This window comes from Varanus komodoensis, unplaced genomic scaffold, assembly GCF_004798865.1.
Source record: "Varanus komodoensis strain SLA01 unplaced genomic scaffold, ASM479886v1 scaffold1, whole genome shotgun sequence".
Taxonomy (NCBI): domain Eukaryota; kingdom Metazoa; phylum Chordata; class Lepidosauria; order Squamata; family Varanidae; genus Varanus; species Varanus komodoensis.
Window position 1 is genome coordinate 4,009,099 of NW_025335268.1, and position 288,358 is coordinate 4,297,456.

The following is a 288,358-nucleotide window of genomic DNA, read 5'->3' on the forward strand; positions in this document are numbered from 1 at the left end:
GATTCCCAGCTTCTTGGATTCTTCGCTGGCCTGCAGCACATCTCTCCCAAGTGTCCGAAGTTCTTTCTCTTGGAACCGCCCCATCCGGCTGCTTTCCTGCGCTTCCATCTGGAAAGCTCGAAGTTGCTCTGCTACTGCTTTCTTTTTGACTGCTCCAGCCTTTGTTTCTCTACCTATTCGCCTCTCTCATGCCCTCTTCCTCAGCGCCAAGAGTGAGGGCCAGCATCAAGGGTAGGCACGGCTGGCCATGTGCTGAGGGCCCCCATCCCAGCGGGGTCTCATTTTCTCCACCCTTGCAATCTGCTGGTGTGCCTGGCCTCTTGTCTGAGGATTGGTAGATGCTGCAGCTGGCTTGCTCACTGCTGCTCTGCCTGTCAAGCAAGCACATGGGAGCATGCATGACATAGGGGGTGAGGAGCAATTGCAGCTGGTGACCGTGGTGGTAAGGTCAGCTGGCCAAAGGAAAGGTCCAGTGAGGCTGATTTTTCCACCAAAGCTTGAGCCAGCCCTTCCAACAGGCATGTTTTATACTCTCACCTGCTTCCCTTTTCTTTCTATTCTGTACCCCTCTCACTTCATACAGCCCCAGTTCTATAGATCTTAGAGACAGATATGCTCAGGATAAAAGATCTTTATCTTTTGAGTCTTTTTGAGTTTTTCAGAGAAATGGGGGTGGGGGTGGATGGGAATGGGTGAAATCTGCTAGTCTTCTCCAGCAGAAACACAGAAACAGAGTGAGTCAGAAGGGGTCTCCTGGGCCATCTAGTCTGACTCCCGGCTCCAGCTGGCTCTGCTCATGACATGCCCACCATGTGCATGTCCAGCCTATCCTTGAACACCCTCACCGATGGGGCCCCAACCACCTCCCATTCCCTGAGCTTGGTTCCCTGAGCTATGCTCCATTGCAACATGTCCTGCCCTCCACTAAAGGGGGAAGAAGGTCATAACCCACCTCAGCGTGGCACCCCCTCACATACCTGTATGTCACTAGCACTTCTCCCTGAAAAGAGAGCAACAGGGCTGATTTACCGAAGAAGAGGCCTTATCTTTAGCAAATAATGTTCTTGACTATTTTAAGAAGTGTTCTTTCCAGCCAGCCAGCAAGCAAGCGAGCAAGCGTGGGATTTGTGGTTTCCTCTGCCTCCTAAGTCGAGCCCCCTTGTGAGCCTGATATAAACTCATTTGGGTCTTGCCTGACTTGTAATGGATTGTGTGGCTTTCTGAGCAGGGAAGTTTATATCCAAATTCCCCCAATTCTAAGTGAACGCTCTCAACCACTATTTAACCATCTTTTTCAGGCAGACAAAAAAATGTGGTTATTCACACATTTTATTTGGAAAGTTGCCTTGGTACCCACTGAACACTTCTGGCTTCACTGCTGTTTTCTTCTGTCGTTAGCCCTAAGTATGGATTGCTTTATGGGAAGTCCATCGCTTCATCTTGGAGGAAGACTCCCCCAACTGGTTGCATGACTGGGATGCTGGGAGCTGTAGTCCCACACTTCTGCAGGACAGCAAGTTGGCGGAGGCTGCTGTGGGCACCGAGCACTAGGTCCTTTTCTGCCCTCAAAGCTGTGTGTCCATCTTGCCTGCTAGCAGTTATGCTCCTTCACAAGGACAGACGCTGCACACCAGACAGCGGCCAGAGCAAGAATCAGCTGGAAGGGTGGGGCAGAGAGGCAGGATGCCCTACCCAAATATTCCTTCCCATTGAAGGGTAGTGGTAGAGAGTTCAGCAGGCAGAGAGCTGGTTGCCAGAGCAGGTAAAGGAGGAGGTGGTCCTGTCTTCTTCCACCAGTGCTGGATCCATCATGTGTTCTGTGGTGGCTGTCAGCACTGAGAACCTCAGCTGAAGCGATCACTCCTCTAGAAGGCAATGCTTTTAAAACATGCCCTGCCCTTCAAAAGGACCACAAAGGCTGCCACAGAGAGGAAGGTCAAGATCTCTTCCTGCTGATGCCAGAGTGTAGGACACGGAATAATCACTTCAAGTTGCGACAACCCAGATTCAGGCAGGACATCAGGAAAAGCTCCCTCGCTGTCAGAGTGATGCGACAGTGGAACCAGCTGCCTAGAGAGGTGGTGGGCTCTTTCACACTAGAGCCATTCAAAAAGAAACTGGACAGCCATCTGAGTGGGTTGGTGTAATGTGGTGTCCTGCAACAGCAGGGAGGTGGACTGGATGGCCTTCATGGCCCCTTCCAACTCTGCTATTCTATGATTCTAGGATTTACAAAATGCTTAACACAAAGCAGGGAGTGGGGGCAACCTGCTTCTTGAAGGAGCTGTAGTGGGATATGATATTATGCAATATGCAAGACGTCTGCATGCATTGTCTATAAATGCACAAAAGCAGGGCTGGATTAAAGTACGAAGGACTTCAGGCATGGACATCATGCTTCCATCCTGGTACACGCATGTTCCAAATTTGTTGAGCTTCTGTAAAAGTATATCAGGCTCCAACTATAGAACATCGATGATGCTATTTTTTATTTTGACACTTACTTCCTCCCCCTATTCCTGTAAGGTGGCCTTGTTGGTGTCTGGTTGGTTCTCACCCTTGCTGGCTGCCGGGCTATAGCAGTTGGCTTTGCATCTGCGTGATCCATCACATCCATGCTGTAGCATATAAATCATCTTGTGATGCTTGTGCTTTTTTGCTGAGACAATGACAGATTTGGTTTTGTCTGGGCCCCGCAACCCCATTGGCTTCCACTTTCCCCTCTGAGTAAGGAAGAGCAGCAAGCACTGGGGAGAGCATTTAGAATGCAGAGAGGTCGTCCCCTTTCCCACAGCAGCCATGTCCCCCATTAGCTCAGCATCAAGGGAGAGAGCCATGACCTTCCAGTCTCTTTCCAACTTTCAGTAGGACCAGGGAGGCCTAACCTGACCACAGGGCCTAATTGTTGCCCTGCTCGGCCCATACGAGACACAACCGCAGTGGTTGGGAAGCCTGTATGGTTTCTTGAACTGTCATCCATCATCCTCTGCTCAGTGCTTCCACTTGGACTCTTGAGTCACCTTCATGGCTGAGGGCCAAACTACACATTACATGCAGTTGCATAGAAAGCAGCGATATAACGATGAATTTTGAAGTGCAGGTACTCATCATGACAGTCTTCATAGCTGCACCCCCAACTGTAGTCATCCCTATTAACAAACCCATTTTGGAAGGTTTATCTCCACCAACAGCACATCTTATGTAAAGATCATGGATTATAATTGCCCATTCAGGGCAAACCACGGCAAAACACTTTGATCCCCGGAAAAATGCATTGCTTGCCTTGCTCCTTGAAGACTGCAGCTATGCTCAGAGGGAACAGGAAAACCTGAGGCATTTGGCAGATGACCACGTCATCCCTACTGTTCAAAACACCCTGGTGTCTTGTCCCTGTCACCCCTGGTTCTGTAAGTCAGCCTTTGTCTGTAAGTCAGCCTTTGCTTCTCACCGGGATACCTTTGCAAACATCCTCATTGTAAGTGGAACGAACATGCATCAACACAGCCCCATGTGGCTCCTCCAATACCCCTTTGCTTTCTATAGGAGGAGAATAAGCAGGCGAGGCAGGAAGAAGGATGAAAGGGGCGACTTTTTCTTTCCGATCTGATTGGAGCATTTCCCCTGAGCTTGGAACATGCCCAGCCTGCTTTGCCTTCTTGGCGAGTCACCAGCCAGGACACGCTCGCTGTGGAAAGGAAAGACAGAGCGTGTGTGTGTGTGTGTGGGGGGGTACATGTGCGCGCACACTTAATTACAAGTTTGATGACACTTTGTATTTTCTGCTCTTAAGGAAGGAGGAGAAAATGGGAAATGCTTCTGTTGCTAGAAAGGGGAGGTAAAAGTGGCAGTGAGCGGCTGAGGAGGAATTGAAAGTGCTATCATAAATTTTGAGTTACCATAAATTTCTGATAAAGAAATTAAGTAGGCTCAAGTTTAATCACACCACCAGTAAATCAAATATCAAATTTAAACCAACGAATTACAGAGAGTCTCCTCACAGTCACTTAGCATTGATAAATTAGTAATGTAATATTAAATTATTCATATCCTTTCTCCCCCTCCCCCTCCTCCTTAGGACTATAATGATATACTGTACACAGCAGTGATAATTTACTTAGGCTGAGTCCATTCATTTAATTATGCTGCTAAACTTGGTAGGCCAATTGGTCATCATGAGAGTTTCCAGGCAAGCTAATCACAAATATATAGAACATGTCCCTTATTGTCCCCAGCGGCTAAGTGCTAAAATGCTATTTAGTACTCAGAAGGTTAATGTCCTGCTTATGTAAATTGTCCAATTTAACATTCAGCAGCAGTACCATAAATTCTGGCTCCAGGATTTCATTAAACGTATGTTCAAACTAGTTGACCTTAAAGGTTAACAAGCACAAGTTAAACAGGACAATTATTTAACTCGCTTCTTATCAAGAGACTGAAGTGCTCTAGCCATTTAATAGTTCTGCATACTTCACAATTAGAATTCTTAAAAGGTCCCCGATAAAGCTGCAGGTCATGAATTTTCATAAGGGTGTCACATAATAACTATTTATCTGTGCTTGTTTTTCTCTCTTATAAACTTAAACTTTGATCTTAACATTCAATTAGAAACAATTCCACCGAGAAGGACTAGGTGACTCAAGGATCTTGCCTTCCTCGCATTAATTTTATTTCTAAATGATGTCCAAGAAGCCTCGAGTCTGCATTGTCTCCTGCTGGAAATGAGTTTGGAACTTAGAGGAAGTTATTCCTTCGCAGAAAAAAAGAAAGGGAGAAGAAAAAGGCAGACTCCCTTTCTGCCTCTGAGCTGGATTCTGTACTAAAATGCTGGCTAAACCATTACATCACCCAACCAAATACAGTTTTTTATTACTGCTGGCAGCATGATCTGATTAACGGATGTAATTAATCGATTGACTTAGTTGGAGATTTAAAATGTAGATTATAAGCAGGTATTAATCAGACCCGCTTGCATGTTTGTTGTACTTGGTGGCATTGTTGTAAACCGATGGGCATCACATTGCATGCCAGAAGAGCTTGAGGGTTTCCTTTTTAGAAGCTTCTCAGGGGTTTGCCAATGAAAGGGGCATTAATGGACTGCAGACAAGCTTTTTAGTCCTTCAGTTTTGTTTCCTAAGGGTGCAATCCAGTGCAAGTTGAGATCTGAAAAAGGACAGCACAGGTTTGCATCCTAAATGTGCCATGGGGTGGTTAGATCCTTACAATGCCACTGATTTTTATTCTGCTTTTTAAACTTTGGTTTTATTTATGTATATTTAGACAGAAAGGTCCCACAACTCCCAGCATCCCCCAGCTAGAGTTGGCAGATTGCACTTTTAGAATGTCATCCTATGTCTGAATGGACTCCGAGATGTCTAGGCAAGGTGGGAGGAAGATGGAAGTGAAAACACCTTCCTTCTTCCTTCTCTTTATAGGTGCAGCTGTAGACAAACCCGTGGCTAATTTAGCTACTGGGTGGGTGATGAAGAAGCTTTGGGATCCTGCAGAGGTGTCCTCTCCACACTGTTCTGCCTCTCACTGAGCTCTTCTGAGACCATTCTGGCAACCTTGGAAAAGCTGTCACTCTGCCACTTTCCATGGTGGCTGCAAGGGGACAGAGGACAGGGGACAGCCCAAACTCGGATGCCTCTCTCCAAAGCCATAGCTGTGCCTGCGGAGAGGACATGCACCAGCAATCTTGTTCTGTTTGATAATTTATGTTATCATGGTTTTATTTATAATTTTTATTTGTGATCCACCCAGAGAATTTTGGCTATTGAGCAGTATAGTAATATGTGTGTATGTCTTTTCCTGAAAGACAGCTTGATTGTTCTAATTTATTTGTTTGATAATTTCTATACTGCCTTACAGCCGAAGCTCTCTAGGCGGTTCACAACAGCACATTTAACAACAGTATAAAATATACCATTAAAACATACTTCAGAAAAGTTAGTAATACAAATTTTACAAACAAATAAAAACAGAGATACAAAATTATGCATCGAGAAGTCCCTGTCTAACAATCAGCAGGCCTAGTAACTAATTAAATGCCCTGCAGTAGAGGATGCTCTTTACCTGGTGCTGAAAAGTTGGTGCTAGGCAGGCCTCAGTGGGGGGCTCGTTCCATAACTGAGGGACTAGCACTGAAAACGCTCTCCTTGTTGCCACCATTTGAGCCTCCCTGGAAGGTGGCAATCAGAGAAAGCCCCCAGAACATGACTGTAGTGTGCAGGTAGGTAAAGGTCAGAGGAGGCATCCCGTCAGGTAGCATGATTCCAAGCTGTATAGGGCTTTATAGGTCGAAACCAGCTCATTGAATTGGGCTTGGAAGCATATAGCCAGCCAGTGCAAGTATGTAATTGCTGTTACATGATCGGACTATCTGGTCCCTGTTATTGATCTGGCTGCTGCATTTAGCACAAGCTGCAGCTTCCAAGGAGTCTTCAAGGGCAGCCCCATGTGGAATGTGTTGTAGTAGTCTAACTTAAGAGACTATTTATTACTAGCTAGTTCTATCTCACTATTTGACCTATGCACATCTCCAGTGATACTTCCAGGGAATTGATTCGGATGGGACCTACTGAACAACCCCATGTGTGTCTATTCAAAAGCAAGTATAATTGAGTTGAATGGGATTTATTCCCAGGTAACTGTGCAGAGGCAGGTATGTCCAATAGGTATGTGTAAGGCTACTTCCTTACAGTGCAGGCCTATGCATATTTCCTTAGATATAAGGCCCAGCATGGCTTACTTCTAGGTACAGTAAGTGGGTATATGGGTCCCAAAGTGACTCATGATAATCATATACAGTGGTACCTTGGCTCACGAACTTAAACCATTCCAGGACTCCGGTCGTGACCCAAATTGGTCGTGAGCCAAGTCAAATTTCCCAGCAAGGGTCAATGTAAACAAGGTTAATCCGTTCGGCAAGTATTTTTTGTACTTTCAAAAATTTGAAGCAAAAGTGACAAAGAACAACAAAGATTGTGGCCATCTCCCCATCCCCACCCCAGTGATTGTGCAGGGGAGGTGGGGGGAGACGGGTGCGATCGTGGGTACACTGGGGGGGAGGTGGGCATGGGCGCACATGGGGGGGTGGGGGCGGGCATGCTTGGGCAGGGATCATGGGCGCAGTCGTGGCCATCTCCCCATCCCCAAGCACATCTGCGATCACGCCCGTGCAGGGAAGGCGGGTGCACTCGCAATCGTCACCCGATGCAGAGTTCATGACCTGCAGTAAGATTTTTATGAAATTTCCATTTGCGACCTGATTTGGTTGTGAACTGAGGCATTCGTGAGCCGAGGTACCACTGTACAAGGATAGGCAGCCCAGTTCCTTCCAGGTGCTGTTCTAGAATTCCCACAATTCCTGACCATTGGTTATGTTGGCTGGGGCTAATGAGAGTTGGTGCTGAAAGCATCCAGAGGGCAACAGTTTCTTATTCCTACACTGTATCATCAAACAGTTAATGCCTGGAAAAAGTCAAGAGAAGCCACAAAATTTAGCAAAGAAAGGACTCAGTTGATCTCTGTCTGTTTTCCCCTATGTCACAGGATAGATAAAGAAGGTTAGGATCAACATATCTTGCGGGAATTGGTGCTGCCACTGAAAAGGCCCTGTTCTAGGTGGTTAATTTCAAATGTCTGTCAGAGGAGTGTCATGGAGCAGAAACTGCAGAGATGGCTAAGTGCACGGGAGGAAGAAGGTCCACAGCACAGAAGAATTGACTGGTCTTCTTTTTGTACTCTTCCACCCCGTTTTTTCTTGCTTTTTCTGACATGCCCCCCACCATCCCTGACCTGTGGGCTGGGGATGGAAGGGCAGATTACTCTTGTTAGTGGTTGGATCTAATCCCTTGAGATGGTTTCTGAAAGTAGATCAAGGACTGCACAAAATTAGGTCGAGGGTTCCATGAGGACCACCCCAGTTTACATCTTTAAATGCTAAAACCAGCACTCTGAATTGGGATGGGAAGCTAGTAGAGCTATTTCAAAACTGGGGCCATATGCTCCATGCTGTTGGTCCCTATTAACCATCTGGCAGTTTCATTTGGTCCAGCTGTGACTTCAAGGGCAGCCCCATGCAGAAAGAGCATTGAATACCTTCCTCCTGAATGGATTTCCACATAATGACAAGCAATGGTGAAAACCGCTCAGGCATGGCTTTTCCTTATGTGTGAACGCGACATCATGGTCAAGCGTGGTACATGAGGGAGAGTCAGATGGCACAGACAGGAACGGTGCATGCTGGGAGTGATTCTGAGCTGCAGAGGCTGCTGGGATACTCACTACCATTTGGAGAGAAGATGGAGAAGCATGGAAGACAAGTGCCTGTCTGAAACTAGGACATAATAGTGGGGTGCCATGTTGTGCATTAACTTCTTGGCTTTGCTTAGTGTTTTGTGTGAGCACACCCAGTGTGTGCTGCAAAGGAGTGCTTGTTGTTCAGTTCCTCAGCCTGCCTGAAGCCGCCAAATCTGGTCAGTGGCTCATGTGACTATGTGCCCAGAATCCCAGTGGTTGTGCCAACGTGAAATAGATTGTAAATAATGAGCACTTCTTGACTTAGGGAATATGTTCCAGTGTTTCAAACAAATCTTCCTATTTCTTGGGTGCTGCTACAACCACTGGCAAATTCTCATCCTTTGCCTCTCTCAGAAAAATTGCAACGGGCTGGCCAAACAAGGTGGAGCCAAATTTTAGCTCAGCTCAGGTTCCTGGACATGATCAGCCATGCACGTGCACAAAGGAAAACTTCTTAGTGCTCTTCGTTAATGCTTAGCTTAAAAATTATTGGTAGAGTTAATGATACACGTACCTTAATTTTTAAATGGACTTCTGAGAAGGAATTCTTCCTCCCCTCACCCTCTCGCAGTGCCTTCTTTCCCTTGCTGTCTGCCCCTAGGCTTTGTGAAATATAACAGCCACAGCTTTTGAAAGTGGCTGCCTCATCCGTCGCTGCCTATGGAGGGAGTGATACATTGAGACCGGCCCCTCCAGTGACATTTCAAATCCCAGCCTCGCCACGTCTATATGCAACAGGATCAAGCGATAGCTTCGGGGCTTGCATTAAAACAGTAAACAGGTATATGAGATCTCGGCAGCAGATGCTAACTAGAGACTCCGGGAAAGTCATAAGAAACATCTTTTGTCTTTCAAGCTTAACTTCACAACATATATGTGCTTTATTATCAGATAAAATAGCAACAACCGCAAGCAAACCATTTGAGATTCATCCATTATTCATGGTGTCCCTTAACATTTCGGAGACGGGAGAGGCGGAACGCAGGGAGCAGAGAATAAGCCTGGTGCGCCACGTTGCCTCCCGAATCAGTTCACCCGATCCGTTGGGGCAGCCAGGTGCCAAGATAGCTGGGGAGCAGAAAAGAGCAAGTAGGCCTGGTTTTTAGCTGTCTTCCTTCTGTTACCGGGCAGCTTTAACGCTGGGCTTTACTCCCCAGAGCAGGGCTTTGCAACCTGTGGCCCTCAGTCTGTGTTCTAAGGTGCCCTGCAAGTGATCAAACTACTGGAAAAGGTGATCTAGTCTTTCCTGAGCAGCCTGCTGGGATGGAGGGGAGGTAAAGGGGGGGGAGGGGGGAGAGAGAAAGGAAAAGGGAGAAGGAGTGGCAGAAGGAGAGAGAAAAAGGCTGAAAAGGAGATGGCTCTGCTAACCACTTGCCTGCAGTCTGGGACAGATTACTCCGAAGGGAAGACTCTTCTTCTTGCTTTTAGAAACATAGAAACAGAGCGAGTCAGAAGGGACCTCCCAGGCCATCTAGTCTGACCCCTGGCTCCAGCTGGCTCCACTCATGACATGCCTACCATTTTGGAACACACCAGCTCCCTACCATTGCAGGGGTGCTCTGCCAGCTACAATGCCCCATTGATAATGCCCCATTCCCTGTACCAGAATATTTTTGCTCATCAGCTGACAACCAATAGCTGATGAGGAGGAGGAGGAGGATACACCTAATTAAATTTGTTTCTTTGTTGCATTTGTATGCCACCCCATAGCTGGAGGGCTCCCTGGGCAGCTCACATCACAAACATAGCACCACAGCTGACATAAAAATAATAGATAAAACAATAATGGTTAAAACCACATTAAGTAACACTAATATTAATGCAAACAGGAGGACAAACAATAATATAAGCAACAATAAAAACAGCAGTGGAAAGCAAAGCATAATCCTACAAACAAATACTAAGTGAAAATGTCTTGACTTGGCAACAAAACAAATGTCAGTTGTACCGCTTTTGGAAGGGAATTCCAAAGGTGAGGTGCAACGACAGAGAGGGCCCTTTTCCTTGCTAATTCACCCCTCACTTGGGGAGTTTCTGGGATGGAGACAGAAATCAGTCCTGAATGGAACCACAGCCAGAAATCTTCAAATGTAGCAACAATTCTGCAGAGGGCACTGTCTCCACAGCACCTGGCTTACACTAAGTCAGAACACTGGTCCAGTATAGGGTTCTATCTGTTGTTCGACTAACGTAAGACCAAATTAGACTAACTCGCATTCATTTCATTGGCTGTGTTCTAAATAGGACTAGTTGGATAAGACCCATTGTCTGCTCCAAAGGGAAGCAGTTCTGCAAGTTTCTGAGGCAGGCAGCACCCCTACATGAAATCCCTTTGAAAAATACACAAACAACTGGAACAGCTGCAAATTGCGTCAAGGGATGCAGCTGCAAAGCTCCAAACTAATGGGCGGCAATGTCTTCTTTGGCAATGCCTTGGGCCTGTTAAGGGAAGAGGAAGGGGGGCGGGGTCTCAATTCAGTCTCTCCAGCATCCCACTGAATGATTGATACTGTCATCATTTGCACTTCCCTGTCCAATGAGGGAAGCTCAGCCTAAGAAGAGGTTCCTCCTCCCCTTGCTGTTATCGTGAGCAGCCATTCCAGCTGGCCCCAAGGCCTGCTGAAAAACCTCCCTCCTTGCTCAGCGGTCACTCAGCAGCCTCAGTGAGAGGGCACTGAGGGAGTGTGGGAAGCAGGGCCATTCTGCTAGCCCTGCTGAAAGGCTGACTTTCCTTCTTCCCTCCTCATGTCTTTTTATATTGCAAGCCTGAGAGCAGGGATGTCTTTAACTGAGTATATGTAAGCCACTCCTGGAGGTGATTTGGAGAAGCAGCAGCATAGAAGCACCTTAACTCAATAAAACAAACCTGTGCTTGATGTCACACCTGAGATCTGGACACCATGTGTAGTGGAATAAGTACAGCGATGGCCATGGTGGATCTGGGTCTCTGGCACTCTGTCCCAGAGATTTTGCAGACCCCACACCAAGCCAAGGGCTGGTTTGAGGGGAAGTACTCTGTGCATCCAATGAAGGACCTGGAAAAGATGATCAAGTGTAAGACCATTTCACTGTAGTCCAAGGCCAAGATCATCCACATTATATCTTTCCCGACCACGATGTATGGGTGTAAAAGTGAAGAAAGGCAACAGGAAGAAAACTGATGCATTCCAAACATGGTGCTGGAGGAGAACTTTGCGAAAACCCTTGGACTGACAGAAAGATTAAAAAAGTGTGTGTGTGTGTGTGTGTGTGTGTGTGTGTGCGCGCGGGGGGGGGGGGTTAAATAATCAAGCCAGAACTTCACCTATAAGCAACAATAACAAAACTGAGGTGGTTGTACTTTGGGTACTTCCTTAGATGCAAAACACTCTGAAGAAGAAAATCATGTTAGGAGAAGTCAAAGACAGAAGAAGAAAAAGAAGATGAAATATGAGATGGTTGGACTCCATAAAGGAAGCTACAGCCTGGAATTCTGAAGAGCTGAGCAGGACTGTCATGGATAGTATTCTGGAAACTTTCATTCCTTAGGTTTCCATAAGTTGGAGATGACTTGTTGGCACATCACAACAACAAGAAAATCAAAAGGGATTCTAGAAGATGGGGTTCATCCCAAGGCTGAGACCTTACTTCAGATTTCTCACATGAGAAACCAGAATTCGGTGCTAAATCCTTTCCATTCCATCCTAAACGCCTTTGTTGATTCACCTCTAAAGATGAGTCAAGAGAAAAGAGAAGATGCTACTCCCATGATGGCAGAGAGTCTCTGTCTCTGTAAAATTTTTCATATTTTCAGATTAGGTGAGGGCTTGGGCACTCGGTAGGCTGGGGATGGGCAGACACTAAACGGAGATACCTTGGGGCATCTGGAGTAGATCAGCAAGAGTTCCTGACTTGCAGCTGGCTAACACAAACTTTTCCTTCCCTCTCAGTTAGGTTGCTGATAAGAAACACTTGGGAAAACCAGGTGTTATTTCTCTGTGTTAGAACTTGGGCTGAAAATGTTTTTACAGCAAAAGTGGGGAACATTTTTAGTCTCAGGGCTTAATTCAGGTTTAGAGAATCTTGGGGAGGATGCATTCTGGAAGTGAGAGGGCCCCAAAGTGACAAAAAATACCCAAATATTGGAGCTTTAAGCTCTTACTGCTAGTAACTAGCCCTTAGGAGAGGCATTTCCACCCTTTTGAATGGGAAGATACTGTGCCAAAGCTAGAAAATCGCTAAACAATCGAAAGGGAGTAGCTCTAAAGCACCAAGGATGTGCTTAGATATGCCCCATGCTCTCCTGAATCTGCTTTCCAAGGCAAGATCAACGGGTGAACAATTCTCCTTCAAGCTCACTTGTCTGCTATTGCTGATCTTCTCAGTGAGGAAAACCAGTGAAAGAGCCAGTGTGCTGGTGTAGCGGTTAGAGGGTTGGACTGAGATTACATAGATCTGGGTTCTAGTCGCTAATGGGTGACTTTAGCCCAGCCACTGTTCTTTACCCCTAATATACCTCCCAGGAATTTTGTGGGTGCAGGCAGAACACGGAGAGAAGTTTATGTAAGGTGCCTTGAGTACCTTGCAAGAGGGAAAATGTGGGCTATAGATGTCATAATATATAAGTAAGAAGCCCGATCAAGTTCCAGGGAAGCCTTTTCCTAGCAACACGGTGAATCCCGCTGCTCCACGGGCAATAGGAAATCAAGCTGTGAACGCCCTGCCAAAATCGCAGAGATGAACAACCCACAGTGGCTACTATGGATCCCGGTCTGGTTTTTCCTTTATTTCAATAAGAATCTGACCCCAGGCAGTTTCCTTGGGGACAAATAAACAATCTGCTTCTGGTCTGTGTTGGATTTGTATGTGCTCATTCACAATCCTGTTCTATTCCCACTTCTGGGCCAATTACAAATTTAAAGAAATCAATGAATGGAAATGTGAATTTTCATATCTCATCCCCCAAAATAAGCCTTTTAGAGTAAAAATGTACAAACAAGTTAAACTAGTTCTGGGGCCAAGTAGCGACTGATTTTTATTCAACAGTAGGTGCTTTTTCCCTTTTTATTTATTTTATTTCTATTTGTTGGTGAAAAAACGTCCTGGTGATAATCTGTGATGGATGTGACATGGATGTGCACATTAGCATTCTGTGGAAGTGAAGTGACAGTGTTGTGCCCCAGTAGCCTTCCTACTGCCCTTCCTGGGTGCTGCACTTCGAGTCCCCATCATCCCCAGTCAGCATGGCATCCTCAGAAGGGCAGGGGTGTGGCTAGAACTTGTTCTCCTGTCTGGCTCCCCATGATTAGCAGGAAGCACCTGACTTCTCACTTAGCAATTTATAGTCATCATCATAATCATATTCTTTTTGTATTTTTATTGTCTGTTTTTAATGATTGTTGTACATTGCCCGACAGCTTTGGCTGTGGGGCAATAAAGAAATAAATAAATAGCACTTTCAGTTTATTTTTTAGGGTACAAAAAATGTGGCATTTAATTGTGAAAGAAAAAGAAGCCGGTTTTTCACAATTTGTACTTTTCTACTATACCACAGTGCCACCTAGAGGTTATGTGGCAGAAAAGCAGGAAAGAAAACACTTCAGTGCTCCAATCTTAGTTCCGAAGCGAAAACAAAATGCTTAATATGAAAGTTTGTAATCCAGTGCATCTGGAGGTCACCAGATTGGGGGGTTGTGAACTGTGGAATATTGTGAGCTGCCTTACTGGACAGCAATGGGAAGGGGAGACTGCCAAAAGTGAACAGGGGAATTTTGTACAATCGCTCAATGCCCCCAGTGTTTACTATTTCCTGCCACCACCAGTGCTGCCCCACAGTCTAGACTTTTTAGCAGACCTCCAGTCCAGAGAGGGTTGGGTTTTTTTAGAGGACTACAAGGAGTAAGAGAAAAAAGAGAAAGATCCATTGCATGAGTTTACCTTCTGTTTATGTGGTGTTGGATTTCGCATGTTTTTGTTAATTGTGCCATAGAAAACAAGGAATAAATAAAGCTTAATATTCTGTGTTCTAGCCAAAGGCAGTGTCTGCCCAGTTGGCTTGAAAGAAAATTTAAAAAGAAGGTTTTTTCCCAACATAAAGAATATGTCAGTGCTTTATATCCCCATGCATGGCTCCTCTCCCAAATTTCATTTTTTGCGTAACTGGCTCCGAACTCCATGGGAAGGAGGACATAAATAAAGTGGAATGGCTAATAGACTAAAAACACTTATGATCAGGTTTTCATAACCAATGTTATTGATAGCTTCCTCTGAAGACACACTCCCATACAGTGCAATTTTCTTTTCTAAAGTAAGATTTAAAACCCTATTTGCAATAAAAAGGCTAACACATGCAAATAAAAAGAGGAGAGAATCCATTACGTAACGACATGCCATGGACTTGCACAGAGAATATGAATGTGCATCTCCTGAAGACAAAAACACAGCCGATTTGCAAAGTTCCATCAAAAGTTATCGCATGCATCTTTTATCATTAATGTAAGTTTATCATTAGCTTTGTCACATCCCTGAAAGCAAAACCTTCTCTGTGAGCTTGATGTGGGGATGATTTAAAATTGATTTACAAAACTGCAGCTCCCATCATTTCTAGCACACAAGAGAGCCCCAAGCTGGGGAAGGCTGACCTAAATGCTGTGTTACAGATCCACCTGCACAATCCTACACAATCCAGCATTGAAGGCCCCCTGCATACAAACCTGGAACAATGTACTGCTGAGAACTTAAGATTAATTACTGCCTGCAAAACATCAAAGACATTTGAAATAACATAGAACTGTAAGCCTTCCTGAGCACTTGTCCGAAGGATGGGATATAAAAGTTTGTAATAAATAAGTAAGTAAGTAAGTCAAAAGGGAGCGATTTCCTGCAGTTTGCTCATCAAAAATAGGCCCGGGTCATGGCCTGGCCAATCTACACCATCTTTTCTTTGGAGAACTTATGGTGCCCAGTCTTCACTTGGATTTTAATAGTGGGGAGGTTCTTGAGAACCTTGTGACTGAATGTGCTCCATATTTTCCATTCAGCCCCCTCTGGTCTGGTGGTCAAAAATTAGCCAAACCTGGTACAGCTCATGCACAGAAAGCTAACCGGAAGTGTGAAATGGTGTCCTTAGAACACAATCCTGTGCTCCCATCTCTGTGAGGTGGTCGTTCAGCCTTTCCTTACACACTGGACATGTGCAGCTGGGACTCTGCTTTTCCAGGTGGTTTGAAAGCCCTCCAGAATACAGTTATATTCTTCTCAGCCCATCAAATAATGCCAAAGGGTTGAGCTTGCCACTGCAATCTTGTTTTCTTTCAGCATGTTCATTTGAATGGCTGAAAGGAGTGAAGGAGGAATTCTAATAAACTTGATAAACTACAGACTGCATTAGAAAGAGTCTTTTAAATAATTCTTCTAAAATTGGATAAACTACCCAAAGTGCCTTAAAAGAAGAATGGGTACAAGTGTACTTGTGCACAATGCCTTACAAAAGTATCCAGCATCCAGCCCTCTTTGACGTCATCTGTTTTCGTCATATTACAGCCTTGAATTTAAATGGATTTAATCGAAATTGCTACTACTTGATGTGCAGAAAATATTCAACACTGGGAAGGTGCAAAATATTTTTATTGTAGCGCAGAAATTAAATATCTTGCATACATCAAGTGGCAACAATGCCTATTAGATCCATTTCAAATTTCATGCTGTGACACAACAAAACATAGGAGAACCAAAGCGGGGTGAATACTTTGGCAAGGCCCCGTAGGTGAGAGAAGGGACAACTACGAGAGCTGAAAGCATGTCAATGCGGACAGGTCTCTGGCAGGGCCCCTGGCTCTGTTTTCTCAGTTCTCATTGCTCTCACTCAGGCAGGAGTGCCCCTTGCCTGTCTGCATAAATTAACATGTGATAAATGCATCCTGTCTCCATCCTCCTCCCACCCTGTAAATCAGCTAGATGACTGATGGTAACCAGCTACCTGCAATGTTTCAGAGGAAGGGAGGAGGCTGAGCACCCCCATGGGGCCGTGCGTCTTGGTGGCAGCAATCTTCTGCCCTCGCAGCCCCTCAAATGCCCCTAAGCCCCTCTTCAAAGTCATTGTTACAACTTCGGAAAAGACACTGGCACCCTGAATCTGGATGCTCAGCATCAGGGCCTGAGCTGTTTGGCAACAGTGGAGCACAGAATCTGAACAACTCTGTAGCCCTCTGGAAGCTTTCTTGGGGCAATAAGATTGCTGTGTCTGACGATCAGGCCAATTTGCTAAGCCTTCTGCTGAAGAAAAAGCTGAGTTCATGCTTGCTTTGTGGAAGGCTCTTGTCTGTTTAGTGATTCTGATTCACTTATAGCTTTACTTTACACATAGCAACAAGGGAACTCTTTATTCTTGCAAGAATATTTATGATGGAAACAAATTCCCCAAACAAATAATATTCAGAACAGTACATAAAGACTTCATAGATTAAATGGTAAATCTTTATATTTTGAAGTGGATGCAGTAAATGTTTTATTTGCCCTTTTATTGATTTTCTGAGTGAGTTGCAAACAGGGAATAATTTCAGTATCTCATTCAATCCTATATAATGGATTCTTTTAAACTGAACTGAGACTAACATGGGTTGATACATTGCAGGTATAAATATACAAGATAAAATGGATTTATTCCAGAGTTAGCATATTTTAGGAATACAGAAATTGGTATGCAGTATACTTGCAACATATATTTACTGCATTTGTAGCCCAGCAAAAATGTATAAATGTAGGTGGCATATACACCTGGAATTCCCGTTGCATATGATTGTTCTGTAACAGTGCAGTCCTATGCATGTCTACTCAGAAGTAAGCCTCATGTTCAATGGAATTTACTTCCAGAGAAGTGTACACAGGAACCCAGTCTAAATATACTGGTTTCTTGAAGAATGAAGACATATATTACTTTCAAAGTTATCTGTTAATTTTTCATCATTGTCCCTGAAGTGCACAGACTTCACAAACATTCCAAATCCCATCAGCCCCAGGCAGCATGACTAACTGCCAAGGATGATGGGAGTTGGAGGTCCACCAGGTCCCCACTACTGGCATATCCAGAGGCAAAAGGTGGGAATGGCATTTTGGCCCAGATGAACAAAGTTATGCATGCAACATGTCGAGGTGCGAGAAAAGGCTCAATCATTCACGATGAGATGAACGAATCATTCTCTCCTGGTGGCAACTTCTGATCTCGAAAGCAAAGGTTGATATCCCTACTTAGTGGAGTATTGGTAACTTTTGAAGTGCATATCTTCATCATGACACTTCTCACAGCAACACCCCGCAAGGAGAGCCCAAAAATGCAGGCAGCCTCAACAAGCAGTTTTCATCTCCTCCAGGAACAGGTGTTTGGTGCGACTAATGGGCCTTAATTGCCCATTTAAGACCAAGCCACACAAACATCTCTGGATAACAACAGTTGACAATCTATTAACCTGGTTTGTAGAACAAGACAGTCCACTGAAGCTGTTGTGTTATGCGCATGGGCACCTTTTTTGGTTAGCATGTTCCCGTGTGCTGTGGCTGACCACATGATGCAAACCTGACAATTGTTTGGCAGGGTGGACAATCCTCAGATAACCCTAAAACAAGTTGTGAGTTATTTGACCGTTGTTTACCTCCTCAAACAACCCACATTGCTGGGTTTGTGTGATATAACAAGCCAAAATGTACACATTCAAAATGCTAGTTAGCACATTCTGCTAAGTCACTGGCAAAATTAGTCCAGTTTTGACTAGTGCTGCATGCAAACAGCCCCATTATTCCCAGGGGAATTTATTTTCTCCCAGCTACTATGAGGAGGGAAGCTGAGCTTGGAAGGAATAGGGAATTCCAAGTCTTACTAATAAGAATTGGTGCTGTGTCCCTGGGAATCCAGACTCCATTCCAGCTCTGTGGGGCAGGCTGTTCTGATACTGTTTACCCCAAGATAGTCTAATGAACTTGGTGGTAGGGAGGGAATTTGAACAGGTTCCTACCTTAACTAAGGATTGGGTAAGTGGAGACCCTAGTACTCCATGTGGCCCCCTTGACCCAATTTCAAAGCCCCTCAACTAAGGATCAGTTCAAACCTCTGGTCAAAGTGATCTGTTCCTGCATGGACTGTCCTTAATACCAAAGGATTCAAGGCTCAGGCCTACAGGACAAACACATTGTACTGATTTGCATATGCTAATGTGCCTATGTATGCATAATTAGACATCACAGCTGTAATTTTAGTGAACTCTACTGTTCTTGCAGGAGAAGACTGTACAATGTCCCAAAGTGGGCTTGCTTAAAACTTACCCATCATGTCCCTGCGCTGTTCCTTGGTGATTCAGGGCCAAATCCAGATAGGGAGGATGGGATGCCTGAGGCCAGCAAAGGCCTGCATGTTCAGTTTTTGTTCAGCATTTACTGATTAATTCCAAACAGCCCATGATACACACAGGCAAGGGAAGGTGTGGAAATGTAGACTATAACAACTCATGCTCTTTAGCTGCATACTTACCCAATTACTAGGCCGTAACACATTAAACGTAGTGTAAATTCCCTCTGAAAAAATACTCATTGCTCTTCCCCTCCAGCCCTGCCTCTTCGCCAACAAGCACAACAGCACCAGGATGAGGCTGCCGGGCTGGAGGGCATCGGGTCACTAGACTAGGTAAGTAACCAGAGAGAGCCGCCGCAAGAGGCAGTTCCTCATTTTATTGCAGTACTTTTACTTTGGTAGTTTCTGGCATTTTAGAAGGTCTTTATTTATACTTTGTACTGTTCTTAGAGTTTAATTTCTGGAAAGCCCTAAATGGTGCCTTGTTTGAACCCTAGTCAAGATGCATCAAGGTGCTCAAAGTCAGGCAAATGGGTTTGGTTCCCGATGCAAAAAATACTATAAACATCTAAACATCCCTAGCCATGGCCATGAAAATCCAGTAATAACCAATACATCTAATAATTAACAATGTGCTGCTTTTTCATGAGGTCCCAAATCATCTGTCCCTGGAAGCTGCCTCAGGCTCCCACATCAGAGTTTGCTTTTCCTTAAAGGATCCTACCTCCTAAGGTCACATCTACTTGTAAAAAGGGATCATGGGCCTAGGAGAGGAGAACATTTGTTTTCAGAAGATTTCAGGCAGCAAGAATTGTGGGGAGGGGACAGCAGGAGGGGAAATACTTGTGGGCAAAAGTGCAGTTATTTTGGGGGGGCTCAGATGCCTAAGAGATCAGCAGGGCCCCTGTGCCTTTGTCTCAGCAAGTGGCATCTTTCTTCAGTTACAACACAAGCCGATCTTTCACTGTAACTTTCTGTACAGCAGGCTCCTGCCCATGAAAGTGCATTACGCCACAGTAAGTTTCTGAGTCTTTAAGATGTTGTACATCATTGTGGCTTTTCTACAGAAAAGAGCATGAAGTTCTGATCTTCCTCCCGCATCTATTTACTTCTCTCTAGCCTGATGCCATGGAGGATCATGTGACCACTAGAATCTGGGCACATGGATCATGGAAAAAGCAGGTATACTCCAGAATGCTGGTACACTCCAGGAACTCCAGACATGCTCAGGCAAGCCAGTACAAGCATCTATTATGCATCCTTTGCCTTGTCTCAAATTCAGACCCCGCTGCTTATTCAAATCATTTTTGCAAGCAAACCCATTTCTGGCCCCAGGGAATGGGCCTGACCCAGCTCTGAGGAAGCAACAGAGGAGGATGGTCTCCGGCACTCCATTTGACAGTTGAGCAACCAGTGCACCTGCTCTTCCTCTCAGGTCCATGCTACTTACAATGGCCCAGAGTACCAGTGCCCAACAGCTATTGTCTGGACAGGTTTCTGAAGATTCTGGGACACTCTGAGAAGGTCAGGTGACAGTGGTGCTGATGGGCCACTTTGGAGTCTAGATTGAATGCTAATAATGAGCAGTCTGTGGAAGGAAAGGTGGAGAACTCTATTCCAGTGTAAAAGGATGGTGCTTCATATTGCTCTCCTCCTTCATATTGTTCTCCTTCTTAGAATTCTAAGGTCTCCTAGTGATTGCTGCACTATTGAGTTCAGAGGGAAGTTGCTGGCGCAGTTCTAACTATCCGGGGAGGATAGTTCAAAAGATGCAAGGCCCATGCCTAGGCGAGCTAACAGCTAACACTGCTCATGGATAGCCAGGATCGTGAGGCAGATGGCCTCTAGAGGACCTGGCACTCCAAATGAAACTTTCAAGGATCCAGCTCTGGTGGACACCCAGTGGATGGAGAGGAAAAGGAGAACAAAAGTGCATGGCAGAGAGAAAACAAAGCTGTATCTTCTGCTCCTGGCCACTGCTGGCTTGAGCCCCCAACAAATTTTCCATGGGGAAATCTGGCCTTGGACAGAGTCCTGTTCTAATTGCTACCCTTCACTGACTTTCTGCTTGGGCATCATCAGCTTCCCTTCATTTTCATGGTTCCATAGATCAGAGAAACTCAAAAGGACCAAGGGACCTGAGTTCTCCTCTCCATTACAGCACAATCTACTCCCCTGCTACTTCTGAAAAGGAGAGTATTCATGGCTCTATCCATTATAACCTTTACAGCCCAAACTAGTAAATGTAAAGCAACTTCTTTCTGAATGGATGTTGGCATTCATCTCTTCTAAAGGTTACTTTCAGACTGCACAAGAGTAATAATTAACCTTGGGGGAAACTTCCCTAATGTGTCTGCATGAGAGCAGTCACTTATGTAGGGGTGCATTTGTGGGCCTCCTTGGAGGGCAGTTTATCTCTGTTTTGGGAAAATATTCCAATCACATCCCATTCAGCAGGTGATGGTAAGCTGGTATCCTCCAGATCAGAGTGGGAATCAAGCCTGAGCATGATGAACATGCTACTAGATCTGAAGCCAAGTGGATACTTATGATTGAGCTTCGTCTCCTGGCTAATGAAAGAGCCATAATTTCACCTAGCTAGTTTTTCTTCAGTTCTGGAACTATTGCATCTTGTCCAGGAGAAATCAGTTACCTTATAATCTAATATTTGGGGGCTGAGAAGTATCCCCATTCAAGAGCAACATTTCAGTTATAAAATACATGACAGGAGACATCTTTTCTTCTTGGCTTGGGAGAAGAATTAATGTGTTGTTCCTCCAGGCAACTTTGGAGGCCCTGGCCTATTCAAGGAATTTAGTCAGGCCTCAGAGAAGGGGAGTGTAAGCGTTCTTTTCACTTGTTCATACTCTGCCTCCAATATTTTATCATTGCAGTCAATAAAGTGTATATTATCTTTGGCACAGGTGCTTTCATTTCTTCCTCAGCATCCTGTTTTCTGAAGTGAGGTGCCTTGGCTGGACCAGGCCCTGAGGTTAAAAAGAAACATTAATTTTGTGCACAATAACATAAATCTATAGCACAAGCTCGGTAGCTGCCCATGCCAAACAGGACTTCTTTATCATCCATTTCTTTCCCCCTTACGCTATTAGGTCATCTCTGAAAGCCCTTTTCCATGTAACCCCTTAATCAGAGGCTGGGAGGATGTATAAAAGAGGGATGTATTTCTCCACACTGGTCTTCTGGATTTGGAATGCCGTCTTCAGATGGCAGCACTGTCCTTCAAGCACCAAGCCAAGATCTTCTGCTTTTCCAGTTAAGACCTGCATTTTGATCTCTACTGATTTTTGTAAAAGCTCTGGTTCCTGTAGCCTGTTCTAGATTTTGTAATCTATGGTGTATTTCATAGCATTGCACTGGAACAGATGTTGAATTTTATCTCTGCTGGTTTTTGCTTCTGGGCTTCAGTGTTTTATTCTGTATTAATCTGCACAGTGCTTATGGAGACTGTCTATGAGGCATTTCAGAAATAATGTAAAATGATAAAATAATAAAATAACAAAAATAATGTAAAACCTTATATATTTTAATAAGGTATAAATGAAGCAATATAAATAATATAAAATATTTATTTCAAACCAGTTTTTAAAATCTGGACATAGAAAGGACTTGTGGTGATTTAAACTTGCAGAAGGAATTAGTATAAGCCATTCACACCTTCTGCTGTCTGTATTTCATAACAAACAGGAAACAGCAAGATTGGGGTACTTAAAAGGGGTGCTCTGAGAGCGTGGATTTCATACAACCTCCTTTCTGCACTAAAAGCACATGAAAAGGGATGATCGGCCATGTATTTCATAGTTCATGTACAATAGTTCATGTGTTCAGTTTCATGTGCAAAAGAGCTCTATGCACATACTGAAGTACATGCATGGGGCTCCTTTACACAAGGAGGAATCATTCCCCTTGCATAGAGGCCCTGACATGCAGACCTCAGTAAATAATTTTAGACCCTGGAGTGAACTTAACCACTAACCCACCCTGCTTTAGATGGCTATGCATATTACTTCAGTTGTGAAGGGCATTACTAACTTCCTTTCTTCCCTGCACCCTCATTCCTTGCTTTACATCTGCATCTACATTTCTTACGTTAGTATAAAAAGCAAATTAAAAAGCATGTGACATTCTGCATATGAAATGTACCCATAGCATAATCATGACCAGAGGCATAAAGCTGAGCTTGCTTGTGATGCCCTGATGCTTCCTCCCCCACCCCGCCTCTGCTCCAGGCTACAGGGCCCTGGACTTGCAGTGCAGGGTCCAGGCTTAGCTGTACCAGTGTGTGGTAAAGCCAGCAGCAGCTGGAGTCTCCAATGGCAGTGAAAACGGGTTCAGCACCATGGAGAGCTCCTAAAAAGCTCAGCCTGCATCTGGAAATGGATGCACTGCTCCACAAATACTGGAGGCGCCACCCTCCACCATAAGGTTCTCCAGACGGCCACAAAAGGCTTTTCATGAGAGGTATGGTCAGTGATTATAACAGTGTGAACCAGCTAGCCTGACTCCATGACCACTTCACCTCCTTCGGGGGTGGGTCATGTTATGACCTCCAGATGCTTTCACCTACTATTTCCGTAAGCCCTGCCTGTTGGGCGATATGCCTGGGACTGAGGGAACCCTAGTCCAAAACTGCAGCGGGAAGAAAGTCGCTCTTCAGATGTTCCGGACTTTGGCTTCTTGTGCAGGCATGCTGAGAGTTGAAGGCCAAAACATCTGGAAGGCGCAAGGACTGTTACTCAAGGGCATCACAAAACGTGGAAATGCTACTGTCGGTTAAGGACACAAGGGCTGTGCCTAAAAAGGAGGCCGCAACTCCAGCCGTCGTATCCTTCACTTGAAGTCGGAGCCCGCGCATAGCTCGGCAGCGGACAGTCCCCCTCGCCGAGTCCGGAGGGCAATTCTGGTTGCAGAGACCTCCCCGGGAAACGCACTCTTAGGGTTCTTTAGGTCATAGAGATAGGAAATAGAGGCAACGGTTCTCACTTCCGGCTCTCATTTCAATTTGCGAGCCTGGGCAACCGAACTCGGGGAGGGAGGCGCTCTGCTCCAGTGGCTGCATCGTAACCTTGTTAACGACCTCAGCAGACGTTATAGTCTATCAATGTCCACGTATAGCTTCGTACCGGTTGTCCTGCTAGCATGTCCCATAAGAAACCGGAGGTATAGGAGTACTATTGGTGGTATATTTTCGTTCTCTTTCCGTCCGTCACAGATCGCGTGGAGCCAATCACGCGCGTTCTCGCCCTCCCTCCCGCCTTCTTTCTGTCGCTCTACTGCACCCTTTCGAGACGCTTCCTGATCCCCGGAACGTTCGTGGCGGCTGCGCGGGTCCGCCGGACGGCGCCTGGAGGGACGAAGACACGTCCTGGGCAAGATGGCGGCTGCCATGGTGGGCTCACGTGGGGAGACAGAAGCCGGCGGCACTGAGACGGAGGAAAGCGACGGTGGTAATGGCCGGGGCTTTTGTCTGCGTTCGGAGTGGGACGCGAGGGGAAGGGAAGAAGAAAGAGTGAAGGGGGGACAGATGTTGGAGGGGAGAGAACTGAAGCTCTCACTCAACTACTGGGGTTCCGCAGCGTGGGATGTGGCGGTGGGGTGTCGTGTACGTAGGGTTCGGGCTTGAGTTTCTTTATTAACATTTTCACCTCCCTCCACGGCTTCTTACACCCCGTTCCCTTGGTTAGTTCTGCCTTCTCAGTGTTCGCATCTTTCAGCTCTCTTCGTTTTTCTTTGTAATCTATTTTGGCTTATTTCTGTGCCCACCGCTGATTGCTTTGGAGCAGACGGTGACTTGATAATTGTCAGTCTTTCTTAAGCCTCCTGACTCTTCGGTGAATATCAGATGCTTAAATGTTTACCCTTCTTTGTAGAAGCTCTCCTCCCATTATCAGAAGAATAGAAAGGGCTTGGGTTATTTTAGTCCTTTGAATTAGTTGAGATTTTTGTTGGATCAAGATGGTGATGATATTATTATGCTGCACGACTTTGGGTTGCACATTTTTTTCAGCTTGGTGAAATGGAGCAATAATTAACTATGGCTATCAAAAGTTAGACTGAAAACAGAAAATTTTCTGTGTGATATTGGCTTTTATCTTGGGCCAATAAATGCTGTAGTGGCTTGCATCAAGGAGATTTAGCCCTTGCTAAGAGCTTAATAGCAAAGTCAGAATTGCTTTTCAGTCTGCATCATTCTTAGATGAAAGATGATGACCTTTGGATAGTCTACAATGGCACATGATGCAATATAGGATTGTGTTTCCCCACACCCAACCGTGTCTAGTTGGAGATGACGGTTAATTTATGGATAATTGTGTTCTAGACTTTCAGTAAAAGTTAGTTTATTACTTTGCAGATGAGACTGGGGACTGCTTACACAATCCCATCTGATCCTCAGGGGCATGACAAATTTGAATCTGCCCAGTGGTTCTCCAAAAAGTTTTAGGACCTAGAATAATTGGGAGAGAGAGCTTGGAAGCATTTACTGTGATCTGGAAATAAGAGTTAAAACCACGAGTTCATTTTGTGTTATTTGATGACATTAAACCTAATTTCGTAGAAAATTTATAGTATCCTGTTGTAAGCCAATAACTGCTTGCAATGTCAACACTGAACATGGTTGGTAAGGAAATAGCTTTTCTTTTTGTAAATATAGAGAAAATATAAAAGTCTCAGGCCTTAAATAAAATAAATAGATAACAAAATAAAATAATTATCTTGCTCAATTATAGTGATAAAGCATACTTATTTTAGCAGATTCATATGGGCATGCGGTGTAGAATTATTTCATATTATTTCACTACCATGGCATTCATTTTGAATTTCTGAATGGGCAAAATGTCTTGTTTTCCCATAAAGTCAAAGACAGGATAATGGTGAACCACTGGAGCTAATGACTTTAGACGTTAGTCTGCTGGTCCTGGCCTGAATGTGCATGAATCACATTCAAAGGTGATTGTAAGGTATACAATCAAAGGTGATTGTAATGTGAGGAGAGTTTTGTGTTTCAGTGAAATGGGTGATAGCAGTGGAACCATAATGCTATACATAATGAGGAGATAGGATTTTTAGTGGATTTCCCCAACCTGGATTGTGGGAGAGGAATTCAAGCAGTGTTCTCCCTATTTCTCTGTCAAATAAAAAAAGCACATTACCCTCAGGTTGGTATAGACAAGTGCTGCTTTTGTTCTCTGAAAGTGGAACATACAGAATAGGTGAGGCATGAAGATTCCTTATAATTTCCTATTATATATATGTTGTCAACTAGAAATTAGTCAGAAAATGGCTTGGCCTTGCTTATTTATTTATTTGAAACTTTTCTAGACTGTCCCATTACCGACGTCACAGGAAGGTTTCACAATACAAAATGTAAAAAATTTAAAACACATTTATTTCTGTCCTTAAAGGTGTGGAGGAAGGCAACCATTTGTTGCTACCTGTAGCAATTTCCATCCCAGACTTTTAAATATTTTTTCCCTCTCACCTATATCATTACATCAATATGCATAGTTCTCTGCAAAGTATGAGAAGACTATTCCCTGCCCTGAAGGGTTTATAAAATAAACCTTGATAGCAGAGAAATGAGGCAGAACTGAAAGCATAGGAAGGATATGCATTATTTAAATTGTATGTGTTTAGACAAAAGATAAAATTGGATTTAAAGAGCAGATTTTAATCTTTTATTTAAAACTTTTGCTTTTGATTCAAAATGAAATATTAAATTTCTGTCTGAGTAAAGTATAGCTACTATTAAATTTCATCATAAACCTGCTGAACCACTTAGGGTGCAATCCATTGGACATGCCATGAGCCTCCGAACTTGGAGAATTCTAGTCATCCTATGCAGTGTGCAAAGAATGAACCAAAGCAATCTTTGCCTTTATGTTCTTTTTACTCCTCAAGTGTGCTATATACCTAATTAAGCCTACCTAAGTTTACTTTCAAAGGAAAGGGAGGAAGGCTGGAGTGTGTCAGGATTCATCATACCCTGCTGGACCCAGTCTCCTCCCTTGCAGTCATCCTTTTCCCTCTTCTCCAACATTAGACTTAGAACCTTGTGGAAGCACCTGTGAGTGAGGGGAGGGGGATCTGAATGTGGATCTGCATCTCTGAGATCAGAGCTCTTTTCCAGCCTTGGTCTGGGAATCCTGGAAGTCCTGTGGCCCCCTGTATGTTCTCCGGGACTTATAGAATCAGTCTGCCCCAGTATCATAAAATAAAACTAATCTACCACTGAAATATGGATATCAGTTTTTCACCTCATGGAAATTCCTCTGTCCATCTTAACTAACAGCTCAAGCTTCTTACAATCTCATACTAAAGTCATATGTAGAAAAACACAAGCTGGATGGGATTCCTGTAAGTCCCATTGAACTCAGTGGAAATTTCTATAGGATTGTGCTGTTAACCTCAAATTGTCAAGGGTGCTGGTTCTAAGAAAAACCCTACATTGCAAATACTCTGAAGATATTTCCTGTATAGGTAAAACTGAAGAACGCAAAATATATTCCATGAGACAAAGAGATGCAAAATCTGTTTGTAAGAATGCAGTACTCTAACTAGAGTGCTACTGCAGTTGGCCTAGGATCTGGAAGATCTGGGTTCTAGTCCCTATTTGGCCACACTGAGTGACGTTGGGTCCATCACTGACCCTTAGTGTAACCTATCTCACAGGGCGGAGGTGCTCTCCACCAGTTTTTGTAAAACTAACGGGTTTTCATTGTCTATTCAGGACAAGGACAAGGACAAGCTACGAAAAACAAGGAACCGCGTCGCCACCTTGGCTCAACTGGAGCAGAGTTCAGAGGGAACAGGAAATTAGGAGGGGGTGGCAGATGACATCCATTTCTTTGCTAATAAATAAGTGAAGTTTCCCTGTGAGCCCTGGTTCTTCTATATTGATACTCTCTTCCATGCACACAAGAGGCTGAATTCTGTAATGATTTGGCCAGGTCCCTTTAAGGCAGGGGTTCTCAAACTTTTCCACCACGGGGCCAGTTGAAAGCTGCCCAGCACGGGCCAGAGAGGTGGTGCCTGCGGTGTGCACGGGTTGGCATGGGAGCGGGGGTTGCGCGTGCAGGTGAGTGTGCTGAGGGGGGCAGCAAGGGGAGGGGAGGTGCAGGCGGGCATGTGCGCCCGGCGAGGGGAAGCGAGGCACGGGCGGGGGCTCGCTTGCTTGGAGATCATTTTCTCTGAGCGAGCAGACCGCTGCCTCCCTGCACGCGACGGGTCCAGATGGGCATGGCGGGCTGGATAAAGGGGCATGGCGGGCTGGATAAAGGGGCATGGCGGGCCGGATCCGGCCCCCGGGCCTTAGTTTGAGGACCCATGCTTTAAGGTATGTCCAGTATTACTGGCCCTGCAAGGAAGAAGAAGGGATTGGGAAAAGAACTTTTCATAGCATGACTACTGATTTAATACAGATCACTGTGGCAAATGCTACTATTTCTTTGTATTGTTGAGGAACTGAGTTTGTATGAGGACTAGACTGAATTAAAAGTTTGATTACGGCTATGATGACTGAAATAATATTAGCATTTGTATCCATGATGAGTGTAATAGTTGTAGTGAGGATGGCTGATGCTGGGTTGAATTCATGCTGTTACCACCTGAGTTGGTCCATGAAAAAAATGAGTGGTATATTAACTGCCTCCCTATCCCACTTAGCCCTGTGGCTTCCCAGATCTGGTAGAAGGTGATTGGAAAATGTTCTTTTTCCTCCCTCCCTCTTCAACAGGGCAGTTATATATTTCGTTTGATCATTAACAAGTAAATAGTCACAACTGGACCCTATGCAAATGTGCAAAAGTCTTAATTTTATTTCTGTAAGAAGCATCTGAATGGAAGGGCTGGGCAGCTGCAGCAGAGTGAAGTCTTGTATTAGCTTCTCTGTGTAAAGGAGGAGTGGGAAACAGAGACTGCCTTTTACTAGATCAGATAATTTATACAATTGAAATACATTCATGGAATTGAATCTGGTCACATTCGGCTCATTTCAGTCCACCTTGGTTGAAGAATTTCAACACTAGATGTCAGTATTGCAATTTTAATCTATCTCCCTCCCTCCCTCCCACTCTTTTTTAAAAAAAGAAAAACAAGCTGCTTTTACTCACAAAGACTATTCTATAATAAATTACAGAGCGTTTTTATTCTTATCATGACTTCTGAATGCATTATTCTGAGGATGAATTGTCTGTACATTATAAATAGTTATAGTGTCCTTGAAATGATGCCTTACTGCCCATGATTAGCATGGGGTATAGATTAATTACAGCAAAAAATAGTACTAGGTCTTCAAATTCCAGTGACATTTAAAACAAAATTGGGAAGAACTTCCCTTGATTAAGGATATTGTACCAATAGCAAGGAATTGTACATGCCTCTCCATCTCTTAGGCTCTGAATGGAGCTCCGGTATACCAGAGGACAGCTTCTCATCTGGGGATGAAGAACTAGATGGTGATGATGAAGATGAGCCAAAGACCGTGGAGACCGAAGCTCAAGATGCAGCTGAATCGAAAGAGACAGGCAATGCTGGTTGGGCTGATGCCATGGCCAAAGTGCTTAATAAAAAGGTTCCCACGAGCAAGCCCACCATATTGATTAAAAATAAGGCACGAGATGCAGAACGAGAAAAGGAAAAACAAGAGAGACTGGAGAGGAGGAAGCAGGTAAGGGAGCAGATGAAAGATTATAACACTGGTATTCACCAAACAGTATAGATATTATATGGCCGGGGGGAAGGGGCAGGGTCCTGAACTTCCTAGAGGCGTCAGATACTCCTTAATATGGAGATGCTTCATCTTTAGTGTCTGTTCTAAACTTCAAATTGTCTAAATGCTGACACTTTGGGACAGTGACTACCAAAAATCAGTTTGAAAGAACCCATCAGATCGCTATGAAACCTGCCCTGGATATGGGCCAAATGAAGATTTGTGAGCTGCATGTGAGCCATTTGTGAGCAGTGGCTCAATACTTGCTGCTGTGGGTGCCTGCAGACACCCACTTGCCACACACCACTAGCTGCCCCCCCCCCCCCCCCCCCCCCCCCCCCCCCCCCCCGTGCATGCCCACTTGCCACCTGCGGGCACCTGCTTGCAGCTTTCAAACATCTGGCATTAATTGTGTGTGGCTATTCTGTTGAGCAAGTCTGATCACCCCTGGTATATAGTATGGAAGGGATCTTTTTTGTGTGCAAGGATAAGACTAGCAACTTCATTGGATGGAAATTTTCTATCTATAGAGAAGTGCTAAATGCAGTGGAGGAGCAAACATGCCTCTCAGTAGCTGTTCCCATGAATAAATAAACAGTTTCAGCTGCCTTTGAATTCAGTGTAATTGCCTGTTCAGATATTAAAGTTGGGTTAACTTCAGATATGAAAATTGGGATAACCAAGATCTACAACTGGTTCTTCTATGTATCTGTTCTTAAAACATCTGTAAAATAACCAGGGCAGCTAAAAGACAATTCAGCACCCTCACTTTATCCTTGCAGTTTTCTAGAGACTTTTCCCTGCCCCCTGCCCTTTATTCAAAGTTCGCTAGTGGTTACCAAACTGTGACCCCCATCTCTATATTTACATACTTTTTAAAAAGCAATGTGTGTTGCTAGGCAATAGTGGTTGGTTGGTTACTTCCTCTGTACTCAGGATGAATCCTGAAAATGTTAAGCAGTAATACAGAATACAGACAATGACTGTTTGCTTCTAACACTGGTTTTATCAGATAAATATGTGGGATACCACAAATTGGTGGTGCACTGTTAGTCTATAAACTGATTTGTTCACTATGAGATAAACTTAAAACAGTCTGCCTTTTATTGATTCCATGCTGATGGAAAACTAAAATAGGATTGGTTGTTTGATCAGAGGCCAGAGCATGGTCATAAACATGGGAATTCATAGCAGTGTGCCTGGGATTAGAAATATGAGTTCTCTAGCTTCGTAAATAGAGGCCATGGGTAATGCAGACTTAGTATTTAAGAGAACTCAAACAATGTTAACTTGCCATTCAATTGTTTTAAACAGTTTAAAAATCTGTTTTGCTAAAACAAGTGAAAGAAAAGCCTGTGCTTATAAATTACTGCTGTTGATAGGAACAGAAAATGCTTGGTTTTATTGTTGAAATCAGTATTCTTTACATATTAATGCTTTCCGTGCTAGAAAAAATCTGGTTTCACAATATCTAGGCGTATATGGATTTGTTTTTTGGGTTGTGCACTGTGCTTTGTTTGTGGTTACAAACCATGATATGATAAAGTACCTGTGTTCACACAACACAGCCCATATTTCAGTAGGAACTCATGATTCAACAACAACCCACACTCAGTTCGTATGCAACCTTGAATCTTATTTAGCATTGTCTCATTTAGTGTAGATATCATCCAAAAGTCTCAAAATAACAAAAGACTTAATCTTTACCAGTGTCAAAGTATGGATGCCCAAAGTGACTTAATATTTAAAATAAAGTGTGAATTGTCTCTGTTCATCTGACAATATAACAGCTCACTCTCTCTAACGAGCCTTTCTCTGCATAGATGCTTTAGAATTATGGCCAGTCATCTCCATCTTGTTACAGAAGTTACCCCACTTCCTCTTGTTCTGCTTAAATTCCCATCTCAGTGATGTATATTTCTCAGAGAAAGAGACCCTTGGCATCGTGAATGAGCTAGCATGCCAGCAGGAGAGGCTGAAAACCTCCAGGAGCGCTCCATTCCTAAGTTGCATAGTCTATGATGGTCAAACCTGTCTCTTCCACCTTAAGCCAAGGTTGGAACCTGGCAGGAGTAACTAATTGGTAGAGGAGCCTCATGGCAGAGCAGCAGGGACTAGCACTGGCAGCCCATTTTTAAAGGGTTGAGTTTGCATGAGAACCATGGTGCAGCCGTACAATATTCCACCATAGTTGGAAACAAACAAGGAACAACTTTTCTTATTAGAAAGCAACATTGTGGTGTCTGCCTGAAGTTTTAGACCATCTTGACATGGTGCATGGACCTTACCTGTCTTGGAATTCTGGATTTTTTAAACTTTAGTTCTATCAGTGTGCATTCCTTAAAACCTGCCTGTATCGCTATACATCAAGATAGCTTTTTGAGTCACCTTTGCTAAGCTGGAAAGGCGCAAGCCTGCAGCTGGATGGTTAACCACATGTGGAAGTAGAGCAGGGAGTTGAACTTGATGGCTTTATAGACCCCTTACTACTACTATTCTATTATATTCTAAAAAGCTGGGCTCCAAAGTAACACTATTGACCTTAAAAAAAACTGCCTGAAAACTTTTCCCCAGAATACATTTTTTTTTTTAAATGGGTGCCATGCTGTGACCTGGGTTGTGATGAATATCTGTTTTTTGCTCAGAACAAATACTGACTTGCCTGGGCAAATATCTACCTTCTAGGGAAAACTGTCAAATTAAGAAGTAGTTGTTTTCTCTGCCTGGAAGGCAAATCCCACTTTTAGTCCATTGTATCCATGTTTACAAAACCTGCTTGAAAATATGCAGGGCCTGATGTACTTGGGAGGATTCACTGGTGCACCCATTATGTGAAAATATACCCCCATTGACCTGGGGACATGTTGCCTGGCCTTGCAGAACTAATACAGTTAAGGCTAGGAATATGTTCCCCATCCTTGCCTAGCACTGCCCTTTATGATTAATCAACTTGGTTTTCTTAAGAAATATTCTATAGGAGTATGCCACATTTTTAAAATGCCTAATGTTCTTTCACATAACAATATTTATGATGCAGCTTGATAAAAAGCGGGAGTGGGAAATGATGTGCAGAGTGAAGCCAGATGTTGCCAAAGACAGAGAACCGGAGAGAAACCTTCAGAGAATTGCCACGAGGTAAGACTCTGTGTTTGGACTTTTGAAAAGAGTTCTAAAGGCATGCCTGAGTAATCTGCTTCTAATCAAATCGAACCCTTAAGAAGTGGCTCGCGGGAGTCAAATGATTTATCCTTGGTTCTGTCTCGTACAGTATCGAGTTCAACAAAAGATTTCAGAAGTCTTATGAAAACATAAAATTTGGACAAGACTATAACGTGTTAAGTGTTCACCCAGCAGGAGTTCTGGGCCTTAGCTCATCGTTTTGTTAATTCCATACTTACAAAAAAAATATACAGATCAATCACTTCTCCCGCTCTTTGTATTTCTGTAAAGTGCATTCACCAAACCTCGCTGTTCTTGCGGTCAGATTACTGTCTTGCATTAACCTTGTGCAGTACCACATGGCTCTGGTCCAGCACTGAACCTGTGTGTTCTCTTGATCATATCAATGGGCTTATTTTGACATCCTTCCCTCCACAAGGGCCACTTTAAAAGCTTGCCTCTGAGCTTTGCATAGGAGGCTGTGGTAAGTCATTGGCAGAGTCTTGTGGTGTTTGCCAGAACCTGAGGCCAGGATTTCCCACTGTACTGGACCATGCAAGGGCTGGGTCACACAAAGAGGTGGTGTTTCATTTTTCCACATGATGATGAACTTGGAAGCACAATATTGTGGAAGAACATTGCTGTGGACCGGCTGCAGAAGGGGAAGCTTCAGTGATGGAAATGGCTCTGGCTACCTGCTGTGTTTTTACATATAATTGTATATCAAAGAATTATTGGTAACAGGGTTTGTATTACAAGAGTGGCATCCTTGTGCCCTGCAGTGCTTTGGAGTACAGCTCCTGTGATCCCTGACCAGTGGCCATGCTGACTGGGACTGATAGTGATTTTGGTTCAAAGTATCTGGTGGGCATTGGGTTGCCTGCCTTTCCAGTGAACACCATTAAAAGGACCAATTGTAAGAATTACCACAATAAGTAGGAATCCATGTTAGGGGATCCTGCAAGCCTCAAGTGGCCTACCTGTGCTTATGTGCCTATTATGCTACTTGTATATATTGACTAAGCTACTTCTGAGTTCTTCCTGTACCTGCTCCTATTTTTTGTGTTTTGATATCTGGCAAGAACACTTTGGGCAAATTAAACACCCTGGGCAAGCCACAAGCATAGACAATAATTTATGCAAATACTCTGTGGCGTGTGAGCACCCAATGCCAACAAAAGCAATTTTGCTCTAAGGAAACATCTTTCTATGCTGATTTGATTCACAGAGCCAAGGCAAATGAGTGTAAAAGCAAGCTTGTTTTTTTCTTGGAGCAAGATACAACATGGATCTCAACTAAAGGCCAGAGGATGTAGTTTATGCTAAAATCCTTGGCAGAGCCCTGGAGGAATGGCAGGGAGGTGCTTGCACCTCCTTCAGTAACTGACAGCCATGTAGAGAACTACCTGCTTGCCAAAACATGAGACCAATAGTTTATAGAGTCCTTTTCCAAAGAGGTGCTTTTCTATAGGACCATACAGTTATGATACAATTGTGCTTCCTTCATTTTTTCTGGTGATGCTTGTGTGTGGTCTTGCTTACAAATGTTTTGGAGACAGACTGATGTTCATGAGTTGCAAGCTATGTAGGGTTTTGATATCTTTACATTATATACCCTATAACATGGCCACATGATCTGAATGCAAATTGTAAATGTCAGGAACATTGGATTCGTATGTCCACTTGGTGGTCAATGGAATGTATATTTCTGTTTTCACGATTGTGGATCATAGTCCCCTGTATTGGGGTGATGACAGTACATAGTGTTCTCTGTACTTGCCATGTGACAAGTTGATTGCTGCTAGGAAAGTCTGATTAATTTGCATCCTTTTTGGTGGTTGAATAGTAAGTTTCCAGTGGGGTTCCCCACAACCCACCAAACTTGGAGGATTAGGGGAATCTAATGCAGGGCAGAAGTAGCACAGAGACAGTCTTTGCTTCCCTGCTCCTCCCATTTTGGAAACCAGCTAGATGACCAGTTTTGGCTGTCTGGTTGAGGTGCTTTGTAAGGGGAGCGAAGGAGGCTAGAGCACTGCCAAAGAGGCTAGAGCACTGCCAAGATCCTGGCAGACCTAGTCTCCTCCCTTCCCTGCCCCTCATAACATCCTGCTTTCCCTTTCTCCATGGTGACTTCAGAGACACCTGCTGGCTGTGAGAGAAGGAGGTGGAGTATCTGAGCTCCCAGCCTCAGCTCCCAGGTCTGAGGATTTTCAGGCCTTGAACTTGGGAACCTAAATGATCCAGTGGCCTTCTAGATGCTATCTAGGGGCCATAGGATCAATCTGCGCAATACATCTTTAAAATCCCTTTGTGTAGCTATCCAGTCTCTATTACACCATCTCTCCTTTTGTGTCCCATGCTCTGTGGCTGAGGTGCCATAGTCCAGTAAACATCTAGTCTGATCAGTCCTGTTGCTGGCATTCTTTCAGTAATGATACATGGGTGCCTGATGACTTCTTTAATCCCCAGGGGCGTTGTTCAGTTATTCAATGCCGTCAGGAAGCATCAAAAAAACGTTGACGAGAAAGTGAAAGAAGCAGGAGTTTCGAATAGAAAACGTGCTAAGCTGATCTCCTCTGTTTCAAAGAAAGACTTTATCAATGTACTGAGAGGAATGGAAGGAACAGAAGTAGAGCAAAATTCTTCCAGGAAGTCTTTGAAAAGCACCCAGGTAGGTACTGCTCCGTGGAGCACTATTTCTTACTGCAAGCAAAAGCTGGCCATTCAGTTTACCCTTTCATGTCATTTTCCTCTCCTGACCTGAAGTGGTTATGGAACTGGAGCTGGTTCACACAGCATCTTTTCTATCCAGCTGACCAGGGCCAAGAGTTCTCTTGCAAGTGGGTGTTTGGAGAAATGGGAGGTGTAAGAGTGGACAAACACAGAAATTAAATGTTTGTTCTTTCTAAACAAATTTATGGCATGCATTAACTGCATTCCTCTAAAAGGCAGCAGAAATATTGTGTGAAATGACATTAAATTATCCAGTGAGAATTAGATGCCCATTTTCTTGTGAATGCAGTTCACACTTGATCCGTGAATCCCTCTTCTAATGTGATGCACTGTGGTGTTGACTAATGAATTCCAAGCAGCTTAAGCAACTGTCCAAGACAACTGAATGGTTTGATTTCCTTCAGCTGCTGCTTTAATATCAAGCAGAGTTTTGGAAGCTATATGTCAAATGGCCTTTACTGTTGACTTCTGCAAATAAAGTCCTCATCCGGTTCCCATTTTCAGCAGAATTTTGGGTATTTCCTTGTGGATCTTAAGGGAGGGCTGGATATAGCAAATAACACTAGCAGTCCTAGACAGATTTTCTTTTCTTTGTCTTTTCTTGCCTTAACTTTTGCACATTTAGTTTGGAGCAACATTTTTTCTGGGAAACAATAATTGAATTGGAATTGGATATTGTGTCTGAACTTGTTGGAATTGTTGTGATTCCTCAGCAAATTGATGGTTGAGTCTTGCTTGAAGAGGATGATGCTGATCCTATCACAGTCTTGTTCTAATTAGATGCAACCATTCCTTCTTTTTGGCTGCCTGGGTTTCTTCATGCTGCTGGTTCCCCCCTCCTCTGCACACATTGGCTAGGTTCAGACACAGGGAAGCCATGGTTGGTGTTAAGCAAGAACACACCCCGTAGTTCGATATTCATATGATCAACAGAATGAGGTATACAGCTGGTTTTCTGCATTTCTTTCCCATTTGCTCTGCCCCAGCTTTGTGAGTTCATGCCTGTTCTCATGGAGCAGTGGCCTTAGCTGTATTTTTTTTATTCTCACTGGTTAGTAGGATTGACTATAATGATACTGTGCTAAACATACTTTTCTTAAGCTGCCTTCAAACCATGCTTTCAGATTCCTGGTTAGTCTCCAAACCGTAATTTGTGGGCAGGTTCAAATTCAGGCAATAGCTAAACTGTGCTTTATTGTCAACAAACCATATTTCTGTATTATTTGTGAATGCAGTCCATCTGTTTATAGACATGAATGTTCCTGCGCATCTCTTATTCTGGACACTTGGCTAGTGGACTATCTGACTCAGTGGGGTTATTTACTTTCTGTGTTTTTGACTACTGGAAATTCTATCTTTGGTATACTTTTATCTGGTGCTTACCATTGTCATGGGATTCTGAATAGCCTGCTTTTGGTTATGGTTCACCCCTGAAAGATACTTGGTTACACTGACTTGAATTGGAATGAGGCTCTGCGTTCAGTAATTCATTTGTGTTGTTTTTATTAAAATCTATGTGAAGCTATTTTTCCTTTCATTACCTGTTCTAGTCCAATTGTAGGGCTGACAGCATATTCCTTTAAAGAGAAATGTGTTTTTTAAAAGATATATATGTATAAAGATGCTGTGTTGGTCAAATGTAAAAGGGAGCAGGACTTTGGGTTTGAGAATCTAGAATTTCAGAAGCTGCATGTTTATAATACATATTTGCGTTCACGCTTGAACTTCGTGCTTGGTAGTGGGTGGAATACTTCTCTTGGCTCCAAGCCACTGGAGTTAACTAAGCACTTTCCTGTGCCAGTAAGAAATACTTTAATCAGTTGGGAGACAACAGTTTGTCATGTGTTCTTTGTTTAGTGTGCTTTTGGGAAGCATGCCGAAACACTCCATGGCATAAAGAGCCCTCTGAATTTCACGCAAGTGTAAGATTAAAGTATTTTAAAAATTCATTGGGTAATAAGAATAACTTAAGACAGTTGCCAAGTGTTCCATTTCTTCTTAAGTCTGTTCAGTTTGCTTGATTTCAAAGGGTGGAAAATTAGAATAATAATGGTGTTGTAATAGAAGTTCTTTACTAGGAATGCTGCTGTTCAGAACGATAATCTGTTGGTGTACACAGACACAGACACATACACCTGACTTATAGGCAATTTGCAAAGCTAACACTGGGGTTGCCAACAGAGCTGGTCTTACCTCTTGAAATCTTTAAGGTGGCCTAGGATGGTAGGCTTTGAGGCTGTATGTAAGAAGAGCTGGGTGACACAAAGTCAGGGCGTGGCATAACAAGGCTATAACAAGGAGACCCACACCTAAACCTTAATGTGACGTTTTGACCAGGAAGACTTAAACAAAAGTGCTTGCCAGTAAACTGGGATCTCAGTTAAACTTGTTTTTCAGGAGTCCAAATAAAATGTTGGATGGTCTGGACAGTCTTTTTTGTATGATAAAACTGAGTGGGGGGGGGTGAGGTTTCCCCTCATCCTGGTTCCCCTGCACATGTATTAAAAATTTGGCTTTAAATGCCAGGAGTTTTATCAGCTTTCCAGACCTGACATCCAACACCCCTTTAGCCTTCGTTGAACAAAATTATAAAGCTGAAAGGGGCATGAAATCCTAGAAATTAGATCATACAAACTTTGCCCTTTCTACAGTGTCTAGTTTTTTATTTTTGAGTTTCCACTTGCTGTACCTCTTCAGCTTTAAAGTCCCACCCCATGTTGAAATGAACCAATCCTTTGGGGGCTTTTGTTGTGCTGTTTTTGTTGAAGATGGGCTTAGTTCTTGTTTCATTCCCTCTTTTCAGTGTTTTTAAGGAACACAGTTAACTTGGGAATGAAAAAGGTCAGCATCATGATAGGACAGTCTTCTTCAACTAGGCACTGTCCAGATGTGTTGAACTATAACTCCCATAATTCCCAGCTATTTTGGCTAACAGTCAGTGAATGCAAATATTTCTATAGGGAGTAAATCTAATCGTATGCTCCGTTTCTATTGTAAAAGGTGCCTGAGAAGGCTAAAAGTAACATTAATATATCAAAACACACAACAGATTGGAGTTTTTCAAACATCACAATGCATATCATTGAATTCAAGCAAGTTAAAATTAAAAATCTAGGCACAGCACAGAGCAAGTTAAATAAAAATAAAACTAATCTACACTACCAGTTGTAGTCCTGCAGTACTCCAAGGAGCTACAGGAAACTGTCTTAAATCAGTGGAGAGGAGGGAGGGGTCTTCTCACAGGTTAGATGGTTCATACCTCCCTCCCTCTCTTCTGGACCAGGCTGGCTGCAGTAAAAGGGACGTGCTGGGGAGTGGCAATGATGGTAAGTCCTCTTTGCCCAGCCTTGCAGGTGTTTTGGCTCCTAGTGCTGATTTTTCTGGACTCTGCACATTAAACCCAGGAAGGAATGCTTAAGTTATCCACTTATCCCATAAATGCTTTTGTAAATATATCCAGCTCTTAAGCTGAACTCCGCTGAAAACTTTTCTCATGAATACCTCCCAGGATAACTTTTGCAGTGTAGCACTACAGGTGTGACTTGTTCATACTGGGAGGGTTATGAAGATGGTTGCTGGCCATAGAAGGAGGCATGATGGGCATAGTGATTTCGGGAGGAGGAAATCTGATGTCAACATTGTGCATGCATATTTGGGCAGATCCCATAGTGAATGCCATCATCTACCTTTCGTGAGTGTGGAATTGCTCATGAATACATGGATATTAGGTTTCCAACTGCTGTGGAAACATATCTTCCATATATTCTCTCTTATCTGGCAAGACCAGACATCTAGTCAGGAAATGTGAAGTATGTTCTTGAGCCTAGCCTGTGGTGTGTGTTTGCTTATGAAGGCTACACCGAATAATCTGGTGGGGTGATCTAGGCCCCTGCTTCATGATAGCATTGGCCATACAGTTTAGGCAACTGAGAGTTTTCCACACAAAAATAAAGCACTGAAGAATTTTCCAGTTTGGAAACATTTCTGTCTCACATCACTGGTATGGATGGATGGTTCTGTTCCTTACGACCATCGAATATCAACACGTGCAGATTGGCACAAAACTTTTCACCATAAGTTAATTCATTAGCTTCAGCTAAAATTTGTTCCTGAACTCGTATATGTGATCTTCACAGTGCAAACCTTCGCAGTACAATGTAAGGTCAGCAACACCCATGCCTTTCCTCGGGGCTACAACACAATGCCAACTGTGCACATTTCTTGGAATGGCTTATGGCTTTGAAAGTTGGACCATAAGGAAGGCTGAGTGCCGAAGAATTGAGGCCTTTGAATTGTGGTGCTGGAGGAGACTCCTGCGAGTCCCTTGGACCGCAAGGTGATCAAACCGGTCAGTCCTAGAGGAGACCAACCCTGACTGCTCTTTAGAAGGCCAGATACTGAAGATGAAACTCAAATACTTTGGCCACCTAATGAGAAGGAAGGACTCCCTGGAGAAGAGCCTAATGCCTAATGCTCCCTGGAGAAGAGCCTAATGCTGGGAACAATAGATGGCAAAAGAAGAAGGGGACAGCAGAGGATGAGGGGGCTAGATGGAAGCCGTTGGCATGAGCTTAAATGGACTCTGGTGGATGGTGGAGGACAGGAAGGCCTGGAGGAATGTTGTCCATGGGGTCGCGATGGGTCAGACATGACTTCGCGACTAACAACAACAACAGCTTACAGCTTATGCTATGGCTTGGGTTCTGTTGAACTACTAACAATTAAATGAGTTCACTGCTTGATGATTGTTTAGGGTCTAAGGAAGATCTACAAAAGCACCTGGGTGAAGTGGGAGAGGTCTGAGGTGGGAGAGTGGATCATGTCACTGAAGATGCAGTGTTTTTCTACATAAAATACTTCATGCAAGCAGAAAACTAAAATTTCGGAAAGAGAAAAATTTGCTTTTTCTCTCCATTTTCCCCCATGCTCAGTCTGTGGTCTGAAATTATATGGTGTGTCATCTCTCTTCAGTGATAGAGCATATTCTTTGCATGCAGAAGGTGGCAGATTCAATCCCAGGCATGTCCAGATTAGGCTAAGAAAGAACTTTCCAGGAACTCTGGCAGTTGCTGCCAGTCAGTGTTGACAGTGTAGGGCTCATGGACCCATGGTCTGACGCTGTACAGGGCAGCTTCTTATCTATTGATCTAACTTTATTGTGCCTGTTTTCCCATTGCCATTCTTCCTGTACAGCTCCCGTGAAGTTCTTTGGTCTGCTGTTTAAGTACTTGTACATGCTGCTTTAAAGCTAGCCCTTTCTTCAGTTTTTGTGTGCTCAGATGGGAGTAATTATTGTCTTGAACACCATCCATCCAAGGGCTTTGCCTTTTATATCATTAATGGTTTATCGAAGTATTTCTTAATCTTTGCCAAACCTGCTGACTACTTCCCCCACCCTTCAGAGTTGTTTCTGGATAGCATCTTGTGGTCTCTCCTTCCCCATCTTCCTTATCTGGAACCTGCTAGAAGGAGAAAGCTGAATTTATTTCATCCTGCTAAGGGTGGGGTATTAGTGAGAGATGGGTTATCTGAGCATTTGTGTTCTGAACATGTTGCATACAGGTATTCTGAGCGTAGCCTCTTGCAGAGATATGTTGAGACAGAATACTTTACTCCTCAATTATACAGCTCAGGTATTGTGATATATTGCCCAGTGTACAATCAGTACATAGCACTCACACTCTTTCTTAACACCCACTTTCTCATATATATCTTATATATGAATATAGCATCTTCAGTCCCACCAGTTTAAGGCCAACCTGTCTTGCCAGAAATACCAGCCGTGCCCTAAATATGAAGACATGGAGTGTGAAAATACCATCTTTTGGGAGAGAGAGGAGTTGGGAGCTTTTCTTTTTCTTTGGAGAGAAGATGATAAGGCATTTAGCAAAGGAGGGAGGAGTAGGGGCATGTTGTACATGGGCCAAGGAATAGGACTGTGTTGACCCAAATAGGCTTTCTGCTCTGCTCTTTTATCAGCTAAATCCATTTCCCTACAACCCCAAATCCTCCAGCTTTTTCCACTGAAATTTGGAAAAAGCCTCACATGTTTGCATGGTCTTGTCTTCTTTGCTTCAGCAAGTGTATGTTTGCTTTGTCTGGGTATAAGGCAGCTTTCTCCAGTATGACACCTCCAGACGAGTTTGACTGCAACTCCCATAGTTCTCTGTTAGCATGGAGGAACTTGGGAGGATGAACTTGTGTGTGTGCGTGTGCGCACATGAACCTGTGTTGTTATATTTTGGTTTCAGGAGTGTAGATGATCAGCAGAGGTCCAAATGATCCATTGTGCAAATGTGAGGTGACTTGGCTTCAAGTAAATGCCTCATGCATCTGTGTACTTCTGCTATAAGCACCATTGCTACTTGTCCGCATACTACCTTTCCCACAGTACATTATCTGTGATGACATTTGGAACTTGTTTAGCAGTCTGGATAGAAGGCCTGCACTGTAGAAATTTGTAATGGCAAAAGACCACATGTTAAATTATAGTCATGATAAATCATGTGCTTCATTTTCTAATCCCAAATGTCTTTGTCCCCCCTTTTTCCATGTTTGCAAATATAATGTATGAACTTAATAACTGACACTGTACATTATGTTGAAATATTTTGCAGTGGGAGCTCTGCTTGTTACCTTACTTTCCCCCAAGTATTCTTGCCAAGCTAGTTTTTAACAAAGCAGTGTTTAACTAGATACAGGGAGGGGTACTCTGGAACAACCTATGATGTGCATACAAGATCAAAAGCTGTGTATTATGCACAGACATCCAAAATATTTAATCCAATTAGGACTGCTTTATTGAACTCTAGAAGCATCTTGGCCACAGATATTTTATTGAAAATGTTTGATTTGACACTAAACTAGACACTTTAATTATTTCTTTGATTATAATTATCTTGAATCTTCTTGTCTGTGCATGCATGTATGCATGCGTGTGTACACATGTGCCTTTCCTTTCCTTTGCTTTCCTTTTTTTGTTCTTTCCCCAAGAGCTGTAACTACTTTGAGGCTGAGATATAGCAAGTGTAATCTGAAGTTATTAGGATTTTTAAAAATTAAGTCATGCAATTAAGAGTAAATCCTAAATAAATGAACCTGGTATTTCTGAAATATAGCTGTTTCTATCGTTCACTTTTAGCATTTGGCTGAGTTGTGAAAATAGAAAGTCACCTTTTTTGTTCAGCTCTCTAAATCTGAATTTCTTTTGGATCAAGGAATTACATTTTGTCCACTGATGTGGGGTGAAAAATCTTATGTTCTGAAATATGCACGGCTGGCTGTGTTTTTACATAACCATAACCTGTGCTTCAGTGGTATGGAAATAGGTCTAGGCAAGCAGAAAAGAACAAACTGTCAATGTTCATGTCCATTTTGTTACTACCTGCAATTTAGTGTTATGACTCAACTGAGATTAATTATAGTTTGCCTGAGTTCAGTCCTAACACCAAGCTGCAGTTAGTGAGCCTTTCCACACTGTGGAAGAAGAGAGCGATGTATATGAATCTGCTATTAATCTAGGCTTATTTGTAACAAACAATGGATTATTATTGGGTCCAAATGCATCCAATGAATGACTACGGTATACCTTCACACTGAAAGCTAATGAGGTGTAGTAGTGAGAGTGGGGACTGTGACTTGGAAGATCCAGATTCTGTTCTCTGCTTACCCACAAAGTACATGCAGTGACTGTGGACCAGTCATTGCCTCTCATACTGACCTACCTTGTAGGACTGTTGTGAGGATTGATGGGAGAAGAGATTCATGCAAGTCAGTTGGAGTTCCTTGCAAAAGGAAAAAGACAGTATAAATATAATGGTAAAATAATACATGGCTCTGAGCATGCCACCTTCTTCCCATGCATTTTAAGAAAACGTAAGGGAAGGCCATGCCCTTGCATTGTCAGTCTTAAAATACTTACAGACATTCCAGTAATTTTTTTCCAAATTAAGCTTTGAATTGGTGTAAACATAACATTTAAACCACATTGTGTGCTCTATTGATTCTTCCCTCCCTCGACCCTTCCAGTAAAGTACTTTTGGCTAGTAGAAATCTTATACAGCATGTAAAATAACATATTTCCTTAGTTTTATTTACAAAATGCAAAACATCCTTGCTAAATTTGAGACAGCAGGGAAAAAATTTTTGCAGAAACCCACATCAGGCTCTGCTGTAACATGATCTGCTATCAATATACACTTCTTTTGAAATCTCTCTAGTGCTATAGGATTATTTTACTGCAACATTAAGTTTTAAATGCTGGTTGGAAAGGTTATATGTCATCATATGTTGTAATGTTGTCTGCATTAGCAAGAGCTTGAAATGTTATTTTAGTTCTTTTAAAACAGGGTTGTGGGATGGGACAGATTCTTTCGGAAACCATGGGAAGCTATCAGAGTGAAGAGGAGCACACTGTTCCTCCTCATTCATGGGGGTTAGGGGTTTAGGACCCCCATGAAAGTGGAAAACCTGTGAATACTTTAGCCCCTCCACCCCCTGCCCAAATTCACTAGTGCTCCTTTGCAGCAAGAAAATGCCAGAGAGATTCCCCTCTCCAGATGGGTGGGGCAGGAAGCCTTACAGAGCCAGGAATATAGCCTTACATTAAGTCAAAACTTGGGTCCACCTAGCCCAGTATCATCAACTCTGATTGCCAACAGTTCTCCTAGATTTCAGGCAGATGTATGTGAAGATGATGGAGATCAGACCTGGGGCCTTCTGCATGCATGGCATATGCTCCACCACTGAGTAATAGTGCCTGCACATTTTTAATACCATATATTAACCCTTCCTCTAGAATTTTCTTGGTGAGGCCAAAGGGGACTTTCTGTGTAGCCCTTGTTATTCTTTAGATTGGAATCTGTTATAGCAGTATCCTGAGGAATCCTGAGAAATGCATTTTCACCCAAGACCATAGTCCCACCCAAGCCCTATTCTTTCTTAAGCAGGCTACTAAGAGCCCTAGAAATTTCCCATGGTTCCTGGTGCTTGAGATATTTCTGCAGCAGGATTTTAAGACACAATGGAATTCCTGTGACGAGACCTTGGTACTACTAAACCAAGTGCTTTTCTGTAGCAGGGATCAGGAGGCAGCATTTATTTATTTATTTATTTATTTATTTATTTATTTATTTATTATTCATTTAGTAAACTTCTATGCCGCCCCATTCGCTGAAGCCTCGGGGCAGCTTACAACAATAAATAAATACATATAATCATATAAAAACAATATAATTGGAAACGCCCTGGCCAAAGATATAAAATCAGTAAATAACCTAACAATTAAAATGCCTTTTAAATAAAAAGGTCTTGGCCTGGTGCCGAAAAACATATAACGACAGCACCAGGCGGACCTCTCCAGGGAGTGCATTCCATAGATTGGGCGCCACCGCAGAGAAAGCCCTCCTCCGAGTATTCACCCTCCTAATATCCTTCACGGAGGGTTCCTGGAGAAGGGCCTCTCCCGCTGATCTCAAGGAGTGGGAGGGCACGTATGGACGCAAGCGCTCCTTTAGGTAACCAGGACCCAAGCCTTTAAGGGCTTTATAGGTAATAACCAACACCTTGAATTGGGCCCGGACTTCAGTGGGGAGCCAGTGCAGCTGATGGAGGACTGGAGTCATGTGAACATAACGCCCAGTCCCCGTCAGTAGCCTGGCAGCTCTATTTTGCACCAATTGAAGTATCCGGACCGTCTTCAAGGGCAGCCCCACGTAGAGTGCATTGCAGAAGTCTAATCGGGAAGTTACCAGTGTATGTGTCACTGTCGCCAGGCAGTCGTTCTCCAGGTAGGGGCGCAGCTGATGGATCAGGCGAAGCTGAAAGAAAGCACTCCTCGCCACCGCTGTCACCTGAGCTTCAAGTGAAAGCTCTGGGTTGAGGAGCACTCCCAAGCTGCGGACCTTGTCCCTAAGAAGGAGTGCAACCCCATTCAGGACAAGTTCAAGGTCCCCTTCCCTGAAGCCCGATCTGCCTACCAACAGGACCTCTGTCTTGTCTGGATTGAGCTTCAGTTTATTGGCTGTCATCCAGCCTATTACCTTGGCCAGGCACCAGTTCAGTACAGCCACTGCCTCACCTGGATTGGTAGAAAACGAGAGGTAGAGCTGGGTATCATCAGCGTACTGATGATTCTGCAGCCCACACCTCCTAATGACCTCTCCCAGTGGTTTCATGTAGATGTTGAATAGCAAGGGGGACAAAATGGACCCCTGCGGAACTCCATGGCATAACTGCCATGGTGCAGAGCCATAGTCCCCCAGCACCACCTTCTGGAATCGGCCATTGATATAGGAGCGGAACCACTGCAAGGCAGTGCCTCTGACCCCCAATCCCACTAGCCTATCCAGAAGGATACCATGGTCGATGGTATCGAAAGCTGCTGAGAGGTCCAGGAGAACCAACAGGGACACACTCCCCCTGTCCTTCTCCCTGCACAGGTCATCGTACAGGGTGACCAAGGCAGATTCAGTACCATACCAGGTACTTAAAGGGCACTGAGGATGTAATGAGCCAATTCCAAATTGGTCCAGGTTTGAAGCCCAGTTTGGAATGAATCTGCAATAGATAGTTGAAATATTCTGGCCTCTGTTCTCATATTGAAATTAATAGTTGCTTCTAGTTAAAAGCATAGTGTCTGTGATTATGTAAAGCTGAAAAATAAAGAATGAGCAGATGTGTGTTGCTGCAATAAGGAAGCTGTCTGCATTTGTAAAATTCAGATGGATCAGTGGAAATGACGAGAGAATGGTCTGAAAACCCATGATGCAACTCTGTAGCTGAAGCTAATTAATTCTGGCCCAATCTGGGAAGGACTCCCCCTGTGAATTTACTATCTCAATCTCATATAGTTTCAGTATCTCAGAGGAGTGTATAGATTGTAAATGTAATAAAATGGGGAAAGGATAGTTGCTTTGTCTCTAGGTTTTCTTGATCTTGTCACTAATTTACTCAGCTGTAAGTAAATTGCTTTGGTCTCCTTTATCTGTTCAGTCACTGCTATTTATGTATGTGAAATTACTTTTATATGCCACATTTTAGCTCTCAAAAAGTCCCCTATAACAAATTAGAATAAATATACAGTAAAATCCAGAAACTTCAAAAATAAGTTAATTAAAGGCAGGTGGGGATTAAAATATATCAAAAGGCCTGACAAAACTAATGTGTACTTGATTACATGTCTATATGATTCAATTGGTGAGGGCACCAATCTAACCTGTGTTTGGGGAAGGCTCCACAGCTGAGAAGTCTTTGTCTCATGCCCTAGTCAGATGTACCTCTGGCAGTGAGGTATACAAAAAGGCCTCTGAAGATGAATGGGTCTTTCCCAGCCCTGTTCCTTCTATTCTGGATCTTACAGAGTGGCATCTGTCTGCTTTCGTGACGCATCTATCTCCATGGCACAACTGTTTGGTTCTTTTGCAGTACTGGGGCAGCTGTGATCCCAGCCCTTAGCATCTTTCTGACCTGACAAGAAATTTTCTTCCCAGCCACCATTAGGCAGCTCACATTAGGGAATGCTGGTTATCTGTTTTTCTCTTTCCAAAAGAACACTTTGTTGTGCTAATATCTTAATTCCAACCTGGTAAGATCAGACAGTCTTTGGAATTCATTGGCAAAGCACAGTCTCTCCAAGCTTTGTATATGGTCCATATCACAAATTAGTTAATTTAGGGCTTGGTACAGAATGGCCAGGATTTGGCAGGCTGTTCTCCAGGGAGGCCAAGGGCTAAGCTAGCATAAAAATGGATTCTTTCCGATAGACAGACTGATCTTTCCAGGTCAGGATTAAGATGTTCAACAAAGCATTATGGCTTCATTAACCCTACCTGGCTCATGAACAGAGAATTTAGGCCCTAGTACTGCCAGTCTCGCACCTGGCTATGCAGACATTTCCCTCCTTGGGAGTACATTCTAGCTCTTAAAAAAAAAAAAAAATGAAAGAAAAATTCAACACGGAATTTAGTCTCCTGTAAACATCTCAAGCTTAGTGATGCAGATGTACATTAATAAGTATTTTCCCCCATCTTAGAACAATGAAGTCCTTCTGCCCTAATACTTATTTCACACTTTGTCGAAGAATTCCACAGAATCAGTTTGCTTTCTTTTGAAGTAATGCATGTTTGTACAGAGCTTAACTTTGGAAAAAAAGGTTCACTGGGACTTTCTTCCAGGTACAGTGCTTCCCAAATTGGCTTGTTATCCTGAGTGTCCTTCTCATCTCTGGGTAGGCTTGATGAATCCCAGCCTTCCTCCTGGGCTTGGGCATCAGTAAGGGAGCAAAGTATTGTTTCTGATACCCGCTGTGGGGTTGCTAGGCACTCCCACGTATCTCAGAAAGTTCAGCCTTGACTCTTTCTTTTTGGGGAGGGAGAAGGGCGAAGTCCAACCTGCTACAAATCTTGTCTGCTTACCAGGATCAGCACTGGGATATGTGAATTATTAGTCATGCATGCCGTGTGCATGTGAGCACATGTGTGCACGTGGACAGAGAACTTCTCCTCCCCTTCATTGCCAGTTTATATTTTTATGAGATGGGAGAAACTAAAATTGTCTTTCCAGATTCATTCAGCATTCGTTCTCCAGCAGTAGTTGACCAGACCCTTGACATCAAGCCTGAAAAATAAGTGGGATTGATTAGGATTGACTACGGTAGTGATCAGGAGTTGGAACCGGCAGTTGTACCCTCCTCCCTCCCTCCCTCCCTCCCTCTGCGAAAATGCAGTTTGGTGATGCTCAGGAGGTCATCTCCTTGGAGGAAGAGGGAAAGATATTAGATATGCGCTTTAAGTGCATATTTATATTACATTAAATGCTATAATTCCTGGCAGTCTGATATGTAACCACTTTGGGTTTTGGTGCTGTAGTGTTCAGCTGCGCTGTAATTCCTGGCAGCTTTGACTGGAGCTTGGGAAAAAAGCTACTTATTTCACATGTTGGATGGGGAATAGATGTCTGATGAGTCCAGTGTGCCTCCTTTGGTAACTCATACAGGTGCATGAATAAGGGGAGGAGAGGAGAAACTAATGTGGATTTTTTTTTGCTGCTGAATCTTGAATGCCATATAATGAAAATGTCACAGTAGGATGAAGATTGTCTTGATAGTAATTAAATTATGAATAGGAATGCTCCGACATACATGGGAATCTATACAGTTGCTGTAACAGCTCTTTGAAACCGAGGTGTTATGTACCCGAACTAATAATACATTCTGAGCAAGTTCAGGGGAGCTTACTCCCAGGAATGCATGTGCAGGATAGCAGCCTATGGCATGAAGTAGCCTTTAAGGGCAGGGGGATATAATAGTTTGATGTGGGTAATGCAATTCCTGGGTGAATGTCAACCTGCAGCATGTATTCATTCACACATCCATCACAGCAAGAAATCCAAAAAGCAGTTGTAAAATACTGGAAGTGGGGAGGGCCTTTCCTTGGGTGGTCCCTCAGCAAGTCTCAAAATGAGAACCTTTGTTTGTCCTGCCTTAATTAAGCACACGGTGGTGGAATTACAACGCTTGCTCTGTGCTGAAGATGAAGTTATCCAGGATAGAAGGGAGCCCAGGTGCTGTAAACAATGCTTTGTAATGTTTGCTTACTGGGAATGTTTTCCAGCAGGCCCTTCTGATCAAGAGCTGCTGATGCAACTGTGTGTGATCACTTATGTACATCGCTTTTCTATATTTGTGTCTGAAGCTCAGTATAACTTGCATGTTCTCTCTCACTGCTGCTTGGCTTATATTCTATTTAAGGTAACAGTGGCCAATTCCAACATTCTCCATTGCAATTGTAAGGTCTGAAATTTATTTTCAGTATGGCTCTCAGCCAAGTGAAGGTTTTTTTAAAATTGATTGATCATCTGTCTTTGGTTAAACCTAAAGATATTTGCATGTCACCAAAACTGCAGTTGCCTTCTGAGCTTTTGGAGAAATGATGTCTCTCCTGTGTAGGAAGTCTTATGATTTAATAGGTCAAAGCTGTCATGTGAAAGGGAGTTATCTTTTAATACTCTCTATCAGTTTAGGAATAGGGAATATAAAATGTTCCCTATTCATTAATACACTGGAGCAAAATTCAGATCTCATCAGTGCTATAGAACCCTCAAAGCTATATGAACATTGATTTCAACTGATCACTGTTTGCTTCAGTTGTCAGTTTTTACAGAGAGAAAAATACACTTTTGTTTCTTCCTGCTAGCTAGAGATACAGACTGGAAGGAAAATCAATTTCATTGCTACAGCTAAATCACGTTTCTCTATTCAAAGGAGAACATTGTTAAGTGTGTCTGGTGAAGCAGCCTTTATACATAACAGCTAAACAGTATAATACCTGCTGTTAAAGCTTACATTCTTCATACTCATATTTAGGATAGCATTTTCCCATGTCACAGCTGCTGTGCTGTCTGTTAAAAACCGGGTTTGTTTTTTCATCATGCATTTGAGAATAACAAAAAACAGTGGGTGAAAGTCCGCTTATGCTTTGGTTTGGAAACTGCAGTAACAGCCCTGGAATTCCTAGGTGAACTCTCAGCTTCAAAGTTTTGCTGCACTTCTATACAAGGCAAAATAAGGACTTCACATTCCTACAGTGGTCAAGTCATAAGAGGTTTTCCTAACTTTGGGTGACGGTTTGGATAGATTCCAGTGACTTGCATCTAATCACTCTGTAAAAACTAATATCTCAGCAGGTCCTAGTTCTATTGTCTGCAAGGGGTCATCTTGGTTTTATTTTCATTTTTGTAATTGAGCTCTCCATGCCAAATATATTTCTAGTAAAGTGAGATTAGTTTGCCATGGTAAATGAGTCCTCCGAGTAATGAGGAAAAGGCTATCAACACCCTTGTCCAGAACATTTTTACTTGTAAGTCTATCATCTTGGTTTCAGTAGAACTGTTTAAGGGTGCAATCCTATGTGTGATTAGACAGAGAAAGTCCTACAAATGCTAGCATTCCCCAGCCTACATATGGGATTTTTTTCTGTCCAAATTTGCACAGACTTGCATCTTAAGGAATTGTGCATTGATTTGCAAATGCTAAATAATTTTCTGTGTATTAATTGGCCTCTTGCAATATAAGAACAAAACATGGCTTGTTACCTTGGGATTTCAGCCCCACCCCCTGAGAGTAAAAGAAGGAAAGTTAAAGCTTCAGGCCCTTGTTGGGAAGAATTCTGAAAATACTTTCTATTTGTGAAGTTGTGACTCTGTAGCAAGTAGCAATTTCTTGAAAGGATAAATAAAGATGCAATTTGGTGCCACATTATTAAGGTATAATTGGGATGCAGGTAGCGCAGTGGTTTAAACTGCTGTGCTGCTGTGCTGGTTGATCGAAAGATTGCTGGTTCACATCTGCACAACGGGGTGAGTTCCCATTGCTCCATCCCAGCTCCTGTCAACCTTGCAGTTTGAAAGCATACAAATGCAAGTAGATAAAAAGGTACCACTTCATTGGGAAGGTAACAGCGTTCCGTGCACTTCAGTGTTTAGTCATGCTGGCCACATGACCACAGAGACTGTCTCCAGACAAGCACTGGCTTCCTTGGCTAGGAAACGGAGATGAGCACCGCCCACCTAGAATCAGGCATGACTGGACTTAACGTCAAGGGGAAAGCTTTACCTTTACCTAAGGTATAATCATGTGTGGTTACTCAGGAAAAAGACTTCTAACTCCCAGCCTTTCCCAGCTATGTATCATGGCTGGCTAAGCATGTTGGGAGTTACACGCCTATTTTCCATCCAAACATTTATAGATTGCATTCTCAATACCTGATTTATTTTGCATGAATAAATCAAGTGTGGTACACTCACTAGAGTCACCTTTTTTGGATGAGGGAGGAATACTATGGGTGATATTTTCGATAATACTAAGCAACATGTTACTTTGAACACTGCTTGTTTTGCCGTATGAATGCTTTCTATATTTTTGTTGCAAAAGTACACAAAATAGAACCTCTACTGAAGTGTTGTTTTTGGGTGTGTGTGTGTGTGTGGAAATATTGCAGCGGAGAACAGGGATTGTTTTGGTTTTGTAGGAATGTGTGGTTTTGGAAGGCAGTGAATGTAAACCTTGGTTTAAGCAGGTAGGCTTTTAAGCTGCCTCATGGTGAAGGTGCCAGGAAAAAAGTTGGTGTTTTATCTACAGGAAGACAAATTCTGGCATCAGATAAGATATTTTTTCAGAGACAGTAAATGTGAGCTAATTGCTTATCATGCAGACAATTTGTTGCTTGCTTTCCTCCACTATAATCTTATTTTGTTCAGTACATTTTTTTAAAAGAGAGAACTAGATCAGGATCATTTCATGTGCTCATACTTCTCCTATAGCAAAAGCATGCCCATGTGATGTATCCAGGAGTGCACATACCTACTTTGTCATTATGTGTAGGCACATACATGGGATATATCAATTTTTTCACACTGCAGAAAAGTGGGGAGAACATCAAATTTTGCAGAAATCTTAAATATCCCAAAGGAAGTCATAGGAGTCATGCTACATAATTTGGCTTGTAGTAGTGTAAGCCACTTGGATAAGGCAGTCTACATCTTGCTATGTGAACATGATATTTCAAGGATGATTTCTGTGGCTGGTTCCTGTGTTAGTCTTAAAGCAGGAGAGACATGGCGTTGTGTAGTGATTAGGAGTGCAGGACTGGGACTCAGGAGATCTGGGTTCGGGTCCCCGCTCAGCCATGGAGCTCACTGGGTGACTTTGGGCCAGTCACAGACTCTCAGCCCAACCTACCTCATAGGGTTGCTTTTGTGAGGATAAGTGTGAAAGAATTGTTAGCTGGCTTGATTGATTTGATATAAATATAATAAATGAAATGAAAGAATGCCTCTCTAAAGCTTTTCTTTGAACTTACCGCTCCACATATACCTGTGTAGGATGACATAGGATAAGGGCTTTAAGAAACACAGAGCTGGAAACAGAGTCTCAGCTTACAATTTAATCCTGATGGAAGAATTCAGTGAAACTCTACCACTTGTTAGAATTCTTTTAACTGAATCAAATTATATTCTTTACTGCTTTTTTCCCATAGGATCAATGTAACAGATAAAACTCTGTGCAGTACACCAGTTCCATATATACAGAAAATTCAGGATTAAAGAAATTAGTAACTAGTACAGTAACAAATAACAATGACTTTTCTGGTTAACCTAAGAAAAGAGGGAAGATGTCCTTAAGGATTTTCATTTGATAGATTGGATGGTATTGCAACTAACTGACAAATGGGATTTTATTGCAGTTGCAAACTATCACAAGTAAATCATGAATGATTGGATATTGGAATAGAAAACCTCAAATCCGTTTGTTAACCAGTCTTTCAGTTAAGTACTAACTTTTTTTAAAATGTTGAAGTGCTTATTATTTACTCAGTGCCAGTGAATTAATCTGATTAATGGCTTAGTAATTATAATTAAAAGTAAGGCTTAAAAGATTGACTTAAGTGTGACTGAGTTAAATTTTAGATGTAACTCTTTTTTTTTGGTAGAAATAAGGGTATGCAGAATTCAGTTCTGGTGAATTAAAAGTATGCTTCAGAAATTGACTTTACTGCTTTAGATGAACTTGCAACTTGTGATTGAAGAAGACTTGAAAGTTACATAGAAACATAGAAACAGAGCGAGTCAGAAGGGGTCTCCCGGGCCATCTAGTCTGACCTCCGGCACCATCCGGCTCCGCTCACGACATGCCCACCATTTTAGAGCCAGGAGGGCCTTTTTGGTTCCTGAGGCACATTTTTTATTTTGAACTGTGCCCACAAGCACCATGGAAAATTGGAATCAGGGTTGGTAGTTCAGCTTCTTCTCTACCCCACTCACACATGTCTTCACGTGTCTTCTTCTCCCTCCTCCCTCCGACTTCCTTCCCACCTGCAATCATGATATCCTCCCTTCCCCCCACACTCATGGTCATCTTCTGCTCCCCTTGCTGGTTCTCCTTAGGAAAGGAAAATGTGCCATGGTGGAGGGGAAGGATGGCTGTGGAGGGGCCACTGCAGTGGGGGTGGTGGGTGGGCAAGTATCCTAGGCTGGGTGGTGGTGGTGGTGGCAGCAACACAGAGGTGGGGCGAGGCCACCGTAGCAGTGGTTGAAGGGTCTGGGAGTGCTTAATCATGTGGCTGGTCCATTGTTTAAACTGCTTATAAATAAAAAGAATCAATGTTGACCCTTTGATATTTCTTAGGCTACTATCAGTAAAGAAGGGCATAAGAAAAGGAAAGAGAAATGGGTAGGAAAGGAGTATGCATGACAAACCAGAAGAGAAATTAGAGGGATGAATTACTAAGTATTTAGAAGCTGGAAAAATCTAGATATTACAGTAAAGATATTGGAGAATGAAGCAACGTTATTTAATTACACTCTTTTTATGCTGCTCCACACCTGAGGTTTGCTGGGTTGTGTACATAGAAGTTGTTCAGCCATAACAGGAGGTAGAGGGGAATAGGAAAACAAGCTAACAGAAATCAGAGTTCTGCAATGAGAGTATGGAAGAGACGTAACAATGAAACTTTTGAAAGGTCATTCAAGGTTCAGTTATGTGCTAAGCTTGGGAAGTTTGGGGTGTTTTCCTGCCTAAATTTACATAGGATTGCTCCCTAAAAGGATTCATTTTAAAGTGTATGAGGACTGTGTAACATTTTTTTTAAAGTTTCTGTATTTGAGTGGCCAAATCACTTGAAATCAGTTTTGCCATCTCTTATCCACAGAAACTTAGCATTAGTTTTGTGAATGTAATCATTTTTAGTATAAGACACATGTAACAAAAATTTGAAATAGGTTGAAATTGGTAACTGGGTAAAAAGTGCAAGTGTTGGCAGATCTCCATGCGGAGATATTGGCAAAGAGACTAGAGCACTCTAAATTGTTCTAAGAATGTAAAAAAGCATTAAATCTGATGATTCAGGCACCAATGTAAAATGGATTAGGACAGATACTTCAGAGTAAGAATTATGATACAGTTCAGTGAATTGTTTAAAATGTAATCTTTTGGAAAAGCTGTGTTGTTGCACAGGTTGGAAGAGTGGTTAATGCTAATTTCATGGATGGGGAGAATGAGTAAAGATTATCTTTCTTTTTTTTAACAAAGATAATTTTATCTCTCATTGTTTTCGAGTAGAGACCTTTCATGCAAAATTTCACATACTGAAATGTATCTTTTCAAAATAGTTTCTGGAATGATATATTTCTGCCCTCTGAAGAGATATCAAATGTTGAGTGTTCCCTGTTTATAGTCACTTTTTGCCATGAATATTGCAGGAGAACTGTTCTGTAGATAAATATGGCACATTTATCCCACAAGACTTTGGGGTCTGCAAAGCAGTGGGCTAATACTTGCATATGGTTATTATTAAATATTGAGAAGAAATACAGGACATCCTTAGGACTGGAGAGATTGCTATTCATTTGGCTTACAATCATTAAATATTTTGATTAGAAGCATTTCCTGACAGTTAGGACCCCGAGGGTGTGGAATGGGCTTCCACGAGAGGTTGTTGAGGCCCCGTCGGTGCGGATGTTCAAGGATAGGCTGGACGTCCACATGGTGGGCATGTCGTGAGTGGAGCCGGCTGGTGCCGGAGGTCAGACTAGATGGCCTGGGAGACCCCTTCTGACTTGCTCTGTTTCTATGTTTCTAATCTTTCGAGAAATGGAAGCAATTGTTTATTTTATTTTATTTTATTTATTTTTCGATTTATATCCTGCCTTTTTCCTACAAAGGGCTCAAGGCAACTTACATCATTCTCCTCCTCCATCTTATCCCTACAACAAGAACCCTGTGAGGTAGGTTGGGCTGAGGGATTGTGACTGGCCCAGAGTCACCCAGTTGGCTCCATGGCTGAGCGGGGACTAGAAACCAGATCATCTGAGTCCCAGTCCCATGCTCTTAACCACTACACCACACTGGCACATTGAAGGCACAATGAAACTTAAATATATTGGCCACAGATTTAAGTGTGGTTAGCTGGACTAGAACAATCAGATATTCCAGCCCCTATCTCCCTACACCAGTCTCACCTCCTGGAAATGCTACACCAACTCGAAAGAACTCGGTTCACTGAGTTAAGAGAAGGGATAGGTAAAAAAATCCCTGAAAATGAGTTGGAGGCAACTTCCGTAAGCAGAGCCTTTCCATGCAAAGAAAGCAGATCCTGGACCCAACTCTGTAATTAACTATGCAAACATGAAAAATGAGGGCTTTGAGATATGAATTGGAGAACAGATGACCTATGGTGCAATCTGTAGCTTGGGTGATGTCAAATATTAAAATACAAAGCTAAGCCTGAGATTCCAAACATGCTTACTTGGGGCGGGGGGGGGGGAGTCCTTTTGAACTCAATTGAACTGCCATGTTTAGGATACCACCATTAGTCTACTCTGAACACAGATTATTTTTATTTAATGAGACATTGAAAACAGCCCTGTTAAAGCCTGAATGGGGCACTTTTGTCTTTGATGCATGGTGTGGTGTTGCTTGAATTATTGCCACAGAGTGGTGCTGTTGCACTGCCGTAGAGGTCTTTTTGCATCCTCAGTTTTAAGAGACTGGCAACTAATGCTGAGCTGAAACCAAACTGCTTGTCACCCAGCTCCCCTCCCCTCTCTTACTCGCTAAACACTGCTTCTTTCTACCTGCTTCCAGGCAGACACAAATTTGGGAACAAATTTCTAACTTGATTGCTATCCAGGGAGCTACTTGCTCTTGCCTTTCTGTTGAGGCAGTTTTGCACAGTACAATTTGCCTAGTCAGTAATGGCTGACATCAGATGATTTGAGTAGCAAGTAGCAGAATATGCTAAACCCACATATTGTGGTGATATACATGCCAGGAAATATCTTAATGAAGTCATATCTTGACTGTAATAAAACAGTCATGAGGCAGTTTGGATTGCCACAAAATGTGTTACTGTAGAGGCAATACCCTAGGTTGTCAGGAAACGAAGGGCCATGCAGAGCCACTGTCTCTGTACAGAGTTGCCTGTGTCCAGTTTAGAACTTCTTTCAGCCCAAGGCCGAACTCCATTTTGGAAATACTCTTGGGGTTGCATTCAGTACTAGTTGTTAAGTGCCCTCAACTTGTCTCCCACTTACAGCAATCCAAAATGTCCTGTCCATAACAGCCTTACTCAGCTCTTGTAAACTCAAGGCTGTGGCTTCTTTTATGGAACTGGTCCATCTCATATTGGGGCTTCCTCTTCTTCTTTTGCCTTTGATTTTCCCTAGCATAATTATCTTCTCCAGGGGGTCTTGCCTGGTCATGATAAGCTGAAATACAACAGCCTCAATTTCATCATTATTCCAGTAGTGGGTTGTGCCAAAGACAAAAACAGCATGCCCAAAGACTTAGGACCAAAATACATGAAATGCAAGCATAATTTAGTTAAAAGCGCCTGCCAGTAACTAAGCCTTTGGAGAAACATTTCAAGCTTTTAGAATAGGAGAAAAATGCATAAAAGCCAAAAAGCCATCAGATAATTGGTGGTAAGGCTGGGGAAGGGGGACATGCCTTTCTGGAGAGCAGATTAGGACATTAGAGAGCCTGAGGTCTAGTTAGATTCAGGGCATTTTTCTTGTTTTTTCAAAGACGCTGTGTGTTTTGTTTTGGTCAGTCAATTTCCTCTTCAGTCCTGTTTTACTCACCTCTGGTGTCAGTTTACCATAAATTATTCAGGGTTTTACTATGATACTCCCATCCACCCTGCTCAAAATAGTAAGATCTCTGGGCCAGTTCATAGTTCATCACTCTGACTTTTAGCATAAGCCAGCACAGATTAATCACTGTAGCCAGCATTTCTGTATCTCCTGGTATCTATGCAATCACAATGGGTACTATCTAATATTAGTCCTATGTAGAGCAGATCAGTTGAAATGAATGAGACTTAGTTTAGGGCACAATCCTATGCATGTTTAAACAGGAAAAAAGTTGTAGGAGTTGTTTTCTGTATAAATACACATAGGATCATACCCTCAATGGGACCTACATTACAGCTAACCGAAAACTACCAGTTGATACTACCCAATGTTTTCCTGTGGAATAAGTTTTTACAATCAGCTGCAAGTTATCAAGAATTTTGAGATTAAGTGATGTAGGTGCATGTATGAACCAGCCATTGGTTTCCTAGTGGCATTCTGTATTTCTTATAGGATCAAAATAGGCTCTAACATGCCTGATACAAGCAAGTGCTCTATAAGCAAAAACTGCAATATATAATTAAGACTAATTACTGAAGGCACCCCCAGATAGGTTGCAGAGGTGGCAGTTTGCTCAGTGACCTTGGATAGTTTGAGTATGTGGTTGCCTTGCAATTACAAGCACTTGCATGAGACTGAGCTTCTTCACCTAACTTTGGCTTTAAATCTGATGGATAATCTGTTCCAGGAGAAGGATGATGAGGATGGTGGAGTGCAACACCAATAATTTCCTGATACCTCTTTTAAAGCTTTCACTGCTACTGACTATAGTACCCTCTTGGACTGGGAATTGAAATCAGCAGCCCAGGTTTTGGAACAGGCCATCCTAGTAGGACTAGGACTGCACTAGGATGGTGCCTCTGGCTCTGTTGCATTTATGATTTGGTGCCTCTCGGAATTTTATCTCTCTAGGAAAGCCTTGTAAATAAGTCTACAGATGGGACCTGTCTGCCAAGTACAAAGCAAAACGCATGCCTCTTGGTTAGTCTCTGTGGCACGGGGTGCTTTTCCTCTTCTTAGGATGGTGTTCCACTTGCAGCCCTGTCTAGATAGATGTAGCCTGGTTTGTGTTCCATGTTCTGGTACTTCCAGCTTAGACCACTGTAATAGGTGCAGCTTTGAATGACACTAGTGCTTTGCCAACTGTTCTGGCTACTGCTTTGCTTCTCAGGCTCAATTCATTCTGCTGGTTTGACTTTTGAATCACTTCTTAGTGGCCAGCAATCAGATCTGAACCCATGCATGAGGCATAAGTCCTGTTTGAAAGGAAGGGCAGTCTCACAAGAGCAGTGGAGTGCTCCTCTGCATAGGAATTCACTAGCATGCTCTTTTCAGTGCCTCAAATGTGTCGCTTGAGGAAGCGATCTTGCCATTTCATGTTATAGCACCTCTTTTCCCAACCAGAGTCCAGCAATGGGAGGATGTCCTGGCAGATTCTGCTCATTTAGTGAGGAGTAGGATACCAAACTGATTTTGTACCTCAAGCATCACTGTGACTTGGACTGTTCCTGGCTGAACTCACCCTCAGGGACCTCATTCAGGTCTTCTCAGCCCTTCTACTTGTAAGCCTGAAACTAAAGTCAGCTGTAGTTCCCCTTTCTCCAGCTGTCATTCCCTGTCCTCAATCAGTTTCCCTTCCACCTCTCTTGCCTGTAGACTTCTTGGGCTTGAGGGAGGCAAGAATTCCTACTGAGTGTTTTCAGAAGAAAAATCAATTAATAGTTCCCCCACCCCTTTCAATTTTTGGATGCCCAAGCCTTTCCAGAGTCAGTAGAGAGTTTCCTCTTGGGTGAACAGGGGGAGTTGTGATAGGGACAATAGGGGGTCGCACATTCATTTTATTGCTTTTAAGACACAGTCTCTTTGTGAATCAAGTGGCTGTAATTCTAAGTACAGTCGATTTGAGGTGGTTTGCTTAAAGAGAAATGTTCTGTCTGATACTATCATTTACTCATCTTTTCCCTGCTCCCCCTCTCCCAACTCTCAGGTTGAATCTAAATCAGAAGAAGGGCCAGCATGGAGTATTTTGCGAGACGACTTCATGATGGGAGCCTCAATGAAAGACTGGGATAAAGAGAGTGATGGGGAAAATGATGCTGGACAAGAAAATGACATCAAGCAGGACAGTGGAAGCAGCTCAGACTGATGAAGTCTAAAGGGTTCCAAAATCTATATTTTTGTGAAATGTATAGGATATTTAGTTCAAGAAGGAGATGCATTTTATACAAAAATGAAGACCTTTTTAAAACTCGAAAAACTCATTTTAACAAAGTAGTGCCTAATGGTTCTAACAACTGCAGTAGTTTGTCACCAAACCTGTCTTAATTTTTTGCATATTTTCACAATACTTTGTACAGCCAAAGTAGTGGCATCGGTCCAAATGGAAAGGAGAGGATTTGTAAAAGAGGTTAAAAGTTTAAATATTGATTAACATTGCTGTAACATTATGCTTTGTTTTTTCCTAAATATTGGAATTTGGCTATGTTTTACTACTGCATCAAATAAATAGCAGGATATATTTATCATGTAAAAATTGTCTGCTGTTATAGAGACAACCTTTATTGGCTTAGGAGGGCTTTATAGGTAATTAATTAACCAATCATGTGATATTGTGGTATTTGAGTGTTGATACAAGTAGAGGCACCATGAAAACTCAGTTTTAAGAGGGGCATGAAAAGCCAGAATAAGTAACTGTACTGTGTTGTGTGTTGGAGGGGAGGGTGGTGTACTTGTATATACAACTTGTATGTATAAAGTTTGCACTTTGAACTGATAGTCAAGATATTGAGTCTGATATACAAAGAATTACACACACAGTTCCAGATGCCCCAGAGGATCTTGGGGTTTTTTTGTTGTTGGGGATATATGGTGTACCTTTTATCAAACTGAATGACTTTCTAAAGCAATATGGTATGGAAAAAAACCTAAGTGTGCTAAAACTATTCGTAGTTTTTTAAAGTAATCCTTTGGATCTTGGTGAAAATATTCTCTATTTGGGGAAGAGAGTGAATCCAGTAGATTGGGAACACAATGGTAATAATAAAAGGCAGAGCTCTAAGAGTAAACGGGGGTTAATTTGGTCTCCAAGACCCTTGCAATGCTCTTCTGGCACTATCACTGTTCCATGTTGGTGCTTAGTCCATGTTTCTTGAGACAGAGCCCCCTGTTTGGTTTTTCTGAAGTACCTGGTTGACTTTTGCCTAAAGAGTTCCATTTGTTTCCTAGATTCAGAGAGAAAGCTTTACCTCCACTCAGGCACCCTTTGAGTCAAAAGTCTACTTCCACATGTAAAGCCATTTGATCTCTGAACTCCATTTTTGCTTCCTTGAAGGGCACAGTGGCTTAGGTATGTCATAAGAGGTGGTGTCTGCATGCTGCAAGACTGTGGCGGTTTTGGAAGTCATGGAAGAAGAGAAGGGTTCTGTAACCTTCCCTCTCCCCTTGACCTGAGCAGGCAATGAACAGGGCACTATACTGGTGGAGACTTTCAACAGTCCCCATCACATTCCCAGACTTCATGAAGGGGGTAGATTTCAGTAGGCACACTGACAGGGTTCAGTCAACACTCCACAGCTCTCTCTGGGTTAATTCGCTCATAGTGAGCTGGGGTGCCTCTGGGAGTCAAGTAGCATATGCAAACTTTATTTAGGGACTGTTGTGTCTAGTAGCACTGGCAGATATGGTTTCTGCAAGGGTTAAACAGTCTTCACATAATCCAAAAACAGACATGGGCTATCTGAGGGTTGTTTAACCCTCACATAACTCCCATTTGCCAGGTTCATACGGCAGGGCAACAATTGGGAGTTGCTTATTCAAAATTGCAGCTGAATGCACCACTTCCTCACCAAGGCTTGAATGACCCACGGTGGGTTATTGTGCTGTGAGAACAGCTCTGCTTCTTTACTTGTCTGAGCAAAAAGCCATCACTAAGAAGGAAGCTGCACAATGAGGATCCAGTGTTTCAATTTATCTGAACTACCTCAACAAAATTCCAGTAGTAAGGATAAGTACCTGGTGGCTCTGGGGCTCAACCCTTTGCATCTGACCCCAGGCATATACCCCTAATTCAGAGATTCTCTTTGCTATGTATCTTAGCAAAGGGTGCTGTAGTTCTCTGTTCTCTATTGTGAAGAGCACAGTTCTGCCTGTTCTCTCCTTCTGTACTTCAGCTGCTCGTCACTGTTTGCTTGTGTTTTGGTTCATGTTCAGGAGTGAGCAGCTGAAACACTGAAGGAGTCTTGTGTTTAAAATTTGTGCAGTGGAGCGGAGATTTGAAGAAGCTGCTGGTGTATGCAGATTTCTTCTCTTTCAGTGCCTTTGTGGTGCAGAGTAAAGTAAGTGGGCCTGCCCATTTAGCCTTCACTCCATTTTAAAATATGCTCCCTGTTTAAACAAGGCCTGCCAAGCTGCCTCCAAGCAGACTTCAGATCAGCTAGCCCCCACCTGATGCCCTCCCAGTGTCTTGGACTTCTGCATCCATCTGTCACAGGCAGCATGGCCAGTGGCCAGGAATACTGGGAGTTGTAGTTCAACACACTTGGAGAGCAGCAGTTTGGGTCGGCTATTTCAGATGGATCCAAATGTTCAGTTATAATAAGACTTGCATGCCAAGTATACCATGCTGGGTAGTTGGGAATTTTGGTTGGACATGTTTTCTACGTCTTCTGCTATAAACTATTTTGAAATTGTTATTTGACAGTAAATTATGATGTCTAGGTGTGCTTTTATATGCGCTTGAAAACAGGTTCTTGTATCTTTTATCATTTAGTGCCAACCACAAAGCAACCTACACTCAAACAGGCCTGCTTTTAAATTCAATAGAAGACTGCCAATCATACCTTGTTTGATGTATGTAATGTGTGTAAAGGTAGGGTTAATCTTCCTCTCCGGGAGGGCACCTAAGGAAAATTACATTGAGCATCTGGATGGCATGGCAAATTGCCAGGAATTGTAGCGTACCTCTCATATGCCAGATGCAAGCTCCTTTTAATTTGTTATATATTTTTATTTGACTAAGGGCTTAAGGCAGGTTGCAACAGTTTGTATGAGCTAAAGATTAAACAGAAGCAGCTGAAATATAAAACATCAGAGTAAAACCCCACACAATGTCAATACCAGAAAGCCAGAATACTAGCCCCAGCTTGACCACCCTAAGGCAGCACATGTTATGTCTCTGAGCACTTCTCCAAGATATTTATGATTCACCCATTCAGAAAGAGGAGAAGGAGCATCAGGAACATCCGTAAGTGGTACAGGGATGGCCTGGTCAGAAATGCTCACTGAGTGATGGAGATCAAAATGGTGGTCTTCTGACAATGTGGTGCAAATTCTTACCTGTTCTGGTCTTGTGCAGGCTACAGATACAATTTCTGAGATGCGATTTATTGTACAGGCTGCAGATACGATTTAAATTTCTGAGCATGAAAAGAGGACTTAATAGGATTTTTATTACCTACTCCCTCCAGAACGTGCCAGCTCATTTCATTATGAATATTTACATTCTAATGTAATGATTTACAGTTGTGTAAGTTGATCCCTACACTGTCGGGTAGTGATTTGTGAAATACAGGGACAAACTTTTCTTAGTATTAACAATACCATGTAGGTGGTATTTGAAGTTGAGTAGAATTTATGAAGCTTCTAATATGCAGTTGTGGAGCTGAACCTGGACTTTCTACTTGTACAGTATCGAAAATGCTCTTTTCAGCATCAGAGTAAGGGAACTGTTGAAAACAATCCTGAAGGTCAAATTGAATAATAGGTTTATATTTTTCAAAACTACTTGGGAAGAATAGAGCAGGGAAAAAATAAGTTCATAACTAACAGATTGGTTCATTTGGGTCCTATTGAAGAATTGTGATTTTATTCTAGTCCAGTTCTTCAAGGAAAGTTCAGAGAAGCCCAGTTTGCTATACCAGATATAGATAAACGGGCATCTCTGAAGCTGAGTTTTCGGAGCAAAGTAAAGACAAGCAAGCTTAATATACCTCAAATTGTGTTTCATGTAGGTTTTCTCTTTTTATACCTGGTAAATATTTTCAAAACCTGAATGTTCTGTTTCATAAATTTTTGTTGGATTCCATTCTCCCACAGATACCTTTGGAAAGAATGGAGCTTCCAATTAAAGAGGGTGGATTTTGTTTCTGTAACCTTGCTTTATATGTCAGGCTTCCCTGGTGATATGCACTCAGATTTGGTCTTCTGCACCTAGGTTAGATTTGTCCCCCTGGGTAGTACTGGAATTTGAATATTGCACTTGGTTCTCAATATACAAAAATAATAGACATCTCCCTGCAGTTGGGACAGTAAGAGAGGTGTAGTGTATAATTGCATGTCATTTGCAGTTGGATCATTTTCCATGTCACATTAGCCTTGTAGGTAAACACAGATTTAAAAGTAAGGAAGAAAACATTCCTTTGGTAGACATGGAAACATAAGCCCATTTTAACATCAGATCAGTTGGTGAGCGCAATGACACTTTTCTGTCGTTTTCCACTCTTTGTGCTAAATAGGACTTGCCTGAATTTCAGTATGCTCACTTTAAGCAAAAGTTAATATTTGGCTTTGGTGCTGCAGCTGTTGCTGGTGTGGAGTCTCCTCCACTTTTAGAAGTACCTGTGAACATTGATGGGGTATCCCGCATGCCACAATATTGCAACAACTTTTAGGTTGTGTGTAGCACAAATATGAGCGCTAACGAGCTGGGAGTGAAACTGAGAGCCAAACAATCTTTCCAGGGAAAGGACTTCTCTCTCAACTTTCTGGTACCTGTTACACTGCCAGTCTCTTTTAGTGTCCTTCCTTTTAGACATTGGCTGAACACTGGGTGCCCTACCGTGAATTAGCACCTAAAGAAACGTGATGAGGAATAGACCGTACACATTTTTGTGTTGTCCCAGTATTAGATTTGTTGCTGGAATATGCTTAATTTGCAAATTTGGAATGCTTTTGTCATGACTGGTGAGTAAAGGATGGATGTGAATTTATAAATACACGGCCTCTGCTGAGCTGCTGCATTTTTTTTATCAGCTGTAAGATACTTTCTTTTAGGCTAATGAGGACTTTCCAGAGATAGCAAGCAAAGTTCTTGCAACTTTTGAGAAGTGCATTACCCAGGCCCACACATACTAGAAGATCTTCCCCATTCCCTGTCATTACTTAATCGTGACCAGGAATGACAGAAGGACCCTCCTCATTAAAGTATTTGTTTCTGGATAAGGGAAAAACCACTTGGGACACAAGACCACCCTTAGTTAGCTTTTCTACATTAAATGTGTTGAGATTTGAAATCCATTTTCAAGTCTGCTTTCATTTGATTTTTTAAAGACATACACATCTGGCAAGCTGACAGGATAGTGGCTCTGGAACAGATCATACCTTAGATCCTTTCACATAAATGGTTTTCCCAGCATGTTGACTGCAAAAAATAATAGTTGTATTCCCAAACTGCTTTAAGGTGCAACCCTGTGCATATGGGGGGGGGGGGGGGGGCACGATACAAGGGAAAAATATACCCCTCCCACCATTTGTCAGCCAACACAGTTGGCCATGGAATGCTGGGAACTGTAGGTATTTTATTCTGCCTAAACATGCATATGATCACACTCTTGAAGATTCTTCCACATAAGTTCCAAGCAATCTTTAAAATCAGTTTTAAGGACTTCCATGTATGTTCTGCATGTCTATAAATGCACTGTAAATCATCAAAGCTAGTGTTTAATTTTGACTTAGAAGAATTGGTTCTTTTATTACAATGAAAAGGTACGCTGCTGTTCCTCGTGGTGGCAGTGACCTGAAATCAGTGCCACATCTGACGAAGGGGTGGTTCCAATTCACTTTGGTTCTCATGGCCTTGTATGTGTGGTGGTTTAGTATTCAATGGATGGCAACTTTTTCCATGAACTGGAGAAACTGTGGTGTATACGCAGCTTTATTACAGCGTATCTATTACAAAAATAGATTCTGACATGTAAAAATAGTACCCAGGTTATCCACTCAGAAGTCTCAATAATTGCATTTTTACAAATTATTAATTCAGGCTATTTCATATCAAGATGTCAGATTAGACTAAGATTTGGACCTTTGTAATTCCTTTTACAAAGAGAACTCCTTTCGTTTTGGAGAAGCTCTTGCAGTGGTGGCCAAAACCAAAGGGAAAACAGGATGGGGGTCAAAAATACAAATAATATTTTCAGCTACATCAAAGAATTCTCATTTTATACTTATAAATAATACGTTATAAAATAACACGTTATATATAATATGTTATAATAATTACATTATATTTTAGCTTAAAGCAATTACTGCTTGTACCTAAGCCTTAACAGAGGCATGCTACTCTTTCAGAACTGTGAGAACAAACTGCAGAAAATCCAGAAAAGACACTGGAGGATTAGCAGTGGGGGAAAGGAGAAAGGGTTACAAGAAGGGGGTGGGCCAGATTTGGGGATCACCAGGTGGATTTGCTAGGTTTACCTGCCTGATATGCACTCAGTTTTGGTCTTTTGCACCTAGGTTAGATTTGCCCTCCTGGGCAGTACTGGAATTCTAATGCTGCACTTGATTCTCAATATACAAAAATAATAGACATCCTTCTGCAGTTGGGATGGTAAGAGAGCTGTGGGGTACAATTGCATTTCACTTGCAGGTTGATCCATGTTCCTATGTCAAATTATCCCCGTAGGGAAACACAGATTTAAAATGAAGAAAGCATTCAGTTGGTGGACATGGAAACATACGCCATTTTTACAGTGATTCAGTTGGTGAGCGCAATGATACTTTTCTGTTATTTTCCCCTCTTCGTGCTAAATAGGATTTGCCTGAATGTCGGTGTGCTCACTTTAAGCGAAAGTCAGTATTAGCACAGATAGGGGACTAAGGATGGCACAGTACAGAAAGCAGTACAAGGCTATAGTGGACTGACAAGTTGGTCTTGGATCTCCCAGGTAGACAGAGCACTTGCCTTTTATCCACTTTCATTGCATTGACACATCATGAAATCAAACCTTGGTGCTCCTCTGCTGAGCCAGTTTGAGACCAATTTTCTAAGGAGTAATAGATACCTTGGATTGCCCTCAGGCTCTTAAGATGTGGTGAATAAATCTTAATTATTTTTCTACATTTAGCCATAATTTTAAAATAAAAATCCTGCAGCCATGATGCAATCATCCGAATTCCAGACCATTTCTTCTTCTTCTAATTAACCTGCTTTCATCATCCTAATAAAGTTACCCAAATGGCAATATATAATTTAGATTAATTTGTTTCTCCCTGCAAGACATGTTATTCAAGTAGTTAGATTTTCCAACAAGATAATATGTGTGGTTGGTGACAGTAAATGTGAATTTTATGTCAACGGTAGGGAGCAAAGGAGTAGAAGAAAAAACAAATGAACGGTATTGGGCAGAATTTGAGTGCAATGGAAAAAATCAGCCTCAACATTTTCTTTTGAGTACATGCATAGGCAGATAGATAGGCATATTGTAAATCAATGGAATTTGTTTCCAGACAATGTGGTGATGGTCACCAACTGAGATACCTTTAAAGAAGTTTCTAGAGAAAAAATCCATTGATAGATATTGGGCATAATAGCTGTTCAGTGTTTTGGAATATCTAGGAGAGGACTCTTGCCCTCAAGTTCTGCATGTGGGCTTCTCATAAGCAAATGTTTGGCCACAAGCTACTGGACCCAATAGACTACTTTTTAGTTTATTATTGGTTTTATTGAGTGTCATTTTTATTTTGCATGTCATCCTTAGAGTTTCAGCTATAGGGTGACTCGTATATTAAATCAAATAGGCTGTTGGCCTGATCCAGCAAGTCTCTGTGTTCTTATAGAAATATATATTTTATAGGAATCATTGACTGTACAAATATTTGTGGACTACATCAGCTTATCCTAAATTCACTGCATTCCAGGGAAAAATGCTGCTAAGTGAAAGGTTTTTGATCAGGGAATTATTCCCTGAATCCTTTTGCTGGCTTTATTCATTTTAAGCAATTAAGTGTGGTCCAGGGAGGACAGTCAAAAATACTTCCTTAGAATGCAACTTACATTGTCCTTCTTGGTGCATATAGCCATAATCTTACTGTGGACATAATATCATGGCCAGTTCTGGGCATCACAGTTTAAGAAAGAGGCAGACAAGGTGAAAAGGGTTCTGAGGAAGGCAACAGGGATGATCCCAGGACTGGAAACAGAGCCCTGTAAGGAGAGATTGAAAGAACTGGGCATGTTTAGCCTGGAGAAGAGAAGTCTGAGCAGAGATATGATAGCACTCTTCAAGTATTTGAAAGGCTGTCACACAGAGGAAGGCCAGGATCTCTTCTTGACCATCCTGGAGTGCAGGGCATACAGTAACAGGCTCAAGTTTCAGGAAGCCAGATTCCAGCTGAACATCAAGAAGAACATCTTGAGTCTTAGAGCAGTACAGCAGTGCAGCCAATGACCTAGGGAGGTTGTGGGCTGTCCCACACTAGAGGCATTCAGGATGCAGCTGGACAGTCATCTAAGAAAGATGGTTTAGCTTGGAGTCCTGCATTAAGCGAAGTGTTGGACCCAATGTCCTTCTTGGCCCCTTCCAATGCAACAATTCTATGATTCTATGATCACTTCATGGCTGCATATCCTGCCCCCCCCCCCAAAAAAAAAGAAAGGCTCAAATTTGCTAGATAGGCTTTTGAAAAGAACTGCTTTGGCGACTGTCAAAAGTAAGTGCTTGAGAAAAGGGTGTGGGAAGTAGATCTCCTGGAGTACCTAGAGGCTCGAGGAAGAAGTAGACGTTGGATGGTACTGAGAACTGTCAGGCTATACTTAAGAGAATGCCCAGTGAATGCTGTCAACTATGTGAGAAGTCACGGACATGCAGTTCTGCAGGGTGAATGACCATAGACGTTACCCTCTGCACCTTGGCAGTGGAAACCTGTAAAGACATTGGGCTGGAAAGACACTGCAGTGGGCTACACACGATGGGTTGCCATGTCATGTGAACCTAATTAATCTGTGACCCGACAGTGATGCTTGTGGTCCTCACATAATTTTGCTGAAGTATTTCAGCTACAAAAGTTGCCATCAGGAGGCTGGAACTGTAAGCTTGGATGTTCCCAACCACATATTCTACGTGAGACTTTGTTGTAAGAACATACAAAAAGCCATGCTGGATCAGACCAATGATCCGTCCAGTCCAGTACTCCATTCCTGTGGTGGCAAACCAGTTGTTCACAGGATCCCTCAAGCAAGATGGGTGCAAGAGTTCCACCTGCCCAAGCTCCTCAGCTATTGGCATATACAAACGTCTCTGATAACAAGAGATAGGACATAGCCAGCAAGGCTAGTAGCCACTGATAGATTCCCCCTCGTCCATTTTTTAAAGCTACCCAAATTGGTGACTGTTACTGCTTCCTCTGGCAGTGAATTTCATACACTGAGGAACTGGTTGTGACTGTGTTAAGAAGTCCTCTTGATTTGTCCTGGATCTCCCACCAGTCAGTTTCATGGGATGACTCCAGGTGCTTATATGATGGGAGAGGAGAAAATGTCTCCGAACAATGCATAATTGAAACGCTTATATTACTCCTCCCTTACTTGCTTTTTTCTAAGCTAAACAATCTGTGCTGTTTTATCTGTTCCTCATATGGGAGCTTCTCTAGCCCCTTCATCATATTTGTTCCCCTCCTCTGAGTTTTTCCAGCTCAATAATGTCCTTTTTCAGGTGTGGTGACCAGAACTGTGTACAATATTCAGAGTGCAGTAACACCAAAGATTTGTATAAGGGGAGTATAATCTTGGCAGATCTATTGCAATCCCTTTCCTAGTTATGCCTACCTTTTTACAGCAGCTGTACGTGGGACCAACATTTCATCAGGTTGGGTAGGGATGCATCTTCCACAGGTACATTTTTCATCCCTGCAAGAACCTAAACTGTTGTTGAAATGTAATGAAGGAATTGTGTGTGTGCCACATTTGATGTGATTAGTTCAGCTCATTCTGCTATTAAGAGTGCATTTCTGCAAACCTGAGTTAGCAAAAAAGGCTCCTCTGCCAAATTAGGGTACTGTCTTGATTAATCAAATTGCTCTGGCAAGCAACCAGATATGCTTGTTTCTGCCAGTAGGAATAGCTTCAAACGTTTTGGGTTACCTTCTGCTACTGAAATGATGGTATATGGCAGCTCAAGCCATGCATTTATTTCTCCTGCTTTTCCATTTATTTTATTTATTTATTTAAACCATTTTTATGCTGCCCCATTCACAAAAAGCCTCGGGGCAGCTTAAAACAATAATAAATAAACATAAATAAAAAATTTGCACAATTAGAGTTAAAAAACCGGAAGCATCTCAGCATATACCTAAAAATCCCATAAATACAATTCATAAGTTAACAATTAAAATAACTTTTAAATAAAAAGGTCTTGGCCTGGTGCCGAAAAACAAATAACGACGGCACCAGGCGAACCTCTCTGGGGAGCGCATTCCATAGATTGGGCGCCACTGCAGAGAAAGCCTTCCTCCGAGTACCCACCCTCCTAATTTCTTTCACAGAGGGTTCCCGGAGAAGGGCCTCCCCCGCCGATCTCAAGGGGCGGCTGGGCATATATGGATGCAAGCGCTCCTTTACGTAACCAGGTCCCAAGCTGTTAATTGCTTTATAGGTGATAACCAACACCTTGAATTGGGCCCGGACTTCAATGGGGAGCCAGTGAAGCTGACGGAGAACTGGGGTTATATGAGAACAATGCCCAGTCCCCGTCAGCAACCTGGCAGCTCTGTCTTGCACCAATTGAAGTATCCGGACCGTCTTTATTTATTTTCAATTTATAGCCTGCCTTTTTCCTACAAAGGGCTCAAGGCAGCTTACATCATTTCTCGTCCTCCATCTTATCCCCACAACAACAACCCTGTGAGGTAGGTTGGGCTGAGAGTCTGTGATTGGCCCAAAGTCACCCAGTTGACTGAGCGGGGACTCGAACCCAGATCGCCTGAGTCCCATTCGCATGCTCTTAACCACTACACCACACTGGCTCTCTCTTCAAGGGTAGCCCCACGTAGAGCGCGTTACAGAAGTCTAATCGGGAAATTACCAGTGTATGTGTCACTGTCGCCAGGCAATCGTTCTCCAGGTAGGGACGCAGCTGATGGATCAGCCGAAGCTGAAGGAAAGTGCTCCTCGCCACTGCCGTCACCTGAGCTTCTGATGACAGCTCCGGGTCGAGGAGCACTCCCAAGTTGCGAACCTTGTCCCTAAGAGGGAGTGCAACCCCATTCAGGACAAGGTCCAGGTCCCCACCCTGAAGCCCGAACCATCTACCAAGAGGACCTCTGTCTTGTCTGGATTGAGCTTCAGTTTATTGGCCCTCATCCAGCCCATTACCTTGGCCAGGCACCGGTTCAGTACAGCCACTGCCTCACCTGGATTGGTTGAGAACGAGAGGTAGAGCTGGGTATCATCAGCGTACTGATGATTCCACAGCCCACACCTCCTAATGACCTCTCCCAGCGGTTTCATGTAGATGTTGAATAGCAAGGGGGACAAAATGGACCCCTGCAGAACTCCATGGCATAACTGCCACGGCACAGAGCTATAGTCCCCCAGCACCACCTTCTGGAATCGGCCATTGAGATAGGAGTGGAACCACCGCAGAGCAGTGCCTCCAACTCCCAATCCCGCTAGCCTATCCAGAAGGATACCATGGTCGATGGTATCGAAAGCTGCTGAGAGGTCCAGAACCAACAAGGATGCATTTCCCCTGTGTCTCTCCCTGCACAGGTCATCATACAGGGCGACCAAGGCAGATTCAGTACCATACCTGTGTCTGAAGCCGGACTGAAATGGGTCCAGATAATCAGTATCATCCAAGAGTGCTTGTAGTTGTCCCACCACCACCCGCTCTAACACCTTGCCCAAGAATGGGATTTTGGCCACCGGTCTATAATTGGCGGCCATCTCTGGATCCAGGGATGCCTTCTTTAGGACTGGCTGGACTACCGCCTCCTTTAAAGGGGCAGGTACCCGGCCGTCCCTTAGAGAGGCATTGACAACCTCCAGGATCCAGGTCCTTGGCATTCTTGAGTAGCCAAGATGGGCAAGGGTCCAGTAAGCAGGTGGTAGGACGTAGTTGTCCAAGCACCTTGTCCATATCATCATGCCACAGCAACTGAAATTCATCCATCAATTGTGGACCAGACGGCAACATTGGCACCTTCCCCGAAGGTTCTGAGTCACTAGTGGAGTCCAGCTCATGACGAATCTGAGTGATTTTCTCCTTGAAATGCTTGGCAAAGTCATCACAGCAAGCCGTTGAGGGTGGCACAAGATCTTTTTTTGGGCCTGGATGAACCAGCCCCTGTACCACCCGAAAGAGCTCTGCTGGACGGCATTGTGAGGAGGCAACGGAAGCGGAAAAGAATTTCTTTTTCGCCGCCCTCACCACCACAGCATAGGCCTGATTGTGGGCTCTCAAGTGTGTTCGGTCAGATTCATCACGTGATTTCCTCCACCTACGCTCTAGACATCTCCCAACCCACTTCATCGCCTGTACCTCAGATGTATACCAGGGGAATGAACAGGCTCTGCCAGGCGGGAGAGGACACTTAGGAGCGATCGTGTCAATAGCCCTGGTCATTTCCCCATTCCACAGTTCGACCAAGGCATCGACAGGAGCACCAGCCTTATCAACCGGGAATTCCCCCAGGGCCTTCAGGAATCCATCCAGATCCATCTGGCTCTGGGGATGGACCAACACAATCGGGTCCGCACCCTTACAGAGGGAAAGGCTGTTCTCGAGCTCAAACCTCACGAGGAAGTGATCTGACCATGAAAGGGATGTCAGACACAAGTTCCTCACCCTCAGATCCCCTTCTTCCTGTCCTGTCGAGAAAACCAGATCCAGAGTGTGTCCATGTTCATGGGTCAGGCCAGTGACATGCTGAGACAGCCCCATGGCCATCATGGAGGCCATGAAGTCCTGAGCCGCCCTGGTCAGAACAGTCTCAGTGTGGAGATTGAAGTCCCCCAGGACCAACATCCTGGGAGTCTTCAACACCAAGTCCGAGACGATCTCTGTCAGCTCAGGCAGGGAGTCTGTTGGGCAGAAGGGTGCATGGTACACCAACAGAATCCCCAGTCTATCTCGGTCGCCCAACACCAAGTGGAGGCACTCTAGACCCGGCCTCGAGAGAAAAGGAAGCCCCGTGAGGGAAATAGAGGCTCGGTGAACCAAAGCGACCCCCCCTTCCCTCCCCTCCAGGCGTGGTCGGTGCTGAACCAGATACCCGGGTGGGCACATTTGAGAGAGGGAGACATCCCCCCTCCCCCGCCCAGGTCTCTGTAATGCAAGTCAGGTCAGTCCCCTCATCCACAATCAAGTCATGAATGAGGGAAGATTTATTGTGGACCGATCTGGCATTAAGCAGCAGCACCAACAGACCCGGGGGGCAGTTGACAGGACTACCTGGAACCCTCAGGCTGGGGGAATAACCAGAAGGGGGAACAGGTGCCAGCCATCTGTCCCTCCTTCTTATATGCAGACACGTTAGACCCCCAATGCCATAATGTCCATTGCCCATGGCCACCCCAATGGCGGCGCCCACGCGCTCCCCAGGCAACCCCATACTCAAAGCCAGAGATGAATCCATTAAAACAACTAAAAACACATTAAAACATTTAAAAACACACCCACAATCCCCGCCGCCCACTGTAACCAATCCCACCCGCCGGCCAACAGCAAAGACCCTGGCCAGCCCAGCCCTCGCTCGGCCCCAAACGGCCACAAACGGCGTCACCGCCCTTAGGCCAACGCCCTTCGGCCGCCGGCCCCGGTCGTTGCCGGCGAGTTAAAGGCCGCGCGGCCCCTGCCCTGCACCCGCCCTGGACCGGCACGGCTCTCACCCACACCGGAGGAGGGGGGCAGGAGCAGGGCCCGTGGAGCACTCGGCGGTCGGATGGTGGGCCTGCAGGCCAGCAGCGTCCCGGCTCCCGGTCCCGCGATGGTGCCGTCCGTCCCACAGGGCAGCGGTGTCCTCAGCGGGCATCGGGGCGCCGGTCAGCCGCGGCGGTGGCGGGTCTCCTCGGTGGCGGCGGGTCTTGTGGCGGCGGCGGTGGGCCGTCCTTCCCTTATTGTTACATTTGTAGCCAGTCTTTCATCCATGATGCAATTCCTGGTGGCATCCACTGAAATGTCAAGAAGGCTTCTTTCCAACCAGGCACCGATCAGACCCAAACCTGTTTGGCTCCAGCAAAACTGTTGCATTGCGGAAGAGTCTGCTGTAGCCTTGGCAGCCACCCTAACCTTGGCACTCACCTGATCGTCAGACTAATGAATGAGGATAATACAACACTGCCTTTTCTCTTTGCTAATGACTCAGTAGGTTGAAAATGTGCTCCTTCATTCTCATAGCTGCTTTGCTGTGAGTGACCGACTGCAGTTTCCCTTGGCCACCCATACAGGTCAAGGGTGGGAAACACTGCGCAGCCCAGGAGTCTCTTCCTCAGACCTGTTCCCCCACTTTTTTTCCCCCACTGCAAAAAATGGAGCAGCATTTAGATCATAGCATTGCATAGGGATTTCAGCAGCAAATTGTTGAATTTTCTCCAGTTAAAAAAGAAAAGGAAGGGGCTGTGGGACTGGATGTTGCCTACTCCTGAGGTGGCTGAGCTCAGCAGCCTTGATAAATTCTGTAACTATAAAAGTATAAGAATCTGTACAGTCTTTTCATTCCACCTTTGATCCTTTCTGCTTCACCCTAATTTAGTTCAGTCCCCCACCCCACAAGTACCATAGCAAAAATGAGCTTCAGAAATTTGTGATTATTGAATTCATGTACTTCAATCCTCTCAATAAACATTCTGTGGGTGGATTTCTAGGTAAATGAGGGTAGTTCTGTTTCCACAGCGTGAGTTGGATCAAGACTGAACCCTGCTTGGAGTACATCCCTTGAATCAATGGCACTCAAGCTAATCATGACTAAGTCTGGAGAAATTCACCAACTGAATGCTTCCAAACATGCTCTTGCAGCATTCAGACATGATTTTGAGGTCTACCCCACTGCCTTTCCCCCATGGTTTCCCCTCAACATGCTCACTGCAGGTTGAGAAAAAGGGGGCAGGGGAGCTGGCAGGGAAGGCTGGTTGGACGGAAATGAACATGCATCAAGCAAAGCCAGTTAGTTGCAATTACATATAAAATCTAGGTTTTATTTAAGCATTGCTGTCCAATGTTTATGTAAAAAATAAACGTTATTTATTTAAACACTGCTGTGCAATAAGGCTGGCCATAGGAATCCAAATTTGTGAGAATACAGGCATCCTATGCAGAGGGCAGGGAGTGTGGAAGCGAAGAGCACCTCTGCTGTTCTCCTACTCTGCAAAGTACTAGGTAGCCCATTTCAGAGATCAGTAAGGGGGAAGAGGGAATGATAGAAGTGTTCTAAAATTATGTGGCGATAATAGGTAGGTGCAGTTTCTCTTCCCATTCTCAAACAGCTAGAGAAGTTCAGCAATGGGAAATTTCATACATACCAGAAGAAACACAGGCTGTTCCTGGGTTACAAATGAGTTCCACTCCTGTGAAAGGGGAAAAACTGTGAATATCTGTACACACACACACCCCTCCAAACTCACCATTATTTCTTCTTCATACAAAGGAAGCAATGGAGGGGTTTTCCTCTCCAGATGAGTGGGGCAGGAAGGTCTGCTGTGGAGGCCTCCCTCCCTCCCCTTTTGCTTCCCCTTTCTCTATGGTGCTGATGGGGTAGATTTACTGAGGGAGGGAGCTGGTGGAGGTATCTTGCATCTTGTGGGCCAAGGAGAGAAAGAATTCTGGATACGACAGGCCTTTGGTCAGATCTGAGCTCCGCTTCTGTCTTTATGACATGAAGAAAATCAGGTCAGAAAGAATGATCAGCTATGTGTGTGAGGAAAAGGTGAAGAGCAGAACTGGAGAAAAGTGGCATCCTCTAGGAAGTCTGGACCTGAAGGACAGAATGGAGGATGAGTTAACAGATACAGGTGAAACAAGGGTCTGCCATTAAAATATCACAAAGGCAGGAGCTTGTGATAAACTATCACTGATTGCATCATACATACATGAGACTATCTCATTCACACACACACACATATATGATAATTGTATATCAAATATACTACTATAGATAGTTAAATATGGTGTGCATTTAACTATGTTTTCCCCATTTTCCCTAAGTATCTAGGACTGCCATCTAAATTTAAATCTTGGATTCTTAAAGCTGATGCCAAATGGGGAAATACCTGGACTTAATTTGTTTCTATATTTCTCTGAGGTTTTCAGTAATTTTAAAGGAATACAGCCTTCTGCCTAAGTATCCCTTTGATCTATTTCCAGATATGGCTTAAGAACCAAAGGTTGTAACCAAGCACCGCACTTGGAGATTCAGAATCTTACAAATTGAGTGCTAGAAGGACAAACAAACTGTTGAACAAATTCCACTATCAAAGATATTTGAAACATGCTTGGAATTATTAATTAAGATAAAACTAGATATGCCTATTCCACACCCCATCCCCTGCACCTCCCCTTCTTTTGTTTGATGCATAACTGAGTCCTTATCAAAGCAGCCCCGAAGTTAGAATGGGTCTGGGGCCATGGTACATTTCGATCATTCTTTTCTGAATTGAACTGCTGAAATTGTCATGTCAACATTTGGTACTATCACTAGACAGAACCTGCCATTCCATCATGCTGCAGAGGACTGGCAAATGGCATTTCTAAGCAGGTTTTCATTTTGCTCCACTCTTAAAGCCATCTGCTTAAAACCAGGACCATCAAAAGCCACGGGTCCATCTAGCTCAGCATTTTCCAGACTGACCAGCAGTAGATTTCAGGCAGGTGTTTTTTCAGTTCTACCTGGAGACACCTGATGCTGAACCCATGGCCTTCTACAGGTTCTCTCTACAAGCAGGCAGCAGCCCCTGTTAGACTCTAGGAGGGCTTAAAGGCTGGGTGTTCCCTTGAGGTCCTTCCTTGCAACTGAGGAAGGCAACCAGTTTTTGGCTTTTTGTGGCATCAGGAAAAGGAAAAGATGAAGGCAGAGATTGCTGTTTAGCGCAGCAAGAACTAAGGGTGGCAATGGGTGGGGCTTGGGCTCTGCTTCAAGCACAAAATTGCTTGGTCGGCACAAAGCCCACGGGCATCGTTCCAGCCGAGCCATCATGTGTTGACAGTGTGTGGCGGGTTGTGCCCAGAGGCCACCCTTACCTGTGCCAGCCACGCATTCCGCTAGCAGGATAAGCAGCCTTCATGCAGGCTGGTCAGTGCTCACGCTGGCTTAGAGTGCACAGAGGGCTCTCGCAGGAGTGGGGCAATTGGGCCCCCCTTGCGTGGAGCCTTCAGTGAGCATAGGCCCAGGCGTGCATGGATCTGCTGCTCCCACTGGCCCTGTGGCTTCTGGGGTGCACGCGCATGCGCGCACGTGTGTGTGTTACACCTGGCCATGAACCCCCTCCCCAGCAAGGTGTGAGGCGTTTTCATACAAAGCCCCTAGCATCAGGAAGTATCCCTTCTTGGCCGTGGCAATTACTCCATTGAACTGGCCTCTCTCACATGGTTGGTTTGCTCTGGGGTATGGAGGAGAGGAAGAGCAGTGACTGCCTTTTGTTTCATGGATTGTACATAAATTGCTCAGTAAGTTGGTCAGCTTTTCCTGCTAGGGATGGCCTGCTGCATGATTGTGTGCCCGCTATGGTTTGCCTGCCGCATCTCAATCACAGTACTTGCAACGGCAACATTTGCTAGAAACTAGGCTTGGCCCTGCTGTTCTCTTTATTACCGTTCCCTTGATCCCTTTACTACTGTGAGTACTTACAAAGGCTGATCAGATATATGAACCCATGATCCATGTTTATATATCTTGAGCATCAATGAATAATCATGATATACTTTTGCATAACCCCCGGTCTGTTCTGAGATTCTGAGAGAGTTAGTCAGCCCTCTCCTAATCATGCCTACCAGGTACATACAATAGGACAACCTCTGAGCAAGGGCCAGATACGCAAAATGGAAGCCACACATGCGGCAGCCTTGCCATGGGTTAACAACCATGTGGTGTCTACTGTGAAAGGCCCAGTGTGAGGGCTTTGAACAAGGGAAAGCTGAGATGCAACCAGTAAACATGGCAGCTACTTATCTACTTACCTCGGAGGGTCAAATTTGGGATGCTATAGAATAATCTCTAAGGATTCAGGACTGAAAAAAGGCAATAGCTTGATGAAAATGGCAAGATGGATTTCTGTGCTAGTGGGTTGTTTTTAAAGAGTACATGGAGAGACCTTTGCTTGGCCTCTTAGATGGGGGTCACACCACCCAGAAGGCAAACGTATTGCTGCTGTGAAGAAAGGGGAAAAGGGGATGACTCCTGTGCCAGTTTCACTGCATCAACCTGTTGATCTCTGATAAGGGAGCACATGAGTTGGCTGAGGCAGGCTTTGCCTCACCTCCTCTTTGTCGCTTCCTGTCCTAAACTTCCCTGTCCCATTATGATGTCTGGCCCCAGACCTCAAGAGGCTCCTATCTGCAGAGAATGTCTCCCTCCTGGAGCTGTATCCCTTTCACCTTACCTGTGCTTAGCTCGCACAATGACCCTCACAGGTACTTTTGCCTCGAAGGCTGTGCAGGCACTTCCCAGAAAAGCCTTCCCCTCTCAAGGGGAAGCCGCCCTGGTGCCAGACCTTGCGCTGCAGAGAATTCAGCAGTTGGAAGGGTCCTGATCAGTCTCTCATGCAAGAAAATGTGCTCATACTGCTACAAATTGGACCACGTGCAAAAGAGACCCCTCACATTCTTTAGTATAGTAGGGCCCTTCTTCTTCCTTTACAAGGACTACCTTACTCCAGCATACAGGTTTATATATAAATTCACAGGTAAATGGGTGTGTGAGGGGGAGGAAAAGAAGTAAGTTGCCTGAATAATACTAACCACTTCCAATCCACTTTTGGACTGTGCCCACCTTGCCTCAAAGAAGGAAAATGGTGCAATTGCCTGACATTTGTCGTCATTATGCAGCGTATGAAAATTACCTCTTAAACTCCAAAACACATTTCTCCTCCAACAATGGTCTTTAGTGTATGGAACATGACCAGCCATCTTAATGTAATGATTTAGTCATCAGCAGATCTACAAAGAGTATTACATTTATATTTTACAAAGTGTATTTGCATGTAACAGTGTAAAAAGAAGGGCTGTTAACAATCTCAATGACGTAATTCTTAATTCAACAGGAAACGGAGGATCTTTATTATAGATAGTTATTATACATAGTAAATTCTCTCTCTCTCTTTGTCTTTGCAGTCGGGAGAAAGTACATTATCTCAGGAGATGTGTTCCCAACCTAGATTTGCCAAGAGTGTGTTTGTGAAGGGGTAGTGAGGGGGCACTTAATGGACATGATGGGAGGAAGGTGTACAACCTTTCCTACATTCATTTATTCATCCTACAAATACTCCTCATTGAGCAGGAAGGCATTTGCAGCAGATAGTGGATAAGGAAGAATGATTGGCCAGCCCGGGTGTTTTAAAGAGTTTTTCTTTGTTATTGTTTGGTTTAAATTTCTAATGCATTTCTGATTTTATATAATTTATTGTTTTTTATTATCTGTTTTATGGACTGTTGTAAACCACCCAGAGAGCTTCAGCAATGAAATTAATTATAATTACAACAACAGTAAAGCACCCTTTTCCACTTGCTGGTTACCCCTGGCATTGTCCATGCCATACTAGCCAGATACAAAAGAGGGCAGGTATTGCAAGGTGAAGGCATCCTGGCCTCTTTTTATCTGGCTGCCCTATAATGTTTCCAAAGTGGTGTAGGACAAGCATGTTGAACTTTGGCCCTGGAGCCAATCTGGGTTGACAGAGTTCTCCCAAGTCTATGCCCCTTCCTCATGGTACCAGCTGGGTTCTGCCCCCACCCCTCCCCGCAACCTGCAATTTGGGTTTGTGGTTTCTTGACTTTGTGTGGTCTTCCTTCTGGAAGGCTGTAGTGCCTCTCTCAATGCTTAACTACTGTCAGGAAGAGCTTGGGGTGAAACTAGGCTGGTACTTTGACCATGCCCCTTTGTGCTGAACTCTGACCACCACTGGAAGGCAACCCCCAAGGACATCTCTGCAGTTGGGTTTGGCCTTGGACTGAGAGTGGTCCAGCACTCCGAGAAAAGTAGAACATCATGGCTGCAGTCCTAAACCTGCTTACTTGGGCATAAGGTCCACTTAATTCTGTGGGACTTCTAAATTAACATGATGGTATTGTGCTGAATGTTTCCTGCGTAATGGCTAATTCTGCCCGCCAATGTAACACAACTACTACTATCTGCTATTTACATGGGACTCTATACTCAGTCTCAAGAGCCACCCCACACCTGCAAAAGATTCTTGTGTCTTTTCCAGCTCTTTTAGCTTCAATACAGGTGAAGCCAGTATCACAACGGGGCACATGCACTGAAATCCAAGATAGCAGCTGTTGTCTTGCAAGACCCATGTTACTGTTTGAAGCTGGCTGCATTAGCAGTTCCATATAGAATATATTGTGGTAATTGAATAGTCCTAAGGTGCTAACATTACAGACAGCCTAGCAGGCATAATGCTGTCCCCAGGTCCTTAGGCCTCTATTTATTAGATTTATACCCTTTTTCTTTTGTAAAGAACGCACAGTGGCTTACATCATTCTCCTCCTCCTGCTTGGAGTCCAGTCCCCACAACAACAACCCTATGGGCTGAGATTTTGTGACTGGCCCAAGTCACCGATTTGGCTGAGCAGGGACTAGAACCCAAATTGCGTGATCTTCAGACCTGCACTCTAACCACTGCACCACAATGGCTGTCTTCGATATCAGCATACGAAATCACCAGGGCTGCAACCCAAAACATCTTGAGCGAGTGATGATGGCCAGTGTTCTTTCTCATGTTGCCATAACATGCATAATGGTATTATACTGCATTTGCCAGTAGTTTTTACCGACTGTACTTCTGAGCCTATGAGGAGGCTGGCTTCAGAGTCATTTCAGAAGGGAGACTTTCTGTGGGAAGTGTTTACAGAGGGCATAAATACACTTTGTCAGTTTCCCCCAATGCAGTGTCTTCCAGATTTTATTTTTTATTTATTTATTTGTTACTATGCCTCCCATCATATCTAACCATGGCTCTCCTGCCTGGAGCTGCTGAAAATTGCAGTCCAAATCATCTGGGCAACACCAGGTTAGGGCAAGCTGGTTTAAATCAATGCTCTCCCGTGCAAAAACATCAACAGGGTAGGCGATCTGCTGTGTGGAGAAGGGCCTGCACATTAAGTTTATTGCATACAGGGAGAAAAACCAGTGGGGAAACCACCATGTCTGTAAGTGCGGTGGGCACGGCTTGAACTGCCTTCTGAGGCATTTGCTTTCAAGACAGCAAGTGGGTCTTTAAATGGCTTCCACTAATCTGAAAGTGTTATGTTGGCCTTTGCTTGAATTCTTTTCTCTTTCATCTAATGATCGATGGTAATGAAGGCCCAATTTCTTAATTAGAATGAAAAGGCAGGACTCTGTGCCATCTGATAGACTAGCCTCTTGATTAGGTTCCACCCCCACCCCTCATTTTAAGTCTCCATTGGGCCACACTCCGAGAACAATGTGCATTCAAAGGTGCTGTGTATCTCTCCCCCCACCCCCACCCCCACCCCACCCCCCTTGGCCTTATGATCCTGAAGGTACTTGTGGCAGTTTACTGGCAGTGGGTGAGAAGCAAGACGTACATTCAGTGCATCTTTTTGGTGTGTTGTGTGGTCAGACTACTCCCACACTTTGCACTCAAGGTTTTGAAGTGACTTGCTTCACTTCCATATACTGCTTACCTGCTAAACAGCCATTAGTGTACAACAACTGACATCTATAAAAAAATAAAGGGTAAAACAGTAAGTTACATATTTTAATAGCTGCATTGAAAAGATGGCCCTTTTGTACATGCCTGAAAAATGGGCCTCTGTCGGAAATGGTGTCCTCCAGAAGTTCTTTCCTGTGGATGTGAAAATACAGGTAGATTCATAGCAAGACAGGCAGTCCCTTAGACAGGTTTGTTCTAAGCTAAAACCAACACCTTGGATTGTGCCCCGAAAGCAACAGGCAACCAGTGCAGGTGTATTATTGTCCCAGTATTGTGCACTCCTTAATTGTCTAGCTGCTGTGCTTTGCACTGTCCGAAGACTGTGGTATAGTCCTTATACTCAGATACATATCCTCCCCAGCCACAGTCGCATTGCAAGAATCTCAATGTGGTGCATCCAAAGGGCAGCTGTGGCCAAATCAGACCAACATGGGAAAGGTGCAGCCAAGCATGAAGACACGCTGTGTGTCACAGACACCATGCCAAAACCCAGGGAGAGTGTAGGATCAGAGTGCCCAGGCCTCTCAAGCTGCGGGCTTGAACTTGCAAGCCCTTCCTAAGCATGTGGAATCCCACTCCTGGAGCCAGGTGTTCTTCTGACCACCACACTTCTCTCCCCTCTGGGTTTAATCTCAGTTTGGTCACCCGCACTGAGCTGGCCACTCAGAGGCAAGTGATGGGAGGTCCGCCAGGGCTGCAGCTTCACATCTTTCGTTCGGAGCCTGACTCTCTGGCAGGTCATCTGCCCCACCGGCTGGCAGAGGCTTGTCCATAGGCACTTGCTGCAGTAAAGGCCCTGATGCCTCTGCAGCCTCCGATTCTTCTGGATTAGCTGACCATTTTCCCCACACTGCTTCACCCTCTGCTGCCTCCCCGGGAATCCTTCCACCTGAAGGCTTTTTTCCTGCAATCAGGCTCTCCTTTCCCCTCTCTACCTCCTATTAAAAAATGAGGGTGTTCTTAAGGACACAAGCTCCGTTGAAGCACAGAACTTAGAACATGTGGAAGTTAGCTATGCAAATCGGTGCATTCCTGAACTTCTTGTGTGCTCCAGCCCGAACCCCAGCGTGTCCCCCCACCCCTGCGGCTGCGGAACCCTTGAAGTCCCTCTTCCTACCTAACTGTGGCCCTTGGCCCCGCCTACCCTGCTTCTATGCGCAGTTAGGTGCCCTCTGGCTGACGAAGAGGAGCGGAAGCCTCCCTCCTGCCCCTGGTAATGATGACCGCTGCCGGGCTTTTTACACATTCCCCCAATTCGGGAGCTTCGCATCGTTAAGAGGGGAATTGCTTAGTCCGGATCGAAGAAGAAAGCAGTAATCCTTAGCAGAAACCGCCACTGCGTCGTCTGCAGGCGATCCCACCACGTCATTTTGCTTGGGGAGGCGCGCGCGCGCGCGCGCGCGCGCACGCACACACACACACACACACGCGGTGCTGCGAGGGGGAAAACCTTATAAATTCTCCCTCTCCCGGCAAGATCGTGATGTTGTCTGTTGGCGAAAGCCGCCCTCTTCTTAGCAAGGCGAGCGAGGGGGCTCCGGGCTTGCGCTCCGAAAGGGCGAGGACAGCCCGCAGGGCAGGGGACGGCGGAGAGTGAGCCGGCGGGGAGAAGGAGCCGCGGGCAAAGCGCGAGTCGCCTCCTCGGGCGAGAAGGTGCCACGGCGAGAGCGAAGAGGGCGAGAGTTCTTGCAAGGGCGAAGGCAGACTGCTTCGCAGCCCGCTCATTCATAGCGAGAGATACATGTCCAGATAGACGCACAGCACCGGAGGGCTGGAGGAAGAACCGCTCTGCCTCCTTGGCTGTGCTTGGCCCCGCTTCCCTTTTTCTTTTTTTAATTGTGGAGGAGGAGGAAGAGGACGGAGCTCCTGGAAAAGTTTACAGCCTGGAGTAGCCAGAGGGGAGGGAGGTTAGCTGGTTGGCTGGTGCAAGCAGCAGCAGCAGCTCGCGGGCCACGGGGAAGTCAGAGCGGCTGCAGTCGCTGCCCACGCAACGAGAGGGGGTGGTCGTGGAGAGGAGCGGACGATTCGCGGGAGGGAGGGACCCGGCTCGGCCACTTTCAACGCGTCCGCCCGTCCCTGGCGCGCCTCGGCTTCTTTCCCGGCACGCACGCACACCACGCACGCACGCACACACACACACACACACGCACACGTGGGCGCCTGTCGCCTCCGAGCGGAGCAGGACACCGGCTCCTCGGGCTGGAGGCGGGAGCCGCGCGCTGTCTGCGGGAAAGGGGCGCACCCCCAAGGAGCCTTCCTCGGCTGCCAGCCGGTGCCATCTCAATTGGGAGCGTGGGAGCTTTCGGGCAGCAGAGCACAGCTCCGAGACTCGGGAGCCCGCACTCGAAACGGCAGTCAGTTGGTTATTTCCCCCTCTTCTTTTTCTCCACGCCACTTTTTCAGCTCTCTAAGAAACTTTTGCATTGACGCGATTGTTTGTGGTTTGTTTTCTTTCGGGGCTTTTATTATTCATATTCCGTTCCCTTTTTTATTGGCTAAAAATCAAACCAAAACTAAACCTTTGTCCTCTGCGATCTATTTGCTGTGGTGGAAGCAGCCCGCTTTTCCAGCAACCCCTTGCAACCTGTTGCGTTTTTCTTCTTTTTAAAGGATCGTCAACCTGTTGCAGAGTTTAATAGGCGGCGATTGGTGGCTTGAAGTTGCCACATCTGCCGCCGCCGCCACCGCTGCCTCAAGGTCGCATCTGTGCTCAGTGTGGCACCGGGACTTGCCACCCGCATACAAGCAGCTTGGGCTATTGCAATCCGGTGTGCGCTACTGTTTGGTCTGACGATCTGTTGCTTTTCTTTCTAAAAGTGTGTGCGTGTGCGTGAGTGCGTGTGTAAAACCGACCTTCTTTGCACCCTTCCACTTAAGCAGCAAAAAGAAAATCTGAGATCTCTGTTTCGGTGCGGAGGAGGAGAAGAGTAAAAAGACGCGTGTTTTTATTTTTTTTTAATTTTTATTTAAAAATAATATTTCTAAAATGCACTGCTATCTCTTGAGCGTATTCCTCACGCTGGATCTGGCCACCGTGGCCTTCGCCTTGTCTACCTGCAGCACCCTCGATATGGATCAATTTATGCGAAAGAGGATCGAAGCTATCCGGGGGCAAATCCTGAGCAAATTGAAACTCACCAGCCCTCCGGAAGAGTACCCGGAGCCTGAGGAGGTTCCTCCGGAGGTCATCTCGATCTACAACAGCACCCGGGAGCTGCTGCAGGAGAAGGCGAACCACCGAGCCGCCTCTTGCGAGAAGGAAAGGAGCGACGAGGAGTATTACGCCAAAGAGGTTTACAAAATAGACATGGCGCCTTACTTCCCATCCGCAAGTAAGTCTCGTCTGCATGGCGTGCCCGCGTGTTTAGGTATGTGCGCTCACGTGTGTGGGGGGTGTGGGAGGGAGGAAGAGTCCCGCTGGATCGTGTCACAGAATGGACTGTGTGAGCGTGTGCGTGTTCTTGTCTGGTCTGGTCTTTGGAGCACCAGGTGGGTACCTGGAAGCCCGGGGCTGGTAAAAATTGCAGGGTGGCACCTGAGAATGTGATTTGTCTTTGCAACCCCACCCCTTCCATCGCAGGGTTGTAAAAATGTAAGGTACTGCTCCTTTTTTTAAGGAGAGAGAGAAAGAAAAGAATGTTTGGATATTCTGGTGCTGTGATGAAATATGGTCGTGGAAAAGCTATTGCTTGCGGTCCAGGACCGATGACCTAGAACAGAGTATTTCCATGGAAGTGTGGTTCAAGATCAGGCTCCATTTGGGCTTCACTGTGAGGCTCCGTTTTCTGCAGGGTTTTAGGCTTGGGATGCCTGAGTAATAAGGGTGTCCTCTTGCAGAGTGTGTTTCCTTAGCCTGTATGAGACAACCAACCTCTGCAGATGTGACATTAAGGGCACACAGTGTCTCTGTGGAGTTGTCTATCTGCCAGTCCTCATTTTGGAATTTAAGCCCTGGGAATCACCCTTGAAATTGAGGGACACCTGGCAAGGCTAGTGTATCACCCACTCATTTGGCAGTGCTTGGTGCTTTGAAATGCCTGATACATTAATAAGCTCCCTTATCTGTTCTCATCCTCAAATTCTCTCTTGTTTGTTTTTCAAAGTTTTCCTTTGGGTGGGAACAATGGCTTCCCAGTCTGTTCTTTCTGGATGCTCTCCACCCCGATTTTTTCGCTTCAGCTCACCGTGCTGCTAGCCAGCAATCAGTGTATGTTTCCCCTTTAGTCTTTTCCCAGCACCTGGGTCAACAAACCTCCCTCTCATAGGATTAGTTTAGTTTGCAAAGTGTGCCCCCTTCCCCACAAACTTCTCCCCAGTTCTCTTATCACTTTCCTATCTCCAGTTCAGTAGTCTCCAAAATAGATCTCTTTCCACTGCCAGTTTGTATCTGAATTGGGTAGGATTTCATTTCAGTGTACCTTGGGGGGTGGAGGAGCAAGTTCAGTAGAGTCTCCACCCCAAAACCAAGTTTCCTCTGAAGCTCACTGCTTAAACTGGTACAGCCAAAAGAGATGGATCCTGGAAGTATCTCTTTAGGTCCTATTTTCAGTTTAGTAACCATCCCTTTTTCTTGTGACCTCATTTCCAGGTACAAAATTCTACTCCCTTATTCAGCGTGTGCGTGCATTTAAAGTCCAGTTTTCTGGACACATCCTGTGAATGTTTAAGCTGGAACTGATTACATGCACTCAGTTCTGAAAAATAAATTATAGCTCAAAGGAGCTGGTTTTGTACTTTGGACAAGAGCCACTGTGGTCCCCAGACAATTTGTGCTTTGTCGACTTTACATTTATATCCCACCTTTCTTTGCTTGCAAAATGCTCAAGGGTGGGAGGCAGGTGACTTGAATTCAAATCCCGGTTCACTTGGACTTGCTGTTTGGCTTTGGCAAAATGCCCTGTATTGGAGTTGTGCAGAGTGGTCATGTGCATGTCTTTTCATAAATAAGCTCCATTGCATTCCATGGGATTTAGGGGTGTACAGATTGCAGCCTTAGTCTCCTCAGCTGTAAAATGGGCACAGTCACAGTTTGGTTGTCGGAATGATGTGCTACATAACTCAGAATCCCTAGAAAACCAAACCCAAAATGTAGGTCTTTGCAGGAATTCTGTTACATGGAATAACAGAAGAACTTTCTTACATGCCCAGGCTCATGTTTCCTGGCGTGTTTTCCAGATCCCTCCCCAATCTCCTTACTTTGTTTGATACTGGTGCTTGGTCTGTCTGTGGAAAGCACATACCCTCATTGCACTTGGTGATGTAGCCATCTTGGTAACTTTATCTTAGACTTTCTAATTGTAGCCTCCTCTGTCTATTTTGAATGCAACCAAGGCTTGCTGGGGCTTGCTAGCAATAGTCCCAGGATGCCAGCCAAAGATGTCTCTGGACCCCCTTTGCTGTGAGCTGCCTCCTCTTTCCCCATTTATTGCTCAGGACAGTCTTTCGAAAGGGACACTCTGGCAGTCAAAGGGTTTTATTATTGTAATTACGACTCCATCCAGAACTGTCTGTGATAAATACACTCCACCCTTGTTGCCCTGAGGGAAGGAAGACTTTGCAAAGTGTGCTGGAGCAGCCAAGCGGGTATGTGTAAAGCTCCGGAGCCTAATTTGCAGCAAGAAACATTCTGAAAACACGCACGCGTGTAGACACCCACCCACACCAACCTTGTTGGCATTTTGGAGCAAACCACCCCTTTGTGCCCCCAGAAGCCCTACTGTGAGAATGTTTACCAGCTAGTATGCAGGGAGAGCTTCTTGACCCACTCTTATGACCTTTGGGCAGAAGGGTTTTTTCCCTTTTCCCTTTTTTTCTTTTGAGGTAAACTCCCCTAATCTTTTTTGACCACATTTTCCCCCCACAGCCCACATAAAGAGGCAGTGCTACCCAAAATGAATGGATCCCAGCGATACACGCCCTTCTGGAAAATTAAATGCTTGGAGTAGAAAAGACGTATTATCCCAGGAATAAAAGACCTGCTCCTTTTTATTTTCCTTTTTAAGAATGCCTTCGGAAGCCTGGGCTGGCCAGAACATACATAGCCCTGTAGAGCAGCTGTAGCTTGCAGGTACCTACCAATAGAGAGCATCAGAACTTTAAGAGCCGATGGCTCTGTTCGCTTTATAGCAAGCCCTTCTGTGCACATTCTTGGTTGGTACGCTCGCTCGCAGTAAGTGGGTTAACTGTTTTTCCACTGCTGTCTAGTTACACATACTGGGCTGAACAAGCCATTCTGAGAAAAAAAAACACAGCTAAGGAGAAATAGAGTGTGTATGTGCAGTGAATTGAAATCGCAGGGGTTAGACCGCTCTGTACATTTTCTTTTGGATTCCAAGTGTTTTAACTCTCCAGTTCCTGCGTGAGCTGAGCAGGCAGTGATGTGGGAGGGGAAGGGCCATCTCGGCAAATACACTGAGGTCATAGAGTGAAAGGCATGGGAAAGAGCAATCATTCAGAATATTTTTTAAATCTTTTTTGCCACAGAGATGTTAACGTTTGGTAACTGACGATGGCCCAAGTATTACAAATATGCTCTAATTATACTCGCAGCCAGCGATATATCACTGCACGGATGCCTGATAGGTCTTTGTGGGACGTTTTGTAAAGTTCAGTCTAAATATTTTTAGCGATGGAGAGATTTAAAAGGAAAATGCAAAGAGAGATTGTACATATCTCAAGGCATATTTTGTCTTAAATATTATCCTTGGCCAACTGTACTCTATAAATACAGTAAATATGAATCGTATGGCATGGTGCCAATCTCCTGGGATGAATTTTAGTCAAGAAGGTATTTATGGGATATAAATAATACTGTGTCAACATTTAAAGAAGGGACCTGATTAGCTCAGAATTTATTCTTATTAATCTTTTCACATGCTGTTAGTCTAAGGCTCAAAGTGAAGTTGTGCTAAGGTTTTGCTGATAGTTTGCACCGAGGGATTAAACAGGCCTGGGATTTCTGCGTGGTGTTTAAACAGTCCCTTGGCCAGTTTGCATGATCACTGGGGGTAAACAAGCCACAGTAGCTTGTTTAAGCCATAGGATGTGCCAGCCCCCATTTACTCGATCACCCACCCAGTCACAGCTTGTCATGTCATTCGAGCCCAGATAGCATATTTTTTTGGAGGGGGAAACCATTCTCAAACCATCCTTGAGCTGATGTTGGGTTATTCAAAGGTAATTCTCCCCTCCAACAAGACTTGCTTTGCCTGGATTTATTTGATGCAACAAGCAGGGCCTGGGCAGGTGATTAGATGAATAGGATCCATCAGGCACCACACCTTAAACAAGCTATGGCAGCTTGTTTACCCCGCAGTGATAATGGAAACCAGGTCACTGATTCAGGATGGGTATGAGAATCCATGTGTCTCAGAACTGCCTGACTTAGAGTCCTAAAATATAGGCAAGTCTGCAGGCCCCTGCCTACTTAATCTGGAATCACGCTCAACTGCATTCAGTGGGACAGACTTTGGAGCCAGTCTGGGTCCCCAACCATAGGAATGCAGCTTCTCTTCAGCTTTACTTTATTTCCTAAATTTGTAGGCATCTCAAATTTGGTACAACCAAAGTTACATGAAGTCCCAAACTACAAAGTGCACACTTGAAAGTCAGTGGGAAAAAACTGTGTTGGTTTTGATCTGGCTTACACCCCAAGGCTCTGGATCCAGGCTTTTGGGGGCTCTTGGTTAAGACACCCTCAGGTGGGGACCCCCAATCAGGCAGCCCACACCCTCCCTGCCACAGTCTACAGCTGCCACTGCTTCTCTTTGAGGCCCTTCCTGACTGCTTGCTGAGCAGGACACCAGTGGGGGGGGGGGGCAGCCACCTGTGTGCCTCTCCCAGTTTGTTTGCTCCTTGACTCTCCACTGCTGGGCCTGAGGGAAAGGTGGGAAAACAAGCAGGCTGCAGTGCTGAGGAGGAGGAACAGGTTGAGGGGGCTTCTCTCAGACCCCTGATCATGTATGGTCCCTTGGCAAGTACCTGACCTTGCTGACCCTTGACACTTGTCCATACACATGTTGCCCACACTCTAATAGCCATTCCCTTTCCCTAGGGATCACTGGAAGCCATCCTGTGAGAGGAACTGAGGATCACCAGCAGAATTGAGAGCTTTGATAGCTGTGAGCGGTACACAGAGCAGTAAATAAAGACATTCTCAGCACTCCTAGAGCAGACTACAATTCCCAGGATTCTTTGGGATAGCTTTCCCCAACATAGTGCCCTCTAGATGTTCTGTACCTCAACTCTCAGCATTCCTTATGGGGCTGATAGGACATATAAAATGTGTGAAGGGTACCAGATTGGGGAAGGCTGCTTTGGAGGAAGCATGTGAGTTAGAACTAATATTAAAAAGAGGCTTGCAGTACATGCAAGCTACTTCCCCTGCTGTTTTGGTGGAAGTTAACTAACACATCAACCGGAAATATCACTCATATATATGGCCCAGTTGTGGCATGGTGGTTAGAGTGTTGGACTAGGGGCCCAGGAGAGTCAGGTTCTAGTCTCTACTTACCCATGAAACTCACTGAGTAACTTTGGGCAAGTCACTCTCAGTCAACCTAGCCTACTCCACAGGGTTGTTGTGAGGATAGGATGGAGGGGAGGACTATGTAAGCCAACTTGGGTTCCTTGCAAGAGGAAAAAAGGCAGGATAAAAATGCAATGTAATGTGATAACAATAACTTCTGTAAAGTGTTCTTGCACGCGTTTCTGGAGCCAGTTGCTAGTTTCCATAGGTCAATAGGCTTTCTACAAGCTTATAGGAGACTGCTAGAAGTTTGTAATGCAGATATGCCATTCAGATGCAACTCTAGGCATGCTTTCTAGGGAGTGAGACCGTCTGAACTCAGTAATATTTATTCCTGAGTAATAAATGCACATAAGATTGCTCTTTGGTAGCCTTCTCCAGCCTCATGCCCTCCAACTATTTTGGACTACAGATTCCAGTATTCCTGGCCATCTCCTGTGTTGCCTGAGGCTGATGGGACTTGAAGTCCAAGCCATCTGGATGGCACCAGACTGGGCTATGGTCTGTTCTTCATTCAATATTGCAGTTGGGAACTGAGAACTGTGGACCACCTGATACATTTCACAGCATCAGCCGCATGCTGCATACACTGCAGCTCATAGGAACGCATGACTTCATCAGCCATCTATGGTGTGCGTTCAAATTGAGGTGTAAAATGCTTCTGATATATTCCTTTAAATGTAACCTGTTGTCTGACTGGACTTCAAAATAAAAACTAGGAGTACAGTGTTTGAAGCTGTTCTTCCTAGATACCCACTTAGATCCTCTGCTTCTTTTTAAATTAAACACAGTGTAATTTAAAAGCATTTTATGTGTGTGAGGGTTGCCAGCAGCTAAAACCATGCAAAAGTCACAGATTGTGGCCAGTTGTGGTGATTCTGGCATTGTTCATACATACATATATTTCTCTTGACTTGATCACTTGTAGCTGAGTATTTGAGTGGGAACTACTAACAATATTGCATTTAAGGTGATATAAAGAAGGATAGCTTTGATGGCCAGTTAAAGTCCTTTCTGCTTGGCACAACCAGGGAACAAAAAGGAGTCAATGTGGCCTGCATGTGGCAGTCACATAATGCCTCATTCAAATTACCTGTAGTGTGTGTGGGTTACGGTGGCATCCAAACCCAGCAAATTTCCAACCACCTGGAACCATAGAACAAGCCATGAGATTCATCAAAGCCACCCCATCTCTGGGTTCAGATGACACCGCAACTGGCACATGATGCGGGTAATTATGGCAGTGCTTGCAGGGCAGAGGAGAGAAGCAGTGTGTCTTTTCTTTCCCCAGTCATGTGAACAAGTTCATTGACTGTGTTCAGACAACACAGAAACCCTCATTTAGGGGTTGAGTAGGCCTTAAATGAGTTGTGAACCATGCCCTGTTGCTAAAGCTTAGGTTATCATGTTGTCTCAACTCGCTTATGTAACAAACCATGGACAAGACACAGGCCAGGTATGCACAATCACCTGGAAAAAGGAGTCATGGTGGCTGCTTTTTCCTGTCCTGCTCATACTGCTCTTGCGATTTCCCTAACTACCTTGCAGTACACAGTTTGCAATGTTATTCAAACCCAAGGAGGTGCGTAGCAGGAGTGGTTTCAAAACCATCCCAGGACTCATGGCTTTTGTAGGGTTCTGGGACTGGTTTGCAAGCCACTTCCTGCCATGCAGCTTAACAGTTGAGATGACACAGCAAGCCGTGTGTTGTAAGGTTGCTTTTGGCAACTTGCATGGCATGTGGCAGTCAGGGCAGGGGGAGAAACCCAACATGCCTCCTTTTTCCTGATAATTGTATGAACCTGGCCACATTTCATGATCCAAAAAGGGTTCCTTTCATGGGTTGTTCACTGTTACCAAACCATTGTTTGTTAGGCTGGGTTGAAACAACATGATAATACACATTTCAGCAAGAACCCTAATTCAGTGACAAGCCGCACTGGACATGTACTGAATGCCTGAATGTGAGTTATCAGGGCTAAGCATACATATAGATGATCACTGCTCTCTGTCCAAGGAGATTGTTGTTTAGTTGCAAAGTCGTGCCTGACCCATCATGAGCCCATGGACAACATTCTTCCAGGCTCTCCTGTCCTCCACCATTCCTTGGAGTCCACCCAAGCTCACACCGACTGCCCCAGTGACTCCCTCTAGCCATCTTACCCTCTGCCATCCCCTTCTCCTTTTGCCACCAAGTGTTCCCAGCATCGGGCTCTTCTCCAGTGAGTTGTTCCTTCACATTAGATAGCCAGACTATTTGAGTTTCATCTTCAGTATCTGGTCCAAGGAGATACACTTGAGTAAAACATGCAGGGTGGGTCGTGGGGGGTGCTTGTGATTAAGAAAGGGTACGAAGAGTATGTGTGATTAAAGCATGGATGAAGAAGAGCCTGGCATTTTGATTCCAGTCACCTTTCCCTTGAATGCAGGAATCCTTGCATAGAAAATGGATTGTAACCATCCTGCCATTTCCTCCTTGCTGTTGGTCAGAACTTCATCCTCCGCTTCAGCATAAGGACTGCATGGACATCTAGTGTATTCTGATTAGAATTAGTAGTGTACCTTTCCAGTACCGGGACTGTACAGTTTGTAATAGGTATAAAAGACTCAATTATGTTTCTCCTTGTTATGCCGAGGAAAAACTTCATTCGCTATAATGAGAGTTTTGCTTGAGTAAGAACTGGGCTTAAGTTTAGAGAGTAAGTTATCACTTTGATGTTTGGAGCTTGGGATATAAATTTACAGAGTCCTGAGAAACTGCAACTGTTTATACTTTTCATAGCAGTTCCACATGAAAGTTAAACTAATTTAATGCAGAACAGCTTGCCCCCCACCTATACTCCTTAAATTGAATCTCTAGTCTACACCTCAATTTTACGAGAGCCACTGGTGTGATTTATCCTTCCATGAGCTCTATTGCATGAATATTTGCTTGCCATGGTCTTTTTTTTCTTCTTCTTCGCTTGAGTATTTTACCTAATGAAAGAAAACATTATAAACCAGCCATGTACAATGGTATGTTTCTACTTTATCAACAAGGAATTGATTTACTAGTGTTTATATGTGTGTGGCTTTTTTGCCTTGAGAGGAATTTAGTTACCAGTACAGTACAGGGTAGCTGGTGGGTTTGGTCTTCCAAGGTGTGGGGGGATAGAGTGCCACCAGGCAGGAATGGCTAAGATGGGATCTGAAACGGCAGTCCTGATTGCTCTTATGAGGAGGTAACTGAACTCGGTGGGACTTACTTCCAAGAAAACATGCATATGTTTGGGCTGCAAGGAATGTTGGCCTGGGAACAGGAGCTGAGTGAAAGGAAAGAGAGACTTTTTAATGAGAGTATCAGAAAATGTGTTGTTCCTCATAGCTATAGGAAAGGAGTGTCTACACACACTGCATCTGGAAGAAATGCTTAAGAGTGGAAAGCACAGGGATTTATTGTGTATTATTTATTTATTAAAAGCTTTTCTATCCTGTCCCCTACAGAACGTCTTGGGACAGCTTACAATAAATAAGTAGAATAAAACAAACCCCACAGCATCTGACCATTAATGCACTAAAACCGGAGTTAAAATCCAGTGCTTCCTCACAGGGTTGTTTAGCATGATGTCTGAACCCAGAATTCCAACTTGACTCTTCCCCGGGTTATTCTTGGCTTCCAACTCTGCTTCGGCAGGGGAGGAGTGAACTATAGTTCCAGGATGGGTTAATGCACTGAAACAAGGCAGTCATTGTTTAGCTACTCCCACTGGCAGGCAGAGGAGCCAGGCAGAAGAGGCGGAGCCCCATGAACTAGCCCATGTTCTAGCCAGGGTTTTAAAAAAGAACAGGTTACCACTGGATGTGAACCAGACCATGTTCTTCAAGAAAATTGGGGGAAAGTTTGGGAACATGGAAGGTCATGTTAGGGAGTGACCCTATGCAGCATCTGAGCGATGTAGGATTCTTTCAGATTCCCAGATTTGAGCCCAGAGACTGCTCCAACCTTGGATCTGGGTCCTCAAGCCCAGCCTCCCCTCCTGCCTCCACCATAGCCTGGGAGGAATCCAGAATACCAACAACCTCAGACAGTGTTAAAAGGGAGTTTTTGGGGAGAGGCCCAAGCCTCCCCCAGAGATGTTCCAGCTTAATCGGCAAAACAGCCTGTCTGGCAAAAATGCAAAGTGGGAAGATGGAGAGACAGCTGTTGCCTCTGTCACTCCTCCTGCTCTGCGCCGGATGCCTGCAAGAATCCATGTTTGCCCCCTTAAGCTCCTGCTGTTATCGCAGGGCCGCTTTTCAAAGGGGAGTGGGGCATGGCAGGCTGCATACAGCCCTGTTGCAATCCAGGCACTCCCATCCACACTCCTGTACCGCTTGAGGAGACAGAAGTTGAATGCACAAGCGCCTTCTCTCAGGGAGCTGGCTGGGTTTTTGAAGGTTGTTAGGTAAGGCCCCCTCAGCAGGCCCCCTCAAAACCTCAGGTACTCTACCTTCTTACGGTCACTGTCATCAGCTGCTATTCCTCATTTTCTCCTTCTCTTCATTGCTACCCCTTGCTAGGGATGGGAAGCAAGGTAGTAAGTAACAAGGCAGGGACCACTACAGCTCTTCCATCTTGCCACCTCCATTGTACAGGCCAGAGCAAGCAGGATGCAATGTGGAAGAGGAGAGGCAAGTCCGGGAGGCTCCTGTCCATGGCCCCGGCTGGAATATGGGCCCCTGGAGAGTACCTACCTATGCCTTTCTTAATCTGGCCCTGGAGCTTGGCTCGGAGTCCTCTGCTTGTACATTCATCTCGGAATGCATCAACTAAGGGGGTTAACATGAAAACAAGGCAGGTGCTGTCATTCATGCTGTGCCTCACATCTGTGTGCCAAAGCATTAAAGCTTCCGTAAGGAACATGGAGTGATCCATTGTTTGGAGCTATCATGCATAACATTATTTGTGGCTTTACAGACTTCTCTTGTCTGCCATGATGCAGCATGGCCAGGTTTGGTATCTCAAAACGTCTTCTGTAAAAGCATCTTCAGCAAAGTGACTTCAGTTGCTGGTCTTTTTTGCCGTTCTGTGGAAATGACAATCCTGTCCATAACACATATAATGATATTATCATAGGACATCACCACATATGCCAGTGTATTTGAACATTGATACTGCACGTTTCTGTCAAATATCCATGGTGGCTTACAAGAAAGGTAGCTAACTGAACCTGTCCTTAGATTTTGACCTCCCTGGAAGTTGGTTTCTCTGAGTTTTTTGTCATTTTGGCTGGGAGTGGGGGAATTGGGATCCATGAAAATGAATTGGCTTCATCAATGGCTTTCATCCAAAGCTTTCTCTGAGGCAAACTCTGATACTGTTGGATTCTGCTAAGAAACTGTCCTTAATCCAATTAGATTACAACTCTTTTTAGATGATTCTGACAATGTATTGACCATAAATTTTGTAAAATGTAGAATCATAGTCTCTCTCCCGCCACATAAAACAACCCCCATGCTAAATATTTCACAACAGTCAAGGACTGTAAATATTTAAGTCCCCATCTTCCATATTATTATTTTATTATTATTAAAAGCTTTTGTATGCTGTCCTATTACACAAGATCTCAGGATGGCTTACAATATTTAAAAAGACAATTAAAACCACAATTTCAATAAATAATAAAACAGAACAAAACAATAAATCACAAAACAAACAGAGTGACTAAACATGTTGTTAGTCGCGAAGTCGTGTCCAACCCATTGCGACCCCATGGTCAACCTTCCTCCAGGCCTTCCTGTCCTCCACCATCCCCCGGAGTCCACCTAAGCTCACGCCGACTGCTTCAGTGACTCCATCTAGCCACCTCATTCTCTGCCGTCCCCTTCTCCTTTTGCCTTCAATTGTTTCCAGCATTAGGCTCTTCTCCAGTGAGTCCTTCCTTCTCATTAGGTGGTCAAAGTATTTGAGTTTCATCTTCAGTATCTGGCCTTCTAAAGAGCAGTCAGGGTTGAACTCCTCTAGGACTGACCGGTTTGATCACCTTGCAGTCCAAGGGACTCGCAGGAGTCTTCTCCAGCACCACAATTCAGAGGCCTCAATTCTTCGGCACTCAGGCTTCCTTATGGTCCAACTTTCGCAGCCTTACACTACAACTGGGGAAACCATAGCCTTGCACTATAGCACTAAACTTAAACCATAGTACTAAACTTAAAAACTATTAAATTTTAAAATACTGTTTAAATAAAAAGATTTTGGCCTGGTGCCGAAAAGAGTATAAACTTGGCGCCAGGCATCCATCAAGTGATGGATATTCACTTGAACCTGTAAGATTGTAAGACGTCAGTTGTCTGTTCTTATCAGATCTGAGCTGGATGTAGTATTCTTCCACTTAAGCTATTTAGTGCTAACCATTAGCTTAGTTGTTACATGGTTTTCTCATATGGTCTGAGGTGCCATCTCAATTCTAGAAACAGATCAGCCATCGGCCACGTTTTGTGGGATAGAGGCATCGAACAGCATATGTGGCCCTGTGTTTAGAAACTTTATAGGGAACTTGAGCCATTCCCAAAACAGAGCTTGAGCAAGACCCTAAATATGTGTTTTCATTTTCATTTTTTCATCAGTGATGTCTACCTCTGTGTTACTAGACTCATACTTGAGTAAGTGGTCCCATATGATGTAGCTTTTTCCAGCTTTTTCCACACATGCTGTGTGGAATGGTTTACATAGCATTCCTGAATACTGGTCATCCTGGTTGAGGCTGATGGTTGTGGAAGTACCATCTGGAGGGTACCAGTCTGGAGAAAGTTGCTACAGGATAATGAGACAAAGTTCCTGATTATCGGAACTAGTTCCCTCTTGGCTTATGGAAAGTTTGGGTCCTTCACTATCTTATTGGATTTTCCTTAAAAGAACAGAAGATTATGAATCACCTCTTGTCAATCTGGTGCCTGCCAGATGTTTTGGGCTACAAGTCCCATCGACCCTTAATATTGGCCACACTGGGCCAATGATGGGGCTGATGGCAGTTCAGATTTCACCCATCTGGAAGGCACATGGCTCCTGGGGGATGCTCACTTCCAATATTACAGCTGAAGCTTTGTGCCAGGGTGCATTACTGAGCATTTCATTTTCGAATACAAAATGTCTATGCCATGTTGGAGTCCCTGAAACCTTATTACGTGTATATACCACAACTTTTATTCCCATGTCTGACATTAATATATTCCTTTTTACATTAGCTTACCCATTTGAGAAGTCCTTACTCAAAAAAGGACTCTACCTGTAAGAACTTGATTGATAATTGAATGGGATTCTATTTTTTTCTGATGTATTTGTGTTACATTTTTCAGAATGAATCTGACTGCAATAAAGATAATTCATCCAAATGAATAGTATCTTGCTGTTTTCAACAGTTCACACTGCTTACCATAATACACATTATGACATTATCCCAAGGCATCACCACAAATACCAGTAGACAAGCAAACACAGCCTTAGTGCTAAGCTTTTTGGGAAATTGGCTTCAGATAAGCCTGTCTCCTTTTTTGAATTGATACTTTGACTTGGACCTTTGAGCATGAGAACTGTTTGGGAAAGGTTTGTCAGTTTTAGGTACAATTTGTAGCAAAGCTCTCTAGTGTAAAAAGTGAAAGCTACTGGGGCAGGATCTCTAGTTGTAGGGTATCTTCTTGGGTCAGATGTATTTATTTGATTTTCACCCTTCTGTATTACAAAAAGTGGCCCTTAAGGTGATCCTTTGTTAGCCCTGAGACCCATTCGTAGGATCATAGACCCGTAGAATAGTAGAGTTGGAAGGGGCCAGAGGACCATCAGGTCCAACCCCTTGCTCAGTGCAAGACCAAGTTAAACCATCCCTCTCAGATGGCTGTCTAGCTGCATCTTAAATAATTCTAGTGTGGGTGAGCCCACAACCTCCCTAGGTCATTGGTTACACTCAATGCTGCTGATATCTAGCCAAAATCTGACTTCCTGTAACTTGAGTCCATTATTCCATGTCCTCCACTCTGGTATGGTCACGAAGAGATCCTGTCCTTCCTCTTTGTGACAGGTACTCATAGCGTGCTATTATCTCTCCTCAGCCGCCTCTTCTTGAGGCTAAACATGCCCAACATTTTCAGTCTCTCCTCATGGGGCTTTGTTTCCAATCCTTGGATCATCCTTGCTGCCCACCTTGGAAGGGTGGCTTGTCCTTGTTTCAAAGAGGTGGGGAACCTCAGACCTATGAGCTGAGTTGAGCTCCATCTTTTTGCTTCGTCTCTGCAGTTCTCCCATGGCAAGACTGCAGGCTAGCTGAGGTGCTCACAAGCTCCCTAGACAGCTTGCCACATTTTATTTCTTTCTGTGGTTGCCAGAGAACAGGAACACCAAAGCCAGCTCTTTCCTTGCATCACAGGAGGCACTTTACACACCTTGGTCCTATGCTGTGGTGGTCATAAACAGGAATGGCACTGGTTTGGATGCATATGGAGGTTACTTTCTACTGTCCACTGGTGAAATCATAGCATGCATCTCCTCCTCTTCCAATGACAGGATCCTTGTCATTACCAGAATGACTTGAAACAGCTACAGAGATATGGCTTCCAAGATGTAGCTGCAACATCATACATACAAATAAGGCCCCGACCCTTGCTTGAGCCCAGGATGGCCATGAGCCCTCCTCTGCAGAAGACAGCTGTGTCTGAAGATGCCAGAAGAAGACCTTTTAAATCCCCCCTGAGGGTTTTAACCTCTGATAATGTACTCATTTCTGACATTACTGCTTCTTTTTATTCATAACATTTCTATACCGTCCAATAACTAATGTTCTTTGTGCAGATAACAAGCAGCTAAAGAACTAAAAAACTATATAACAGTTAAGCTATAATATAAATACAAATATTTCAAAGAATACAATGCAATACAATCCAAAACAAACAGCCTAGGAATCAATAATTCAGCCACAATAACTTAGAAATAGGTCTCTAAAATGCCTGAGAGAAAGGAAAGGTCATTGCCTGAAGATGAAAAGAGAACAATTTTATTATTGTAAAAATTTTAAATCATCATAAGCCATCCTGAGCCGTTCATCGGAAAGGACAGAGTATAAATGTTTGTTAAAATTAAATTAATTCAATTAAAATTAAACAATATAGGTGCTAGGCAAACCTTTTTGAGGAGCTTATTCCTCCAGTTTGTTGTTTTGTTGTGAGCCGTCCAGAGACTCAGAGCGATTGGATGGCCTAGAAATATCCCAAATAAATAAATATTTCATAAGTGGGGTGCCACTATGGGGAAGGCCCTCTCTTGCAGCCTCCCACCAAGTTTGCTTTGCAGGAGCACCTGGAAGAAGGGTTCTGAAGCTGACTTTAGGGTCTGGGCAGATGGATGCAGGAGGGGTTGTGGCTTTAGATACTCTGGTCCCAAGCTATGTAGGGCTTTAAAAGTCAACACCAGCACTTCGAGTTGGGCTTGGGCATGGTTTGGGAGCCAGTGCAGCAGACAAACCAGTGGCATCATATGATCAGATCCACCAGTCTCGGTTAATAACTAAGCAGTTCTGTTCAGAAATAACTGAAATTTAAAGACGCTTCTAATGCTTCCATTTACTATGTTCAGCTGTTGTTTTACCAGTTCTTTTATTGCATGTTAGGATGCATTGTCAGGTGCCTGAACTGGGATGTTTTAAACTGATGGATGGTATAACAATGTTTTAAATTTGTTTTTGTCAAACAAATACATGACAGTTGCCATTTTCAGGCTATTTTTGTATAAAGATTTATGTTATTTATTTAACTTATACATTGCCCTGCAGCTGAAGCTTTCTCAATGGTTTACAGCAGTTCATATCTCTGAGTAATTTCTCTGAACCACCAGTTTGTAGGAAAGAGGATATGGTGTGGAAAGAGCCAATTTAGAGCTGCTTAGGATAAATGTGCATTTTTTTTTAACTGTATGTTTAGAGGTCTTTGGATCTTCCATTGGAGTGAGTGAAAATCTCAGTGAAGTCTGATATTTACTGTGTCTTGAGCAGTGGAAGTAAAATTGCAACCTTTTAAAAGTTCTGTCCGTCATGGGGGTCATCTGCCTCTTGCTATGAATATCTATCAGTGCAAACCTATATATGTTTCCTCAAAAATGAGTCCCATTGATTTCAACTCAATTCACTCCCATTGATTTCAACTCAATGGAGAAGTAGTGGAGGCCAGGAAGGAAAATTCTACCTTTGGAATTATTTGCTGAAGGTTATCCCTTATTGCAATGTTCATATATAATCAGAGGTTCAGTGTCAAATAGGATGCAGCAGAACTGGAAAACTTTCAGAAAAGTTGAGTCAAGCGAGGGACCTGCAAACCTTTCCAGTGAGCAAGTCTTTGAGGCTGTTTAGTTCAGTGGGGAGGAAACTGAGGGGAGGAGATGTGATAATTGTAAAATGGTGCATCATTTGGGGGTAGTGGACAGAGGACATTCCACTCTGACCCCCAGGAACTTCCATAATATTAGAACTTGGGCCGCTTCGGAGAGATTGAGGGAAAATAAAAGGACATCCTTCCTTGCACAGCACAAAATTTTACAAATTTTGCAATCAGTGGTAATGTAGCCCCTGGCTTAGATGGGTTTGAAAGGGGATTAAACCACATTATGCCACGTGGGCTATCAATGGCTATGAGCCATAAAAGTTAAGTAGAACTTAATAAAGTGCACTCCACTGTATAAGATGACGGGAGCCCCTCCAATCATGGATCAGTGGCAGAGGCCCACTTTGCATGGAACCCCCCACCCCAATTCAACCTGCCCTCTCCAAGTAGGGCTGTAAAAGTTCTTGCCTGGAAAGCCTTTGCTGCCGGTCAGTGTCCATAATACCGGACTAGATGGACTAATGGTTTGACTTAGCACAAGGTAGCTTCTTATCTTTTATGAATTAAAATTGGAGCTAAAAGCATATAGTATTGTGCGCCATCCATTCCATCCCATACCATGCAATGCTAAGCAAGTCTATTAATTATTACTATTATTACAAACAAAAAAGGGTAGAAGGGACTGCAGACAAAGAAATTCGTATCCATGTATGATAACTCTTCACTATAACATTGTTAAAGCAAGAATGAACAATGAGATTTAACACCTCTGGTTGAAATATATACATTGATGTAAGTGGACCCTATGCTTAAAGAAGCATCCAAATAAGCATCCAGACTAAACTGATGACTATGATATAGATGTTCAGATGCAGCAAGAGCAGTGAGATTTTCAGTCCATAGAATAGTAGGTATTAAATTAATACTCTCCCAGGCTTGGAATATAAGGGTGCAGCCCAATGCCTTCCATGCCCAATGCATTTCTTACCTTTCATTTCATCTGGATGGTGAGTTTGGGGTGGGAGAAGGGAAAAGACTATTCTCCAGGAGTTCACTGGGATTAGATTTTCCTGGTCCCTTGTAACCAAAAGCTTTGGGGGCAAATAGAAGTTCCTTCTGACTGCCTTGCTGGTTCTAGCTCATTTCAGTTCTTTTGATACAACTCTGAGTATTGATTTCCTTTTATCTGCACTAGCAGTGGGAGCTGTTTCCTGATCACTCTAGAGAACAACAAAGAAACAGGAACTGGCCTTTAAATGAATGAGGATGCCTTTTATAACTTTTCTTCTAGTTTTCAGTTGCATGTTATGCCCCCAACACAGAATTGGAGGCCCCCAACTTTGAGGAGTTCAAGGATATGGGACTGCATCTTGCAACATGTGCTGTTAATTGTCAAATGTCATAAGCTCATTTACTTTTGAAAAGCCTTCTTTCAGTGACAGCGTGAGCCTAAGGACCCTCTTCCAGTTGGCCTCAAGCATCCTTCGCCTGCACAGTGTCTCTCATCTCCAAGTTTTTCTGCCTTGTAGATTCAATGGCGGCTCCCAGTGTATCTTGACAAAACAAGTCATTAGAGAGAACACACACATGTTTCCATTCCTGTTACAAAACCATATGTTCTACTTTCCCCCTCTTTGGAAGGGGATTTTTTTCAGCTGGGAGTGTTGTGTTCCCCAGGTATTAATTTAATTTAATAATATGTTAGTAGTGCATCATCAACAGCATTGTTTAAACAAACAAAGATTTTTTTGCTCATTTGTTTACAGTGTGTTTGCTTCCCACTTGCAACTGTAGCCTGTTTTAATTTTGGTCTCTTGTTTTTTTAAAAAGATACTCCCCAGGCTTAGTGGCAGTTTTTCTGAATATAGCTCTGAATACAGTCATATAAAAACACCCATTGTTAATCATGAAGTTTAGCCTGCATGAAATGTAATGCAAAAGTTCTTTTGTGCATATGGAAAAGTTTTCACTTTTGATCTCTGAATGTTTATGAAGACACACCCAGAAAAATAGATGGGCAATGCCCAGCTTTGCAAATATGGTTTGTTTGTTTGTTTATTTCATTTTTATACTGCCCAATACATCCAAAGTGGTGACTGGATTCAGAAAACATGGAAACTCAAACTCAGGTTGGAGTGTTGGGTGTCAGTGAACTGTGGATTGTTGTTGAAATGTGGGTTATTGGGTCATTTGAACCCAATTGTGCTAACAAACCAAATAGCCCATTCAGAGAACCTATGGTTTGATGTTAGGTTTAACTCTGAGTTTTTCATGGTTAAGAAAGAGTGTATATATAGTTCTTCGTCATGGCCTCTGTGCATCACACATATGGGTTGTTGCGCCTGCGCAGTGCCTAGGCCGGAAGATTAGAAAGCTAACGGTTTTTGGCGGGAAAACTCCGCTCCCCTCCCCCTTTGTGGTATAAATAGAGCAGAGTGTCTGCCATTTTGCTCAGTCTTTGCGACCGCCGTTCGCTGTGCCTCGTGCCTGTTCGTCTCTCGCTATAGATCTGTGCCTCTTCGTTGTTTTTTCTCAAAAAGTTTAAACTTCTCTTACTCCAAGTTTGTTCTTCTCCCCGATTCTGTCCGTTTTCTTCTTGAATTCTTTCTCGCTATATAAAAAAAAACAAAAACAAAAATACTGTCCTCTTTTCTTCATTTTTCCACGATGGCGCAGCGGGCGGCATTCCGCAAATGTATTGAATGTGGATCTAAAATGTCGCCGGCTGATCCACATGATCTGTGCCTCCTCTGCCTCGGCGAGGGGCATAGGACCGACAGGTGCGGTCATTGCTTGGCGTTTACCAAGCAGGTGCGGAAAAATAGGGAGAATCGTCTCAGAAAGCTCCTATGGGATCAGGCATTAATGCAGTCTGACCAACTGCTCCTACGGCCTGCTTCCTCTTCGTCCGTGCCTCCTCAGCGCTCCTCCTCCACCGTGAGCGCTCCGGCGAAGCATCCTTCCTCGACCTCTGCCGACCCTCCTCAGCGTCCTTTGGACGAGGGCGCCGCTTCTATGGGGGCTCAGTCACTGCCGTCTCCCCCGACTAAGAAACGGGAGAAGCGGAAGCATACCAGTCTGGATAAAACTTCCACCCATAAGAAGTTGAGGAAGGAAAAGGTGGATAAGCCCGCTGGCAAGAGCAAGAAACCTGACTGCCCAAAACAACGAGGCACAGGTTCATCGGGCTTCTCGGTACCGACGGCCGCCATGGTACCGACCCCCTCGGGACCAGCCCTGCAGCTCGTTATGCAGGTGACACCACCGGGATCCCCCGGGCCAGCCACTCGGCCTGAGAGCGTGCCTTCCCAGCAACAGGAGGAGCCACTTCGGGAGTCCATCTCTGATGGCGAAATCAGAGACTCCCCGCCGAGGGAACGCTCACCAACACCCATGCCACTGACTGAATCTCATGTGGCCTCACCATTACCTCCTAGAGGTCGCAGCCATTCATCCAAGCGTTGAGATGAAAGTTGGTTGATTCTGGGATATGGTGCTCCCCCCAGCTGGGGTGGGTACCAGCCATATCCCTATTTCCCTCGTGAGCAGAGATCACCATCGGTCCTGAGGGATGTGCCATCCACCTCCAGGCATACGGAGACGAGGCGCCCAGCCTCCCCTGAAACCTCCTCCTCCTCAAACAACAACCGGCCGCACTACGTGAAAGACTGAGGACTCGGAGGTCGACTCCACATCCCCTGATGTGGCTGTCGCATATCAAGGGCCTGCTTCACCCGGCGAACCTCATTTCTCATTCACAGAGCTCATGTCCCACTTGGTTCGTTCGCTTGAAATCCAAGCCCATCAACAGCCAGGCCCTTCGACAGATCACTTCTATGACGTTGTTCGGGGAGAGCAGTCCGCATCCATAGCTCTGCCGCTTATAACTACACTGCGCCAGGCTATAGTCCAACCCTGGGACCAACTGGCCCAACCACGAGCGACCTCCTGCAGATACGAGGCTATGTATAGAGTTCGGGAGATGACATTCCCTTCCTGCTCCATCACCCAAAACCGAACTCTCTTGTGGTTGAATCCTCCCAGGGCAGGGAGTCCAGGGGACATACCGCTCCTCGGGACAAGGAAGGGAAGAAAATTGATATGCTTGCGTGCTGAGTCTATGCGGCCTCTGGACTCGGCGTGTGCATATCGAACTACGAAGCAACACTGGCACGTTACCAGTACTTTATCATGCAGAAACTGGATAACGTCGCTTCCTCCCTTCCGGACCACCAAGCGGACCTTGCCAGGGTTTTTATTAAGGAGGCGATGCAGGTGGCGGTACAACAGCTGTCTACCGCTCGTCACCATGTAGACACCGATTCAAGGGCCCTCGTCAACGCCATCTCGCTACGCCGACATGCGTGGCTGTGCAATTGTAATTCCCCAGTGAGATGAAGCGCAGAATCGAGGAAATGTCTTTTGATGGTACCGGTCTGTTCCACCAGAAGACTGACCAAAAATTAAAGGCGATTCATGAATCACGCCTAACCGCACGCCACATGGAGCTCCCACAAAAACGTAAGTGGCAGTGGCCCCGGTCGTCCTACCGGAATCAACCATATTATCCGTGCCAGCAAAACTACCCTCGAACCCAACAATACCAACAACGGCAGCGTCGGAGGCAGCAAGCACAACAGCGTTTTTCCCAAGGCCCAGGGCGATTCGATACCGATAAACACCCATGTTGACGGCTTGTGCGAACCATCCTCTCTATTCCAGCACCACCTTCCCTTCTCTCTTTTGGGGACCGGCTCCAGGGCCGACTCCCCATTTGGGATTCCATTACATCTGATAGGTGGGTGTTATCTATCATCTCGTTCGGATATAGGATAGAATTCAATGTTATCCCTCCTTCGAGCCCGATTCGCTTCACACCTTCTTCATCGGTGCTACGCGATGAAGTCTCACAGCTACTTCTCAAGGGAGCGATTCGAAAATGGTCCTGCTCAGAAGGATTGCATGGATTTTGTTCCAGATACTTTATGGTCCCGAAAAGGGACGGTGGTCTCCGTCCGATCCTGGACTTACGAACTCTTAACAAGTACATCAAACCAAGGAAGTTCCGGATGACCACTTTACAGAACATTCTTCCGTTATTGAAAAGAGAGGATTGGTTCGTCTCACTGGATTTGAAGGATGCTTATTTTCATATTTCTATACATCCTTCACACAGATGCTTTCTAAGTTTTACTGTCGGATCCGACCTGTTCGAGTTTAACGTCCTACCCTTTGGCTTGGGCACAGCCCCTCGAGTCTTTACAAAGTGTATGGCACCAGTATGCGCACACTTGCAGACTCGTGGAGTACAGGTTTACCCATACTTAGACGACTGGCTGATCGTCTCGCAATCTGAACAAGCTCTCTTGTCTGATATACAAATGACCTGCGCTTTGCTCGATGCTCTCGGCCTCTGCATTAACCGTGACAAATCAACCCTTATTCCCACGCAGGTCATCAATTTCATCAGGGCACAACTCGACTCAACATGGGAAAAAGCTTTCCTCCCACCGGAACGTCAGAATGCTTTATGCAGCCATATTCATCGGATTCGATTACACGGAACGGTTCCAGCCTTGTCTGTTCAGACACTACTGGGGCATATGGCTGCTGCTATTGCCATTGTCCCATATGCCAGGTTACGTATGCGACCCATTCAACTGTTCTTCAGCGCTGTTTTTCAACCGCAACAAGATCCTGCCACCAAGCAGATTCGGATCCCGCATGCAGTCCTTCACACTTTAACGTGGTGGACCATCACAGACAACCTGTCAATCGGCACCCCGTTTCGATCACCTTGGCCAACGATGACTCTGTACACCGATGCATCCCTCCTGGGATGGGGTGCGGCATGTTCAGGACTTCGGGTCCAAGGTACTTGGAACTGATGAGAGGCGAGGAAACACATCAGCTTCCTGGAACTTCTGGCGTCAACGCCCTCAAGGCTTTCGAGACTGTGTTATGCCGTCAAATTGTCCAAATTGCATCTGACAATGTAGCGGCAGTTTTCTACATCAACAAGCAGGGGGGCACAAAATCTCCAGCCTTAGCACGCCTATCGATGAACATTTGGGACTGGTGCATACCGAGGAACATCACGCTTATGGCAGTTCACCTGGCTGGAACTGACAACGTCGAAGCAGATACATTAAGCAGACAGATGTCGACAACCCACGAATGGGAGTTGGACAAACAGCTTTGTGAGGGACTCTTCCGCCTGTGGAGTTATCTGGATGTGGACCTGTTTGCCACGCGACAGAACAGCCTGTGTGCCCTTTACTGTTCCAGAGCGGGTGTCGGGCCGGGATCGATGGGAGATGCTCTCATGGTCCCTTGGAGCAACATGACTTTTCATGTGTTTCCTCCAATCCCACTTCTGACGAGAGTGGTAACAAAAATAGCCCAGGACAGGGCCACGGGGATACTAGTAGCTCCGTGGTGGCCGAGACAACCATGGTTTACTACTCTCTTGCTGCTGTCCAGAAGAACGTTCCTTCATCTACCAACTCTCCCGCACTTGTTGACACAACAAGGAGGAGCGATCCGCCATCCGGATATATTCTCTCTGAAGCTGACAGCATGGCGAATCACCTGATTCATGTCACCGAGTCGGTACCGGGGACACCTCACGCTACGGGTGACCTCACTCAACATACAGTATATGCAGCCCCGACTTCGAATTCAACAGCGAATATCACGATACCGATGCTTACCGACAGAGAAATTCAGGTGATTATTGAATCTGCATTAAGACCGTCCACTCATTGTTCCTATAAGGCTAAATGGAGAAGATTCTCCTCTTTTGCGGAGTGCCATTCGTTCTCCCCTGCAATGGCTTCAATCACCAATATCTTACAATTTCTTTTACATTTGCATCATGAGGGACTTAAACCGTCATCCATCAAAGTTTTTGCAGCCGCTATATCCCATTATCGTGGCACTATACATGGGTTATCAGTCTTCTCACAACTGCTAGTTCGGCACTTCATTAAGGGACTACAAAATTTACATCCGTCTATTCGCCCTGCCATGCCGACATGGAGTCTTTCTGTAGTACACCAAGCGCTTACCAAACCACCGTTCGAGCCTTTAGCAACTGTGGACTTACGCCTGGTGTCATGGAAAACTGCCTTTCTAGTAGCGGTTACATCAGCACGAAGAGCTAGCGAGCTTTGTGCTCTCCTCCATTTCTGAAGTTCCATGAGGAAAAAGTTGTCCTTTGGATGGATTTCTCCTTTTTACCCAAGGTGGCCACATCGTTCCACCTGAATCAGGATATCGTTCTACCGGCTTTCTTTCCTTTGCCATCGACCCCGATAGAACGTGCTTTACACACGCTTGATGTTTGCCGCTGCCTGGCCTTTTACAGATCCCGCACTGAATCTTTTCGTACTACTAATAGACTTTTTGTTAAATACTCCAAGCAAAAAAAGGGATCACCAATATCATCTCAGAGACTCTCTAATTGGATCACCCATACTATTGTCCTGGCTTATCAGCTATCAAAAATAGACTTACCTGTCTCTCCAACTGGCCATTCTACACGAGCAGTAGCGACCTCGTCCGCTTTTGCTACAGGGGTTCCGTTGCAAGACATCTACAGAGCTGCGATCTGGGCTGGTCCATGTACTTTCGCCAAGCATTATCGGCTTGATGTACGTGCCAGATAGGATTGCTCTTTTGGTAGAGCTGTTCTCTCATCCGTTCTTCGATGATGACACCTCCCTCTGCCGAGTCTGGTAAGCTTGCGAATCACCCATATGTGTGATGCACAGAGGCCACGACGAAGAAAAGCAGGTTGCTTACCTGTAACTGATGTTCTTCGAGTGGCCATCTGTGCATTCACACAACCCACCCGCCAGCCCCACTTGGTGTCAGTGAGTGGATATCGTGTTTTTTCTCGGTACCATACTATAATTTGCATCAGTACCATTTGGATTATGTCGCTCGGTGGGTTTTTTTTTTTTTTTTGGTACCGAAATATTAATGGCATTGGTACCGGGAGGTTATATCGCTGACTAGAGATTGTTCTCGGTACCGTACTATAATTCACATCAGTACCGTGGGAATATAATGGTGTCTTATCATTACTTTATTTTTAACCTCTAGAGGGCGAACGTGCGGTCTTCAAGACTGAGCAAAATGGCGGACACTCCGCTCTATTTATACCACAATGGGGGAGGGGAGCAGAGTTTTCCCACCAAAAACCGTTAGCTTTCCAATCTTCCGGCCTAGGCACTGTGCAGGCGCAGCAACCCATATGTGTGAATGCACAGATGGCCACTCGAAGAACATCAGTTGCAGGTAAGCAACCTTTTTTTCTAGGAGCTCCAGGCTCTAGTTCCTGATCAACCATGGAGCTCACTGGGTGACTTTGGGCCAGTCTCAGATGCTCAGCTTAACCTACCTCACAGGGTTGTTGTTGTGAGGATAAGATTGAGAATAGGAGAAGGATGATGTGAGCTGCCTTGAGTTCCTTGGAAGGAAAAAAGTCAGGATATACATATAATTAATTATTTCTGAGGATCTTGTCTATAGTTTCTTTTGGTGGTTGGCACAGTCCCACTTGCTTTGTCTGTGTGAACAATGCTAATCCCCTTTTAGAAGTTCTACTTCCATGTAAACATAGGATATGCACTCCTAGGATAGCAGCTAATTCCCAAGAACTGCACAGTGTTCACTCATTCCTCAGGTAGATTGATGTTTTCTAAAACAAAACAAAGCAAGGCAAAATGAAACAAAACAAAATGAAAAAAACATATTTGCTAATACAAACGAGCTTGAAATCTGGATTAGGAAACCTGCCGTCCTTCTGCATCATCTTGCTCTCTGGACACTGTGAGAACACTCATTTTCTCTGAACCCCCCTCTGGGATTTGCATCCTCTTTAGGCAAAACAGACATTACTTAAATCTGTATGTAATAGTTATGATTCTATTTTTACTGCGGAGAGGGGACCCCGAATCTGCTGCTTCCTGCCAGGTTCTGATCCAGGTCAGCCCCTTAAACCTACTTCCAAATAAACATAAAATAAGTTTCAGCAGCTTGATGCAGATGTAAAGTAATGTCTGTTTTGGCTTTCTGTGCACACATGCATGCGCATGTGTGTGTGTTACTATACACACTCCTCCCATGAGTAGCTGTGGCTCCCAGTTAGTTTTTCCCACAGTCCAACAGCCCTTTGCAGGATAAGCACTGCTCACCCCAGCGTTGCTTACAAGCCTGGAAGGACTTGCAAGGGGAAGTTCCTGAAGTTCTCAAAGCAATTTGCCTTATGGAAAAGCAGGGCAAAGCTTTCTATGGATCATCCTAGTTCTTGGGATCATGGAAGCCTGGCCAGAAGGGAGAACAAGGGCAATTTCTGTAATAAGGGAGGGCCATTTTCATGTACAGCCTCCAAGCAATTTAAACTTCCCATGTGCTGCAAACGTCCAAGATAACTGCAAAGCAAATAGTTCCATGTAGAGAGTGTGGAATCCTGAATATATGTAGTCAGCCTGGCTTGAGGGTAGATTTCACTCCCTAACTGAGTGAAAGCAAGCCTGAGCAAAATGCATCCCAAAAGAAATAATGCTGTGTTTATCTTTTCTCTACTGTGGCATTTTGTTCCTGCAATCAGTTTAGCCCAGCTTCACCTCTGCATTTATATATCATTTCCATTAAAGCCACAGACCCATACTCTCTGTTTAATGGCACGGGTTTTAAAATGAAGAGATTTCTTTCATCCAGACTGGAAAAAACTGTCCTGCATATTTTGTTTCAGCAACCACTCTTAGCATCATTCTAAGTCAAACGAAAGAGGAAGGGGAAAAAAAGAGAAAAATGTTGTGAATTTGACCTTGGCCACGTTTGTTTGGCTGTGTGCCTCCCTGTCAAATCCACGCCATATTGACAAATGCCGCATCTGCTGTGACACATTTGCCGGCGTTCATTCATAATGTCAGGTTCTCATAAGGATCCATTAGTTATTTCATTCCACAAGTTTGCTTTTCATCTTTTGGTGCTAAATCAAGATCTTAAGTATGGCTCTCGGGTTGATTTGTCAAGTCTGTTAATTTTTTAAAAAAATAGTTGCTGAAAAAAAATTCCAAGAGGGAGGTCTTGCCTAGAAGAGAGTACTGTTTTTAAAGAATGTATATATCTATTTAACAGCATTAAACTATTGCTGTTGCCAAAGCCCAAATTGGAATGTTCTGGGAATGATAATTTAATTTTTAGTAGTTGGATCAGTGTCAGCTATGGTAATTTCAACACTTCCTGGGGATAGTCTATCAGTGATGATTGTACATGCACAGCAAAACGAAGCAGTAAATCTCTCATTCTTTCCAACTCCCTTTTCTTTCTCATCAAACTTCACGATATTTTCCTTGTTTGGCTGGTGTCAAAGTGTTTACCCTGGCATCCTCACATCCAGAATGCTGCCTTGAATGTTAAAAGGCAGCCCAACTGCTGCGGATGGCTTTTCGTTTTCTGATTCTGTTTTTGTTTACGTTCAACATTTGCAAGTCAGCAGCTTGCTCAGTTCAAATAGAGCTTTTGGGTGAGAGAGAGAGAGAGTGAGCGAGTGAACGAACGCACGAACGAACGAGAGAGCCACACTGTCTTGGCTGGAAGGTGGGGATCACAGCATTATATCACATTTCTCCTTGCAAAGAGTAGGTTGGAATTTGGTTTATGAGGAATGGAAAATTCTGTTGCTGTGCTCCAAAGTGCTGTCGGCCCAAGATGTTTTGCTGCCTGAGGCACAGGCATGTTGGCTCCCCCACCCGCCCACGACTTCCACATGCAGAATCCAGCCAGGCTGCGCTGAATCCCTGGCACAAGGGCAGTCTCTTCTACTTCCCTTGAAGGCAGGCAGCAAGCTGGCTTAGGGGACACGGGGCTGGCCAGAGGGAACTCTGCCTTGAAAGGCCTTGGTGCCCCTTCGCATCTTCCAGCTCAGGTGGCTGCTCCACTCTGCCCACTGGTAGGGCTGCTTCTGGCCTCTGATGCTTGTGCAGTTTGCAGCATCATGCTCAGACTAGATACTGGGCATGTGGATGTGTCCAGTGCCAAATCGGCTTAGTCAGAAGAGCTGAATGGATCACCTTCGATGGAAGTTGGATAGCTCACATTGAGTTTTGTTTGGTTTTTCAAAGTGAGCCAATGGCTAGGAGGATTGTTGGGCTCTGCCTGCAAAGTTTTCAGATTTTGAGGAGAATCACTGACATTTGAGTATTGTGAGGAAGTGCAAGGAAAAGAACGTGGGCACTGGGAGAAGGGCTTCCCCAGAGTGGAATGCCAGCAAAGTGTGCATCTCACTTGGCTTCAGTACCCTTCAGAAAGAGAGAGGGAAGCATTTTTCCCCAGGAACTATAAACCCATGTGAATCAGCTTGTCATTTGATAATGTAGCTGGAAGATACTACAGATGCTGTTCTTGCTTCCTCCCTTTTAAGCAAAGGTGGAAAAATAGAGTTTCAAAATTAGCATTTTTAAAAAATTGCTTTTTGGAACATGTGGGGATTATTGCTATTATTAGTTTCATTTCTATACTGCCCCAGAGCCAAAGCTCTGTAGCTGGTTTATAATAAATTCATATAATTATTGTTTTAGAATTTTAAAAAGAATTTACTTGATTTGAATATATGCATATATCAGCTCTCATCTAAAAAATCCAAAAGGAGTTTTTCACACATTCTGAATTTGAATTAGAATGGATCTGAGGCCTGAGCATTGCAGAAATATCACAGCAGCTTTAAAACTGACCCCTGGGGGAAAGCCAATGGGAAGCATCTGGTTCTGGTTGAATCTTCCCCAGGGGATATAACAAAAATGCTTCTGCTTGCCCACAGGGGGGCAGGAAGGGAATAGGCCCAGAGCATGTGGTGAAACATCGTAGCTGGTCAAAGAAGCCTAAATGTTATGACCTCTTGGCTGTGTGCAGAAAGAAACATCTGGAATAGGACACCATATTTAGGTATTTCTCTGCTAGTTCTAGACAACTCTGAGCCAAGATAGGACAGCTGGAACCCCTGCTTTCAAAGAAGTACTTGCATAATGGAAACCATGTAGAATGGAGGGAACCAGTGAGAAATGGTTATCGCTGGATCTAAATTCTATAAGAAGAGCGTTTGGGGGAACCATTGCTCTGTACATCAAAGTGAGTGTAGTGTCAATCAGGATAGATAACCTAAAGGGGGCTGCATCCTTGGCAGAGGTGTTGTGGGTGGCAATAGTGGGTTCTAGAGGTGACTTATTACTAGGGACATGGTATTGCCCCCACATCAGAATGCTTAGGGTGAATTTGGATTAGAAAAATAAGGGAGGTGTCCAGGTAAGGGACTGCAGGTGGCACAGTGGTTTAATCCGCTATGCTGCTGGGCTGGCTGATTGAAAGGTCACCAGTTTGAATCTGCACAACAGAGTGAGTTCCTGTTGCTCTGTCCCAGCTCCTGCCAACCTTGCAGTTCGAAAGCATGCAAATGCAAGTAGAGAAAAAGGTACCACTTTGGTGGGCAGGTAACAGTGTTCCGTGCACTTCGGCATTTAGTCATGCCGGCCACATGACCATAGAGACTGTCTGCAGACAAACGCTGGCTCCCTCGGCTAGGAAACGGAGATGAGCACCTCCCCCTAGAGTCAGGCATGACTGGATGTAACATCAAGGGGAAACCTTTACCTTTACCAGGTAAGGAAGTATTGCAAAATTGGATGTTGTCAGTAGTCAGAGCTCAAATGACTGTTCCCTAGAACAGTTGGTCCTGGAACTGACCAGAGGGAAGGTAGCCCTGGATTTAATCCTAAATAGTGCCTCCCAGGACCTAGTCGTAGATTTGAGCATTGTTGAACCTGTTCGAAATAGTGACCTCAGTGGTTTAGTTAGTGGTTTCAGATTTAATGTATGTTTTCATGGGAAATTGCCCAGGAAGTTCACACTTGACTTCAAAAGAGGAAATTCCTTTAAATTGAAGGAACTGGTAATAATGAACAATGGAACCTATTACCTGGGGAAGTTATGGGCTCTCTCTCACTGAAGACATTCAAAAAGTGTTTGGATAGTCAATTCAATGGGATGGTGTAACTTAGTGTCCTCAATAGCAGCGGGGTTGGACCCGATGGCCTTCTGGCCCCTTCCAACTCTGCTGTTCTATAATTCTAAGTTGAAAGAGAGAGTCAAGAGACTTAAATCCCAGCAAAATGCTTGGAGGTTATTCAGAACCCCAGCAATAGCAGCACAGCTACAACAGGTCGGGAAGGGTGGTCCCAAGCCAAAGAGGTCACCAGCATGGCTAATGAGTGTCAAGGAAGGTATCTGAGGAAAGATGGCTCCTCTTGCCCAAATGAAGAAAACAAGAGGAGCCCAAACTTAAGCAAGGGAACTGCAAGCAGACAAAGAAATGCTAAAGAGCACTTTGATGAGCATAGCACAGACAGTAACAAAGCGACAATACGGATGTTTTTAGATATATCAGAAACAGGAGAGCAGCTAGGAAGGCTCCCTGGCCTTTGGACTGCAACAGAGTTAAAGAGGTACTAAAGGAGGATAAGGAGAACATTGAACAGCTGAATTAATTATCTTCATCTGTTCTCACTGTTGAAGATGTAGAACTGATGTCTATGCCTGAGCTGATATTTTCAGGAAGGGAGTCTGCCAATAGTGTGACAAAAGAGTTTCTCAACCTTATTGACAATCTGAAAGTTGAGAAATCCTTAGCTTAGGTGGTATCTACCATGTTCAAGAACTCAAATGTGAAATTCCTGATCTGCTAATAAACACGTGTAACATGTCCTTAAGAACAGACTCTTTATCCCAGGTCTGAAGAATTGTAAACATAGCACCAATTTAAAAAAGAGGGTCAAGTGAAATCCTGTTAATTATAGGCCAATTAGTTTAATTTTTGTAAATTGGTAGAAAATATTATTAAAGAAAAAATGAATAAGCACACAGAAGGACAAGTCCTGCTGAAAAATAATAAACATGACTTCTGCAAAGTCCTCACTAACCTTTTAGACTTCTTTGACAGTATCAATAAATACCTGGAAAGGGTGATCCAGGGTTTGGACTTTCAAAAGATTTTCAACAAATTCCTTTACCAGGCTCCTGAGCAAACTTAGCAGTCATAGAATAAACAGAAGAGTTTCTCTTATGGATAAGTAACGGGTTAAAAACAAAACAGAGTGCAGGAATAAATTGTAGCTTCTCCCAGTGAAAAATATAAATTGTAGCTTCTCCCAGTTTGATTCCACAAGGATCTGTCTTGGAGCTAATTCTTTTCAGTTTACTCATAAATTACTAGGAATTGGAAGTCAGCACAAGAGTGGCCCTGTTTGCTGCTGTTATCTGATTATTTAAAGTGGTTAAAACAAAATTGGATTGGGAACTGCTCCAGAAGAATCTCTCCAAACTGGGAGAATGAGCATCACAATGGTACATGCAGTTCAAAGTAAACAAAATGATGCATATTGGGGCAAAAAACATCCACTTGAAATGTAAGCTGATAGGATCTGAAATAATGGTGGTTCACCAAGAAAAGGATGTTGGCGTCTTGGTGTACAGTTTGATGAAAATGTTGATCTAGTGTGTGGATGCTTTGACAAAGGCATAATTCCAAAGGTTAACTAGAATTAGTAAAGAAACTGAAAACAAAACTGCTAAGATGATACTCCCCTTATACAAATCTATGTGGCAAACATGGATTACTTTGTCTAATTCTGGCCATCACACTTAAAAAAAATACTGTAGAGTTGAAAAAAGTGCAGAAAAGAGCAACTAAAACCACCAAGGGGCTGGGACAGCTCCTGCATGAGGTATTGTTACAACATTTGTGACTATTTAGTTTAGAGAAAAGATGAGTGAGGGCAGAGATGGTAGAGTATACAAAATTATGCATGGTGCAGATAGGGAAACATTTTTCTTCCTCATAATCCTAGAACCTGGGGACATCTAGTGATGCTAATTAGGTGGAAATTCAGGACAAATAAAGGCAGTAGTACTCATGAAATTCACAGCTAGAAGATGCACTGATGGCCACCACTTGGATGGATTGAAAAAGAGATTGAACAAATTCATGGAGGACAAGGCCATCAGCGACAACCATTTACGCCTGTTATATTACCCACCATCTGATTCAGAGGGACTGTGGCTGTATATACTGTTTGCTTCTGGAAATCATGAACAGGGCAGTGCTTTTGCACTCATGTCTTACCTGAAAGTTTCCCACAGGCAGATGGTTGGCTATGATGTGAATAAAATCTTGGACTAGGTAACCCTTGCTTTGCTCCAGCAGGGCTCTTGTGCGGCTCTTAGAATCATAAAAGCTCACTATTTAGACTAGTTATTGGTTGGGAGGAGCCAGGGTAAACAAGTTTTTAATAGCTGTTGAAGCCATGCTTGTTGGTGATGGATGGAAGGCCATTCCAGAGGGGAGGGTGCCACCACAGAAAAGGCCCATTGCCATTTGGCTGCCCCATGAGATGTGTCTCTGGTCCCCAAGATAGGCCAGAAACAGCAAGCGCAGTCACCTATGCTGGGCTTAACTGTACAGACCTACTTTGAAGCAAGCCTCACTGGGTTCAGTGGGACTTACCCCCATGTAAATGTGGCAGCAGGAGGGTTTCAGCCCAGTCACTTTCTGTTTGGGGGAACCTTCTCGGCTGTACAAGCCAGAGCTGGGTGCTCTAATCCCCCTGCCACAAAACAGGCAGGGTTAAAGTGGGCTGGACCATTTCCTGTACTCTTTTTCATACACACATGTATTCATTGCACCCGGAACAGATGCACTTCTCACTGATTCTCCCCCCCTTCTCCCTCTCCCCGCCTCTCTCACACACAGCATTCCCCCAGCTGTTCTTCCTTGCATGGCAGTTGGGCTTTAGAACAGCATGACTGTCCTGAGGTGTGCTTCTGATTTTCAGAGCGATATTTGCAATAACTTTTTCTGTCCCAGCAGGGACTCCCTCCCCGCTGCACAAAAATGCCCTTCCTCATGCAACCATTAGGCTTTAAAAAGCCCAGTGATTCCCTACCCTAGCTATGCACACACACCTGAACATGTACTGTATATAGTACATACTGTGCTCTCAGGGCCAAAACCAGATGCCGCTTTAAAGGCCTGCTTTCATTTCTTCTTGAGCGGATGCAGTGTCCCTTCCTGTGTTGGGAGCCTGGTGACTTGCTAGGGTTAGGATCGAGAGAAAAGGGCTTGTGAGGACCTGAAGGGCAAACATTCAAAGTTTTTTTTTTTTTTTTTTTGAAGATTGGGCTGCATAGTACAATGCTAGAGAAATGGCAGTTCCTTTGACAGATGCATAGATTTCGAAGAAAACTGCTTGAAACAGTGTACATTTGACAGGAGAGTGGACAAATTGCAGACTGAAAGAGACTCATCTCTGTGAGTATGAGGGAGAAAAAAGATTGGCATAGTTACATTGATAGGAAAGAAGAGAAAGAGATTATGTATGATAAAGAAGGAAAAACACAGCCAGAGAAAGGTGACAGGGTGCAACTCAAAAGGGGAAAAGGCATTTTATGCCTATGTGGTTGGGTGTCTCCGTGTGTGTGGGTGTGAAGGAAACAAACAGCTATAATAAGGAGTCTGAGTTAGGAGAATCAGTTAATATCAGTATCACAAGTAGGAACTTACATGGAAACATTTGAACAGAAGGCTAAGTGGGAGAGGGAGAACCTCTTGGCCCAGAAAATGAACAGTAATTTAGAAAGTTGACTGCTATTTTCTTTTTGGGTAAGAAAGACTTGTACATAAAATGATTCAAAAGAACCACATAAAAGTTAAAAAAAACCTATGAAAAGTGTATGTGGAATTGCAAAAACCTACTGAGAAAAATCCTATACAAAACTAGCAGCAATTTTCAATGTTATTAGAAAAACTTGGTGAGAGAATAAAAAAGCAGAAACATGATTTATGTTAAAAAAAAAAAAACCAGGAAAGGGTGTCCAGGTGTTTACATGCTCATACAAACATGCACAAAGCTGGACCTTAGGAAGACAGAGAAAAGGTATTGATAAGGGTAGTAAATATACTGGGGTCAAGTTGGGTCACAAAGTGTTATTAAGAGCTCAGAGAAAAGTGATATAGAGAGCTCATGGGGAAAATCATTTTGGAAGAAAATACTGCATGTTTCTAAAGTAGTTAAATATGTGTACATATTTTGTTAAAAACAACAGTGTAGAAATTTTGCAGAATGACTAAGGTAGTGCATAACTCAGCTATTGAAAATGATGGAGCAATGCCAAAAGGCAAGAAAGACATAATGTATTTGCAGAGAACACGATAAGAGTTGCTTTTATAAAAGAGATGAGATTTATTATGACATAGAGAATATCAATGTAAAAATAAGATGGACAAATGTGTGTTCTTCAGAAAGAATTAAGAAAGAAAGATGCTGTAGGACAGGTGTCCTTGAGAGGCATGGCTTGAACAAGTTTAAAAGTGTGGTTATTTAAGAATACTGTGCACATGCATTTTGAGAAAGATAATTTGATGCGTGAGTCAACACTGTTCAACTGAAACTTTTTAGACATGAAAACGTGATTCCTACAGTGGTGCTGTCAGTATGTCGCTAAGGTGTTCAAAGATTTTTGCAAAAACATCATTATATAGTCAGCATCTGCTCTGAAGGGATTTCCTATATATAAATATTTTCTAGAATTAAAGTGCACTTTATACAAAATAAGGCACAAATAAGGAAATCCGCCAAATCTCGTGTTCACAGAAACATTGGGGATCACGCACACGTTCTGCATGCATAGTGGAACTTGATCACCAGATCTTTCCAGTGTGCCAGTAGGTGGGCATATTAACATAGGCTTATCAAATTGCATTGTATCTCGTGGGAAAAGATGCCAGTCTTGATCTTAAAAACACAGAAATACTTTTCATAAGGATACGTTTTATAGGATGCCATCCAGTGGTGGTGCCCATAGCCCTCCAAACTTGGAGGATTATGGGCTTTCTGTCAAGGATCCCATTTGCTTCTCCACCTGCAAATAACACTGAGATGGCTGATTTTGGTCTTTGAAATGATTGTGCCTGCTTGCAAAGAGGACTTAGAATCACAGAATAGTAGAGTTGGAAGGGGCCATGAAGGCCATCGAGTCCAACCACCTGCTGTTGCAGGACACCATGTTACACCAACCCACTCAGATGGCTGTCCAGCTTCTTTTTGAATGTCTCTAGTGTGGCTTCTCCAGGATATTCCTCTTCTCCCTGACCATGCAGTGCCAGCTGCAAGGTGAAAGTCCTGCCCTGGGCACTGCACCTGGCACAGGTTGTCAGGACACTGGGAAGGCACTCCAACTCTGCCCTTCAACCTCAGAATGCCAAGGTTGGAGCGGGAACTCTGAATCTTCCTATGGTTGCCTGAATAGCATCTAGCAGCCATAGGATTGCACCCCTAATCTGTTGCAGCAAAAGCAACAAAGGATCTTGTGGCATCTTCATGGCTAGCAAATAGTACTGTAGCATTAGATTTCATAGGCTACCGTGCACTTTAATTCACACAAAGGCTTTTGATTACTTCTGTCTGGCGCCGCTTTTGACTGAGAGAGGGTGAAGAAACAGAACCTGTAGGGCCACAGAGCATTGCATCTGAACCTGCCGTAAGAAAATAAAAAGAGCTGTACTGGTTCAGATCAGAGGCCTGCCTGTCCTCACATCCTGCCCTGTGGAGGCCATGGAGATCACAGGCAGGGCCTAGGTGCAGCAGCACCTTCCCACACATGTTCCCCGGACTGTTGACTTTTCAGTCCTCTAGCAAGCCAGAGTTTGCAGTTAGCTTATAAGTCCAGACTCATTGGAAAAGGGTTAGACTTCAGATGCAGTACTAAGCTTTTCCTACCTGGTAAGTTGCTGATGACTTTAACTGCTTCAACCTGCAGGAGGAGTGAAGCTGGAATAATTATCAGAAGAAATGATCACCCATAAGCCAGAATCCTTTGCAATCATTTAGGAATTAATCATTGTTTAATCGCATAGCATTTTCTTCAGATGCAGTCAGCTGATTTAGAAGTGGACACTCTGAATTGGTGCATTTGTGCATTTCAGTTCACAGCCCTGGGACTCACACAGGTTGAAAACCACTCATCTAGATTGGAGGCAGTTGGGTAGAACAGGGAGTTGAATGTTCCCTGAGCAATGTTGCTTACCTCAGTTGTGAGCATCCATGTCTTCAGCCCTTTACGGCAACAATTGTGTGAGGAGGAATAGGAAAGGGCAAAGCAAGACTCCAGAGATGCAATGCAGTGTATGTCTCTTGGCTTCCCATTACTTTCAGTTATCAAGTTGGCAGTGTTTGCCCTTCCCCCAGTTGGTTATTATGTGCAACCAGCATAGAAATCCAAAGGGTGGGGGGTAGATAGACATGTAGCATCATGCAGCATTGCTAATTAGAATTCTCAGGGTAGTTCCAAGCAGCCATTTGCAATATGATAGTGAATTAAAAACTTGACATGCAGCATCTCTTACCTACATGAAGATCTGGTTGCTTTAGACTACATGCTGATACAACACCAAGTTCTCACCTTTTCATGGATTTCTGATCAGGTGCAGCTCCATGGTAGCTGATCCTTCTAGTGGTGGCACTGTTGGTAGATTCTGAGTTTAACATGCAGAAGGATGCAGGTCAGTCCTGGCATCTCCAGGTTGGGCTGTGGAGCCCTAGCGAGCTGCAGCTGCTGGCACTGAACTCAGTGGACCAATGATTCGACTAAAGCAGCTTCATGTGAGTGCAGCTAGAGAGGAGAGTTGACTGGCTCTCTTCTGTATGGGACTTTTGACATCTTGGAGCCGTCACGGTGCTGTCACTATGGTTGAAACCCCCATAGCTGCTGGGAATTGAATGCTTCCAAGCAGCCCATCAACCTCTCGGAGACTAACTGATGAAATGTTGGCAATGTGAAGGTGTAGCTGCACTTGCTGCATGATTTGACCAAGCCTCTGTTCTTTGCCTGCATATGATTGCTATTGGTAAGGACGTCCTGGGTGTGCAAATCTATCCCAGCTGCTGCCTTATACTGCACAGCTACAGCATGGTGAAGAAGCCATGCTGGTTTGTTGCGCCTGCTGTGTGTTCCAGTTGCATGCCTGCCAGATTCCCATAGGGGAATATTGGTGTGGCCTGTTGTGCCATCTGAACCCAAGCAGTGTGGCTTGTTTGAGGTTATGTGAGGGTTGCTGCTGACCCCCACCCCACCCCACCCCACCCCACCCCACCCCACCCCACCCCAAGCAAGCTCTCCAGGGTCTCAGGCTGGATTTTTTTTTCTAGCCAGACCTGGAGATGCTCAGATTCGAGACTGAATTTTGCAGAAAAGCATGTGCTTCACCATTAAGCCACAGCCCCTCTGCCATGTTTTTACTTGCCTTGTGTGTGTGCTTTCCTTAAAAAAAATATTCAAAGTCAGAGCAATATGGAAAGAGTGAGCATTGGATCTTGCTCTTGGTAGGTATAGGTATTTTGCATTTATATGCATCGTTTCAGGAGAAGGGCACAGTTGCAGGATATTTCAGAACACCTTTTAAAAATGTGGTTCTGTGCCTTTGGATTGTCATCAGAGCTGTAGTTCTACATGAGCTCTTTAAAAAGCATGAAAAAATAAACAGAGTGGCAGGTTCTTGGTAGCAGCATTTGATAGCAGTTGTCATCTGGTAGCAGCATATGGCAACAATCTGGTCATAGCATGTGGTTTTAGAGTTCAGGGAAATAACCATGAGTTTATGCGTTATACCTTCCTGGTATTCTAGCTACACACCCCTTCCCATAATAAATGATGATCTGGCTATGAAGACCTTCCAAATAAACATGTTTTAATGTCTTTCCGCCTTTCCTTCTCGCAAAGCTATTACTCATTTAAGAGCCAGTGGGCTTTGTATCCAAAAGATTCTCCATGAATAAATGCAAAGCCATACCTTTAGTGCATACAAGCTTAAACATGAAAACCTTCCAACAGCTACAAGTAAATGACAGCAGAGGGTTCATACATTCTGCTAGTGAGGAAAAGAGAGAGAATCAGCTGGCAGCAAAATCTGAACAGTACTGGCTGCCTAAAAAGCTAAGCAATTTTGTAGCAAGACATTTATTGGTCAATATGAACAATGTCTATTAAGTGTTAGATACAGTCAAACACATAGTGATGCTAATTGCATGGGTTTGTCTATACCAGCCTTCCCCAACCTGGTAACCTCCAGAGCTTTTGAACTTCAAAACCCATCACTTCCAGCCAATATGACCAGTAATCAGAGATGCTGGGAGTTGTAGTTCAAAGCATCTGGATGGGCAACCGATTGGGGAAGGCTGGCATATACCATCAGAGATTTAACTGATTCAGTTGAGAGTGTCTGTATTTTAGTGCAATTCAGTTGGATGTGGTTCTAGTGAAGCTAGGTCACATTTTGCAAAGGATCACCAGGTGCAGAGGTCGGAGGGCTGTTGGACTTCAACACCCTTCAACTTCTTGCCTTGTTAGCTGGGGTTGATGGGAATTAAGGCTTCCCCCCAGCCCAGTCTAGTCCAGTCCAGACCATGTCATCATATACCCAAGGGATACAGAAATACAGGTGTCTGACCATGATTGGTATCTTTATGAATGAACCTAACCCAGATTATGTTGTGAGCCGCCCCAAGGCTTCGGCGAATGGGGCGGCATAGAAATGTTTTAAATAAATTAAATAAACAGCAAGCTACATTTGAGTTAAGAAATATTGGTGTTTAATCCTGAAACCTGTTTTCAGTGTCTGGAATCAGCCTGTTAAGCTACATGGTAATAAGAAACAAAGTCTGTGAGCATGTGTAGAGTGCTTCTCTAGTATTCTTGCTTAATCACTGAACTTTCACCTGAGGCTGGATGGGACACACCTCCCAAGTCAGGGACTGTCACTTCCTGATAGTTTGTGACCCAGCATCTCCCATTGCAGAAACTAAGGCGCACAGATGGGGACAGACAACACGAGCAAGAAAGATTCCTCCTCGTGTTAATAGGCTCAGGTCTCCATGTTTTTCTGCCCTGAAGCAAGTTCCTACTTTTTGCAAGAGATATTGCTGATGAGGATAGAAAATGTGCATTTATCACCCTTCATTAATGAATTCCAGAGCAGTATTCCCTTGATACAGATGATACACAGTTCTGAGTACCACATTTTAAGAACATTGACAACCTGGAGCATGCCAGGTCCTGGAAGACAACTAGCATGGTGAGGATTATGGAAGCCAGGTTCTGTGAGGGATGCTTGGAAGAGCTGGGTAGGTTTTGTCTGAGGAAAAGAAGGTTATGGGGAGATAGGATGGCTGCCTCCAAATATCTGAACAGCCTTGATGCTGAAGGCAGGCCAATCAATCACTCAATTCTTTATCCGATCATTGACCAGCAAATAAAACAAAAAATCACAGGCAAGCTTTTCCTCAATTGCTCCAAAGGGCAGGGTGGAAGTTGCAGGGAAGCAGATTTTAGCAAAGCATTAAGGGGAACTTTCTAATTGTAAGAGAGGTTTGATAGAAGCACAGACTGCCTCAGGAGGTATTTAAGCAGAGGCTATAGTTCCCTCTTGCACTGATCAGGTGGTTGGACTACATGATCCTCAAGATCTTTTCCAAGTCTTTGATTATGTTAATGAAATCTGGTATTTTCGAACAGTTGCAACAGGTATAATGGCTATTATTCACTCACAGGGTGGATGTATACATTCATGTGGCATTCCAGTACTAGGCCTGGAAAGTAATTAATTTGCTGTGTCAACATTTATTACATTGATTACATGTGACAGGTAACTGCTGTATGTCTGGGAAACACACACTCAGGGCTATGCATAATGGCATATCTTCCAAACAAAGGCATCTTTAAACTCCAAAATGAACATTTCTCAACCTTATACATATGGCAGACCATCATGGTTTGGCATTGCTAGCTGACTGAGTCTTGTTGCTTAAGTACAAGGAACTTCCTTTGCTGCTGTTTTGGCAGAGCCATATAAAAATATGCCCTCCCACATGGAAGGATTGGTATAAAGCATTCTTGCTGCAAATGGGAATGAGGCTGTAGTGCCTTTTGCTCTCAGGAATGACTAAAAGGCAGACTACAGTTTACTTCATCTACTAGCTGATCAGTGGCCATATTAAGGGGTGGCCCAGTAGGGTTGGAGCCCTGGATCATTCACTTGGCCTAGGACCTCTAGGAGGCCATGTAAATTTAGGAGGGAGCAGTGATGTAGCCAGGCTTGCTGCTGGTACAAAATTATTTAGGGTGCTTAAAACCCTGATTGTGAGCAGCTTCATGAGGATCTGTCTTAGGGGTCGGCAACCTTTAACACTCAAAGAGCCATTTGGACCCGTTTCCCACAGATAAGAAAACACTGGGAGTGGCAAAACCCTTTTGATATCTAAAATCAAGATAACACTGCATATATCATTTTTTCCTTTATGCTATGTATAAAAAAACTATAGTGTGTTGCATTTCTGAAATCAATGAACTGCTACAGAGAAAACAAATTTTTATTTCTGCATGCAACAAAAACATTTTGAACTCCAAAAAAAAAAGACGCTGGGTTGAAGGTTACTTTCAAATAAAATACTCAATGTCTATTTGAGTCCTCCTCATATTTATGAAATAAAAAGCCGAACTTAAATTATCCACCTGCAGCAAACCAAAAATGCCGTCTGCTTCTGTGTGCCCTCATCCTTTTATCACGTGTACTGGAGGGTGCAGTCAGCTGTCAACCTGAATAAAGAAAGGACTAACTGATACTTTCATACAGTAAGTAGAGTTTCTGCAATACAACAAATATAAATAGTAGTCTGGTGAAATATTGAACAAACATGCCTCTCCCAATGTAATAATGTTGCTGAATTCTTTATAAGAATCTTTTTAAAACAAGTAGATCTATATCTTCATTATGATTTAGCTGCAGCTCTTGTTCAGTCACTAAAAACTCTTATTTTTAATCTTACATTATAAACTAGTAGGACTCCTTTCATATATTTTGAATAGGAGAACAGCTTCCTGAGGAGTCAAAGTCAGTGCCAAAGGGCTGCATGCATTAAACAGCAAACCCCATAAGTTCATCAGCAGTAAAAGCAAATTAATCTACCCATGTACCATTAAACGTTTGGTTTTCTTCAGAAACTTTTCTTCGATTTATCCATGGTTGGCCTACCAGGGGAAAAAGCTCAGTAAATTGGTGCAGGTCGCAGATCGGCGGCTGTGCCGGCACAGGTTGCAGATCGGCAATTGTGACGCGTATTCTGAGTGACGGAGTCGCAGCAGAGGGATTCAAGATCCACGTACTGCTCTGGAGCCACGTTTGCCAACTCCTGGTCTATCCAAACTGAGAGAGAGAGCATCAAAATGGCAAATGTGCAAGGAAGAATAAAGAAATGCACAATGGAAACAACCAATCCCAACTTGAGCTATGAGCAATGGGATCAGAAATAGTAGTGACGAACCAAGAAAAAGATCTTGCGGTTGTGGTGGACAGCTCAGTGAAAATATCAAATCGATGTGTGGCAGCTGTGAGAATTCGATGTTAAACAAATTCCATGTTAAGCAAAATTAGGAAAGGAAGAATAAGGCCAGTATCATACTGCCCTCATACAAGTCTGTGTTGTGACTGCACTTGGAACACTGTGTACAGTTCTGGTCACCACAGCTAAAAAAGACTATTGTAGAGAAGGAGAAACATGACCAAGGGGTTGAAGCAACCCCTTTTTTCTTTCCCATAACTAGGATTATCCCATATAGCTGAAATGGTATGGCTGCCAATTTGGCTGGCTTTAAAGGGAGATGGGACAACTCGTGGAGGAGAAGGCTATTGCTGGCTACTAGTCCTGATGGCTCTGTGCAGCCTCCAATATCAGAAGCAGTATACTTGTGTATGACAGTTGCTGGGGAGCATGGGCAGGAGGGTGCTGCTGCACTCATGTTTCTGTGGCCATGTGTGAACAGAAGGCTGGACTAGGTGGACCCTTGGTGTGATTCAGCAGGGCTTTTCTTCGGTTCTTAGGTTCACCCTGCCATCTGTGAGCAGATGGGTCACCTGGGCATGAACCTTGCATCGTTTACTCTTGGAATTGGGTAAATTTACAACTAAAAGCATGGGTTATTATAGCCCAGAAGATATTACCATAAACTTTAGGGCACCAAAGAGCTCTTGTTGGTCCCTGGCACTACACACTCCTCATGTGGATTTGGCACTGAAACACCAAGGAAAAGTGTGAATACAGAGAACGTAAGGTGTAAGCAAGCCTCAACGGAGACCTTTAAGCAATTTGAGCAGCATTGTGTCCTGGAAGTAAGCATGAGGTTAATTAAAATGTCTTCTATAAAATTTGAATAATTGTAATTATTATTAAGTATAGAAATTATTTGCTTGCACAAATTTGTGCAGTTATTGTCCTGTGTTTCTGAGTCCTGTTTCTTCCCTGAAGCTGATGCTTACAAGCACAGAAAGCAGCCTTTGCCTAACAGACTTTCCCAGTTGAACTTGTTCTTATAGTTGCCAATTAAGTGACAGCACTCCTGTTTTAGCATGGAGAAGGAAAGCCTTTGTGTACATGTAAAATGTGTCTGTTGGCCAAGGATACAATCTGGGAATAGTATAAAGGGACAAACAGTAACAAATTCATTGGCCCAGGACTCATACCATGAGTTTTTTCTTCCTCCTCCCCATGTATATACCAGGGGTGACCAGATGCTCAGCGGATGAGCCATGTCCAAGTTAATGTCAGATGTTTGAAAGCGGCAAGCAGGCACCTGTGGGTGGTGAGCAAGCGAGCCACAAAATTAACTCAGAGAGCTGCATGAGGCTCAGTTTAGCCACCCCTGATATATAGCAATCCATCTCAGACATGTTTGTAAGAAAGGTGGAGTAGACTTTGTTTAAACAAATAAAGAAAGTACTCCTCAAGGGGTAATTTATTTATTTCATGCATCTGATGAAATGGGTGTTTGTTCACAAAGCCTTATGATGCAAGAGAGTGGTTAACCACAAGATGTGTGCTGCCATCATAGCTCCTAACCTTCTGATATTTTTCATACTTGAACATGTTAAGCCTCATTTATGCACATCAGTCACACTGGCATTGTAGACACCTGCAAATGGCTATTTACGAGTAGCTCATTTCATTTGAACATCCATTAAAATATTTAAACCATTTGGTTGTATCTAAAGGTGGTACAGCACAGTGGGAAGGGCTTCTGGCATGGAACTCAGTTTTTACCTGTCTTCCACTTCTGTCCCTAGCCTTCTGCCATATTCTTAATATTTTGGAGAGTTCGTTAAACCACACCTCCAGCAGTGGCCTGTGTATCTGTGTGTACAGGGGTTGCTGAAAATCCAGCGCTTGGTCTTGTGCAGACCAAGGTGTTTTCCATGAGCACAGACCCATCTTTCTGTACAACCCAGATTGCGTGATCAAGCTTTACAGACCATGGACTGCTTCTGGGTATGCTTCCTCCTGTGTGCTTGTTATTTCCACTTTACATCTGGCTTTGTAAAGAACTTAGGAATGGTCTCTCCCCAGGTTGTTGCCATATTTAAACCCATCACTCTGGATTTAAACTCAGTTAATTTTACTGGCAAGATCAAATAGTATCAAAGAGACCTTTTACTCAAGTTAGTGTAGCTATTACATTTGTTCCCTGTAGTAAGGCATGTCTTGAAAGGTAACTGTCAGTAACACCTGTGATCTTGTTCCTTTGGAAAACTCACTGTGAAATTTACAAGTCAGTTTTTCCAGTTCTAAGAGTTAAATCAAGGAATATTTATAGTGAGTATTTCTTTCTTCGGTGAGTTTTGGAAAGAAAGAAAAGGCATCAGGATTTTACCGCTGTTAAAATATTTGCAATTTTATGTCTGACTTGGCCCGAGTTCATTTAACAGTTAGCCATCACCTGTGTTTCTTTTTAAGTACAGAGCCTTTCAAATATGGATCTTTCCTTGTGATTCTACATTTCCCCCTAAAAGTTTGTTTTCCTTTCGACTTGCAATACCATGTTCTAATACATACTGTTTTTCCTTGTATATTTTCTCTTTGCCTTTTAAACTAATAAATAAATAAATACTACACCCAATGAACTTGGAGTGCAATCCTATGACTATGCACATCAAGGGCAAAACGCCCATTGGTTTTAATGGAGCAGAATTGTAACCTTGGACAGTCCAACTTGCTTTTCTTGAAAATGACTGACTTTAGTTTCCTTCTGCTGCCAGGGAATGGTTTGGATATTCTGTTCTTTCGAACCCCTGGCTAGATCTCCAAAGCCAGCCGTTGGTCGTGCATGCCAAAGAGAGAAGGAGTTCTTCCTGGCAAAGGGGGCTGGGAGTGGGGAGGGACGCGGATTGGAAAAGCGGAATTTATCTGTGCAGAGGGATGCACCCTCACCGTCCTTTAGGATGTGCGTTTGTTGTTGGCTTTGAACGACGCTGTTCACTGTTGCTGGACAATTGGGGTCCTGTTTTTTTTAAAGATTGAACAAAGGAAAGCTATGCGGTTCTTTTTATTTTTTTTATAAATAGTAATTGAGTAAAAATGTTAAGTTAGCCAGTGCCAAGGGGCAAGTATCCAGCATAAGAGCGAATTTCTCCATCCAGAGTGTGATTTTGAGGACTCGTTAAGGGAAAATGTGCTGTGCCAAGTGCTGAAGTACCGTCAGTATCACCTTGCATGAACTGTCTGTTCTCAAACGGCGGTACTCCAAATGACTCTCTGATAATAGGGATACACATCTTTTTATCACTTGGTATTAGCTCTTGTAAAACGCCATGCTAATCAAATCACTGGATTTTGTTTTTCCTTCTTGTTTAAAAAGGCGCACACAAGAGCAAGTACACTTCAAGACAGGCGAAAGCCCCAAAAATCAGAATCAGTTTTTCCTACAATAGTGCCAGTTGTCATAACTGCATTGCAAGCAGTGCTGCTTGTGTTTGCGTTTGTGTTTTTAGAAAGACCCTGTTGCTGAAACGGTTGCACTCTCAGCTTTTTCTTAGTTTGTTTACAAAGAAAAAGAGAAAAGAGTGTGGGACCAGTTTCCACGAACCTCTTCTGTGTGTGCCGCAGAAGAGTTCAATGGGAAAATGTTGGATATTCCTCATCTTTCTGGCTTTCATGGTTGTAAGGAAAAGTTTGAAAATGCAATATTTCCCCTGCTCTGAAGTTTAGTAGACGAGAAGAGAATATATCATTTATGGGTTCCAAGAAACCATACAGTATTATTCTTTATCGTACCAACAGGCAGGAAATCGCTCCCAATTTTAACATTTAGGATTGCTAACTGCCTTTTTGGTTACAGCTGTCTTCCCAGCTGGGTGGTTTGCAGACCTGTTGGACTGCAACTCCTAGCATGGCTGGCTGGGGATGCTGCAACTTGTAGTCTAACACAACTGGAGGGCACCCATTTGGAAAAAGCAGGGGATTCTAAATGCAGGGGAAATCTGATATTAGTTTTTGCACAGCATCATGGAAAAATAAGCATTGCAGGGTGGCAAGATGTTGCTAAACATTACTGGGGAGAGACGTGGCGATGAATGCTACTGCATGTCCTGTCCTCCCTCTTTCTAGTAATGCATAGCAAAACGAAATGTGGTACAGTTCACCATATTGCAGGATTCCCTGTCTCTACAGGATTCAGCCAGTGGGGTGGGATAGGAGAAGCCTTGAGGCCAAGGATGCCATGCAAAGCCATGTCAGCACGTGGCACCTTCAGGTGGATGCTGGAGCCCTGGCACCCCAGGAGGGCCCATCACTGACCACTGCCCTCCAGCTGGGTGGTTGTGCTTGGTATGCATCAACAGCACATTCTGCTAACTTCCTGGGAACACACGGTACACTAACTGGTCTCCAATTCCCTGGAAGTCCCTCCCCCCTTCTCTGGGAAACCCTTTTTAAAAATGTGTTCTTTGGCCACTTTTCCTGGCATAGAGGCCAGTTGTAGGAGTATGATGCTGGAGGATTCTACATGCAACACGTGCTTTCATAGGATCAGCAAATCCCAAGAGCAGTTAAGGCACTTTCGTCATGGGGTGCATGTTTGAATACTGCAAACTGTGCCAGCTCCAGGTTTGGGGGGTCTTTGGGCAAGACGCTCTCAGTGGGCCCTTTCCCCCCTGAGTCTGCCACTGTCACCAGCTGCCTTTGCTCCTCCTGTTCTTTCTCATCATTGCAGGCACTTGGTTCTTTGGTAGGCAGAGAGCAGCAAGCAAGAGAGGCAGCAGCGGGTCCTCCTCTTCCTGCCACCATCATTTTCTGAACCACAGAAAGAGACAGGTGAAGAAGCTGCCTGCAATGGTGAAGGGGAAAAACAAGCCCAGAGGGCGTTTGTCAGTGGGTCCCTGGTGGGACGTGGGCCCATGGCATGGACTCAGCTTCATCTTCCTTGAAGTTGGCCCGGGCTGTAATTCATGGAATGTGGCTCAGCGTGAGTCTGTGAGCTACTGACACACCCCCTCTATGATTCTTATGGGACTGTGTCCTTGTGGGTGAAACCCACCTCCGGTTAATGGGATATTGGGTGGTATGATGACCTAAATCTAACAAAAGGGCTCTGCTATGACGCCGAGACAATAGTCTAGCTCTTTGTAGACCAACATTTTCTCTTTTATCAGAAAAGGCTAATCATACATGTCTTTTGCTTTTGTGTATATTCAAGGGTGCAATCCTTGTCATACTTACCCTGAGGAAAATCCCATTAGGCTCAATAAGTCTTAATTTGAGTAAACTTCATAGGATTGTCCTGAAAAGCAATATCTTTTGTCTATGCTGTTGAGTATATTTAAACAGAAATATGCTCCACTGAAACAACTTCCAGCTAAAGGATCAAGTAGCAGCTTCTGGGACTTGCATGTATGTTTCTGTGACCCGTAGAACCAGAGAGTGGGCACTATTCAGTACACTCATGTTTCTATCCCCTGAACTGAAATCCATGATCTCCTACAAGGGTTAAGGGGATCACGGGATGTGGGAAGGTCTGTTTGCCCTCCTTTTGATTGACAGTGGGCTGTGAGGTCATGCAACTAGAATGTGGATGCCAGCCAGAATCCCCAAATGACAAACAGGCTAGTGATCTGGGTTCTGCTTGTGATTGTCCTCCCATCAGCACAGAAGTCTCTTCTTTAGGCTCGGGTTCCAAAGGGAATGACCCAGCAGATAGGATAGTCAGGAGTTCTCTTTTATAGATAACAGTCCTCTATTGGGAGGGCTGTCAGAAGAATATCCTCTATTATTAAGGCATACTCGTTTTGGAGGATTGTCCCTCCCAAGTCTGATTTAAAGATAATGAATCATCTGAAGGAAGAGCTGAGCCTTGAATTGGTCCAGCTGATGGTGCCAACTGCGCAAGGCACAGAGGGCACCTGCTCACAGTTTCCCACACTATGTACTCCATTTCTTTTTAAATTATTTTTCTTCTAAAAGTTCCCTGATGTATATGCAAAATTTATGCAAGTTGCCACAATTTTTATCTTATTTTTGGGTAATGCATGGACTCTTTTTTAGTGCTGCACAGGGGGCCACCCTACCAACACAGCCATATCTCATCAAAGGAGCTGGGGGAGGAAAAGGCCCAGAAACAGATCCCCCGACCCCATCCCCTATGGAAAGTGCTTTCCTTGTCTGATACACACCTGAAGACCTGCTTAGAAGGATGGGCTGAGGTATAGAGAAATATTTCCCAACCAACACAATGCCACCTAAAAGCTGCAGCGGTATTAGCAGTGCCCCCAAAATACTGACCCAAGTTCTGAATCTAGCTTCTGGAACCTCCTTAGCTCAGAGCGGTCATGGGTCCTTTCCGAAGGCATTGTCCATTTGAGAGGAGTGCCCAGCACCCATGCAGTTTAAAGACAAAGCAGCATAAGAAGGGATTGCTGGCACCTTGGGCTGTCCCATCTAGAGTCATAACTTGGAGAGCAGACTGATCTGGCACACAAATTACCTGGCCAGAGTCTTCACTCACTATGGTGACTTTTGTTTTAAATTATAGTATTTATTTCTAAATGTGTCTAATATTGTGGGTTCACTTTCAGTTGCTGCAGCCTGATGAGATGGACTTATGCCTTCTCAATGGGATTGATCACATGTCCTCCCAGTCATTAGTCCTTGTGGCTAATACAAGCTGGCTGAGCTGAGTGGGTGTGGCTGAATGGGCAGGTTTGCACAACATGCAAAGTCGCAGTGGTTTCTTGCCTGGGATGGTCTGCTGTGTCTTCTGAACTCTGTCATGGCATGCTAGCATGGTACATTTAGTTTTTAGAAACCACAATAAGAAACACTGGCCTGTTTTATGGTTTTCGCACTTTGCATGGTTTCTCTGATTGTTTGAACCCAGCACAGTGGTTTCCTTGGTCTTGCTAAGCAGCTACCACAGGGTCACTTGGAAGGATCAGCAGCAGCTGGAGTAGTTGCTTGAGCCATCTAGCAGGGGATTAAATTTTAGGCATGGTGGCTGATGGAATACATGCCAACAACAGGAGGACTGAGTAAGGAGCGTGGAAACTGTTTGTGGGGAACCCATTTAGTTGGCTGTCAGGAATATTCAGGTGAAAAGCCACACACCATGGAAACCACGGAGAGCTGTTTGTAGTGAGTGCGAACTCAGCCAGTGGGGCCCGAGAGTGGTAAATGCATCCCTGTGTGAAAGGGTCATTCCTACTGTCCTTAATGAGACAGCTGGGCAACCATTCCTGAAGAAACCCATTCTGGGCCCAGTGGTACTTGACAGCTACTTCCCACTCCAAACCCTCCTTCTTAAGGAAGGTACTTGAAAAGATTTCAGCAGAGCAACTGCAGGAAGGGACTGGGCATTCCAGTCTGGGATTCAACCTGGTTACAGGGCAGAATCTGCCTTGGTTGCCCGGACAGAGAAGCTTTATTGAGAGAAGAGCAGAGGAATGTGGCCCTGCCCATTCTCTCATCAAACTTTGATAACATCAACCATGGTATCATCCTGACTTAATTGAATCACTGTGACAGTCATTTCCATCTTATCTGCAATGTCGATTTAAAAAAATACCATTGGGTAAGCCATTCCTTAGCCCCTTGGCAACTTAGCTATGAGGTTCAGCAGGATGTTCATTAGGGGATTTTGAATTAGGTACCATCACCCTATGACATCTGAATCAGGAGATAGGCTGTACAAGTTCTAGATTACTGCCTAAACTCAATAGGCTGGATAAGGGCCAATAAAATGAACCTGAATCCTGGCAAGAGGAATGTCCTTCGGGTAAATGGTTCCTCAGCCCAGGAGACAGGCTCATTGCCTCTTCTGGATGGGGTTGTACCCCTTTTGAAAGGTCAGGTTCATAGCCTGGGTGTAATCCTAGATCGATCATTGTAACTGGAGTCCCAAGTGACCACAGTAGGTTTGACTTGTTTTCAGTTATGGTGTCTCCTGAACAGGGATAGCTTGGCCTCAGTGACCCAGCACAGCACTACTAACCTCAAAAATGGATTACTGCCTTTATGATATTTCTGGATGATGTGGAGCTTGTGCAGAATCCAGCAGTTCAGCTCCTGTTAGGAACCACCTTTTCAGGCTGCAGCCTCTTTGCTGCGGAAGCTCCAGGCTGTGTCCTCACCCCTAGGCAAGGTTTAGGGGTTTGTTATCAGTGTATAGAACCCTAAGTAACCAGCATGCAAGAGAGAGCACCTCCTTGTTTACCAACTTCCTTGGTTACTAAGTTCATCAGATGGCATTCTCCTCATGGTTCTCCATGGACCCATGTCCTGACCCATGTGCTACCAGGAGAAAAGTCTTCAGCCTGGTGATTCCATCTCTGAGGAACTCCCTGCCTTTGAAGGTCAGGCAGGCACCAACATTATGTTGAATTGGTGCCTCTTGGGAACATCCTCATTTCAGAATGCTTTCCTTGATGGGCCAGCCACAGGTTTTATTGATTTGGTTTTAACAGATTGTTTACATCTTTTATTATCTTGTTATTGTTCACTGCTCTGGAATCTGTTTAGATGTAGACCAGTATATACATGTTGTAAACAATAAATAAATAAATGTGCAGCCATAGCAGGAATTCCCATCTCCAGGGAGTGTGAGATGGCATTTCAGGAGGTGTGATAAAGAGGAAGGCTGCACTGAAATTTGCCAAAATTCACCTAACATTATTGCAATAGTAAAATAATTTATTATTTTGTTTGCATTTGGATTCAGTTCTCTTCTGTCAATCAAGATGAAATCTAGCAATCGCCTGAATCCACAGGCAGACTTGCAGATCACAATCAGCAAGAAAGTTCCATGTTTTGACAAAATTGTGAATGAGAAGCAGGAACAAAGAGGTCATTGAATTTTATGTTCACAATTGGGAATAATTTTACTGTTTACTTTTTTTTCCTAATTGCTCAATTTGTATTTGAATTTTATGCACTTAGTTAAAAGCTTTTTTTTTCAGAGTTCAGTTTATTAACCTGTAGTACTGTATGTGGTACAGTTTGGGTTCAGAAACTAGAAATTTGACCTCTTCATCTTCAAAAGTGATATTATTTTTGTAGAGGGTACACATGTCAATCCATCATTTTCTAGGGGTGTGGGGTATAGAAAAGATTAGGAACCACTGAGCTAACTGCATGCAAGTCTGTGTCATCTTTTTCTCCTTTTTGAGTGGGGGCAATGCATGTGTTGTTGTAGTAGTAATAGTAGTATTTGTTGTTGTTTGGCAACATGTAAGTGGCCACCCTAGTTTAGCAGGGCTCCAAGAGAACTTTAAAGTGAAGCACTTGGAGGGACTCAGACTATTTCAGGTGAGTGGCTTGTGATGCTACATCCATGGGGGAAAAATCAAAAATAAAAATGGTCTCCTTGATTCTGCAGTGTTGTTGTATGTGGGTTCACTGGAGCTAAAGGAATTCCACGCTGCTATCTGAGGGGTGTTCTCTAATCTAGGGATCACAGTATGACTGCCAAATGCAAGAGAAAATTGGGAAAGAAGATATAAAGAAATCCATTTGCAGTTGTTTATCTAGTGTCGGGTGTTTTTCTTAGCACACTAGATCAGAAGCAACAGTCAGATACTTCAGAATGCTTTTAGTCACACAGTGTGGGAAGAGAAACCCTACCTCTCAATTTCTTATGTGCTTGGCCTGTGATTTATTTTTTTATTTTTTTAATGGAAATGTTCTGACATTCTGTCCCCATTAAAAATGAAGAAAACTTTTGGCACACTAGAACTTTCTTTAGGATGGAAATTCCATTTTTGAAGCAGATCTCAAGGGTGTGTATGTGTGGTGGTGGGGGGGGGGAACTATCCAAGGGGTGAATCTACTCTGATAGAAGCATAAATGGTGCTGTTTTGATAGTTGCATACTGAATGAATTCAGCAGCTGTTTAAGTTTCCAGCTGCTGACCCAGTAGTCTCACAGAATATCATGCCTGACCTTGAGCTAACCAAAATCCCTCGAGTCTGTGCCTGAAATATTAACTTTTCATCCACTTGAGGGAAAGGGGGGGTGTTTGAAGGCAAGGAGGCATCCCCTTTCTGTGAACATATTCCTTCAGCCCAATTTGGGGGCCTGCTATACTTTGCCTTCACCCTTTCACGTGTTGCATAATGTTTTCTTTTTCTGTCTTTACTGCTGTGGTCACCATCTTTCTTTACAAAGGACACATAGTTCTTCTTGTCAAATCAGCAGTGTTCTGTTCATAATTCTTTTAGCGCTGAGCAACATGCCGAAAGGAGGTATTGGGGGAGCTTTGACAAAATGTGCATTGAATTGATGGGCTTGAAAAAGGTCTAAATGTGACGCGGAGTGGCCTTGGAGATTTGTAGGTAGACCATGTAAAGAGCCATTTAGGCTTGTATTTGTTTATTTATTATTTGACTCAGTTGGCTTCGGGGTTTTTTGTTTGTTTGTTTTCAGAAGGATGCTCTTCTTAGAATGTGTATAGTCATCAAGCTGGTACTGAAAGGGGTTAGCATTTTTATGGAAATATATTATAATTGTGCCAGTCAAGTAGTGGAAATAAACATGTTAGAGGATGTGTCTCCCCCACCCTCCACCACACACAAACTTTTATGAAGTGGCTTTGTTTGGATGTAAAACTCTGCTGTCATCTAGCTTGCTCCTGACTCCCGTCTCCTCTGGCCTGGCTGTGAGGAGGAGAGTAGTCCCATCTGCTCCCATTTCAAGCTGATGCTATGTTTTCATTATGTCTGATCAGAGAACTGTGCTTAGTGAGGAGTGTGGTTTATCTGAAGAAGAACTGGTCAGACATGCTATAGTTTGTCCTGGTTCAGACATTGCAAATGAAGCAAATGCTGCTGCTGCCCTCTTCTTGGGAAATGAATGGGGTAAGTGCACCTCCTGGACATTTTTTCATGTAGGCAGTCAATGATCATAGACTTGGAAAGGGACCACTGGGTCCAGTCCCCTGCTAAATGCAGGACTCAAAAGTTAAAGCATCATTTTTAGGTGAAGCATCTTGGAAAGATGCTTTACTGGCTGCATACTGGCTTTCTGTCCCTTGCATTTCCCCCTTGCCCATAGTAGCATCTCATCAGGCTGTCCAGATTCATGGGATGTTGAAAGGCACTAGAGTGCCCCAGATAGGGTTACCACTTATGAATCTCCAAAAAAGACAAAAAGGCATCACTTAAAACCAACCCATTTTTTCATATGATTTGCATATGCTAATTTATGTATATAGATACACATTTAGAAATGATTATTATAATGTAGATCGAAAGGCAGTACCCCAAGTGCCTTGCTCAGGTGCTGCCAATGGGCAGCTTTAAGGCACAGCTATACCTTTGAATAGTTCTTTGTCTTTAAACTAGACATGGGCAGGAGAGTGCCTCAAACAGGGGTCACCTTAAGAACTGTTCACCTTAAGAACACCTTAAGAACTAGCAGCCCTTCAGATAGAGGACTGTCCTCTGTAAATGAGGGCCCATGGCTACCCTAGCAAAGTTGATTTAGTGGCAGTGTCATGGAAATTCACATCTCCCTAGCTGCCATTGACTTTGGCCTAAGAAACTGAGCAAACCCCACATCAGCTGCAATTTGGGAGGCTTCCTCATCTTTGCTCCATTGTCTTCCAACTCAGGTTTTCCATACTTCTGCATCTGAATGCTGTCCCAAGCTGAAAGAAGGCCATGGCTTTGCATAGGAGTTAAGTTTCCGTTCCAAGGTTTATGACTGAAGCTTGATGACAAGTGCTCTGTGCTCCACAGCACGAAGCTTTGGAGCATGCATGCCAAGCCAGCTTGCTGCCTTATCTTTCTGACTTTAATCTGATATTTTCTTTACTCCCCTTGAGTCAAAGATGGGGTCTCTTCTCTCTACTTTTCCATGTCGGTGGGAGTTTTGCTACTGCTATGAATGGAGCAGGTCTTCCCTCTGTTTCTTCAGGTTCCTTCCACCTACTGAATGCCCGTGTTAGAGATTAATGCTCTCCAGATGTAGTTGAACTAGCCGGCACTTTTCCAAGTCCAGTACATAAAACAAATACACAGGCCTCTACTTGATACCTGGAAAAAAACTTCTCCAAGTCTAGGGACTTCTGAAACATACTTCATTGTAAATATTCATGATGCGTAACATGAATTTCATGATAACAACTTTACATGGATTTTCAGAGCATAGAAATCTGGGATGCTTTGCTCAAAAGTCAGTATAGCTACTCAGTTTTCTAACCTCTGGCAATTCCATGCTTGACAGCCTGGCTGAATGAAGGATGCCCCCCAAATGCTTTTCTTTTCTTTTTTTAATGTATGCCCTTAGGCCAGTTATGCATTATTCGCTATTCCTCAGAGCCTTCTGTGTCCTGGGTAACATTTCAGCACTAAGCAGTGCCGGCTGAGCTTTTAAGGGCCATAAGGAAATATGCCCTCAGTGGGTCCCCTTCCTCAGCGGCTTTGCCTTTGCACTGCCACTGGCATCAATTGCTATTGCTCCTCTCTCTCTTTCCTCATTATCATGACCTCTTCTTTGCTTGGCAGGTAGTGATCCAGTGAGCAAGTAGGTTGGGGCAGTTACAGGCTCTCCTTCTGGGTCAGAAGGAAAGACAGGTGAGCAAGTAGGTGGAACTGGTGAAGAAGAGGAGCAAGGCCAGGGGCTCTTGTCAGTGGCTCTGTCAGCAATGCTGTCTCCTACCAAGGTTTTGTCTGGCACTGAAGTTTTGTTGAGGTTATGGCATTTGTCGATGGTTAGAGCTAGTCACACAGCTCTTCGCCCAAGGGAATCTTCCTCCAGCCTTCCTTTGTGGTACTTTTGCTCCACACTTCAGTCAGAACAGGCTCCCAGGGACTATTAAGATGCATAACAAGACAGTGGCCAGGTTCACACATTGCAACAGTTCATCCATGAGTCGTTATCTTGTGAGGAAGCGCCTGACGGATGATCTGGCTCGTTAGGAGTTACCCCATTTTTACCCCATCTGCCATTTTCTCCCTGTTGGCCCTCCAGGCAGTCTTCCAGGAGGATATACTGGGATACTGTCCATACGGGGACGAACGAGGCTCCTCTCTTGGACAGCCACAACTTTCAGTTCACCATGTCTGCCAGGCAGTCTCTGCTGCACAAGCAGGCTCTTGCCCTGAACCACAGCAGAGAGGGTGGGGAGCTGATCTGGCCCCCTCCCCTCCTGCTCCAAAGGAAACCACTTGAGCAGGAGGGGAGCTTGATCCATGCCAGAGTGAAGCACCTCACACCACAAGCAGACCAGCGGCAAGGGTGAGGAGCAGTGGGGTGCTGGCAGCAGTGGCCATGCCCAGTTGGTGGCTGTGCACCGCAGCAGATTTCCTTGTGCTGCCCCCCCCCCCTGTTTTTGAGCAGCAGGACAAGAAGCAGCTGGGGGGCAGCACCCCATGGGAGGCTGGATGCCATGGCAGATTCCCCCACCATGCCCCTTTCACGCTCTGCCTTGCCAGAGAGGCAGCCTCAACCTAGTCCTCAGGAGAAGCTTCCTCATGGTCAGAGCAACACAACAGTGGAACCAGCTGTGTAGAGAGGTGCTGGGCTCTCCCACACTGGAGACATTCAAAAAGAAACTGGGCAGCCATTTGAGTGGGATGGTGTGACTTGGAGTCCGGCAACAGCAGGGGTTGGACCTGATGGCCTTCATGAACCCTTCTATGACAGTTGCACCCAGTGGTGACTGTCCGTGGGGCCATCTGGCTACCCATTTGGCAAGACAGGCTCAGATGACATGCCAGACCAGCAAAGGTAAAAAACAAAACAGAACCCAAAACACTGTTGTTTGTTGTGTCGTGCAAACCCACAGAGTGCCTGTCCTCAGCTTCCAGTGCACAGTAGATGAGACAAAGGGCAGGTTTATACAACATGATAAAACCAGGTAGTTCTTAGTGCAGTTGATCTGTCATGTTGCCTGGACCTGTCATGGTATTTCAATACGATGCATCTGTTTAGAAATCATGTTGAGAAGTGATGCTCTCTTTTGTTCTTTCCATGCTTTCTCTGTTTTTCCAGATTAGCTATCATGGTTTCCATGATCCTAGTATGCCACTGTCACAGAATTCCCTGGAAAGAGTGGCAGCTCAGGAGTTGCTTGAACCATCCAGCATGGGACTGAGTTTCAGCCTGATGGAATAGGATGTTGGGAAGGAAGAGGAGAAAGCAGGCCCTGGCATTTGTTGTTCCATGTTTCGATAGGTGCTGTTTCTCGCAGAGAAGGCAGAGCTAGAGCAAGTTGCCCCCAGTTGTTCTATATCTGGTAGATGTACGATGCCCTGTTCTTCCTTGGGAGGCCTGGGTGCAGCTTCCCAGTGGCCCCGGGTTCCCTGGCCAGTGGGTGAGGACAGAGTGCACTGCCCTTAGCTCGGCTGACTCAGGACAATGCGTGGAGTGTTCTTTCTAGCAGATGACATATGTTCCATGTGGCTGCTCCTTTCCTGGCCAAAGTAAGGGGCTAGCTCAGTATCTCCCTTACCTTGCTGCTCGTTCTGAGAGGCTGAGGCTGCAGCTTCCCAGTGGCCATTGGTCCTCTGGCCAATGAATGGAAATCATTCTGAACCATTTAGCCAGCGAATGGATCCTAAATATTCTTTTTGCCCTAATTTCTTTCAGCTAGACTGACAAAGAAAGAAGAAAGAAACCCAGGTGACCAGTCCCAAATGGCAACAGACTGGTCTATTTTTGGGGGAAAAAAAGGAATGACAGTATTAATACTTGTGTTTATTACCCTATTTAAGCTTCCAGTCTTAATTAACTTTGCAATGGCAAATGCATAAGTGAGGGGGAAAACAAACAGTGGCTTAGGAGGCTGCTGCTGAATTTATAATACGTGTTGTTTTTTATAACAATCTTCAGCTGCTGGCTGTTGCATGACACAAAGGAAGAGGAGATAATTTTGTCACATCCATTTGCTAGTGCCAGCTGGTTTGGTTTGTCTTACCTCTGTAAAAGATCCCACAGCTAGCTCTGTAACATGGAAAGCACAGTCATCTCTAGACAGAGGCCATGTAAAAATTGCTTGATTTGAAAACGTCTCTTTGCTTTTCATCTTCCTTGATTTGATCCATATTGCAAAGCTAAAACAGTTTTGGGCTGTATCAAATTCTTAATCATTTTTCAATATGCCTGGAGGCTTATCCCAGGCAGGGCATCTCTCCAGGTTTACAGAATTTTAAATAGGTCAGTGGTAGGACTCACACAACACAATGTCCAAATCGGTCAGAAAAATTATAGGGGGGGTCAACAGTCTAGCCAAGGGGTGTGTGTGTGTGTGTGTGTGTGTGTTTGTAGCAAGACAATTGCACTGGTAAATTTAGAAATTTACTTGAACTGTTTTACAGCCTCTTCCTCCTCCAAAAATCTAATCAATCCATCTTTTAATTGCAAAGAGGCTTTCAACAGCTCCTTGCCCAATCTTTCTAGCAAACAGAGGTACTGTTACCAAAGCAAACTATCAGATGCTAAATTTTCAGCTAGTTTTCCATTAAGCTAGCAGATGGTTCTGCCAGTACAATGTGCTTAGAGCTCACAAAGTTGGTAGGCAGCCCCCTCGAATGGTGGATGTTGAGGGGCTGGCAGCAGCCAATCTTTCTAACCACCCCTCAACAAAACTTCGCCCATGGAAGGAGACTCCATGGGTGGGGTGGTTCTTTCCTGTTCTAAATGGTCCTTCAGAGTAATTAGCCTAACTTCTGCAGTTCCTCACCTTCTAGAATTCGTGTTAATGACCCAAGCAATAGTCTGCTCATCATCCATAATGGCTCATTCTTTCCTGTCAGAAAGGAGACAAGGGAAGGTTTGGGTGCATTACTGGGAAGGATGGTTGTCCCAGTGGCTTTGGTGAGTGCATTTCTGGAATCCTGCTTGTGAAAGACCAAGGTTTGACTCAGGGCTAGTTCTGAAGGGGCCATTGGCAAAGTGCTCTCCTTCATCACTAGCCCCTGTCCGTGGGCTTCTCCAGTCACCAATGCTGCAAACGCTTCCAAGTGCCCAGGCATTAGAGCTGTTATTCAGCATTCCCACAATCCCCGTGGAGTTTTTGAAAAGCCTTCCACGTCCCTGATGGCCCAAGTTCCCAGAAACCATACGGAGACTGTTAGGCACTTGAAATGGCCGAGTCCCGTGCAGGGCTGACTCTTCTGAATTGTGTGCTTGGCCTTGGCGACTCCAAACCCTTTGGACAGGTAGCTCAGACAAAGGGGTGCAGCAGCTAGAGGAAGGGGCTTGGGGAAACTCAGGTTTGAATCCCCTGTCAGCCCTGCTTGCTTTCCCTCTCAGTCCAACCTCCTTTAATGAAATTGTCACGAGGGCAGGACAGGCCCGGTGTTCGCTGCTGCCAGTGCCTTGGAGAGGAAGAGGATGAGTATAAAAACTTGCCACATTGCCAGTGATGTAGCAGAGCCAGAGTTCGCAGCGATGCAGTGCCAGTACTTACTTAATAGCAGGGATGCTGACATCCTCTGGGCTACAATGTGGTGGGAGAACAAATTTCCTCAGCGACACTTTCCCTGTTCCAATGCAAACGATTCGGGGGCGAGCTGGTCATGAATGGGCAATGAAAACCCAGTAGCTTTCCAAAAGTCCTGCACCTTGGTGGACTTTAAAAGCTGCTAGAACTGGCTTGTTGATACGGACTGGTTCAGGATAAGTCGCCTGAATGCTTGGACTCTCCTGGCGGGTATGGCTGTGGGGCATGGCCACGATGAACACCAAGACTTCAGAATCCACAGTGATACCACAGAATGTTGCCGTGGGTCCTGCATTCCCAAGGGAGAGCCAAAGGTGTTCCTTTCAGATCCTTCTGGGAGCCTTTAGCGTCTCTGTCATGTTGCAGGTATCGGACCCAGCCCTGGCTAATACACAGCAAAAATGCATTTGATCTCCTGTAAGTAAGCATCTCACGAGGCCTAAATCATGAAAGGCAGCACTCTGCATGCTGAATCCTTTAGGAAACCTTTGGAAAGGTGGCATTTCAGGGAAAAATGAGTATCTGTGGAAGAAGGTTCAGCACCTCTGAGTGGCCTGGTCCAATCCAAATCAAAGCTGCAGGTGTTTGCACAGTGGTAAGGAAGCTGCCAGACATAGCTATATTGTGTGTGATTATTTTGTTCAGAAAATTTCCCAGCATCTTTTCATTATTTAAAGAAAAGCTTAAAGTGGTGTACAAAATAAAATTATGGGAAAATAAAGTAAAACCAATCATTAGAACAATGCAAAAATGACAAGCACAATAAAATATCATTAAAGTAACCGGGGTAGCTGACGGTGCTTGGGCAAATAAATGTGTTTCTAGCTGTCTAGCAGCTCCCACTGATCTCAGTGTGGAAATCATTCCACATGGTGGGCACCACAGTTGAAAAGACTCGCTCCTGCCCCGTGTCCAACAAACGTTAATAGCTTACAGTATGATCAGAGGAACATTTAATTTGGCCCAGAGCAAGCCAAAGCATTGCACTTCAATCCTAGGAGTACTGTGGTGTGAAAAGGTTTTGCATGGTTGGGGAAAGAAAGCTTAAGAACAGCATTTCCCTGCCTTACTGACCTCTTGATTCATTTGCGCTACGTATTCAGATGCTGTCGTATAAGAAAGAGCCCTTGTGGTGGCTCATGCAACAACCCACTTGCAAACCAACCATAGCATATGTAATGCAATCGGTATCATGTAGCATTTAAACAATTCCAACTTAGGATTGGAAGCAAGATCAAAAAGCAAAGGAGAAGGTATAAAAAAGTAGAACTAAGAGCAAGATTTTTAAAAGCTGCAGCAAGATGTTTTAAAAGCCTGGGGAATAAACAGGTCTTTGCCTTGTCCTGAAAAAGGCATTAAAAGCAGGCAATGGCCAAGAGTTGCTGTGGAAAGTATTCCACAACTGGGGTACCTCTACCAAAAACATTCTTCTGCTCATTGCCTTACTTGATTGCAGTACCCAAGGAGCAAACGTTGACAAAGCAACATTTTCAGGGTCTAGGTTCATACATGTGGGAAGAGGCAGTCCTTCCAGTAACATGATCCCAGCATGATCTTCTGAGTCAAGGGAATAATAATAATAAATAGTAATAAAAAGTCATAGGGAAAAACTGAGAATAATCTGTGCCTAGATGAGTTCACACACGTTCTAGGAAGGGACTTATTTGTCAACACAATGACTGCTTTTGCAGCCAAAGCTTCAGTGTCTTTATCTGAATTTTGTGCCATTCACTAAATACGTCAGGCAACCACATCTGTGCAGTTAAATGCCAAGAAGAGACTCTGCCTGGATACCTCACATTCCAAACCATGCAAGTGTAATATTTACCAGGATTCTATTCAGCTGGGAACACAGAACAGAAAGAAGGGTGGGTGGCAGAGAATAAAAAAGGCTGAATTTGTTTGTAGAAGTGGCCTTTTCTTTTGTTGAATTGACATTGTGTTGTTTACTTTGGTTACACAGCATTCATTCCTCATTCACAGTGTCTAGTTGGTAATCCTCCGTGTTAAGAAAATTTGCCTGGCATGGTGCTACTTTTTCAGCCTTTTAGTGTGAAAGAAGAAAAACCGTCTAGATGAGGTGGGTAGGCTCCAGGGTTATGGGCATGCATTGGCAGCTTTTGTTTTGTTTTAATTCGAGAACCTCAAGATTCATTAACTTGGGGCTTGAAGCAATAGGGAAGAATATTTAAATTTACAGAAGAATAAATCTGGGAATTTGTTTTGATTATCTCACTGCACTGTCCATCCACACAAAAGTGCATGCCTAGTTACATAGTGCACACCAAACTCTCTTTAATTCAACAGCAAACTGTACGGTCATGTTAGTGCTGCTTGAGTTAAGTAACTGGAAGCCAGAAATCCTTGTTGCTCTATTATGTTATTCACTTAATTATTTGTAATTACTTCCCTAACTGCTTCACATATAAATTTTAAAATCACATTTACAATACAGTATTAAAAACCATGATCGTACAGAGTGATACAAGTAAGAAGGAAGCAACACAATGAATTTACTTACAATGAACTGCAAATCAGCCAGTGATTGATAAATCCAGATCTACCAGCCCACCATTGCTCATAATAAAAAAGATAATATGGTGAGTTGTCATGTTCCTTTTTCTAAGTGGACTGTACTGTCCATGGCTTCTGGTTACTTCTGTGTGGTTTGGTTGGGCTTTGGACAAATTAACACATTACAAAATTGTTTAGCGGGGATTAAAACAAGGTGGGGTTGTGAGGAGCTTGAGAAGTCCCTCTCCAAGCTGGGGAAAAGGGCATCAAAATGGCAGCTGCAGGGACAGTATAAGCAAGTGTAGAGCAATGCATGTTGGGGCAAAGCATCCCAACTTGAGTTTAAGCAGATGCGAACCAGTCCAGCAGTAGCTACCGAAGAAAACTTGTGGTTGTGATGGTGAAAAAGTGAAAAAGTTGACCCAGTGTGTGGCTGCTTAGAAAAGGACAAATCCCATGTTAAGACATATTTAGCTTGAAAGTAAAAGTGGCAACATCATAATGCCCTTCTGCAACTCTGTGGTGTACCACAATCATTCATTCATTCATTCATTCATTTAGATACCACCCAATAGGCAAGGCTCTTTGAGCAGTTAACAAAAGTTAAAATTAAACAAATGTTCAAAAGACACGCACATTAATTTAAAAGACTAAAACCATAATTGTAATCGCTATGCTTCAGCACAGATGCATAGCAGTGGCACAGAAAAAAGGAATATATATAAAAAACAAAGTTTAAAAGTTAAACTATTAAAATACTGGAAAAATAAGTCTTGAAAAGAAAATAAAAAGAATACAAAGTAGGCACAAAGCAGGTGTACTTCTTTGAGGAGCTCATTCCAAAAGGAGGGCCACAACCAAGAAGGCCCGCCTTCTGGTTGCCACCTGCCTCACTTGCATTGGAAGGGGTTCCCAAAGAAGGCCCCCCCAAAATGACCTCAGCTTTCTAGCAGGTGTACATGGGAGGATGTGATTTCAGATTACCTGGCCCCAAACTATTTAGGGCCTTGAATGCTAGTGCTAGCACTTTGAATTGAACCCAGGCTTCAATGGGCAGCCAGTGTAGCTGGAAGAGGACTGGCATAACGTCTTCTCATGAGCAGGTCTGCATTAACAGTTTTGGATCAGCTGAATAAGTACAGTTCTGGTTACCACACCTATTAAAGGATATGGTTGAATCAGTAAAATATGCAGGAAAGCGACACTAAAATGCTGAACAGAGTGGAGCAACTCCCAAGTGAGGAAAGGTTACAGCATCCGGGTCTGTTTGGCTTAGAAAAAAAGGTGAGCAAGAGAGAAATGATGAAGGTGTACAACATTGTGCATGATGTGGAATGAGTGGATGCTGCTTGCTCACTCTCATAATAGTGGAGCCACTCCATGAAGCTGATTGGTGGGAGATTCAGGACAGATAGAAGGAAGTATGTCTTCATAGTCAAATGATGAATTCACTTCTATGAGAAATAGTGATGGCCACCAATATGATAGTTTTAATGGGGAACTGAACAAATTCATGGAGGACACAGCTAACAATGACTTCTAGTGTAGTATCAGAGGCCATGTGCCTTTGTACGCTAGGTGCTGGGGAACATGGTCAGGCGAGGGGTGTCACACTCAAGTTCTGCTTGGGAATTTCTCATGGGCTGCTGGTTGGCCATCATGTGAACAGAATGCTGGACTAGATGGACTCTTGGCCTGATCCCACAGGGATCTTCTTCTGTTCCCGTTTCATTTCAGCACTAGCTGTTTCACTTGTCAGAGCCAGCACCAAAAAACTCATCTTGGAATTTTTTACATGTATCTTGGCTAGCTTTAGCTGCTGTAATGCAAGAACAAAACCCAACTGGTACTTGTGATTAAGGTTGCCATCTCTTCTCAGGATTTGTGGAAATTAGGTTAGATATGATTCACTTGTGTGTATTCACTTATTTGAAAGAAACACTGGCCTAGTGAAAAGGGAATAGATGAACCAGACCAAAGTAAAATTTAAATCCTCCCTTCCCCCAGTTTTAGCCTAGTTTTAGCTTGAGCACTGAAAGGCATTTTTGTTCAAAAGCTGTCTTGCCACATGGCTCTCCAAGGGTGGAAATGGAGAGGGGAGTTCTTTGGTCATCGCTCACATTCAAAGGCAGGTCTAGCAATGAGATGAGCACCGGATGAATTCATAAAATAGAGGACTCGAAGAAAAAAATGAGCATGTTTCGCAAACCACCTACGTATTTTGTGTCCCGACTGATGACAGTTTCAAATGGTGCCTAGTAAACTGTAATATTAGAAGAGGCTGGTTCAGCTTCAGCTGGCCTCTGTTTGACTTCATGTCTCCGCAGATGAAAAAAAGCTGTAATTCTGAAGACAATGTGTTACAATTGTACAAAACGTTTCATCATTTTCCATTCATTGCTTAGTAATTAGAATCACAACAATGGGAGCAGTTGCTATAAGTAGCATTTGTTTTGACCATCTTTGCATTCTGAAAGGAGACCAGCAATTCTTTTCTTTGCTAGTAATGCCAGCATTTCCTGTGCTTTCTAGAGCTTTACAAAATTGTTGCAAGTTGCAAGTTATCCATGGATGAGACAAGGCAATTGACTTTTTCAGCACTGCGCTTTGTGGAAGGTGCCACAAAAATGCTTTCATGAAAGGCCAAAGATCAGGAGAAGTTTTACTGTCAGGGATTAATTAAGAAGACCAATGATTCAGGGCCCAGACAGAGAAAAGAAAAAAAAGGTTCTAAGGGAGAATTTCTCCATACTCCAATCATATCTCTCATTCAGTCATGGATGTAGCACCAAAATGGACTTTACCCCAATAACGTCTGCATTTCCAAAGGTAGAGATTACTCTGTCTTTTGGCAAATATTGTGGTTCCTACTTTTAACTGCAGTACAAACAACTGCAGTTGGAAAGTGATGTTTGGTACGATCCTGTATCTGTCTATGCACAAGTAAGTCTCACTGTATTTGATCGGACTTACTCCTAGGTCTAAGGGTCCTAGGTATGGCTTAGTAATTTGGCTGTTATCCTGGCTGAATGTGTCATGCATGCAAGTGTCAGAGGCAGTATGCCTAAGTATAGCAGTTGCTGGGGAGCATGGATGGGAGGGTACTATTGCACCCATGCCCTTCTTGTAGGTTCTTGTGGTCAGCCAGGACGACCGCTGTGTTAGCTGAACCCTTGGTCTGATCCAGTATGGCTCTTCTTATGTTTTTGTGTGTTGTCATTCAGCTATAGTTGATAAATTATCTTTAGACCACAAATGGAGAGTGACAAAAACTTATCATCAGTGCGCACCTGAAACATGTATTTATTTATTTATATTGTAATTTATATCCTGCCTTTTTCCTACAAAGGGCTCAAGGCAGCTTACATCATCTCTCCTCCTCCATCTTATCCCCACAACAACAACCCTGTGAGGTAGGTTGAGCTGAGAGTCTGTGACTGGCCGAAAGTCACCCAGTTGGCTCCATGGCTGAGTGGGGACTAGAACCCAGGTCGTCTGAGTGCCAGTCCCATGCTCTTAACCACTACACCACACTGGCTCTCCAGTGTTTATTTGCCAGTGTTTAAATTCGAATTTCCCCACAGCATCAGTTTAGCAAGAGATAATGGATCAAAATGGGATTGACCTGCTATTGTATACCAGCTGTAACTGCAAGAACAATCTTGCCTATTCTAATATGTCTAGAACCTAATACCATCTATTTAGGATCTAGACAAGAAAACCCAGAACTGGTCAAGATGGCAAATCTGATCTGAATAGAAAAGTTACAAATTTAGTGCTAGTCAAAAACAAGGCCAATTATACAAAGCAGGATCTAGAAAACTAAACGCACATTCCTTAAATAGAAGTTGTATCCTTTTCGAAGATAATCTGGTGGAGAGGAACTGCACAAAAATTATGAAACAAAGCATTGATTTGCCAAGTAGAGATAGAAGAATCCCCCATATAACAGAACAATCCTTGCTATACTTCCTTGACTATATTTACCTTGCCCCACAAACCTGTTTTTAAAAACTGGACACTACAGTCAAAATCGGGGTCTTGCCTCCAATATGGCAACAAAGAGAAGGGCCTTTTCACAATGAGGTTCACCTGACACCAACTTTAATACCTTTTTGGTGGCTGGTCAAGACTGTTTTTTACTGAAAGGCATTTAATTATTTTTCTGGGGCTTTGTTAGCTACTTAAACATAATTAATATAATTTGTATAAGCTTTTCTAACTTTTTCAATGCAGTTGATTTGGTTTTAAATTTTTGTCTGGTAATCTTTTAATGATTGCTTTAAATGTTGTTTGTATTTTGTATTGTATTTTTATGTATTATGTGTTCAGAAAGCTTGAGCAGGCAGTAAATAAATAAATGCCCATCTATTCAGATCCTGAGAGATCTCATCAACTAATTTATTCAGATTAAGTTTGATCATTTGAGATACATCTCTTGGAATAAGTATGGACATCTAGGCAAACAGGCATTAACACAGAGATCTCTAGGCAGCTAATATCAGACTTTTAAAACTTCATAAAATGATAAAACAATAGCATAAGATAATATAAATATAAAACCTAATAAAATATATTATGTTGCTTCATTTTAGTGCTCTTGTACTCAATCATCATGTTTTTAAAATATCTTTTAAATGTGGTTTTAATATTTATGTGGCAACCATGTAGGCATTTTTCTCTAATAAGCACTGGTATAGAAATAGTGTGGATGAATAGCATGACCAACTAGATGGATCCCTCCGCGAGTTTTGTGTAAGGCAGTTTCCTGGTTCTCGGTGCTCCTGTCTGAGGGATACAGATGCTGAGGCATACAGGTGGATAAGAGCCTCCCAAGCTTTGAGGGGAGTTGGCTTGCTTGAGGGCGCTTTCTGCCTTTTGACCTGCGGAATCCACATTGGTCTGTACCTTTCTCCAAGTGCTGGTTTATGTTGTTAAGGGGTTGGTGTCAGCCATCTTCGCTGCCACTTTGGTTTTATGGTCAACGCTAAAGTGACCCACTGAGGCACATGGGCAAGTCTGTAGAGGATGTATTATCTCTAGCTCTCGCACTGGGCCTCCAGGCCAGATTGTTGAATGACAGGATGGAAAGTTTTATTGTCAGTGGTCATTCGGTTGAACATTATGAGAGAAAAGCATTTGGCTTGTCAGAGTAACACAATGAAGTTTCTGAAGGCACTGTCTACACACTCTCTCATTCAAGCTCCAGGTGATGCTGATAAGGAAAATTCAGAGTTCATTACTACTGTTGTTTAAGCAAGTGAAAATGCCTACACATTCTGATAATGTATAAAAATAAAAGAGGATATGTGTCTGTCTGTCTGTCTGTCTGTCAGCAGCAGCATAGCCCCAGGATCATGAAGCCCAGACACTTGAAGCTTGGCATTTTTCTCAAGGGCCATCCTGGTATCTATGTCCTAGGGTTGTATGATTTCAAAAAAAAAAATTAATTTAAATTAATTTAAATAGGCCACTGTATCTGAAACCTGTTGTACCAGCTTGAGCCATTAGGTGGCTGTCTTTCCTAATTAGCATGGAGTGGTCAATGTAGGGTGCAGCTGGGCTAGTAATCCAAGGGACAGAGCTATATAACTACTCATTCCCTCCGTTTGGTGGCTTCTTGTATGGAATAAGGTGGACAGGTAGGCACAATGTGTGCAATTCTGATAGGTACTGTTTTTGTAGTTGTAAAATTTTATCCTGTTACAAAATGATGCATATATTTCAGTCGGAGTTGAGATGTAGTGATTTTGACAGCCATTTTGTGTTTTTAAGTTTCAATCTTCTCAGCATTCCAGTGTCACAGAAGCTTGGCTTCTTATGCCAAACTATGCATCTTTCAAGACTCTACTCTTAACTCACTTGTTTTCATAGCATATTTATAGGCTTAAGTTTGTGTTGTTGGCAAAAACAGATCTGAAGTAGCTGTCATTTTGACACTTTTCGATTTAGATGCCTAAAAACCATGCAGCAAATGTTAGACATAGTGCTAGTTTGTCTTCAGCATTTCATCAAATTGGTTAAATTGTCTCCAAGGGCGTATGGATGGTATACAAGAGCTGAGAATCTGCTACCTTGGGTCCTTCCCTTGGTTTTGGGATCAATGTTGAAGCATCTTGTTTACTTTAGGGCAAATTCAGCAGATCAAGAAACGTGCTAGAACAAGACGATCAGACACACAAAAAGTGCTTCTAAAAAGTTTCAAAGCTTGGGAAATCTCCTGGACTAATCTGGATAATCTCCTGGATATGAAGATTAGATAACAAGTTTAAGAAAGATGCGAACAAGCTGGAAAGGGTTCAAAGAAGGGGAACAAAGATGATCCAGGAACTGGAAAGAAAGCCCTGTGAGGAGAGAACTAGGCATGATCAGCCTGGAGAAGAGAAGATTGAGGGGAGATATGATGGCACTCCACACGTACTTGAGAGACTGTCACAAGGAAGAAGGACAGGATCTCTGATCATCCCAGAGTGCAGGACATGGAATCATGGGCTCAAGTTACAGGAAGCCAGATTCTGGATAGATGTGAGTAAAAAAAAATCCTCAGCATTAGAGCAGTGTCACAATGAAGCCAATGACCTAGGGAGGTGGTACTTTCTCCTACACTAGAAGCATTCAAGATGTAGCTGGACAGCCATCTGAGAAGGATTGTTTAAATTAGAGTCCTGCACTGAGCAAAGGATTGGGCCCAATGGCCTTCTGGCCCTTTCCAACTCTACAATTCTATGATTCTGTGAAAAGGAAACAAGAAATAATGACTGTAGAAGAAGGATAAGGAACCAAGACTGAGCATAGACAAGCTAAGTATCTGGCTGCATTTCTTTCTATATTTCTGCTTTGGAAGAGGGAGAAAGGCCTCTTCCAAAGCAGTGTTGGAAGTATATTGGCAGAGTGGTGTTACACTCAGCTTTCCATTGTGGTAGAAAGGGGGATCTAGTCCAGTAAAGTTTTTATCCCCCAAACCATATTCTTTTTCCTTTCCCTGTCAGCCACAAGTCTTGACAAGTTCTAAAAATGCTGGTTTCTGAATAGTCCCCAGAATTTCAAATTAGGAATACATTTAGAACACAAACCTACGGGTGTTTGCATTCTGAATGTAGGCGCTTTGGAGAGTTTTCTTTCTTTTTTCCTGATTAGGGATTAGGGATGCAAAGGATTGCGCCCTAAAGTATTACAAGAGTTGTGTTCTGTTTTCTTCTGAAGCATTGTATGTACCATGATTTTATTATCCAACTATTCCATACACAGTGATTTCTAATTATCTAGAAATCCCTTGATATCCGTCAAGAAACAGTTAAAATCCCATCCCTTCCCTCTTTTTCCCAATGTTAGTTTACAAAAACAAGAACCCTGTGAAGGTTAAAAGAACTGGATTTGGGTTGGATTCCCCTGCACGTAGGTGGAGACACATAAATTCAACAGTGTAACGATCCCAAACTGAATTGTGAAATAGCTTGAGAATGTGTTTTTACTGCCATTTTCTTGATTTCAACACTACTAAGTTTGTCATGGATGACGGCTTTGTGGTTCTTGTGACACTGTGGAGAAAATTGGATTTAGGGAAAGTTTATTTAGCTCTCTAAATAATTCAAAATGTTTTCAATTTAACTTTCCCTCAGCACAGCACGCTTCAATAGTGCCTTATATTTCATATAGTAAGACGAGTAATAATCAACCTTCTTCCTATGACATCAGGATTGGTTTTGTTTTCCAGGAGTAATGTAAGGGAGAGGAGTCTTGGCAGTGTAGCCACACTTGCAGTTACAGGTCTGTTGACACAGAGAATTATAATGTAGGTCAGGGATGGGCAACTTGAGGCCTGCCAGATGTTGGGCTGCAGTTCCTGGCAGGCCCAGCCACTGCAGCCAGTGATGAGGGGTGATGGATGTTTCAGACCAACAGCATCTGGGGAACCACAGGTTGGCCACTCCTGACTTGGGCGCAGATGTTCAAAGAGGTCACACAGGGTTCTGCACATCCACAAAAAACTCTGCTGAGCATCTTACAGCAGGTCCTTTGTCAATGTCCAGAAGGACTCAAGGCAAACAACTGGGGTGGCCACTTAGATAACTGCCAAAAAGAGGAAATTCATCACCAAAAAAAGGAAGACCGCAGAAGACACAGCTTTGTATGCAGTTTACATATGATACAGTATTGATACAAATTCAGAAATAAATATGATTTAAAGGGAAATCTAGTATATCTCCCCATGCTGTGGAAAACGGACCAATGGTGTAGTGACAGATTGTGAAGGGAAGGTGTTCATTATGACACTGAGGAGAGCCCAAACATTCAGGCTGCTGTGCACCAATGCTTCCCATCTTCACAGGGAGTGGGTGTTTTGTAAGGCAAATAGGCCTGTATTGTCCTTTCAAGGCAGGTCACTCCAAACTACTGTGCACAGCAGGGGGCTCTCTATTGTTCCTGGGAAAACTCTTTTCTGCTGTGATGAGGATTGCTGCTAAGCTCAGAAGCACAAAAGCCTGAGTGGGGTGGCAAATGACCTCAGAATCCCTGCCAATAAAAAGGTGCTTTCTTGCTCGGTCTCCTGGCAGGTGTTGTTGATGGAAAACTTTAGGACACACCTTTTTCGTTAGGACTTCAGAAACTTTAGACACAGCCCAGACACAGCTAGTCTGGGCTCAGACTAGCCTGCTCCTCAAATAGAGGACTCCTTCAAAATAGTGAGCAGTCCTCTTACAGTCCTTCAAGTATAGGACTATTCTCTGTGGTCAGATTGTGGAGAAGACAGACAAGAACCCAAAGGGTCAGAAGCAGAGGGTATCCTCTAGGATGGACTGGTGGTCAAATTCTGGGGTGGAGGGAAGCAAGGCAAGGCCTTCTCAGCAATTTTCCCACAAGGAAGAATTGCTGAGAGCTAACCTGGAACAGTAGTTTTAGGAAGCCAGCTAAGCCTCTGTAAATTACTCAAACCACCTGGACTGAGGAGTTGCAGTACCTTTTCTGGCCATTATATGAGAAGCACTGCAGCTCAGAAAAGATCAGACCACAAATTTCCTTGACCTGAATGTTGTGCCAGTGACATGGAGAATATAGCATCTGGATCCTGCTGCTAGAATTCGGTCAGTATTTATGGTGTATAAAACCAGTGGATTATAATTTCAGCATCATAAAGTTAGACCCTTGTAAGTAGGAATGAGAGAGAAAATTGCTTGATTTGAACTTCCTCTCCTAAGTATTACTTAATGTAAGGAAGAGTTTTTAGCTAACGTATGTTGGCATTCTGGCCCCATCTCTTTTGCCTTCAGCCCTGTCCCCTTTGGCTTAGGCCATGTTCACTACTGGAATGTGGCTCCCAGGAGCTTTTCCAAAATAATTAGTCCCACTGGTTGAAAGAGGTTAAAAACCCCTTATGTATAAAATTACACTGTGAATACCTAAGCATATCTTACCCACCCGGATGTATCATTACCTGGTTTGCAGACCAGATTTTTTTTAAAAAAACCCTATCCAATTTTATTGCTGCAAGTAGTAATACTATGATTTACTTGAGCTGGCAGTGGTTCCCCCGGCTCTCCAACAGGGTTCATACTCATGTCCTGCCACAGTATCTCTATTTGGAGATGTTGAGGATTAAATCTGGAGTTTCTGCATGAAATGTATGTGCCTGGTCTTTTTACTGAGAGGAAAATAAGTCCACGGTAGTGTCTTATGCAGTAATATCAAAGACAGACTGTAATGCCTGTAAAGAGCAGGTAATTCTTACTCTTAGACACTTAACCGCCAGTTTTTCAATGTACAGGTAAGGGGTGCTTCCCATTTTAACTCATTAAAATAATGTGTTCCCCTGTCAGACGCTCCCAGAACGTTTGAAGCAGGGGCGGGGGGATTGTTCAGTCTTTGTAGCTGCGAGGAGTGGTGTCATTTCTGGAAACTTTAGGAAGTTCCCTCCCAGCTGCTGGATGGCCACCAGAATCCTCAAATATTATGACCTACATACTGAACTGAGAATGTTTGTGTAGCTCTCTGAGAGTTCTAAGAGGAATTCCTGATGCCATGTTGCCCTTCTCTGCTGCCCAGTGCCTTATTTTTAGAACTCCTAAGCAAATGGAGGGGCAGGAGTCAGTCAGAAGTATGACCTAGCAGAGGATCAGCAGCTCAATGCACTCCGAAGGAGACGTTCTCTTCAAATGTTTGAAAAGAAAACCTCCATCCTGCACAATTCCGATGCTACGTAGTTCTGTGCAAGCACAGTCTTTCCTAAGCTAGTTCCCTCCTGATGTGTTGCACTATAACTCTTAGCATGCCCCAGCCCCAGCTCCATTTTGGTGGAAGTAGCCCAAGACATCTGGAAGGCATCAGGATGGGGAGTCTGCAAAAGTGGTACCAGAAAGAAGAATGTGGAATTCTTCCTGTTCAACATCCCAGCCACTCCATTCCTTTCTCTCTCTCCCCACACATGATTTCTGCCTCTCTACCCCAGTAGTCAGTCTGCTTTGTATGGCCACTGAGCATGTTCACATGTATAAACTGGGTAAGTGCAGAGCTGGGAAAATGCCACAGCCATCAAAAGACTCAAGTGTAGGAAAAGGACTCTGTAGGAAATGATTTGTTGGCCTAGATGTAGCTTTGGTTTGATCTAACAAGAGGCTTATATTGTTATGACCAGTTCTTTGTGTATTGTTATGGTCAGATACAGCCAGACTCTTAACCCGGCCTGCCCTGTAAACATCCAGCCCACTTCTAGATAGGCAGTCAGCCTGAGCTTCCCATAGCTGAGTGCATGGCTCATCTAAAAGCCAGGAAAGGCTGCCTCTGAAAGTGGTGGACACAGCAAGGTCCATTCGGATCATGGAGAGGTAACTGTGATGTGCTGTGACAGTTTTAGATGTAGGGTTGCATCTAAATGGTGACGGTCCACCAATGAAGGACTGCTGGTGGGTTGAATCTCCCTTTCTCTGTGCAAGTTCCAAACCTGCTCCAGTGGGTTGTGGGCAACCTCCAAATCTGGGGGGCAGGCAGAGGAAAAGAGGGGGAGGATAACTCCCATGACATGAGTAGAAATCTGCTTGCGTAGTGTTGGGTTTAGCCTGTCATTTAGATAACATCGCTGCCTTATCCTTAATTTGTGCTTAATGGTTTTTAGTTTATTAACATAGTTTAGTTTATTAAAACAGTTAAAATGTTGAAAACTACATTTCTGTTTTTCAGAGCCTGGCCCTGGAAGCCATGCTGTCCTCACGCTCCCATCTCTTACTGCAGGTGCATCCTGTCCATCTCCAGCCATTGCCCTGTTAAATGCTTCTGGGATTCCATAAATCCTATGGGTCTGTTACTGACATTCTTCTCCCTGTTCCAAACACTGCTCTTCCCCTTACTGTTAATTCTTCAGGGCTTTGAAGAGAAGGATATATGCAACATATTGCAAGTGATATATCAATGTGCCAAAAGGTTTATATGAGGAACAGACTCAGATTTATAATAGAAATGACACATTATGTTGGTTTGCTGGATTCAGTAAGGCTCTAGGGTTTTTTCAATAAATAGTTCTCATTAGAAAATTGGGCTATCTGAAGGCATATATTTCAGATGGGCTGGCCAGAACATACCAAAATAAAATAGCTGAAGGAGGTGACGAGAAGAAAAGTTAACACCCACAAAACTAAAGTCGCTGTCCTGAGATTGGGTTTGACTGGGAGCAGTGGAAACACCACTCAGTTGCCTTGTACGAAAGCAACTGCTGAGGGTATCTACTCTTTTAGGTGCTTGCTTTAAAACATCCAGAAAATAAGCCCTCAACCCTCATAGAGCTGGAGAAAACTAGGTGGTCAGTGCCTGTTGAAATTCAGTGCATCAGATCCTCAAGGGTGACTTCATTTTAGTCCAATGAACCTATTGCCAATTCCTTTTCGGTGTGACTATTTGCATATCACTGGAAAAAGAGGGTGTCCTTTCATATATAATGTGTATATACTAATTCATATTTATATATCCACATTTAAAATGATTACTAAAACCATGCATAGGTGAGAATATTGTGACCACATGACCTCTGCACCTGCCCAACCAGCTGCCCAGGTCTTAACTCTGGGTGGGGAATTCCTCTACATTGTTCTCTATTTTTACAAACTGTCATGCAGACTTGGACTAGACTGGCCTCTAAATAGAGAGTACTTTAAAACAGAGGACTGTCCTCCGTAATGAAGGACACATGCCGCCCTCTCCCCACATACCGGCTGCATCCCACAGTGGTCTGACAAATAATGAACCTGGGGCTGCTTAGAGTCTGGTCTTATTCTTGAACTCCTTCCAGTCACTGATCTGTCCACGTGGAAACCTAACGCTGACATGATGGAAAGAGATCTCAGGGTCAGGCCAGTTGTCATATTCTGCTTCTCAAGCACAGACTTCCCCAATGTGGTGCACTACAAATGTTTTGGACTGCAGCTCACATCTTCCCTGGCCAGTCAGTGGTCAAGGATAATAGGAGTTGTTGCTTAAAACATCAAGAGAGCAGCATGCTAGGGGTGGTTCATCTAACATAATCAACTATTGGAAGAAAATGGTTTTAAGTTGTTAGTACAGATATGTAATTTCAACACTGACCATCAAAGAAACAATTCACCTTTCTTGTACTCTTCAGCTAGAGACATGTGACTACAGCTTTCCCTCCTGTAGTCACTCTAATGTTTGGAAGCTAGATGCAGGACTTTTCACACAAGCCCTTTCTGATTAGCAAATGTTACCTACAGCAGCATGGAAAACCTCCCAGGTGATTAACTCCTAGGCAGCTTCTGTAATGAAAATTAAGAATTGTGTGTGATCTTGTAAGAGCAGGATTATCATATTTGGTGCTTTAGGTTCATAGCTCCATTTAGAGTTCCACGCATGCTCTAAAACAATCAACTAGATGCTAAAACATCCTGCAGTTTTTCTTTTCCCAGCAAGAGGCAGGTTGTTCATACAGGAGAATAATTCCCAGGTAGCAATAATTCCCAGGAAGCTAATAACAGCCTCCAGGTAGGATCCAGAGGGTGCCAGTACTAATGACATAAACCAACATGACTACTTGTGCCACATAACTGGGACTAGCTAGGGTGGTAGAGAAAAAGCAGCAAATCAGAGTGTGACTGGGAGGCAAAGATCTGTGTATACGTCTTGAAGAGTACGCCAAAATGCTGGCTAATAGTTTCTTGTTTGTTTGGGAAGGAGCCATTGCTCACAGCATACAGAAGGACCCAGGTTTGGTCTTTGGCTTATCCAGTGAAACAGATCTCAGCAGACTGATGGAAGACGAGCCTGGAAAGCTGCTGCCCGTCAAAAGGCTGCAGCACTGGGCTACGCTGACCACTTCCAGCCTGACCTGGTATAAAGTACCTCCCCTGTGTTAAGTCTTCCCAAAGACTCCTACCAGATTCCTTCTTGAAACATCCTTACTTTGCCATCAAGTAGGAACAAAAGCATTTTTACTGAAAAATTAGTAAATATGCCCCAACCCCCACAAATAAGGCAATCTTAATAAGAAGTTGTAACATTTGTACAGCATTTTCAATATCTGTTCAAAGAGATCCTGCAAAGTAAGTCAGTATTATTATTTCCCCTATTGTAGATGAGCAGGGAGAGGGCTTATGCTGAGGAAGTGTAGCTTGCCTAAGGCCACGTAGGGAGTTCAAGGTAAGATTGGAACCTTGGGCTTCTTCTTAGCCGTTCCCCTACTGCACCAGCTCAGTGGCCAGCTCAGCTCACTGTGTGCAACCAAATCAGTTGATCTTGCCTTGGCCAGCAAAGGAGGGCCCATCTGCATCCTCCTCCTCTGTTTCCTAGGAACAGATAGGAGGCAGGCCGGTGACTCATGCACACTTTAATCCAAGCTGGAAAAGGAGCAGCATTTTGTGGAAGGAGATAAAAGTGTTCTGGATATATTTCTTCTTTGATTTTCTTTATTCTTTTTTGGATTCCGGTGTAAGCAGAATAGCAAAGTGCATACCTGAGAATTTTCCAAACACAACACACATCTACTTGAATATTTGATTTCAGCAGTGATACATGAGACACTGGGATTTTAGGCCAAAGATGTGAGTCTGATGGTGATTTGGAAGGGGTTTGCCTTTCTCAGACATTCTGACAAATGCTGAAGGACTTTTCACTGTTCATTTGAAACAGTGGAGAACATGGAGGGCCCAGATTTGCTAGAAATAACCTCTCCCAGTGTCAGCTGCCAAGAACCTGGCTCGTCTCTTTGGCCAGTCCTAACCCATCTCAGTCCTTTACTTTACAGAGGTATAGCATCAGGCACCAAACACACTTCTGAGCTGGTCCTTGTGCTTGAAGTACATTTCAGTTGATGTCCAGTATATGCAGCACAAAGCAAAGCAGTCCTTCAGGCCATACAAAGGTTGCTAAAGAATTGTCTTCCATCTGGGGTGTGAACATTTTTCTTGTCAAGTTCAAACTCTGTTGGAGTCTACATTCCAGCAGTGGGTGTGGCCAGAACCCAAAATGGACCCAGTTCTAAATGTGGCACTTGCCCTTGTTCTCTACACCATAAATAAGATATTGGCAACCAAGCATTCATCTTCCTAAGCTTGTGCAATGTTTCTGCCATCAACTTTGTAGCTGGGGCACAGACCAAGATAGAGTTAATAAAAACATATGAAGGCCTAGCTAATTCAGCATTCTGTTCCCATGAGAAGCACACAAGGCAACAGTAGTCCAGTTTCCCCCAGTAACTTTCATTCAGAGGCATTGTTGTTGTATTCTGTCATACTGTCTCTTACTCATCGTGACCCAATGAATGAATACAAAGTAACCTCTCCTTCACAGCCTTGCTTAGCACTTGCAAACTCAAGGTTGTCATTTCCATTATGGAATTGGGCCATCTCACAGTTGGTCTTCCACTTCTTCTTACACTTTCAGTTTCCCTAGCATTATTGTCCCCTCCAGTAAGTCTTGCCTTCTTATGATGTACCTGAAGTACAATAGCTTCAGTTCCATCATTTCTGCATCCAGGGAAAGTTTGGGCTTGATTGCTCTAGGATTGCTTGTTCTGTCAGTCCAGGGTATGCACAAAGCTCTTCTCCAGCACCATGTTTCAAATGCATCCATTTTCTTTCCATCAACTTTCTTCACTGTCCAGCTTTCACACCCATATGTAGTGACTGGGCATACAATATTGTTCATGATCTTAGCTTTGGTCTCCAGTGAAACATCCTTACACTTGACGGATGTTTTCTAGTTCCTTCATTGCTGCTCTTCCAAGTCTCAGTCTTTTTGTAATTTCTTGTGAGCACTTTGAATTGATGATTGAATCAAGGTATGCAAACATTCAGAGGCATCCTGCTTCTAATGTGGGAGGTTGCGTATCACCATCATTAGTAATAGCCATTGGAAGTCATCTGCTCCATACATTTATCTAATTGCTGTCTATGTTAGTAGCACAGCTATCACACTTGTGGTGGTCGTGAATTCTAGAGTTTAAATTAATGCATATTTTCTTTTGACTATCTGGAATGTTTCACCATTTGGTTTCATTAGATAATGCCAGGTTCTAGCATTATGGGAAAAGGAGAACAGTGGCGCCATATCTGCTTTCTCCTCACCATGCAAAATAATGCAAGGCTTATCTGAAAAAGTGCTGGGGATGCAATCTGTTTCCATTTCTCCCCCACCCAGTTCTATCCCACTTCTCCATTGACAGACGGTTGAATCAAGAAGGCTGCAAAGATTACTTAGAACCAGATTCACCCAACAAGTGAAATGAACTCAGCTTTCTGGCTGCGGGATTATGAAAGTTAGCCTGACACATCTAGAGGGCAACGGGCTCGGGAAGACTGAACCACTGTATGAGTTGTGTCCAATCCTGTGCAGACTTTACATCCCAGTTATTTCAGTGGGATGTATGCTTTTGTTTTGTTTTTAAATCCCTTTATCCAACCATTCTCCAAGGAATGTATATCTGGCTCTCTCATCCCTCATTTTAACTGACCAGGGATTTTAACCCCAGTCCTAGACAGATTTACTGACCACTCCATCACACCAGAATTTTAAGGCTGCAAATCTTTACACCCTTCCTTAGGAGCCAGTCTTATTGAACTCAAAGGATATTATTGTTGAGGAGAGTTGCACAGAATTGCTCAGATGTGCAACCCTGAACGTGTCTTTACCCTCACTAGAGTGTGCCCTTTCTTGTTTGGTCCCTTGTTTCGTGTTCCTCCAGCAAATCTACCTCAAGCAGGCAGCATGGTCAGATGGGTTCACTTGTGCATCTGGTATCCGCAGAGCAGTCACATGGAAACCAGCTTTTCTCGTGGCCTAGTGCCGCACAGGCCCGCTTCGCACACTTTCTCACAGTGTCATTTGGATCTCGAAAGTATTCATTGCCGAACTGCCTCAGACGCAACAGCCGAACTTGCAGAGTGGTGTACTTGTCAGAGGCCATGTGTGCCCGTCAAGAATCAGTCAGTAGACTCTTTGGCTTTTCAGGATAATGGGGAGAGTGGCTAATCTGGGAAATAAAATAATTATTAAGCCCTCCTGGTAGTGCTTTCCTTGTTCTGCTCTATATGAAAAGTGTAATATAGTAGGGAAGATTCATAACCTGGGAAAAGCTCTATGTTTGTTTTGAAGAAAGCAAAGCATTCACCACGGGCCACACTGAGCCAATACTCCAATCTGTCACAGTGCCACCAGCAGTGATTACTTGGTCCCAGATGTATTCCCTGTTCACTGGGCAGGGATGCAGAACATCATTAATCATCCCGTAATCCCTAAGATGTAACATTATCCATCACTCACATGGCAAATATAATAGTCTAACATAAGGGTGAAGAAAGATGAGACTTAGAAGATGGATAACTTGGGGAAAGAAACATAGTTTTTCTGGAGGAGACTCCAGACAACTTCCCACTTCTTCTTGAGAAACAAGAAAATTCAGATCTGGCACGTAAGTCAAACAAGGTTTGGAAATAGAATTCTGATTTAAGGGCTTTCCTCTTAACCATGCAAAACTCAGTTTTCTTTGGTACCTGCAAATGTTTTGTTTTATAATGAATCTGCTCTCTGTGATGAATAATTTCTGGCCCTTTAAAAATTCTACCTATATTTCTAAAGGAAAGAATGTTTTTTAATTCCCACCTTAGCCCAAGAAATGGAAGTCTCATTGCCTGAAAGGAATATAACAATCCAGACTAATAAAAGGAATATAAGACAGAAGAGTTATAGCATTTTGTTGCAATTCAGAGATGACCATTGTTGGCCTGATGAGCAATATTGTGATACATTGTGATAACATGGTGTGTGTGGTGGAAATTAAATGCATTTAATACATGTCACTCTTGCCTCTTCATATTTCGGCCAATAAAAGAAAATGTTAAAAGGCATATCAAACTCTGACAAGGGGCAGTTATAATAGTGTTTGTCCGGGGATATCTTAAGAAATTGGCCCCTTACCTGGGCAGTTGAAAGCATGTTACAACATGCAAGCATATAAGATCGTCTCAACTTGGAAGCTGTCAATATGTTAAAGCAGAGAGGTAGATCAAATATGGTGGGATATTCAATTCCCAGATGTAAAGGAGAACATTTACACCTAGCATTCTCTTGAAGGGAGCCCCAGTCTTCCTTAAATAATTTTCCTATGAGTAGCTTCTGACTTTTTTGTCATTTAGATTGGATCGAGACTTAGTCATACTTATTCATGGCTAACTTAGGTCCCATTGATATCAAGGGATCTGGGCTAAGTGGGACTAAATTGGAGTAAAAGAAAGAGAACAAGAGAAACAGGATTGGAACAGATGCAAATGAAGCAAAGAAGCCAGATCTAGGATTTGGGGACCGCATTGTGGAACATCTCTTCTATAGCACTTCTTTCTCCAGCTGTTCACATGGCAGGGAGAGAGCTGGCAGGGGTAGCAGCCCCTATTTTTGATGGCCCTTTGGTAAGGTGAACTCTTTCCCTCAGTAGCTGAGTTCAGACAACACAACAAGCCAGGGTATTCTTTTTTTTTTTTTTTTAACATTGCTACTCTGTCATGTTGTCAGAACTGAGTTGTGGTATTTCACCATGGTAAGGGTTGTCTTTGAAAACCACAACAAGAAATAATAGTTTGTTCTATGGTTTCTCCATATATCCGTGACTTGCTGTGTTCTCTGAATCCAGGCTTGTGGTTTCCACAGTCATGGTGTGCAACTCCCACAGAGCCCCTGGAAAGAGGAGTGGCGTGGTTTTAGAGTGTGGAACTGGGGTCTTGGAAGATCCTCACTCAGCCATGAAACTTGCTGGGTGTCTTTCAGCCAGGCACAGACACTCAGCCCAACTTACTTCACAGGGATGTTGTGAGGATAAAATTGAGAGGAGGGAAATTATGAAAGTTATCTTGAGTTCCTTGGAAGGAAAAAGGGTAGGATTCATGTTATATACATAACTTATATGGGGCAAAAATCTTTCTGGTTCCAGCCCTGGCACCCCAGTGAGTTGTGGTTTTCCAGGTTTGGATGACACAACAAATTAACATGATACTAAGAAATACTAAAGTAGACTGTTGTTTCTATTTGTGGCTTCTGAAGACCACCTTTGCCATGCTGATATATCATGATGGGGTTCAAACACTTATCAGACCAACAGTGGTAAGAAACCACTGCAGCTTGTTGTGTTGTGCAATGCCACCCCTTGACTATACCAGCTAATGTAATCATGTCTTGAGTCTTTATTTGTTGATTTATTCTCAGTAGAAAATCTGGATCTTAAATGATCCCCAAAACTTCCTTCTTTGCATTAAATCTGATAATGCGAACTGATACATGTCTTTTCAGAAATAAGTCTCACTGAGGTCCATGGGACTTGCTCTCCAGTAAATAGATATGGACTCTGGCCTGGCAGTGCAATCCTATAAATTTTTACTCCGAAGTAAGACTTTCTACATTTGGTGGAACTTACTTCCATGTAGAAGCACTCTATGGATAGCAGCCCATGTTGATTTTTACCACTTCTTGTGATACAGCTCAAATGTGACATCCAGGCTATTGTGCCAAGATAGATTTTAGCAAAACAATAGTGAAAGCTACATCTTGATGAGGATTTGAGAAAAGGCAAAGATAAAGTATCGTCTCTTTAGTGACTCTGGTTATGTTAATGCAATGGATTCTATGACAGTTTGCATAAGTACTGCTTGACCGCATATCGTCCTTGCTCTTTATACACTACTTTCCAAATCAAGAAGCCAGTCACAGCTATTTCCAGGAATAATCACAGTCTATACAAACTTCAGGAAAGTAGCAGGACTGAGTTGAAAACTTGCTGATCAATATGTAACTCTGCTTGCAGTAGTGTACTAATTATGGTCCAGCCAAGAAAATCCAGCTAATGGACAGAGAATTAGAAACATTCTTCAATACTTCTGCTGTGTAATATCGCATAGTAAAGAAAGCCAGCGACAGAAAAGACAACAGTTGCCAAGTGTAATGTAAAGTACATGACATGTGCTGTGATCTGTTGTACCTTGAGAAGATCAAATTGGTGCCTGTCTGATTTTCTAAATGGGAAAATCCTCATTTCCTGTTTTCTTTCCATACTTTCTTGTACTACAGTTTTTGTTCTCAGACTAATAAACTATGCTTTCAATCTGTGCCTAGATGATCAGATCCATGAGTAGATGGCAAATGCTTGACAGCCAGCTCTTAGAAGAAGTGCAGGACTGAAAGGGGATAGCATAGTCCATAGTAGTGTGCCTCTTTTGTAAACCCTGTCCCTAAAAGGCCTGCTTAGGAAGGGCAAAGTAAAGCAAATTCTCTGTCCCCGTAAGTCCCTGCAATTGGACCATAAGGAAGGCTGAGCGCCGAAGAATTGAGGCCTTTGAATTGTGGTGCTGGAGGAGACTCCTGCGAGTCCCTTGGACCACAAGCCGATCAAACCGGTCAGTCCTAGAGGAGACCAACCCTGACTGCTCTTTAGAAGGCCAGATACTGAAGATGAAACTCAAATACTTTGGCCACCTAATGAGAAGAAAGGACTCCCTGGAGAAGAGCTTAATGCTGGGAACAACTGAATACAAAAGAAGAAGGGACGGCAGAGAATGAGGTGGCTAGAAGGAGTCACTGAAGCAGTCAGTGTGAGCTTAAGTGGACTCCGGGGGATGCTGGAGGACAGGAGAGCATGGAGGAATGTTGTCCATGGGGTAGCAATGGGCTGGACGTGACTTTGCTGAACAACAACAAATAGGCCCCTGCAAAGGTTAAGTCTGCTGTGTCATTTAGCAGCCTGGAGGACATATTCACCTGAGGTCCATGGATGAGAAAGCTCAAACTTGTAGCTCAATATAGAACACAGGGGCAGTTTGTTGTGAGATCCCCAAAGCAACATCCATTTCTCTCACCACCACTCCATTGCATTCCTAATGAATTGCAGTAACTAGGCAGAGGTTGCCTGGAACCATTCCATTCATGGAGGGCCTAACCATGAACAAATCTACATATAAAGTCTCCAGCCATTCATTTCAAGCTCATTGCTAGTGGCAGTTCCTGATGTGATGTCAGTCAAGTCATTGCTGGAAACACTGTGGAGAAAGTGAGTAGCTACATAATGAAATAGGTGATAGGGATGCCATTTCAATTGTGTTAGAAACTGCACCAGCAGTTCATGAGCATGTACAGAGATGTATGATATTTCAGACTCTGGATATAATAGTCAACCTATACTTTTTTAAAAAATCATTTAAAAATTAGATTGGCATTTTTGTGTTCTGCTCATAGTTCTAAGTAATGAAAAATTTGTAGAACCCTGAAAAAATGTGTGGTGTGGATTTTATTTGCATATCCTCTTAATGTCCAATTAACACTCCCAACCGTGCCTTTCAGCTTCTGCCCAGGCCTTTGGCATATTTTGTTTGGCTGGTTTTTGTGCAGTTTGATACTGAAAATATTCAGAAGAATACCTGAAACCACAATTTTTAAAAGATTAAAAAAATAACGACAAAAACCTTGTAGTTATGGTGAATGTGGCATGTAAAGAGTGGAGCAGGCATTTTTAGTTAAAACAACTGCCTGGAAATGTGGCTATTTGATTTAAGTGGTGCACAGATGCTTTGCTGCTCTTGTAAGCAGATGTGGTGTTAGGGCTGCATCTCCTTAGTTACAACTCACAGATTTTGTCAGAGAGAAACATGAGCATCCAGACCTGCAGAGATTATGGATGAAACACATCAAAAGTGGGTAATATACTTTGGGCAGAATTAGATAACAGGACTTTGGACAACTGGAGGCAGTGTGATACAGCATCATTTGCTTTGTCATCTTTGGCCAGACAGGTTTTTCAGAGCCATGCTGAGAATTGTCTATGAAAGAATGTCACTGACTGGCTCCAACCCCACACTTAATCCAGCTGTGATAACAAGCCATGATTTAGTAACCACAGACCAACCCATGAACAGGACCCATGGTGTGGTTTTGTTTTCAGGTTGGTGGCAGTTAACAAACCGTGTTATTTTATTATATTTTTGTCACAGTTAAGTTCAGATAACACAACATCCATGTTTCAGTGACAGCCTACATTTCAAGAACAACTCACACTCAACCCATACTCAACCTCTGAGTGTGAGTTGTTCTACTATGTGAGCCAATGCACCGAGAACAAATTAAGCTAATTATTCCCTTCACTCTGGTTCTTGTTGCATTAGCTTTGCCCTCCATGGTGGCATTGTCTAGCCAGATCTCATTGTGTCAGGATTTGGGCTGCTCTGGTGGCCAGAACTAAAACAGCTACCACTGCATTTGAAGGCGCAGTCCTAGGCCCTGCTGGAGCTCTCATGCTACTGATGAGCGCCCGCTGAGAGTCCTGGGGGAAGAGCTCCATAAGAGCAAGCGCTTCCCTCCAGAACTACTGCGCTCAGCAATGCAGGTCCTCCTGTTTGCTGTGGTGCTTCCTCCTGATTGCTGCTGTGTCTCCTGCCTCATCATGTTGCCTCAGTAGTAGAGGTCCTCTTGTTTGATGCTGTGCCTGCATTCGGCCTGAACTTTGCTGCTTCTGTTTCTGCTGTGCCTCCTGCATCTTGCCATGTCTCCTGCATCTTCCTGTGACTCCTGCCTTGCCATGTTGCCTCAGCAGCACAGGTTTGCCTGTTTGTTGCCCTGCTTGCACCCTGCCCAAAGGTTCCCGATTCTGGTTCCAGCCTTTCCCTGTTGCCTTGCTGTTGTGCCGGCTTCCTGCAGGCTGTGGTTCAGCTCCTGCGTCTTGCCTGACCCTTGCTGCTTCTGGTTCCTGTTGTCTTATGTGTCTTACCTTGCCATGAGTCCTGCCCTGCTGTGCCTCTTGCCCTATTATCCTATCCCAGGTACCTGCCCCTCCGTTTGTCTTCCAGGTTCTTGACTCTTGGCTTGCTCCTGACCACATCCTTGTTCTGCCCTCATGCATTCTTCTGCTTCCTGTCCTCAGCCTGAACTATGACTATGATTTGGACTTCCCATTAAACCCTGCTTTTTGCCTTGTCTCCAACTGCCCTTGTCCCAGCCACAGACCCTGACAACAATTTCACCCTCAGCAAAGGACATCTCCATTGTCATTGCAGGAGTCTGAAATGGGCTGAACATACCTGAAAATATTCCAATAAATGCTGGAATATACCAACATATTCAAACATACTCACCTCACCCACAGGTATTTTCAAAAGGGGAAGAAAAAACCAAAACGGCCTCTCACAGTATGAGTGAGTTGTCATTTCCATAGATTTCCTCACAACACCCTCAAAATCTCTTTTTCTGCAAGGGGTCAGACAAGACAGAATGTGTGAACATGTGCACCATCATTCTTGTGAAAACAGCTTTTTTTAAGTGGGACAAACTGCCTCAGAGGGGGAACCAAGACTAAAGAAAAGATGACAAAAGAGGCCCTTCAGACTAACTCAAAAGGCACATGTTCATACATGCGAAAGTTCACTAATGGTGAACATGGAGGCAGAATTTTGTGTGTGCGAGAAATCACTTGAGGCAGCAGTTGGGGTGAGAACATGGCAGACTGGGGCAGTGGTCCCACCCCCTGAAGCAGGAGGATGGGCCCTGCAGTGGTGGTGGCAAACCCACAAGCCACCAACCTCCCACCCCGCATGAGAGACCATACTGGCAGCCTCATGAGAGAGACTGTGCGTTCCTCGATCTCTTCTCGAAGAGACTTTCTGTGGGGGACAGACAGGAGCCCAGGTGGCCTCTCCAGAGAGACCCCTGCCTGATCTTTCACTCTGTGGGAAGAAGAAAAGATGGATTGGGGATGTAGCTGCTCCTTGAAGGAGCCCTGCTTGCCACTCTGCTGCCTCTTGGGGTGATGGGGAGAAGGAGGCCTTGGGAAAGTATAAACACCCATTTCCTGCTGCTATTTCGGTCTCAGTTGTCCCATCAGATGTTCTTCTTTCTATTTATTGTGCTTTGCTCCAGTCCTCATCCATTTGCACTTAGTAGCATTGGACGTCATCTGCCATTGTTTCCTGCACCATGCTGTACTCCCATCAGGGTCAAGGAGCAAGCAGTGGTTTGTCGCAGTTAGTTTTGGGGGGTCCAGCTGTGTTCCGCATGCATCTTATTTCTTGGAGAGCGCTCCCTTGATAGAGGGGAGAAGGTTAGTGAAACTTGAGTGCCTGGCAGTGTGGAGAGAGATCACCGGAAAGACATGCGGTGACAGCATAATAACCTCTTCCTTTGGATTTGCCTTCCGTGCAAACAGTATCAGTTATCACGTTTCATTGTTATTGAAGGAGGAGACAGTGCTGGATGGATGCCCATATGCAAATCAGGGAACCAGCTCTAAGCAGAGAGCAAGAAGAAAGCATTTTGCCATGTACAGAAGTGACTAACTTTAGCTCTTTGTGTTTTGTTTTGATTTTGTTTCAATCCATTTTTCTTATCTGCTGAAACTGAAACAACTTGAACAGCCCTACTAGGGTGAGGTCTAGGGAAGCAAGCCAGAGCAACGAAAGCATCGCATCCACTTCTAATCACGATCAAGTGACTCTTATAAATATTTGCATAAATACATGCCATCAAAGCCTACTATGCGACCTTTCATGTGATTCAGTCATAAACGAGAAGGGGAAAGCACCCGGGCTTCCATGGCTTGTGGCTGCTGCAATTAAGGGTGGGCAAAGGACCAGAAAAAGAGATGTGTGGAGGACAGGGGGAGCTCGCCAAAGTTTAACAAACACAAAAAGAAATAAAAATAAATCTTCAGAACATTTATTGCCCACTTTTGTTGGAAGGATTACATTAGAGCTTTCAGTCTTGTGTGTGTGTGAATAAGAGAGAGCAAGAAAGACTGAAAAATAGAAAAGTCAAGCTGTATGGTCTGATTTTTCCCTGAAGAGAAGAAGAAAAGTTGTTTATGTCTTCCCACAACAGGAAACATATTGAATTAGTTTCACTCACTTAGGACAGTCCATCAAAAATAGTTGATGTCATTGCTCACTAGCAAGAAAGCTGCACTTGCTGTTGAAATGGACCGGACTCACATCAGCACTACCAGGGGGTGGCGATTTTTCCCTTTGAACATCTTTCTGATTAATTTCATTATTTATTATCTAGCAAGCTTAATTAGCATTATGCTTTTTGGATACCAGATGCAAAAAGAACACTAGTCTATGGATGTATGATCTAAATGTAAACATGGCAGGAAACATGAGTGGTGTCCTGCCATGATTGGAGAGGCCACCACTTTGGGTGTTTGCCAAAGAATTGTACAACATTGTGTATAGTGCAGAAAAAAGTGGATCCCGTAATACTAGAACTTGGAGGTTATCCCAGGACATTATAAAGTGTGGAATTCACAAGATGTACTGATGACCACCAACGTGGATGGCTTTAGAAGTGGATTAGAGCAATTCATGGAGGTTATGGGCTTGAAAGGCTACTAGTCATGGAGACCACAACCTCCAGCATTCTATACCAGTTTCTGGGAACATGAGTGGGGGGTGATATTGCATTCCTACCCTACTTGTGGGGTTCCTGGGGCAGCTGGTTGGCCACTGTAGAAACAGAATGTTGGACTAGATAAAACTTTGGTCAGGTTCAGTGTGGGTCTCCTAAGGTGCTTGTGCTATGAAGAACAACCTAGGACAGAGGGCTCTGACTAGTGGGATGGATGTAAGTGCAGTTGTAATGAACAAGAGCGGTGCAAAGTATTCATTCAGTATTCATTTTTATTTGTCTCTCACCCTAGCAGACTTCCCATTGACCACAGTTCTTTGTTGTGTTCCTCTGCAGCTCATGTTTATTTTAAAGAGGCTTTAATCAGAAACCTTTCTGTGTGATTGTACCCCATGCCCATGGGTTATCTGCATTTCTTGCTTCAAAGGCCAAAACCTTTGGGCCAGGTCTTGATGGAATGCTGTGCACACTTAGGGAATTCTGTTTTGTAGAGTGAAGCCCTGTCAGTGGCATCAGAAGTATTTCTGAAGCAATATTCAGTCCTTGTGGATTGTCAGCTACAGCCAAAGGTAGACTGCAGAATGGCAAAGAGGGACACTTTCCCTCCACTTTCCCCAGTGTATTGGTTCATATTGCTAAAATTGGTGGACAAACAAAATTGCATCTCTTGTGTTCTTTCTGTTGGCTAGCCAGTGGGAGCAGTACATGTGGGCAAACACAAAGATACCATTCCAGTTTTGAGGCAGATGCCTGAATGAGCCGTTAGGCCTCCATAAGCTCTTCAGGGTGAGAGCAATCATGGGTCTATTGATGAGAAACAGTTCTCAGATAATTCTCCTTCTTTCTTTTCCTCTAATTCAAGCAAATCAGGGTTTACCCCGAGTTTTCCTAGTGTATTTGATAATATACCTAGTTAACTCACAGAAGGACACTGGAGAAAATGGCACCCTGTCCCCTCTCCAGAAGCTGAAAGATTGAGATCCCAAAGAGCTACTACAATTAATTTAAGACAATAGATGGCTACATAGTCAAAGTTGGGGGACAGGAAATAGAGATGATGGGGACTGTGCACCTTCTGCTGAATTAATAGTGGATCCTTGGCTGAGCTCTTAATGATGATGATCGTTTTATTGCTAAATATTTAGTTGACAAGGTTGCTCAGTCATGCTCTCTGTAAGTATTCACTGAGAGAGATCTTTCAGCAAACACCTCTCCATCTGGAAAGCTCCAAATGAACGTGCCTGCATTTGGAACATCACTGGAATGGAGAGGAGGACATGGTGGGGGTGGGGTGATGAGCGGAGCAGTGGTTAAGTGCTTGTTCCTTGCTGCTTCTCCAGTCTTGATTGCACCTCTCCACAGTTGACATTTCCTGTTTTAAAATGGCCATTGCAAACTAAATTGATCTGTCATTAGAGTCAAGACCACAGTCAGTATCCAGTTAGCATCTCTAGAAAGGGCAGGAAAAGCATCTGGAGCCCTTTTGCCAGCCAGTGTTGAAAATACCAGATGAACCAGTTATTTGAGTCAGAATAGGGCAGCTTCCCATGTTCCTGCTTCATTTGTAATGTAAAGGGATGCCCATTTGAATGGGAAACTATGGATATTTGTAAATCTAGCACTAAATATTTCAGTGCAACTGTACACACCCAGCCCAGTCAGCATCAGTGTGTTCGACTACTTTTTAAAATAAGTGCAAGATGAAGTGAAACTGGTTCTTCTGCTCCCCCCTCCCACACACTTTTCTGGACTTTGTGTAAAGTCTTAGATTTGTTATGCAATTGTCTGTTTCCTTTCCTCTTCTTTGAGACTTGAGACAATTGAAATGTTTAAAAGACAAAACAGATTATCAAGACTTCAGACATTTTTGCTCCAGGCTTTCATTTCTTTTTCTTTTTTTCAGACTACCCAGGGCAAACCACTTTGTCATTAATTCTATTTTCTTGGCAATTGCGATTAAGCGTATGCAAGGCTGGAGTCATTTGTGAAACATCAGCTGTCATGAGTTGGTTCCAATTTATAATCATCCAGGATTTTCCACCATTGCTTTCAAAGAACAGGGTTAAATGCATGCCCCTGAAAGAGAGTTGGAAATACTTTGCTGATCGCTATTAATCTGCTGTTTCCATAATCAAACACATGTGTTTGTTTATCCAGTTAAATTGCTAATGATATCAAAATTGGCTGCTGGGAGCTGAATCATCCTGTAGACATTTCCGTTGCTGTTGCTTGTGTCTGTCTGTCTTGTGTTGTGGCCTGTGAAAGAGCAATATATTTATCATTTTAAACCATTACACTAACTTCTTGCAGATCTCATCTCAACAAACAATCCCATCCCCTATTTTAGAAGAGTGAGATTTGATGTCTCGGCAATGGAAAAAAATGCTTCCAACCTGGTGAAGGCAGAGTTTAGAGTCTTTCGCTTACAGAATCCAAAGGCTCGTGTCTCGGAACAACGGATAGAGCTATATCAGGTAAAGTGGGGATGACGTGCTGGAATGGCTTTTTCTTTTTCTTCTTTTTATTTTTTGCATGTGACCCCTTTCATGTTTATGTGGCACAGATTACTTAGAATGGTGTGTCCCTGATCTAAATTGGTGATATAAATGCATTTGTACCTCTCCTTTGCTGATTTCAGTGCTCATTCTTAGGGAACTCAGGGAAATATAGTTCAATGAAAAAGATCTGAGAATCTCTACTTCACCAAACTCCAATTCCCAGGATTTTTTAGGGAGGAGTTAAGAAAATAAGATAAGACTCCTCTAAACTTGCAGTTCAGATAAGTGTGTTTGAAATTTTCTTGCAGTTTTATGTCATATATGAGTTCTGTTAATGAAGGAGAGAAATTGGAAGAAAAATTGAATGTGTATGCCAACCAGTGCACTTGTACATCTCCGTTAGAAGCTGGCTAAGAACAAGTCTACTTTAAACTTCATGTGTGAAAACAACGTGACTAATTTAAATTGCTTCTCATGTTTTTCCTTCCTCTCTGGCATTTACGTTTATGTTTTAAAATGAAACTACTTCATGGAGACTGGAGTAGCATGTCCAAACAGTGTAGTGGTTACGAATGTGGGACTGGGACTCGGGCAACCTGGATTTTATTTTTATTATTCATTCATTTCTTCATTTGTTTATCTATTTCATTTTTGTAACTCCCAGTAGCTCAGACTCTGTGTGGTTAACAAAAGTTAAGAACATGCAAACAAGAAAAATTAGCATAAAACAACAAAGCCACAGCCATTTCAACTGAATCGGCATAGGAGCAGTATAGGATAAATGGAAATATTAAAACTAAAGTTAAAATGTTAAACTGTTAAAATGGTAGGAAAAGAAAAAGGTTTTCTCCTGTTGTTGAAAAAAATATAAATTGGGCACTGGGTGAGTTCTAGTGACTTTGAGCAAGTTGCAGACTCTCAGCCTGATCTGCCTCAGGGTTGCTGTTGTAAGAATAAGATTGAGAGGAGGAGAATTATGTAAACTGCCTTGAGTACCTTGCAAGGGAAAAAGACCTTTAAGTCACATTTGGATGTAGTGGGGTTGACACACAAGTAAGTGCAGCTTAAAGGCACACACATACTACAAATTCAAGCCAATGTACATTTCCCCAAAGCAGCATAGGAAATGTAGATCCCTAAAGGGATTACTTTTTTTTTTTTTTTTTGTCAGAGGGAGCACTGCAGGTCCCAGAGCGCTTGGATGGGAATCATGATGGTGGAAAAGGTTTGAAAATGGTTTAAATTGCAAGGAGATGCATCCCTAAGTCAGGAGCAGACCAAGTGGTGCTAAAGGACGCTTCTGGAGGGCTCTCCTCCTCAAAAAAAAAATAGTGAACATGTGTTCTTACAAGCTGCTGGAATTGCTTCAGGGACAATGGAGACTAGTGAGGGAGAGATGAGGGGATGTGTGGGTTGGTGGAGGTGGCAGGTGATAAAAGGTGTTTGTCTTTTGTGAAGTAAGTTTCTTTTGGCGCTGAAAACTGCATTCAAAGAACTTGCTTAAAGTGTTGCAGTTCAGACCCCATCTCAGCCTCGTATTCAGTCATCTGGGCAGGGATTGGGGGCAATTCTAGGTGAATAGCCCTGCCTTCAATGGAAGCCATTTTGTGGTGGTGCCCAGAAAGTTTACCTACTTCCACCTTAGGTAATATAAACATTTGGAAGTAAAGTCTTTCAAAGTAAATAAATTTCTTTTAAAGCATATATCTGACCAGACTGAGAGAAAGTTGGAAAGTTGTTTTCATAACAGGATATATTTTGAGCAAGCATCTGCTGTCAAAAAAAGGAGAAGCAGCTGTGAAGGAGCTGGGAAATGGCCATTGCAATCTGGCTGTGAATGGGCTTTATTTGGTACCAGAGCTGAAGCAGGTGAATGGGTTGCTTTTGGCTACTGCTCCAAAATGAGTAGCACCAGTTTTTTGCCAAGCTGATATATATGTATAAGTGGGATAGTTTCAGAGCTATACTGAAGGCTGAGTTTTTAGAAACTGAGTCCTAAGAAGAGCTAGTTGTCCATGGGAAACCCTATCCACATGGTCATAAATAAAGTAACTACCACAGGGATGCTTATCAGTTGAACTCACTGAGGGCAAAGAAGTGTCAGGAAGGGAACCCTTATCTTCATGTAGGTTCAGGCTAGAGTGAAACAAGCATTAATATGTGGAGTGAAGCAAATTAGCTCTGTACGTATTGGAGAAATGCCATCTGAGCCTGTAATAAATTGTTGAGCAATTTTCCAATTCACCCAAGCATGAGAAGTCAACAGTTTTTATGGATGGAACATAATCCTCAGAGTTGAATATACGAATTGGCTCTTCCATGTAGGAGTGCTTTGTGTATTGGCCCATTGACTAATGAGTTCAGTGGGAGAGCACATGCAATGATAGACCAAATGCTTTGGGGATCAAATCCAGGCCACCTCAGGTCCCACTCTGATCATCTCTGTTTTCCCAGATGGCAGCACCCCCTTCCCCTGGGCCTACTTTCTGTGACCACTGGTCTTTGGGTGTTTTCCTGGCTTTTGTGTAGATCCCTCTGAAATTCTAAGTACCTCTCCTAAGGCTTAGTTACACTTGTGAGAACTTTCAGGTGAAATGTGTTGATAGTTGTGCTATTTTGGCCTTGTCCTCCACCTGAACATAGCCCTAGAGAGCTTCTCTGGAATGGAGTTTGTCTCTTGGTCTGAAGGAGGTCCATCACGCCTGACAATATGGAGCTACATGAGCCAGTGTTTCTGTAGGCAGCCATAGATGAGAGCTTGACATCATTATGTTCCCCAAATTACACAGCATTGTTCTTTAGGAGGCAGGGTCTAGAAATTTCTCCCCGTCCCTCCCACAATAATAAATTATTAGTATGGATTTATATCATGCCTTGTTTCCTCTTGCTAGGAACCCAGAAAAACATTCATAGTACTCTGCTCTGTTGTATCCTTGCAACCACCCTGCTGAGTATCAGAGATTGGCCTAAAGTCACCAAGTGAGCTTCATGACTGAGTGGGGGACTGAGGCTGGATCTCCCAGGACTCCAGTCCAACTCTTGCCATCATGTCACACTGGCTTATGGTGAACCTGTAAAGTCACTGAGAAGGAACGTTTTTGTCTCATCCTCTGGTTACGTCGTGTGCATCTTCTCCCTTAAGCCATAGAGCAAAAGAGACTCTCCCTACCATAGTTTCTAACAAAAGACCAAGGCTATCAGTAATATCTGCGGGATAAAAATACTTTAAAAGAGGGAAGGGAAATAAAATGTTTAAACAAACAAGCTCAAACATCCAGCAGTGTCTCTTGCTATGTTTATAAAGATTGATGCCAAATGCAGGATTTATTGGAATTTGATCAGATAAAAAAGTTTGGATGTTGTGGGAATGTCTTTGAACCTGTATCCTCAGCAGCACTTTTGTAGACTTCCATCACATCTTTATTCTATTAAGGTGCTTCTGTATTTAGAAATAAGCCTCTGCCCCATTTTTTATTTTGTGAATAGGCATTCTGAAAAGGAGTCAGGGTCCTGGCAAAATAGGACAAGCAAAAAGTGGAATGGGGAGAAGAAGAAGGGGGGGGAGCGTTTGGAGTGGTTGCGGCAATATTGTTTTTATGGTAGTTTATTAGCTACAGACTATAAAACAATAACATGTTCAAATGACTTCCTATGGAAACATTGCCATGTTTTGGTAACACATCATAAAGCATTGTGAAGAATGGAGCTGAAATTCTGGGTTTTATTACTACTGTTATCTGAGGATTTAGCCTGCTTAGGTACCTGATAGGCCACTGGAAGGCGAGGAATGCACCGTATGATATGGGAAAGGAGGAAAAATGTTTGAGCCGCCGTGTGCTTCCTGCAGTACTCTGGACCTCAAGGGGGACATTATATTACAGGGAATCAAGGGGGGAAGAGGCTTAAGGCTTATTTTGCTCTTCCTTGTGCGGGTGTGGTTTTGAATCGCTCCTGCGATCAGCCACGTTAATATTCCAGTCCTGAAAATTGAAAGACCAAGCTCAGAGACGGAAGACAAAGGAGCTTTCTTGGTTCAGGGAAAGGCCTTGGAGCAGCTGCACCCCAAACAAGTGCCCTCCAGATGTTTGGAACTTCAAGTCCAATCAGCCCCAGCCAGCATAGTTAGGGACACTGGGGATTGTAGTCTGAAACATCTGGATGGCACCGAGGCTGCCCTGGAAGAAGATTTCATTCCATTTTCAGTCTTAAAGCGCAACCCTATGCCTATCTGGACAAAAGAAAGTCCTTCAACTCCCCAGCCATGCAGCAGAGTGAGGTAGGAAATAAGATGGCAGAAATTGTTACTGCAGGAGAGAGATGTTGTTGAATAGATTATGCCTCTGTTCTGGCTTGTTTGTTTTTCCTTGTAATTAGTTTTTATTGTCAATGGGAAATGTTCAAAATTTGCATTCCCCTCCCTGCGGCCTGAAGTGGTATGATCCAGTTTAGCATCATTCGTTTCTTTCTATGCTGTTTTCCATTATAAAACCATGCAGAGTATCTTGCAGCGACATCAAAAAAATGACACAGCAAAATCTCACAGCAGTAAAAGGGCAAAAATAAGCAACAGGAAAATACAGCATGCTCTGAACACTCAATATGATGCACATTTTCTCTGCTCCAAAAAAAGTACTGAAACCTATACCTGCAAGTAATGAAAGACAATATCCCCACAGCTTTCCTACTCAACAGTGAATGTGGGATGGAGGGGGAAAGGGGGAAGAATAAGAAATTGGGTGTTATTTTTTCCCCACTGACCATGGAAAGCTAACGTGCACTGATTCTTGGTGGAAATTTTCCTGCAGCCTTCTCAATTTGGTACTCTCTTGATGTGAGACTACCAGCTCTCAGTACCCTAAGACCACCATGGTTGGACTTAGACTACAAAATATCTGGAAGGCACCAGGTAGGGAAGGGGTGCTTTCCCAAATATTCACATTTCCCTGCATATGTAGTTCAGGATCTGAAAATGCAAAGGAAGCACAACCCTATTTTTATCATCTGCATAAAATTTCTGGCACATGCAAGTTCTATGTTTTGGTTTCCCACTGCCATACCCCTCTCAAAGATCTCTCTAGGGTCAGGAAGGAGATTAGAATCAAGAATATGCGTAAAAGTAAAGGTTCCCCCTTGACATTAAGTCCAGTCGTGCCTGACTCTAGGGGGCAGTGCTCATCTCCATTTCCTGGCCGAGGGAGCCAGCGTTTGTCCACAGACAGTCTCCGTGGTCATGTGGCTGGCATGACTAAACACCGAAGTGCATGGAGCACTGTTACCTGCCCACCAAAGTGGTACCTTTTTATCTACTTGCATTTGCATGCTTTTGAACTGCAAGGTTGGCAGGAGCTGGGACAGCAACGGGAACTCACCCCGTTGTGCAGATTCGAATCGGCGACCTTTCGATCAACCAGCCCAACAGCACAGAAGTTTAAACCAGTGCACCACCTGCAGTCCTCAATTAATTTTTCCCCAGACCACTCTAGTTATCCCAGGAAGATGCCATGCAAGAATTACATGAGTAATTTGATTGTATTTCACTTGCTGGCAAGTACATTGATTTGTAAATCATATTACTCTGATTTCAGTATCATTCAGTTCAAAATGAAATGAAGGACTCCCTACATACAGTCCCTTTCTAGGTAGCACTAAGAATAGATAAAACCCAGAATCACATTCCTGCTTCACCCTATCCTAGGCCCAGGGTGGTTTTGCAATTCTTTTCAACCAGTGTTCCTTTAAACAGAACAAAATAAACCCTAAGCTAGAAGAAAACATTTCAGTAAATAACAGCAAGAAGGCAGACAGCCTGCCTGAACACTGGGGGAAGATGCAAAACAGATGATTGAAACCCATGTTCAGATCACCAATAGGAAATTCAGTCAAATACATTTGAAAGAATAGGATAGTGGGTGGGTCATCTGTTCATGAAAGGAAAGCACATATCTCCTATTTGCGGACATATCTGCACGTAATCCTGCCATGTATATTTATTTATTTAGGGAACTTCTATGCCGCCCCATTCGCTGAAGCCTCGGGGTGGCTCACAATCATAAATAACATAATAAAAAACAATCTAATTTAACAGTATAAATTAACTCACCCTGGTCAAAGAATAAAATAAATACTATTAACAGTTACAATGACGTTTGAATAAAAAGGTCTTCGCCTGGCGCCGAAAAACAATGACGGCGCCAGGCGGACCTCTCTGTGGAGCGCATTCCATAGATTGGGCGCCACCGTAGAGAAAGCCCTCTTCCGAGTACTTAACCTCCTAATTTCCTTCACAGAGGGTTCCCAGAGAAAAGCCTCTCCCACTGATCTCAAGGGGCAGGTGGGCATATATGGACATAAGCGCTCCTATGGGTAACCAGGACCCAAGCCATTAAGGGCTTTATAGGTCATAACCAACACCTTGAATTGGGCCTGGACTTCAATGGGAAGCCAGTGAAGCTGATGGAGAACTAGAGTCATGTGAACATAATGCCCAGTCCCCGCCAGCAGCCTGACAGCTCTATTTTGAATCAATTGAAGTATCTGGACCATCTTCAAGGGCAGCCCCACATAGAGCGCATTACAGAAGTCAAGTTGGGAAGTCACCAACATGTGTGTCACTGTTGCCAGGCAGTCGTTCTCCAAGTAGGGGCGTAGCTGATGGATCAGCTGAAGCTGAAAGAAAGCACTTCTCGCCACCTCTGTCACCTGAGCTTCCAGTGAAAGCTCTGGGTCGAGGAGCACTCCCAAGCTGCGGACCTTGTCCCTAAGAGGGAGTGCAACCCCGTTCAGGACAAGGTTCAATTCACCCTCTCCAAAGCCCGATCCGCCAACCAACAGGACCTCCGTCTTGTCTGGATTGAGCTTCAGCTTATAGGCCCTCATCCAGCCCATTACCTTGGCCAGGCACCGGTTCAGCACAGCCACTGCCTCACCTGGACGTACTGATGATTCCGCAGCCCACACCTCCTGATGACCTCTTCCAGTGGTTTCATGTAGACGTTAAACAGCAAAGGGGACAAAATGGATCCCTGCGGTACTCGATGGCATAGCTGCCATGGTGCAGAGCCATAGTCCCTCAGCACCACCTTCTGGAATCAGCCATTGAGATAGGAGCGGAACCACTGCAAAGTAGTGCCTCCGACCCCCAATCCCAGTAGCCTATCCAGAAGGATACCATGGTCGATGGTATCGAAAGCCACTGAGAGGTCTAGAAGAACCAACAGGGACGCACTCCCCCTGTCTTTCTCCCTGCACAGGTCTTCGTACAGGGCGACCAAGGCAGATTCAGTACTGTACCCGGGTCTGAAGCCAGACTGAAATGGGTCCAGATAATCAGTTTCATCCAAGAGTGCTTGGAGCTGACCCGCCACCACCCGCTCCAACACCTTGCCCAGAAACAGGATGTTGGTCACTGGTCTATAGTTAGTGGCCGTCTCTGGATCCAGTGACGCTTTCTTCAGGACCGGTCGTATTACCGCCTCCTTTAAAGGGGCAGGCACCCGACCCTCCCTCAGAGAAGAGTTAAACACTTCCAAGATCCAGGTCCCAATCCCGTGCTTGGCATTGTTAATTAACCAAGATGGGCAAGGGTCCAATAGGCAAGTGGTGGGACGTATACGCATCTGTCTTCCCTATCCTGGAGCCCTCCAAATGGTTTGGGCTACAGTTTCTAGCTTTCCTGAACATTGGCCATGCTGGCTGGGACTGATAAGAATTGAAATCCAAAGCATCTGGAGGGCATCAGGTGGTGAAGACTGATGTGTCATGTACATGTGGCCTTCATTTTTTCTTGCTTGCTTGGTCCTACCGATCCCTTTGAGCACATGCTACTCATGATCATGAGAAGTTGGGGATATCCAGCTGCAAAGCTTGGCAAGTGTCCACAGGATTCCTCTTGCATGGCTTTGTTTGTTTGCCATCAGTATGGTGATGACTGAACTCTTCCTCTCAGTTTGATTTGGCCTTTCTACAAGAAAGGAAGAATTATCTGTGACTTGGAAGAACACAAAATAAAATTGTGGAAGAACCAGCAAGCACTGTGTGTTCTGCTGGGCAGAAAATCTGGTGTCAACTGGTCACATAGATAATTTATTGATTTTAATTGAATGAGCATGACTGTGTGGAGGAGGTTATCTTCTGAGGGATGGAGCAGGTCTCTACAGAAACAGCTTTGTTGCCAGGTAAACAACAGTTACTGTGCTACATGATATCTCCTTTAGAACTGGCCGTAGCTGCTTCTAATTAGTCTAAACCTTCTTATCTTTGCAAAAGCCTTTTCCGTGTTGGCATCCCAGTTTCACAGATCTATTATTATTATTATATTCAGAGCACTAAAGTTGTGCTTTTGTGCTTTGCCAGGTTTTAAACATACCTACGTTAACAAGTTAGCGTCCCTAAAAACCTTTGGGTCCTTGCTTCCCTTGTGGGGGAGCACACTTGAGATTTCTGTTATTCTCCTTGAATCAACTACCTGGTTCCTAGTTTCTGATACTCTTTCACCCAAGTAGATGATTTCTTTTTCTCTGAATTTGCAGTTCTGCTTGTTGAATGTAGCTCCAGCTGCCCAACGGTCTGTAGGGGCTCGTGTAACCATTGATCACATCTCTTTAGTTCATTTCCATGTAAGGATGTCATCAGTATAAACTTTGACAAAAACAATTGCTTCAAATATTAGCTGTACACTCCTGTGAAAGACTTGGGGCAAATTTTAGGCCAATCAGGAGTCTGAAAGCAGTATCTCCCAAAGGGTATTTTAAAAGTAGACAACCTTGAACTTTTCTCATCCAGCAAAATCTACTAAAATCCAGAAGATGCTTTCAGAATAGAAAAAATATTTTTGTACTAGACATTTCAGTAAATATATATACTTCTGGGCAGTAAAACAGTCTTTTTACATATTTATTAAGCTCTTTTGGTGTAAGGTACCTTTTTTCCCTATGATGACTGATGAATGTACCCATTCAGTTGATTCCTCCATCCTTTCAATGATTTCCAGTGCCACTGTTCCATCTACCTCTTTTTAACCCTTCCTTTTATGGCTAATGGGACCTTCTTGGTGCACAGAAGTCTGGATAATTAGGTTCTGCTAAGACTATTTTGTATTCAGTTCCTAATTTACATATGTCCACAAAAATATCTGCATATTGATCTTCAGTTGCTCTGTCCTTTGCATTTGTTATCATGAAGACTTGTTTAATGAATCCCAATTGCAGACAGGCCAGGATAGGCACAATGTTCTGCAAAGCAATTATGAAAGTTATAGGTTTATCTTACTGGGAATCACTTGCCCTTTGCCCTTCATCCACTGTGAGTGTTTTAATGTATCAACTATTAACTCTGGAATCACATTTAATGGTCCACTTGTGCTCATTTTATAAGGGATAACCTGTCTACTAAAGTCTGATATGACATCCCAGCCATCTTCTGTCTCTGCAGCTCACCTTTGGTGCTTTCATGTGTGGTGTCCCGGTGCAATGCATCTGTTTGATTGCTTGAGGCTGTTGTCTGAGCTTGCTACTCTTGCTTGCTGACCCTTGCAAAATAGTTAAGACATCATCTGGGGTGTCTTGGGATTTCCAGATCCAAGGTCAGGAACAGCATGCCAACTATGAAGCTGGGAATCCATTCTCCAGCCCGGCTCTGTTCCCACCCCGCTGAGGTCCAGAATTCAGCCTCAAAGAGGAATAAAGTGGATGTGTCAGTGGGTGGGGAGGGGACAAGACTACATCAACCTGGATATAAGCAGTCCTGCATCCTCCTCCCTTCCCAGTCTGAAGCACCCCAGCTAAACATCTAAGACTGGCCATGTAGCAAAAATGCAGAGTGGGAGTTGCAGGGAGATGGAGATCAGGTTCACCACCCCTCCTGTTCTGATGAGGATGCATGTGAACTTCTGAGGGTGCAACACATAGCAATGAACTCCAAACTGATTGCTTGCATCGTACTGCTTTCTAACGCAGGTCACTGCCGATTTGGGTGTTGTGTTACACATTTCTTGCCATATCATCGTCTTCCATCTGTAGCTTAATCTCTTGGACTATCTGGGCAAAATCCTGCTTGTTTGCCAGGATCATTATTCTGTTTTTTTCCCTGTTTTTCCTTTTGCTTACCATACACTTGATTTACTATTTTGGTTTCAATTTTGCTTTCATAGAATCACAGAATAGAAGAGTTGGAAGGGGCCATGAAGGCCATCGAGTCCAACCCCCTGCTGTTGCAGGACACCACATTACACTATCCCACTCAGATCCTACTTTCAATAGCTTGTAGATTTTGCAGAGTAATTGGTGCTGCATGATAGACCCCACAGCTTAGTCTAAAGTCAAATTCACATCTTCCAAATGTCTTTTTTTAAAAAAACTCCTGGATCCCCAGTTTCTAGTACAATAGGATTCCTTTTAACAGACTGATAATATATAGTATATTGCATACTGTATATTACACCCTGTATATTACAATTCTGACTCATTACCTTTAAGTCAGTTAGGAATTCTTTGATACATTCACCTTCTTTGTGTACTCTCTTGGGAAATATAGCTTCCAAAGGTCTCATCTGTTTTTGGTATGCTGCATCCTGCAAACTTCTACATCACAGTTATGTAGCTTTTCCTTCTCTCCTGGTTGAGTTGTTTACTACTAGACACCCATAGCAGCATCTATCTAGCTAAAGCTTTTCTTACCCATCCACCTGACCCATCCAAGCATCTCAGGATGGCTTAAAATGAAAAACTTTCTGCGCAGTTCAAAAATATTCTTTTTTTCTTTGCATCTTTTCTGCAAAGCTCCACTCGCTACAATCTCCTCTGAGTATCCTAGTTCCTTTTTTCTTTCTTTCTTAAATGCTTTTCACAGCGCTGTATGGGGTTCTAATGAGAAGACTGCTTTTTTTTTTTTTTTTTTTACTTTCTGTAGATTGCTGACTGACCACAGTAGCCTGAAGTGTCTGATCCTGCCTAATCTTGGAAGCTAAGCAGGGTCAGGCCAGGTCAGAATTGGGATAGGTGACCTGAGTGTATGATTCTATGGTTATTGTTTTAAATGGCCCAGAGAGCTTTGGCTATGGTCAGTATAAATATGTAATAATAATAACTGATTGTTAACTGCAGACCGACCACATTTCTTTTGTCCCCCTCACACAATTCCAAACTTTGCCCACACATTCTCAGTCACCAGCCTATCACCTCACTTTCTCATCTCCCTCTTTTACCCCTCTCGCCCCTTTGAAACTTACCTGCACACACTCATAGCAGTTTAAATCATTACATTGCAAAACTCCTTAATTTTTTTCCAAGATTCAGCAAGGTTTTCGTTCTTTTAGTTACTTTAAATGCTCAAGTTCATAGCTTTTTCTTCTTTCTCTGTATTCCCACTCTAGGAACCATGTGTCCATTCTGTAGGAAAACTTAGGCCTTACTGGTTCTTTAAAGAAGCAACTTTATTAATTAACAAATGCAGAGCTATTACTGTGTTGCATGGAGTTTTGTTCTCCTTCTCTGCGGCTGGCCACACCCTCTTCCACATAGTCTAAACTGGTTCCTTAATAACTTCTCTAGATACTGAAGTCTTTCAGAGATGGTGCACTATTCCCACATGGAGGCCTAAAAATACTGGAGGAACTGCATAGGCCAGGATCCCTAGAAACAGAAAAGGACAATTTGCTCTGGTTTTGTAGCTTTGGTTTCTCTGGCTTGATATTTCAATAAAACCTACCATGCCTTAGGCGAGTTAGAACTAAATGCTTGTGCACGTTTGCAGAGGTTTGTTTTGTTTGCATTACATTTTGGTTCCTGACCATCTTGACTGAAACCTTCTAACACTGCAGGAAATTACACAGAGCATGTCAGCGTTTTCCTGGGGTGAAACACCTTAGACTGTCCTTGTATGTCTGTTCTTGACCCTTTGTGCTAAGGATAAGTTGATGAAGAAAAAAGCGAAGCTGAGGCATGGGGAATCCTTCCCAGCATAATAGGTCATCTAGTAAGATGACTAAGAACGCCATTCTAATATAGTCCATGGTTTGCCCCACTTTCAATCCATTTAATGCAGGGGTGTAAAGCCTCAGGTCGGGGGGCCAACTTTGACCCACCTGCAGTCCCAACTTGGCCCTCCATGGTTCCTCAAATGACCCCCTCATTTCCCCTGGTTCCACCCCCCCCCCCGACTACCAATTATTTGATGGTTTCCCAACTTTTGTCTTTTCCCCATTCTCAAAAGTTAAGAGCTTTAAGCTGCAATCAACTGTTATTTTGATAACACCCACTTTGCCCTCAGCCCCACCCAGTGCAGGCAAGTGGCCCCCGAGTGCTCCCCAGAAAGGAACTTGGCCCTCGAACTGAAAGAGATTCAGCACCCCTGCCGTTACGTATTCTGTCACTGCGAAACGTTTCCATGACATGACTGAGCAGGATGCTATGTGCTGATCTTCATTAGCCTATAGAGAGTCTGTAGATCGGAGAAATCAGTGCGGGTAATCACATGAAGGATCGTTGACATAATATGGTACTTTTGCTTACGTCAGAGTACCACTTCCTGGAGTACAGGTCCCATTGCACAGGCAGCTACTATGTGGACAGCACTCTTACCTATCCTTCGAATCACTTGCACCTGCCTCAACTCATTCTTCTGCTCCTGCCGCCGCCACTGCTTCTTCAGCTTCCTCCTCCTCCTCCTCCTCCTCCCCCCCCACACACCCAGAGGCAATATCCAGAATCATCATTGCTAAATAAGTCATTCTGTGCAGAATTCAGCCACTTGCTGTAACCATTTAGTCAGCAGGTTGAAGCAAACTGACAAAGATGTCTCTTTAGTAAGAGTATGTGTTCCAGGAGGGAAGGCAGACACTGTATGCCTGTCTTTTGAACTGGACACCCTAGTAGATAACAGACACTGAAGTGTGATGTTCGTAAGAGCCAACATGAACTACTGGCAGTGATGGAAAGATGAGGAAGAAGGAAGACATGCTCGTGGCATAGGGGCATCTGTCTTGCACACACATTTAAAAACATTCAGCAGATTTAGCTGAAAGTTTACTCACAGTCATGAGGTCTAGGAACATGCTGTTTTGAAGACACGCTGGATTTTGTCATAGTTAAGCAGGAACGCACGGAAAGGGATCAACGCTTTGGAGACTTTTGTGACTGCCTGAATGAAGGGCATCTGTGGGAGCTGTGTCACATCTACCCAGGCTGTAATTAAGTTTGGGCTGTGCGTGCAGCATGTACTCTTTATTTGCAATCTTGCATGAGGAACGTGCTTGGCAATTTCTCAGGAAGCGGATCACAGAACTATAGGCTTTAAAACATTTGGCAAGTCATGTGTACCTTTTGTATTTTGGCAAGAACGCTGCACCTCGTACAATAGTTTATAAGGACCACATTCTGCTCTCAATTATTGCCAGATCCGAGGCTTATTGCAGCCAAAGGAAAGACCCCTGTTGATTTCCGTGGCTGTGAGGCCACTCCTCTTTGCAGTCACATAGCATTACATAAGGCTAGCTGAAGGGAAGGCATGGCCTGGAATGTTTGGCAGGTAAGTGCAGTTACTGAAAAAAGCGGAGGGGCTTGTGGTCCAAGGATGTTCATGCAAAATGCCCCTGGAAAGCTCTCAGCAAGGGTCTGACCACATAAATAGTTTTCCAGAAATGGCTTTGCAGGGAAGCAAACATTCATGCTGACGTCAGAACTCTACACGCCCTTCTGCCTTCCTGCAAAGACTTCAGGACTGCATCCGTACCCTCCTATTTTGTCCACTCAACAACCCTGTGATGTAGATCAGGATGAGAATCAGTGCCTCATCCTGGTCACCTGGTGGGCTTTTCTCCTTGTTCTGCAGTCAGTTTCATGCTGTAGTGAAAGTGTTGGATTTGAACCTGGGACATGGTAGAGCACAGATTAACTCTGTGATTAGTCTTGAGCAAATTGCACTGTCTCAGCCACAATTCCCCATCCATACAATTGGAATATGGCTGGGAATATGTCTTGCCAGACTGACATGAGTCTGATGTTAAGGAGAGCAGGCTGATCATTGTTCATCACTCTCTCTTCTGTAAAGGCTTTATTTTCCAGGCCTTTGGTGACAGATCATGATTTTTTTTGTGTGTACCATGCTGTTCTTTTATTTGTGCTGTGCTTTAGCGGTTGGAGTTGGTTATAGTCGTTTCATTTGTCTTGCAAGCTGTGCCAAGCCATTGAGGGCCATGTCAGGGGAGGGGTGCATAGGTTCCAAGGGAGCCCGGGACCATCCCTACGAATATAAAAGCCACACTGGAGCAGGCCAAAGACCCATCTGGTCCAGCTTTCTTTTCACACTGCAGTGCACAAGTAGGATGCATTGTAACCACACTCTCCAACTCCACTTTTCCAGTAATGGGTATTCTTCCTGAGATGCTGCAAGTGTTATGTAACTATCCTGACAGGTAGCCATGTCCTTTTGTCAAAGCTATTCAGAATGGTGGCCATTGCTACAACAGTGAATTGAATCCCATAGTTCAACAATGCATAGTATATAGGATTCAGGACACACAAAGGGATTGAATGAATAAGCTTTATGGGATGACTCTGAGGTCTAAAATTACGGGGAGGAGTATGTGTGAAAGAGAGATCTCCCTCTCCACTCTCTTCACACTGTGGAACATTTGTTACGCCTCTATTATGTCTCCCTTTGCTTTCACTGGAAAAGATGTCCCTGTAATGATAAGCCGTGTTACAGCCTAGGGCTCTCTTAGACTGACAGCCTTGGTCTAGCTGAATACCAGGAAGAACTTTCTGACTGTTAGAGCAATGCAACAATGGAACCAGTTATCTAGCAAGGTTGTGGTTTGTCTCGCACTAGAGGTATTCAGTGACTGGAAAGCAACCAGAGAGGGATGGTTTAACTTGGAGTCCTAAACTGAGCAAGGGTCTGGGCCCAATGACTGCCTTGGCCCCATCCAGCTCTACTATCCTGTGATTCTGTGATCCTTCTAACTATTGCACCAACCCAGGCTCTGCACAGAAAGATTTGCAATGCTTATCAGTGAAGGATGAAAGGCAACTTTTGGCATCCCTGCAGCATTAGTCCTGAGTACAGTGGTTTATATTTATCAGCAGTTCAGATTAGCATCCTTTCACTCAGATGTAAACTCAATTTGTTGTAAACTACCCAGAGAGCTTTGGCTACAGGTGCTATGGAAGTGAAGTGAAACATAGAAAGTGAATAGGGGCCTTTGGGATACCCTTAGGATACCCCATCCACCATTGCAAATGGAAAATCAAATTTGTTTCTATTTCCCCATCTTGGTTATACTAGCATAGTTACATGAGGATCTGACTAAGTAGTAGAAACTGGTTTGCATTGCAGATAGATAGATCCCGGGGAACATATCTGGCAGGTATTTAGGGACGCTGATCTAGCACAAACATCATTTTTCTGCATTTTGATGGCTGTGGAATTAAAAGGAAGAGGCAGAAATGTACAGGCTGATTTTAGCTGAGTCCCAGATTTATGTGGATTAGAAGCCTGCAATTATTGAATTACAAAGCAAGCCAGCAGTCAAAGAATTTTGTTTTAAGGATTATGTTAGATTTTGCTTTTTTTCCTCATCAGTTGCTTGCTTTTTATTAAAAAAATGAAGGTAGATATGTTGGCCCCAAAGAAGAATCCCAATGAAAATGTCCATCATTCAAATCACCATGATATCTTTATGAGGCCAACTCAAATAATGGGCAGGGTTGGCGTTGTTGATTTCTCCAGAATTTTTCATCAGGGGAGAGCATGAGCAACGCAGGAGAAGGGGAAAGAACAAGTGGCTGATGCTTCTGCCACAGATGGTAAATTTTCATCAAGCCCTTTAAAGAGTTTTTTGTACTTCTACAAAACTCAAACATTGTGATTTTATCTGTTTATTTGCATCGTTTGTATACTGATCCATACCTAGACAGATTCTACAATAAAAAGATAAATAAAATGAGAGAAATAATACATTAAAACCCTAATGACATTCAAACTGTGACTGGTAAGCAAGGAAGACTTCTCAGAATGATGATGTTTTCAGGAGATGCCAGAATCAACACAGTGTCAGGGAGACAAGGAGTTACATAAAAATGGAGCCAGCACGCCAAAGGCTCTGCTCCTCGTAGACTCCATATGGAAGCACCAGGAGTCTATCCTCCAATGATTTTACTGACTAGGCAGGCTGGTAAGGGAGATACTCTGTCTCTGATATTCTTTGCTCCAAGTTGTTCAGGACTTTGTAGACTAGTCCACGAGCTTTAAACCTGGTAGCAAATAGACGGCCAGTGCAGTACCTTCAGCAAACCATCTGCATGCTGAGAAGTGGCAACTCCCCACAACACCTGAGTGGTTGCATTCTGCATCATCTTCAGCTTTGGGACCAGCCTTAAAGGCAGCCAACATTCATCTTCAGTTTATTGGCCCTTATCCAACCCGTCCCAGAGTCCACTGTGATACTTTCCTCTTGTTTCCCAATAGCCCCATTTCAACTTCATTTTTGTCAGCACTCACCATCTTACTTCACTTTTTGAGAGAGTAAGCAATAGCAATAGTTAGTAGTAGTAATAACTATTTAAACCAGTTTGACATCTCAACTCACCCTGTGGATGGGTATGAGCTGACAGTGCAAACGGTCTCGGTGAGTTACAGCATAGTGACTGTCTATTTATTAACCTTTATAATTAAAGTGACAAGAACCTCATTTGTTCTTCATGGCCAGCTCAGACTAAAAGTTTTGTATAACAAGACTCACTTATGGCTCATGCTCATGTCCTCCTAGAAGTAAGAGAACTGTAGCAGCCCAAGGTAAAAACAAGAGGAAATTGTTCAAAGGTCATGCAAAGTGGTGTCTTGCATCTTTGCTTTCAGCTCTCTGTGTTGAAGCAGCTTCTGAACACAGAACTGTGAGCAGAAGGATACCCCACTGTGAGAGCAACATTCCTTTCCGGAGTGGAAGCTTCTTAGGATCTTAATCCTCCCCTCCAAAAAAGTACCCTGAAGGGCATTAACCTTTACAGCTCTCTGCCAAAGGTACATTCCTTCTCTCAGTGCTTCAAGAGAGAGGGAATTCAAAGTTAACAAGAACCTCACTACCCATTTAGAAGGATGTTCATATGCAGTGAAAATACTATTGAAAAAGCTGCAAGCACAAATGACTTCGAGAAGTTCTTTTAACATAATAAAACTAGCCTGCAGGCAGCTCAGGCAGTGGCAATCCTGTGCAGGCAGGGCAGCTTTAGGGCAGTTCACTCTGACCGGAGTGTGAGGGGGCAGCTATACCAGGTTTTACAGCCCTGCAGATTTTGTGGAACTCCCCTCCCCATTGAAACCAATAGGTGAGGGATTAGTGATGCAAGTAACACATCCTTAGGAGAAATATTTCAGTCTTTTAGAACAGGGGCACCACACACGCACCAAGCATGCAAAAGCTGTGAAACAATCGCGATCAATCTTGGGATGTTCGAACCAAAGGAAGGAGGTGTGGCCACCAGGGCAGTCCTGGACTAGGACACCATGGGTCGAATATGGCTAGCTGGCTTGGGGTCCAGCACCCTTCTCTGAAATAAATAAGCTAACATATCCAGTAAGCCCTGGGATGCATGCTAAAGCAAATGCAACTTGACCAGTTCAGGGGCAGAGCGTAGGAGCAACTTCAGGCCACATAGCTTCCTTTCAAGAATTCCCCTTTGCACACAATTACCTTCCACCATCAGCAAGATGTGGAAGGAATCACCCATTTGGTTAGCCGTGTTGGCTGTGCATGAGTGCGCAAACGGGCCTAACCAACCCTGGATTTGTCACACCTGCCCTCTAAAAGTCACATTCAGCATTTCTTCACTGTCTTGAAACTGGATGATGAAGCAACAGCTTAAGTATGGTGATTGATTGATTTGATTTGCATACTGCTTAACTGATTGATTTGATTTGCATACTGCTTAAGTGAATAATACCCCGGGAGGGGAAGTTGCAATCATAAAAAGCTAAAGCAACAATTAGAGAACAATGAGAACAATAATACTGTTGATAAAAATTACAACGTATTAAAATATTAGCAATATTGTGCTGTATTGATCCTGATTTTAGAATTATAAGTACTGTAGGACTTTTCTTGAAATTCTGCTGTCTCAGAATTGAGACACCCAACATTAAAATCCAATTTTACATTAGGCATATGACTAATATATTGATGGTGCAAACCTCAAGTATTGCAATAATTTTCTGAACTATTACCATCCTATTTTGAGTCCAAGGTAATATCTGTTTTCTTTGTGAAACCCTGAAAGCACAAAATCCACAGAATATGTATTTTCTTCTTCTTGCAGGTTCTCAAAAGCAAAGATCTAACATCACCGATGCAGCGTTACATTGATAGCAAGGTAGTTAAGACAAGAGCTGAAGGTGAATGGCTATCTTTTGATGTAACTGACGCCGTACATGAATGGCTCCACCACAGAGGTGACAGTACCCTAACCCCTTTGACCACTGGAGGCCTGTATACATTAATCTGAATATGTTCAGGTCTGTACCTGATCTGAAGGCAATTTGCTTTTCTCTTGTGTTTTGCAGACAGGAACCTTGGATTTAAAATAAGTTTACATTGTCCATGCTGCACATTCGTGCCTTCAAATAATTATATCATCCCAAATAAAAGTGAAGAACTAGAGGCAAGATTTGCAGGTAATAACAAAACACAAAAAAATTAAAACGATTGTGTGATAAGTAAGAGTTCCTACAGTCTATGTAAAATGTACAACTCAGTTGATGCAAAGAATGAAAGGAGGGGAGGGGAGATTGAAGATGGGGCTTGTCCTCTTTTCCAGTGAAAAGACTGAAATGGGGCCCTTTCTCCTGGTGACTTAAGTGAAAGGCTGATGTCCCGTTGTTGCTGCAAATCAAAGATAATCCTCTTTTTCTTTGGTAGACACTGGGGCAGAGGAGAGGAAGAAGTCCTGGGGCTGGCAACAGGGTCTGGGGAAAAACTCTGGCAGGCAGAATGGGGAATGCTGCCAGCCATACTTGGCATATGAGCCAGAGGGTCCCCATGCATGCTATAAGGGATCTAGAATATGTACGTTTAGGTGCTTTTCTTTGCAGTCTTCTTTTTGCATTTAAACCAGTGGTCTACATAGATTTTTCCTGTACTTCCATATCTATGGCCAAGACACAGTGCTTGGAGTTCAAATGGAGCCAGATTAGCCAGATTACTTAATTTGCCTTTCTCCCAATAATCATCCCATCAAGCTACTTGGCCTCAACATACAGGTGCAAAGCTACATCACAAGGGATGCTCACAGAATCGCATATTCAAGGCAGGTGTGCATCTCTCACCTGCTTCAAATGGTCTGAGCCCTTCAATCCTAGTTTCTTTCTGTGCACTGCAGCATCAGAATAATTCAGGGTGGAACTGTGTTGGCTCAATGACTTTCTTGACTCATAGGTGAACATGTAGGCTGTGGTTGGCATCCCTCCAGGCTAAAGTACACCCTGTGTCAAACATGTACAAAGTTGTAAGTGATCCTCACTTGCTTTTTTTACCACCATGTTAAGTGCGAGGCTCCCATCCGAAGTAAGACCAATACTTGTTGCCTTGGGAAGTTTAAACCCAGCCGCTTCCATATCCCAAATTCATCTTCCACCCCGACCTCCCATGGAGGTGCTATAAAAGGGAGGCTGTATTGGCACTGAGTACTTTCTCTTTGTCTCCATTCCCCCCCTCCCCTTTTCTAGTCTGCCTAGATTAAATGGAGGGAGGAGTGGCTGGAGGGGGATGTTTAAACCTCCCCTACTGATGCATGGTGGCCCTGGTCAACGCTACATATTTAGCATAGTAGGTACTTGCGCTTTCACTGATGAATGCAAACGTATCTTTGAGTTTATGTGAGGAAAGGCAGTTGTCCTTTGCTCAGCCCTTTTCTTTAGTGCACTTAAGAGGGCAGTCAGAAATAACCATTGTTATAGCAACTTTTATAGATACAAACACTGGACAGCATCAAATGCTGCTGCTCCACCTCAGCTCATTCTGTTGCACTTCTGGGACCAACCACTAGCACAAAAGAGTGCTTGTTGCAACAGAAAACGATCTTGGGAATTGGCAGAAATGTTCATTTCTAGGACAGGACGAGTCCCTTTTGTGAGCATTGTTGACCTGCTCCTTTCCAGATATAAGCGTGTGAGGTCATTTTGGGTTGTTTTGGGCTCTGCTAGGTTCCCATAGTGCTAGCACCTAATCCTACAGCACCGGATGCTGTCCACTGTATGGCTAATGCTAGGATTCTGAGAAGTGTTTTAGGACAGAAGTAACACATCACCCAAATCCAGGAACTGCTCTGGAGCAAGTGGTTTGTGAATTGCATGCTGGTTTTGAGTACCAGCAAATGGGAACCAAGTACACATGGTAGCAGCAGTCTAAACATGGTCAGCCTGATCACATGTAAAGCCTATTTGTAGGTATAGAATGCTCAATGGACAAGAGAGAAAGGCTAAACCTTCTGCTTGCCACTTCCCCTTTCTTGGTAGCCTACCTCCATTTGCTTTCCTCCAAGCCAGGCTCAGTTCCATTATCATGGATAATAATAGAACACATAATATCTGTAGTGAAAATTATTCTGGGTCATGTAGAAGAAGGGACAAGGGGTGGACATTCCTTGCATGGCTTTAACTGGGAAGAGCCTCATGGGTTTGCTGCTGTAACATGGAGTTTTCCCGGAAGAGTCATATGCATGTGGATCTAGAAAGATAAGTGTGTGCTTATGTGTAGAGCTGTGTGTACTTTTCTTCACTATTGATATTTTAATAAATTACAGCCTCAAAAGTTATTTTCTGAATATTTTAATATAATCCAGCTTTATTAAGATAAATGGCAGCCTCACTATAGATTCCAGTGTTTGATTGCCTAAGAAGAACACTTACTAGGGAATCAATTCCATTGGGACTTGGTTCTAAGTAGCCAACTAATGAGAAAGTATAGTTTGTCAGAAGAATAGATGTTAGGTTTAAATAATCTTCCAGGTTCATGTTTAGACTCGAAATGATTGCAGCAGAAATAATATCCTGTATTGCAATTGATTAAATGGCTAACCATAAGCAGATGATATTGAACAGAGTCTTCAATATGCTGATTAATATTGAATTGCATAAAAACATTTTTCCTAGATGGAGACTGAGGGCAAACTACAGGCCTAACCTTAATGATCCTCCAGATCATAGTTTGAAGGGTTGGGTACATGCCACTGGCTCACAGGTGCATTGGTTCCTTCCTCCATTTTAGGTTGCTCTAACCATGGTTTGATGGTTTTCAAGCCATCATTCTGAATCAATTTTTGAAGCTTAGTGTTAACCATAGTTCCTGCAATTTGCACATCACATTAAGTTGCAAACATGCGGAGGAGGTTATTGGTATGTGATGAGGGAAAGGAAGAATGCCTGCCAGATCATGCTTGCGATCCTCCAATCAGTGGTTTGGAAAATTAACTGAAATGAGATAAACATAAGGGCATGTGATCATTTAACTCAATGTGGGTTTCATTCCCACTTTCAGATATGCATAGCAGCATGTTGCAAATGCACCCAGCTGATGCAAACATCCCCTGCTTTTTATGATTTCTTATAACAAAATGGTTTATATAATTTGTTCCAAAAAAGCAACACAATATTTATTGCCAAAATGTATTTTTTGAAGGTATTGATGACTACTACACATATCCCAGTGGTGAGAAATCTTTAAAGCCCAGTAGGAAAAAATACAGTGGGAAGACCCCACATCTTCTGCTAATGTTATTACCCTCCTACAGACTTGAGTCGCAACAGTCCAGTCGGCGGAAGAAACGTGCTCTAGATGCTGCCTATTGCTTTAGGTAACTATGGATTCAGATGTTTTAAGTCTATATGTGTGCACAGTAATATGTTGTTATGCATAGAGTGTGAATGCAGCCCATTAATTTATTGATTCTTTATTAATTTTTTCTTTACAAGATTCATTTTAATAACATTTGATTGAGTGGATTACAAAACAGTTCAAGCATGGGACTGGGACTCAGATGATCTGGGTTCTAGTCCCCGCTCAGCCATGGAGCCAACTGGGTGGCTTTGGGCCAGTCACAGACTCTCAGCTCAACCTACCTCACAGGGTTGTTGTGGGGATAAGATGGAGGAGAAGAATGATGTAAGCTGCCTTGGGCCCTTTGTAGGAAAAAGGCAGGATATAAATTGCAATATAAATAAAATAAATAAAAACGTAACAAAAACAAACATAAGTTAGGGAGCATTTTCATTTACATGATACTCCTCCTTCTAGGTTGAAAGAAATGGTAGGTGTAATCTACTAACACATGGGTGGACTCTGGTACAAATGCTCTTGTGGAAGCAAACCTGGACTTTCTTTGCAATACATTATTTATATTCCACTGATCTGAGAGTTGAAGAATCCTATCTTCTGTCCACCATTTATTTCTCGGAACACACCATGGGCAGTTCAGACATAAGAGGAAACATTTTCTGCTGATGTGTATGTTCCATGGTGAGCCTTTTACTGGCATTCCCCCCTTCTCTTCCCCTTCCTCTTTCGCTCACCAGTGGTTTGTTTACACTGGTTTCAGAACAAACTAGGATCTGAAACCACAGTTTGAAGCAAGTTCTCCCAGAAATCCTGTTGTGCCAGGTAACTTTACTGCTGCTGTGTTGACGCTTGCATATGTTAGGGCAACACAATTTACTTTAGTGCTGTTGTAGACTCAGATACTGCCAATGTGGTCTTAAATTATGAATTATAATTAAGTCCAGAAGCTTCCTTCATCTTCCAAAACCTGTCAAAAGATGACATTAGGCCATAGTTTTATTGATTCATTTGTGATTATATTTTGAACTGCTGTAAGCTGTGCTAATGATCTCAGAGTGGCATATTAAGGGGATAGAAAGCATAATCCAGCTAGGTAGCTGGATCAAGGTTTACTCTCCCAGTGTATTACAATCTGAGAACCAAAATAGATAGGACATTGAGTGTCTTAGTTCAAAAGGACTAATTCCCAGCCTAAAGGTGATTTTTAAATGCATATAGCAGCTAACTAGGGGTCATGGGTTTGCAGCCGGAATGAAGCATTTTTAACCCCTTTGCTTCCCCACTTTGAATAATTGCTCCTTTGAAGCTGCTTTCTGAATTGAGATGAAATCCTCCCACAGGCAGCCTTTCTCCTGCAGCACCACCAAGGAGGCCTTGCAATTCTGCTTTCTCAGGTAGCTTTCTGTGTGCAGGGACCCCTGGGGAATGTAGGGACAACAGAGGCTGTGCAAACCTTTATTTTCTGTGGCTGCTTGCACCTGGGATGTTTGGGGGAAAGCAGAGGAGAAAACTTTCAGGACTTACATGTATGCATGGAGAGCCAGCATTTCCCTTGTGACGCCATCAGGGATATGACAGGACATGAATTTTGGAATATCTTGTAGCAGGAGGGAGAATAACCCTTTTTATCTGAGACTTTTAAAAAATCAAGCCTTTACCTGAGCCCATGCCAGATTGGGCTGGCAGAGCTTACCAATCACAGGCTTTTCCTGTATCCTGTATTCTGCTGTATTCACAGTCATATCATATATTTATATATCATATCTCAGTCTTTCCCAGTTTGGTGCTTTTCAGATGTTTTTGATTAGCGCTTCTGACCGCTGGTCATCCTGGCTAGGCTGATAGGAATTGAAATGCAAAAGATCAAGAGGTCACCAGGTTGGGGACAGTTGATTTTTATTATCTTTGCATTTCTGGTTCTTTAAAGTCACAGAGCAAGTACTGAATGTCAACCTGTGTATTTCCTTTTGTTTCTTCTTAATGCACCAAATACATCAGGGAATTCATCTGAAGGAAACAGTAACATCAGTCACAAACTGCTAGAGCATTATTGCCACATGAAAAATCAGTTTGTTATGGATTCCTGACTAAATGATTGTCATTCTGTAATGCAAAGTACTTTACCTTGGATAAGCATAATACCTGATCCTCTTGATTGTGTTAATACGATTGAAGCTTTTGCTTTTTTCACATGGGCTTAAAGAAGAACCTGACACATTTTTCAGTGATTTCAGGGGGATAGTTTTTAACATTTACCATTCCAAAGTCATGACTTAGCCTCAGTCCAAATACTTCCCTGATTCCACACTAGGAGCAACTTAGGCTGGACTCCTGTGTCCCTCTCAATGGGAGCAAGTCATATTGAACTCAGTGAGACTTCTGAGCAAGCATGTCTAGGAAGACACTGCAATACACTAGGAACTGGTGTGTCACAAAAGAAGAATGAATTTTATAAAGCAAATCTTGCATCAGGTCACCCAAGGAGGAAGCTGCCTGCTGTATCTCTGAGTGATTACTGTTCTGACATTTTCCTCTGCCAGTCAGCTAGGTCATGCTGCCATGCCTCTGCAGCAGGTGTGACTGGGTCACCCATTCATACCTGATAAAGGAGGGAGAGGGAGAGCACAGAATAACTTGCCCTCAGAAGAAATGCATGTGTTAGCAGCGTGTCTGAGGAAGCCTATATGGACTAGCTCTGCCCTCCTGATGCTGTCCTGTGGCCCTTCCTCTTGCCACACCTTCAACAGGTGTGAGAAGAGGTCCTGTGTACACAGCAATACAGGTGGGCAGCCCTGTTCCAGCATCCCCCTTGTGTGGAGCCGTGCTTCCTGCATAAGACCATTGGCATGCTCATCAGTGCTGGCCAAGGAACAGCTTAGCCCTTGCAGCCCCTTCACATGTGCTTTCATAATGCACAAGGAAGGTTTCTGAACCCTCCTTTTGAATGGGGTGGCCTGGACCAGCGTAATTCTCTGTCTGACCCATTTTGAAAACGGATGTTTGTAGAAATAGGGATTTCTAATTTTGTCCAGGAAAGCACCAGCTGCACAAAGCCCGCCTCAGGAGCACACATGCAAAGAATCCCCTTGAGAGTCCGACTGAACTCACCTCAAAACATCCCCAAGTGGGGAACCCCATTCTCACCCCCTGATTTGCTGGACCTGACTCTTAGAAGGTGTTTCTCTGCAACTGCCTTTCAGGAACGTACAAGATAACTGCTGCCTACGTCCATTTTATATTGACTTCAAGAGAGATCTTGGATGGAAATGGATACATGAACCTAAAGGATACCATGCGAATTTCTGTGCAGGAGCTTGTCCCTATTTATGGAGCTCCGATACTCAGCACAGCAGGGTAAGTCTGTCTCTTGGAAACGCTGGCCTTGCTTTATGTAGGATGTTGAACATCGAAGGCTGGAAAGGCAGGGTGGGAACCATTTTATAAATAAAAATCAAAACCTCTTCTCTGGCTCGAAGGAAATCAAAGCCAGTTTGAATAATAGACCATAATGCAGTAATGCTTTTGTTACACAAGACTTTTCAAAGCCAATAGAAATGGCAGCTTACCCATTCTTTTTTTGCTGTCAAAGTCTTCTTAAAACATCTGATGGAATGTGTTTGGATAATTTTTGTTAAAAGCTCCAGTGCAGTTCTCCCACTTGTAAAAGAGTCTCTTCCATTCTGATATCTATAGAATGCAAGCACATCTGCAAAAACCAGTTCCTGATTCAGCCTGTCAAGAAGCTGGAAAGAAAAAGAATTTTAGCAGATGAACAGACAGAGAGGCGCTGTGACCCCAGTCCTGTTCAGGCACCCTGCCTTCTTGCATTTCCAGAACGCACAGGGAGGAGCAGGGCCTGGCATGTGGGTCCCGCCCCACTGTCCTTATTCTGACAGCTGCCATCTTAGACATCTGGGTGCCATGCAGGATATTTGACAGGCAAATATTAATGAGTCCAGCTGATTGCATTTAAAAATCGTATGGCTGGGAACTCTGCACAATCAAAATTCTTAACTGTAGGGAGAGTTCATGAAGCTGAAAGTTTTCCCCTCAAGCTTTCCAGGTCAATGACCAGTCCATTTACCAGTCTAGTTCCAGTAACACAATAATCCACATCCCATGGTTGAATATGAGTTGATTTTGCACCTTGCATTGTTGCTGAAATGTGGGTTATCCCATTGTCTGAACCCAGTTCTGCTAACAAGCCATGATTTGTTAATCACAAACAGCCAATGAAGAGAATCCGTGGTTTGTTGTTAGTTTGTGATCTGTGGGTTGTTCAGCATGGTTTGTTATCTTGGCTGGGTTCAGACAAGTCCTGTTCAAAGACAGGGTGGCTGTACCTTTTAGGGAGGTAGGCTCAGCAGCTGAAGCTCATGTTTCAACAACATCTTATTGTTCAACAAAACCTACATTCAGGCCATACTCAAGCCTTTAGTGTGGGTCGTTGTGTTGTCTAAGACAGTCAGTGTGCAAAGGTTTGATTTACAGTGTATTCTAGTTTTGGGTCAGTGGGCTTCTTTGTACATTTTTTGGAGTTAGGCTCTTGTAACGGGCTTTGACTAGTTAATCTTAGGCTTGCCACCATGGAACTTTTGAACCTTACACTATGGCCAAACTCTCCTCATGTTAAAATATGAAGTTGTCTCCTACTAAGTCAGGTTCTTGGTCCATCTGCTCCCATGCTGTATATGCTCCAGAGTCAACAGTTCTTTTCCATCACAAGCCTCCTCATCTTTCCTTTTGCCTACACTAAGACAGTCCCAGACCTTCTGCATGCACAGCACATGATCTGCTGATGAGCTAAGATCCCTCCCTCAAACATACAGCCACCCTGTCTTTTGAATAGGAATAATCTAGGATGTGATTTCAGGACCTCTTGCATACAAAGCAAAAGCATACAATAACCTTTCAAAGTTGCATTCCTAGTGCCCATCAGAGGGTATAGCAGTGGCATAAAAGGGTCACTTTTTACAATAAGATGCATGGGAACTGCACGCTTTGTTTTCAAGCAGAAGTCAGTGGGTCAGCTGCAGGGGGCTTGGTGTGTGGCCAGCAGGGGGGTATAGAGAGATTAGCTTGCCAGACTCCTGAAGGTTGACCATCCCTGCCTTAGGCAAGGACTGGGAAATGCATAGCTCTCTAGGTGTTGATTGACTCAATTTCCTGTCAGCCTTAGCCAGCTGATGGAAGTAGTTGTCCCCCAACATTTGGAGGGCTACAGATCCCATGCTTTGCCCCACACAACCACTGTTTGATGAGGCCTGGGCCTACTGCATTCCAACCAAAAGCCTTCTCCAAGCAGAGGTCTGGTATCAGGAGAAAGCAGTCACCTCTGCCTCTTCTGTGTTAAATGATATAGATCCTTCTGTACGCCAGGTTTTGAACCCTTATGCAGTCCTAAGGTATGGACTCGGCCCATCCAAGGCCTTCCGGGGCAGGCCTGCACAACACTACAGGTTGTCTGGGGAAAAGAGTTTTCCCCCTGGGCAGCTGCAATCAGGACTGAGTGCATGCCATATGCTGGCTTGTGAAAATCCAGCCCAGAATCTAGTATCTGGCACAGCATTTGGCATCCTAAAAAAATCTTGGCATGGATTTCTAATGTAAAAGCCAGTTTTTCTTGGTTGCAAGGAAAAGCTTGAAGAATTTGGGGCTGCAGCTGCTTAGGCTGGGAGACAAGGAGAGTCTGGAAAGGGTTCTCTGTACCATTCTGTGCTCTACAGCATTCCTAATCTCATGCCACATGTCTCATACTCTTGTTCCCTCAGGCTGTTCCTGTAACCTCAATCAGCTTGACTTTCTCTTTGTCCTGTCCCAATCCTGCCCCAACCCCCTTTGCTTCCTATCCCAATATCCTTGCCTTCTTTTTAAAAATAAAATCAAAGATCATCATACATCCAGATTTTGAAAGGAAATACTTAAATTCACCCTCTGGGATGTTTCCTCTCTGCCTAGAGCCCCATGAGAGAGGTTAAAGAAAACGAGAAATTCTCCATTGCAACACCATGGGCAGGAGTGTTTTTAGACCTGGGCCTAAGGTACAGCAGTTCCAAATTCATTTCTTAGGATGCTGGATCTGCTACACACACATGGTGCTCATACAACAACTCCACTGGTGTTTGTGGAATAGATCCAAGGTGCTGGGAAGTCGATTTGGGGATAGAATGCTAATAGAGGTAGCTGGTTTCTTTTTTTCTCAGCTTAATTGCTATTCAGGAGGCAATTTTTGAGGGTGATTGTAGTTGTGGGGGGAGTTAATGCTCTGCAACCCACACCATGCATTATTGCCTCCCCTCACCAAATAAAAATAAAAATCCCTACATGGTAATTAAGCTTAGGGGAAAAGTTTTTCCATTGGTTTGACATGATCTGGTTTAGGGTACAGAGTAACCAAGATATATATAAAACAAATGGAGGTGGATGAGAAATTACTTGGGAGTTTTTGCCTCATGTGAAATTTAAATAAACCCTAGTTATCATTTCTAAATGTGCATACATCAATGTAGATTGGCATATGAATGTTTTATGCGGATTCATTTATTTTACATGTGTGTAATACATTTAAATTTAAATAATAAATAGTAAAATAAATGTGTGTCCTATGAAGCATCATTTAAGTGCCTTAAGGATGTTCAAGGATAAACTGGACATGCACATGGTAGGCAGGTCATGAGCAGAGCCAGCTGGAGTTGGGGGTCAGAGTAGATGGCCTGTGAGCCCCTTCTGACTCGCTCTGTTTCTATGGCTTGCAGTGCTCCTGCCTGTGACAAGGAGCTGTGCTTTGGGTTGGCCTCACTGGATTGAACGCTGGACTCCTGGGTGCTTCTCCTTCACTTTAGCTCAGCTTGTGCAGAGAACTTCCCTGTGGCTGCTTATGGTACAGGCAGAAGGTCACAGGCAGGATGGGGCAAAGGCAGGAAGTGGCAAGGCAGGGGTGCCTCCTGGGTGGGTGCTGCAGTACCCACAACCTCCGATGCAGACGGGCGGGAAATTAAGGTAGGTTGAGTATGGCTGCCATGTGGCAGATAGGGCTTTGCTGTGCTGAAGCAGTAGGGCAAAGACTGGGGCCAGACTCTGTAGAAACGTGCCTTAGATATTGTTATAAAGAGTGTAGGGTTTGGGCAAAAATCTATGAGGAGGAGGAGGAGGAGGAGGAGGAGGAGGAGGAGAGTGTTTATAGCCTTAGACCTCTCACTTCTGTACTGATATACTCCAGGCAATCCCTGTCATTTTTCTAGCAGCTTGGCTTCTTACGCATTTCTTATCTGGGCAAGAAATTTGAAGGTACCAGCTGGGCTGGCCCAAGACATCTGGGCAGGTCAAGCCCAGTGATAACCAGTCCTGACTCTGCTGCAATTTGAAACTGGGAGCTGATTCACGAAATGGCAGTTTTAATTTGAACGGCACCTTTCCCTTTTTCTGAGCTTTTTTACATGTATTGAGTGTTAAGAAAGACACTTTGCAGAAAGGTGCTCGGCCAACATGTGTGCTTAGAGTGACATGCCTCCCCCAGTGCCACACCTCCTTCGCTTCCTGGCTGTGATGCAAGTGAACGGGACAGACACCAATAAACTGTCTGATCCTTCCTGCATGGGCAGTTCAGAGTCCCATCCACGACTGATTGGTTTATTTGGCAAGGAATAACTAAGGGCGCAATCCTATGGCTATTTCGACAGGAAAAAATCCTACATCTCCTAGCATGCCTCATCTAGTCCTGCAGGCTGAGGAATGCTGGGAGTTGGAAGACTTACTTCTGTCTAAACATATATAAGCATTTACTATTAGGTTAAAAAAATCCTTTGGAACAGGGGCCAACAGCAGGTCTTTTCATTTCGTCCACTTACCGAAAGCTTTATAAAAGCAGCATCTGGGCATGAACGAAGTTGACAGATCTTGACTGCTTAGTCATGCCAGCCATGAAAGTGCACCAGTTCGGAAAAGAGAAATGAAGATGTACTGAATCTCTGATTTAGCTGTGAACACTTCATGATTGTAGTACTTCAGAGTCAGGACTCGGGGCACATACAGAGACTATGAAAATCCCAGATTTATTTTTATTCATTTATTTGATACATTTATATACCGCCCAGTAGCCAAAGCTCTCTGGGAGGATTTGTACAGCTGCATTTAGAATTTTGGTAGGATCACCAATACCCACCCACCTAAATTAAAAATAGAATATTTAAATACATATCATTTGCTGCTTTTTAATTGTGCCCCAAATCATTTGCAAGTATAGCACTGAATCTCTTTCTGATTCATAGTCTGGGTCTATTTAGCAAAGTGGTGGTGGTGGTGATGTTGATGGAGAGACTTGATAAAGGTGTGCAATATTGTGTATGTTGTGGTGAAAGCAGACAGCAGAAACTTTTTCTCACTTTCCCATAATGTTAGAACCCTGAATTATACTGTGAAGTTGACTGATGGGAGATTCAGGGTTGTTAAAAGGAAGGGCTTCTTCTTACTGCACATAGTCAGACTATGGAATGATGAGAAGACGTGGTGAAGGCCAGAAACCGGAATGTCTTTAAAGGGAATGGGACAGATTCATGGCGCATACAGCTATCATCGTGGCTAAATGCTACCTCTGTTCATATGCCAGCAGCTGAGACACATGAGTCGGCTTATGTGCTAGTTGTAGGCATCGCATCTGGTTGGCTACTGTACAAACAAAGCACTAGACTAGATAGGCCTTTGGCTTGATCCAGGCTGACTTCTTCTGCTCTCAAAAATAGCTCGAAATGCTTGGAATGTATCAATTCCGAGGCTCTGTAATATCGGGAAGAAATATCTTCATCTCCTTTTCCTTCCTTTCTAGGTACTCAGCTTGTATAACACTATCAATCCAGAAGCATCTGCATCTCCATGTTGTGTTTCCCAGGATCTAGAACCCCTCACCATCTTGTATTTCATTGGCAAAACACCCAAAATTGAACAACTTTCTAACATGATCGTAAAGTCTTGCAAGTGCAGCTAAGGGATATATTCAAGCAGCACTGTGTGCGCATTTCTTCCCCCTACAAAAGAAAGGAAGAGAAAGGAACATACCAAGAGGAAGAAATAAGAAGAACACATAGGATCATCCGTGTTGTTTTAAAAAGGAAAAAAAGCGGTACTAGTCTGAATTGTTTGAGAGTTTGTTTCATTGTTCTGTTTTGTTTTTTTTTTTAAACTGTCATCCGATGCAAAACCGTGAAGGCCTTATTCTACATTTCAACTACTTGGTTAGTGAGATAGACGAGAAGCATTTTTAATTAAAAAAGCAAAAAAAAATACTAACAAGAAAGAATGACAAGAAAAAGAAAAACCTTTTAAAAAATAAACACTGGAAGAATTTGTAGAGTTCTTATGTGAAAGGAAAAAACAGGAAAAATCCCATTAAGTGGAGTTGCTGTATCTATCCCGTGGCTTTACTTGATCTCTGTGTTGTTATGCCATAGACACCCTATCCGTTCCTTGTAGTTTGTAGAATTAAAAGCGCATTATTTATTTTTGTGTAATACGAGCAAATGAGAACATGCCGCTGCCATTTGGGGGTGGGGGAAGTAACAGAGAGAAAAGACGAATTTTCAGACCAAATAAATGGCTAGAATTCTCTTTAATACCTAAGGAACATGAGTTCAAAATAGTTGGAACAAAATGATTAGTTTAGCTCAATTCAGAATAGTAGTCTGTTATTGCATTGTTAAGGAATTCCACATACACCTTGTTTTTCTTGCCAAGATCCTAGGATGGCTTTATGTAAAGCCACGTACAGTTGTTTTTAATCCTAAAAAGCTTATTAATAAAGGACATTTTGTTTCAGTCTAAAAGACAAGTTTATTAAAAAAATTAATAAAACAACAACTGTAAATGAATAGATGGTCAGTTTAGTAAACCAGTGAAATATTTAATATGTACTGGTCTAATTTTCAGACCCTAATATGTTGCTGTATAGCTTTTGCTTTGGGATTGTTTGTTTTGGTATATGTAACCATACCTATAGTATTTCAATAGGTGGTTAGTAAGAAGCCAGCTTAATTGGAAACATATCTGTAGATCTCTATTGTAAACTATTAAAAAATTAAGTACTTTATGTGTAATGTGTAAATTTTCACCCTATTTTTGTATTCTGTTAATACTGTCAACTCTGAAGAGTTTGAATTTGGGGGCTCTTGGCTGATCACTCAGAATCATGTGTTTCCCTCTAGCCGGCCAGTATGAGTAGAGTCCCTGTATTTTCAACTTGCACTACAAATACATGTTTTATAATATTTGCTATACATGTGGTTTGTATGTTGTCTTTCATCTTATGACACCAGCTACCGGGCTCCTTTTTTTTGTTTCATTTACAAAAAAGCCAAAAGGTAGATTAATATATGGTTTTGTCTAACATAGCCCTCCCATTCGTACATCTTAAAAAGTATGTCGAACTATTGCTGACTCAAGACCCTGTTCCAGAATTGAGTGACAGATGGGAACTAAACGGATGGAGAAGAACAATGGAGGAGCTAAGCAGGGCACCTCCTTCTGCCTTTTGAGTCGTAGCTGATGTCCATTTGGAGGTCACAGGCTTCCTTAGAGAAGGTCTTAAGAAGAAGGCCAACTTCTTTCCTCACTCACAGCCTTTTTCCAGTGGCAGCCGCAGACACTTAGACAACAGACACATCCAGCCAGCTCAGCAGGCTCAGGGCACATGGTCTGTGCAGAGCCAGTGTGGTGCAACGGTTCAGAGCGCAGGTCTGGGACTTGGGGGACCTGGGTTCTGGTCCCCGCTCGGCCATGGAGCCAGCTGGGTGACTTTGGGCCAGTCGCAGGCTCTCAGCCCAGCCTACCTCACCGGGTTGTTGTGGTGGGGATAAGATTGGGAGCAATAGGAGCAGAATGTTGTGAGCTGCTTTGAGTTCTTGAAAAAAGAAAGAGGCAGGATAGAAATCCAATAAATACATGAAGAAATATGCAAGCAAGATGAAAATGCACTTACATGTGCAACCTTATACATGTGAATATCTTTTGTGGCAGGTGGTTTGTTGGTGAGTTTATGTTCCTTCAATATCAGTTCTGTATTTTTTTAAAAAAACCTTAGGCTATTTGGTTCAGTTAACCCTCAAATAAAAGGAAAAGTATTGCTGGGGAAGGATGCACCACTCCCACATAGCATGCAGGAAGCATCTGGTGCTACATGCATGATTCATTTTGCTTTGCTTCATTTTTAAGCTGCAGCTTCAACAATTGGTTGTGTGGTGGGATGGAGAAGCAGAAGGGGACTAAACGCAGCCCCTCTCTCCCTCCCCAAAAGCCAATTTAGGAGTGCGAGTGTTTAATTAAAGACTTATACCTGGAGCCCGTACACCTTTTAAAAAAGGCTTCTGCATGGATACAGATGGAGGAAATTGCAGAAATTTACATGCAGCTCCCATTTACAAAGACTCCCTCCCCCATCTAGGTAGGCATGTCCATGCGGAGACTGATTCTCAGCATGTGTGGCCTCAGAGTGGTTTGGCATCCATGTTCACCAAGACAGACTCAAAGGATCCTGGGTGATGCTCAGTTTCCACCTCAGCCCCTCAAATAAGCTGCAATTAAGTAAGGTGTTCACTTTTGGGGATTGGGTTTCCAGGTGGTTTTGAGTTTGAGTGGAAGAGTACAAGTCAGGACTATGGGGTTTATAGCAATGTAAATGCAGTCCGCAGGTAGATGTAATCTATTATTATAAAAATAAGCTTAAGTAAAATGGCATCCTTTAACACTGAAGTCAAGTAATTCTCATTCTGTAAAGCTATGAACAGCGACACAAGCAATGCATATTTACTCACAAGTAAATCTCACTGTGTTCAGTGGGACTTACTGCCAGGTACTGTCAAATAAACCTGCTGAACTGGGTTTATCTGACATCAGCACCAAACAATGTGCTTTCACAAAGTCTACAAAGTTTCCATTTAGATAACTAATTTATGGGCTTACAGCCCACTCAGAAGTGGACACAACCTACATATATGATGTTTCTCTGGCAGTCATTTGAACCCAAGGCTGTCATTATTACTGAGCTGCCCCTGTTTTGTTTGGAGACAAAGAACTATTTGTTCTCAAATGACAAACTTCTCAAATGATTTACAGGACCAGACCATATATTGGTGCATTATTTTGCTTTTCTTTGTGCTTTGCTTCCCTTTCCGTAATTCAGTGAAGCAAACAGAACAAACTAAAAGCTCCCTTTTGATCAAATTGTTCTGCCTGACTGTTTTAAAAGTGTATAATAGTACTTATCAAATGCATTTGATTCCTTCCCTACAGGTATATATGTGTATGAATGTTGACATCCATATGTGATTTCTGACAGTTCCAGATGAATCCTGACAGTGTCTGGAATCTCTAAGACATGCCATGTTTTCAGTGTAACCTTTGCATGTTTGCTCAGAGGGAAATTTAGCTGTATTCAATGGGGCTTACTCTCAGGTAAGTGTACACAGAATTAAATAGATGAACGTTGACAGTCACCTGTGTTGCTCACTGACATTTACCAGTGCCTATCTGAAAATAAAGGATAAATATATTTTTTTTCATTCACAAAATTAATCTGGGATTATTGTGTGAATGTTAACATTCAGCAGCTGTTAGACAGTTAATGAAACACACATGCATACACACACACACACACACACTAGCAGAATTGAATTCATGTTGTAAAATCGTTCCACTTCAATATGTATGGATATAGCGCAACTCAATGACAATAGAATCTTCTTGCAAAAAGTATAGGCCACAAACAGGACTTTGGTTGATCGTGAGTTGGATCCGGATTTAGCCATACTTTGCATAGATGCACAGAATCAGTGGGTAGTATCCAACTGTGTCATTCCACAAATGGTAGCAGAGACCATTCTGAACTATGTGTAAGAATACATGCTAATTGAAGTTATGTTTGTGCAAAGATGGTTGTCCAAAGTGGTTGTGCATTATGCTTTTGCATAACTTTAGTGCAACCTGTTGTGTATCCAGCTTTATATAACTTTTGTGCAAGTTGTTGTGCACAACACATTACACAACCATGCTTGTACCAACCTAAGTATAGTTGTACAAAAACGGTAGTTGTTGCAATGGGAAACTACTTGCATATTCATCAGAGCTCCACTCGCATTATTTGAGTTTGCAGAATGAGGTCACTGGATATTGCCCAATAGGACTTAAGGTCGGCATGACCAAAATGGGTCACAATGCTTTTAATGGGTCTACTGGAACTATAACTAAATCTGGATCCAACCCATAGTTTTGGGAACTTGGAATATGGTGAAGTCATGCTTATGAGGTCTTCCTTGAGCAAGTAAAAAATGAGGAAGGGCATGTAGCTTCATGTGCACTTGTGCACCTGGAAGTAGCCAGACCCTGAGGTTACTTCCTCGCATCAGGGGGATCTTGGCCATGAGGCCTATTCATAGTTTATGAGCTGGTCCCTGGAGGACTGCAGTACCGACTTGGAGTAGACCTCTTCGACAGAAAAGCGGAGGCACTGAGCTGATGCACATGCAGGTGCGTGCAAATGCACATGACTCCCAAAATCGCCCAAGGAGGCTGGCCCTCACCCGCTGGTGTCTGCCTGTGAGGATGTCAGAGATGGGGCAAGCCAGGACGCATGACTTGGAGGGAGGGATGGTTGGTGTGACGCAGCCACACCTTGATTCAGCCAGAGAACTGTTCTTTGGGCAGAGGGACTGGGCACTTAGAATGGCAGGAAAGTGACCAATGGCTGTGCTACCTTTCCCTGGAGAATTTCAGTGTGGGATCATATTCTGTCTTTCCCATGAAGACTGCCAAAAATTACTTCCATGCTTCCAGCCTATGCTGGGTGTCAACCGCTGTTCAGTGGAATAATAGGCTTACTGCCCAAACCAGCACCATACTGGTTGACGGCCATCACTTACCTATGGCCCCTCTAGTTCTGTTCTGAAGGCATCACAGGTCACCTGGAAGTAAGCACCTGATGGCTCAATCCTGATTTACTCATAAGTAAGCTTGTTTATTGCAATGGGCTTTGCAACCCATTTGGAACATTTTGAGCTAAGCAGTCCTGTCTGTGTGTATTGTCGAGATATCACACTGTACACACTCTTTCTCATTCTTAATATAGAGTTAGTATGTTGAACATAGCAATGGTTCATTCTTTAGGAACGAAGATCCCTGTTTAAGTGTCCTTTGGGACCCTAATAAGGCAAGATCTGGGATCATGCCATGTGGTTTACTTGCATTCACATGAACACAAACAGAGGTCCTATGCAGACCTTACCAATTCAACGCCACATGGTCTGAGCTGAAAGAGAGGATGTCAGCAGTCTGGAGTCATAGCTGAATGGCCAACATGGGTGGCTTTGCCCTCTGTACTCTTTAAGTCCTCAGGGCCAAACAGAAACAAACCTGTTCATTGTAATCACAGCCATTTCAGGTCTAATGGCTTTAGTTGCCACACAATTTTTTAAAATTTTTGAGAAAGTTATTTCTGTCCTATCTCCAGTGTCTCCAGCTAGCATAAAATGACCAGAAGCAGAAAATGAGACTCCTAGTGGGATGTAACTTTTCTATTTCCTTTCCAGAAATCTGACTTCTTAGGCAAGCTCACCTCAATTGTAATCTGACATGTATCCTTATCCAATGAGCCATGTCAGAGCTGATGGGGGATGTATGCTTAGGTTCCATTAAGAAATTATGCAGTGTATCAAAATTTATAACCAGATTGCATGAGATTCAGAGGGACCACAGTTTTGCACCATGCCATGGGCTGATTCAGTATAGCTTAAAATCAGAACAATAATAATTTGCTGAAGCAGAGACCCAAGAACTAAGTTTTCTGAACCATTTTATCAAATTATGTTGAAACTATTAAGTTGAAAAAAGCAAGAACAACATTTTGGTTTAATTGGCTTTCTTGTGTGGGTATCAAGAAATACCAAGAATTCTGTGGATGGTATCATTTAAATGGACACAGAAATAAATATTGGAGTAGTGAGAAGGAATGCTTGAAACATTACAGACGACAAACGTGGCTTTTCTGTAACTACAGCCCTTTGGTACCTTTATTCGAGGTTCTGGGGATTCTATAGAGTTCCAGAACATGACATTGTGTAAATGGCTAGACTTTATTCCCTTTGCTTTGCAGAAGAAAACCTGGCTTTTAAATTTGATGTCTTCATATTTTATTCTTGTATTTTCTTTTTAAAGCCCTGTATTAAAATATATCTTTTTGCATTGGGGAAAAATGGTATTAGGCTACTGTTGTTGCTTTAAAGTCACCACAATTTAAGGGCTTACCTACCTAGATTTCAGCATGTCTAGAAAATTCAGATTGGTTAACAGAGGTGACTCAAGGTCCTTCCCCATTTTCACCCATGGCTAAAGGAAGACGTTTGGTCCTTTTTTGTTTAAACTACTTCTGCCCCAGCTTTGCAGGAACAAAATAAACTCTGGTACTCTTTGCAATTATTTTAAAGTAGATCTTAGAAGGGTGCACCCATTTGGTGCAAATATCCTCATCCTCTGACAAATCAGCATGGCTTTTTCATTCAGTGGGAGGTGCTGCTGTCCAGCTGGGAAGTGGGGGATCTCATTATTTCCCAGTTCCTCAGCAAATTAGCTGGACCAAATGTGAATGCATGGGTGGAGCTCAGGCCAAAATTGTAATGATTCCTCAGATGGGGCAGAGCAAATATGTTTCATAAGCAATAGTGTAAAAAGGAAAAAAAATGTGTGTAAGAACCACTGTACTGAAATGGATAAGTAATCGAGTCTGTATTTTAATACAATGTGTTTGGTGCCATAGTGGTAAATAAATTATTGCAATTTGCCCGTATCACTTTCATATTGGATTATTTCATTTTGCCTTTGAAATCTCCCTAACAACTCATCCTAGTCTGTGAGAAGATTAGAATTCTCATTTTCCTCCAAGCAACGGGGCCCTTTCTTCTATGCGGATGTGCCACTTCTTTGGCCACAATTGCTTTGGAGGGGAGAAGTTCACGGACAGGACTGGGGTCCTTGCTGGTAAATTCATATCCGGGGAGCTGCACTGGCGTTCCTGGCTTCAGGCTGCACATGTCTATGTGAGGCTTATCTCAAGTTGCCAGCCACAGCCAGTAACCCTGGATCTAGTTCCAGAGTCCACCACACAGACACACACATGCAATACAAATAAACTGGTAGAAAAAATATACAATAAAGAGCAGAAATCATACTTCAAAAAGAATTTACAATGTAGGCATGGAAAGAGAGGAACCATCACATCATAAAATAATGTGTCCAAGTATTCTTAAAAGGTGGCTGCAGTTGCCAGATTTTTTGCAAGTCTTTCCCCTTACCCTACGCAGAACATTCCTTCTATATTGGTTGAATCAAAATGTGGTTAATAAAAGTAGAGTATTTGATATGGGAAACAGGGAAAGAACCTAATTGTGTAAGTGTCTTGAAAACTTTTTTTAAAAGTCCAAAATCTGCCTGTTAGATCAGACAGAACAGAGTCGAGCAGGAGCCATGAGTTCTGGGAGAAAATAAACTACGAGGTTATGTAATTATATGTGGTTATAAAGTAGATATGAAGTCATGTTGTTGGCTTGTCACTGGTTATGGGTGTAACAGTAATTTCTTCATCTGTATAAAAATAAAATAGCAAAATAAAATGCAACAGAAAACTGATGAGGCTCCCAATCAAATTTGATATGCTAGATTAATGAAGTAACCTGCTGGAATCTAAGAGTGTCCCCGGGGCATGAAGTAAACCTTCTTGTGGTGCTCCAACAATCTAATCTTGCCTTTGAATGAGCCATTGAATGCCAAACCAAAATGTTGGCAAGAGAGGGCCAATGACCACTATTTCCTGGGTTTTTGTTCTGCTTGCACAGACTTCAGCATTACTTACCCTTTATGAAGCAGTTTCAGCATCCAGAGTCTATTAAAATGTTTAATGCAAGCATCTTTTGTGTCTTAAGCCCGAAGAGATTGTTTGTTCTTATTTAAACTAGCAAAATATCAACCCCGTATCAGAGGTGCGTATGTGGTTAAGGGGTTTGGATGCAGTTGGGGTCCTTCCATTTTTTGTTGACAGGGCTGGCCCAAGGCATTTTGCTGCCTGAGGCAAAGGACAAGGCAGCAGCTCTCTTCGTTCCACATAGGTGACCAACCAGACTGAAATCAAGATCTTCCCAAACACAGCAACAGCTCAGAGCCCTCCACTAAACCAGGGGGCAGCTTAGGGGAAACGACGCAGGCTGTAGTGCAAACACGGGACTGCCTTCTGCCATCCAGGCATTCTTTTTAGTGCTTTGACAAAACATGCTCAGTTTTGACCATCCTTATTCATTTTTTATGTAGGAACATTTGCATTTGAACAAAATTTGGAGATGGATATTTCAGGAATATGATCATGGGTTGGGTTTCGAGTTCTTCTGCTTACTGGACTTCTGAGGTGGCTGAGGAGTGTGAATGGGTGTGCTGCCTTTCCCGACAGCTTTCCGAACTCTGATAAAAGCCCAGGGGGAGAAATACTGAGGCAACTCCTCCTATAGGGCCTTTTCAGATCAGAAGGTGCGGGCTACAAAACCATGGAGAGATACAAAACAGAAAGAAAAGGTGTGCACTGCCCTCTTGCCACTCTTGTGCTGGCCTCCTCCCATCATCCTTGAAGGCCCCTAGGCATGGCTCATGGCTGAGGATGTGGAACAGTGATGAGGCCATCGACAGGTTTGCCAATGTTTCCACTTGCAGTAGCAGCACAGAAAGAAAAGAAGAATGTGCTCTGGCCGCTGCTGATGGTGAGCTCCACCTCTGAGAGACAGGGCTTTTCCTCCCCTTGGAGACACTCAGTGAAATCGGGCTGCCCAGTTTCTTTTCCCACAAATATGGTGGAGAATTTCCGGAGGCTGTCTGCAGACAGATCTGTTAGGAACCACCTGGCCATTCACAGCACATGCTGAGTAATAGGTTAGGCTGGGTTCAGGGAAAGGTTCGTATGGCTGTTCGTTTCAAATGCATAGGATAGTGGAGTTGGAAGGGTCCAAGAAGGCCATCGGGTCCACCCCCCCCCCCCCCCCGCTGTTACAGGTTACCAATTTACACCATCCCACTGAGATGACTGTCTAGTTTCTTCTTGAATGTCTCTGGAGTAGGAGAGCGCATGACCTTCTTGGGCAACTGGTTCCACTCTTGTGTTGCTCTGACAGTGAGGAAACTTCCTGATACCTAGCCTGAATCTGGGTTGCCACAACTTGAGTGAGTTATTCCATGTCCTACACTCTGGTATCAGCAAGAAGAGATCTTGACCTTCCTCTTTGAAACAGAGTGATACCACATCCCTCCTCAGCCTTCTCTTCTCAAGGCTGAACATACCCAGTTCTCTCAGTCTCTCCTTGCAGGTGTGTGTCTGCGGATATTCATAGTGGAGAGTTCTGTGTGCTGCTTGCACTCCTGCAATGGCACTGCTGTGCTTGCATTCTCCCTCGGGACCAAATCCACACAGTTGCCCAGAAGCAGAGTGTGAGATGCTTCCCCATATTCTCATTCTCAGCTTGCATTCTTGGGGAAGGCAGATGAAAAGGAAGTGGCCTCATGGAGGAGAAGGAACAGGGCAGGGAGGTTCTGGAAGTAGGCGGAGGGATCTGGCCAGCTAGCCCCTTTTCATGTGGCTGTATTTATTTATTTGTAGCCCATCTGGGGGGCATCAAAGTATAGCGATGCCTTTACTGGTGGAGAAGTCTCGGCTTGAATGTTGGAGCAGCAACTAATGGCAGCAGCGGCATGTACATGGCACTGGTTACTCAACAGTCTTCGAGAGCATGCCAGCAGCCTTCCACCCAGCAGCCAAGCCTGGCTTCGGCGAGGGCTCATCTCCTTTAATCTTGCTGGTTCGATGCAGCAAGTGAACAGAGATCAAAGTGTCTTCAGAACCCGGTCTAATTACAACTGCAGCCACAAATGTTCGAGCAAAATGGGACTTGTTCCTGAGTGAAAGTGCTGTGGAACAATATTATGCAGTGTACGAATTCCATCCAACCACCGAACAAATAAACAATGCTACTGAATCACACAACAAATCATCGTACAATTAGGCCACACAAGACCATCTGGTTTACAAAGCAGCCTCTGAGCCAGAGGAGAACGCTTTGAAGATAAATATTCCCATATGTGAAAAGCAAATAAAACAAAATTACTACTCGCACGGAGCATCATTCTGTAATGTTATTCTCCGTGGGAATAGACGATTTCATACGGGGACTGTTACATTCTGCACGAAACTTGACAGATGCAAGCCGGGATGGAGTTACAAATTGGTTTGGGCGCCATGAGAGCTTGACTAACTGGCAGGACTGTTGGCTCGTTGCTGTTTGCTTTTTGATGGGTGAAAGAATCGTGGTGGTTCAGTCTTCTCGAGTCCCAACCAAGGTCCCAAACATATATATTCCTCCAGCCCATATAAAGTTGCACTTCTTCATAAAGAGAGTTCCTCTGGCCTTTCTTTCATAGTAATAAAAGCAGCACTTTTCATTCGTTTGTGTCATTTCCTACTTCTGTGCAGAAAAACTGTTCAGGCCATGTAGTAGGTGGAGAACGAGGGTAGAAGGAATCCATAAAGAGTAGGCTCATCTTTACACACACCACCAACCTCATTGGACTGGCTTCCTTCAGATTCTGTTTCACAAGCCAGAGCTATGTGAGTGCAGAGTATTCTGTCAGGAAGAAAGAGCCATATGAGATAATTCAAGGTGGCCATGCCTGCTCTTTTGCAGAGGACATCCCTCTGTTTGAAGGGTGCTGGGAGACTGTCCTCTGTCATGAAGGCATCCTTCATTTGAAGGACAGTCCAATCCAAGTCTAGTTTAAAGATGAAGAGCCATCCAAAGGAAGAGCTGAGCCTTGAAGCCAACCATCTGCTGCACCTGGGGAGCAAACTCACAAGGTCACGGTCTTCCACACAATAATAAGATGTACCCTGTTTCTACTGAAATCATAAGAATTAGTTCTACACTTACATCTATGCATAGAAGTCAGCATGAGTGAATCATGCATGGTGGTGTCATCTCTTGCCCATTCACAAGGGAGCAGCCTAGGGAGATCACACCAGGGCAGGGAGTGCCCACTGAGCTGGATGCGGAAGGAGTCTCTGCCTGCTGACATATTCAGGGTATCACCACAAACACATTTCTTTATGAACCATTTTTTCCACCAGGATATCCAAAGGGGCATGTTACCATGGTATGACTTACCCTATAAAATCAAAAGAAATGACTTAACAACTCCCATCACTCACAAAAGCCAGCAGCATCCATGACCAATAAAGCAGCAGATAAAATCCAAGAACTGCTGTTGGGAAGGGGCATACAGGATTGGACTAGGTGGGGAAATGTGAGGTTGTGTTTCAAAAGCGCTGCTCTAGTTATATTATCAGTGATCAAGTTGATAACATTTAGTAACATTTTCTAAGTGCAGGCTCAGTACCTAAAAGACAAGATACATAGAAAAAGGGAATGAGGAGAGGAGTGCTTAAATATAATTCATGACCAAGTTTCTGAGTTGTTTGGGGACAGAATTAAAAAGATAGGCCATTTCCACTAAAATATAGTTAACTTGCCCATCTGGTAAGAGTGGGCAAGAGGGAGCAAGTTTCCATACAGCAAGAGTGAGCAAGAGTGAGTTCTCCAGATGTTTCTGCAGATGTTTTGGCCTACAATTCTCCATATTTCTCACTGTTGGCTATGCTGGCTTAGACTGATAGGACTTATGGGTCAAAATATTTGAAGGGTACAAGTTGCCATAAGATGTGTTGGTGCACATGGGGAGGCCTAAAGGAGTGTCTTCGAAGAGGATTTAAACATCAGGCAAGTTCATTTGGTAGGTGATCCAGGAGATGTCCCAGTCTTGAGCCCCATCTAAAGTCTTAAAGGATAAAACCATCACTTTGAACTGGGACTGTGGACTGAACTCATGTTTTAATACCATTAAAAGGTTTGCAGTCTTATTTTGAATCAGATGAATTTCTTAACCCTCTTCAAAGGTACCTCCCACTGTGGTCTAACTTAAACATGTTATCCAATAGGGATTGCTTCAACTGTCCAAATTATGAACAGAGAATTATGGGCCTCCCAGGCAGGGCAGGAGAAGCATGGAGGTGAATGTTGCTTCCAAGCACTGGCAACTAGTTGCCAGTTTCAGTCTTCCACAGCCTATTGGAGGGGGAAGGAAAGAGGCCCCACCAGGGTGCCTGGATGGCCCTGCTCTCCTTCCTTCCCTACCCCTGGAACACACCCTGGACTGCTCCCCAAGGTTGCTCTTCTGACCTTGGAGATGCCGGTATGGAGGTTCTTTCTGTGTCTGCTGTGGAGGAAAGGTGCTCTGAGCCCAGAGATGTTTTCTGAGCTGGGAGTTTGTCCAGAGGGTCAGAGGAGTGTTCTGCCAGATTTTACCAAACCGTAAAGAACTGTCATCAGATTCCCTGCCCCCCTCTGGAAGGAGCAATCTACTTTAAAAAGTGCTTTTAAATAGGTTGCATTGAGAATATTTTTGCCTTTCCTGGAGATCCTGTATGTCTATATTTTCAGCAGTATATTTTATTCCAGCATTATTGAGTTATAGCATTTTGGTCTTGCTTGGACTGAAGCTCAAGGATAGCAATATGTGTCAATCCTTTGCACAGATCTAATGATTTTCCCTTTCAGAAATGTCTATAAATTAATGAATGATTCTTGGTTGATTATGACAATGTTTTCTGTTCTTGCAAAACAAAGGGTTGTGTGACAGGGCAGCTTCCCCATAGCTTTAATCACAGAAAAAAATATAAGCCTCCTGCTAACTTCCTAAGGGACCATGTACATTGTTTTCCCTACAGATTATCTCCCTGTGGGAAAATGCCATGTGATGTGGCCCTAAGGCGTGTGTTTGGCTTTCCACTGGTTTCAAGACATGTTTGGCCAACTTCTTACAGCCTGGCATTTTAGGAATGTGAATTCAGGATTGTGCTGGCAAAAATGTAATTGCTGTTGCATTTTCTGTCAACACATCTCTCTGCTGGGAAAAGCTGCAGCGAAGGAATTCACAAAGGGCCCACCAGAATAACAAGCTGGCCTCTTAAGTCCCACCAGCCTCTACTCTCCAAAGGCTTCTTGCATCATGTAAAGACTCCACCTTTTCTCCCTTGCTGCCCCATTTGCTTTTAAGTGCATCTAAGAACACCTATGCGATAGCTCCTCCCTCCGTCCCTCCCTCCCTCCAAACTCACCTTTTCCTTGTAAGTCTTGGGCTCATTCCCCATGTTCCATGGGGTTCCCATCTCCTTCTGTAGCTTCCCCTGACCTTGACACCCTCTGGAAGTTTTAGGATAAAAATCCCATCACTCTGAGCAGTAGCCACACTGGCTGGGTGTGGAAGTGGTGATGGAAGTGGTGATCCAAAACATTTGGGGAGCACCCACCGGGAGACTGATCTCTAAGCACAAACAACTGAAACAACCACGTGCCCCTTCCAAGGGCCCAGGCATCCCAATACCACTGGGCTGCAACAGAGAGAAGTAGGGGCAGAGAAGTTAACCTGCCCAGTGGTATCGGGATGCCTGGGCCCTTGGAGAGCCCATGCCAGGATGCTTTAATGAGCGATGACGCTGATGCCATCTGCCCAGCTCTTCCTCAGATTTCCCTGTTCCCTCCGAGCTTACATTTTCTTGCAATGATGGCTTGGCCTGGAATAGCCACTTGCCTCCCATTAGCTTTGCAAGAGACCTGCCAGAAGTGGAGCTGAAAACAAAGGAGGACTGATTCTGGGGGCCAAGTTGGAGGGAGGGAGGAGATACCACAGAAGTATCCAGGCATCAAAGCAGCAACAGAGAAAGGGCAGTCTTCTGAGGGAGCAAGACGGTGCATGGCGGGGCTTGACTTGCCACCTCACATGCACCAGTACGCCACCTCAGTTTCCACTTTGCCTAGTGTAAGCTCCTTGGAGCAGAGACCTGGCCTCTGGTACTCAGCGAGGCACTGGTGACACTCCATAAAGTGCCTCTAATTTGTCCATGTGAAGACACTGCTTTGACCAGATACGATCACTTGCAAAGTGGGCACGGCAGCTTTTCCTGAACGCTGGTTTTGACTGCCTCATCTTGCACAGTCAGTCTCGGCCAAGCACTTCCATGACAGATGAAAACTCTGCAGTCTCCATGAAACTGTTTTTCCTCTGGCCCGACTTGCTCTCCCTGAAAGGCATCATTGACCTCCACAGCTCAGGGACACCCTTCGCCAGAAACCAACAGGATTTCCAGCAACTTCATTTGTTTGCCTCACACGTGGCATTTAGTAGCTTGTTTTTTATTTACTTCTCCCCATATTTTACATTTTTGGGACCGAGAAGGAATTTCTTGTCTTCTGAACAGAGGCACTTTGTCTGTTCTTCATCTGTCTTTTACACTCTTGCCGACAAGCATCCAGGATTTTACCAGCGTGAGCTGAAGCTTTGATTCTGGTTCTTTAAATGGTTGCATGTTTTCAGCAGGGCCTAAAAGGTGCAGCATTTTCTTTGCTGAAATTTTAAAAATATGCATTTATTGTTCGTCAGTCAGGCAGATAAAAATCGCATGCCCATTGGGTCGGATGCAGCTCCAGAGGGCACATTCCCTGAGCTGAAAATGATCCTGCTGGATTCCCACCTCCCTCTGCGGCCTCACTGCCGCTTCTCCAGCTGCTCTGCGGGTTTTCCCAGCCCTCTGGAGTTGGTTTTCAGAGGAGATGACGGAGATCACCTCTCCCTTGTTCTGCCCATGAAAACACTCCACTGGATCTGAAGCCCTTTCATGACAGAGCCAAGAAGATGGATGTATATATTTCTATTAAAAAACACTAAATACCAGCACATCTGTTATATAACTTACAGGATGCAAGTTATATAATGTCATCTACTCAGGCCTTAAATGGTACAGCTCAGGGCTTAAATGGTTTGAGTCCTGATGAAGCAGTGGGACTTACTCCCAAGTCAATGGGTCAAAGTCCTGCTGAAGCTGTGAGACTGCAGCCCTAGTTATTCCATTTTAACTTCTTCACATTGGCATGCAAGCAAATGGTCAAAAGCGAACAAACCCATCAACAGCTGCCATGGCTGAGGGGCAGTGTGGTGCTTCAGAGTACTGGACTGGGAGTGCAGACTGCTCCAGTGCCCACTCAGCTCCCTGGCTGGCTTTGGGTGAGTCACTGACTCTCAGCCTGACCTACCTGACAGGGTTGTTGTTGTGAGGATCAAATGGAGAGGAGGAGAGACTTGTATGCTGCCTTGGGTTCCTTGCAAGAGAAGGAAAGGTGGGAGATAAATCCGGTGTAATACTAACAACAACAATAGCAACAATAACTATAAACATATGCAACATATATCACACCTGCCCATATCCAATTTAGCTATTTTATGTTTGTATAATTATGCCAGCTGAGCATTACTCAGTATTAAATAAATTAAAGCTACAACCCTAGAGTAAGTCTTATTGAACTTTACAGGATTTACTTCTGAAAAAGCATGGATAAGATTCCACTGTAAGGACATGGCTAGTTAGTTAGGGTATAGTGGGAATTGTGGGACTTTTTTTCCTGTCTAAACGTATATGGGATTGCAGATTAAAGTATTTAACCTCAAGCTGCACTTAATCTTTATATGCATTATATAAAAAGTCCAACTTTCAGTTATCCTTGTCCCCATTTCAGTCCAACTTTCACCATGTCTCCCATCTGCCAAATTTTTGCCTCCTGCATTTTAAGCAAAGGATCCCATTCCTTCTTTAAAATGAATTAGAATAGCTGTTGCAAAGCAACAATGCTTGGTGGGTTATACCCTGTGAAATACACTCTTTTCATTTCAAAGAGTTTTTCAGAAATTGGCACTTTGCATCCTGCTAGAACTCCTCCAGGTATGGTATGCATTACATAGATTCAGTTTAATTAGAATGACAAAGTCGATCCTTTTTAACATCCTGCAATATACAACATGGTGACTGCCGAGGAAAAAGGGGGCGAGAATTCCCTTCATCATTTCCCTGCCTTTTTCTCCAGCTACAAGGAAGCTGCATTGTCCTCTGTAAAGATGCTTGGGGAAACTTGCTAAGATTTTCCCTGCAGCCTGTAGTGGATGTACTCTGGGTAGGAGGAAATGCGGAGTCTTATGATGTAGATTGTTATACCAGATGATAATCTTAGCACATGCTATTTGTGGAGATCAGTGGTGCAAGTGAGTCATAATCCAGCATTGACCTGAGCTGCTGTGAAAATGGGCCTTTCAGACATCGTCGCCCTCAAAATGCCAGCATTATAGAAGCCAACACTGAGCTAGAATTTCTAGCTCTTCTCCAATCAGAGTTGTAATTCATTAGAAGCTTGTCTCAGTGCCCTTGAAGTCAGCAGCAATCTTTTCAGGAACCATGAGCTGAGGCAAGTCTGAGACTTGGCATGAGCCTAGTTTAAATCTGATCTCACCCTACTAACTTGCCTAACCTGGTCCCTGTGGAGGGTTTGAAGTCCACTATCGCAGGGTGTGCACCATTTTTCTCCACCTGGATTCCTTGACATCACCTGTGACAGGATGAGGAACCTCAACCTGTGAACTGTGTCCGAATTTCCAAGCAGCCTCCACAGTAGCTTGATATGTTGGCATCAGCAGGAGACACTTTCCCTGCCAATGTTTCTGAGCAAGTGGGATCACTTGCCGTTTGTTGCAAGCCAAGTTTTTGTTAAAAGCTCAGCTGCAGATGCCCATGGCAAAGCTGGCAATGCTGGATTCAACGTGGTAAGTCACCCATCCCATCTTACTAGAGCTTCGAGCAATCACTGGCCTCTTCAGACAACATGAAAATCCACATTTCATCAACCCATACTCAACCCTTGAGTGTGGGTTATTATATTGTCTGAACCCAGATGCACTAAGAGCCCATGGCCTGTTAATGGCAGAGAATTCTTGGTTTATTGTTTCTTCTTATTGTTTATTGTTGGGTTATGAACTGTAGGTTGTTCATCATGGTTTGTTATCTCAACTGGATTTGGAAAATACAATAACCCACTTTTCAACAATTCACAGTTCAGTGACAATCTACATGCAACCTGTACTCTTGAGACTGGGTTTTTCTGAATTAGGCCATTGTCTAGCAGTTTAATACAGAGTTGTTATTGCCAAGTAGGTTGTCATGTTTGTCTTCACTATGTGATTCCACCCCCCGACCCCAAGTTGTCAACTCCACACAATCTCTGTTAACTGAAAATGTCAACTTTTGCTCTGAGACCTTTTCTCCCTTTCTGATTACTCATCATCAGAGAGTTTCAACAGAGCTAACAGTATTTAGCTAACAAAAAAGTATTTCAGTTTCTGTGAGGCACATATAAAATCACTTAAAACAGCCATCTTCATCTTAAAAATGAGCTTTGTTTTAAAAGAAAATATTGGTGAGCAGAAGAGACAAAAGTTTGATGAATAGATTTCCTTAATTGAGAAAATTAACATAGGTGAAGAAAATGAATGACTGAAACTGGGACTTAATTCTCAATAGACATGCAAAAGGTTGCATTTTGAGGAGTCAGTAAATCCTTTCTTCATTGATCAATTCAGTTCAAGATGATGGATTCATTGTATCATTGTTCTGCTTCATTTGCAGAAGGTTACATGGACGCAGATGGGAACATCTTCCACTTGTAATGAACCCATGATTTCCCATCACTTCTTCAAGACCTGCAGCCAGACGGCAGAGTCAAGCTGTCTGGGATATTCTCCAGGGAAGGTGAAGTGGGTTCTTACAGCCCTGGTTGTTGCTCGTTACCAGATGGGTTGTTACTGCTCCTTCTCAGAGAAGCTGCCAAAAATGGCAACGATGAGGGAGCCTCTTCCAGGCCTGGCTGCAGCATAGGACATCTGTGATTGCCCCAGTGAGGCCTTTACCAGAATGGGGCCAAGATATTGCTGGCAGGGGCAGGGCTTGCCCCAGAACAGCCTCTGGCCTTGCTCATACCCACAGGTTTGGTGGTTGCTCTATCAATCTGTCCTCAAGTCTCTAGAAGGTGCAACATGCTAGGCCTGTCCAGAATAAGACCCTGATCCATGTCAGCTGATCTGACATGCATCACTGAGAGGAAGTGTTATGCCTCCCAGTTATGCCCACTGTTGTGCTTGGTTCAGCATCAGGACCAGGGAGGTAGGGTTGCTGTGGTCTTGGGGGTAACGACCAGGTCCCCCAGGCTGTTGGGCTCTTTGGAGTGGCTCAAGATGTCACGGAACTGAGCCTTGATAGGCCTCTAGAGTGAGGAGCACTCTAGAGTTGGTTTTTTATTTATTTATTTATTTTATTTATTAAAACATTTTTATGCCGCCCCGAGGCTTCGGCGAATGGGGCGGCATACAACATAGATAAAACAAGTTAAAATCCATATAAAATAATCTTAATTAAAACTCACATTATAAAATAAGCCGCCCTGGCCAGATAAAATTCAATTGTATTTAGCATTTAAAATGTTGCTTAAATAAAAAGGTCTTAGCCTGGCGCCGAAAAACAAATAACGACGGCGCCAGGCGGACCTCTCTGGGGAGCGCATTCCATAACTTAGGCGCCACCGCTGAGTTTTTTCCCCAACTGAGCATGGTGGGACACTTTGCATTGGCCCCTTTGTCATGATCAGATTACCACTGGTTGAGATGTGGCCTGACAGCATCTTCTCCCCTCTGCACCTGTGGTGTATCTATTAAGATGCTCTGTTCCTGGAGGATGATGGTTCTAGATAGTTTCCTGAGGGCCCAAAGGGGTTTTCCCATGACATGCCTGGTGGTTCTCTCAAATCCCTCTAAGGAAGGCTCAGTAGCAACAATTTCTCCATGAAGGCCTCCCTGGCACCAATTCTGTCATCCTTTCAGCACCAGTTTAAGGCTGCCCTCTGTGCCAAGGCAAGTAATGAAATATGAGCCTTAATGTCTTACGAGTGGGTGGGGTGGGGGGCCTTATCTCAGCCGTCTTTGCTTTGTTTTACCAGATATAACTATATTTAACTTGTTTTAGTTCTTCAAATTGTTTTACATTCTATTATACATTTTGTATTGGAATTTTACAGTATTTTATAGTGTTTATATTTTGTATTGCACTTTATTGTACTGTATGAATTGCAGTTAACTGCCTAGAGAGCTTTGGTTATTGGGCAGTACAGAAATGTAATAACAGACACCATCATCATCATTCCATCATTTTTCATACCAAAGAATCCCATGAAAGAGGGAGAGATGGAATAGCTGCACAAGGCCATAAGTGCTAGAAACGGTCTCTCTGGGTGCATCCCAAAGATCTAAAAATGAGTGGCTGTATGCCCTGAGCCTGCTGAAACCTCTTTCTCAATCCATGGAAGGGTCTATGCTAGAGCCCTTTTCATTTAACCAGCAGGGCTGTGGCAGAATTTGCAACTGAATTCACATATTTACAATTGTTGGGATACACAAATACAGCCCAGTTTTCACTATGTTGAAAATTTGATCTTGTATCACACACAAATGCAAGTACAGAAGTAATAGGAAGCGTTGAAAAGAGCCCTTGAACCAGCACCATCCCTTTCTGTTAACTTTGCCCAAACACAAAGGAGTGAACCAGAGGAGGGGCTTTTTTTAATGGGGGGCAGGAAATGGCAGCTCCTCCTTCCCCCTTATACAAATTCACAAAGAAGGGAAAGGGGAAAGGGAAGGGGATGGGGATGGGGATGGGGAGAGGAGAGGAGAGGAGAGGTCCTAGTGCTGCTGTTCTTGCACCTCCCATCCCTGAAAGCAAGTATAGCCCTCTCCCAAGAAATAAGTACTGTTGAATTAAACGTGATCGACTTCTGTGTATGTACCACTGAGGACAACGTGATTTACTTCTGGTTCAGCCCTGCTGAGGAAAGTGTGATTTGCTTCTGAGTAGATAAATATGTGCAAAATGTTGCAGCAGACTAAAAACTGGAACTGGAAGGTCTGAGCAATTACGGGCCACGTGCATAATGTATATAAGTGCCATTGAAGACAATGTGATTCATTTCTGCTGAACTGCATTCAAGGAAGTGCAATTTACTCCTCAGTAGATGTGTTCTTGCTCCTTGCAGGGAATGGGAAAGGAGAGGCAGCTTTCACTGGATCCCCTGTTTGCTAGGCAAGTCAGACAGAAAAAGGAAGAGAGAGGCAGGCCATGGGGGCTGGGGAAGAGAGAGGCAGAAAAGCACGGGGAGGCTGATGGAGCTGCTTTCCTCAGAGTTGCTGCTGCAAAGTTGAGGCCCAACACGACCCTTTCTCTTGCACCTCCTTCCCAGCCCACCAGCCCATGAAGCCCTCACTCCTCCCTCCAGAACAACACGGCACGTTGAGCAGTCTCTGGCATCCGAACTGCTGGAAAAGCACGGCCCATAAAAGGTGTCACATAACTGCTCTGAAGAAATCCAGAACATCATGGCACGAATAGCACAAGGAGGACAGTTTGGGGTGAGCATGACGTGACGTGCGAATGAGTCATGGGTTACAATGCCAACAAAAATGCCTCGTGTAGCTCCTGTTCCGCATATCAGCCACGCATGACCCTGAGTCAGACTGACCCGGGACTGAGAAAGCTGATGATGAAGGCTAGCCGATCCAGTTCAGCTCTGGGAAAGAATAGGAGAAGGATGAGTCATGGTGGGTCAGACCCAAGGCCTGGCCCGTCCAGCATTCTGTTTGTACAGTGACCCAGCAGAAGCCCACGAGAAGTCCACAGGCAGGACCTGAATGCCATGGCAACCTGGCTTATGGTCCCAGCAGCTGGAGGGCAGGGGCTTCTGCCCCTGTTACTGAAGAACTCAATCGCCATCGCAACTTCTGAAAGCCTTATTCTGCATGCATTTGCCTGATCCCCATTGTCCTCATTGCATCTTGTGGTAGAACATTCTGTCATTTCACCATGCACCAGGTGAAGAGGTCTTTCCTTTTACCTCTCCAGAATCTCCCCCCGCCTTTCACCCTCATAGGACACTCTCATATAACAACCCTGCTCGTTTGGTATTATGCAAGTGAGAGTGGGGAAAGCCAGCTCCCCATCCACTTCTCCACGTCATGCACAAGGTTATGTGCTTCTCAAGCGTTTCTCCAGTGACGCAGTGCTATTCTCAAATGTTTGGTATGAGGGGATCCATCTGTGTGGCTTACATCTTTGAGTTTTGGCAAAGTGCTCCTTCTATGTCATTTTCTCTTTCCATCACAACAACTCTGTGAAAATAATCATTTCTCAGCTGAGCTGTTGTTCGTTTTTCCGGTTTCCCAACATTTACTAATTTCTCTGTTTCCCCCTCCAGTGTGATCATAATTCTCCAGTATCTTATCCTGGAATGTTCTGACACCTATTGTGTTATGAAGGCTGTTCTTCTGAGCCACATCCTCTTCGAAAGGAAATTATGTTGCCACTTAACATAAGTCAACAGGCATCTCTCATGTCTCGAGAGCACAGAACTTGCCGAGTGTTTTTCTGGTTATGCACATGTAATCTCGGTAGGCTCAGTCAAGGGCAGAGCAGAAGAGAAATGGCCCACCTTGCCAATGTATTCAATTATATAGGATGGAATGAAGTTTCTTTGCTCAAAAACCATGCAGCTATCTACTTAATTCTCCATCATGATACATAAACCTTTGTCCATTATTTCCCCAGTTTGCTTTTTCATCCCCTTGGGATTCAGTTTAAAGCCCTTTTGAGGAATTTTTTTCATGCATGGCCAAACGCATTCTTCCATAGCCTTGTGATCTGCAAGGATGAGCCCATCCCTTGCCAACAGTCCCCTTCCAGGAAGTGTAGACTGTGATCCCAGAATCCAAATCTCTTGCATTCGTATAACTTTGGTTCCCAGGCATTCACCAAGAATATAATTCTTTTCTGTCTATTCTTCTTGTAAGTACTGAAAGCATAGATGAAAAAAAACCCCTGCCTGGATCCCAAAGTTCTGATGTGATTTCTTCAGAGCTTCACTTGGTGGTTTCGTTTGTTCCCTCATGGATGAGAAGGAAACAATATGTGACAGTCGCCCTTATGAGTATGGGCAACCCTTCAGTCACATCTCCAGTAGGTCCCTTACCATTTGGGCAGCTGCATCCACCACCAAAGAGGTCTGGTCTCAAGGCGCTCACCAGAAGCTCACAGCACCCTTCTGCCCTGCTGAGCACAGTCGCCATTTGGGTGGGCACAGCTGAGGTTGAGGCTTGCACAGCTGGGCATCCACGAGCATTCGTGGACTTCCTCTTGGCTCAGCTCACTTCTTCAGATGAGCACAAGAGGAAGCCCAGGAATGCTCTGAGGGGTGGATTCTGGCAGGATTTGTCCCAATCTTGCCGTCAAGTTTGGGTGGCATCAGCCCAGGGCAAAGAGTTATTGTGGGATCCTTTGCCAGTTGCTGCCAAGGGACCAAGAGTAGTTGGGCATGAAGGAGGCTGGGCTTGCACCACTCTTGGTGCTGGCAGCTGATTGCACTGGACCACGTGCTCTCAGACAGGGTGGCCTGCAGCTCCCCTGGCAGCCACAGTGGTCCAGCATTCTCCCACAGAGACCACCCACAGGTCCACAGGAAGCACTGGAGCAATTTCAGTGCCATGTCGCAGCAGAAACAAGAGAGCCTTGTGGCCCCTTAAAGACCATCCAACTTATTGATCCTGGGATAAGCTCTTGCGGACATGCCCTCTTCAGCAGATGCAGCTGAATAAGTGGACAGTGTCCATGAATTATAATGTGGAACAAATGTGTTAGCATTTCAGGTGGTAGAAGCATCTCAAGGTAACCAAATTAGTGTTGCTGCTTATGAAATGCCCTAAAGTGGAAATGCATCACCAAAACAGAAGACAAAAGATGAGCGTGAGCTGCATGAAACATGTGTCCGCCAATGTGTGTGTTTGGAGGTAGCTTTAGAAAGGATCGGTTATCATTTAAACAGAAATGCAGTTCTTCTCATCATAGTATGGGAGACTGTCTTATCTGCTCATTATAATGCTTAGGACATTGACCATTTGGCCATTTCTGTGGACACTGCATGCAACAAAACTTCAGGCCACCATGCCTGGGATGGCAGGTTAACTGAGAGGTGCTTTGCCAGTGGCACCAAGCCATGTATTTATGCACTAGGAAGCATGTGCTGCCCCATGAAGTCCGGCCGAGTTCAACAGCACTTCCTAGTGAGTGTGATTAGGGTTGTAGGCAGAGGCTCATTTGGCCAACCCTTCCACCCTGGGAGTAAACCACTACGAAGCATTTGCATGGCAGGCGTATGATTGCAGGTCAATATACCTGGAATTTGGAAGGGAGTCAAAGGAGATGCAAGAGAAGCCCGTCAAGAGCTCTCAGTCCTGATGGCTATACGCCTCCCCTGCTACTGGAGGCAGGATGCCTGCGTGTGCCATTTGCAGGGCCATGGATGGAAGGCTGCTTTTGTCCTGCCTGGGGTTTCCATGAGCAGCCACTGGGTGAGCAGAGGGCTGGACTAAAGGGACCCTCGGTTGGCTGCAGCATCGCTCTCCTTATGAAATGCATGCAACTTGGTCTGCCCACGTAACACCTCCACCCCCCACCACGAGCGATCACATGTTTTCAAAGTGCATGTGCTTGTATAACTTATTTACTTGGGATGGTTCAATGCACAGACAACATCTGGTTCCCAGTTGACTCCAGGGTTAGCGGAGGCTCAGGAAGCATCGGATTACTTGCCTGAGGTTGCACACTGATCCGAGCCTCAATCCTCATTTGAACTCCGCAGCTTTCTAGTTCCCAAGCACAGATCTAAAGAAATGACTGGGCCACCCGGGCATTTCAAACCCCACATTCCCCAGGATGAGGCCATTTCCTCCTACTCAGCTTCGTTCCTTTCTTGGATGTGTGTACATGTGTGCGTTATCTCTTTTGCACTCGGGTTGGTTGTGCCAGACCATATTAAGGAGCTTACCATTTGACACCAGTGCCTGGCTCTGCTTTAGCTTCCTAATTGTGTGTTACTGCAAAATGTCGAGCCACTTGTCCAAGATAAGGGAGATAAATTATGCAGGGATTGGATGGCTGCCTGCTCCATTCGGCTTTCCCAGGGACTAATTGGAGTTAGGGCTATGCAGGACCTACACACGAACCTGCCTGAAGCACTGGAAGCAACCCAAGGGCTGTAGAGTATGAGTAATGGAGGTCACGTATGGACATATGCACTCTGCCTTCCCATAACAAGGACTTCCATAACCTTGTATGCTGGTGGGTGGGAGGGAACAACTTTAGGATCAAGGCTAAGCAAGATAGAGCATTAACTGAGTTAATGCAATTTTTAAAATCTCTATCTAGATGCATTTTAGTGGGAAGTTCAGGTTATAATAAAACTGAAAATAGTAAAGAAAAAATAGTTCACACTGTATAAAGGTTAGGCATATCAATTGCAAGGAATGCATATGGAATGTAAGTTCCAGTGTCTTAGAGAGAGAGTGTGGTGTAGTGGTTAGGGTGCTAGACTGGGACTTGGGACATGGAGAGTCTAATTCCCACCTAGCCATGACTTTGGGCCAGTCACTGACTCAGCCTAACCCCCACTCATAGGGTTGTTGTGAAGATATGATGGAGGAGGGTTAGGCAAATAATTAAATGCTCACATGTCTATAAGGAAGAGGAAGTTTCTACAAAGGCTAGCCAGAAACCGCATGCTTATCCATGCATAGGTGTTAACACCACTCTTACAAAGTTTGGGTCAAGGGATTCTCTGTTCATTGTGGTAGGGTGGCCATTTGTTCTTTGAGTGTGTTACAAGGTGTGGAAAATGATGCTTACTTTAGATTCCAAGAGGCAGGTAGGTAAGTTCATGTTATTCAATATGCACATTTTGGGTTATGCAAATAAGCAGACTTGGAATCATGTTGGGTGTGGAGGAGGAGTTGAAAACTTTGGTCGCAAGAAAAATGCCTCTCTGAAGCTTCTCCTTGCATTTTAACAGATGTGTAAATGAAGTGTAAATGGCAATATAAATGACAGTTTTGGAGAGAGGAGTTCTTACTAGGACTGTGAAAAGGGAGAAGGAGTAGTTCTATTTCCCCTTGACACCTTTCCATGGTCCTGAAGTGGCTCAGTCTTCCATGTGGCTGTGATTCACATAACTAAAATGTGCACATCCATTAATTTGTGGTTGTTATGTGTCATTAAGTCATCCTCACCTTATGGTGACCCTATGACTGAGGGCCCTCCAAAATGTCCCATCCTTGACAGCCCTGCTCAACTCCTGCAAACTCAAAGCTGTGGCTTCTTTTATGGCACTGATCCATAACTCAACTCAACTCCATAACTATGAACTCAAAGTGACTCGCACCATTCTCCTGCTGCCGCTCTCAATCTTATCCTCACAACAAGAACCTTGTGGTGTGGGTTGGGCTGGGAGTCTGTGACTGGCCCACAGTCACCCCATTGGCTCCATGACCGAGCGGGGACCCGAACCCAGATCGCCTGAACCCCAGTCCTGTGCTCTTAACCACTGCACCACACTGGCTGTCTGAGAGGCCATCCCACCTAGCTGCCCCATGAGGAGGAGGAGGAGGAGGAGGAGGAGGAGGCGAAGAAGTAAAATGTCACCATTACCACCCCTTCAAACAGGCCTTTTAAAAACTTTTAAAAAATTACACACACACACACCCTCCCTATTGCTTATTCCTAAGGTGTCATGTCTTAAATTGACATTTTGCATGCCTCAAGGCAGGGATTGTCATGAGGATGGCCACTTTTGGATCACCAAAATAGATAGATAGATAGATAGATAGATAGATAGATAGATAGATAGATAAGAAAGAGGCAAAGGAGGACACTAATTTGCATGAAAAAGATGCATGTGCTTTCTATTATAGAAAGAAATACCATATTAAAGATACTATTATTAAACAGAAATACCATACATCTCACCACAGTGTGAAAGGCTGACCAGGAGCCTGCACGTGCTGCCCCCGGGGCTCTCCGGGTGCTGTGGAGGGCAACTTCAAGGGCCAGCTTTTCCTTTCTCTACAACTGGGTCTGAGCAAAGCCCATCAAAGAGCAGAGGGCTGCCTTCTGGATCAAAGAGAACACAGGGCCACTCTACTGTATTGGGAAGCTGCTCTGAGATCCTTTTTGCCTAACAGTGGAGTATGCCTGCTGGAACGGAAGGCAGGAAGAACAAAAGAAGGAGAGAACGAGCGCATGAGAGAACGAAAGGACGAGAGAATGAGAGAACAAAGGAGTGAGAGAACAAGAGCGCCCTAGCATATATCCCCACTCTAGCTTATGCGGATCTTCACATTTAAGAGCACCAACGAGCCATGACTTCGCCTCCTCATTGTCGCCATCCCAGCCACAGTTGCAGTGGAGGCAGGGCCCCGAGAAAGAGTGGGTGTCAAGGCTGGTGGACAGAAAGCTGCAGCAGACCTGGGCTGGGCGGAGCACGTTAGTGAGCCTCTGCGGCCAACTTGCGCATTCAAGAATGTCAACCCAGACATGCCAGGCACCCTGTTGGTTCCTCTCAGTTTTGTGAGGACTTCTGAGCATCTGCAGACAGACCAACAGAAGGGTCCATGTCACCAGTTTCTGGTCCCTCTTAAAACCTGTGGACTTCTGATCTGCCACAGCCCCTGTCTGACTACATAAATCTTCGATGGCAGGTCTGCCCAGAAGTCTCCGTCACATGCAAGCAAAAAGTCAATGCAAAAAGACTGATCTTGTGGTAGAATATTTTCAGACCATGGCAATAGGGCTGCCAGGGCTGGCTCTCCCATGAAGCAGGGCGAGGCCCCCCACTTCAGGTCTCAGGGCAAGAACAGCAGCATATTGTGCCACGCTCCCTGCTCCACCGAGAGGACCCACTCCCACCTCCAGTGGGTGCCCCAGAGAGCCCAGCTGGCCACTAAGGAGTGGCTGGCAAGTCCTTCTGGAGCAGCTGCTTCTGGAGCGCCACAGTGGCGGAGGAAACAGCCAGTGCGGCTCTTCAGCAAGCCAGCTGGGCTGGAATCTGGGAGTCCTGCTTCTGATCCAGGCGCCATAGGGGAGTGTCCCAGGCCATCCCTGAACTGGGGTTGTGCCAGATCCTCCTGGTGCTCCTCCGGGAATGTCACACTTATTTACACAAAGAAAACCCTGCTGCTTCTCAGCAGCCTTGGGGTAAAAGAATATTCTCCTGGGCCACTGATAATTACCTGTCCTACACATCATCTGGCTTTGGAGCCATGAAAACTCTCTGATAATTTTTCATAGGAAAAGAAATATTCCAAGCTGTAATGATTAATGGGCAGACATGAAGAGGGAACACAAACTTATGGGAAACCATTGCAACTGGTGATGTCAGCAAGGAACAATTCACAGACATAATTGCTAAAAAATTATCAGAGACTTCCTTGTCAAGTATTTTGTATGTTTATAAAGCTGTTGGTGACTCACTGAGAGCAGTCTGGGAGACTTATTTGATTTGGAATCAGGGTTTTATTATAGCTTAGCTGTTATGTAATAGTTTATTCAGACTAATGGTCAGCTATTCTTTCATGTCAACAGGGCCTCCTTGTGTGTTGTGGGGTGGGGGTGGGAAGGGGCAACAGCCTCCTTGTAATTCTTTCACCAAATGATATCTAAATGCTTTTCCATATTTTTGTATTCTGGATGCTGCCTCCATTCGCCCGGAGAACTCCTCTTGGCTTCATTAGCATCTAGCTTTACTCACATACTAATAGAGGTACACCCCCATGACACACACCCATTCTCCGAGTTCCTAGTGGCAACTAAGAGTTGGTTTCTTTTTCTTTCCCTTCAGCGCACCAAATAAATAATCTAGTTAGGCAAGAACAAAAGAGCTAAAAAGTTACGGATCATTAAAAATGTATTTGCAAGGCTGCCAAAATCCTAGAAAAATTCTTAATGGTGACAGTGCACAGAGCGGCTGGCATCAGTGCTGCTAGCAAAGCATCCTGCAAGAAGCTTCCTGCTGTGAAGGTTGGCCATTGCCTTCCCCATCTTCCTCCCAGCAGCTTTCGCTTCTTGTGTGTTTTCTAGACCAAACAATATACTACTTTGGATAATGATAAATAACTAAATAAAGCGCCTCTCATGCATATCCTTTTTCGTTTTTGTTTTTTTGCTTGGTCGCAAAGTTGTGCCTGACCCATCACAACCCCACGGGCAACATTCCTCCAGGCTCCCCTGTCCTCCACCATTCCCCGGAGTCCACCCAAGCCCACACCCACTGCCCCAGTGACCCCATCTGGCCACCTCGTCTTCTGCCGTCCCCTTCTCCTTTTGCCTTCAATCGTTCCCAGCATCAGGGTCTTCTCCAATGAGTTGTTCCTCCTCATTAGGTGGCCAAAGTATTTAAGTTTCATCTTCAGGATCTGGCCTTTTAAACGCATATCCTAGTACTTTTAAATGCATATCCTAGTATCTATCTGGCCAGGGCGGCTTATTTTATATTGTATTTTTGTATTTTTAATTTAATGTTTATATTTTTTGTAATATAATATTATAATTATTTTTAATTTATTATTGTAAGCTGCCCCGAGGCTTCGGCGAATGGGGCGGCATAAAAATGTTTTAATAAATACATAAATAAATAAATAAATAAATACTGCTCAATTCCCAGAGCAGAGGTTAGGGTTCTGGTCAGGGAGGATGGCATTCCAGATGTTCTGACCTACAGCTCTAGCCAGCTCTTACCTGGGCAACGGTGTGATGCCAGGAGTTGTAGGCGAAAACCTCTGGAGGGCCACAAGTTGCTCACCTTGGCCTTAAACCATCTCACCTGCACTGCTGCTGCAATTTGGGTGAAACTGGTTTAGCTGCAGCCCAGGGCTTGGGATCTAAACCACTGAGCTATTCCCTAAGCAAGGCCTACAGTGTTCTGTCCCTGGCCCTGAGCTGTGCTGCCGTCGCTTTTTCTGAATGGCGTATGCACAATCCATTCAATGGCCTCCCGACTGACGGCCAGGACAGGGGCACACCAGGACAGGGCCACGTGCAGTGTTGCTGGCTCAGAAAAGGCATTTGCAGAGCGACAGAGCAAAGAGACACGGACACGGCCGTGCCACACCCCTCAGCATGTGCAAGGTGGACTTCAGAGACTCCTCACCCCAGCTGCAGGTGCGTTGCATGAGTTTCCCCTGATGTGATCTTGGCAGCAGACGCTGCCAGAAGAGTTACATTGACCTAAGTTGTTGCGAGGGTGCCACATGTGGTGTGCTTCGCAGTTCCCAAGACGAAGCGACAACTGGCGACGTTGCACTGGCATTGTGGCAATCGTGCTTTGCCTTGACGTGCTGTCTTACTTCCTGCCATTTGACAGTAACTCCATTTAAGCTCAATCCTGTGAACAGTTGACTCTGACTTGACTGGAGATGAGTGTGTGTGTGTGTTTGCTGATGTTTGTTTTTGAGGGAATTTCACTGGACATGTAACACTTCAAGGAAGCAGCGTAAGTACATTTGCTGATCTGCCCGAGCCACGGTGTGCTCTGCCTCTGGGACTCCCTAACTCTCAAATGTCATCAGTGTGCAAAATGAAGTTACAAACAACCTGGATGCAATGATCAGGTTGACACAGGCACTGTGATCCAATGAAAACACACTTTGGCACTATGAGCCATTCAGTTCTGTGACCATGTCATGTCACTGCTGTGGGACCGCCTGCTGGGCTTCTTCCCTAAATTCCAGCTCTCTGTATGGCACAGTTTCACCACACCATGGAATGTGGGGAGTTGTAGGTTTTTTCCTGTCTAAATATGTATAGGATTGCACCCCGAACTAGAGTAATCAGCACTAAGCTGCAGAACAGCTTTAGAACTCTTTTAAGCTTTAAGGAGTTGGTTCATTTCCAGAATATTCTCAGAGGTAAGACTGATAAAATTTGTAATTGTTTTGAGGAAAAGATACATCAGCACTGAAGTAAGAATAGTCCAATTTAAGAAGAAGAGACACTGCAGCCCACCAAAGTTGCCCTCCTGTCGTGTGTTCCTGGCATGTGCAAATAGTCATGTGTGCAGAGTCTGGTCTGGGCATGGAAACCCAGTGGATTTTCTCTACGTAGCTTCCAAGACTCTGTCATGATTTCTCTCTGCCTTAAGCTTGACTCATGGCCAAGCATCCACATGGACATAAGGCAGGAAGTGAGTCTAACTGTTGCGTTGGTGTAACTAGTGAGGCCAGCTTGTGCACACACTGCCCACACACCCACACATCCACTGTGCAAGCAGGATTCTGCTTCCACACATGTGACTTGCAGGTGTTGTGCACCTGCTGGAAAGAATAGTTTAGTGCAAAGAAGCCCTTCCCACTCCACAGCGTTCTCAAGTGTTTGCAGACTTGATCTCAGCTCACCTCACTTCCTAGGCCAGGGTTGAGCTGGAGAAAGAATCCACTGTGCGCAAAAGAGCTGCATTTTGAGAGGACCTTCGCATCACTGCACGCAAATGTGCTTACTTGTAGGTCATTACCACAGTGCTCCATGGGGCTTACTTGCCCTGAAGTTTAGGGTTGTGGGCTCAGTTTAGTAAGACAAGGAGAGCATATGGATGTTGTTTAAAGCACACAGACTTCCACAAAGGCATCAAAGCTCAGGAACATGCTGCAAAAGGCTTCCTATTATGCTGACATGTAAATGACACACAGACATGACATATGCACCTATACGACAATGGAATATTATGCAAGTCTTCATTCACCTCACACTGAATGTAGATGAAGAAGCATTGGAAAGAATTTGGAAGACCACAAATATGATAAAGGACTTAGAATGCCAGACCTCTGGGGAAGGTTGCAAGAAATATGACTGTTTAGTCTCAGGAGGACAGAGCTGAAAAAGAACATGGTTGCAGTCTTTCATTATGAAAAAGCTGAAACGAAAGGATGCAAAAATCCCCATTGTTCTATGTGGTCTCTTAGGAAAGGGGAAGCGGGATTCACATTAAAGGAAGAAACTATAGGGACTATCTAAAGAACCGTAACAGACTTGCCATGAAATAAATTGCCCATGGGAGCTTGGGGTATTCTGCTTGATGCTTTAAAAAAAAAGATTAAATAAGCAGTTGTCAAGACTTATCCCAGAACAATAGATCTGGCTGCAATTGATCTGATGCCTCCAGACCCCTTTGCACCCCAGCCCTCTTGAAAATATCAGGCTGGATCCAGTCTACAAATCTCTACACGCTTACCAGGGAGCCAGTCCTATTTCATGCAGTTGGGTTTACTTTGGAGTAGACATATATAGTATCATGCTGTGATTATTTGCACTTAGAGCCTACTGAAATCAATGGGGCAGGCTAGTCATGACCTAGGTTCCTCTGATCTCAGTGGCAACCAGCTAGATTACAGTTCTGGATCCCACTGGCCTGGAATTAAGTCCCACTGAATTCAGTTATGCTTCCCTGTGAGTAAACACATAGAGATTGCACTGTGCCTCTGGCTACAGCCCATTTTAAAACCACACTTGTGTTCCTAAAGGCACTTGTGGTCCCTAAAGGGCCATTAGAAGAGATTTGGAACATTGAAGATGATCTACGGCATCAGGACCTGATTGCTCTAGGACCATTTTCAGAGGCACATCCTACATGGAGCCTTCTCCATTCCATGCTCCCAGTGACCAAATTGTAGCTGGACATGAACTCACTGAAGCGCCACCCCATGTGCATGTTTCGTCCCATCTACCAGCCCCCTCGAGCATGTAAGACATGTGGAGCGTTGCCATGCTGTTGCCTACAGAAGGGATTTCCATGGCTGATCCTGAAAAGAATTAAGCTGCTGCTGCTTATTTGGTGCATGTGGTCTGGAGCCCTTCAAAGCTTTGGATTGTGTGGCACCATCTACATGTCAAGATACGCCTGCAAAGAAGCTTCCGCAATGATTCACAGGTCACAGAATCACAGAATCTTACAGTTGGAAGGGGCCTATTAGGCCATCAAGTCCAACCACCTGCTCAATACAGGACTCAAATCACCCATCCAGATTTCAATCCAGCCTGACCCTGCTTAGCTTCCAAGGTTAGGCAGGATCAGGCAGCTCAGGCTGTATTCTGAGTAGACCACCTGGAGATCAAGCTGTGAGGGCTCTTGCCAACTATCCCGAGATGAATTCTATTCAAATAGTAGCAATTATTTCTAAATCTGCATTGATGTTCTTATACCCACATTGCACTTGTTCGGCTTTTTTTTTCCACTTGTGAGGAACCCAATGCAACTTACATAGTCTTCCTCTGCTCCATTTTAACCTCACAACAACAACCTTGTGAGATAGGTTAGGTTGAGAGTCAGTGCCTGGCCCAAAGTCACCCAGTGAGCTCGACAACTGACTTGGGACACAGGTTCTCATGTTCCTAGTCCAACACTCTACATACATATCAATTAGCATGAATGAATGTGCAAATATTACACAAATTGCAAATTCCTTTTTAAGATGGTTGCTAAAACCCAATATCATGGTTCAACTTTCCAAGCCCCTCTCCCTTTAGCTGAGGTTTTAAAACAAGGGTTAGAGGTCCATCTCACTCTTCTTTTTCAGAATGCAAGAAAAAGCGGTAAATGGGGACTCTTCTGTTCTAGCTGGACATCTCCTGCTTGCTATCCATAGATCGGTGTGGTTTGTGTGGGGAAGATGCAGGATGCAGAGGACAGCGGAACAACATAGGCTTGGAAAGTGAGAGAGGATAGGGTGCCAGAGCATTGTTGACTTGAGTCCATTGCCTTATATTAGCCAAGGAAACTGTGCATTATATATAGTTTTTTCCAAAAAATGTACATTCAAAAAAATTACATTTCAAGTAACTTCCCAAAATTCCTTTCAAAAGTAGGAGGTGGGTGGGTGGGTTATGCACAGTCTTGGGAAATGGTGCTTTTTTTTTAGTTTGAGAAATCCCAGAACTTTTTGAGTTTTAAAGCATTTCTAAATTTCTTTCTTTCTTTCTTTTTTCTTTTTTGGTTCCTGTTGTTTTTTGTTTTGTTTTAAAAGAATACTGATGATATAACCAGACCATCTAAAAATAACCACTCACTATTCTTTGCAGATGGGAGAAAACTTCCCCCAAAAATTATGTGGAAAAACCATGTGGGAGGTTTGATTTCTCTAGCCCTTCCAACTCTGTAACCAAAGTGTACCTGAAACATGCCCATTTCCTGCTGCCTTTAGGAATCATCTCAATCCAGGAAGCATGGGAATGGGAGACCTGTGCCAAATAGCAGGGGTAGGCCAGATGCGTCTTCCAGATGTGTTGGCATACAAATCCCATCAGGCTTGGGCATCATAGCCAATGGGGAAGAATGATGGGAATTGTAGGGCCCTATCCTGCAGGGATGCCAGCAGCACAGAAAGCACAATCCCCACTAGGCAGTTGCAGGGCACAACAAACCTGGGTCCCCAGTTGCCAGACTACAACTCCCATCATTGCCAGGCATCATAGCTGGCAACATCTGGGGAGCCAGGGGTGAGAATGGGCTCTCCAGTTATCAGTGTGTACAAGCAGCAAGAAGTCATTGGGCAAGTTTAATGACCCTCACTAACTTAGCTATGGACACATTTACCAGTAAAAAATATGGTATAATTATAATTGCATTGACATAATTAGAATCTGCTCAAAATATGAGAGGACAGAATTATGCTGAAGTACCAGGGCAAAGTCAGCCTACCTGTTTGTTAGGACTGGGTTTTAGCTTAGGGCTTATATCCAATACAGTCTCCCTGCCATCCACATAAAGAAAAGTAGAGCAGCAGTGCAGGAAGGTTCCAGGCCGTGCGGTCCTTTGAGATTCCAGACTTGCTCACCTTACACAGCCCATCCTTCCTTTTTATGAAAATGTCACTTACTTCAACGCGAGGTAAGCCAGCCCTTCTGTGTTTGGGGGTCTTTCTGCTGAGTCTGCAGAGTGGGGCCCGGAGCCACAGGTCCAAGCAGGGATGGGCGATTTGACGGCTTTGTTATGTCTCACCTCTGCAGTTCTATATTGCAGGTTTTTCTCTCCCAAAGGTAGCAAGAGTTGCATACATTCATAAATTCTGATCAGCAAACAGAAACAAAACCCTGTCTCATCTGCAGCAACCAAAGTCACAGGGCACAGTTCCTGTCAGCTGGAGTGGCCAGAATGTGCTCGCCTTCCGTAGTTCAGGCAGGCTAGGGCTACGTTACAACAGAACTAAGACGTGGTCTCCTGTCAGGTGTGATGATGGCCACATTCACACATACCAATAAACCAGAATTCCAGAGGAGGCTGGCGTACCGTGAACAAGTTGCATATTGGTGAAGACCTCCTTGGCTCCCGCTTGGTCCATCCTCCCAGCAAGAGTAGCTCAACTAAGCAGCAGCTGAACTTGAACTGGGCTCTTGTCTTCTTGCTCTACTCACTTCTTACAAGCTGGTAGATATAATCCAAGAACAAAAGCTGGTTTTCCACCTTGCTGGGTGTAGCACCGAGCCTTCAGTTCCTGCTTGGTTTAATCACTGGTGTGGGGAGCCAAGCAGTTTGGTGAGGGGCTCTGTCAAAAGCCTTTTGAAAGTCCAAGTAAATTATGTCCCCTGGATTGCATCTGTCTACATGCTTATGGACACTGCCAAGACCTCCTAGGTTAGTGAGACAAGACTTCCTTTTGCAGAAGCCATGTTGCTCCTCTTTCAGTAGGGCTTGTCCCTCTGGGTGCTTACTGATTCTATCCTTAATAATGCTTTCAAGCAGTTAACATACCAGTAATATTCCAGATTCCTTCCAAATGCCTTTTAAAAATTTGGTGTTACATTAGTGATTTCCCAGTCCCCTGGTACAAGGGCTAATTTTAGGAACATATTAAATGTTTTGGTAAGAAGGTCAGCAATTCCATGCTTGAGTTTTCTGATAACTCTAGGATGGATAGGGTGGCCTAGTTGTCCATTTAGCCCAGTGCTGTGGCCTTGTGAAAGGCAGAGGTTGTCTAGGACTTCAGGCAGGAAGATTATGTGCTCATCTCTTGGTACCTGCCCCTTTTAAAAAGTGGAGGTGGCAGGAACTGAAACTGGGCCCTTGGGCATGCACTGCAAGCCTCATTTTCCATTGAGTTATGACATTTCTACATTATCTGTGCTTAGAGTTTGATTTCTGGTACCTAAAGATCGGAAGTCATTTTTCCATCCTGTCTCAACAGCTTAACTTCTGATGCACAGTATGTGTTGCTCATTTTATCTCTGTAGGGTTCTTTTGTTGAGTAAAAGAGGAAGCTGCTCCTTGGGAAAAACCTAGTTGTAGAAATCAGGACACAGTTTGCCCCAAGGCACACAGCTGGCATGATTAAGACACACCAGCTTCCCAGTCTCAGAGTAGCTAGACAGATAAACTTGAGGCATTCTGTGTGAAAGGCAAACTCACAGTCTTCCAGGATGCTGTCGAATGCCTTTAGGGGCATTTCAATCTGGTTTCTCAAGAGGAGGTGATTGGAGACAGCCAGAAGATCTTACCTTTGATACGTTGAGTGATTCTCCTTGCTTTCTCCTGGTACAGCTCCAGGTGCCTGGCTACGTTGGTGGTCCCCAAAAGAAAGTGTGTGTGTGGGGAAGTTCAGGTCATAGGAGGCAGGAGGGGCTGTCTACAAAACCAGACTCAAGTCTTCACTGCACCAGGGATGGGGAACCTTCTGTCTGTGGTCCTAATCTGGACCATGGAGCGGAGGCTTGGGCTTCTTCTGCGGCCTTGCCTTCTTCCTCCCCCAGTTCCACCATCTGGGCTGGGAGCCTTGGTGGGAACAGGATCCTGATGAGGTTCTCCCTACGTGCCTCTGACCTTTCATGGGGAAAGTCTGCGTGAGGTGCAGCACCCAGCTAACAATTCAGCCAAATGACATGAAGAGCATGGATCTGCCCCAGATGCCAGGCATTTTGCCTCCCCCCAACATCAGCCATCCAGTCGAAGGCTATGGGTGAGGTGCTCTGGGCGCCCCACCCCGTTATGGTTTCCCTGCCCTGGCCTGCACTCACAAGCAGAGGATTGCTAGGGCTTGAGGACAGAGCTTTTCCCAGCTATGTACCCTCCCACTTACTCCCAGGCAGACCCCTCCCATGAGGCAGGATGTGACGCTGCACTTCATTTAACTGGCCGTGGAAGCCCTGAGCATGTGGGGAAAGGGAAGGGGAGCGCTGAAGCCCTCCTACCTTGCTTGTAAGGTGCTCTGAGGCACGTGGCGGCTTGTTGTGGGAGCACAGGAAGCGACATCGCAAATCTCCTTCGGAAGGCCACAGAATAGCCGAGCTGGAAGGGGCCAGGAAGGGTTCGGCACTCTGCTCGATGCAAGGCTCCAGGTTAAAGCGTCCTCCGACCCATGCTGCAAATGTGATGGGGGCGGGGGAGGGGGTGGCGGCACAAAGAGCAAGTAGCTTACCAAGCAGGAAACCAAGCATGGTGCAGCTGTGGGCTCTGGGATGCCAGCATCGTACGCATTCATGGCTCCTCCTCTCCCACAGTTCTTGCTGTAGTGCCTGAACTCCACATGGCACACTGGCCAAAATCCACAGACGGGGGACGTGGAGCTCAGATCACAAACCCAGTGCGCTTCCCTTGTACTGGAGCCTTGCTGGCAATGCCAGGTTTGGAATTGCTCCTGTAAAGAGACCTCCACTCCTTGACACTTTCCATGGTTGCAGGAGCAAAATAAATAAATAAATAAATAAATAAATAAATAAATAAATAAATAACTAAATAAATAAATAAATAAATGCAGACCTCCACCTAGCCTCCGAATCTAGCACTGCGAACGCTGTGTCTTCAAACTGAAAAATTGACTGATGGAGTTCAAGGTCCTGTGGTTTGGAAATGGCTTGATCTGGAAAAAAGGAAAAGAAAAAAGAAAAGGTCACTTTGTCCTTCTGAATTGTTAAAGAAGAACTTCACACTGAAGAACGTCAAATTGCTGAAAACTTGCATTGTTCTTCAGTTCACACATAATTTGAGAGAAAGAATGGACAGGTGGGATCCATAGTATAGCTACTTTCAAAAGTTGGACCCTGTTGAGAAAAAGGTGATCTGTCCTTTTTTATTAAGTGTAGAGCACCTTGGTAAAGAAACCAACCAAGTTTTAACTCTGTTGCTCATATCTTAAGCAATTAACATACAAATAGCTTTACCTGTGTCACAAGTTATTGAATGTAAAGCTCTGGATGGGCACAAAAAGACCAGTCCAGGGTTTCTTCTTGGCTTGCTGCCAGCTGAACCCATTCTGGTACCCACTGACTGGCTAATTAACCAATTGCTCATTTGATTGATTCGAGTTGTTCTGCCAAGAAAGTGATGGCACTCAGGGTGGGATGGCTACTGAGGAGGACTCAGGAGGGTCCTTCATAGTCAGTGGCTGCTGATTGGATACCGTGCGCCTATTCTTCACGTTGGGTGCCTTTTCTCCCCTCATCAAACCGATGCATACAAATGATTGTGCCATGTGTGGCACACGCTGATGGAGAGACGGGTCTTCCTGCAATGGCTGAAATTTTGGGTACAGAGTATGTAGGTCAGGAATAAATTACCTAGGGGGCTTTGGAGGGTAAGGATGGGGGAGAAATTTGTTTATCTTGCTTGCTTTTTTCCTTTTTGTACACACTTTTAAATCACAATGTCATCCTTCAAAATTCACACTGCTCCAAATGTAGCAGTGGGTTCTCCAATTTTGTGGGGTTTTTTAAAATGCATATATTAGGGAATGTTGTATTACCAATGCTTTATCTTAGAAAAATGGTTTGCATTATTGCTCTGTAGCCCTATCTCTCTTCAGCAAAGCATCTCTCTTCAGCAAAGCATTTTCCACTGTATGACTTCCTCCATTTCAGGATTTGGCTCCAGAGTCTTGATCTCACAGTACCAGTAATCTCTTGGCAGTGCTGAACTGGAACAAATGCCTCCAGGAGTTATTGTATTCATCATTTGTTCCTGTTTTTTAATTTATCATGTTAAAAGCAATATTCACAGGAGTCATAATTGAAAATTCACCTGAAGAAGGTGGGGAAAATTATTATGTGCTGCTGACTCTATAGCCACATTTTAACATTAGACTGCACAGCTTTGAACACTGGGCTGGACTCTGAGCCCACAATCCCTCTGCATTGTGCCCTCCACATGGGACCCCAGTTCACTACCACCGCCATTGTTGACTTCCCTTCACTCTTGATTTGCTGGTAGCATCTCCAAAAGGATGAAATGGAGGCTGTTGTACTTCGGACGTAGCATGACCTGGAAAGATTTGTTGGAGAAGAATAATGTGAGCAGAAGTCAAAGGCAGAAGAAGAAGAAAAAGAAAAAGGAAGACCAACTCTGAGATAAGAGGAAGACCAGGTACAAGAGCTGAGCAAGGTATCAGTGACAGGACATTCTGGAGAGCACTCAATCCTAGGGTCACCATCAACTGGAGATACCTTGATGGCATGTAACAAGAAGCATCTCTGTTTCCTTCCCTAGAGTTCTTCATATGTTCAAAAGAGGTGTGCGTGTGTGTGTGTGTGTGTGTGTGTGTGTGTGTGTGTGTGTGTAGCTCAGACTGCTCTTCCTTGTATCTTATAGTAAGCTTTTAATTTGGTCTCAGCAGTCTGCCTATTGGAAAATACGTATTTCTGATGCTGTGCCCGCCAACACAGCCATCATGTGAAAGCATCCACCACACGCTCTCAAAATTCCAAATGCGCCCATTGACCCCCAGTGGTTGTAAAGCTATCGATAGGGCTTGCCCATCAGTTTGTGGTGTTGGGTGCTTGGAAATGCTGTGCCAGGGCTGTGGAATGCAAGCAGAATGGAGGCAGAGGTGCTGCTCAAGGTGGACTAGGCCCACCTTGAACTCTACGCACAACAACCTAGGTTGCTACAAACCTTCAACTCATCCAGCAGCTGTTTTCTCTTCCACCACATGGGCATGACAGGAAGTTGGAAGCAAAAGTGGTAAAGGATATAAGGATATAAAGCATCTAGGAGTGCCGAACTAAGACATGTCTGTTGTAATTGGGGTGGGAGCCAGGTAGGCATCAGCAATGGGCCCTACCAGGTGTCCGGGGCCTTGGCAGGTGTCCAAGGATGCCAAGTGCCAGGGCCAGATTTGAGAATGAAGAAAACCCATGGAGAGCTGTAGTATCCAAGTTGGTTAACAGGGGAAGGTGAAGCAGAGGGTTTCTGCTCTTTACTGCAGGATCTTGAATGCCTGGCAAAGGCTGGGACTTATGAAGCTGCTGCCACTGCATCATTGAGAAAATAAGGGTATTTATCCAAAAAACTGTGACCCAAATCCGGATGCGTACGAAGCACAAGGTGGACTGAGCCTTCACTGCAGTGGTGATGGAAGGGCTGCCCTGTAGTCGCTGAATATTACAAGATCCCATGGTGTGGTGCGCCTTCCATTCTGTAAACAGACAGATATAAGCTTCCCGTAATAAATGGTGACAGTACTATAAATACTTGTGGGTGTGCTTTTCATTTCTTTCCTTATAGGAATGGAGTTTAGCACTGAAAATATTTTAGTAATGTGATCAGTGGACAGTAGTGGGAAAGAATTTTTTTCTTACTCAACTCGAAGTCAAAAGAAGGAAGGAACTTCTGAGAGTGCAGAGAATACTTTTGTTAACCAGGATGTGGTTCTTTCCAACATCTGGATGTCAACACTACTTTTTTTCTTCTTTTAATTCAACACTTCTAATATTTGCCACTGCAATTAAAATCTCACTCACCCTCTATGGATCTGATTAGGTGTTTTTTGCTTTTCTCTGTCTGTCTGTCTGTCTGTCTGTTTCTTTCCTTCTTTCTTCCTTCCTTCCTTCCTTCTCAGCAACAGTTTCTAGTTCTACCTGACCCATACACATGCCGTCTCTTAATCCATATGATATCTGTCATGTCTGTGGGACAGGGGGAATGGGGAGAACTCATTCTGAAAATATCACAAAACCTGGAAAGAGTTCTGTGTCTCTCATCTTCTGTACATGAACCAGTGCAAATGAAGATAACCTTCACAGGATATGGGTTGTTTTTGCATACAAGTAAGAATCCAGTTCCTGTACATAGAAAAGAGACATGATGAAAGAAAATCTATCGACTGGATTAAAAACATCACAGGAAAAGTAAAAGGTCAGCAAAAGACAAGCATTAACACATCCCTTTTCAAAACTAACAAGGATGAATCAGTTTCCTTGGATCAAAAGCTGCTTTCTCTCGAAAGCAAATAATGATGCATTTGGTATATAAAATTCCAGACTGGAAGCTCAACCCAAATAGCATTAGGGTGGTAGATTAGAAGAAAGAAAACCTTGACTTTAATTTTTATTTGTCTCTTCTTTGTTCCTGCATTCATTTCACTGCCAAGTCCTCTCACTTCTTCCTTTACCGTGTGTAAGAATGCAGCCCGTTCACTCTGTCCCCTCACCAGAAAATGTAGTCCATTCCCTTGCCATCTGTCATCTCAGTTACTGTAGGATCCTCTTCTCTGGACTTCTCTCTCAGTTTAGTCCTCTCATGTCAAGCCTTCACTCTGTTGCCAAAGTCACCCACTTTTAATCATGTCAGACATCCTTCTTATTGGTCAAGCCTTGTCTGTAATGCTCTCCTTTGTAACAACCCTGGATCAATGTATTATGAATTCACCAGCACCATTTTGTGAATGACCTGAATTATTTGCTTTAATGATCTGACACACCAACTGCTGCTTCTTTTGTTATTGCTGCAGCTCTGACTCCATGAGTTGAAGGAGGACTCCATATACCAGTGATCAGAGAGCAAACATCATATCATGCAGGCAGGACACCTGAAAAGAACCAATCAGGAAGGAGCTACAAAATCTGATGGCCCATAGCATCCTGCCATGCTATGCTGTTTCATACTACAGTTCCCATGATGCACCTTGATACTGAACATGTTCAAACATTCATAGGCATTAACAGAGATATTTTATTAAATGATAACTCTTGGACATCTGTGTGGATATATACTTTCTGGGTAAATGATGAACACCCCTGGATTCTTTTGCTCATCACTCCTTAGAACACTTTTAAATGACAAAATCAGAAAATCTTTAAATAAAGATGCATTTGGAGCATAATAATGTACAATATGAATACAGTATGTTAAAATGCAACAAAAGCAGAAGCCAAAGATAAATGATTATCTTTATATAAAACAGCAGATACTTAACAGGTAAAAATCTGCCAGAATAAAAGTGTTTTTACTAGCCAGCAAGAGCTATCCAAAGAGAGGGCAATCCCTTACCTAGGTTGTTATTCCTCCAGATCTACCACCACCCCAGCATGACCAGGGGAGACCAGCAAAACTTGGCTGAGACAGAAGAAGACCAGAGCATGAATCAATATTTTAGCCAGGGGAGCAGAGGTGGATGTTTGCAATGCTGGGTTGGGGAATCTTCTTTCAACTTTTTACATAGATTCATAAAATAGGAAGCGTAACCCCATCTGTGTATCTAGATTAGCCGTATCCATTTCATCCTGGCTTCTACAGGCAGGTAAAATCCTATGTCGATTCTGAAGGAGCCTCATTGGTCACCAATTTGCACCGAGTCCAATTCATGATGCTGATGCATCGCTTTGAAATCCTAAATAGTTTTGGGCCTAAATACCTGCAGGGGTACCTCACCCATATCAACGTACCGTGACTTAAGATGATCAAGGGGGAGTTCTTTGCTGGCAACCTCAATTCCTTGATATGTCAGCAAGCTGGAGAGCTTTTTGGCTGTGGCACCCCCAACAATGCAGTGCCCCACTGTGGAGGTGCTCCTTGCACCAACACAGTGAGCGTTCCTTCTCCACCAACTCAAAAGCATTTTGGCTATCCATTTGAATGGATTGATTTTCTCTATTTTGCCTTTGGCTTGATTATGATCATGTGAATTTTGTGGTTTTATCACACCATGCTTTATTTTAATGATGTTTATACACCATTATGGTATCAGCAAAGGAGAAAGATGGTTTAGAAGTGTTTTACACCATACATACAACAAAAATCCAATAAAAACATACGTTCTTAGAAATTGAGATTCTCCGTGGCCCTGTGGGAAAGTATTGGACTTGGATTTGAAGACTGGAAGTTACATTTCCAATCCATCATGGACTTTTTTTGGAAGTTGAACTCTAGCCATGGTAATGGCCATTGTCTTTCTGCAAAATGGTCTCACTTGAGCTTCTTCCCAGGTTGAATACCATAGTTTGCTCTGGTTGTCCTTGAAAGCAAAGATCCTTGCTTGCCTCATGTTGGAGGAGAGCATCCCACTGGCTGGACAACCCTGGAAGTATGGCTTTCCTTATTGGCTCAAGTGATCTGGGCTACATCTCATTCATAATGTTTCTTGTCTAAATACTTGCGACTTGCTTTGCCAGAGACACAGAACAGTAAACTTCCCAAGTTGCCTCAGGCTAAATGCCGGCTAGGTACTGCAGAGCATCAGAATTTCTCTTCCACCCAACCAATTTAACATTTATACTCTCTCTCTTTAAGCAATTCTGTCAGTTATGTCAAATGGTGGCTTTGCCTTAGCACAGGCCTACAGAATTTATGGCACTCCAGACTCCTATCAGCCCCAGGCAGCATCACACGCATGATGGAAGTTGTAGACCAAGAACAACCTGCATATGTACCATATTTCATTCTGTTTCAGGGGCTCAGACTCAGTAATGGATTTACAGATGGGGTGGAGAGCTTAAGTGGATCGGGGGAAGATGGGCAAACATTGGATGTCCAGCACATGCATAAGCATATGCATTTTTTGTTGAAGCAAATACACCATGGGATGCAACCACATTTCCTCCCTTTCTTAACAGCTAAACAAAAGAAAAGAACCCACTGTTTTTCAAAGAGAGAGAAGGAGGGATAAGCTGTTTAAGTTTTTAAATAGCTAAAGGAATTAAAGTAGAATGAGTTACTTGAAACTTATATTTTGGCTTCTAGTGGACATTTTTGTTTCACATGGTAAGAAATATTTTATCATGCAATTCAAATAGATGTTTAATCACTGTAATTCATTTGTTGGTTGTTCTTCAATTAACTATTTTTTTCTAAACCAGAAATAAATAGTCTAAATGACTCATGCCAAGCAGATGATGCCAAATTTGTATATAAAGCTGTATCCAATGTCAGTCTAACTTCAGTTACATTCATTTCAATTGCTCTATTGTAAGCAGGACTAATATTGAATACCATCCCAGTGATACAGCACCCTCCTGGATTGGCAGGCAAAGCCAAATTTGCATTATCCAAGGCTCACTGAATGATTGTGCACAGGATGCTGACACCTCAATGAAATTACTTGGCCCTTTACCTGGTCCTTTATCGGGCACAGACATCAAAAGATCTTTGGGGATGGTCCTAGACACACTGTTTTCTATGAGGTGTTATGCTATATTTCTTCTTCCCTAGTTGAGTTGCTTGGATGGGGCTTAAAACAATCGGTTTTCTTTCATTTATGGCAGGAATTGAGTTTCAGCACTTTATGAAAAGCCCATCCCAGCTGTGCTCTGACTTGAAGGAATTTGGAGAACTGTAAACCACAGGTCTTGCCAGCTGGCCTCCTCGGAGCTAGTCAAACTGTGGTTACAGTCTGGGCTTGGCAGCCCAGGAGGTGCTGTGAAGAGTGACCAGCTCAACCACCTGTGGCCATAACTGATCTTCTGGGAGCCAAGAGGTTGCTTGGCCAGAGAATGGTTGCTTGGTTAACCTGCTGTTTTCTTCCTCTAACGGACCTGAAAATAAATCTAGGAAAACATTATTTTTGATGGTCCCTTGGGACATTTCTACTCTTCCTTCTCAAGCCATCTTTTTCTTCCTATCCTCTCCTGTGCCAGTCAAGAAATACGATTCTCCCCCCTGCCCGGATCAGGTAATGCTGGGGTTGAGCAAATCTGCCAACTTCACTTCCATCCAGTTTCTCCTTTTCAGACTGGAAGCTCATTTCAGTCATTTGGGTCAGTTTGTGAATGTTGCCAAAAAAGAGAAAGAAAAAAAGGGTGCATATTTCCTCTTGTACGTGCCTTTTTGCACACACTTTCCTAGTGTACAGTCTTTTGGACGAATAGTTTTATCAGAGCACACTTTCCTTTAATATATGCATCTTGGGTTCCTTTTTGGAGTGCATTTATTTGGTTAATTTATAGTGCACCCTTGACTAGCACCCTCAGTGGGGCTTGCAATATCTATAAAATACATCGAGTGCAGCAAGACCTGCAGAACCAAATGGCACAGCGAGTTCTGCTTGAGCAGGAGCCAACCTCTGATGTGCCTTCTGGCAGGGCAGGGAATGTCAGGCTGCCCACCGGGATCAGGCTGCCCAACTGAAGCAGCCCTGCAAGTCCCTTCGCCTGCTCCTGCAAGTGCTAAGATGGCAAAGTTCTGAGATGTGCCTGCTTCAGTTCTCACCTCAGCCACACAAATTCAGTAGGTGGCTCTATAAAGGCAAGCGATTATTCTCTCAGTCTCCTTTCTTTCATTTGCAGTATGCAATTCCTCTTCCCCAACTGTGGTGCTTTCCAGATGTTTTGGGCTACAGCTGCTACTGGCCCCAGCCAGCACGGCCAAGGAATTGACATTACGGGAATTGTAGTCCCAGACAAGGTTTATTCTGCTGTGCAGCTGGTCAGATTTTGAACAGTTGTAAAAGAATGTGCATTTGAAACTAAATTTCTGTGCAAGTGGGAATACAGCAGAATGTAGCCTAGTGGAATTCCTCTAGTCCCTTTCAGCAGACAGTTCAGTACAAGAGAGGTCAAGCCCACACCAACTTTTTGTAGGCTCCTTGACCCCGTCCTTCAACTGCTACTCTTCTATCTTCCCTCAAGTGCAACTGCAGCTACAGGATAGGCCATTTCTATGGCGTCCTGCTCCAAATCTCAGGATCCTCAACGGTCTTGTTGCTTCTGTTTGTCAGTATCAGTCCTTCACCCTTCCGAAGAACGGTAAAATTCTAGAAGATCAGTCATATCACAGGCCTGGATTTCTAAAAGATTCTGTCCAGTACAGACTCTTCAGGAGTAACAGCTGAGTACCAGACCTTTGACCAGAATGAACCTGGTCAAAGAGTACAGCCAGACATCCAGCCTCTATTCAGGCCAATTTGTGTGCTTTTTAAAAAGATGCACACAGTTACTGTTGTATGTTTGTGCATTTCCAGGAAACTTTGCCAATCGGACATGAGAGTCTGGCTATACTGCAGTATTGTCTGGTTGTTTTTGGTCCTTTAATAAAAGGAATTCCCCTATTTCCTTACTCAGAGTCTCCCCAGCTCTTTACAGTAAAGTGTTTGGCTTCTAAGAGATCCTCCACCAATCCTAGTGGAATTATTTCCAGTGTTTTGCCATGTAGCATGAAAATTAGTGTGTGTGTGTGTGTGTGTGTTGATCTTCCTGTTGCACAAGTTGCTCACAAATCCTTACAGCCTCACCCATTCTTTGCTGGGCATCTTCATTCACTTATTTACCTATCCGTCATTCCGTCTGTCCATCCTTCCTTCCTTCCCTCCTGTCTCTTCTTCTCTTAATGTATCTAATCAAAGAGAATAGAAGAGTTGGAAGGGGCCTGTAAGCCCACCAAATCCAGGCCTCCACTTCTAATTAGGTAATGCATAGGAAGCACCTTGAACTCTACAAAGTAAATACATGTAAATAAAGTGTGGTTAAAATGTAATAATATTAACAATAATAACAACAACCTCTGTTGTAGAGACTCAATGCAAACAACCATGGTTATTTCTTCTTAACCTCCCAATGACTTAATGCCAAACATTTATGGAACATTCAATTAATACTCAACTTTCTTCCCTCAATTTCAAATGGATCCAGAATGATGTGTTCTTATTTATTTATTTATTTATTTGGGATATTTTTAGCCCCTCCAATCACTTTTGTCTCTGCACGGTGTCTTATCTGAATATATAGTAAAAAAAACCTTGGGAAGGACTCAGTGGTGTCTGGTCACTGGTGCCCTCCATTCTGTACTTGCAGAAACTGATGCCCAGGCATGTCAATGGCACTTACTAGCACAACAGTTTGGGAACAGGACATGGGAAGCACTATGGGTATTGCACAAGTCTTGGTTTGCACTAGCACAGCATAAATAGCACTAATGACATGAACGGGCAGACACGTTGGAGCTTTCCCATAATGTAATTTCCTGGGATTTTTCAAAAGTCATCCAAATCACTATTCTCTGCTCAATAGTTTCACTCATCCTTCCTAGAACACGGGAATCCCAAAGTGCTAGTAAAATGTATCTCTGAATCTGACCAGGAAGTGATTAAATATTAGTCTTTTATCTTTCAGGATGAGAGTGTAGGCATCACTGGAGTGTTCCTTTTCTCTTATAACTTGATCTCCTTTGGATTATAGAGGGAAAAAGAAGAAAAAAAAAGATTTGATGAAACATTATGTTTCATGGACGCTCTCCAAAGAGATGTGTTGTCATGTAAGAATGTAGCCCAAAGGTGGTCCTTACCTCATCATCCTACTGCTGCTTCCTCCGGGGCATCTGCAGGCCGAAATGATAAAAGCAATGTCTTTTCCTGAGCTCCAGAACATGAACAAAACCAGACTGCGATGTGGTTAGTGCCTCTATTAGCTCTCCAAAGGGTAGTGATGTCATTAGCTTCTTAATAAATAATTCATTATTGCAATTAATAGATAAAAATCCAACCCTACTGAAAAAACCCCACTGGTTGTGTTTAAACTGATGGGAGAGGCCCAAGACTCACCATTCTAAGTCTTTTGCCAGATGCTTCCTTGTCTTGCCAATCAAGGCAACACATGAAAGGCCCAAGAGGCAACTGTACGACCTGTCTGTAGTTCAGCAATAAAGGCAGAACTTGGAATGATTTCCCGATATTACCTTCTCTATTGCAAGCCCCAAAAGCTAGCAGGGATGTCTGTGGTGGGTTGTTCTGCCTCAGTCCTGTATAAAGTGCTAGTCTGTTGAACAGCAAAGGGCCAAAGCAGGGGCACATGACCTGGTGCGCTAGACTACAACTCTCAAAATCCATGCTCATTGACGATGCTGGCATGGGCTTATGGGAAGTATAGTCCAAAGCATATGGATAATACCAGGTGGTACATACCTGAGCCATGGCTCAGGGCCAGGATTGGACCTTAGGGCCACGACGGTCCCTGTCTCTCTACTGTTCTGATAGTGCTTTCATTTCTATATGCACATCTACCATTTTGGAGAAGTTCGTACAGCCTAAGTAAGGTGGCCACTTATATATTGCCAAAAATGAAATAATGCAGAATAAGACCCAACTTGGAATAAAATTTTCATGTGCTAAGGTTTACATACAGGTGGCAATGTAGAAATTACTATTAGAATTGCATTAGAATGCACTTTATTGGCCAGATGATCTGTGAGATGTGCTCAGAGTGCTGTTCAGGAGTGGTGAAAAGGCAGCCTCAAGGACTACCTACCTGGAGGACGATTCCCTAATGACAGTGACACATGCATTGGTTACTTCCCGGTTGGATTTCTGTAATGCGCTCTACGTAGGGCTGCCCTTGAAGACAGTCCGGATACTTCAGATGGTGCAAAATAGAGCAGCCAGGTTGCTGACGGGGACTGGGTGTTACTCTTATATAACCCCAGTCCTCTACCAGCTGCAGTGGCTTCCCATCAAAGTCCAGGCTGAATTCAAGGTGCTGGTTATCACCTATAAAACCCTTAACAGCTTGGGACCAGGATACCTAAAGGAACGCCTTCTTCCATATTTGCCTTCCTGCCCCCTGAGATTGGCAGCAGAGGTCCTCCTCCGGGAACCCTCCATGAAAGACATTAGGAGGTAAAGTACCCAAAGGAAGGCTTTCTCTGTGGTGGCGCCCTGCCTATGGAAAGCACTTCCCAGAGAGGTCTGCCTGGCACCATCGTTATTTGTTTTTTGGCACCAGGCTAAGACCTTTTTATTTAAACAATATTTTAATAACTTTTAATATCTTCTATAGGTTTTAATCTGCAGCCAGGGTGAATCTGGATTTTATTTGTATTATTTGTATTGTGTTTATTTATTTTATGGAAGCCGTCCTGAGGCTATGCAATGGGACGGCATACAAAAATTCAAAATAAATAAATAAATAAATAATGCCTCTCCTTTCTGATCAGTCATCTTTAAAGAGGGTGCGATCTGGACAGCCCATCAAACAGAGGACGCCTTCAAAATAACCCAAGTAAACGAGAATTCCCAGATTGTCAACTCTGCTTCTCAAGGGAGGGCACACAGTGGGCCCCTCCCTCAAATCTGGAAACCAGATAGGGCCATTATTTTCCTACATCACCTTTTGTGCACTAGACATCACACAAAAGCATGATAAATTCTTCAGAGCACTCAATCACACCCTTTCTCGCAGCCTCCTAGTCAGGAATACAGAAATAAGGATAGGAGATCCCAAGGGTCAATTTGAAACTAGAAAATCATCAAATCAGAGGTTGACTGATATGCTTAAATCCAAGCCATTTCAAATTAAAGCCATCTGTGAGGTTTCTTATTTTAGATACCACATGTGTTTGCATTAATTGTTGCAGAAATGCTGTACTCTTTAGACAATGCACTTACCCCGTGCATGCTGAAGGAGCAAGAACACACCCAGTGAACCTGTTCTACCATAAGGACAGGAGAATATACACTTGTGGGCAACATTATTGTTATATTCTTTGGATAGGGTGATCTGTGTAGGGCCAGATCACATGGTTGACTCCTGGAGATTGGTCGTGCTTTCCAGGCCCGTGCACAAAGGATTTTATGTGTGTGCCACCAATTCACTTGTTGTGCCTGCTTGGATGGAGATGGCCAGGTCAGATGGAGAAGATGGAGGACTCGTTCATCAGGGATGCCGAGGAGGGGAGAAGCATGATCGGTGCTGGAACAAGGTCTGGGACACTGGAGGTTGGGCGATGCTTTAGCTCTTGTTCAGCTACTGCACAGTATAGAAATGCAACGAATGGAGGAATAAAAATAAAGGCTCTTTCCACAGGGTGTGGGGCTAAGTGGTTTTCCTCCAAATGACCTTCGGGGTTGTCCTTGTCCTTGTCACTGCCATGGCCACCCAGACCTCCCCTCATTTTGCATGCTATTATTTCCCATGATGTTTTCAATTGGTGGCTAAGCAGATCAGCACAACAAAGAAGGAGACTGGTCTATGTCTCCCCATCCTGTAATTTGAATCCTTGTAGGTAGAGACCTGTAAATTCACAGGTTTGCAGAAGTGGGTGGTTGAATCAGTACTGGGCCTCAGGGGCTAAACAATGAGCAACCTTCTGAGTCCCAAATTAATTTGTAATGGTGAGGATTAGTCAAAGGTCTTTCCCCTTTTGGGGGAGAAATAGCTTGGCTTCATCTTAGCCAGCCCAAATCTTGAGGAATTCAACCGTGGCTGCTTCCAACCCAGCCAACTTTTGTGGCCATGCTGTTGTGGGTAGTTATAGGAACCAAAAAGGTTCAGGGTTCAGGCCCACCGGACAGAACAGAAGCATATTTTCCTCAAGGGCAAACTCTCAGCTAACCCAGGAGCCCTCGTGCTTGGTTTCAGCAGGTGTCCATGCTCAGCAGGGTGGGAGTCTGATGAGGAGTTAGAGATTCAGGGATCCAAATGGAAAGTTTGGCTCTCCAGCCCTGGAAGGCTGGCTGCTCATGCCACCTCTGCATTGGTTGTTGCTGGTAATCCTTTGTAGCAGCAAGGAATATGTAAATATAATCAAATGTATATGATGTCAAACATAGCAGAGAATTTCTATTAATTCTCCTATGATTGATTATTATTATTTACTTATAGCATTTGTTTATTCATATACTTTTATATACCATTCTTCACCAAAAATCTCTCACAGGTTGCCCTATAATATTGTTATCTGGGTGGCTCTTAAGCATATAATAATAAACTACAATATCAAAATGCAACATCGGAAAACCACAAATAACAGCACAAATATTGTCAAGTTGTAGGCTTCAAGACTTTTCAATGACTTCTCAGTTGGCATGAAAAAATGGACTTGTGTTCTTGCAGTGAAGGAGTTGCTTTTGATGATATGCGTGCCGCAAACTTTGGAGCACATTTTCTTGGAAGTGATTATGATTAAAAATCAGTGGGGTTCATTTTCAGGTTAAAATGTTTTGAATTGCGATATCAAATTAGGAATAGGAACTTATTATAACTAGAAAACATGTTCATTTTAGAGCAATGCAGCTTTATAGAAGTCTTGCTTTGACTTTTAACCCCTTTCAAAATGTCATGCAAATAAAGTAATCACCACCACTGAGAATGTCCTTCCTTCCTTCCTTCCTTCCTTCCAAATAAAAACATTTCCAGTATCATATAAAATTTGCTGGCAATGGCAATGTTACTGGAATAATTATTGTGATAAAAAGGGGTGGAGGGAGGAAAGACAAAAACCAATCCAGCAAGATGAACAGGAACATTGAGAAAGAAGATTAGCATTATTTTTGAAAAGCTATTTGTCAATTAAAATGATTCCAGAATCATAAATGTGCAAGAAATGTCATACACATGCACAAGCATATAAGCACATGAGTGCAGAGTTTCTGATTTTGTTCCCTCTGTAATAAAGCAGCATCACATGAATTCAAATGTGCTTGTGACTCTCTGTACATAGTGCATTCATATCTGCACTTCTTCTCTGGACTGGGCATTACCTTCACCGACTGGGAGAACAAGAAACGAAGGAGGGAGCCCTATGGCTGCTAGAGGCTCCCTGGACAGGAACAGGACAGGTCAGGTCTCAGTTCCAACTTGAAATGTGTTCTGAGGTTGGAGCTGGGGCTCCAGCCATGGACTGCCCACTGTTAACCCCAACATATTTCTTTCCATGCTGGTTCCAGCCCTGAAGTCGCAAGTGTGACTTCAGAAGTGGTGTGGGGGGGTATTACAGGGATGTGGATGGTAAGAATGAGGCTCCACCAGATTAGGAGGGATCTAGTGGCACCTCACACCCTTCAAGGACATGCAAAACACTTAGATGCTCAAAGCTGCCCAGTTCTGGCTTTAGCTGGGTGAGAGAAATGCAGAGGCAGCTTTTGTCTTCACCATCCTCCCTCCAAGTTTGGAGGGTTCTGGGCAGCCACACTGGATGATGCCCTAAATGTTTTGCCTCTGGAAATTCTCCGATATTGAAAAATACCCAGACTTCAGCAAACTTAGAACAGACCCATGGAAATCATGACTTATTTAAGTTCCAGGATAGCTAAATCTGGATCCAACCTATTATATTTCTTGAAAAGGTGACCATCAAATTCTTCATGAAACTCTGAAACAGACCATTAGAATCCAGTATCTACAACACACACATGCGCGCGTGCGCGCGCGCGCGCGCGCGCGCACACACACACACACACACACACACACACACACACACACACACGAGAATAAATGCAGGGAGAGAGCAATGGAATAGCACTTGCTGCCCCCACATCCCAACCTCAAGCCAGAGAACTGAATAGAACCAGGCACAGTTGTATGCAGGCTCAGTCCAGTTCTTGAAATCGGTTCATAGAAGTTCCCTTCTCCTCGTGCTCCTTCCACACACATTTGTTGTGTGAATTCTGCTATCTTTTCATCTGCGAAGCAGAAGAAACAGTGGTGAAATGGATGCGGGCAGTTATTCTTTCAATTTGCATTTTGATTGAACCTACTTGAGCCAGCCTGTGGACCAAAACGCCATGTATCCTTTGAGTTTTGCCCTGCTCCTAATTTCGCAGTTGAGCTCTCCAATCAAGAGTGGCCTATTTTGGGAGAAAGCTCAAACCAAAATACCTATCATACATATTTAAAATGCATTATACTGAGAAAACTGCTTGCAAAAACAGTGTATTAGGCAAAATTGCATACAAAATTGGGCAGAAAAGGGCATATGATTTTCATGTTGTTAGTTAGTTGCGAAGTCATGTCCAACCCATCGCAACCCCATGGACAACATTCCTCCAGGCCTTCCTGTCCTTTATGATTTTCATAAAGACTTTTGAGAAAGCAACTGAAAGCTCAGGATGAACCATTGAAAAATGAATCTGTGAGAGCAAAAGAAATTGACACATTTGTCTGTCTCCATGCATAGGTTTCCAAGGAGCAGCCTAGATGTCCTTAGTGACCTGTTTAACAGCTCTGCAGCCATGAAAAACAATGCAGCTGTGGCTCATGGGCTAATGGCTCCCCCATTTCCCCCCAGGCCCTGTCAGTCCCCCTTCTCTTCATAAGCAGACTTACCAGCAAATGCCACAGCACTGAAGCTGGGCTCAGCAGGCAGGGCTGGGAACGGTTTTCTCCCTAGCTACAGTCAATACTGCGCTGCCCATGCAAATACTATTTACAGAATCAGGACTGCCCTTAAGTAGGTCGCTCCTCACATGCGCAAGTGGGTGGAAGAGAAGGATGGAGCAAAGTTGCAACAAAGCGAAAGCTTGGCTCTCGGATGGAAAACATGCTCTGTGAGGTTAAGTTTGCCGTGATCCATGCAGGAGGGAGAGGGAGTCCAGGTGGGGGTGGGGGGAGCTCAAAGGGCTCAAACATTTCAGCCCTTTGAGCTGCTAAATCTGGCTGGCCAAGCTTCTGACCATAGGCATGGTCACCCTTGTTGCTGCTGGTCTAGCTGCTGTATCAGGTTCGGCTGTAGGGACCGCTCCAAAATGTGGCAGCCCTAGAAAGTTTCACCAGGTATCCTTCTTGTGTCCTTTTGCAAAGCAACAGAGAAAATCCCAGTCTTCCCGGGAAACCCTTTTGTGCCGGGGCAGTGGAAGGAGTTTGTACACAGTTTCTTGTGCAGAAAGCAGACAATATAACCCATTCTCTTCACTGATGCATTTCCAGACAGTGATTCACCAGCAGCTGTAACAATGCCAATTAAGTGAGAAAAAAACCCTTTTCAACCCCCACATGTTTACCTTAGGCCTCCAAACTTAATTGCTGGAGAAGTGTTGCTACCTGTTGATTCATCCGGATCAGGATGTGTGTGTTTGTATGTGTATTGTGAAGCAGCAGGGACAAGGGGAAAATTCAAGACAGGTGTTACCAAAGAAATAAGAGCATGAATGAAAGTTGCTGAGTCCGGATATCTTCTATTTTACCATCCCCAACATGACAACAACCTCCAGATGCTTTAGACTACAGCTCCCATTCATGCTAGCTGGGATAGTGATTTTATTTATTATTTAATTTATTTAAAATGTTGCTATGCCATCCGTTACTCAAAAAGTCTCTGGATGGCTTACAAGGAACGAGATTTGTTGGCAAATATGTTAAAGATTCAAGACTCAGACCTGTAGGATGCAAACTTTGCATACTCTGATATGTGCACATGCAAGTTCAGAAATAATTATTAGGCTTCATTTGACTTTCACAGAAGGTGAAGCCAGTCAGTCAGTTTCTCATCCAAGCAATCTTGACAAAAGTCAGCCTTTCCTCTTTAATCATGATTAATTTGCAGTGGTGTAAAAATGCAAAATGAGTGACTTGTGGATTTTTCCACAAGCCTTTTCTCTGCTCCCAGAAGGAGCAAAGGGAGTTTTACAGATTTGTCAGAGTACTAATCAAAAGACAAGACAAACGGGGCAGCTGGCAATGCCAATTAATTTTCAATTCCCGTCCACACTTTGCAGAAGTCACAGACCAAGTACCACATCTCCATGTGCCACAATGCAAGACAAAGATCAACAGGCGTTCACCCCCCCCCCCGCTCCCCCAAAGATCAACCCCTCTCTCCACCCCACCACACAGAGAAGACCAGGCTCCAACATCCAGTTGGGTTATCTGAACAAAGTAACCCTGCCAAGATCAGATAGTCTTTTAACAGGGCAATACACATTTTTTTATCTTTCTTGCCCACTCATCTCTCTCCCTTGTTCAGTTCTTTCCTTTGTTCCTCCTGGAATAAAAGTGCCTTCACCATAAGCAGTTCAGCAAAGGGGAAAAAACATTTCCATTGGTTTCGGTGGAAGTTCTTTTTATACCTACAGTATTCCCAGAAATCTTCCCTGTGTGGCAACTGAGCTTAGTTTAAAATACCTTCTGCCATTTACACCCATGGAATTTTTTTTCCAAGCTTGAAAAATATTGGGAGAAATATTGACTGCATGTGTTGTAACATGTGAAAAAGAATCTTCACCTGCCTGTCTCCAGGGGCAGTCCACTCTGAAATTCAGGCACCCCGACTGACTATGAAGCCCAGAAAAAAATCACCTTCCATTGGCACGAGTGGGCAATTCTGCCTCTGGAAATAGATCCTGGGTCCAGGGCTGAAGGACCAGGCCTAGCAGCACCACTGAGTCCAACACATGTGAAGTTCACCAGGCTGGGGAAGGCCGTTCTGTATCTTTTAATAAAATAGATATTATTTTGGCTTTTTAACTATTGTATTTATATCTAGGCAGTTCCACATCTAAAGAGATGTAGAAGTGGTGAACAATAAAATAGGGATGTGTAAGAATCTGCTTTTGGCTCGCAAAACATGCTGGTGTGTCCTGTTCCTAGCCCTGAGTGGACATGAACTTGTATTAGATTTATGTGACTTTCTCAGTTTGATTTTGCATAAGCATCCTAATTTGTGCTGATTTCTCCCTGGAGCCTCTGTCAAATGGAGCCACCGCACTGAAGGTCTTCTCTGGCTAGACTTCATTCAGACCATAGCTCCATGCAGAAGCAAAGGTCCATAGTGATGGAACATGCCTTCTGATAGCATCCTTGATAATGGAGAAGTTACTCTCGCAGGTACCCTGGTCCCGGGTTATTCAGGGCTTTGTACACTAGTACAACCTTCAACCTGGCCTGGCCTAGGCAGTTCTTTTAGCAGGGAAGTTGCATGTTGAGAAGGGGCAGGTCCCAGCAATCGCCTAGCTGCTACATTCTGCACCAGCTCCTGTTTCTGGCCCAGCTTCAAGGGCAGCCTCATGTAGAGCACATAGCATTAACCCTGTCTCAAGATCATCCCTGCCTGTGCCACTGAGGCCAGGCTATCCCTGCCTCATGCACATTCTCTACAAAGTTCTGAGCAGCTGCAGGAGAACCTAATTCACATCAGTGCTTCACCAAGCCAGTGCTGCATGGGAGCTCCAACCAATAATGGTGGTCGATCCGTAGAAAGATGTGGAGCTGTTATTGGTACAGAAAGCCCAGTCCTGCTAACAGGCACCAGTTCTCTGTTTTTTCAGGCAAGAATACTTCTGCCTTATCTGCATAAACTGGGGATTACACTCTAAATCTTCTGCATGCTAAGCAGGTGCCCTGCCCATTCCACATGGTGGCCCAAAGCAGTCCTTCTGGTGGCATCTCGGTACCTGGAACTACTGAGTGCCTGGCCTCTCTCGCAAAAATGAATATATTTTCCCAGAATTGTTTAAGCTCAGTAGGATTTCAGACCCCAGAAGGCCCCTTCGATATGTTAGAGCCCCCGTGTGAGTGGTCTTATCTATCCTATTTGGATTTGTTCTATCCCATTTTTCCATGACACTTGAAAGTTAGAGGTCAACCAGTTAAATTCCCTGCTAAATATCCCCAAACAGCAAACCAGAGGATAATGCACTTTTTTTGTTAACAGGGCTGTGGAGATAAGCTGTTTTGTCCTCTGCTGGTGTGTTATCTTGCTCCGGGTTAGAGAAACCCAGTGGAAGAGGGTAATGCAAGTAGCCTGAAATGCCAAAGCAAAGCCACATTTACAGCTTTTAGATAACTGCTTCTAAGTTGCTTGGACAGACAGTTGCAAATGCATGAAAAATAGCTTGTAAGGAATAACAAAGAGTTGAGGAAATACTAATTTAAAAAAAGGATCCCACATATGCAAGACGATTGGTGTGTTGACCTTTCTTTGTATTGTAACAGGGACTGTAACATTTTACAGACCATGTGGCACCAACTTAGCCTAACAAAAATGACTATAAGGCAAGATAATTGGAAGAATAATGAGGTTACAGCAACAGCGAAGACATGAAGAAAACTGCTGTCAGTTACCTCTTCACTCAGCTCTGCCAGAAAGAATCAAGTGTTTCTGCTTTAGGTGGTGGATGGATAGTCCCCAGTTATGCCTATCAAGATTTGCTTGCTTTTTGGATTAGTGATTAGTGATTTGGGGGAACTGTCTGTCTCTTTGTACAAGTCTTCAGGCATTTGCTGGGCTTATATGTGTTTCTCAATTGCCTTTCCTATTTGTGCTCCAGTGAAGGGACAAACGCCATTTATTTGAGTATGCTTTAGTTAGTTACTTGAGACAACATGTTGTAGAGATCTCTGTGCAACGCTACTAAACTCAACTAAAATATTCTGACTTTGGTTGAAAATTCCTCAGGTTATTTGCCTTTGGGAGAACATCCAAATTTGTCTCAAGAACTCACTCTGAGTAAAGCTGGTCGCAAGCCATGGATGTGAGGATGCCTTGTAGAATCTGGTTGGTCCTAAATCTGGTTGGTCCTATTATGGCTTCCTTTGAATTTCCTCTGATGTTTCATCGGAGAAATAATGATGTCCCAGAATTTGCCTTGAATGTTGCTTTGGGAACATTCGACACTGTTTCTTTCAAACAAGGCAGAGGATACAGAAGGAATGTATATCTGGATCAGTGCAAACCATCCTGAAGGTCTTTATGGAATGTGTGTGTGTGTTATGCCTGTGTGCACAGAATACACAGAAACATGCAAACACACATCAAAGACCTTCAAGGTGGTTTATAAGATAATACAAAAAAAACCCCCCTTTAAATCTTTAAAAGAATGAAATGCACATGTAATGAGCTGTAGCAGGAAACTAGTCTTACACACTTCTCCATGGCACTACAGCCTTTCTGGTCACCCGTGCTTCATGTTCTGAAAATTTACAGCAAGGGTTACCTTGTGATGTTCTGCCCTAACCTTTCATTGTTGCATGAGCATCCAGGAAGGCCTTTGGACCAGAAGAGGGACCATTGGCTGCCTATACGTTTCTGAGCATAACACAAGGTACTGGTTTAGAGCCCTGCATGGCTTGGGACCTCAACACCTGAGGGAATGCTTCTCCTGAACTCGATCGGCATGGACCTATGAGGGACTCCCAGGAAATGGCAACAAGGAGGAGGGCCTTTTCACTGCTGGTCCCCAACTGTGGAATGGTCTCCCTGCTGAGGCCCACCTGGCAGCAGCCTTGTAAGCTTTTCAGCATAAGGTTAAATTGCTCTCTATTCTCAGACATTTAATGGCATATGATGGGTAATATCTTCTGTTTCAATTAGTTCTGGTTTTAATAGAAGTGTTTTAGCTGTTAAGCAATTTTATATTTTTGCATATTGGGATTTTCAGCTGTTTAAAATTTGCACAATGGAATTTTATACTGTGTTTTGTTACATTTGTATTTTATAGACTCTTTTGTATTTGATTAGTTGTTCTGAACCACCCAGAGACCTGCAGCTATTGGGTGGCATGGAAATGAAATGAAATTAATAAGTAAATAACTTGTAGAACAGGACACCTACGCTCCACGCCTTGGTTGCCTTGTAACAAAGGTAAACAAGAAACCTACTCTCTGCTCATGGGGATTTTGCTGAGAAGTAGTTCTTTGATTTTTAAAACTTCCATTGAATGAAAATGGCAAGAAACATCCGGATCAGCAGTGTTGTCAAATTTCCAAAACTTCCCTGACTCTGGTGGTAAATTCTGTAGCCTGTCCCCATCGATCTTTCTGCTGCAAGGCTAGAAACTGCTGACACTGAATATCAATAAAACTTGCCAGACCACTTTGGCTGGCCAGTCTGGTGTGACCTTGTTGGATGGAAGAGCAAGGGAAGGGGCAGACTTCATGGTGCTGCTTGGAGATGCAACACGAGAACCTAGAGAATGTCATCACTTACTCTACTTATGTAGAGTACCTGTTTTCTTATGTAACAGGTGCTTAGGAGTAGCCTTCCAAGTCTGTTGCATGCAGTGCTCAGTGACCCCAAGCTCCCCACTTTGCACATCCCCCATGCCTCAACTCCGCATGGGCTGGGTTGGGGGAAGTGGGGAAGTGTGGGGAAGTTTGGGGAAAGGCCGCTGCCCTGCTAGAAAAAAGTAGACAAGGCCCAGACAGACCCATGCATTCTGTACCTTGCATTCTGTGCATTGCAATATAGATGATTAGGTGCAGACAGCAGCAAAGGCAGGGATGGGAGTCTCAGAGAAGTCACTCTGGAATTCCAGCTATATAATAATAATTTCAGAATAAAGAATTATTATGCAGTTAAAATTAATTGCACATTTAGTGGAAAGGCATATGTGAAAATAAGGCCATGGGAGTCAAATGATGAGATTACTATTTAGGGCAAATAGATTTAGGGATAAAGAGACAGATTTAGGGATAACTGCCGGAGTTCATGAGTATCCTGACGTACTTTCTCTTGGATGAGTCTGTGCATCTGAAAAGACACACTTTCAGGACGCTGTGCTTTGCCCCTTTTGACAAGGATCTAATCATCTGGTACCGTCCCAGTCAGCCATTCCTCACCTGGCTCCAAAGCTGAGCAGTCCATTCCAAAGCCACCACCCTTAATGAGCATAACTTGTTCTCTTCCTTTTGGCTCCAGGAAGTGGTGTCTCTGTCATCACTGCAAGAAAGACTAGCTGGTGTTTGGCACAGCATTCAGCGAAGAATCCTACAAACCACTTTGGCAAACAGCTAGCTCTACTGGAACTAAACTGAAGGCATTTTTTGGATTGGATGTTGATGGATCACTCATATTCTCTGGAAATGAGCAAAAGGGCAGTAAGGAAGATGGAAGTCGGTGGCTTGAAAGCACCTTACTCGGATCAGGACTAATCTGTGCATGCCAACTCATGACATGGGAAGACAGATTATATTTAGCCACTAGGAGCTGGTGGATGTGTTTGCATTCAGGGTGTGCCTGTCTGGTTCAATGCTAAGAAAAGGATACTAGGATTAGAGATGCAGCATTTTGCAGGTGCCAGCGCATACGTAACACCTGACTATTGGATCAGATTAAGCCTCCATTGATAGTCAGAGCAGCCTCATTTGACAGAGGGCATTCTGTCTGAAGGCCTGTCAGAGGATTGTCCTCTAATGTAACGGTATCCTCTTTTTGAAGGGCAGTCCAGTCCAAGTCTGGTTTAAGAATGAAGAGCCATCCAAAGGAAAAACTGGAACTTGAAGTTACCCACTGACAGTACTTGGACAGTAGACCAAGCAGGATGCACAAGTCACAGTCTTCCAGGACTGTTTCTGCTGAAATTATAATGATTAATTCTGAACTGCCACCTATACATTTATTTTGAAATGTATGAAATGCATGCAGATCAGTGCCTTTTTTGTTTGTTCAAACTGATCATCCGAGTGTGAGCTGCCCCGAGGCTTTGTTGCGATGGGGTGGCATAGAAATGTTTTAAATAAATAAATAAAATAAAATAAATATTACAGCACAATGTTCACTCAGAAGCAAGTCCATGGATTTCAATGTTGTGTTAAGGGTTCTAGCCCTTTTCTAATACTGGTCAGCCATATGATTCTGGAAGCTCACCAGCATCTCCTGATCTTTGCTATACTGATGATATTTTGGGCCTTTGAACAGGGAAATTTCATTTAACTGCTGTGGCTAATACTCAACTATGGACTCGTTCGCCACTCCCTTAATGTGCTGTCCAAGCCTATACATGCTTGCTTGGTTATACACCCGGCTGTGCTCAGTGGGACTTCCTCATAAAATCCAAATCCCATGCCGAAATAATTTGAGACTTGTGCTGGCAAACTGGCCTTGAAAATAAATTCTTTAAAGTGAGAAGTGGTATTATATAATAATGGTATCATTCATTTTCTTTGCCTTCATATTTTTTCAGGAGTAATCCTATGCATAGCCAGCAGGCCCATGCTTGTAAGCCTTTTCTCTATCTAAACATATATAGGGTTGCACCATCAACCTGATTTTATCTGCTTAATTGGTTGTTGTGTTGCTGGTAATATACTTTCATTCACATATTTGTGAATCCTTCTAATGAAGAGCTGTTAAGGCCATTTTAAAAATATACTTACATACATTTGGTATCCAAAATAAAGAACTATTTATGCATTCAATCATCTCAGTTACATATGTATTATAAACAATCGGAAGTATTTCCTAAAAGCCATGATAATATTTTCCTCCACTTAAAGAACACGTCTTGTTTTCAGATGCATTCATAAATGCATTTTCTCACAGGGCCTAAGTATCCATTAGCTAATTTATAGTATATAAAGGAGTTTAAAGCAGTGTACACAAAGAGCTGTGTTTAGAATCTGCCAAACATTTGGAAGGAATTGGCATTCAAGACACACTTGTAGGGGGAAAGGAGCAAAACAATGTGTTGCCGCATGATTCATCCATTCGGTTGACTTATGAAGCAGATGTTAAAATAACTGTGGTGGAGATCCCTTTCTGATTGAGGTAGAAAGGAAAACTGTCGTTGATTTCAATGGCACTGGAATCATGTTTACAGGGGATTTTGTGCTAACATAAAATAATATGGCTAGTGTATTCTACTCCCAAGGCTGATGTCTTAATAATCTACAGATTGCTACAGTCATTAAAATGAATGTTGCCTTCCAGAAGGATGTCGACTTAAGAAGAGCTTATTTCATACCCTGAGACTCATTCCAATAATACAGCAATACTTACTTATTTGGGGGTGGGGAAACAAATGTTATGCACTTTATGGCTTTCACTGGTTCAGTTACTGTTGCTTGTACCATCATCAGACTCATCTGGTATCAAGGAGAGCAGAAGCCTTCCCTTCACTTTTCAACTTAACCAAAGGCTGCAATTTCCAGAACAGGAATTGTGGTTAGATTTAACTAGGATTTATCTGAACAAAGTAGAATTGGAAACCATGGTTTAAAGTTGCTTGCACTTAAAACCAATCAAAACCGACTGCAGTTTCTCCAGTTGTGGACATAAGGACAAGCTGCAGGTTGTTAAAAATGTATGCAGATGTCATTCCAGGTGGGGGACAGGGGCTGGGGGGGTTAGCAGCAAACATAGTTTTGGCCTCCAGTCCTTACGTGGGCCTGGGCAGGGCTTGCTAGACAACAGAGGAGATTGAAGGGAAGCAGCACATAAAAACTGGAAGAGTGCATGGGAATGAATGGGTGGGGGGCATGGCTGTCTCAGCTAAGGGAATAGCCCAGTGATGGATGGAGAAAGGGTGGAAATGAAGAGGGCTCCACAGACTCCTGTGGGGATCCTCTACTGTGTGTGTGGCTGTGAAAGAGGCATATTCGCTGTGCCAGCACCACCCAGTTCTGAAAGAGCAGAAAACCAGTGAAACCTAGAAGTTGGCTGGGATCTGCATGGACCATGTGCTAGAGGGCCCCACCAAATTAGCACTTCCGGGAGCAACCCAAAACAAGTTGAATGCTTGTTTCTGGAACAGGACAGGTGAGCAGAGTTTGCACAAGGGAGCTCCACTCAGCTGTTCCCTTCCAAAAATGAGTATTTCTGCTTGTTTCTGTACTTGCTGCCGGAAGTGCTAAGTCGCCATTATGCAAGTGGGATGGGCAGCTTGCACAAGAAGACTGGGGTGGAGGGGTGGCCATGCACAGAATGAAAAGTCATGGGCCCCACAAGTGGACAGACGCGATATTACCCTGGTCAATTCGAACTGACAGTGGCTCACCAGGGCTTCAAGCTGAAGTGTATCGGATCATCTGCTACCTGGTTCTTAAAGAATAAGTTAATAAAGGCTGGGGATTGTCACCTTCTCCTTGAAACATGTACAATCCTAATAAGTAGTCCCCTGGGCTCCAGCAGTCTAAAACCTTCTTCAGAGGGAGTTGAAAGCTTCCCATGAGTTTTGGTGAACTAACCAGTTGACTATGACAGCTAAGGAAAAAGCACATATTGGTTGAGAGCTCCAATCAATGGAATCACTGGGTACATTAAACCACTGTATTTTTTTTTTCATTCCAGTCCAAGAAAATGGTGCATACAGGCATGCCACTATTCACATTACATCCATCATTATGTGTCCCTATGTAAATAAATAATATATCTTTTAAGACCGCTGATTCAGTTAAGACCTAAGACATCATAACTATCGTAAATACAGAAAAGTTCCATTAAAAACCTTTGGAAGGGGTTTTCTAAGAAAGGCAGTTAATCTTCACTTCACAGTCTGAATTCTTTTGCACCCTCCCAAGTAAGTCTAGAATGATTTTTCCCCCCAGTGGGAACTGGCATATTTTTGTGTGTGTTCCAGGCAAAGAATTTCCAGCATTATGTGGAATTTTGGCTTGAGGCAACATTATGTGACAGATGTTTAAAGAAAGCGGGGTTGAAAGCGGATTAAGGCATTCTTACAATAATACAAGGGAACATTTCTGCTGCTTGGTCGGCATGGTTTTGTATATCCATCCATTCTGTCAACAGAATAAGCAACCCACTTCAGACAAAGAATAAATATTAATGAAACTAAGCTTTAGGACTCTTAAGTGTTAAACTAATACTGTACGCTCAAGGATGAAATTAACCAACTGGTGCCAAACGCATTTGTCTAATTTTACCCGTCTTCTCTGCAGATTATTTATTGCATTACATAAACCACGTTGCTCTAAGTAATGAAGGATAATTATATGGCAGTCGGTAATCATTTTCTCCCTGTTTGATGCACTGAAACATGCCACAGGTTGTTCTAGCATTGTATTTGCGTACAAAGTACACACATGCCAGTCAGCCTTATCTAATTACAAGCAGCTAAGTGAAACCAAGAGCGAGAACTTCTCATACTCTCAATGCTATGCAAGCTGCACGGTTTGCCAGCTGGGCTTCCATCAAGAATCCTCTTCCTCATCCAAATTGGCTGACTGTTTCAGTGGGCATCTCCTGAATCTGACCTTCAGGGTTGTTAAGATGGGCCTGATAAAGATCTGGCCATCCAGCTCCCCACCCCGCACTATGGATAGGCAAACCAATTTGTTTCCACCAGGAAGGCATCCATCTGTTCATTCAGGTCTGTCTTCATGTCTTTTCTTTTTTGAACCCGTCCCATTCCTGCATCAATTTGCATTTTTAAAGCATCCATCCTAAAGTTTAAGTGCTTTTTTGGACACACAGGCATATATTAGGATCTAATATGTATTTTTAATTTTCTCTTAATGTACATGGCCTTGTAAGGAATTTTCCACAATATAAAGGAATTTTTGTACTTAAAAAAACTGAAATATGACTTATTCTGTACAGTTCTCCCTAATACTTAATTTGTACTAACTTTCTTACTGAAGAGCTGTATTTTGGAATTCATAGAATTCCAACTACTACATTTGGTTTACATTTTGGTTTAAGAAGTACAGATTAGATAGGTCTGCACTAAAATGCAAACTGTATTAATTTTTTTTTATTTGCTTGTTTATCATTAGATGTTTAGCCTGGCCCATAGCCAGAATAGCTCTCTGGGCAGGTTACAAATATAAATAAACAATAACAGCAATATACAACCATTGTGATAAAATCTTAACAGATACAAGAAACCCTGCAGAAAGCCTCACAATATTCTCAGTTCTGAAGTCAATAAAAAGGCACACTAGCACTAAGATATAATAAACACCTTAAAATCTTTAAAATTACCTTAACAATTAAATTATTGGAAAAATAAAAAAGATCTTCACCTGGGCTGAAAAGAATGATGTGGAATCATCTTTGGGGAGCTGATCCAGAGTCACGGTGCCATTTCCCCATTTCAGCCATAAATGTGGCTCACCTATAATAGTTGCATCCCATTTCCACAGAAATCTGTATATTTTTAAAAGATCCAGGTGAAAATTCAGACTTAAGCGTATCTTCATCTAAATCCGCATTTTGGAATAAATTTTCACTGAAATACATACCCCTTTTTTCAAGCCAAAGCCAGTTAAGGAATAGTTTATCATAGTGTTTGTAATGTAATTGTTTTATGATGACTTAAAATGATGCTTTAAAATGAAAATCTGGGATCTTACTGTCAGTGGGCCCTCAACTTGGCGTGGAGCTTTGGCAGGTGCCCAGTCATCCCCCCCACCCCGCCCGCCAAATACCAGATGTGCTTCTTGCTATCTGTGTTTTGGTCCTGTGGAGATCTGCAACTCTTCTCCACTAAGCAAGATGATGTTGGGGATATGGGGTGGGGAGATCTGCCTTTCTCTTTCAATATTTTCTGCACTTCCTTTTGCCGACTTGGCCTTTTATTAATTTCCAGAAATTTTACAGTTAACAATGCATGGCATTTCAACAGCTTTCCACAATGCTGGAAATTTTCCTGGAAGCTCTCAGCAAAGAAAAGGTTTTAAACACCACAATCATAGCAAGTAAGCTAACAGTACTTCTCCAATTTTTACTGCTCCCCACAACCCCTGGAGTTCTACACTATTTAACTGGCCTTTGATCACATTATCCAAATATCTGGTGGTTGATTTTTGTTTTTCAACTTTTCTGGTTTGGTTCTGAAAGGAAAGTTTGGGATTAATCGGAAATGCTCAGTTATTGAGTAGAATTGGGCAAGGGTCCTTTAGGGTAGTAGGCATGGCTTAATTCCTTAGAAACAGAGAAACAGAGCGAGTCAGAAGGGACCTCCTGGGCCATCTAGTCTGACTCCCGGCTCCAGCCGGCTCCACTCATGACATGCCTACTGTGTGTGTGTCCAGCCTATTCTTAAACACCCTCACCGACGGGGCTCTAACAACTTCCCATGGAAGCCCTTTCTATACCCTAGAGGTCCTAACTGTCAGGAAGTGCTTCCTGGCATCCACCCTAAATCTTGGTTCCCTGAGCTTTGCCCCATTGGGACATGTCCTGCCCTCCACTGCAGGGGAAAGACGGTCATGACCCATCCCTGCATGGCAGCTCCTCAAGTACCTTTCCCTGCTTCTTGCTACAGCTGGGACAAGCAAGGACAAGGTGGAATCTGATTGCCCCACTGTCTCCCATGCAAGCGGACTGGCAGTTGACTATGTCAACAGGACTCTGGCAAGCGGGCAGTGACCTGCAGGACACCTCAGGCCAGACAGCCCAGTCGCTTAGAGGGTAGGGTAGTTCCTGTGATGGCTAACGGGTGCTCAGTGTTGGGACCATCGTAATGCCCATCTTTAAAGACACGAGTTTGTTTCCAGACGCTGCCCAGGCTCAATTAAAGGAGATAGTTTTAATCTGCTGGCTTAGGACCTGGCTCTCTGTGGGACAGCCCATCTCATTATGAACCTGTCTGGTCACCAAGATTCTAGGGGCACATTACCCACCAAGGCCCAGTTGTTGAGCATGTGCTGCTCCCAAAATGTGGGATGTTCTCCTTCAGAAACTACAGTCGGCCCCTACTCTTTTGGCTTTTAGATAGGCTGTAGCTGAGATGAGCTGTCTTTTGAATTATGCAGTTGTTTTAATGTTTCATGTTGTGTTATTTGCAATGGCTGCTTTTCTTCCCTGCATTCAGGCTTGATTGTTTCTATTTCATATGTACTGCCTTGAGAGTTTCTTAAGAAATAAGGCAGTATATAAAATTAACAATAAATAATTATTCTGTTTAGCACTAAGTTTCTTCTCTTTGCTATTGCATATGCTTTTTGCTAGGCAAAATAATTAAGCACAACAATGGCTTCTTCTCATTACCTTGCTGCTCAGTTTGCTCACAGAGAATCTACTGGTTTTAGGAAGTTGTGCCAGAAGAACTCCACAGATCATACTTTACATGGCAGTAAATACAGAAAGTTCTTCCATTATATCCCATAAAAAAACAATTTTTCCCCATTAAACATTTTTACCATGTGTTAGTGCATGGCATAATCCATCTGTGGTACATAGTCTAAGGCTTTCCAGAAATTTCTAAAAATATTTGATGGGAAGAAAAGATATATTTTGACCAAACATTGACATATATGACTTAAATTTTCTAAAACATTTGTGAGCCATCATAAGATTTAAGATTTCTAAGCTCTTAAATCCTAGAAGGTTTGATGTCAAAACTTTCTGGTAGAATGAGAGGCTATTGGCACAGAATCCTATGGCTACTAGGTAGCCTCTGAATAGCCAAAGGATTTTTCATAGTCTCCACTTCAAAAAACAGCTCAAAGTGCACTCAACCTTGTCAGTGACAGCCAGAAAGACCCATGCTGTCTGCTTCTTCAGAGTCTCAAGAATGACCTCAGAGTAGGGTTGCAGGGATGGAAAGCACAGGATCCCGGCACTGCCAAGGTAGAACTCACCAAAATAATCAAACTCTAATTCCTGACAGGCCAGGAACAGGCCTGGACAATGTGGAGCAGACCTACCTTGTCTTAGATTTCTGTGTTTTGGTTGGATGGCATAGAACTGTAGCTATTACAGTTCACACAGCAAATGCTTAGGGATGCATTGAAAAAGTTTTAAGCTTACAAATAACAACGTAAAACGGGATGCCACAGTCACATCTATTGTACTGTCATCAGAGAGCCGTCATTGCCACCTCCATGGCGTTGCCTCTCCATAGTGTGTCTCACTGCTTGAATTGCCAATAGATTGGTGGCAGTAATGGAAAATGCTGGACAGAAGTTTTTGACACTCCAAGTAATGACACAGGAGGATCCTGTCATATAATTTACCTGAAAGGGTGGGTAGGAATATAGATACATATGATTATGAGGCAGAGAAGATGGTTCTTCATAGGATTGGGTTGATCAATAAGACACGTTCATATTCTTTGTCATTGTTGATACTCTGTATATGTCCACCCATTCATCATTTCCTGTAAAGTACGAATTTCTATAAACTTGAAATAGTTTCGGACCAGGATATCTCAAGGAGTGTTTCCTCCCACATGGACTTACTCATTCCCCGCAATTGTCATCTGCAGCTCTGTTGCATTTTTCCCCACCTTGATTGTACAGTGATTGGAAGGAGAAGACAGGATCCATTTGGTTTTGCTGCCAGTCAGTGGAATGCCCTCCCTACAGAAGCCCATTAAAATTTAATTTTACCTGGCTTTTGATCCATGTTCATTTGGCTTCTTGGGTAGATTATGTTTTTTTAATGTCTCTCGTTCTAGGGTCCCAGTTTTATTGCATACAGTGATTTGTTTATTTTGCAACTTTAATAATAAACTGCCTTGGGGGCTCTTTTTAGAGTTAAAAGGAAAGATATAAAGGGTTTTAATTAAAATAACCATCATTATAATAAGCTAAGTAGAGATGGAGTCAATTGAATTTGTGCAACGATGCTGGATGGCTGTACCCCAAATGACATTAGCGTTTCTCCCAGCTTCTCTCACTTCCTCCACCACATTGAAACTATTGACGCTCGTGGGCAGATGGGTGCCATCTGACATGTTTAGTATGAAGTCAGCTCCTCTCCCAATAACAATCATAATTCAAAAGTCTACATTTGCAATAATTATTGTGACTTAGTATTTCAGTTATTTTTCTACACGGACCTCCTGTTTAGGATGCAACATTTCTTAAAGCATACATAATTTCATTTTTTTTAACTGCAATTTGCCTGACAGTCAGATGAAGTAAGTCAAGCAATTTTTCCTCGCACCTGGAAATGATTTCTCTTTTTCAACCTGACATTTGTAATACGTCAAACTAAATAGGTGATTACGATTTTCAGCATTGCCGGGCTGCTCTAAAAGTTTCTTTTTGAATGGCAGCGCTGCCTGAAAAACAATGGTGCACATGCTGTCACTAATCCAGAGTGTGCTTTCTAATTAGTCATGCTGTCACCAAGCTGAAGCAAAAGAATACATCTGAGCACTTTTGACAAGTTGAGCGGGCTGTTTACGCACGCAAATGTGGGCACTCTGTTTCTTGAGTAGGAATGGCAGACTGATACATGAGTCACCATCACTGAAAAGAGCACGACAGAAGGAAAGTCCATACTCATCACTAACCTATGTGGTGGTTTTAGCAGTTCACACACAGTTTTGCTCCTTGGAACTGTGAATATTTCCTTCTGCTTCTGCAGTACTTCCAAAAGCTACTACTGTGTCTACATGAGTTGCAGAGAAGGCCTTATTCATCTTATTCACCACCATTGTATAAATGATGGGTAGGGACTTATGGCTGGAAGCGCAGAGTTCCATGGGTGGATTCATTACAAATTTGGGAAATGCCATGCAGGAAAAGACAGCTGGGACTGTCCACTTCCCCCAGCTCTACTCCTTTCCAACATTCACTGAACCTTTCTGTGGGTTCTGCAGTGTTTTCTTTTAAGGTACAGTTTACATGATCATAAAACAGATGGGAATTGACTTGACATCTATGGCAAATCTTGCACACATTATGTTTTATTTATTTGTTTGTTTATTTTGTTTTTACACCATCCAATAGCTGAGGCTCTATGGGCAGTTTAAGTAAAAACACACAAGGTAAAATAAACTGAAAACAACAAAACCACAATAGCAATTGCATCTGAATCAGCACAGAAGCACAGAAACATAGGAAAAAAAGTGAGTCAGAAGGGGCCTCCTGGGCCATCTAGTCTTGACCTTCAGCTCCAGCTGGCTCCAGTCATGTAATCCTCAACATGTGGTTGCCCAAACTTTCATTGAACACCCTCACTGATGGAACCTCAACCTTGGAAGCCCATTCCATATCCTAGGGGTCCTAATTGTCAGAAAGAACTCCCTGGCATCCAACCTGAAGCCTAGTTCTTTGAGCTTTGCCCCATTAGAATGCATCCTGCCCTCCACTCCATGGAAGAACAGGTCATCGCCCTCCTCTGCATGTCATCCCTTGATATACCTATAAGTTGCGAAAAGATCCCCTCGGAGACTCCTTTTCTCCAGACTGAAAGAACCCAGTTCCCTCCATCTCTCCTCATATGTCATCCCTCCCAACCTGGCTACCGTTCTTGTGACCCTGACCTGAACCATTCTAACCTAGCTATGCCTCTCCTATAATTTGGAGCACAGAACTGGAAGCAGTACTCCAGTTGTACTGAGTAAAATGCCATATTAAAAATGAAGTTTAAAAATTCAACTGTTCAAATGCTAGGAAAATATAAAGCTCTTCGTCTGGCACCAGAAAGAATGCAAAGTAGGTGCCAAGTGCACCTCTTTGGCGAGGCCATTTTGCAATGGGGGCACCACAACCGAACGGGACCTCCCCATAGCAGCCACCTGCTTCACTTCCTTTGAAGGGGCTCCCAGAGAAGGACCCTTGGAGATGACCTCAGGGTCCAGGTAGGTACATATGGGAGCAGATGATCCTTCAGATAACTTGGCCCCAAGCCATTTACGGCTTTGAATGTTAGAATCAGCACTTTAAATGGGGCCCAGACTTCAACGGGCAGCCAGTGATGCTGGAAGAGGACTGGTGTTACATGTTTTCTGTTGCTCCTTCTTTGTTCTTCAATGATTCTTCAATAAAAGGGACTGAAAAGCTACACATCAGGCACAGATAATGTTAGGTAATACTTTCCTGGTTCCATGTAAAAGATTAAATGTAATATTTGCTGCTGTGATCCTTGCAAATGGAGTAGGTTCTATGGTATTCTTTTAAACGGCAGCTGTTCTTGCTGCAATGAACACATTGCTAGACTGCTGGGTTCCCAATGCGGACTTCTAGGATCTTGGCATCTGCCACACTCCCCATCTGTCCTGATTTTAATGTTATTCCTTAATATTGTTACAGAGGAAAAAACCTGGAAGGGGATAGGACTGGAGATTTGCCCTCCAAGGTGCTGCCTTCCAGCACCATCCTTCTCTGGGTTCAAATGAGTGTTTTTGCATTTTGGTGCTTGGCCTCCATCTCTGCCTCGTAGAAATTCTAAGAAATTTGGCCTCACTGGTTTGCCTTTCAGAAAATAGATATTTTTGAAGCCACAGAGGCTCTTTCAGGCAAGTGCCCCAGAGGACCGGTTTTGTGCGGGCATCCATGGCACTGAGTCAGAGTTGCAGATGTGCCGCCTGCAATTGGGAAGCCATGTGCTGGAGCCTGCCTTGTTCTCTGAATCACTCAGAAGAGGGAATGCACCCCATAGCAATCTTTAAAGCTGTCAGTCAAAGGGGAATGTGCTCAGTAGGGCAGGAATAGCCAGCCTCAGGCCAAATCCAGCCCAACTGGAGTAATAATCCAACTCTTTATATGGCTGCACCACTTCCACTTCCTGACCCTTTCTCTTGATTATGGACCATTTGCTAGGTTCTTGGCTTTTACATGCCTGGCCACCCCATGCAAAAAGGTTATTTAGTTGCTGGAAGGAAGTGGTTCAGCTAAATTATGCTGCACTTATGAGAAATTGGGTTTGCCCTTCACTGGCATATGTTCCCACAAGTCACTCTGAAACTCTGGTCTTCTGCTGGAAAGTCCTGGTACCTCTCCTATAGGGACTGTGACTGCTACGGAGCTTTGAGGGGTCTGTACAAAGAGGATTAGGCAGCGTACTAGATTCCCTAAAGGAGCTTTGCCTCCAATAAAAGCAGGGGCCATGGTGCGTTATATAGGCAGCCATGACATTGTGATGGGAGACAAAATGGAAGAAGACCTCGCAACTGCAGACTTGTGTGGTCTTGGCTGTAGCACCCCTGCCCCACCACTGGTCCCCACTTCTAAATAGCTGGGGATGGGAGGTGCATGCCCATTACCATTTTTACCAGTTGTTAGTTTTGCCAGGTGAATCCCTTCACTGGCTGTTTACGCATTTTCTCCATTTCCGAGGAAGTCAAGATGGCAGAATGTGTTACGGAACCACTTTTAATGTGTTGGGATTTGAGTTCAACCCTCCTCTGCTTGTCTCTCCAGGCCACCTAGACCAGCTCCTGCTGACCTGCAGAAACTGTGCCTTTCCTTCATCCCTACTTGTCCAGTCACCTGTGTCATAGTACTAGATTTCCACAAATGAGAGGAGTTAGTTTAAGGCAGGGTGGGCAGCACATGATCTGAAGACTACATGGGCCCCCCAGTGTGGCTCACTGGGATCCCTCCTCATTGTTCCACCAGGGGGATCCTGCCACTATAATTTACTTATGAGTTACCATTGAAAAAGCTAAAGTTGTCTATTCTAAGTGTTCTTGGTGGCCACAGCTTGATTCCCCCTCCCTTCTTTGTGGCACTGCTGTAGTCACAGGAGAAGTGCCACCTCTTCTGGATTTTAAGTTGTGCACATAGCTTTAAAGGAAACAGGCAAACTTCTGGGTTGCAACCTGGACAACCCCATCTGCAATGAGAACAGAACTCCATGTGAGCTGAATGTAAATTTTCCCAGGAAGAAGTTGCCCCCAAAAGCTCAGCCACCTGATCTACTAGAATTTGTACTAGAGTTGAAACTGATCACCAGCCATCAGACAATTCTCCTGATTCGAATATTATTCCCTTCCTTTAGCAAACAGCCAATTCAAATTTCCATCCTGTCAAGAGTTTGGCATGAAGACTCTAGGAAAGCTCTCAGCAATGGACTGATGATAACACCCATCCCAGAGCCAGGTCGGCCATAATGGGAAATCCAGGATTCTAGAATGTTCCTGCTTTTGCTAAGAGCAGAAGCCATTTACAGGTTTTGGGTCATGGAGGCTAACTTCCAGCTGGCTTAACTTGAGGTCTGAAGTGAACACCGGATATATCTTTACTGATTTTCCATTAAAAATGAAAGCACAAAAGAGAGAAAGAGAGAGAAGGAAAAACCCAGCAGGTATTCAGTTCAACAAGAACAAGAACAACAGCCCTGCTTACTGGCTGGTGTCGGTGCTGACAGAGAGCAGAAGGCTTCTAATTTCTCAGTTACCAGAGGATACTTTCTCCTACTGCCTTTCCTTCTCTTAGATAAAACACATCCCCAGTGAACACTTCCATTTTACAGCCAGAGGAATCTTTCACCTTACGTGAAGAACACAGACTCAAGCAGACTGACATCTGGACCAACTTATACAGCAACAACCAAGCCATAACTTGTGCTATTGCAACTGAGGCACAGTGTTTGTCTGCAGAAATAGGGAACTATCTCACAGAATGATATTTGTTCCAGCCTCTGCAGCTTTAATGAACCAAAAAGCCCACAGGAGGCCCTATCTGTTATCATATCCTGCTTTGCTTATTACAGCTGAGCCCATGTGGACATGAACCACAGTGGCCCATGCTTCCTTTAGGGTGCGCTGTGGCAGACAGAAAAAAAGTTCTACATTTCCCAGCATGATGGGATCTGAGCTAGCAGTGACTGAGCCAGAAAGGGAACTTGGGGTAGCAGTGGGCAACTTGGCGAAAATGTCACTGCAGTGCACAGCTGCCGTGAAAAAGGAACAGAATAGAAAACAGAATTGCTAAGATCTTATACCTTTTATACAAATCTTTGGTGTGACCGAAGTTAGAATATTGTGTTCAATTTGGTCACCTTACCTGAAAAAAAGACATTATTGAGCTGGAAAAGGTACAGAGCAGAGCAACACAAATGATCAAAACTGAAGCTGACCAGTGGAAGATGTAGGATGGTTTAAAGGAAGTACTTCTTCGCACAGGGCAGAGTTGGACTGTGGAATTTGTTGTCATGGGAGGTGGTGATGAACACCTATCCGGATGGCTTTAAAAGGGCACGGAGGAGGAGTGTCAGTGGGTACTAGCCCTGCTGGCCATGTGCTAGCTCCTTTGGGTGACATGCCTGCGTACACCAGTTGCTGAGGAGCTTGGACAGGCAGAAGTCCTGCACCCATCCTGCAAGAGAGGTCCTGTGGGCAACTGGTTTGCCACTGTGTGAACAGAGTACTGGACAAGATGTTTGTTCTGTTTGATCTAGCATGGCTTTCCCCCTGTTCTTCTGTTCTGAAGATGGCACCTTTATTCATGTTGCGGAGGAACTTGGAGGGAAACACTGGTATGTATACTGTGAGCATGCCTAGGCTTTTAAGACCTGAGGGATCTCAAGAGGTACTGCTGGTGGGGCTGGAGGAAGGGCTTTCTCACTGGCTGATCTCATGCTCCAAAACTCCCTATAGGGGAAAGCAAGATTCTGAGGAGATCCACCATGAAAGAGGAAGCTCTCTGCTTCAGGCAGCCAACCATCACTCACCTTCAGCCCCCTTCAGGGCACCAAGAGGGCTGAAGGTGAGTGATGGGGCTGGAGCACTTCCCTTCCTCATGTATTAAACATCATACCTTGAGAATGCCAAGTGAGAGCTTTTGTTATGCTTCCGCCAGCAGGCAAAGGGATTTGTATCTTTGGAGTCAAGCTGGTTAATTGCTGAAGGTTTGTTTTTAACTAGCTGGATGCTGTTTATTCCCATTTCTTTTACCTGCTGCATTTTAAATGGGGTTTAAAACTTTAGAAATGATTGGTTCTAGCATTTTAATCAAGGTTATTTTTTATTTACAATTTGCTGCCATTAATCAATGAGTACCCCTTTTGGTGGAAGGGTAGGATGCAAATTTAATAACTAGATAGTATTGTCCAAAGAAGATGCTGATGCACCTGGTACGAGTCTTGTTCTGGCAGTTTGTGTTCATGGGTCCAAAAATGTTAGGAGACCTTGCATTATTGGGTTCGTGGCCCCATTCTCCTCTGCATGACACAACAGCACCACTGTCTAATTGTATTGCAATCAGTACCTACAGTGCTTTACACATGCAGGAAAAGGTCACCAAAATGTGTTACGAAGGGGTATGCATCATCTCATCTATGAAAGGAAGGCAAACTCTGGTTCTCTGAGGGTTCACATTTACTTCTTAATTAAAGGGTTGAGAAAAATAATGAATGGATCAAATTTATTTGTGTAATGATCTTATAGCCACATTTTCAGGAAGAGAAATGACACATGTTGAATACAAGTTAAAATTCTCTTCATAATCTTCATAATCATACTTTGATTAGGAATTTTTAATGCATTTTAGGTTTGGACTATAATGTATTCATTATATTCAGTCAGCAAGCCTTCACTTAAAAACCTGGATACTTCTCCTTCATTTGATTGTGTAGCAACCTATCTGGTGTTCCAAGCAAATTCAGCCCTGGAACCTAAATTAGATTCTGGAACTCTTTTGCAATTATTACTGCTCCAATTAAAACATGGAGCCCCCTTTGGGAGATAACAGAGACATTAGAAGTGAAAACTCTGCAATGAAACCTTTTTTCATTGCAAAGTAGATGACCTTTAGAAATGACTAACTTTATTCATGCTTTGCTGTAAACAAGGAAGAAAGAGGTGTTCACATTGACTGGGATTTTAGAAGTAACTTTAGACTTATGATCAGAGTTGACAAGTTATGCCAGCTGGGGAGCTAATTAAAGAAGCAACTCTGTTAATATGATGAACATATATTAATAGATCTCTCATAGCTTTACAGAGAGCTTCTGCTTGAGTGGAGAGGCACCTTCAAAGTCACTGCCATTAGGATGCAAGCTGCATTTTAACTGGAGGCCTAAGATTCCAAATGGCTTAAGACGACAGCTGGTCCCAGACGACCAATATGGATTTCTACAGTACATAGAATAATAAGTGCAAACAATGGCATTAGGGCACAAGGACTGGGGTTCTCGTGACCTGGCCCCTCTTTGAGGAACTAGAATGGCAAGAGTGCAAGTTCCGCTTTCCAAGGAGTACTTCTTAGTGATGAGTGGCAGCTTTCTCCTTATTACTGAAGGCCAGCTACAATGAAGGTCTAACAGACTGATCAGATCATTCGCATTCAGAAAAGACAAGGATGATGTTTCTATCCCACCTTTGCCCCCTTTGCAAGCAACTCAAGGTAGCTTTCATGGACCTCTTCCTCTCCATTTTGTCCTCACCACAACCCTGTGAGGAAGGTTTGGCTGAAAATCAATAACTGGCCCCAAGGCAATCAGTGGGCTTCATGGCTGAGTGGGACTAGAATCCAGACCTCTTAGGACAGGTCTAACTCTAATCCCACAGATGAGAACTGTTGGTGTAGAACATTGTGGGAAGAAGGTTCACAGCTGCTAACGAAACAGCCAAGAAGATAGGGTAAAAGAAGAAGTAGGCAGGAGACAGGGAGAGAAAAATGCCGCATTTTAAAAAGTATACTACAGCCCCACTCCCACTGAGTATTAGGACAATCTGCATAATCTTAAGCCTGATAATACAGGCTCGGGGCTGTCGTGGTTGGCTGGGCTCAGTGTCTTAGATGGATCCAAGTTAGCAGCAATTGCTCTCTGAGTGGAAGAAGGCTAACCCATCCTTGGGAGTGAACAGTTGCTTTGGAGTCAGAGATAGATTATCCATTGGGTGCAATAAGCACAGAACCTAGGACCTATGGGGAAAAAAATGGAACCTACAAGAACATTCCCTTAAATTAAAATAAATTATTGTTGAATTTAGCAATATGACATATTTTAGATGTTATATTTTGGATTTAGCAATGACATATTTACTCATACAAATATGTCTTAAATAAATCTATATTAAACATTAGCTTTGACACTCTTTTAGCAAAATCAGATTGCATTTTCAAATGAGTTTATTTGCTTTGTAAATGTGTAAATGAAGATAGATGTTTCTGCCTCGTGGTTGAACAAAGATCTTGATACCTTTGGCCTTTGGATAAAAGGGTTCCCCTTCCCGCCTTGTTCTCCACATGAAGTTCTAAAATGACTTCAAAAGATTGACCTTTTGAGACCATGCCACCAACCTGTATGATATTTTGTGCAAGGATCATTTCTACCACAGTTTTCTTGTCTGCATGTATACATGAGAACAACAGGAATTCATCTCAGTAGGCATCTGCAAGAGCTGAGGGACGGTGGGTTCTATTAATGTTCCTGCCCTAGAGACCACTTCATCACTGGGCACTGATCTATGAGAAATAAACAAATGAGCAGAAATTACTAAATCTTTCATTGAGCGTGGCATGTGCTACTTGCCGTCTGCCCAGTAAGTTTATCCATTCCAATAAGTTGCCATCTTCAATATATTTACCTATTGCAAGACCGTGAGAGGAGTTTGTCACTGGAACTCAACCCCAAGTAAGTGTTATCCATACCAACTGCATCAAAATATAGGTTCTCCGTTGTTTGCATTTCATTATCTCCCTGTAGCAGGATGGTGTGAGGTTTTGTTTGTTTTTCATAGCTTGCTCTTCGATGAATGGCTAGGCAAGGCTTTAAGAACGTAGCTTTGCCAAATGTGGTTAACCGGAACTATAGATCTTGCCCAGTTTGTCAATGTTCCCAACCTTTTGAAAACTGATAAGGAAAAAAAGCATGACAGCATAGCAACATTTCTGATGAGAATTTCTGGGTGGGAGTAATTGGTGGCAAGAACACAGGTTGGATGAAGGATAGCAAAGTCCTGGTTTGTTTAAAGCAAAAGACATAAATGTTGTGATGTATATGCAGTCTCTGAACTATTGTATTTGGAATTTGCTGTGGAAATTTTGGAGGATAGAATGCATATGGTAGGCATGCCATGAGTGGAACTGGCTGGAGCCGTGGGTCAGACTAGATGGCCAGGGAGACCCCTTCTGACTCGCTCTGTTTCTGTTTCTATAAATCTTATCAAAACCGTGCCTCATTAGACCAAGGGAGCACACACATTGTCCTGGCTATAGATCTAGGATTACGAGACTGATAGAATGTACGTATTTGTCTACTGATCTATTGATTGAGACCTACTGTGGTGCAGCACTGCACTAGAAATCAGGATATCCGGGTTCAAGTCCCCACTCGGCCACAAAACTAGCAGTGTGGCTCAATCTAGTCACTGCCTTTTAGCCTAACCTACATCACAGGGTGCTTGGTGTGAGGATAAAATGGAGAGGAGAACTTTGTGAGCAGCTTGGGTTCTTTGCAAGAGGAAGAGAGATAAATGCATCAGCAGCATCAGCAGCATCATCAGTTTGGAGGCCCATGACTATGAGAGTACACATGCAATAAGGCCTGAAAAGACCTCTATCTGGCTCTGTCCTCAGATGTTTGGGATGGATGGAAGATGTTTTCCCCCCATAGGTATCACCTTGAAAGAATGCAAACCTTTGCAGAGTGTGTGTGCCTACTTTTCCAGATGTGGGTATATAATCTCCTCAGTGGAGCACCTATTGCTTTTGTTGTCTTTGGTAAGTATCTTTACATGATTTCTCATATAAACCCTCTTATTTTACTTCCTTTTTAAAAGGGCAACTGGCTGAGGCTACTGCCAAAGACAGATAAGAACAGCAAGGGGTCAATTTGACTTGGGAGGCTGAATTTACTTTGGACTGCACTCCAAGTGCCTACTCCAGTTTCTTTCAGCAAATGTCTCAGGGTTAGAAAAGCAGTCCGTTACATCTGATTTTTAGATTCACCAATATGGCAGTGACCCCCACCAGGAGGCACACTACCCTGCGTGGCCCCCGATGGATATAGGTGAGCTGCAGAAGCACATGAGGAAGGCTGCTCGGAAAGGGCCTGTACAGGAGCTCTTCCTGGTAGATTCTTATCATAAATGAATGGACATTCTTCTTGGCTTGAGCAAACCATCTTGAAAAAACAGATCAGGGTAAAATCACTTGTAACAGCATAAGGTAAAACATGGAAATGTCTGGCAGCTGAAATCTCAGCATTGCTCATGTATGAATCAAATGGGATCATAAAACAGCCACTGAAGCATTTTTGTGATCTTTTGTAAACCTCAAAGACCTACAGCGGGAATAGAAATACAAACTTGTACTTTGTTTTTTAATGCTCCAGGGACATTTCTGGCTTTGAAATATTTTTGCTTCCCTGCTGCCAGACACCAGAGCCAAACACATTGCTAAGACATTAGACATAATTTCATCAATACAATGTCTTATGAAATGGATTCTGTAAACTCATCACAATGGCCAAGTTATAAATTAATTATTTTCATGTCCTTTGCTGAACAATGTCAGATTGTAAAAGCTTGTCTTGTTGCCATACATAAAACCATGCTTTCAAAACCACCATTCAGCATTTTTAATTATCATAACACACCAGAATTAATGGAGAGGAGAGCCAGTTCCATAAGTCATCCTATTTTATCTTCAGATCAAAATGACAACATTTCTTTGTGTATGCTGTATTGAAAAACCACACACAGGGTTATGGGGCAGACTAGCTCCATAGGCAACTAGGCTGCCCTCCAGGGAGTCATGTGGTTGCAGGCTCCTGTCCAAGGCTTTATTTGAAGTGGACCAGTTTACGGGGTTTCTAGAAATAGGGTGAGTGGTGGCTGGCGGTGGCAGGGAGAAGTGAATCTCATTTAGCCCAAAGGTCTAATTCTATCTTAGAGAAGCTCTGGCAGGTGCCTTCCAGAAGTAGCTGGGGACAGACCTAAAAGTCCTCTTGCTGTTGGCACAATTCCCATCAGCAGGAACAGGAACATATAAGAACGGATCCTTGATAGAGACTCCTAAACTTGGTTAGCCAATGTCCTAGATTCCATATCAGCCCTGGCATTGGGTCAAATAGTCATTGCTGCAGATCATCATGTGCTAGGGATGGATACATCTGTCAATTTGGATTTCTCATTTTTACAGTTGTGAGACTTAGCTTCAGCTATGATAATTTTTTCTTTCTTTCGTCTCTCCCAAATGTTTGGTTTGTTTGTTTTTTAAAAAGAGTCTGCATGATTTTAATGTATTTTGTGCACATTTCTGCTAATGCATACATCCCTGCTTAATATATGCACTTTGTGTAAACAATCTTCCTAATGTAACTTTTAAGGATCAAAGAGTTTCACTTTGTAAAGTAGTTCAAAAGTATGAAAGTGGTAGGATTGTATGAAAGTGTGAATTGAATTAAATTCTTAGCATTTCTAAAACTGAATTTGAGTAATGTTCTGCTGAATATTCACTGGTGGTCATTTGCAGAAGGTGGGGGTAGGGATTCAGGCCTGGGTTGAATTGTTTTATGCATGCAGCTCACGTTGCTCGAACTTCTTAGGGGTATAAATTATATAATTGTGTTTTGGGAACCAGAGAAACCCACTGCTCCTGCCATAACCAACCAATCTCCCTTATGCAGACATGGTGTCGCTTTCAAGCAGCTCTCCAGGTACGAACCCCCTTCAAACCCAGCCAGTGACCAGGGATGCTGGGATATGTGATCCAGAACACATGGGATATATCAGATTGAGGAAGGTTTTTCTAGTGGGAGGATGTTTCAGAGGAACGTAAGCACTTTCTGAGTGTTAGAGCAATATGGCAATGGAACCAATTTCTTCCCACACTGAAGACATTCAAGATGCAGCTGGGCAGCCATCTGAGAGGAATGCTTTAACTGGGGTCCTGCACTCGCACGGATTGGACCAGATTGTATTCTTGGCTCCTTCCAGCTCTATCATTCTGACTGTATGGCTTTATGGTTCTTAGAGTCCTGCTATATCAGACAAAATGTATGTGTATTCTGCCATCCTGTTCCCATTGTATTCAACCACTTGCTTGTAGAAAGTCCACCAGGAGGACCTAAAGAAGGCATGCCACAGAAACAAGTATTCAGTGACATACTGAACATGGATGTTCTGTCTGGATATCTTGGCTTATAGGCACAAAGGGGCATTCCCCATACATTTGCCATCTTGCCTCTTTTCTAAGCTTTCAGAAGTAGTGCGCATCCTATGGCAACAAACTATAGGATGTGTGATGAACCAATAGGTGATGTTCCCAGTGTTGAGCTCGGACTCCGGAGATCTGCATTCCAGTCTCTACTCAACCAGCAAGCTCACTGAGTTACTTCCGACTAGTCACTCCTGCTCAGCCTTACAGGGTTATTGTGAGAATAAAAGAGAGCGGAGGAGACTGGCCTTTCGGTCTTTGCAAGAGGAAAAAGGTGGGATTTAAAAGTAATCCCCTCCTCTTTCTTAAAAGAAATGTAGTGCTTTGCTTCCAATTTGTGGAGGCTCTGAAGGAAGCATTTCGGCAATCCACAGCGTCCTCTGCACCCTGCCTGGTGTGTTTGGCTCTTCGGCTTAGCAAAGGGTCCACTAAAGCTTCATATTACCAGGCCCAGACAGTTCTCTGGTTATTACCTGTCTTCACGGGTGCTATTCTTCTAACTTGGAGAGATGAATTGAGGAATATATTTCACTGATGAAATCAGATCCAGATTACCTTGTTCCAGACAGCCTCATGAATCGGCATGTTTTGCTAACTCCTTCTCCTTCTGACTTTATTCCATATACCTTGTTTCATTTTGTTTTTTTGGATGATGACTTCACATAAGTGGAAGAAGTGATTCCTTTGGAGCAAGGCCAACTTACATCAGCAGAGAAAATCCCAGTTCGTTATATTAAAAAGGTAGACAATATGCCCCCATGTCAAGAATACTAATAAAATAAGCACTCAGCAAGGCTGCAGACTCAATCTGAGCCGGCGCTGCAGAGGAGCTGCGGTTCGTGGTGCTGGTGGAACATGGGGGAGGATTCTTGACTACCAAAGAAGTGCTCCCAGACTTCTAAAAGCTGAGGCACGCATTTCATTTGATTTAAAATTTGAGGCACATTTCAAGTCATAGCCCCCAAAAGTTTTATTTCAGAGTAAGTGCTGTCCATGGTCAATAGAGCTCATCTGTTGCTTCTGCACAAATTAGTATTCTGGGGATGTTTCTGAATTAGGGATGCACAGATCTGTTACTGGTTTGTGCATCACTGGGTGTGAGTTTTTGAAATAATCAATATACACATGAAAATTTGTGCATTTTTGGGGAGGCATGTTGCTCCTAATACATGCATTGTATGCACCATTTTGTCTAATACATGCATTTGTGTCATCAACTTCCAATATGATGCATTTTGGTTATATATTTATTTTATTTTTAATGATTTTAGGTTGCCCATAACTTAAAGAGGAACCCATAACTTACGTTATTTTTAATTCTATACCTATTTTCATGTGCATGTTCTCCTAATATATGAGTTTTTGGACATAATTTTAATTGGAGAACTGAATCAAAAATAGCAAGAAGGGCAAGGGCTTTAAAAATAACTACATTTTGGTACACAAATTAGTTCAGGAAATGTGAATTGGGTAGGGGCACATTGAAATGTGACCCACACAAATTTCTTCCTTCTACCTACCTAATTAGAAATATGCAAGTCCAGATAGGGTAGCCACATCCCAATTGCCCCAAAGGGGGCATGCATCACAAACATAAATAAATGAATGAATGAATAAGGCAATTTGTATACATTTGTATGTTAATTTATGTACAGAGGGTTCAGTTTTGGAATTAATGTTTTCCTTTAACAACCATGGTGTGTCGCACTGTGACCAAGTGCCTGGGTCCAGTTTGTTGTTCAGGTGCTGTTGGTAGGACTTTCAAGGCCCAGCCCCTTCTTCTGATTATCCTTTAACTTTAAATTCAGATTGGAATGGGAGATCCTTTGAACAGTGAACCTCCTCAGAAGAAATAGACAGATGACCACCCTGCCCAAAGCACTGACTCATGGAGGGCTGCCAGAAGTTGCACCCTTTGCAGCTTAGTAACCTGCCCAGGTTTGGAGGTCCATGACGGTGGCCTTGCTTGTTGGTTTGCAGATAATGGGCCTAGCAGTTGTCTTGGCGGGCACTGGAGAGGCCCTGCCTTCACAGAACTCCTTCACATTTTGCTCCATCAGTGGCAGCTTTTAGGCAGGATCTGAGAAACCATTTCTTCTCAGTTGCTTTTGGTTATGATGCCTTGCTGAGTGTTGCTAATGGCTTTTATTGCTGGTTTATAGATTCACAGAATAGTAGGGTTAGAAGGCGCCAAGGAGGACATCAGGTCCAACCCCCTGCAGGACACATTACACCATCAGATGCCTGTCCAGTTTCACCATGAATGTTCCAAGTGTGGGAGAGCCCATGACTTCTCTTGGCAACTGGTTCCACTGTCATATTGCTCTGACAGTGAGGAAGATTTTCTTGGTGCCTTTAAGGGTTTGGCTTTAATGTTTAATAAGGATGCCTGAGAGCAAGTCCCATTGAACTTAAGAGGGCTTACTTTTGAATAGACATGAATAGGAATGTGGCATCAGTGGTTTTAAATTAATGCTGTATGAGCTTGGATCCATTCTTTGGAATGTTTAACTACTATTGAACATAATTACATTTCATTAGTTTTATGTATTTACTATCTTTTATGTAGGTCACTTTAAGCCCACCTAAGAACCTGCAGTTCTTAAGAAATTCCAGTTGCTGGGGCAAACTGAAATTCAAATTTAAGTTAGCCCCAGTTAGCTTGGGCAATGGGAGTTGTAGTCCAGACTGGACAATTGTACAAAAAAACAGCAGGAAGACCCCACTGTGAGAGCATTTGTGGCTTACAGCAACATCTAATTGTGTAAATAATTCTCTCTCATTACCCACTTCCCTTGCCATGTTGTGTAGTATCTGGTTACATAGTTTGGGTCTTAGTATTTTATTTGTTTAATTACTTGCAATATTTATATAGCAGCCATGAAGGTTCTCTTGAGTTGTTTGCAGTAAAAATAAAACCCATAGAAGAAAGACAGAAAGAACTGTCTTATTCTTTTATTGTAATTTGCATAGAGAGCCCTTTGATTAATACAGCAGAATATACATTTAATAATAAATAAATAAATATAAATTCCCCCTCCACTGCAAAAGCATGTAGTAGATGTAAACTCAGTAGATCTAAAGCTGGAGTAAAACAAGCAAGAGCAAATAACATGAGAAGAAGCCAGGGTGGGTGGCTGGACTGAGGATAATGGAGATCTGGGTTTTAGTCCCTGCTTGGCTGTGAAGCTCACTTTCAGCCAGTTACTCACTCTCAGCCTAACATACCTCACAGGGTTGTTATTGTGACGATACAACAGAGCTATGTAAGCTACTTTGAATCTTCACAAGAGGAAAACGTTGGGGTATAAATGCTGTGTGGTGATAATAAAGTACCAAATGAGTTTGAGAAGCATGAGGTTTTTTTTTTAAAGTCACCTGGGTGCCCAAGATGATAAGGCAGGCACCAAGGGAACCTCTTTGGGAAGGGCATTCCACAGCTGAGCTGCCACCACCAGAAGGGCCGTGTCTGTCTCTCACAACCACTGGCCACCACTCCCTCGGCAGGTGCACCCGGAACAGGGCTTCAGAACCTTGCCTTGAGGTACCTTTGGCAAAAGGTGATCCTTTGGGAAGCCTGGTTTAGACATTTATGCAGGAACAGGTACACAGATACATGGGCAGGACCAGTGTCCCTGCTGCAGTGTGGACGATGTCCCACTTGCTGCTTTCATTTTGCCTTTTGCTGTGCTGAGGAAGGCTTGGAGTTCAGCGCCGCCTTCATTCTGGGGAAGGGGATTTGGCCAGGGAAGGTAGAAGTCACTCTTTTCCCTCCATCCCCTCCAAAGTCTGATCCAGAGGGCAACCCCCCCCCCACCCCCAGGGTAAAGCCAGAGAAGGAAGGTCGACGGTCCCATATTTCAAGTGGGCATTCACTGGCACAATGCTGGAGTTCACGCAAAGAAATATGCTAAATACTCAAATAAAATATGAAAATGAGCAGATTCAGAGGAATGGACTGGAGGAGAAAGTCCTAGGAAGAAAAGAATTAACCCTAATGTGCTTTAAAAAAATAAAAGCTCAACCTCCATCCTTTGTTATATAAATAGCTTTTAAAATGTTGTCAAGAATTTCACCAGTCTACACTGCAAGTTTTCATAAACACACAGAGAGAATCTTATTAGAAACTTAAACCCCCTGTGTCTACTGAAATACTAACCCCTCGCTCAGCCAAACGGATACTTCAAGATTTCCACTCTGAAGTGGAACTTGGGAGTTTATGGCCTGGCCATGCCCTGATACATGACACATAGTAACATATACCTTGACTGAATCATAGAAATCAGACATGGAAAAGACCTATTAGGTCATCTTTTCCATCTCCCTGCCAATTTAGGATTGTTCTTCGCCAAAGGAGGATTATCTTCAAATATTTTGTCCAGTTTCCTTTTGAACAAGCCAGGCAACGGGGCTTCCACCATTTCCCTGGGGGGCCACTCTACAGCCTGGTCAACTGATCGCTTTTTGGGTCCCTGAGTGTCCTCTGTTCTTTTTTCTTCTTGGTAGCGGCACACACATTCACTGTCTTTTCAAATAAAAGAGCAATTATCCCCTTGCCTGCAGTCTGAAGCATTACAGTATTGAAAAAGCTGTATCACGAACTCATAGCTAGTAGCAATGGGCACGGGATGCTCAAAGCAAGAGATACAAAACAGGCTTCTGTGATCATATTCCATGACAGCTGCTCAGGGCACAAGATCATCTTCAGTGGTCCTTCTCTGGAGTCCCTGGCAAAGGTGGGCAGCCAAGAGAAGAGGGCAGATTTTGTTCTGGCACCCTGGCTGTGCAATGAACTTCCAGGAGAAATTGGCTTAGTGCTCTATTCTTATTTTCTCAGGTATTTTTTGTTTTTCAGTCTTTCCACTTCCACTGTTTTAAATCTGGGCCTGCTGTTTAAACGAACTGCTAGGTTCATTTGGGTTGCCATTTTTGTGGTTTGAAACTTTTATATTGTGTATGTTGTTGCAGTTTGTTTACATTAGTTGGTTTTAATTGTTCCGAGCCACCCAGACAGCTTCAGCTATAGAGCACTGAAGAAATGTAAGAAGTCAATTTCGGTCTCTAATGCATGTCTACAGGAAACTAAGCAATTGGCTCTAAACATTTGTCAATGATCACAATAAACAAGGTGGTGACACCTCTGTTCATTGCCCCGCACCAGGGGCTGAGAGGTGGGAGGGTGGGTGGGGAAGGGATTGCAAACTGCCTTGCTTCGACCAGTGGTGGGCAACCTGTGGTCCATCAAAGGTTGCCATACTCCAAGTTCCATCAGCTCCACCCCAGGTAGCTACTGGTGAGGAATGATGGGCATTTCAGTCCAATAACATCGCAAAACTCACACATTCATCATCCCTGATCCACACTGGCCGGGTCCAGGTTCTGGGCCAGGGGTCTCACCTCTTCTTTCACTTGGAGATTATGGGGGCAATGACCACAGAAAGAACATACCCCTCTGCTGGGCTGCACCCCTTCTTAGTCATGATTCTCATCTGGGAGGTAAAAATGTAGGCAGAGATGGAGAGAGCTGTCCAAAGAACTCGCAACTCTTTAGTAAAGCTCACCATACATTTGCAAATCAAATCTGTTATCCAGCGGAGGTGTATGTGTGCAGTTTCCTCCCTGTTCCTCACTTTAGTGATCCCAGCACACCCTGTCCCAACCCCTCCTGGCCTGTTGGATCACCAAACAGCTTTTTAAACTTTATGTGCTTCTATTAAAAATGGCATCTGAAGAGGCAGAGCTGCTAAAGTGGGAAATGGAGGGAGAACGGTACTGTGCTGTGGATTAGAATTGATGACAAAAGTAAGAAAGGCAGAAAGAAAGACTTCTCTTTAAAGTGCATTTTGTAGATATCAAGGAAGAGGTCAAGCAGGTTTTTACAACGGACATTCCTGAACTGTATAATACTAATGACCTGCAAGAATCTGGCTCTCCTCTTCCTTCTTCCACTGCCAAAATCCATTTAAAAAAGAGCTCTAAAAGTAACCGATTTAGTAGGTGGTATATTTTTAGAGAGCAGGAATGTCCTATTCATGAATAAGCGGAAAGGTGGATCAATGCTGTCAGGAATCATTTTCTGTAATATATTAAGATATGAACCCTGCTAGACAGTGTAAAAGTGTATGGATTCAAAAGCAGGTCTTAGGTCTCCACCCAAATGTAATATTTTGATGTTGAAAAATGAACAACATTCTTTCCACTCTCCTACTTTTTATAAAACATGAAAATAAATTTGAAAAAGTGCAAAGGAAAAAAAATGCAAAGAGGAATGCTTATAAACAGCTGATTTTGAAATATTCTGTTTTCTCAATTTGTTCAAAAGAATCCCATGTTCATTGCCAGAGGCTGTGAAGGGCACGGTCCTAAGCATGTTTAGACAAAAGAAAGTCCTACAACTGGCTGGGACATGCTGAGAATTGTAGGACGTTCTGTTGCCTAACCATGCATAGGATTTGGAACTGAGAAAATCTACTTGAGGTTGACCAAGCACGGTAGAAGGCAGGAGTGCCAAAATGCAGGCGTCCGGTAGCCTCAGGTGCCCCCACCCATGCCACAAAAATGTATCTGGCAAGCAGTACCTGGGAAGATGTAGCCATTAGGAAGCAGATTATTTCTTTCTTTTTGGCTCCTTAAAAGCCCCGCTGGCTCCCAAGTTGAGCAGTTTTACACAGCCGGTAGTATTCTAGCAGAAGGTTGCAAAAGTTAAACAAGATGCTTCAACCTTGTAACTCTTGTCATTCAGTGATCCTTTCTGAGGATCTAAATGCAGAGGACATCTGCTTTTCTGGCACTGTTACCTTTCAAGTTTCTCCACGGAGGTCCATAACTCACTAACACCTCATGCAACTGAATGTGTGCACAGGGTACATTAAATACATGTCTGAATCATAAGCATGTTCCCAGCGCTCTCAGACCATCTGTTTCAGACAGAAAATGATGCCATCAGTGTGATTTGATGTACAGCATCCGTTCTTCTAAATTCACAGCTGGAGCTTTCCATGTCTTCGGGACGAAGCGGGGAGAAAAATCACCTTGCTTCAAATGGGTGATTTCTTATCAACAAAAATTGATTTGGGAGTAGAATTTCCTCTAATGTGGAATTGGTTTTCACCATAGGTGCGCTGAAACAGGATGGACCACAGGAAAAATCTCCACCTGCATGCCACCCATTTTCATCATCAGGAGTAACGCTAAACTTTGAAATAGGGAAGGAGCTCACAGAAACAGAGTGAGTCAGAAGGAGCCTCCTGGGCCATCTAATCTGACCCCCCAGTTCACACTGAGACAGTGAAGTAGTGGTTAGAGCATTAGACTAAGGCCCAGGAGGGCTCAGATTCACAACGGAGCCCTGAGAAGCTCATGGGGTGAGTTTGGGCCAGTTACTGACTCAGCCTAGCCTACCTCACAGGGTTGTCAGATAACAGATAAAACGGAGTGGAGCAGGACCATGTGAGTCGTCTTGGCTTCTCTACTGGATTATAACTGAGACTGAGACTGTGACAAGAGATAACTAACAGTGGACATCTCTTGTTCGCTACTCTATCCCCAAAATCTGTTTTGAATCAGACCTAACAATTCCATAGCTTTCTCAGAGCTCTAGCTCTGATTCCCAATATATCTGCATTACCAAGATCAAGTCAATTAAAGATCAGACTCAGTCTCCCCTTTCCCCAGATTTAGCAGTGGAAGAGGCTGTGGAGAGCCTTCAGCTCTCATTTATTTATTTATTTTTCGATTTCTCTCCTGCCTTTTTCCTACAAAGGGCTCAAGGCAGCTTACATCATTCTCCTCCTCCATCTTATCCCCACAACAACAACCCTGTGAGGTAGGTTGGGCTGAGAGTTGGCCCAAAGTCACCCAGTCGGCTCCATGGCTGAGCGGGG

The 288,358-nt window shown here is 43.8% G+C and overlaps 2 protein-coding genes across 8 annotated transcripts; both read left to right on the top strand.

Moving 5' to 3' along the window:
- The first annotated feature begins 23,941 nt into the window (after positions 1 to 23,941).
- RRP15 (ribosomal RNA processing 15 homolog) lies at positions 23,942 to 59,457 on the top strand. Its single transcript, XM_044427001.1, has 5 exons — positions 23,942 to 24,084; positions 29,029 to 29,303; positions 32,383 to 32,480; positions 34,974 to 35,175; positions 58,912 to 59,457. The coding sequence occupies exons 1-5, from the start codon at positions 24,012 to 24,014 to the stop codon at positions 59,068 to 59,070; spliced, it is 807 nt and encodes a 268-aa protein (XP_044282936.1). The 5' UTR covers positions 23,942 to 24,011; the 3' UTR covers positions 59,071 to 59,457.
- Positions 59,458 to 76,539: 17,082 nt separating this feature from the next.
- Positions 76,540 to 208,034, top strand: TGFB2 (transforming growth factor beta 2). Of its 7 annotated transcripts, XM_044427584.1 has the most exons (9): positions 76,546 to 76,551; positions 82,770 to 83,162; positions 83,869 to 84,176; positions 170,210 to 170,373; positions 188,703 to 188,835; positions 188,947 to 189,057; positions 192,059 to 192,233; positions 195,415 to 195,568; positions 201,036 to 208,034. In XM_044427584.1, the coding sequence occupies exons 3-9, from the start codon at positions 83,879 to 83,881 to the stop codon at positions 201,192 to 201,194; spliced, it is 1,194 nt and encodes a 397-aa protein (XP_044283519.1). In that variant the 5' UTR covers positions 76,546 to 76,551; positions 82,770 to 83,162; positions 83,869 to 83,878; the 3' UTR covers positions 201,195 to 208,034. The 7 variants fall into 7 exon arrangements, 6 of the variants coding, with proteins under 6 accessions (XP_044283185.1, XP_044283519.1, XP_044283438.1 ...); XM_044427250.1 differs by having other exon boundaries at positions 76,540 to 76,551; positions 82,770 to 84,176; XR_006414427.1 differs by lacking the exon at positions 76,546 to 76,551 and having other exon boundaries at positions 82,462 to 84,176; positions 201,036 to 201,329; positions 204,491 to 208,034.
- Positions 208,035 to 288,358: the final 80,324 nt, after the last annotated feature.

Bases quoted from the DNA above. Each gene is read 5' to 3' on its own strand.
- RRP15 (XM_044427001.1), top strand. From the start codon at position 24,012: ATGGCGGCTGCCATGGTGGGCTCACGTGGGGAGACAGAAGCCGGCGGC. The intron at 24,085-29,028 runs GTAATGGCCGGG...TCCATCTCTTAG, and splicing joins GACGGAGGAAAGCGACGGTG to GCTCTGAATGGAGCTCCGGT. The intron at 29,304-32,382 runs GTAAGGGAGCAG...TTTATGATGCAG, and splicing joins GACTGGAGAGGAGGAAGCAG to CTTGATAAAAAGCGGGAGTG.
- TGFB2 (XM_044427250.1), top strand. From the start codon at position 83,795: ATGCACTGCTATCTCTTGAGCGTATTCCTCACGCTGGATCTGGCCACC. The intron at 170,374-188,702 runs GTAAAGTGGGGA...TTCTTCTTGCAG, and splicing joins AACGGATAGAGCTATATCAG to GTTCTCAAAAGCAAAGATCT. The intron at 192,234-195,414 runs GTAACTATGGAT...ACTGCCTTTCAG, and splicing joins GATGCTGCCTATTGCTTTAG to GAACGTACAAGATAACTGCT.